Below are 255201 nucleotides of genomic sequence, written 5' to 3' on the forward strand. Positions count from 1 at the left end.
CCTCTCCCATCTCCAGCCTTGGAGGACAGGAGTGAAGAGCAGAATTCAGGCAGGAAAGGAGGGGAGCTCGCCTCACCCTTTTCCCACGCACGCTTCCAGCCCTGTGCAGGCTCGGCTGGAATAGGACATTAAAATTTAGAGTTTTGACTAATATCTTGGCCCAGACATGGAAATTCCAAATTGAGACTGTTTTCCATTTCAAGTGACCACTGAACAGACTGTTTCTTAAGATTTGCAGGAAAACATGCGCTTGCCAGGGTTTTCAGCCCCGGGGCCAGTGAACCCGAATCTGGCTGGGTGAGCCCTAAAGAAGCAATATGGGACAAAAGCTGAGGTTGCCTTCCAAGTGCATTGCAAGCAGCTGGCTGCACAAAGGCCAGAGAAAGTGCTTCATTGGAACTGAGAGCGGCAGAGTTCCTGGGAAAGGAAAAAATGCAAATTTGTTTTCGGTATCGCTCATGAGCTTCCTGAGCCGAGCCCTTGGCCTGGAGTGGCTCGCACTGACGTCAGCTGAGCGCTCTATCACAGCTCCCGCCTGGCAGAAGCCCCAGGGGCAGAAAACACGCTGGCTTTGTTTCGTGGGAGATTAAAAACATTCGCTGCCTGGGCCATAATTCACAACCCCTGTTATCACTGGGGCCAGGAATACCCAAGCAAAAAAAAAATATCGCCCACATCAAAACAGAGGGGAGCTGGGCCTGGTGGCATTGACCTGTCATCTCAGTTACTTGGGAGGTTAAGGCAGAAGGATCTCAAGTTCAAGGCCTGCCTGAGCTACAGAGTGAGTTCAAGGTCAGCCTGGGCAATTCTCAAAATGAAAAGGAAACAAAAAGCTCAGCATGTAGCTCCGTGGTAGAGTATTTACCTAGTTATCAGTTACTTGTAGCGTTACTACAACAAAACACTTGATGACAAAGCAACCTAAGGAAGGAAGGTTGGCCCTAGCTCGCAGTATGAGATACAGGAAAGCGGTGTCAGGGGCTTGAAGCAGCTGGTCACATGGCATCCACAGTCAGGAAGCAGAGAGATGGACGCTGGTGCTCAGCTCACTTTCTTCTCTTCTTCTTTCATTTATTTATTTAGGAACAGACAGAGAAAGAGGCTGGTAGAGAGAGAGAATGGGTGCTCCAGGGCGTCTGGCCACTACAAATGAACTCCAGACACATGTGCCCCCTTGTGCATCTGGCTTATGTGGGTCCTGGAGAATCACACCTGGGTCCTTAGACTTCACAGATAAGTGCCTTAACTGCTAAATCATCTCTCCAGCCTCACGTCCTTTTTATACAACCAGGACCAGTTGAAGTAGATGGTGGCAATGCCAACTGTCACATGGCCTGTCCTGAGTCAGCAGAGTCTGTGAGCCTACCTTGAAATTCTGGTTCCTTCTGTCATCCAGAACAGGCCCTAGCTATGAAACCCTACTGGGAAGTCTCCTGAGGCGCAGGGTCCCTTTGGTGACTGTTATTGAGAATCTGCATGGAAGATCCAAGGGGGACCAAAGACAGCAGCTTCGTGTCCCTTTCCTCTTGTTTGACTTTGATGACTTTCCTGACGGCGCCGGTGGAAAAGAGGTGCAAAGGTTAAACAGTCTGCAGCCAGGGCAGAGGCAAGGAAGGGTAGGCGCACTGTCATTCTTTCTGGTGGTCCTCTGTGGGGACATAAGACCCTCTAAATGGGAGCCATAAGTGTGGGGTGTGCCTCAGAAGAGCCCACCTGCTCCACTTGTCCTCTGAAGCCAGGGCTCAGGAGAGCAGAGCTGGACGCCAGTGGGCAGGAAAGTGAATAGCGCTGACTTGTCGCCCTCCTTGGGCTGCTCCAGGCGCAGGTTGGAAGCTTCGCCAACGTCCTCTCAATGTTTATTTTTAAGCCCATAGATTAGTGCTGCTCAACTCTAGTGTGAGAAACCTCCTCTGCAATGGGCGGTAATTGCTAGGGAGACGAACCCTGCCGAAGCACTGAGAACAAGTGACTGTTGAGCGCTCAACCCTACGTGGGACATCTGTATCGCCCCCTCCAAGGCTCAGGGAACACTGCAGAAGAGGGGAACAGAAAGCGTGTAAGAGCCAGAAGACGAGGAGGAGTGCCATGGAGCACTGCCTTCTGGACAGGACATAGCTATGGCATCCATGACTTTACAGCAGCTATGGCCACCTGCCCAAGACCTGGTCCAGATGGATGACGGACAGGCTCACAGGCCCCCGCCCCTCCTTGAGGAACTGTTGGCAGTTAGTGGTTGCTGGGGAAGGGGAGTCCTCTTCTTAGTGACGTAGCCACTGGTAAGTTACCCATGTTCCAGTAAATAACCCCCACCCATGATCATGCAAGCAACCCTAATGAAACTCAGTGGATTACATACACATGGAAGAAAAGGAAGGCATCAAAGTAGAAGTGGGACCAGTTGAGAAGAAGGGGTTCAGCAGGATGGGGAGGGGGACAAGACAAGGCAATACATGAATATGATCAAAGTACATTGTATGGGCTGGAGAGATGGCTTAGCGGTTAAGGTGCTTGCCTACAAAGCCCAGGGATTCCTGTTCAACTCCCCAGATCCCGTGTAAGCCAGATGCACAGTGAGGCAAGCACACAAGGGCACATATGCACATAAGGGGGGGTACATGTCAGGAGTTTGATTGCAGTGGCTGGAGGCCTTGGCATGCCAATTCTCTGTCTCAGTCTCTCTCATTCTCTCTCACTCTCGCATTAAAAAATACATTATAGTAGCCTGACGTGGTGGCACACGCCTTTAATCCCAGCACTTGGGAGGCAGAGGTAGGAGGATCTCCGTGACTTCAAGGCCACCCTGAGACTACACAGTGAATTCCAGGTCAGCCTGGGCTAGAGTGAGACCCTACCTTGAAAACAAAAACAAAAACATTATAGACGTGTATCATAATTGTCAAAAAACTAAAAAATAAAAATAAATTAAAAGGGCTATAAAATTCTAGCTATGGTTGCTCCCTCCTCATGCCACCCCCTCTGTCCAAGGACCTGTCCTGCATCCTGACCCCTCGGAGGGAGTCTGGCCTCTCCCCACCTTCTCACGCATAACATGCGCTAGACCAGGTGGTGCCATTTCCCAGCGGGCTGTAGCAACGTGAGGTTGCAGATCCCAGCCATCGTCATATAAAATACAAAATAAAGGGCTGGAGAGATGGCTTAGCGGTTAAGCACTTGCCTGTGAAGCCTAAGGACCCCGGTTCAAGGCTCGGTTCCCCAGGTCCCACGTTAGCCAGATGCACAAGGGGGCGCACTCGTCTGGAGTTCGTTTGCAGAGGCTGGAAGCCCTGGCGCGCCCATTCTCTCTCTCTCTCTCTCTCTATCTGTCTTTCTCTCTGTGTCTGTCGCTCTCAAATAAATAAATAAAAATTAAAAAAAAATACAAAATAAAGTATGCCAAGCAGGGATGAAAGTCAAGATGGTATAGCAAGGGGCTGGAAAGATGCTCAGTATGTAGAACTTGTCCACATTTTTTGTGAGTTTAGGTACCCAAAGTCAACTAAAGTCTGCAAATCTTAAATGGAAACTGACAGAAATAAGCCCTACATGTTACATTTGGTGCTGTTCTGAGGAGGAGGACGAGGAGGTGGGGGAGGGGGAGGAGGAGGAGGAAGAGGAGGAAGAGGAGATCTTACACTGTCCAGCTCCACTCAACCTGGCGCATGAATCACAGTCTGGAGCAACCATACTGCCTATTGTCCATTCAGTCACCACCTTGGTGACCAGAGCAGCTGAGAGCTCTTGTGATCGTGCCCCCAAGGCAGAAGAGTTGGAGGCTGGCAATCTGAAGGCACCAGAGAGGAGCCATCTCATGCTTGCTGTAAGCAAAAAGGTGGAAAAACCTCATTTGTTGAGGTTGTTGAGATCTCTGGTAAACTATGTTAACCTCTGTCTGCCAAATGTACAAGTTAAACTTCATCATAGATATATCTCTATAGGGAAAACATGGTGTAACTAGGGTTCAGAACTACCTGCAGCTTTAGGTCCCCACTGGGGGGCTGGGTCCCTCAGAGGATGGGGGGCTACTGTGTTCTTTCTTTTAATGCCACGCAGATGTTTTTAAAGAGTAATGCTTGCTTGTCTCACTTCTTCTTCTGGGGTCTGAGGACACCCTTTAGGTTGTGTGGACTCACACCAGACTGCTTGCTCAGAGCTGGGGACTTTCCTAGGGGAAGACAGAAAGAAAAAAAAAAGCGGGGGTTGGTTTGCTGTTGTTAGTTTCATTCAATTTTTTTTTTAAATGGGGGTTGTTTGAAGAGATGGCTTAGCTGATAAGGTGCTTGCCTGCAAAACAAAAGACTCAGGTTCAATTTCCCAGGACCCACATGAGCCAGACACACAAGGTAGCACATGCATCTAGAGTTTATTTTCAGAGGCCACTCTCTCTCTCTCTTTCTCTCTCTCCCTCTGCCTCTTTCTCCATCCCTCTATCAAATAAATAAATAGAAAATTTAATATTTTTTTGATTTTTAAATTTATTTTTATTTGAGATAGAGAGGGAGAGAGAGAGAGAATGGGCGCACCAAGGCCTCTAGCCACTGCTCATGAACTCCAGGCACATGCCACCTTGTTCATCTGGCTTACATGGGACCTGGAAAATTGAACCTGGGTCCTTAGGATTCACAGGCAAGTGCTTTAACCGCTAAGCCATCTCTCCAACCCTCATTCACTCACAGTTACAATCTTCAATTTGACAATAGGTAAATGCCAGCAACCCAAGGCTCAGCAAACACTAGGAAAGAAGAGAGGGCAGAACGTAAGTCTGAGGATGGGGCGCGCCGTGGAATGCCGTCTTCTTTGACATGATGTGGCGTTCCTCTCGTGCACTCACGGCAGCTGTGATCACCCACGCAAGAGCTGCACAAGATCAGGCCTGTCAACACCACCACGGACAAGGGAGGGGCTCTCCAAGTCCCACCCTCCCTCAGGAGTTATTGGCAGTTAATGGTTGCTGGGGGAGGAGGGAAGTCATCCTCTTTAGTGGTATAGCCACTTGTCCATGCTGCAGTAAATAAGCCCTCACCCATTGGTATGCAAGCAACCCTAATTAAACTCATTCACACACACACACAAAAAAAAAGAAAAGACATGAGGACTGGGATGTAGCTCTGCCGTTAGAGGCACTTGCTTGCAAAGCCTGATGGCCCAGGTTCAATTCCCCAGTAAAGCCAGATGCACAAAGAGGTATACATGCATTTGGAGTTCATTTGCAGTAGCAAGAGGCCCTGGCCTGCCAATATACTGTCTCTCTCTTTCTCTCACAGTGTGTGTGTGTGTGTATTTAAGGCATAAAAGTAAGAAGGGAACCAGTTATGAAGAAAGGGTTTAGCAATAGTCCTTGGTGGTGCATGCCTTTAATCCCACTTGGGAGGCAGAGGTAGTAGGATCATTGTAAGTTCAAGGCTAGCCTAGGACTACAAAGTGAGTTCCAGGTCAGCTTGGGCTACAATGAGACCCTACCTCAAAAATAAAAAAATTTTTTAAGGGGCTGGAGAGATGGCTTAGCGGTTAAGCGCTTGCCTGTGAAGCTAAGGACCCCAGTTCAAGGCTCGGTTCCCCAGGTCCCACATTAGCCAGATGCACAAGGGGGCGCACGCGTCTGGAGTTCGTTTGCAGAGGCTGGAAGCCCTGGCGCGCCCATTCTCTCTCTCTCCCTCTATCTGTCTTTCTCCCTGTGTCTGTCGCTCTCAAATAAATAAATAAAAAATGAACAAAAAAAAAATTTTTTTTAAGTTAGACATAGTGGTTCACACCTTTAATCCTGGCACTTGGGAGGCAATGGTAAGAGGATCACTGAAAGTTCGAGACCACCTTGAGACTACATTGTGAATTCCAGGTCAGCTTGGGCTAGAGTGAGACCCTACCTCGAAAAACCAAAACAGCAGGGGTTTCGCAGATGTGGAGGGGGATAAAGCAAGATAACAGTGGGTTGAATATTACAGTGAAGCATATACATGTATGAACTTGTTAAGATAAGCAAAATTTTAAGTGTGTGTGTGTGTATGTGTGTGTGTGTGTGTATGGTGTTTTTTGAATTGTTAATAAATGCATACCAAGAGACCAATGAAAACTCAGCATGCTGCGCTTAGCTGGGACTTGTCAACAACACACACTCTACCTAGAGGCAGAGTTTTGGTGGCACTGAGACAAGGAAAATGGGGGGCATCTTGACATCCACCACCAATATGCTTCTGAAGAAAAGCTTCAGAATGGCTTAGCAGTTAAGGTGTTTGCCTGTGAAGTCTAAGCACCCCGGTTCAATTCCCCAGGACCCATGTAAAGCAGATGCACAAGGGAAGCATGCATCTGGAGTTCATTTGCAGTGGCTAGAGGTCCTGACATGCCCAATTGTCTCTTTCTCTCTGCCTCTTTCTTTCTTTCTCTCTCTCAAATAAATATATAAGTTAATTATTTAGAAAAAAAAGAAAAAGAAAAGCAAAATGAGGCCCAGGAGCTGGGGAGATAGTTCAGCTGTTACAGTCACATGCTTGCAAAGCCTGCTGGACCTGGGCTTTGGTTCAATTCCCCAGTGCCCACATAAAGCCAAATGCACCAAGTACCAAACTGTGCATGCATTTGTTCACTGGGCCACATTTTTAAAAAAGCTATTATGTTTGCATTAGTGGGTATGAACAATTGCTGGGTTCTGTTATTCTTCTCAAGCACTAGAAATGGAGCCCAGGGTCTTGCACGTAGTAGGCAAGCACTCTACCACTGAACCCAGGGTCTTGCACATAGTAGGCAAGCACTCTACCACTGAACCCAGGGTCTTGCACATAGTAGGCAAGCACTCTACCACTGAATCACATGCCCAGATATTTTTCTTTTTCTTTTTCTTTTTTTTTTATTTTAAGACACAGTCTCAGTTACCCAGGAAGACCTTGAACTTGTGATCCTTCTAAGTGGCTGGGATTACAAGCCTGTGCCACCAGCCCCAGCAACAGGCCTTTGGGTTCTGAGGATGGCACTAAGTCCTGCATCCAGGTAGCGTGCGCCTGAGAGGAGCCACATTGCTGATTCAAACGCAAACACCATGTCACACTGACTGATCACGACGTGAGGTTCCCTCGCCCTAGGGAAGAGGCTGAGCACCTCTGCCTGGACCCTCCCTGTGGGCCAGCATTTACCCACAGTGCTTTGAGAGCCTCGGCACTCGGTTCTTCCACAGAGCTCAGCATTTGCCCACAGTGCTTTGAGAGCCTCGGCACTCGGTTCTTCCACAGAGCTCAGCATTTGCCCACAGTGCTTTGAGAGCCTCGGCACTCGGTTCTTCCACAGAGCTCAGCTCAGCACCGGCCTGCAGCCGCTTCTACGAGCCTGCAGTCGGTTTATGTGCCTGGTCTTAGGAGGGATCCAGTGTGTCAGGAGGTGGATACAGATATGAGCAGCAGCAGAGCAAAGCCTGCCAGGTAAAGCCAGGCTCAGGACAGAGACTACAGCCTCCAGCAGCAGCCTGTAGGGGTGGACGCTCACAAGAGAAGGAGGCCAGCCTTTGAGCCACCTGAATACACACAGCAAAGTCACATACCTGCAAAGGAATTTGGCACCAAACCCGGTATGAGCAGTTTGTAGGGATCGTCCTGGAAAATGAAAACGGCTGAAGACTCATGAGGTGTCAGCAGTGACTAACCTGGTTAGCTAATGAGAGGAGTTACCCAACCTGGCATCAGGGGGACGTCAAACCTGCACCCTCGACAAGCGCTTGAAAGGCTGCTGGCTGTAAAAGGCCCAGGGTCCCTTGCTGAGAGTTCATGCTGCTGTGGCCAGGGGACCCTAAGGAGCGGGTACACCACAAGCTGTACTGTGGCCAACAGCCAGAACTGGGCTTCCCTGATCATTCTGACGCTGACCACACACCACCCCAGACCCCCCAACTCCCATCCAGAAGCTACTGTCCAACGTAGAACCCACTCAGAAGCTCAAACTCTGAACTCATTGTCCCCCTCAAAACAATTAGCAATTAAGGCATTTGCCTGCAAAGCCAAAGGACTCAGGTTCAATTCCCCAGGACCCATGTTAGTCAGATTCACAAGGGGGCACACATGTCTGGAGCTCGTCTGCGGGGCTGGAGGCCCTGACATGCCCATTATCTCTCCCTCCCTCTTTCTCTGTCAAATAAATATATAAGTAGAAATAAAATATTTTTAAAACACAACCAGAAGAATGCAGTGTGCAGACGCCCTTGACCCCCGAGACAGGGGACTCTGGATGGTGCAGTTGGCTTTTACAGTGTGTGCACACCCAGAGCCCCCCATCCACATGTGCACAGAGGTGAGAGCTAGCATTGTGGGGGGCTTGAAGAGAGCCCTGGGGTCCTGACAGTCACCACGTGACAGCAGTGTTCTGTGGGATTCTCACATTGTTATTTTTTTTGGTTTTTCGAGGTAGGGTCTCACTCTGATCCAGGCTGACCTGGAATTAACTCTGTAGTCTCAGGGTGGCCTCGAACTCATGGCTATCCTCCTACCTCTGACTTCTGAGTGCTGGGATTAAAGGCATGTGCCACCACGCCCGGCTAGGGTTCTCACTTTTTTAAGCAAAATGAAGCTCAAAAAGGAAGGTGAAGGGCTGGAGAGCTGGCTTAGCGGTTAAGAGCTTACCTACAAAGATGGGCCAGGTTCAAGGCTGGATTCCCCAGAACCCACATTAGCCAGATGCACAAGGGGATGCACGTGTCTGGAGTTTGTTTGTAGTGGCTAGAGGCCCTGGCATGCCCATTCTCTCTCTTCTCTGTCTATTTGCCTCTTTCTCTCTCTGTATGTTGCTCTCAAATAAATACATACAAAAAAGGAAGGCATATATATATATATATATATATATATATACACATATATATATGTATATATGTATATACATACATATGTATATATATAATATATGTATATATTCATATATATTGTATATATATATAATATATATTGTATATACATATATATGTGTATATGCATATATATATTATATATATACATATATATATAATACTCACCTGATCAAAAGGCTCTCTGTCCTGCTTTATTCTTATACATTGCATCAAACTCAGAAGCCAGTACATCCCAAGAGAGAAGCAGCTCCCACTGCACAGAGCCACACGAAGGCCCTTGGGGACAGAACTTTGAGGGCATTTTGAAGACTTTGATGTGTTTAGAAATTCCAAGCTTAAGAGATCAAGAGGCAATAAGACATAAACACATCCAGCATTTTATTTTCTTTTTAATAAATAATGTATTATTATTAAATATTTTATCTGTTTATTTGAGAGATAAAGAGAATATGAGCATACCAGGCCTCTCGCGGCTGCATACTCCAGACGCACGTGCCACTTTGTGTGGGTCTGGCTTTATGTGGGTACTGGGGGACTGAACTGAACCATCAGACTTTGCAAGCAAGCACCTTTTACTGGTGAGCCATGTCTCCAGCCCACACTTAAAGACTCAGGGGATCAAACTCTCCATCAAGCCAACTGGAAGCATGGCTATGTGGGGTGAATCTAACATGGGAAGAAGTGGTGATGGGTGATGGGCTTTTAACCCATTGCACACTGGGAACAAGACGCCTGGAGAAGACATAAGGCGTGTCTGTCAATCGCCCACCCGTAGAGTCATCAGCCCTCTACACCAATGGAGTGACCACCCTGGGCTTGTGCTCCCAGTCACACTACCAGGTGACAGGGTGTGGTGAGGGAGTAGCAATGGCTGACCCAGTCTAGCAGAGAACCCCTCCCTCTGTGGAGAGAGGTTACACCTCCCCACTGGCAGCGCTTGAACAAGAGACAACTAGAAAGCAAGCTGGGAGCTGCGAGCCACCTAGCTCCAATGTGACGGGTGGACTGACGACGGCCACGCCCGGCCCTGCTGTGAGTCACTGTTGAGTCTGACTTCAAAAGTGCAAAGAACGTAGAAGCTGCAGCTGGGCGTCCCTAGAGCGCCGGCCCGCGGTGCCCGGAGCACGGAGTCGGGCTCTGCGCTCCAGCAGGTCACACTTCATATGCCTCGCGTTACTAGCAGCCCAGCCAGGGCAGTGCGGGGAGGACGGCCAGAAGCTGGAAGGTGTGCGTTAGTGTGACGGCTGCTGGGTGTCCTTCTTGTCCTGATCCTTCTCTGCTGGAAAGGTGATTTGAAAACTCAAGAGAGGGCTGCAGAGATCTCTTAACAGTTAAGGTGCTTATCTGCAAAGTCAAAGGACCTGGGTTCCGTTCCCCAGGACTCACATAAACCAGATGCACAAGGGGCCGCAGGCATCAGCATTGCAGTGGCTGGAGGCCCTGGCGCACCCGTTCTCTCTCTATCTGCCCCTCTCTCTCCCTCTCTCCCTCTCCCACAAATAAAAAGAAAATATTAAAAGAAAAAGAAAAGTCAAGAGAGGTCAGGCGTGGTGGCAAGCCCTTTTAATCCCAGCCCTTGGGAGGCTGAAGTAGGAGGATGGCTGTGAGTTTGAAGCCAGCCTGGGTCCACAGACTGAGTGTCAGGTCAGCCCAGGCAAGGGGGAAACCCTACCTCAAAAAAAAAAAAAAAAAAAAATGAAGAGAAAAGAAAAGAAAGCAAAAACAAAACAAAAGGTCAGAGAGGCGGTGGACAAAAGGGAGACCTCCGTGCAGAAAGCACACATTGTTGGAACTAACCACTCACCCAAGCATCTGACAGGAGGGAAGGGCAAGGGTTTACCACAGTCCCCAGGCAGTGGCAGGACCCAGAGAACCACAGCACCCCAGCCCGCGCTGGATCCCGGGGAGTGCACACTCTGCTCTTACCTGCTGCCCCGCCCCCTCCACACCAGCCATGCTTTCTTATTCCCACGCTCTCCAGTGGGAAGCGGGTGTGGCTCACTGGGGCAGGTTGACATCAGTGCAAAACACATTCCTGGCTCTTCCACTGCTAGTGACAGGTGCTGTTTCTGAGGCTGAGTCACACCTGACCTCTCAGCAGGGCCCTGTTCACTTGTCCACACACCCATTTATCCAATGACAACACACCTCCGGATCCACCCACAGGGTGTCAGGGGGAGCTCCCTCCCTGAAGGGGCTTCGACCGCCCCTCCTGGGTAACATCGCAGGCTCCAGCACCAGAGCCACAGGAGGGCCCTTGCACGTGTCCACTCATGTCAGCCCACTGGCCTCACTGCCACCTCAGCCTCTGCCTGCATCCTTCCACTCACCAAAGGTGAACCCCAGCAATGTGCAAGCAGCAAAAGACATAACTGTGACCTCAAATCTCTTCTCAGACTGAGAATAAGTGGCCGCTGACTGCTTAGTGCTAAGTGAGAGCTTTCTATCACACCCTCCAAGGCTCAGGGTCCATTGCAGAAGAGGTGGCAGAAAGAATGTAAGAGCCAAAGGAAGGGCAGGACTCCTTACAACGTGCTCCCCCCAGACACAAAATGGCCTGAATATCCATGACCTCACAGCGCCTGACACTACCTACACGAGACCATCATAATAGGAAGAAAAGATCATGACATCAAAATAAAAGAGAGACTGATTGAGAGGGGGAGGGGATAGGATGGAGAATGGAGTTTCAAAGGGAAAAGTGGGGGGAGGGAGGGTATTACCATGGGATATTGTTTTTTTGGGTTTTGTTTTGTTTTGTTTGGTTTGGTTTGGTTTTTCGAGGTAGGGTCTCACTCTGGTCCAGGCTGACCTGGAATAAACTCTGTAGTCTCAGGGTGGCCTTGAACTCAAGGTGATCCTCCTACCTCTGCCTCCCAAGTGCTAGTGCTGGGATTAAAGGCGTGCGCCACCACGCCCAGCTCGGGATATTGTTTATAATCATGGAAGTTGTTAATAAAAATTTGAGAAAAAAAAAAAAAGAATGTGTTAGAGGATGGAGAGGATCAAGGAAGGCAACAACAGCTCAAGGCAGGTCCCCTGAGGCTGAGAACCTACAATGCAGCAGTGACAGAAGGCCTGGGTTATGGTGGGAGGTGACACTCTCCCAGCTCATCAGACTCAGGCACACACTGCCCCAACATGGGCAATGACTGCCCCAGGGCTCCCTCCTCGGATACTCAGCTGCCCAGAGAGAAGGCAAGCGTGTTCCTTACTTTTTATCTTCCCCATGAGAAAATGCCTGACAGAAGCAACTTAAGGGATGAGGGGATTTATTTTGGCTTACGGTTCTCAGGGAACAATCCGTCGCGGTGGGGAGGGCACCCTGTGCCAAGCAGCACCTGTTCGTGGTGGCAGGAGCATAAGATGGCTTGTTCCCACCTCCTGGTGGGCCAGAAAGCAGAGAGCTAGACCAGAAGGCAAGGTGGCCTATAAACCTCAAGGCTTGCCTCTGGTGGTCTACGTTCACCAGCTAGGCCTCCCAAAGTAACACCACCGGCTAGGGACCAGTGCCAAAACACATGAGCCCGTGGGGACATTTCACATCCAGACCAGAACAGCAGCAAGCATGGCCTACCACACTAGGAAAAGTGAGGCCATGTCTAGGGATATTCAAAGGCTCAAGACTGGCCTGCTTTCCTAGGGTGACAGGATCAGGAACTCCCACTGCTGGGGTATCCACAAGCCCCCGGGCAGTAACAACCACCAGTCAGCTCCTGCCAACACCCCTATGGACTGGTACCAGCTAGTGGTCAAGGCTCCTGGAGGGCATCTGGGTGCCCTCTCTGAAGACAGCCTATAGCAAACATGGCTGCCTTGCACATCTTCCCTTCCAGAAGCTCTTCTGCTCCCGGCCACATGGGACAAGTGCCAGGCCACACAGAGGGCCGGGCTCAGAAGTAGGTGCCTCCCCTTCCCAAGTGTCACAGCTCCCCAGGCTTCCCAAGATGACGAGTGACCTGGATTCACGTTGGTGAAGTAATGGCTTTCGGTCTCACCCTCTTGCCCTTTAGTCACGTTGCAACATAGTCCTGTGAGCACAGAACTGGTTCCCAGGAGCCAGCTCGGGGAATTGCGGAACCTCGCGGGCTCAGCTTACCAAACTCACGGTCACACAGTCTGTCCTGCCGCCACCCAAGGCCTAGCAACTGAGGCCTGGGAAGAGAGTTAGGCCCGTGGCCAATTCCAAGCCCTCCCCTGGCCGTGTGACTTGGGCACATGGCTTGCCTTCTGGTCCCTTCTGCATTGAAACATTGCCAATAATGACGTGAGGTATGGGAAGGGCTGTGTGCAATTACATGTGTGTAATGTAGTGTGTATGGTGTATGTACCCGTGTGTGCCCATGCGGGGCCCTGTGTGCTGGACTGCCACAGGCTGCAGCAGCTGCGGTGGCCAGAGGGGACTGTTGGGTGCTTTGCTCCATTGCTTTCTACCCATTCTTACTTGAGCCCGATTCTCTTACTGATCCCAGCTGCTGGTTGGCTATTCTGTGAGGACTGAGCTTTTAGATGTGTGTGGCCATGCCCAGCTATTTTTATGGGCACTCGGGATCTTTCTTTCTCTCTCTTTTTAATATAGTTATTTGCTTACTTGAGACACACAGAGAGAAAGAGAGAGAGAGAGAGAGAGAGGATGGGCACGCCAAGGCCTCCTCCACCGCACACGAACTCCAGATGCATGTGCTACTTTGTGCATCTGGCTTTATGCAGGTCCTGGGGAATTGAACCCATCACAGCAGGCTTTGCAAGCAAGCGCCTTTAAGCACTGAGCCATCTCTCCAGCCCCTCTCTTTTTTGGTATGTGTGTCTGTGTGGTGTACATGCATGTGTGTATGCATGTTTATATGTGTGTGGTTGCACATGTGTGTGAGTGTGCACACATGCATGTGGAGGCTAGAAGTCAATGCTGCATGCCTTCCTCGATGGCCCTGCGCCTCATTTATTGAGCCAGACTCACCAACTCTGCTGTTTTAGCTAGCCAGCTTGCCCCAGGGAGCCCCTGTCACCGCCTCCGAGGCGTGGGGATTATACCCAGGCTGCTGTGCTGGCACACACTTACGTGGGTGTCAGGGATCCAGATGCAAATCCTCACACTTACATGGCAAGTTTTACCAACTAAGCCCTCTCCCCGGCCCCACAAGTCTCTTTTCTTTTCTTTTTTTTTTTTTAATTGGTTGTTCGAGGTAAGGTCTCTCTGATCCATGCTGACCTGGAATTAACTATGTAGTCTCAGGGTGGCCTCGAACTCATGGAGATCCACCTACCTCTGCCTCCTGAGTGCTGGGATTAAAGGCGTGTGTCACCACGCCCGGCTCACAATTCTTTTTTCTAGAGACAGTCTCACCCTGTAGCCCAGGCTCGCCTCAAATTCATGATTCTCCACCTCAGACTCCCTGTTTCTGGGATTATAGGCATTCCCTGTCATGCCCAGCTACCATGCCTTTGTGGCTTCCAAAATCTACAGAAAAACGGGAAGAATTCCTGAGCTTTTGAATCTCTGCTTCTCAGATCATGGGGCGGGGGGTGGGGGTCTTCCTACTCACATAAACCCAATGTCTTCAAAACCCTCTTTTCAGAAGAAATTTTCATTTTTCCATTTTATCCACCAAAAGAGGGCCAAGGGCTAGGGAAATTGCTTAGTGGTTAAGGTGCTTGCCTGCAAAGCCAAAAGACCCAGGTTCAATTCCCTAGGACCCATGTAAGCCAGATGTACAAGGTGACACATGTGTCTAGAATTCGTTTGCAGTGGCTGGAGGCCCTGCATGCTCATTGTCTCTCTGACTCTCTCAAATAAATAAAGTATTAAAAAAAAAAAAAAAGAGGTCCTACTCTTCCTTTGGCTCTTACATTCTTTCTGCCACCTCTTCCACAGTGGACCCTGAGCCTTGGAAGATGTGATAGAGATATTGCAGTGCTGAGCACTCCTCTGTCACTTCTCAGCACTATGGCGCCTTCTGAGTCATCCTAAGATCACTGCCAGGTCCTCCCCAACCCCAGAGCAGGGCCCTGCTTACATTGCCCAGATCATCTCTCTCCAATACCTCAGAGCAGTGTCTTCCTCCCCAACACCCCCTCAGGACCTCTGTGCGTGCCCCCCCAGAAGGCTGGCCCCTAAGTGTGGCCAGTGTCGTCCTCTCTGGGCCTCCATGTGAAGCTGAGCCTCCCTCCTACCCATTCCTCTAGCTGCTCTCTCACATCTTTTATCTGTTTCTATTACCTTCGTAACATATGTCCAAAAGGATTGTTCCTTAATTTTATGTTGACTAGCTTTCCTACACATACCATGAAGACACCACCAAAAGCTAGGGAAAGAGCTCAATGGCACACGCATGAGACCTGAGTGTGGATGTCTAGTATCCACATAAATGCCGGGAAGGTGTGGCAATCCCAGAACTCAGGAAGTGGAGACAGGGGATCCTGGTTAGCTAGACCAGCCAAATCAGCGAGCTCGGTTCAAGGGAGAGATGCTGTCTCGGTAAATAAGGTGGAGCATGAAGGAAGCCACCCAACATCCATGCACACAAGTGCAACAAACATATGGAAAGGCATATACAAATGCACACAAACCATATACATATGCAAACAAAAAAAAGGCAAGACAAGCCAGGCGTGGTGGTGCACACCTTTAATCCCAGCACTCAGAAGACAGAGAGGTAGGAGGATCGCCATGAGTTCGAGGCCACCCTGAGACTACATAGCGAATCCCAGTTCAGCCTGGGCAAGAGTGACACCCTACCTCAAAAAACAACAACAATAAAAAAAAGCAAGACTACTGTGTCAAAGGGTTATTGTTGGGCCTGAGGCGATGGCTCCATGGGTAATAGCACTTGCCATGCAAGCATGAGGGCCTCAGAGAACGCAAGTTCAATCCCCACCACCCACATCAAAAGCTGCAGGTGGCCATGCACTGTATAATCCCAGTCGTGAGGAGAACCGAGGCAGGAGAACTGTTGGGCTTGGTGGTCAGCCAGTCTGACTGTAAAAACAACAACCCGAGTTCAGCAAGAAACTCCATCTCAAGGAACAAGGAGAGTGGTGGGGGAGGGTACCCACTGTTCTCCTCTGCCCTCCACATGTGTGCTCACAGGACACATGCATGTGCACATGTACTTGTGCATAAACTATACATACACATACCACACCATATCACATACTCTACACATGCCAGAAAAGAGAGGGTTATTGTTGACATGCCCCAAACATTTTTTATTGTTTTTTTTTAATTTTTATTAACATTTTCCATGATTATAAAATATATCCCATGGTAATTCCCTCCCTCCCCAAGTTTTTTTTTTTTTTTAATTTAAGAGAGAGTGAGAAACAGAGAGAGAGAAAGCTCCCAAAACTTTGAACAAACCCAGTAGACCACCCACTATCACCAATAATCAATGTCCATGGCATGGCCAGAATGAGGCCCTCTCCACATAGCCAAGGCCTCCCGGGGCAGAGCGAGGACGAGCCCAGAAAGAAAGAAAGTGGGTGTCTTCCACCTCCAGCCTCCTTCCCCTCCCCTGCCTGCAAGAGTTGGTGACAGGCACAACTGGCCCCGGTCCTCTGCCACCCAGAGCCCACGGCAGGAGAGTGCCTTCTCCCTTTCTTGGCCTCTCCCCCAGGCCCGGCTAGCTTTCCAGTTTCCCCACCTGAAAGACAGGACAAAGACTGCTTTGTCACCCCACCTACTTCTCACGGGTGTTATGAAACAACTGTTTGCTTGGAAAACACTTTGAGCAACTTGGGGAAAGGTGCTTGTGGCTCAGATGACTACATTTGATCCAGGCTAGGAAGGGTTGGGCCAGCCAGTCATGAGGTCACCACCGCCTGCCCCAGGGGCAGGGCAGCAGCTTCTCTGATGTCACCAAATCCATTGCCCCAGCTGTGGTCCCAGAATCTACCCACAAGCTGTGTGTGTGTTCCTGCATTCACAGAAAGCAAGCTTCTGAGGGCAGGATGGTGAGCCCCAATATCTAGCCTTCCCTGCTGTCAGGGAGAAGAGCTGCAGACCGGCTGCAGTCACCTTCCAGTACTCTTGCCACACAGGAGGGACTGCCCATCTGTGCCAGTCTCACCCTGCAGAGATCTGGAAACAAAGGCAAACTGGCCCTGGCTAGGAGCCTGAGGCAGGTAAATGTAACTCACAGGCACGCAGGGGTCCCTCGCAGCTCCAGGTCTCAGCCCAAACAGCAGCAGCAGTGGCCACCTCAATGCCAAGTCAACCGTGCTCTGCCCCCAAGAGGATGGAGCTTGGGCATGAGCTGTGCACGCTCCAGGGCTGCCTGGCACACTCAGAGGAGGGCTGGGGGCTAGCAGAGTGGGGGCTAAGGGGCACATCGGCCGCTCCATCCTTGTGGTTGCTTCAACATAAAACAAAACACACCCCCCCTCAAGGTGACTAAGCAGCTTGAAAACAGAGCCCGCTGCTGAAGGTGGTGTGGGCAGAGGTCTGCAGGCAGGGAAAACCCGCACGTGGGTATTTCATCCCAACTCCCGCATGGGAAGCACTGGTGATCGGGCCAGTCTGTTACTAACTACGTCCACTTTCAAATGAAGAGGACAGGGATCTTTCTAAAGATGAGTCAAGAGGGGAAAAGTCCTCAACTGTTAGGAAAGTAGAGGGGCGTCTCCTCAGGGTGCCTGTGGCATTGCCATCGCCTGACAATGGAAAACAGAAGCACAGCCAACTTCCAGTCAACACCTCATGGCAGCTCTCCTGGCCCAGTGTTCCTCCAAGTCGGCGCCTGGACCACAGGCAAACCACAACCAGTAGGCAGCCTTGCCCCCTGGTGCAGCCTGAGCTGGCTTCTAAGCCTGGCCGAGCACCACATCCTGCACAGTGGTGGTCACCAACATCTGGTGTCACCTTCAAATGCCAGGCAGCCTCCCGGTGGAAACACAGCAACGGTTTTTTCCCTCATCAAAGGAAATGGCTCCGGACAGATGACCGCAGTCAAAGGACTTCATCCTGGTACCTCCAGCAGCAGGCTGTGTTGTTAATTAAAACACAGAGAATGCCACAACCCACACGCAAACACCCAGAAGCCCCAAATACTCACCAAGTGACACCGAAGTGCACCAGCGGAGCAGGGAGGCCACGGTGCCAGTTCCAGCTCAGACAGACTCCTGCACATGCCCGTCTTCCCTGCCTGTGTGGCTGGTGGAGGCACTATAGGTGCCCACAGTTGTGTGGGGCTCTGACCCCATGTCTTCTGGACCATCAGCTCCTCCTCCCACTTGCCTTGAGCTCACCCAAAGGGAGACATCCGGAGCCCATTATTCAGGCTATTCAGGATTTCCCATCCTTTTTAATATCTTATTTATTTATTTGAGAGAGAGAAAGAGAAGAAGAAGCACACCAGGACCTCTAGCTACTACAGATAAACTCCAAATGCATGCACCACCTGATGCATCTGGCTTATGCGGGTACTGGGGAATCGAGTCTGGGACCTTAGGCTTCGCAGGCAAGTGTTTTCACTGCTAAGACATCTCTCAAGCCCTCCCATCTTTTTTGAAAACACTTATTTTGTATTCTTTCTTCCAGGAAAGCTGACCTGTTTTGGAAAATGTAGGAAAGGAAATTTTTTTTAAATGTGAGTCAGAGGGAATACATGTCTGGTACTGAAAACCTAATCAAAAGTCTATGGCAGAGGAGGTCATGAGCCCTAGGGATATAAAGCCTGCTCTTGTCTGGATAAATGTATATATTATTCTCACCAAATTGCCCTGAAAGCACTATGCTTAATGTTCATATTCATGTTTTAATGCTAATCTCACTTCTGGTTAGAGAAGCTTCTGTTTTCAGATGGTGATGACCACTGGGATGACCCAAAAGGCCACATAGTGCTGACAAGAAGGGACAAAGGAGTGTCCAGCACTGAAACATCTCACACCCTCCAAAGCTCAGGGCCCACTGCGGAAGAAGTGGTAGAAAGAATGTAAGAGCCAAAGGAAGGGCACCCCTCCTTCCATACAACTCCCAAGACAGAATTTGGCCTCAGTATCCAAGACCTCACAGTACCTAGCAAGACCCACGCAGGACCCTCATAGTAGGAGAAAAAGATGATGACATCAAATTAAAAGAGACTAATGGAGAAAGGGAGGGGATATGATGGAGAGCAGAGTGATGAAGGGGAAAGTAGGGGAGGGGAGGGAAATACCATGGCTTGTTATCTGTAAGTGTGAAGTTGTCAATAAAAGACACACACACACACACACACACACACACACACACACACACACATATTTTAATGTGAGTTCACTTACTGAGTCTTTTCTGATCACCAGAAACAGTGTGCAGAGGGCAGGAGCAGTCTCAGGCAAGCTATGCACACAGAATGAAAGCAAGAGCTCGTCATATAATCCCTTTGTACAAGCCATCTGCAGGAAGGCTGATTTAGCAAGGGGATGGCATCAAGGGACTCAGGCAGAATCTACCCATCCTCCAAAAAAGTTTGTTTGGTTTGAGATAGGGCCTATCAATAGATATAGCCAGACTGACCTCAAACTCATTGTCAGTCCTCTTACCTCTGTCTCCCAAGCACTGGGATAATACCACACCCATCTCAAAAAAAAAAAAAAAATGTTTTTAGCCAGGCGTGGTGACACACGCCTTTAATCCCAGCACTTGGGAGGCAGAGGTAGAAGGATCGCCATGAGTTCGAGGCCACCCTGAGACTCCATAGTGAGTTCCAGGTCAGCCTGAGCTAGAGTGAGACCCTACCTCGAAAAACCAATAATAACAACAACAACAACAACAACAAAACAATCAATCATAAACAAATGCATGAATTGATCAGTTTAGCCAAGAAAGATGGCTGAAAATGAAGCTAGGAAGCTGATGAGCAGGAACAAAGAATTCTGAACACAGCCATGGTTGGGCTTTCCTCAGACATTATGTTACTCACTCTCCCTGTCCCCATGCGGCCACTACTGAGGCAAGGCTCTGAGTGGACACCTCAGCCTTCAAGAGCACTTCCAGCTCCTGTTCTCACTGCAGTCTGTGCCAGTCACTCCTGCATCACCATGGGCGTCATTGTCAGCAGAGGCCATTGGCAAGATGTGTGGTCCAAACCCATCACCTCCCACTACCAGCTGTCTCATGAGATGGAGCATATGATTGGCACATCTTTTGGTTTATTTGTTTTTGTGACAGTCTTACTATGTAGCTCAGGCTAGCCTCCAACTTGAGATTCTCCTGCCTCAGCCTCCTAAGCCCTGGAGTTACAGATGTGCACTAGCCACTTCCGGTACCAGGTGGTTCGTTTTGAAACCAATGCTGCACACACGTCCCTGTTCCGAGCCCCTGTAGCTTCCTTCAGTCGCTGGGCCCGGGCCGGGAAGCGGTCTTCATACCTCCCACAAGCACAAAGACACCGCACGAGTGCTCAAGGAGGGGTTCTGCCGCAGCCCGTGTGGACAAAGGGAACGTCGCAAAGAGACAGGGCAGCTGGGCAATTCAGGAGTAGAGTTCGCACCAGACTTTTCGGTGCTGGCCCTGGGTCCTGGGTCCAAGTAGGGGCTGAAACCACCACCCAGTTTTCAGAGCAATGGCCCAACGGCTGGTTCTGCCTTGAGATTTCCCAGGCACAGAGCTTGAAGAGCTGGCCTCTGGGGCTGGAGAAATGGCTCAGTGGTTAAGTGCTTGCCTGTGAAGCCTAAGGACCCCGGTTCAAGGCTCGATTCCTCAGGACCCGGGTTGACCAGATGCATAAGGGGGCGCACGCATCTGGAGTTCGTTTGCAGTGGCTGGAGGCCCTGGCACGCCCATTCTCTCTCTTGCTCTCTGTCTTTCTCTCTCTGTCGCTCTCAAATAAATAAAAATAAACAAACAAAAAATAGGTAGCTATTAAAAAAAAAAAGATCTGGCCTCTGAACATGCCTCCCTTTCCCCTGCCTTCCCCTGTGCTCCTCAAGCCCCCAGGAGACAAGCCAGCCAAGGAAAACCGACGACAGAGAAGAAGAGACCTGGGCCGGGGGGGGGGGGGGGCCCTTCCTGCGTGCCTCGCCTGGCCTAAGGCTGCCCCTGCCCTCCGCGCCTTGTGAGGTTTCATGCTGGTCACGGGCACATGCATTGGAAATGTCTGTTGGCTTGTTTTGCTCTTGGTCTGGATTCTGGGACCGTTAGAGAAAATCACAAGGTCCTTTCTTCCCGAGACCCCTAGTCTGCCAGGCAAACAACCAGTACAGGCTGCTAGTCTCAAAGCCTAGACCATTGACCTGGCTTCTCACTTCTTCCAAGTCAGGAGAGGAAAACAGGCCTCCAAGAAACCCAGTTTCTCTCTTTTGGTCTAATCATTTCTGGTTCTATAGGGTAGAAGTTTGCCAGAGAGCACATGCAGTCATTTCTAAGAGAAATAGAAGCGGGGGCTTGGGAGCTGGCTCCGTCATAAAGTGCTTGCTGTGCACGTGTGAAGACCTGAGTTAGGATTTCCAGAACCAGAGCAAATGTAAGGTGTGGTAGTTTGGAGAGACAGAAGCAAGCTGGCTAGTTAGTCTTGCCAAATTGGTGAGCTCTGGGTTCAGCGAGAGACCTTGTCTCAGTGAAAACAACTGGAGAGCAATCGAGGAAGACACTCAGCATTGGCATCTGCCTTCCACGTCACATACACAAAAAAAAACCAGGCACACACACATCAGAAAAGTGAGGAATGGGCTAGAGAGATGGCTTAGTGGTTAAAGACACTTGTCTGCAAAGCCTGATAGTGGGTTTGATTCCTTAGTGCCCATGTAAAACCAGATGCACAAAGTGGGAGGCGCTTGCATGTCCATTCTCATTCCCTATCCTTGCAAATATTTTTTTAAATATGGGGCTAGATAGACAGTTTAGCAGCTAAGGTGCTTGTCTGCAAAGCCAAAGGACCCAGGTTCAATTCCCCAGGACCCAAGTAAGCCAGATGCACAAGGTGCCGCATGGATGTGCAGTTCATTTGCAATGGCTGGAGGTTCTGGCATGACTTTCTCTCTCTCTCTCTCTCTCTCTCTCTCTCTGTCTCTGTCTCCTTCTGCTTGCAAATAAATAAATAAATGTGTGCACTTCAGAGAACCATATATATAGGTAGGAAAATCACTGTGAGTTTGAGGCCACCCTGAGACTACATAGTGAATTCCAGGTCAGCCCGGGATAGAGTGAGGCCCTAGCTCAAAAAAAATTTTTTTTTTTTTCATTTTAAGCCAGGCATGGTGGCACACACCTTTAATCCCAGCACTTGGGAGACAGAGGTATGAAGATCACTGTGAGTTTGAAACTAGTCTAGGACTACAGAATGAGGTCCAGGTTAGCCTGGGGTGGAGTGAGACCCCACCAAAAGAAACAAAAGCAAGATGGGCGTGGTGGTGCACATCTTTAATCCCAACACTCAGGAGGCAGAGGTAGGTGGATCACCATCGTGAGTTCAAGGCCACCCTGAGACTACATAATGAATTCCAGGTCAGCCTGAGCTAGAGTGAGCCTCTACCTCGAAAAATCAAAAAAAAAGAAGAAGAAGAAGAAGAAGAAGAAGAAGAAGAAACAAAAACAGTATGTATGAATGAACTTGGAAAGCATCATTTTTATTCATTCATTTATTTATTATTTGAGAGAGAGAGAATGGGCATGCCAGGGCCCCTAGCCACTGCAAACAAACTCCAGACACATGTGCCACCTTCTGCATCTGGCTTATGTGGGCACTGGGGAATCGAACCTGTGTCCTTAGGTTTCGTAGGCAAGTACCTTGACCAGGCATCTCTCCAGCCAAAAGCATCATTCCTTTTGGGGGGGGGACATTTTTATTTTTTATTGACAATTTCCATAATGGTAAACAATATCCCATAGTAATTCCCTCCCTCCTCCTCCCCTACTTTTCCCTTTGAAACTCCACTCTCCATCATATCATATCATCAATCAGTCTCTCTTTTATTTTGATGTCATGATCTTTTCTTCCTATTATGATGGTCTTGTATAGGCAGTGTCAGGCACTGTGAGGTCATGGATATCCAGGCCATTTTGTGTCTGGGGGGAGCACGTTGTAAGGAGCCCTACCCTTCCTTTGGCTCTTACATTCTTTCTGCCACCTCTTCCGCAATGGACCCTGAGCCTTGGGAGGTGTGATAGAGATATTGCAGTGCTGAGCACTCCGGTCACTTCTTCTCAGCACTATGGTGCCTTCTGAGTCATCTCAAGGTCACTACCATCTGAAAAGAGAAGGTTCTCTAACCAAAAGTGAGAGTGGCATTAATATATGGGTATGACCATAAATGAAAAGAGGTGCCAAAAGCATCATTCTTAATGAGACCCACTGTTTCTTGGTCACGCAGAGCAAATGATGACAGCCTGACTGTCACACCTTCCACCCCCTGATAGGAAGTCCTTCGGGGTTGCAATGAGCCAGGACACCTGAAGTTCAGGTCTGCCCCTGAGTACCTCGTCCACCCCACACCAGAAAATACCCAGACTCAGCTCCCAGCTCCCAGAGCATCGAGATGCACCCCTGGGGACAGCTCTCCAAAGGCTATTTGGCCCCAGCGTGTCATAGGACCTTTTTTTTAAAGTTACATTTTAACTGACAAAGTTAGACAACAGCTATGACTTAAAGTGTTCTAAAACTGGCAGCAGAAAAATGAACTGAGGAATTATGGGGAAAACCACTCTGTGAAGACACTGTATTTTGCACAAGTTCTGTTGGTTTGGTTCTTTTTTTCTTTCATTCCTCTCTCTCTCTCCCTTTCTGTGTGTGTGTGTGTGTGTGTGTGTGTGTGTGTGTGTGTGTGTGCGCGCGCACGCACACACACACACGCGCACATGCATGTGTTCAAATGGTAGAAAATATTTTCCAGATACACTGTGCTGGCATTCCCAAGCACATTTTTATGCCAAGGTTTTAAAAAGCAGCTGCAGACAGGGCTGACTGAAAGGCAGCTGTCTAGCTTCCACAGTTGCTCTGGTCCCTCCTTTGTCACCAAGACACAGACATCCTCCTAAGCTTCCAACCTTCTGCGTCTGAGGCCTGGCAGCTGCAAGGCTACTCGCCTCTTATTCACATCACTCAAGGCGTAATGGCTGCTAGTGCTAGTGGTCCAGGAAAATCCTTGCACCCCAAACCCTAGGTTCATTTCTAATTTTAATCAAAGAATTAAATTTTTTAAAAAAAGACTGAGGGGCTGGAGAGATGCTTAGTGGTTAAGATATTTGCCTGCAAAGCCAGAGGATCCCAGTTCAACTCTCCAGAACCCATGTAAACCAGATGCACAAGGGGGCGCATGCATCTGGAGTTTGTTTGCAGTGGCATTATTGAGGGAAGCACAGAGCCAAGGAAAGGCACCAACATGGCTAGAGATACAACATGGAGGAAAAACACTGGAAAGAAAAGAGTGAAAATAAAGTTTAAGGAGCTCCTGCTTGAAAGAGAGAGAGAGGAAGAATATGGACATGCCAGTCTCCTGCCACTGCAAATGAACTCCAGACTCCTGTGCCACTTTGTGCATCTGGCTTTACCTAGGTACTGGGAAATTGAGCCCGAGATGTCAGGCTTTACAAGCAAATGACTTTAACCACTAAGCCATCTCTCCAGCGCAACACGACACTCTTGAATGGAACCAAGACTCCCTGGTCCCCTGCACCCAAACCTCCCCAGGTCTCTCCCGTTTCCACCCAGTGAACAGCCCCCCAGCTTCACACTGGGGTGTTGCCTCATCATACCCCTTGCACGCCCTAGGGCACCCAGCACCCCATGCACACACTGATGTTCTTGCTGACCTGGAGTACGACACCACTTACCTCTGTCCCCCAACACAGGCGTGGTGAAGACAGTCATAAGGTGCTCGGTGGCCCTCCTGGGAGTGACTCATTGTTTCATCTCAGGAAGGCCCTCTGAAGAGGAAACACCAGGTGTCACTCACGGGCTGAGCCCGGGCACCTGCCCCCGGGCCAGCTGAGTCAGCGGAGAAGGATCTCCCACCTGCACACGGCCAGGACCAGCCAGCCTGGGCCTCGCTCAAGGTCAGAGCTGGCCCAGAGGACAGCATGCCTCCCCCGTCAAGGGAACCAAGAGGCCTTGGCAGCTTGTGTGGAGGAAGCAGTTCTGAGTCTGGGAACTGGGCCCCGTGGCCATTCATGTGGCTCAAGAAGCCTTCAGATAACGCTGCCAACATCATCAAGGCAATGTTTCCTGGTCATTGTTTAGGGAAAATGCTTTTCTCACAGTAAATTCCTCGCAAGCCGCAGCCCCTCTCCTTCCTGTCCCCGCAGCCCGTGGCAGGCGAGCTGGAAGGGGAGCCAGCGACCCGGGCCCGAGGTCCAGGGGAGGAGTGGGCGGTGAGACGCAGGCCGGGGCGAAGGCAGAGATGGGGTCCCTCCGTCCAGCCGGTACTGGAGCGCGCTGTGTAGCTCCGGTTGGCCTCGCTCGGTCCGGCTTCAGCCTCCTGAGTGCTGGGGTCACGGGCACGAGCCACGGGAGCAGGGAAGCGGCGGAAGGGCCTGGAACAAGGAGGGCGATCGAGGGTCCTGCACGTGGGGAAGCTTGCGATGCAGGAGGGCGGAGAAGGGAAGGGCCCCTCTGACCCCCACCACCACCACTCCTGGCCCATCCAGGGGGATTTCTGACACTGCAGCTTGGGAGCAAACACAGAATGTCTTTAAGCTGCAACCCAAGGTCAGGTTCCTCCGTGGGCGGCAGGGAGGCCGGTGCTCCTGCCCCCTGGGCGCCTTCGCGCTCGCGCTCCCTCCCCTCTGCCCTCTGCCCACTCCCCGCTGCTGGTGCCTCGCCCACAGCGCGGGCCCGAGGGTGCCCGGCGCTTCTGCTCTCTCTCTCAGTCACGAGTTCTTACAAGCAGGGTCCCCTGCTGCTGCCCGGGACCCCACAGTCACTGCAACACAGAATGACAAAACTGCAACAAGCCCGGGGAAAGGCGGGAGTCTGAGGGCGGGAAAGAGGGCAGAAGTGGGCAGTTAAAGGTTAGCTCCAGGCCAGGATCCCGGACAGCAGCAGGCCAGGGCGGTGAGGAGACATTGCTCTGTACTGCGGTGGAAGAGGGTGGGTGGAAGCCACACTGGAGAGCGTTTGCAGAAGGACCCTTTCCTCCAGGTCTCGCAGTGCCATCAAGTGGCTAGACAAGAAATTGCAGGTCGCTGACCTAGAGGCGCAGGAGGAATGATGCTCCACAGAGTGGTTGGTCTCCAGGGACCAAGGGCCAGCCCCGGGCCTCATGAGGCCCCATGGTCAAATGTCACTCCCAAAGCAGTCCCTGCAGGGACGTGTGTAAGCGCTGGCCGGCATGAGGACTGTCTGTGAGCCACTTCATGCAGCATGAAGACACCCCGGAAGCATCAGAACAAAGGCTACCAGCTTAGCTGGACATGGTGGTTCATGCCAGAACTCAGAAGGCAGAGGCATGAGGATAAAGAGCCCAGGTTCAAGGCCAACCCGGGCTACACAGTAAGCTCAAAGGCTAGCCTAAACCACATAGTAAAACCCTGTCTCAAAAACGGAGGAGCCAGGCGTGGTGGCACAAGCCTTTAATCCCAGCACTCAAGAGAGGCAGAAGTAGGAGGCTTCCTGTGAGTTCAAGGCCAGCCTGGGCTAGACCCCACCTCAGAAAAAGAAAAAAAAAAAAACGGGCATGGTGGCGCACACCTTTAATCCCAGTACTCCAAAGGCAGAAGTGGGGGGATTGCCATGAGTTCGAGGCTACCCTGAGACAACATAGTGAATTCCAGGTCAGCATTGGCTAGAGCAAAACCCTACCTCAAAAAAAAAAAAAAGGTAAATAAATAAGGGGAAGAGAGCTGAAGAGATGGCTCAGTCAGTAGAGTTTATCTTGCAAGCATGAAGAACTAAGTTCAATCCCCAGAACCCACATTTTTAAAAAACATCAGATATGGCCCACGTTTGACTACCCAGTACCCATATAAGCCAGATGCATAAAGTGGCACATGTGTCTGGAGTTCGTCTGCAGTGGCAGGAGGCCCTGATGCACCCAACCTTCTTTCTCTCTCTCTCTCTCCCTCACAAATAAATCAATAAAAATATTTATTTTTTAAAATGTCAGGTGTGGGCTGGAGGGATGGTTTAGTGGTTAAGGTGAAGCCTAAGGGCCCATGTTCAATTCTCCAGGTCCCATGTAAACCAGATGCACAAGGTGATGCAAGCAGGCAGGTTGCACATGAACACAAGGTGGTGCACACATCTGGAGTTTGATTGCTATGGCTGGAGGTCCTGGCGTGCCAATTCTCTCTCCCTCCCTCTCTCTCTCTCTCTCATAAATACAAATATATATATGTTAATGTCAGGTGTGATAGCTCACACTTGTAATCCCAGTGCTGAGGAGGCAGAGACAGGCAGAGCTCTGAGGCTAACTGGCCAGCCAATGAGAGACCTTGTCTCAAAAGAAGTAGACCGTAATGCCAGGCATGGTGGCGCAAGCCTTTAATCCCAGCACTGGGGAGGCAGAGGTAGGAGGATTGCCGAGAGTTCGAGGCCAACCTGAGACTACAGAATGAATTCCAGGTCAGCCTGAGCTACAGTGAGACCCTACCTCCAAAAACAAAACAAAACAACGCTAAAAAGAAGTAGACCATGACAAACAGAAGGAAGGTCCAGAGCCCTGTGACCACACTCAGCCATCAGTCAGCCTCATCGCTGAGAAGAACTCAGGGGTGTACAAGATGCTGCAAGAGAAACGGGAGTTGAATGAGCCCCCCCAAACGGTCCACATCGTGCTTGGTTCTGCAGGAAATCCTGGAGCAGAGGAAAACGGGGATCCCATCAAGCCCTCAGGATTTAGAAGTGTCAACGCTCCAGGCACCAAAGTGGCAGCATCACCTGGAAACACTCAGAAGTGCCATGTGTGAAAACTGGGGCGCTGGCATTGTCGGGGTGTTTGGGAAGCCGAGGGCCACCACCACCACCCTGAGCGCTATGTGTGCACTGACTGCGGCAGCGACTTGAAACAGAGCGGCCATTTCTCTGTGGAGGATCAAATCGACTGTGAAAAGCAGGCCCAGAGCGGGTCACCCCACCCGAGGGTTACGATGTGGTCACTGTGATCCCCACGTGGTCCTGGAGCTCGGCATTGACGCAGCTCTCTAGCCGCCTGCTGCGCCCACTCTGGGCCCTCTCCTGTCCTCTCCTGAGAGTCCTGCGCTTACCCTGGTGTTAGCCTTGCTCCTTAAACGTGGAGTCCACCTCTGCCCACTGACACTCACTCTGGCTATGGGATGCCTGCTTTTACAGTTACTAGAAAATGGTTTTGTTCTTTGTCTCTTGGTTCTCTGGCGCAAGTGGACATTGGCCACATTGGAACCAAACAAAATTTACTATATGTGATATTGATTTTGTTTTACTCAATAAATTTAGACTATAAAGCAAAAAAAAAGTAGACAGTACCTGAGGAAAGACACCGTCCTCCAGCCTCTGTACATGCACACGTGCATACGTGTGTGTACACATGCACACACACACACACACACACACACACACACAAGAATATCGAGGTCATTCTTGGCTATACAGGGAGTTTGAAGCCAGCCTTGGCTACTTGAAACCTTTCTCACAAAAATTGTCCCTTAAGCTGGGCATGGTGGCGCACACCTTTAATCCTAGCACTTGGGAGGCAGAGGTAGGAGGATTGGCATGAGTTCAAGGCCACCCTGAGATGACAGAGTTAATTCCACGTCAGCCTGGACCAGAGTGAGACCCTACCTTGAAAAAAAAAAAAAAGTGCAAAAATTGGCTGAAAAGATGGCTTAGCGGGTAAGGCTCTTGCCTACAAAGCCAAAGGACCCAGGTTTGACTCCCCAGGACCCATGTAAGCCTGATGCACAAGGTAGCACGTGCATCTGGAGTTCCTTCACAATGCGGGAGGCCCTGGCATGGCCATTATATGTCTCTCTCTGTCTCCAGTAAATAATATGTTTTTTTAAGTGCAAAAACACATTTATTTGTTTCCTTTCTTCCTCTCTTCTGGGGGGAGGGGGTGTTTGATAATTTATTTTTGAGATAAGAGTCTCATGCAGTACTGGCTGGTTTGTAACTTCCTATATATAAACAAAGCCTACAGCCTTGAATTCCTGACCGGCCCACCTATGCCTCCCACGTGTGACACCAAGGCATGCCAGGGTTACAGGCATGTACCGTCACGCCCAAGTCCAAAACACATTTTCTTTTTTTTGTTTTTTTTTAATATTTTATTTTTATTTATTTATTTGACAGAGAGAGGGGGAGAGGGAGAGAGAGAATGGGCACCTTAACCACTAGGCAATCCCTGCAGCCCTATTTTTGGTTTTTTGAGGTAGAGTCTCACTCTAGCTCAAGCTGACCTGGAATTCACTATGTAGTCTCAGGGTGGCCTCGAACTCACAGCGATTCTCCTACCTCTGCCTCCCAAGTGCTGGGATTAAAGGCATGTACCATCATACCCAGTGGCTGTCAAATAAATAAATAAATAAATAAAATATATATTAAAAAAAGATTAATGGTCTGGGTTTAATTCCCTAATCCCCACATAAAGCCAGATGCACAGAGTGGTACATGTATCTGGATTTCATTTGCAGTGGCTGGAGGTCCTAGTACACCCATCCTTCCCCACCCCCATCTATGCAAATAAATAAATAAATATTTTTTTAAAGGGCTGGGGAAGATGGCCTAGCAGTTAAGGCATTTTCTTGCAAAGCCAAAGGATCCTGGTTCCCAAGACCCATGTAAACCAGATACACAAGGGGTTATGTGCATCTGGAGTTCATTTACAGTGGCTGGAGCCTATATTCTCCCTCCCTCCCTCTCTCTCCCTCTTTCTCTCTCAAAAAAAATTAACTAATTAAATTAAATCTTTAAAAAATTAAGATTTTTTATTACTATTTCTTTATTTGAGAGAGAGAGGCAGATAGAGAGATAACAACAAAACCTGTTTTAAAAAGTAGCTGAAGGGTTGGAGAGAGGGCTTAGCAGTTAATGCACTTGCCTGTGAAGCCTAAGGATTCAGATTCAATTCTCCAGTTCCCACATAAGCCAGCTGCACAATGTGGCACATGCATGGAGTTTGTTTGCAGTGGCTAGAGGCCCTGGTGCACCCATTCTCTCTCTCTCTACCTATCTACCTAATAAATAAATAAATATCTTTTAAAAAAAATTAAAAATAAAAGTAGCTAAAACCAGGTGCAGTGGTGCACGCCTTTAATCCTAATACTCAGGAGGCAAAGGTAGAAGGATGGCTGTAAATTCGAGGCCACCCTGAGACTACTCAGTGAACATAGTGAATTCTAAGTCAGCCTGGGCTACAGTGAGACCCTACCTCAAAAAAATTGAATAATAACTAAAATAAACTTTTAAAAGTAACTGGGTATGGTGGTGCACACCTTTAATCCCAGTACTTGGGAGGCACAGGTAGGAGAATCATTGTGAGTTCAAGGCCACCCTGAGACTATAGAGTGAATTCCAGGTCAGCCTGGGCTAGAGTGAGACCCTACCTCAAAAAAAAAAGGGGGGGTGCTGGAGAGATGGCTTAGCGGTTAAGCGCTTACCTGTGAAACCTAAGGACCCCTGTTCAAGGCTCGGTTCTCCAGGTCCCACGTTAGCCAGATGCACAAGGGGGCGCACGCGTCTGGGGTTCGTTTGCAGAGGCTGGAAGCCCTGGTGTGCCCATTCTCTCTCTCTCCCTCTATCTGTCTTTCTCTCTGTGTCTGTCGCTCTCAAATAAATAAATAAATAATTTTTAAAAAAAAGAAAGAAAAGAAAAGAGGGTGACGATATGAGAATACAGTTCAGTAGTAGAGTGCTTCCCTAGCATGAATAAGACTTGGGTTCAACCCCCACTACCACCAAAAAAAAAGACAAAAAATATGTGCATATGTGTATGTGCTTTGATTAGGCCATAAGCATGATGATGGTTTGGTTTGGTTTAATGCCTTCACAGAGCCAAGTAAAATGTGGTGACCTCCATCTCCCCTGTTTCCCTTTATTGACGTACGAACCCAAATGCCTGGAATAGCCTAGAACACTGGTACAAACAAAGGCAGCAGTGTCTTGCTGAGTGTCATGTCATCTAACGCAGAATGGGAGTACAGTATCCCAAGTTAAGACTTCAAATGACACCATGCCTGTAATTTCAGCCCTGGGTAAGCTGAGGCAGGAAGATTGCCTCAAGTTTGAGGTTGATCTGGACTACATATTGTGTTCTAGATCAGCTTGGACTACAGAACGAGATCCTTTCAACACAGAGAGAGACAGAGAAGGAGATAAGAGAGAGAGAGAAGAAAGGAAAGGAAAAATGAAAGAGAATAAAGAAAACTAACTAGGAAGTCAGTGGCCTCTGATACCAGCTCTCCTACACAGTGTCCTGAGATTCTCAGCATTCCAAAACCCAGAACACAACAATGATGGTGTTTATGGCACTGCACAGCAAGCTTGGAAACTTTTAAATGTCAAAATGAATGACGTGGGAAGACATGCAAGAGAAGCCAAGAGGCAGAAGCAGGATTGGGGAATGGCAAGGAGACAGATGTGTCTGGCTAACGTGTGCAGGGCTTCTCCAGCCTGTAATGAATGGGCATAATCCCAGCAGAAAAACATCTCATGTTGTCACAAGAAGCAGTGATATAGCAAAAATGTACAGCAGGAAAAGCTGGGCCTACACTCTCAATACTGTCTAGGAGCTATTATTTCATTGGTAGAAGGATGTCAGCAAGCCGGGACCAGCTAGACCCAGCCAGGCATGGGGTTGAAGTCGCAGGAGCTCCCATGTTGCTGAGCAGGAGGAAGCTCCCTCACAGAAGGCCAAACTGCCACGCAGGCCTCGGGTCCACGTCAGGCCTCTAGAAGAGGAGGACACTGGTCTCTTGGCCTTCTTTTAGTGGTGATGCTACAGGGACGTTATGTCCTATGCTGGATGCACAGAGCAGGGCTTGATCCCAAACTCCCTGACCTCAGTCTCCTCACCTGGGAATGTCCTCCACGAGTCGGGGGGGAAAAAAAAAAGCTATGTCAGGGACAGAGCACTTACTTAACAGGAACCCCTGGTTCACAAACTAGACTTCGTGGCTCACGCCTATAATCCCAGCACTCAGGTGGCAGAGGTAGGAAGATCGCCATGAGTTCAAGTCTACCCTGAGACTCCATAGTGAATTCCAGGTCAGCCTGAGCTAGAGTGAGACCCTACTTCAAAAAAACCAAAAAAAAAAAAAAAAAAAAAAAAAAAAAAAACAAGAAGAAGAAGAAAGAATTTCCTTTTTCTAAAAAAAAAAAAAAAAATTCAGCATTAATTTTACTTGTTCACTTGATGAAAAAAATCAAGTAGGAAATAGAGAAGTGAAGAATAGTGAAAATCAAAATTAACACTGCACCAAGCATGTCTAAAAAAAGGATTTGAGGATGAGGGACGGAAAGAAGATGGAGAAGTATTTGTTTATTTGTGTGTGATATATTATGGATCAAATCCAAGTACTTGTGTAAGTCGATGAACTCTATCACCAAGGTACATCCCCAGTCTAAAAACAAACCAATGTCTATACAATGCAGCTTTGATAAATACAACTTTTTTCCAGATTTCTAAACTTGACAACATAAATCATGACAAAAATTCTAAAGATAAAATAAAGCTCGGGCTGGAGAGATGGCTTAGCGGTTAAGCGCTTGCCTGTGAAGCCTAAGGACCCCGGTTCAAGGCTCGATTCCTCAGGACCCACGTTAGCCAGATGCACAAGGGGGGGGGGGGCATGCATCTGGAGTTCCTTTGCGATGGTTGGAGGCCCTGGCACACCCATTCTCTCTTTCTCTCAAATAAACTCTGATCCTAGTAAGTAAGTAAGTAAGTAAGTAAATAAATAAATAAAAAGAAAAGAAACCCCTGAGGAGGTCCCTCTGGCAGCCCTCAAAGGCAGCATCCTCCTGCAAGGCGGGGCAGCCTGGGTACAGACCCAGTAGGTCATCTCATTCCCCTGAAAGGGAAATGGGAGTCAGGGAGGCATCATGCCCGAAAGTGAAGGACAGGGACAGAGGAACATGAGCCTGGTGTTACAAGTCTCTGTACTCCCAGTTACTAGGGAAACTGAGGCAGGAGGATCAAAAGTTTGCAGCCAACCTGAGCTACAGTGTGACTTTGTCTCAAAAAAATTCCTTTTCATATCGCCATCACACCCTCCAAGGGCTCCGGGAGCTCTGCAGACGCGGCGATGGAAAGAACAGAAGAGCCACAGAGGGGAGGAGTGCTTCCAGACACAAAGGGACCCTGGCATTTATGACCCCACAGTGGCTGGTGCTGCCTACATGAGAGCTGTAAAAGGAAGGAAAAAATAACATCAGAATAAAAGAAAGACTGATTAGAAAGAAGGGATTCAGTGGAGGGAGAATTCAGAAGGGGAAAAGGGAACCCGCTGGCAGAGGTAGGAGGATCGCCATGAGTTCAAGGCCAGCCTGAGGCTACATAGGGAATTCCAGGTCAGCCTGGGCTAGAGCCAGACCCTACCATGAAAAACCGAAACTAAGCCCAAACAAAACCAAAGAAAGGGAAGGCTGGAGAGATGGCTTAGCAGTTAAGGTACTTGCCTGCAAAGCCATAGGACATAGGTTTGATTCCCCACGACCAATGTAAGCCAGATGCACAAGGTGGCACATGTTTCTCTCTCAAATAAATAAAAATAATGTTTTTTTTAAAAAAGAAGGGGAAGCCAGGTATAGTTGTGCATGCCTTTAATCCCAGCACTCAGGAGGCAGAGGCAGGAGGATCACCGTAAATTCAAGGCCACCTTGAGACTACATAGTGAATTCCAGGTCAGCCTGAGCTAGAGTGAGACCCTACCTTGAAAAAAAAAAAAAAAAAGGACAGGGAAGGGAGGGTGGTGGGAAGGGATTATGATTTTTTTGTTTTCTATTTATTTATTTGAGAGTGACAGACAGACAGACAGAGAAAGAGGCAGATAGATAGATAGAGAAGGGGCTTGTCAGGGCCTCCAGCCACTGCAAACGAACTCCAGACGCATGTGCCCCCTGTGTATCTGGCTAACATGGGTCCTGGGAAATCAAGCCTCGAACTGAGGTCCTTAGGCTTGACAGGCAAGCGCTTAACCACTAAGCCATCTCTCCAGCCCAGGGATTATGATTTTTATGTATTTTGTCTACATGTACAGGTTGTCAATTTAAACATTAAAAACAAAGTCATAAAATTCCTTCTCATTTCCTCTTCTCTTCCTAAAATTTGTGCATGTTTGTGGGAGCATGTTCACATGTGCGTGGGGAGGGGGGGCTGACCTGGAAATCTTTATTTGAGAGCAAAAGACAGAGAGAAGAGGCAGATAGAACGAGAATGGGTGCACCAAGACCTCCTATCGCTGCAAATGAACTCGGCACTTGGGCCACGTTGTGCATCAGGCTTTCCATGAGTCCCCGACCACAAGCATCATCCCTCCAGCCCCACCCTATTTTTTTGAGTTTGTATTCTGAGCTTCTGAGCAGTTGTCTGCCTTCACCACGGACACTGGGCTTACGGACGCTCAGGCTTCAGCATTTGGCTTGTGTCACGAGTGCTTCTCTGCGGAGTCCTCTCCCCAGAGACTCTGACTGTTGCTGCATGCAGCGCTGAGGACCAGTCACCTCCACGTTGAGCAGCAGGTCCCGTAGGCATGTGGTCTGCAGTGCCAAGTGCCTCACTGCAGCGGTCTGTCCTCTCAGCTGCTCTGTCCTGGAGGCTGATGCAGGTTGAAGGTCGTGGAGCTCGGGAGCCGCTCAATCCACAAGGTCATATGAACAACAGAAGCACATCCGGGCGAGCAGCAAGTAGCCAGGCAAAAGGCGGGCACCAGGGAGTACCTGCGTAGCCTCAGGGCTCACAGCTGCTCACTCAGGAGGAAGGCTTCTTTGCTCAGTTAACCTTGCCTGGAAAGGCCTTCCCAGGCCCACGCACAGACTACTTGCTACCTCACTCCATTCCAAATCCGGTCAGGTTGACACAGAACTTAACCATCACGCATTGAAAACTGGGTTTGGTGCTCTTCAACTGGATAAGGTCACTAGGGTGAGCACAGCTGGAAAACAGCCTAGTGCTGAGACCTGGGAGCTGGTTGGCAGTGGGCATTGTTACCCAAGTCAAGGGGACACAAAGGGTGCAAGAGAGTGATCATTGAAATGCTGCCCAGGGTCCAGAGGGCATGGGGCTTGACAAGCCCATGCTGAGAGGATGGGAAGGTCTCCCATGGTCACACAGATGATGGGCACAGGTCGAGGAAGTCATCCTACGACTTCAGAAACCATGAGGGGGCCTCAGAAGTAGAACTTCCTTCCCAGTTGCAGATCTGCCAGCCAAGCCAAGGTGTCATGCTAAATGCCACATTTACTCCTCCACACAGCAGCTGCCTATACAAAGCTGGGAAGTTAAGGAGGTAAAGAACTCCCCTCCCCCACTTTTTTTTTTTTTTTTTTGAGGTAGGGTCTTGCTCTAGTTTCTGCTGACCTGGAATTCACTCTGTATTCTCAGGATGGCCTTGAACTCATGGTGATCCTCCTACCTCTGCCTGAGTGCCACCATGCCCATCCTTTTTTTTCTTAATATATTTTATTTATTTGAGAGAAAGAAGCGGGGGGGGGGGGGGTCATAGAGGGGCAGAGAATATGTGTGCAAGGGCCTACAGCCACTGCAAATAAATTCCAGATGCATGTGCCCCCTTGTGCATCTGGCTTACATGGGTCCTGGAGAGTCGAACCAGGATCCCTTGGCATTGCAGGCAAATGCCACAACCACTAAGCTATCTCTCCAGTCCATTTTTTTCAGGTAGGGTTTTACTGTAGTCCAGGCTGACCTGGAATTCATTAAGTAGTTTCAGGGTGGCCTTGAACTCATGGTGATCCTCCTACTTCTGCCTCCCAAGTGCTGGGATTAAAGGCATGCACCACTACACCTGGCTTGACCTTGAATTTTTTAGCCATCTTTCCAGCCCCCATCTTGAATTTTTGAACTCGACTCCACCTCCTGCGTGATGGGATGGCAGGAGTGCACCCCGAGATTATGCAGTGCTGGAGATCAAACCCAGAGCTTCATGCAGTGTCAGCAAGCACTTTACCAACCGAGCTACATCCCTTGCCCTGCTCTTTGCTATTCTAGAAAAGGTCATATTAATGTTGTTTGGAACCTGGAACTTTGTCCCTTCTTGGATAAGCCAGCAGGTCTTCTGAATGACATCCTCTGATATAGCAAGTTCCCTATAAGTCTAATTCGTGAAGACATGAAACTACTTCACAAAATGTCTTCCAGGTACATTTTCCAGGAAGAACTCCTTCCACCGGTAATGCTGGAGAGCATTGGATCGCTGCCACCAGAGGGCCCACGCGCTCCTCCATCCGAACCGTTCTTCCCAGGCCGCCAGGGCTTGGAACCCTAGAAAAGGTGGCACCGCTGTCCAAACCCACCTTGTCACCCAGCATGTCCATCCTGTTAGGGTTCTGAAGAGCAGCCAGACTTTAGCAATGAGGCAGAACTGGATGAGCGTCTTCCTGAAAGTACTACCCGTGGGGTTGGGGCACCGGGGTCTTGGGTTCAGCCATTCAGGTGCCCAGAGCCCTTTGCAGTGGAGACCAAGAGCCATCCGTCCAGCCAGTAGCTTTACCTGTCTCTCACAGACACACACTCACCTGCGGTGCTGTAAGCCTGATGCGCTGTGGGTGACAGGGCTGGGCTGGCTTTCCCACCTAGCGTAAGGTGTGCACAGGGCTGAATGCTGTGAAGGATGGCATGTGGGTGTGCTCCATGTGGCAGGACTGCGGTTTGTGTTAGGAGGTAGCAGGGCATGAAGGACAGGCAGTAACAGTCAGGCAGAGGACCGCTTTGGGGTGATGCAAGCTGGCAGTCCAGTACTCTCAATTCTGCATGCCAACTAGAAGGGCCAATGACATGGATTTGGTGGGAGAGCAGGGTGCCAGGGCCAAGGGGAACAATCACTCAGAACAGAGAAGGTGGCCGGAATAAGCCAGCGCTCTGGGCCACTCCTTGCTGAATCCTCCTCCTTCGGAGCCTGGCTCTACATGCGGTCCATTTCAGCCACCCCAGCAGCCTTTCACAGGTCCGACTTTCAAGTGAAACCTCACCATGTGACCAACCTGGTTTTGAGCCAGCACTCACGTGATGCTCCCGCACCAGCCTCACAAGGAGCTGGACTACAGGCACATCATCACTCAGGCTCCCTCTCAGGACAAATAGGAATTGCAGAAGGCTAGCTACCTACAGTGCCTTCTGGACAGCTTCAGAAGCATAGCCTCTACAAAAAGCTGTGCATATGTGCAAACACTTGTATTATGAAAGGGATAGAGCCTATTTGATTCACACCTACAAAAATATGGAATAAAGAGAAACTAAATCTGGTGTGGTGGCACGCACCTGTAATCCCAGCACTTGGGAGGCAGAGGTAGAACTGTGAGTTTGAGGCAATCTCTCCACTTCGAATCATTTATTTACAAGAGAATGGGTGCACCAAGGCCTCTACTGCGAATGAACTCCAGATGCATGCACTATTTTGTGCATCTGGCATTACGTGGGTACTGGGAACCAGGGTCTTTAGATATTGCAGGCAAGAGCCTAACTGCTGAGCCACCTCTCCAGCCCAGCCAGCTCTTTGGACTGTCCGGTGAGCTCCCTTGCTACATAACCAAGGACACAACTGTGTCCTTACATAGCTGGCTGCTGGCTCTCCAAATCCCACCACTAAGCAGTCACTTGCGCAGTGGTAGAGACCAGCATCACCATTAGATCAGTGCTCTTGCCCAACAATCTGCTCTAACAAGCTGGCCAGGTGACTGCACACTGCCCCATGTGCCTGGACACACACTACTTACTACTACTCAAACTCCTGGGCTGGGTGTCTCAGGTGAACATGCTCAACCTAACCATACAGTGTGCTAAGCAGTCACCAAGTTCACCATCATGCAGTTCTGCAAACACATACCAAGCCAAAATGTTCTCTAAGCCCTTTAATGTTCACTTAAACAGCTGAGGCACAAGCAATACTAGAACTTCATTTTTTATGGTAAAAGAGAAATTGTAATCTGCAGGAATACACCAGTAACTCTTGAGCTGTAATAAACAGTTCATTACCAGTCTGGTCCAGAGGTTGAATCACAAGGTCACACAGGCAGGTTAAGATGTTAACATTCTCTCCAAAAGAACAGGAGGAACCAAAAACCGAGCACACCATACGAGCTTCCACACTGTGCCTGAGTTAATGAGTACAGTTCTAGGTATTCACAGAACAACTCTGCTACCCCGCCTAGCTGTAGCGCTACATTTTACATGCTTTCACATTCAAGTGAAAACAGTGTAACCAAACAGATCTTTGCCCAAAGCACTCAGCCAACATGAGAGCACATGTCCAGCTCCAGAATGCAACATGCAACATCAGCACAAGGCGACATTCAAGCTGTTTTCCTCCACTTGGCCTCGAGGATCCTTCACTCTCACCTGAGCATAGCTGACTGCCTCACACAGAAGTGTCCAGCAATGTCTCTGCAAGAATAGCTGCAAATTGTCTTCAACCAAACACAGCTAGCTTTATAAGGGGCACTGAAGTTTTTGAAGTAACTTAAGTAATAGCCTTGTCTGACCAGCTGCCAAGATTCCAGCTCGGCCGTTCCCTCTGTTTAAATCTATTATCCTGGGGCCAAGGATCCCCGTGCCCATGTCCTGCATCTCCCTGACCACTCACACCACCCCGCCTGGATTCCCAGTCAACTCCCTCAAGCAACACTTACAGGCTGGAGAAGCCACACACGTGCACGCCTGGGCCTGAGCTTCTCCAGTGAGGGCCAGGTGAAGGCAAGTTCAGAGCCCAAGGCCAGACGGAAGCTCCTCCCACACCACCAGGACCCAGCCAGTGGTAAAGACAGCAAATGTACAAGGAAGCCTTTGGGATCGCTCCATGAAGGCAGGCTGTGAGAACGGTTCAGTGAGCGCAAGACTGGGACACACTAAGGACCTTTATTCACCTTTGGAAACAGCTCGTACCTGCAACGAACAGGCCACTGCTGAGGTCCCACTAGCTTCATGTAGGCTCTACCCACAAGATGACACCTCACTCTCATACAAGATAAACTAAATGCTGCAGCGGGGTTAAGGAGACACAATAAGAGAGTTATAGGTCAAGGCCAGCCTGAAACTACATAGTGAAGTCCAAGTAAGCCTGAGATAGAGCAAGACCCTACCTCAAAAATCCAAAACCAAACAAAATAATAATATGAGAGCTTTTACCTTAAAGGTTTAAGTTTCCAATTAATTTACAGAATAGAAACAGAACCATTTAATTTCAGTGGAAGTCAACAAAGCAGTTACCACATTTAGGTAAAAATCAATTCTGAAATACCAAGTCAGGCATGCATGCAAAACTTAAGATATTAAAAAAAAAAATGCAAGGCCTAGTTGAGCTGAGGCTCCTTAGCCCAAGGTGGACAGAAGGTGCTAGACTAAGCCAAGAGAACCTTAAAAAGCTACTCCAGACACCCCGGGGCTGAATCTGTCTCTCATCCTACACAGGAGGAAGACAAGCTGACTCAAGTGGCAAGGCAAAGACAAGGCTTAGACACCCACATGCTGGTGCGAAAGCAGTGCCTGGTCTTGAAGCCTTGAAGCCTGGCACCCAGGGAGGGGGGCTGCTGGCCATCACACGTCTCTCTCCAACAGTTTAATGCTCATTTTCACAGACAAGCTTCTGTCCAATTTCCTGACTGACAGCCAAATGTAGCAGCTTCAAAAAGGGTGCAATCTCCAGCTAACTTCAACATTTTGGGGCAAATTTTCTATAATCGATCCCTGTAAGTGAAAGCCCAAGTAATGTTGTATTATATTTATACTGAGTATCTTAAGAAATAAATGAAACCCATAGTTATTTTGGTAACTCACAGTGTATTTATAAAATGAAAAGCTCCATCAAAACACTTTTCACTGGGAAAAATAAATACAACAGACAAATGGCTCTACACAACGTCAGCATTCAGGTTGGCAGGTTTCAGTGTAGACAGTCCATAACACGCATTCATGCCTTTATCCCCCCACAGCTACTCAGCTTTCAAGTTAGGAAGTTTTAAAATAATTTTAATTGATATTTTATGATGTTGTTATCTGTCTCATTCCACATCATCTTCGGCCAAGCTCTGAGCACTTACGATTCTCTGAAAGGGAAATAAAGAAAAATGAATTCTGAAAAGTGTCACAAGCACTTAGTGAGATCCCTAAGTTCAAGCTGAAATGCTCATCACCTCCAAGGACGACATCTTGCTAACAGTCATCCATTCCGACAGCTTGTGTATTATCACCAAAGGATAAGATCAGCTAGGCATGGTGGCACACGCCTGTAACCCCAGCACTGGGGATGCTGAGACAAAGGGAGAGGTGGAGTGAGGTGGGAATATTAGCCTTCTTGCAATCAAGTACTAGGGCTCCAAGTAATAAAGAAGGCATTACATTATGTCAGTTGTGTAACTTAAACCCAAGACTTCAAACCTCTTTTTCCTGCCTACACAAAGAGCAATTGTCTATCATTCTGTGTTCTATTAACTTTCCCTTTTTAGCTCACAGCCATCACGGAATGTTATATTCTGAAGTTAACATCCCCCAAACATTTGCAGAAAGCCTAGGAGAAGCAAACCAAGCAAAGGTAGCCATTTTTAGAGGAGTGCAGACACCACTTGTGGACCAACTTCCTCAGAACACCATGCTGTACCGCTGTGGTGGCCAGGGCAGTTCCCCAGGCTTCAGTGTGGCAGTACTGAGCACAGGTCTAATGAGACAAGGCCTAGAGATGGTGATGAGACCATGGGGCTGACAAGTGCCTAAGCTTGCTGCTGCCTCATTAGCATATCTACCCTGACGCACAAGACCAGCAGAGTAGCTATAAAGGCCTTGGACTCCACACAGGCACTCACCAGGCCTTCTGCCCAGAAAGGACAAACCTCACTAGGGAGGATCTCTCTGGCACCGGCGTCCCTGACATTACATGCTCACTGGTCTCACAGCCCCTGTCCGCACGTTCAGCTCCTTACCTGACTAATGGTTGGAAGCTTGGTAAGAAGCATCTGGAACACCGGAGGTGGTAGAGTCTGCTGTAACACCTGCAGTAGCTGCTGTGGCTGTCCACACACAGCAATCGCATTTGTCAGGTGATCCACACCCTTCTCATATTCACCTGCAAAAATCACATTACTTGAAATCATTAAAAATTCAACTTCTATCCAGGCGTGGTGGTACACGCCTTTGATCCCAGCACTTAGTAGGCAGAGGTAGGAGGATCGCTGTGAGTCCAAAGCCACTGTGACTACACAGTGATTCCAGGTCAGCCTGAGACCCTTCAACTTTCATCTACAAGTGATCCTGGTCCAACTGGAAATTATCTAAGATCCATCCATGTAGCAGATCATAAAACTATCAACATGCCTGTTATTACAACATGTGGGAGATGGAGACAGAAAGATTAATAGCTGTTCAGGGTTATCCTCAGCTATATAGGGAATTTAAGGTCACCCTGGCCTACACGAGACCATGTTATAAAGAAGGGCAGAGAGTTAATTCCCCACAGGTTTCTCACATTCTGTACTTTTAAAGCAGAGGACTTTGCTGTCTTTGTTCCAAATTATCTTATAAAGAATGTGCATGGTGAACAGCTTGGAACTTGGAAGTGTGGCCCTCTGTAGCAGGAACCAGTTTACATACTGTATATGGCATACTGTACATGTATATGGTGGCACAGTGTCACCTGTGTTCAGAGTACAGGGGAGACACACCCCTCAACTTTATAGAGGCTCAGGTTCCCTGAATCTGGAACTTACCTCCAGCTTGCAGGCCACTCTGTATGGGTGTCAACAGACCCTCTGCATTGCCCAGGGGAACCCGTGTAAATGTCAACTTAGCTACTGTCTTTGTAAGCCATCCTTTGTCTCACATCTTCCATCGGCTTCCACAGAGCCGAGACAGACTGACATGCTAGCTACAAGTAAGACAAAGATTTTCAATGCTAACATTAAGAGCATTTCCAGGGGGCTGGAGAGATGGCTTAGTGGTTAAAATGCTTGCCTGCAAAGCCAAAGGACCAAGGTTCTATTTCCCAGGACCCACATAAGCCAGATACACAAGGTAATTCATGTCTGGAGTTCATTTGTAATGGCTGGAGGCCCTGGAGCACCCATCCTGGGCTACAGGGATGGCTAAGGCATTTGCCCGCAAAGTCAGAAGACCCACATGAGCCAGATGCACAAGGTGGTGCACGCATCTGGAGTTTGTCTGCAGTGGCTGAAGGCCCTGGCACACCCATTCTTTCTCTCTGTGTGTGTCAAATAAAAGGTAAGAAGAAAAAAAAATTACAAAGAAGCATTTTCATTAATCAAATATTAGATCACTTTTCAAGTACTGATTTTATATTAAAATTCATTCAAGCCACCTTCCTTTTCAATCTGCAATGTCCTACTGGATGGTGGGACACTTTTTACATAGGAAGAAGCAATGGCTTGGAGAAGTCACAAATCTGCTTGATGTTAACTGTGAAACACAGGAACACAAATGCTGTGCTCAGGCAATCCTCCACACTAAGTCACACCATGACATGGGAACAGCTCCTCAGGACCCACCAAATAAAAGCTTGCATTCTGAACCTTTACAAAGGTCATATGTGACTAGAGGTTTTCAGACTGTTGCCACTTTCCCTGCTAACATGTCCCTTGTTTATACTACCCAACAAGCCTGAGGGGACACATACATCTAGCACACATCCCTGCAAGCTGACAGGCATATAGTCCTTGAACATGGTATATGCTGGTGTACTTCTTGCTCAATCAGCTGGCTGCTGTGGAAAGACTGGAACTCCTTAGGTCAGGGTAAGAACTGTGAAGTACTGATGGCACCTGCTCCCATAGCTTCCTCATCTTAACCTCCTGACCATGTCAGCTGGGCGCATAGAGCCTCTATTCAGACCTGCTTGGCCAGCTCCTTTCCTGGGCATTGAGAAGATGTGGCTGATATGAAACTGTAGGTAATGGAAAGGTTGGTTGACTCAGCCAGGTCCTATTTATAACAGACACCATGGGGACCTTTAAATCTCTTCTGAGCCAACACAGCAGTCACCTGTTCTGAGGACCCAACACCAGTGATGAAGAACATGTACAGACAGACAACTCTGTCTTCAGCTCCCTCCCTGTGCAGAGTGGCTGTCACATAACACTTGCTAACTGGCCAGATAACTAGAGGCAGCAGTGAACACACATGATCCACCAGCACAGGACCCAGCACCACAGCACTCCACGAGCAACGCTATTTGGGGTTAAAGCACTGCTTTAGGGCCAGGGAGAAGAGAAAGGCTTCCTTCCCCTGGCACCTGGGCCCCCACTCAAGAATACTTGGGGAAACTCGAGTATTTGACTTAAAGAAACCTGGAAATGGTTCCTGATTGGTATCTACTCTTCTGCACTTATGATACATTGAAACTGTGTCTTCTCTTGTACACTGTTCCTTATTTGTAGTTCAATCCTGGCCCCGGCTAGTGAGATGGCAATGAAAAGATACTTCATTCATGTTACCAGCCACTTCAAAGCTACTTTTGAGAAAAGTGGATTAAATGCTTAAAAATTATACATTTAAAACTTTAAGGGAGCCAGGTATAGTGGCCATGCCTTTAATCCCAGCACATGGGAGGCAGAGGTAGGAGGAGCGCCATAAATTCAAGGCCACTCTGAGATTGCATAGTGAATTCCAGGTCAGCCTGGGCTAGAGTAAACCCTACCTGGGGGGGGGGGGTAACCTTTAAGGACTGGCCAGGTATGGTAGCACATGCCTTTAGTCCCAGCACTTAGGAGGCAGAGGAGGAAAGGATCACCATTAGTTCAAGGCTAGCCTGGGGCTAGAGAGTAAGTTCTAGGTAAGCCTGGGCTAGAGTGAGATCCTACCTTAAAAAAACCACACACACACACACATACACAAACCTTTAAGGGCTGGAGAGATGGCTTAATGGTTAAAGTGCTTGCCAACAAAGCCAAAGGACCCAGGTTCGATTCCTCAGTACCCATGTAAAGCCAGCTGCATAAGGTGGCACGTGCATCTTAAGTTCCTCTGCAGTGGCTGGAGGTCCTGGCACACCCATTCTCCCTCTCAAGTAAATAAAATTTGGTAATTTTAATCTCATAATAGGAAACTTGCAAAAAAAAAAATCTTCCTAAGAACACATTCTACCTTATGGACTGAAATGTTGCCCAATTCTAAAAGGTCAAATAAAACCAATCAAGAGGGTATTTTTCCAGGCCAGGCATGGTAGGACACACCTCTAGTCCCAACACTCAGGAGGCAGAGGTAGGAGGACTGTCATGAGTTCAAGAACACCCTGAGATTACACAGTGAATCTCAGGTCAGCTTGGGCTAGAGCAAGACCCCATCTCAAAAAAACAAAAAGAAAGTTTTTTCCTCCTTTGAGGTATTATTTGAGGTATGTGGGAGTAAAGAGTGTGCCACCAGGCCAGGCCCTATTTAAGATACTTAAAATACAACACCAAACAAAAGCAAACCACCACACAATACAAGGAACAGATGTGGCACAATGTAATGAAAAGCCTCAATTCTGAACCATAACACTGGTTGGTTGTGAAAGGAGACCTTCACTGTGAACTCGCTATGTGCCCTTGATAGGTAAACTCACTTTTTCTTGGGCCTACACTAGCCATTACTTTCAGTAAACACTAGAAAGACCGAGGATCAGATGAGAGTAGAGTCAGCTCCTGCTCGCTCAGCACTTACTATGCATACTGCACCACGGTGACACACTGAACACCCAAGTTAGCTCGTTTGCTCCTGCTCCTTGCCAGTAACAACCACAAAGAGCTCCCTTTCCACAGTCTTAAGAAGAACGAAGTGCCTCAAAACCCATCTTGAAAACTGCTATCAGAATACCTTTTCTAAAATAGCCATACTGCAGAAGAAAACCTCCCACCACCAGTTTTGATCACGGCAAACAGTCTACAGCCTCTTAGTTGTGTAAATACCACCTTGAGCAAGCAGTTCCTCGCCCAGCTGAATTTCTTCAAGGAAGAACTTCTGAACAGCCTCAGCATCTTTAAGGTCAGGTAACTATTAGAAAACACAAGTGGAAGATGTAAACAATACACAGAAAAACCACAAAACTTAAATAAAAAACTGAAAAACATGAAGAGCTCACTAAACTTACTTCTAAACACCCACAAGTGTTTAATATCTACGTTCAAGGAGTCAAGCAAGACTGGCATAGTGACTCACTCCTTTAATGCAGCATTGGGGAGGATCACTTTGAGCTAGAAGCTAGGCTAGACTAGACTAGACTAGCTTGAGACTCAGCCTCAAAGAAATCATCAAAATCAGGCACGGCGTGGTGGTACAAGCCTTTAATCCCAGTACTAGGGAGGCAGAAGTAGGAGGATCTTTGGGGGTTTGAGGCCAGCCTAGACTTAAAGCTAGACCTTACCTTGGGGGGGGGGGGGCACCAAGAGACAAAGTTAGAAGGATCACGTGAGTTCTATCTAGTTCTTTCTCTTTTAAAAAATATTTTATTTTTATTTATTTGACAGAGAAAGAGTGAGGGAGAGAGAATGGACACGCCAGGGCTTCCAGCCATTGTAAATAAACTCCAGACATGTGCGCCCCCTAGTGCATTTGGCTAAGTGGATACTGGGAAGTTGAACCTGGGTCCTTTGGGTTTGCAAGCAAACGCCTTAACTGCTAAGTCATACCTCCAGCCCTGGCTCTTTCTCTTAAAAACAAAATCAGAGCCAACAGGAAATGCATGCCTGACACTGAAAACCTGTCACGGATGAAGTCACGAGCCCTAGGGATCTAATACCTGCTGGTATCTGGCTAAGTGTATATATTATGTTCATCAAACTGCCCAGTAAGCACTTTTCATAATGTTCATACCCATATACTAATGCTCTCATTGTTGGTTAGAGAAGCATCTCTTTTCAGATGGCAGTGACCTCTGGGATGACTCAGAAGTCACCACAGTGCTGAGAAGTGACAGAGGAGTGCTCTCAGCACTGAAACATCTCTATCACACCTTCTAAAGCTCAAGGTACATTGCGGACGAGGTCATGGGAAGGATGTAAGAGCCAATGGAAGGACAGGATTCCTTACAATGTGCACTTCCAAACACAAAATGGCCTGGATATCCATGACCTCGCAGTACCTGGCACTACCTACACAAGATCATAATAGGAGGAAAAGGTATCAAAATAAGAGATTAATTGAGGGGGGAGGGGATATGATGGAGAGTGGAGCTTCAAAGAGAAAAGTATGTGGGGGAGAAATGTCATGGTTTATTGTCTATAATTATGGAAGTTGCCAATAATAAACCTGAGACTACATAGTGAATTCCAGGTCAGTCTGGGTTAGAGTGAGTCTCTACCATGAAAAACCAAAAACAGAAGAAACAAAATTAATTGGGGGCTGGAGAAATGGCTTAGCAGTTTAAAGCACTTTCCTGCAAAGCCTAACAACCCAGGTTTGACTCCTCAATACCCATGTAAAGTCAAATGCATAAATTGGTACATGCATCTGAATTTGTTTACAGCAGATAGAGGGTCTGGCATGCCCATTCTCTTTGCTTACATATAAACAAAATTTCTTTTTGTAAATTTCATTGTGCTGGGTGTGGTGCTGTACGCCTTTAATCCCAGCACTAGGGAGGCCTTAAAGGTAGGAGGATCATTCTAAGTTTGAGGTCAGCCTGGACTAGAATGAGACCCTACCTCAAAAACAAATTCATTCTAGAAGAATTCTTTTTTTTTTAATTTTTAAAATTTTTATTAGCATTTTCCATGATTATAAAAAAATCCCATAGTAATTCCCTCCCTCCCCACCCCCACACTTTCCCCTTTGAAATTCCATTCTCCATCATATTACCTCCCCATCACAATCACTGTACTTACATATATACAATATCAACCTATTAAGTACCCGCCTCCCTTCCTTTCTTTTCCCTTTATGTCTCCTTTTTAACTTACTAGCCTCTGCTACTAAGTATTTTCATTCTCACGCAGAAGCCCAGTCATCTGTAGCTAGTATCCACATATGAGAGAGAACATGTGGCGCTTGGCTTTCTGGGCCTGGGTTACCTCACTTAGTATAATCCTTTCCAGGTCCATCCATTTTTCATTCTAGAAGAATTCTTGAAAAAATTCTACAAGTGGCTGGAGGGATGGCTGCTTAGTGGTTAAGGCGTTTGCCTGCAAAGCCAAAGGATCCAGGTTCAATTCTCCAGGACCTATGTAAACCAGATGCACAAGGTGGTACATGTGTTTGGAGTTCGTTTGCAGTGGCTGAATGCCCTGGTGTGCTCATTCTCTCTCTCGGTTCCTCGCTCTGCCTGCTTCTTTGTCTCTCTCAAATAAATAAGTAAAAATATTTTTTTAAAAAACAGACTACTACCTTGGAAAGCCCAGCTCTCTCCTTGGCAAGCTTCTGTTTCTTTCTTCCTGAAAGAGAAATGTAAAATTTTCATTTGGCTATGATCAAAACAAGTACCAAAAGAAGTACAACTAACTGTGCAGGCAGTCATAATTCTGCCCAATACGGATGACTCTAAATGGCCTCCCAGGTCTCTGATCTGTCAGAGTCTCATGGCCACTTCTGGTCAGCTCTCTCCTTTCCATCACCAACTCCAGCAATTCACTGGTGGGGACAACAGCCGCACCCAGCAGAACAAAACCCCTTTCCAACCCAAATGTGTTCATTCCATGTCAACTATCTCAAGAGGCTCAAATGAAGACAATACCATTCAGATGAAAGGCACTTCAGAAACAAACTAGGTACATTTATGTAATAAACAATGAAAAATAAAAGTTAAAGACAATGTAGGAAGAATAAGCAAAAAGGGGGGGGGCAACAACCGTTTAAGAGTTAAACTTAATTTCCATGACTATTCAACTTTTGAACAGCGGGATGGAGTATGTGACTGATACAGCCACCAAACTATAAGATTCCTAATGCTTCATTTTTAGCAATATAGTTAAAATTCTGGCTTTAGTTTCATAAGACAGTACCTGTGATAAAAAGGACAGATGTTAACAGGCTGCAAAACACAAAAAGCAGCAACTTATACATTCAATCAACAAATTTAGGCCTTGATTTTATTTCATTAAGTTATGTTTAAAACTAGAGAGAGGAGCCAGGCATGGTAGCGCAGGCCTTTAATCCCAGCACTCAAGGGGCAGAGTTAGGAGGATCACCTTCAGTTCCAGGCTAACCCGAGACTATATAGTGAATCCCAAAATAGCTTGGGCTTGAAAACAACAAACAAAACAAAAAATAAATAAACAAAACTAGGGGGGAAATGGATTGAAAATGTGAGAGTCTGGAGATACAGCTCAGTGGTACAGTGCTCGCCTCATAGGCACAAGCCTCAGATTCAATCCTGAAAATAACATCCTGTTTGTCTTATAATAATTTCTCCAACTGAAGATCAGTTTTCTCAAGATTTTCAACAAGCCTTTATCTTTCAAAGAATTAGCCTAGTCTACATGAAGTCCTACAACTGCCAGCACATGTGCCCACCCACTGGCCCATTCATTTCTCAACTACAGAAGAACCTATCCAACATTCCCAATCTATGGCCAGCATTTACGAAGGGCTCATCCCCATCATCCAGACTGTGGTGGGCACCTCAAAAACCTCACCTTATCTTCCCAAACAAGCTAAAGGCAGCTTGCATTACCTGACTTTACAGCTAAGGAGAAGAGGATCCAGAAAGCCTGAACCCAGACAGCCTTCTTTCGGTCCAACTATCGACAAAAGCAAATTCTATTTCCCTGTTCTATTAAAACTTAAGGGAAGGGCTGTGAGAGATGGCTCAGCAGTTAAAGGCACTTGCATTGCAAAGCCTGAAGACCCGGGGTCGACTCCCTGGGATGCACGTAAAGGCAGATGCACAAAATGGCCCATGCATCCATAGTTTCTGCAGTGGCTGGAGGCCCTGGTGTTTCCATGCTGTCTACCTCTCCCTCTGCTTGTGAATGAACAAATAAATTAGTTAATTTAAAAAAAAAAAAAACTAAGGGAAATGCCAGGTGTGGTAGCACACGCCTTTAATCCTGGCACTTGGGAGGCAGAGGTAGGAGGATCACTGTGAGGCCACCCTGAGACTACATAGTGAATTCCAGGTCAGCCTAGGCTAGAGTGAAACCCTACCTTTAACAAACAAAAACAAAACAAAAAAATCTAAGCTTAAAATGATTTTGTGTCACTTAATTAAAATAAGTGTCAAAAAGATGATAGTGACTCTGCTTCTTGGGCTTTAATAATTTAAGTTGCTGACCAACCTAGTTGACTCAAAAAGCGTTTTCTATTGCAACATAGCTGTTTTTCAACAGCCATCAATGAAGATTCTTTCCCCAACATTCAAGGGTGAATCATGCTGCCTTCTGGTAAACCTCTTAAAATATGTCGCAGGTATGAAATAAGACTGAGCCACAGAAGAAGCACAGCCCTTTGGACTCCCCCACAATTTCTGTAGCATTCACTCATATCTTGGAAGCACGTTGGAGGAAGCCGCCAAGAGGGTTTAAGAATGCAAAGATGGGGGCTGGAGATGGCTTAGCGGTTAAGGTACTTGCTTACAAAGCCAAAGGACCTGGTTCCAACCCTCAGGACCCACACAAGTCAGATGCACAAGGTGGCGCACACACTGGGAGTGCGTTTGTAGCAGCTGGATGTCCGCTACAGTAATTCTCTATGTGCCTCTTGCTCTCAAATAAAAATGTCAAAAAATAAATAAAAAAGAATGCAAAGATGACACCACACCGGTTTTGCGGACGGAGCATGTGTTGAAACAGGCAAACAGGAGAATATAGAGACTTGGGGCTGGAGGGATGGCTTAGCGGTTAAGGCGTTTGCTTGCAAAGCCAAAGGACCCAGGTTAAATTCCCCAGGACCCACGTTAGCCAGATGGACAAGAGGGCGCACGTGTCTGGAATTCGTCTGCAAAGGCTGTAGGCCCTGGCGCGCCCGTTCTCTCTCTCCCCCTCTTTCTCTGTCAAATAAAGAAAAGTAAAATATATATGTATATATTTTAAGTACGGAGATTTGGAGCCAGGGGTGGTGACGCACACCTTTAATGCTAGGACTCAGGAAACTAAGGTATTAGGATCGATATGAGTTCGAACCCAGATTAGGCTACAGAGACACTGCTTCCAGAAAAAAAAAAAGGGGGGGAGGGGGTCAGCAGTGTGCAGTGGGGCACGTCTATAATCCCAGTCTTGGGAAGGCAAACACGGAATGATCGCAGGTTCAAGGCGAGCCTGGGGCTACACGGCAAGACGTTCAACAGTAATCACAGCAAGCTGAAGCAGGACTGTCCCAGGTTCAAAGCCAGCCTGAGCTACATATAGGAAGTCTATCTGCAAACGCAAGCGCAGGTGCGTGGTAAGAAGCGTCGCTACCTCCCCCCCCCCCATCCACCACGCCGCAGGTCGCGACAAGAGCACGGCAACCATGATGGGCCGCCTCCTCCATCTTGGGGGCAGGCCCACGCGGCGACGCCACGGCTCGCGCCCAGGGCCCGCGAGGCCGCCCGCCCGGGGAGGCGCAGGGCGAGGCCCACTCAACTCACGTTCTCGAAGCCTGTTCTTGAAGTTGGGGTCACTCCGCCTCTTGCGGTCGAAGTAGATGCAGTAGCCGATGAAGAGGGCGCCGCACACGCCCGCCGCGATGGCGCTGTTCCGGCCCACCATCTTCCCTCCGCTGCGGCGTGCGCCGGCCGCGGCGGCCCGCCAGCGAGCGCTCAGCCCCGGCGACTAGCACGCCAGCCGCTCGCAGCCGACACCCGCCAGGACGTGCCGAGGCCGAGCGCGGGCACTTCCGGCGCCTGAGGACCCCGGGGCTTCCGCGGCGGCGCCTGCGCGCGCACCGACCGCCCCTGCTGCGCCTGCGCAGAAGAGACCGTGACCTGTTGCGCCTGCGCGCAGGGCTGGCGTCGCTGCCCGGGGGTCCCACATTGGAGACGTAGGAGCTCCCGCCGCTCTGGCTGCATAGGAGTGGTCACGTACTTCTGACCCCGCAGGTGCGAGGATGGCAGCCTATGGCCGCGGCGAGCTGACTGTGAAGAGGAATGGCTGCCAGCCAGCTTTGTGCATGAATGACAAAGAAGGAAGACCGCTGAGGGCAGCGCTTGGATACAGGGGCTGGGGGTGCCTGTGCCAACACCAACCTAATAGGAAAAAATTGAGGTGTCCCCAGATTATTGTGAATTCCACCATGAACCCCACAGACCAGAGACTAAGGCTCAGAAAGACTATTTCAGCTTAGAGCTTAGGGAAGGGAGAGCTTTAAGAGAGGGAGCTTAAGAGAAGGAAGGAAGGGGCGCTTACCCGCAAAGCCAAAGGACCACGGTTCAATTCCCCAGGAACCAAGTAAGCCAAATGCACAAGGTGTCTGGAGGCCCTAGTGTGCCCATCCTCCCCGCCCCCAATACCCCTCCGAAATAAAAATAATTTTTTAAAAGAGAAGGAAGGAAGGAAGACGTACATAGCTATTACCCAAAGAGGCAAGAAGGGATTTGGGAAATTTGAGGTTTTCTACGAACCCCATGGATGGGGGTTTGCTTTAGCCAGTCTGCTCAGGACAGGAGGGGTTTGGGGTCAAGATTTCTGGAAAACGGCAGTCTTCCCAGAAATCATAATCCTCCAGGATCCTTTCAAAAGGGGTAGAAGGACTCCTTAAGGGGACAGAGATAAGGAAAAGCCAGATTTTCCTGACTTTTTTGGCCTCTAGTAAGTGAAATAGCCAAAATTGTCCCATACACGCCTAAGGACAATTCCCGTGGTTAGCCAAGAAAAAGCTATTCATTTTGGGACCCTGTCACCTCTAAACTGCCTCGGCTCCACCTTCTTGTGTGGTTCAATTGACCTGTAATATGAAGCAACTACATTTGCTTTTTATTATTAGCATGTGTCTCTCGCCAGTGTCCCACGTGGCTGCAAAAGACTATGAGATGTTTGCGGCACTTTTTGCCGCCAGCCTGTGCATTTGCTTGTTTTCCACTTTGTCTCCCGATCCCCTCCCCCTCTTGTTTTTGGACAAGATCTCCAGTCATAGTTCAGGTAAGGCCTTGACCTTGGCTGTGTGCACCAAACTGGCCTCAAAATAGACATCCTCATGAGTGCTAGAATTACAAATCTATGCTACCATACCCAAGCAAGTTGTTCTGTTTTTCGAGGTAAGGTCTTACTCTAGCTCAGGCTGACCTGGAATTCACTGTGTAGTCTCAGGGTGGCCTTAACTCATGGTGATCCGCCTACCTCTGCCTCCCGAGTTCTGCGATTAAAAAAGGGGTGCACCACCACGCCTAGTTCTTCGTGATGGAATGTGGACATAGTAATTTCAAAATGTTATTACCAGGCCTGGCATGGTGGCACACACCTGTAATCCCAGCATGGGAGTCAGAGGTAGGAGGATCTTTGAGTTCAAGGGCATCCTGAAACTACATAATGAATTCCAGGTCAGCCTGAACTAGAGTGAGCCTTACATCGAAAAACCCATTAAAAAATCCTCAGTGTAGCACATTGAGTCTTGACTTGTTCAAATCATTGAACCTAATTATGGACCCAACCATGTGGCCAGTCAGAACAGGCAGGGTAAAGCAGAGGCGCATGTCTTCCTGGGGAAGGGGGAGAGGGGGTAGACTTGAGGTGCACTGAACATTTAAATTACTGAGTACTGTGAGACACTGTTATAGAACTGCTGTTGTGTGTGGCGCTTTCTTTGGACTTTTGTTGTATCGAGCCTTGCTTTTTTTAGAGAGAAGGGAGAATGGGTGTGCCAGGCCTCCAGCAGCTGAAAAGAACTCCAGACGCGTGCACCCCCTTGTGCATCTGGAGGACATGGGTCCTGGGGAGTGGAACCTGGGTTCTTTGGCTTTGCAGGGAAATGCCTTAACCATTAAGCCATCCCTTCAGCCCTGTTTTCCTTTTTTTTTTAAAAAAAAATCGTATTATTTTCATTTATTTATTTGAGAGAGAGAATGGGGACTGGGAGTGGTGACCATTAAAAGCTAAACTGCAGGTCCTGGTTGCTGACCACTTGAAAGCGCTACTTTTACAGGGCAAGGGTCTCAATCTGCTAGGTCTGAGAACAGGCACTAGTCACTACAGAAGTGGGTCCCAAGGCCTGAACCCCTCTCATGGATTGTGACACTAGCAGACGCCACAAGCTGCTCCTTAGAGTCCAGAGAATCCCCCTGACCTCTCTCTACCCACCAGGTAGGAGCTCTCTGCTCCCTAAATCACTCCGTGTTTCTTCCAGCTCCATCACATAGGATCTCACACCACGTAGATGTACCTATTTCCCTTCCCTTGGCTTTATACTTCCCTAAATAAGTAATTTGGTAATTATCCTGTTTGGTTTGCCCAATTCTTTGGTTGAACACAAACATGAACTTAGGGGTTTGGAGGTAAAGGTCTTTCCTGAATTCACCCCCCCCCCCCAACACACACCTTTCCTAATCCTGACATTGTGGCTGGTCAAATTCGCCCATCCCCTAGGACCGGGTGTCATGGGTAACCTCTTCCTGAGCAGGCCCTAGCCCAGTCGAGTCACCCCTCACTCTGGCTCACTGAGCAGGAAGGTAGGACCCACCAGCGTAAGGTCATAAATACGCTGCAAGAGGCAGGTAAGCTCTCGTCTGGCTGCAGAAACCTCCAGCTGCAAACGAGTTTCTCCAGGGAGAGCCCCTAGCCGCTTCTTTATGGGCTCTCTTCACATGGCAGGAGCTCTTTGTATTTTTCTTAAAAAAAAAAAAAATTATTTGAGAGAAGAGATAGACACAGAACAGAATGGGTGGGTGTGCCAGGGCTTCCAGCCACTGCGGATGACCTCCAGATGCATGCACCACCTGTGCATCTGGCTTACGTGGGTCCTGGGGAAACGAACCAAGGTCCTTTGGCTTTGTAGGCAAGCACCTTAACCACTAAGCCATCTCTCCAGCCCAGCTCTTTGTACTTTCAAGCCACGCAAGTCTTTTCTTGTTCTGTACTTCCCTAATAATTATCCTCACTCTTCAAATGTTTAAAATTAGACATGAATTTTGGGTTTGGGGTTCAAGGACTTTCCTAAATCCCTAGCACTTCCTTACAAGTCTGTTCCTTCTCAACATGGCTGCAACCAACAGGACTGAGAAGGGGAGATTACTTAGCTTGACTTGGGTATTTTTCTTCTTCTATTCTGTGTCATGTTTTGGTGGTACCTTCTCACTTTGATTATATATTCATCATTTATTTTGGGGAGGGGGCTTCAAGGTAGGGTCTCACTCTAGCCCAGGGGAACCTGGAATTCACTATGTACTCACAGGGTGGCCTCACACTCACAGCTATCCTCCTACCTTTGCCTCCCAAGTGCTGGGAGTAAGGCATGTGCCACCACATCCAGTTAACATTTTTTTGTGTTTTTTTACTTTATATTTATTTGAGGGGGGGGCATGCCAGGATCTACAGCTACTGCAAAGGAACTTCAGATGCATCTGGCTTATATGGGTCCTAGGGAGTTGAAACTGGCTCCCTTGGCTTTGCAGGCAAATGCCTTAACCACTAAGCCATCTCTCCAGCCCAATATTTATTTATTTATTTATTAAATTTATTTATTTAATTGAGAGCGACAGACACAGAGAGAAAGACAGATAGAGGGAGAGAGAGAATGGGTGCGCCAGGGCTTCCAGCCTCTGCAAACGAACTCCAGGCACGTGTGCCCCCTTGTGCATCTGGCTAACATGGGACCTGGGAAACCGAGCCTCGAACCGGGGTCCTTAGGCTTCACAGGCAAGCGCTTAACCGCTAAGCCATCTCTCCAGCCCCCAATATTTATTTTTGATCTTAGTCGTTCACTACTACTAAGCCCTCTCTGGTTTGTTATTTGAAGGGACTTCTATGTTGTGTGTATGTGTAAGTGCCCCGGCCTCTTCCTAAATACTAATTTCTCCTAAATAATTCTCATGAATTATGATTTCTCTCTAAATAAATGCAGTAATTCATAATTTATCCTTCTTGAGTCTGTTTTTATCGATTCTTTGTTAAAAACGGAACAATGGGGGCTGGAGAGATGGCTTAGCAATTAAGTACTTGCCTGTGAAGCCTAAGGATCCCGGTGGCTGGAGGCTCTGGCACACCCATTTACTCTCTCTCTCTCTCTCTCTCTCTCTCTTTCTTAAATAATAAAATATTTTCAAGTCTGCACAAACATGAAACATGTAGATACATTCTACATATTCTACACATGTTGTATCTTTATCTTAGGGAGAAAAAACATGATGGGGGCATGGGCTCTTCTGACATACACTAAAGTCAAAGATAAATCTGCAAGCATTCACTCCGGGCCTGAAATCATTTCACATCATTAGCAACACATAGCCCATGAGATATGTGTCTACACACAAACAATGTTTCAATATACGAGGCATTCCCATCCCCTTCAATCCATGCAGGAGCTTGCACTAGCCAGTAGCACTCCATGGGAAGCAAGCTGGCAGCTTCTGACCATTACTTCTGTTTTCTGGATTTCTTAGTTTGTACACTTTTCTTCTGTCTCTTCTTTTTAGTATGAACTGCTTTTTCTCCAATAAATACACCTTGAGAATGTCCTGCAGCCTTAGAAGCAAAATTCACTCCCTTCTTTGGTTTATTGACATTTTTCAAAGCTTGATTTGAATTCTGTTGCTTTAATTTTTCTTTGTTAACAGAACGCATGACTCTCAGTTTTCTTCCCATTAGCTCAGAATTATTTAATTTCAAAGCAAGGTGAACAGCATCTGTGTTCTGTAATTAAAAAGAAACACACATTAATATTAACTAGAAACTCATATGCAACGAGACTAGTAAAATTTAGATGCTAGTAGGTTAACCTTCAAGCCTGAACATTGAAGCCCCCACCATCTGCTATACACTAGAAGACCAATCCCAAGTGTCCTGGCAGCAAGCCCTGTTTAAGTCTCGTTTATGCTCCCCAAGTTTCCCTGGAAGCGCTCTAGCTGCCTGCCTCATCACATGTGCACACTAAGCTACAATCTCAATGCTGTCACAAACTAGTCACGTGCAATTCTTGGAACCAATAACCCTACTTGAGTCACTTTCTGTAATATTCCTGTTATAAGTTAAGGGAGGGAACTCTCCTATAGTCTATGAGGTAGAACTAGTGAAACTTGAGGGTTGTTCTCTTTGGGTCTAAAAGCCCTGTTATTCTAATACAGAAATATTGATGCTGGCTTTTCTGATGTCCACAATATGATGACTGTGAAAGGACTTCACAGTCTCTAAGTAAAGGACATGCAACTCAGAAAGGAGGAAGCTCATGTGGTCTACTTAGTGAGTTACAGGCCAGCAGAGGATACATAGTAAAACGTGTCTCCAAAGTTGGAAAAAACACTCTACAAAATGGTCATATACTGCTGGGCATGGTAGTGCACACCTTTAATCCCAGTACTTGGGAGGAGAGGTAGGAGGATCGCCTGAGTTTGAGGCCATCCTGAGATTACATAGTGAATTCCAGGTCAGCCTGGGCCAGAGTGAGACCCTACCTTGAAAAACCCAAAGCAAAAGAGGTCATAGACCATCATGGATATGCTACTCCAAAGAAGGAATCTAAAATGCAGGTAAATACTCAAGGCCTTGGGTTTAAACCTCTCCCCTGACCCCCAGCACTATAGCAAAACAAAACACAAAATGCAATTATATAGGAAAACAGGCAGAATATAAGTAACATTTCATTATTGTGTGCACAATCAAAAAGCACTGCCACCTTCTGGCATTAGGGGATGACAGTATAAGTGAGCATCAGGGCTGGGGGGATGGTTTAGTGGTTAAGGTGCTTGCCTGCAAAGCTAAAGGACTCAGATTCAATTCCCCAGGACCCAGGTGGAGCATGATCAGGAGTTCAACTGCAGTGGCTGGAGGTCCTGGCATGCCAATTCTGTTTTCTCACTCATAAAATTAAAAAAAAAAAAAAAAAGGCTGGAGAGATGACTTAGCAGTTAAAGCGCTTGCCTACAAAGCCTAAGGAATCATGTCTGACGCTCCAGATCCCACATAAGCCAGATGCACAATGTGAAACAAGGTGGTGCATGTATCTGGAGTTTGACTGCACTGGCTGGAGACCCTGATGTGCCAATTCTCTCCCCCTCCTGTTTGTTCACACTCTCTCATTTACAAAAAAATACAAAAACAAAAAACACTTAAGCTGTCAGAATCAGGACGAGAATGGCTGTCCTATCTCAACGAAGACAGCAGTGACAACCTTCCCAGAACATGTCAAAGACAGCAACAGCACTAGATTTCCATACCTCAAAGAGCACGTAGCCAAACCCTTTACCCACTCCAGTGACTGGGTCTCGCACGATCCGCACAGCCATGACATTTCCACAGTCCACGAAGTGTTTCTCCACAGCAGATTCTTCAACTTCTACAGACAGATCAAACCACAACACAGGCCAACACCTGGTGCCCTTAGAAAGCTTGGGGGGGGAGGGGGCAGTAGGTAAAGAAAGCACTTGCCACACAAGCCTCAACACCTGAGTGCAGACCCTTGGAGCTCACATAAACAGGGATGCTGTAGGGCTAACCCTGTATTGTGAGGTGGGAAGCTATAGCCAGCTAATTTAGCAAAAAAAGCAGTGAACTAAGAGACACTCTGCCTCCAACATGAAGTTGTCCTACAACCTCCACACGTGAACTGAGGCATGTGTATGCCTATACTCACACACATGAACACATGTAAAAGCTGCTGATCAACGTGTGACAAAGTGACAAGTCAAACACAGTCCCATGAAAACACATAGCATGCTTTCTAGAGGAAGAAGCAAGCAAAACATTGTACAACCACTCCCATTTAGAGTTTGTTTCTGGTGGTAATGGGGACTGAACCTAGAGCTTTACAAATGGCATGAAAAGTGCTCTGCTAAGAAGGTATAGCCTGATTTATATAAAAACAAAAAACAAAAAAACTTTTGAGACAGCTAAGTTGCCCAAGGCAGTCTTCAAGTTTGATTGTGCCTGCTTCAGACCCCTGGGTAGCCGGGCTTATAGGCACGAACTAGTTACAGTGCCCAAAAGTACTCATTTTCCTTTTGTTGTTTGTAACTGTTCTAGGCACTGAACTCAGAAACTCATGCATGCCAGGAAAGCCCTGTATTACTATTATACTGTGTTGCCAACTCCTTCCCCATCACTTAATAAGTTTTTGAATTTTCATAAATTAACTTACTGTAAGGAAGATTCCCCACAAATACAGATCTTTTATCCCTCTGAAACAGAAAAAAAGGTTAGCAGAAATAAATCAGTGGACCAGGAAATGGAAACGCCAAAGTCCCTAACATTCCATATCCCTTTATAGCTGCCAGGTCAGCCACCTTCTGACCCAACCACACATTTAAACAGCTGTTTCTCAGTCTCCCCTGGACAGTGAGCACCAGAGAAGCGTCCTCCTTTACAGGACACAAAAGCCTGTGATCAGGAACAGCCCGCTATTAGAAGGCAGACACAGTTTGCCTGCAAAGGGCCCTTGAGCAAATGTGTTGGGCTCTGTGGGCCATGTTGTCAGTTGCAACTACTCAGCTCTACATTAGAGTTGAGAGTAACCACAAATGATGTGGAAACAGATGTGTGTTTGGGTCAGCAACTTTATTTATTTATTTTATTTTATTTATTTTTTTTTGATTTTTCAAGGTAGGGTCTCACTCTAGCCCAGGCTGACCTGGAACTCACTATGTAGCCTCAGGGTGGCCTTGAACTCACAGCAATCCTCCTACACACAGCTCGGCCAGCAACTTTATTTTATTTTTTAAGTAAACATTTTGTTTGTTTATTTACAAACAGAGATATAGTCAGAGAAGGACTCAAACCTGGGTAAGAGCCTTAACCACTAGGCCATCTCTCCAGCCCATCCCCACCTTTTAAAAACAGGATCCTACTTATGTAGCCTAGGCTGGTGTGGAACTTGAGGTGATCCTCCTGCCTCAGCCTCTGGAGTGCTGAGATTTCAGGCTACACTAGCAGGTCAGCTTGATGTGACTGACAGTCTCCCCCAGGAAAGCCCATCCCTGGAGGCCCCCAGCACTCCCATTTGTGTAAGGAGGCCTCGCTGAGCAGCAGTACTGGGCCTGGATTGTAAGAAATGGGGTCATCCCTTGCTTTACAGTGACCTTTTGGTTTTAAGTATAATTCACAGAAAAAGACAAAAAGAAAAAAGAAAACCCTGGAAGGAATTTCCACAAAGTTTGTGGCAGGACGGGGTGTACTCCACATCTCACAAGTGTGAACTGGCTCACCAGTCATGGCCTATGGGTCCCTAGGGATGTCCCTAAAAAGTGTGTGTGGGAGGAGGCCTGCAGATGTCCTCACATCTAATTTGCTTCTACAAAGGAACAAATTTCCACTCTGCTGGCTGCAGACAGGATGTGAAGAGGCCACAGATATGTCAATGACCACTTGTATATCCTCTTAAGTATAGTACTTGTCAAAAGAAAAGATTAAGCTGACGTGGTGGTACATCCCTTTAATCCAGCAATCAGGAAGGAGAGGTTAGAGAACTGCTGTGAGTTCAAGGCCATCCTGAGATTATACAGTGAATTATTACAGGTCCAGCCTGGGCTGGATCAAGACCCTACCTCAAAAAACCAGAGAGAGAGAAAGAAAAGAAAAAAGATTATAATCATCTAATCAATTGGCATGTATTTGTGATTCATGAATTGGTTGCGTCTAAAAATTTTGAAAAGGGGTTGAGGAGATGGCTTGGCAGTTAAAGCACTTGCTGGTCAGCACCTTTATTAATAAAAACAGGTAGCATATGAATTTGGCCCTCAGACCATGGTCTCTTGACCCAGTCAGTCCCTGTTCCCATCAGCTAGTGCAAAGCGTAGCTGGGTAGGATGGCCGCTCACACCATATCTACATAAAGACCCTACACCAAGCTTTTGTCATTCCCCAAGTAAGTTAAGGTAGTGTGGTGGTTTGATTCTGGTGTCCCCCATAAACTTAGGTGTTCTGAATGCTAGATTCCCAGCTGATGGAGATTTGGGAATTAATGACTCCTTGGGGGAGTGTATTGTTGGGGGTGGGCTTATAGGTGTTGTAGCCAGTTTCCCCATGCCAGTATTTGGCACACTCTCCTGGTGCTTATGTTGGCCAAGGGGTGATTTCCAACCTCTGCTCATGCTATCATTTTCCCCCGCCATCGTAGAGCTTCCCCTCAAGCCTGTAAACCAAAATAAACCTTTTTTTTCCCACAAGCTGCTCTTGGTTGAGTGATTTCTACAGCAACGTGAACCTAACTGCACTAGGTAGGTTTCTTTCCCAGTACTTATGTCCCTTGACTGCCTGGAAATTTCCACTGTCCTTTGGGAACATTCTGCAGAGGTAATGCTGCATGTCTCAGAACACTGGTGAGAAGTCTGTTCTTCTGGAAGCCCTCCTTGTGCCCTCCTGCTGGCTTGTCCAAGTACCCCAATGCAGAACACAAAGCATCCTGTGCTTATGACAGCATGCCTCACTAAACAGAACCAGTCCCTCCTGCTGCACATCCCCAGTGCATACTGAGAAAGCCTGATAGGGTAGTTTCTCAAAAACTATTGAATGACTAACACCATTTCTTGTTTAGTTACAGGGTCTGTCACCATGGCTGGCCTGGAACTTACTATACAAAAGCACAGTGGCTTCAAATGTGTGGTGATCCTCCTGCATCTGCTTCCCCAGTTGCTGGGATTGTGGGTGTGAGTCACACAGCCTAAGAGTAACTTTATAGACTTCAGCCTAAAAACATTTGCTTGAAGAGGACAGCTTCAAAGGGAAACGACCTATTCCCATAGTGAATGTTCCCATAAGCCCTTGTAACCCTCTCAGCACCTACTGGAGAACAAGGCTTTCTGGCTTCCTGTTTCCCTCATGAACACACTCTTGGCTCAAGCCCTTCCTTTCAAATGGCTCCGCTTTTGTTGTTCTTTTCATTGTTGACAATGGCATTTTGAGTGGTTCTTACCTTATTTTTAATTTTTGGTTTTCTGAGGTAGGGTCTCACTCTAGTCTAGGCTGACGGGAATTCACTATGTAATCTCAGGGTGGCCTCAAACAGCGATCTTCCTACCTCAGCCTCCAATGTGGTGGGATTAAAGGCGTGTGCCACCATGCCCAGCTAGTTTTTTTCTGAGACTTGGACTAGTACTGTCATTCAGGCTGACCTATAAATATATATTTATCTCTCAAACTGGCCTCAAACTCCTGGTGATCCATGTGCATCACTCTCTGGTGCTGGAATTATAAGCACGAACCACCATGCCTGGTTCTCTTAAAATCACTACTTACAGAGGAGGTCTCAGATGCAAGATCAACTCGAACATGAAATCCATCTGTAATTTGGGCTCCATTTCTAAATAAACACAAAGAGAAAACAGATGAATGTTCAACATTAAGTACTTAATTATGAAAATATCTGTTCGAAAATAAAAGCAAGCAACTGAAACAAAAGCCCCTACAGAAATACAGGAAAGGGGCTGTAGAGATGGCTTAGCAATTAAGACGTTTGCCTGCAAAGCCAAAGGACACAGGTTCAATTCCCTAGGACCCAGGTTAGCCAGATGCACAAGGAGTCTGGAGTTCTTCTGCAGTGGCTAGAGGCCCTGGTGCACCCATATTCTCTCTCTCTCTCTGTCAAACAAATAAATAATTAAAAAAAAAAATAGAGGAAAGGTGTCTATCCACACCACAGACAGCATCACCTTTTCAACGCTTCAACAGCAGCATGCTCCTCTTTGAACACAACATAAGCATTGATGCTTTTCTGATCTGGATGAAACTTACGCCTATGGATTAAAAAACAAAAAAAGCAATGTAAAATTTGTTAACTTGCTCAATTCACTATAACAAATCTAGCCAGTTTTCTACATCCAACAGTGTGAAAAGACTTCCTAAATGGAAGTTTCATCTTTTCAAACATTGGCATTTTGAGTTGTTCTTTTTTTTATTTTTTGGTTTTCTGGGGTAGGGTCTCTAGTCTAGGCTGACGTAGAATTTACTATGTAGTCTCAGGATGGCCTCAAACTCACAGCAATCCTCCTACCTCTGCCCGCCAAGCGCTGGGATTAAAGGTATGCACCACCGTGCCCGGCATAGCTACAACTCTGTATCTAACAGTTAAAAATTCACTGTTCTTGTCCCTGCCAAATGAAACCTTCACATAGAAAGTCACCAGGCTACAAATAGCTCAGCATATCACAAACTAAAGCCCTGACAGCCATCACCACCCAGTGGCCCCTCCTTCCCTCTTTTCCACTTTTGAGTGTGTTTGCTCATGTGTGTCTGGGCACATACAGATGTCAAATGACAACCTCAGGTGTCATTCCTAAGTTTTGGCCAGTGAGCCTCAAGAATGCACCTGTCTCCCCTCCACCAGTGCTGGCATTACAAATGCTTGCCTCCACACTGGACTTTTTCTTACATGGATCCTGGGGATAAAGTCAGGTCTTCATGCTTGCAAGATGAGCTCTCTTTCAATTCACAGTACTCCTACTTTTAGATGAACTGGTGGCTGCCCACAATGCAGTCTTAAACCCATGTTTATTTCTACACATTACACTTTTTTTTTGGAGGGGGGGGTTTCAAGGTAGGGTCTCACTCTGGTCCAGGGTGACTGACCTGGAATTCACTGCGTAGTCTCAGGGAGGCCTCAAACTCATGGTGATCCTCCTACCTCTGCCTCCTGAGTGCTGGGATTAAAGGCATGCGCCACCACGCACAGCTCCATCACGCTTTTATTGTGTCCATTCTTTGACTAGTTAGGTCTTCTGAGTAATGTCCACATGATTCTCTCTCAATTTCCCCACCCATTTTTGAAAAATTTTTAACTGCCAACTCTTATCTTAATCCCTTTCACACACTCTGACCTGTAAAACTTCCTACAACCCAGGCTCTGCTAAGCACAAGGCAGTACTGTGGTTTGCAATGCACCTCTATCTTCTTTACTTTTTTATTTGAGAGCAAGAGCAGAAAATGGGCACACCAGGGCCTCCAACTGCTGCAAATGAACCCAGATGTGTGCACCACCCTGTGCAGCTGGCTTATGTGGGTACTAGGGAATTGAACCTGGGTCCTTTGGTTTTCAGGCATCTCTCCAGCCCCCTATATTTCTTATAAATTCACAGATTGACTAAGAGGATATAAATAAATCATATGGAAAAGTACTTTTTGGACGGTGGAACACTCAGGAGCCATAGACTGTTTTGGAGGCCAATGACTCACTGGAAGCATCCCATCCCAGGCACCGAGAATTTTCTAGTAACAAGCTATGGCTTCTGGATTTTTTTTTTTAATTTTTTTTGTTTATTTTTATTTATTTGAGAGTGACACAGAAAGAAAGAGGCAGATAGGTAAAGAGAGAGAGAGAATGGGCGCGCCAGGGCCTCCAGCCTCTGCAAACAAACTCCAGACGCGTGCGCCCCCTTGTGCATCTGGCTAACGTGGGTCCTGGAGAATTGAGCCTCGAACCGGGATCCTTCGGCTTCACAGGCAATCGCTTAACCGCTAAGCCATCTCTCCAGCCCGCTTCTGGATTTTTAATACAATATAGATTTTAAAAAAAAGAGAAAACAGGGGACTGGGGAAATGGCTTAGTGGTTACAGCATTTGCCTGTGAAGCCTAAGGACCTGGGTCGATTTCCTAGAACCCACATAAGCCAGATGCACAAGGGGGCACATGGATCTGGAGTTCTTATGGAGTGGCTAGAGGCCCTTTTGTGCCCATTCTCTCTCTTCTATCTCTCCTTGCTTGCAAATAAATTAAAAAAAAAAAAAAAAAAAGCCAGGAGGAAGGCATAAGGACTGATAGTGGAAAGTTGTCCTCTGAGCACAACACCCATGCTGTGGTATGTGTCTGTCCTCACACAGTGCCAAGCATGGCTTGTGGTAACCTATAGTAATATACTATACCACCTGACTGTTTTACGTTAATAAAAACAACAGTTCATGTATCTCATTTCATACCAGCCATGGTGTGGTTTTTCTGACTTAATGCATGAGGAAGCAGGCACAGAGAAAGCATGTGACGGTGATCATATAATAATGAGTCTGGCACAGCACAGAAGCTAATCTTAGCAGAGCGCAAAACCTTACTCCTCCACACAACACTGCTAACAATGCCCAAAGCCAACACATCCAGGGACTTCCCAGGAACACAAGAATGGGACATGTCTTTGATACTTAGGGGAAATACTTCCTTGTTACACAGATCCCAAGAGAAAGAAACTTAACTCCACTAGACTTGATAAAAGCTGGCCTTATGTCAGGTTCAATGGGTAATCAAGAACCACTAATGGAAACTAGAATTGTGGGTCAGCACCCCCCCCCCCCACCAGCCCCAGAACAGAGAAGCCAAAAAGAGCATGACTCCTGCCTTTAATAGGTAGCCCACAGGGCAACTTTGGCAGAAAGCAACATTATTGGGGGTGGGGGGTGACTCCAAGCAGTCTGGCCATTAAGGACAGGTCCCTCCCTCCGAGGAGAGAGAGAACAGTGTCTGAGTCTCAACTCCAGAGGCCACAGATGCAGCCAGGTGCACCACTTGCAGGGGTCCCCTGCTGACCTCCACAGGTTTCCACAGGAGAGACTGCGTGGGCAGGAGCCCCAGCATGCATCGGTGGGAACAAGAGGCTATAGGACAGAAGCTGCTCACAGTGCAGAGGCTCAGGTGCTGGGGGAGGGACAGCAACCCTGCACTCAAGGTGGACAGCCCAGGGCCGGAGGAATGGAGGTCTCCTGACACTGTGGATGGTAGCGTTCTACTGCTCGAGACTGATCAAGCACACAGCTTGGCTGATAAAGGAAGTAGGAGCTGACCAGGGTCACCTGAGAGAGAGATCGCTGGGCTGACCTAGGTCTGAGTCTGGGCCAGGTCATGAGAGACTTTTCCCCCACTCTTACCAAACACAAGCCCGCTTACAAACCGCAGCACTTGATCTTGAATAACATGTGAAAACCTTGATCCTAACTCAAAAACTAAAACCAAAAATATATAAACAAGTAAATAAGCAAACAAATAAATAAAAATATTTAGCTACATAAAAAAGGAAAATGCATCCCAGCACTTGGGAGGCAGAGATGGGAGGATCGCCATGAGTTCAAGGCCACCCTCAGACTACATAGTGCATTCCAAGTCAGCCTGAGCTAGAGTGGGACCCTACCTCAAAAAGCTAAAAACTAAAAATAAACAAAATAAAAAGGAAAATACAATTACATGACAAAAGTTCCTATCCAACCACCCAAAGAACAGGGAACATTGCAGAAAAGGGCGACCGAAAAAAATGTTAGAGCCATAGGGTGGGACTGTGTACTGAGGCACTTTACCCGTGCCTGGAGACTGACTGGTGCATTCATGACCCCTCAGTGAGCACCAAGAACCCACAGAGGCCTCAGTGGAATGGGGACAAAAAGGGAACAGAAGGTTATAGCACAGGCTGAAGAGATGGCTTAGTGGTTAAGGTGATTGCTTAGGTAAGCCTAAGGACCCAGGTTCAATTCCCTAGGACCCATGTAAACCAGATGCACAAGGAGGCACATGCATCTGGAGTTTCTTTGCAGGGGCTAGAAGCCCTGATGCCCCCATTCTCTCGGTTTCTTCCTCTCAAATAAATATTAAAAAAAAAAAAAAAGGGCCAGGTGTGGTGGCGCACACCATGAGGCAGAGGTAGGAGGACCACCCCAAGTTCAAGGCCACCCTGAGACTACATAGTGAATTCTAGGTCAGCCTGGGCTAGAGCAAGACCCTACCTTAAAAAAAAAAAAAAAAAAAAAAAGGCTGTTTAAAAATGGAAAATGCGGGCTGGAGAGAGCGCTTGCCTGTGAAGCCTAAGGACCCCGGTTCGAGGCTCAGTTCCCCAGGTCCCACGTTAGCCAGATGCACAAGGGGGCGCACGCGTCTGGAATTCGTTTGCAGAGGCTGGAAGCCCTGGCGCGCCCATTCTCTCTCTCCCTCTATCTGTCTGTCTTTCTGTGTCTGTCACTCTCAAATAAATAAATAAATTAATTAATTAAAAAAAAAGAATATATAACAAGTCAGAATTCCTGCTTTGTGGAAGTCTGGTTCTTGTGTTTATTCTGAAAAAAAAAAAAAAAAAAAAAAAAGGAAAATGCAGCTGGGCGTGGTGGCGCATGCCTTTAATCCCAGCACTCAGGAGGCAGAGGTACAAGGATTGTCATGAGTTCAAGACCACAATGAGACTACATAGTGAATTCCAGGTCAGCCTGGACTACAGTGAAACCCTACCTCAAAAAACCAAAAAAAAAAACCAAAAAAAAAAAACATGGAATATGCGGGCTGGAGAGATGGCTTAGTGGTTAAGCTCTTGCCTGTGAAGCCTAAGGACCCCGGTTCGAGGCTCGATTCCCCAGGACCCAGGTTAGCCAAATGTGCAAGGGGGCACATGCATCTGGAGTTCATTTGCAGTGGCTGGAAGCCCTGGCGCACCCATTCTCTCCCTGTCTTTCTATATCTACCTCTTTCTGTCTGTCGCTCTCAAATAAATAAATAAATAATAAACAAACATTTTTTAAAAAATGGAAAATACATCAGCCTGAGCTAGAGTGAAACCCTACCTTGGGGGGGGGGGTGCAAAATGCATTTAAAAGCCTGTGGGCGTGGTGGCACACAATTTTAGTCCCAGTACTGGGGAGGCAGACATAGATAGGAAGGTAGGAGGATCAACACTGAGTTTGAGGCCAACACTGAGACTACATAGCCTGGGCTAGAGTGACACCCTACCTCAAAAACCAAAAGAAAAAAGCATTTAAAAAATTCTCCACCACAAAAATCAATATGCAAGTATTAGAGAAAAACCTTTTAATTCATAACACAAAAGGATGACTTCAATGATATCCCACCAAATCAGTAAGACCAACAATTTGACATGCAAAACAAAAGCAAGCAGCAGTAACCATGCAGATAAGAAGGAGAATATGACAAGACACTCACTCAAAGGAAACCAGAAATGTCACTTTCACCTGCCACATGGCTGGTGCTGTTTTGTGAAGTACAAAGGCTACTGTTTGTAAGCCTGTGAGAACACAGCTTGGTAACCAGCTCTTCCAGACAGCAGCCGAGGTGACAAGTGCAAAGTGGCTCGGGGCTACGGGATCCCTCGCAGGAAAACAAGCTCATGCGCACCAGGCCGTCCGTTCCTCCCACTCTGTGTGACAGCAACTCCTTTCTTCAACCCAAGGGTCCCTCAGAACACACTAAGATGCTGTAGAACTATCATTATAAACTTACTTTATTGCAGCCAACTTTTTGGTAAGAGTTCCTTCTGCTGGAATCTTTGAAGAAGAAAAAAATATTTAAGAAAATCCAGTATTTCAACTACTTCTTCATATAATGTAACATTCTCATCCTCTTATATTTTTTGTTCCTGGGGACTGAACCCAGGGCATCAGGCATACCAAACAGGTGCTCCACTATACCCCTAGCTACCGAATTACAGGTCAGGTGAAGCCTAAATATCTAAGTATAATGTGATTAGATGGCTCAGCAGTAAGGGCACCTACGGCACTAGCATGACGGCCTGACTTTAATTCCCGGCACCCATGTACACAGAAGCGTGACCCCAGTCCCCAAGGGAACAGAGACTGAAGAATCACTGGGGCTCATGAAAATGGCAAACTCCAGAATCAATGAGAGACTCTGCCTCAAGGCGACACACCAATGTGCCATGCAATAGGACACCTAACATTATCCTCTGGCCTCCACATGTGTGCATGGGGAATGTACACCTGTACGTATGGATGCACACAGAATATGCATGCATACTACACACAAGTGCAAAAAGGTATTATTCTAGGGAAATGATCAGATGTAACTACCTTAATGTGTGAAAGAACCTGGAGAGCCGGGCATGGTGGTATTATGAGGTGGACAGTGGAGTGTCAGGAGTTTGAGATCAACCTCAGCTGACTTTAATGCCAGCCTGGAATGAGTAAGCGTGCACAAGAGACACACCTTGAGGTTTGAGATAAAAAATTACCGAGACCTAGCCGGGCGTGGTGGCGCACGCCTTTAATCCCAGCACTCGGGAGGCAGAGGTAGGAGGATCACCGAGAGTTCAAGGCCATCCTGAGACTACATAGTGAATTCCAGGTCAGCCTGAGCCAGAGTGAGACCCTACCTCAAAAGACCAAAAAAAAAAAAAGAAAAAAAAAATTACCGAGACCAACATCACACTCAAGACTGGACGCTGGGATCTCAAACTGTGAGGATGGCTTCAAGGGAAGAACTAGGGCAGGTAAGACCACACCAAGGGGTGTGCATGATGTGCATGCGGGAGGAAGTGCTTTGGGAAGATTAGATGGACAGCGATGGGGTGACAGAAGGAGCCAGAGAGGCCTTTGCAACTACTCTATCAAGAGGTAATGACAGAGGTCAAGGGAAAAAAAATGAATGACTCAACTTAGAACCCTGAGCTGAAAACATTTCCTATATACCTAATTACATGGAAAACAGTTTTCTAGAACTTATGTCATGCTGTTAACCATGTACCAAGAAAAGGAGAATGGAATGGTACTGATTTCATCCTCAAAGAAATATGATCATAATGTGTCTAGAAGTACCAACCACTTCTACAGTTTACCATTAGCCTGACTCTCAACACTCAACCTGTCCATGCCCAGAGTCTAAGCATTCAGTACTAATTTGTACAGAATGCAACGGGTGGGCTGCTTATGGCTCCAGAAATACTACTCAGTAAGTACCAACTTTTCTGCTAGTCTACTTCTAAACAGAAGACACCCACTCTCTCCAAACTACAGCACTGGCCTTAGTGATGAGGACATCGCTTGAAATTAGGCAGAAAATGCAGAGATGGCAAGAGACACGAGGAGCCACTCTTCTCCCTGGGACTATTAATACCTGCTCGCTCGTAAGGCATTCAGGCGCTCTTCTAGCTTATCTGCACCAAGTATTAAGGTAACGTATTAAGGGTACACAATTTTAAGGGGGAGAGAATACGTACCACAGAACGAAATCGTACAGATTCTATTGGCCCATACTCTTTAAAAAATGACTTCAGTTTCTAAAACAAAACAAGAGATATACATTAGCTACATTTATTACATAGAATTTTAAGAAGTTTTATTCACTTATTTGCATGTATCTGTGTGTGTACCTGGGCCTCTTGCTGCTTCAAACCCCAGACATGTGGGCCACCTTTTGCATCCAGCTTATATGGGTTTCCAGGAAACAGAACCTAGGCCATAGGCTTTGCAAGCAAGTGCCTTCAATCACTGAGCCATCTATCTTCCCAGTCCCAACATACACTGTTAACATTCGGAAACATTAAATAAGTGCCACAAAAAGGAATAATACCAAAATAATCTGATAATTGATAATTTTTCATTGCTGGTTTTCATTTTAGGAAATTCTCAGGGCTGGAGAAATGGTTTAGCAGTTAAGGTACTTGCTTGCAAAGCCAAAGGACCTCAGGCTCAATTACCCAGTACTCACATAAGCTAGATACACATGGTGGCACATATGTCTGGAGTTTGTTTGCAGTAGCTACAGGCCCTGGCATTCCCATTTTTTCTCTCAGAAAAATAAATAAAAATATTTTACAAAAAGCCAGGTGAAGTGGTGCATGCCTTTAATTCCAGCACTCGAGAGGCCGAGGTAGGAGGATCACTGTGAGTTTGAGGCCACTCTGAGACTCCATGGTGAATTCCAGGTCAGCCTGGGCTAGAGTGAAACCCTATCTTTTTGTTTTGTTTTCAAGGTGGGGTCTCACTCTAGGCCAGGCTGACCTGGAATTCACTATATAGTCTCAGGCGAAATTCTACCTTGAAAAACAACAACAACAACAAAAAACCTGGACATGGTAGCACACAAGGTAGAGACAGGAGAATCAGTAGTTCAAGTCCAGCCCTGGCTACATAGTGAGTTCAAGGCCATTTGGCTATATGAAGCTCTGTCTCAAAGAAGCCAAAGAAGGGCTAAAGAGATGGCTTAGTGATTAAGGTGCATGCCAGCAAAGCCAAAGGAAACAGGTTCAATTCCCCAGTGCCCACATAAAGCAAGATGCACAAGATGGAGTTTATTTGCAGTGACTAGAAGCCCTGGTGTGCCCATCTGTTTCTTTTTCTCTCAAATAAATAATTAAAAAAAAAATCCAAAGAACATTTCAGGAGAAAATGGGCAACTATGCACTTGGATGGACAAAAAAAGTTTTACAGACATTTACTGAAGGAAGAAAACACACTTTAACTTCATATAGCATCCATGGACTGCACAGTATTTTTCCTCTGAAGGTTTTGAAAACTACACTGTATGTAAACACATGTTAGATGTGTATCTTGCAAATATTCTCTCATCTTTTTACCATAGTTTAAACCAGAAGTGAATGATACCTTATTTTTATTTTTATTTTTAGAGGCAGGGTCTCACTCTGGCCCAGGCTGACCAAGAATTCACTATGCAGTCTCAGGGTGGCCTCGAATCATGGCGATTCTTCTACCTCTGCCGCCCGAGTGCTGGAATTAAAGGTGTGCACCACCAAGCCCAGCCTCTTATTTTTATTTATTTGCAAGCAGAGAAAATGGGTGCACCAGGGCTTCTTGCCACTGCAAACCAGCTCCATATACATGCACCACTTTGTGCATCTGGTCTTACATGAGTTCTGGGGAATCAAAACCTGAGCTGTCAGGCTATGCAAGCAAATACCTTTAACGACTATGCCCTATCTACAGCACCAAAAGTGAATTTCAAGGATGCTGTTCCCAAGAGAAATTCTTTAGCTGCCTGTGATTTAGACCACCACTAGCTCAGGGAAAATCCTAGTAAGTCTCACACATTATTCTTATGCCTGCCTCAAGATGTTAGAGAATATATGTTTTTATGGGTAGGACAATAATCAATGATTTCTACAGCTTTGGTGCATGCATCTGGAGTTCGTGGGTAGAGGCCCTGGTGCACCATTCTCTCTCAAATAAATTATTATTATTACTATTATTTTATTTATTTATTTATTTTGGGTTTTTGAGCTAGAGTTTCACTCTAGCCCAGGCTGACCTGAAATTCACTACATAGTCTCAGGTTGGCCTTGAATTCATGGCAATCCTATTTTTGCCTCCTGAATGCTGGGATTAAAGGCATGTGCCACCCATCCAGCGTAAGAAAAATTTTTTTAAATATTAAAAAATAAAGAAAAAAAAGCATGTGTTAACCCTTCAAATAAAATGCCCAGGGGCAAAAGGAGAAGAGGAAGAGGGGCACATATTCAGCACTGGTTTGGTTTTAAGGAGGTAGAATGCAACCCATGCCCCTAAAGACTGATGGGATCCAGCGCTTCCAACAGTCTAAAGGTACAACTAAAGGGCAGGTTGTGTTGTGCTTCAGTGACACCAGCAGCATGGGAGAAAGGCAGGGGATGCTCATTCTCCCCATGGCAAATACATGCGAGTACCTACTAGTCGGGCGGTACCCACACGTGTGTGAGGAAGAGAGCAGTATGAAGGATAAAGGCCAGTCTGTATTCCTGCCCCCTGGACAAGTGGGGCAACTGAGAAAGAAAACAAGCCAGAGAGGCCACTGCAATATTCTGGCGACCAATAAAGTCTGAGTACGGTAGGGTGCGCAGCTCAGATGTGGACGCCCTGTCGGTCTGCGGACGCAGGCTGAGGGCGGGAGGTGGCAGCGCGGCAGTCGCCTGCGGGGCTCACTTCATGAGCTCTCCAGGTGAGCTGCTGCGATGCACTCGGACCACGTGCGCAGCATACACTCACCTTCTTACTAACAGAGACGGGCAAATTGCCAACAAACACAGTCCTCTCGTTTTTCAACCTCTCTTCTTCAGGGTTGGCACGGATTTTCTTCGTCTGACTGTCGTCCAGGCTGAGGGCTGAGTTCTCTGGCTCCTTTACACCTGCTGCTTTAACACTGTGCCGAGACACTTTCCTTCTCTGCCCTTGTTCCTGGTGAGTCTCTTCTAAGTCAGCACTCGCTAGAGCACTTTCCCTGGTTTGTAAGGAAAGACAAAGACAATAAGAAGAGCCATAGGAAGTCAGCATTTGCCTCATCAAAGAATTGTTCTTCTGAGCAGACATATTCTATGACTTCTAGCTTCCCTAAAGGAAACCTTACTACTAATGAGTTTATCAAAAGCCTCAAAATAGCATTCCCTAACAGAGTAACTAGAGGTAAGAGTTAAAAACACTTTTCCGGGCATGGTGGCACATGCCTTTAATCCCAGCACTGGGAGACAGAGGTAGGGGGATCCCAGTATGAGGCTAGTCAGAGACTAGAGTGAATTTCACGTTAGCCTGAGCTAGAGTGATTGATACCTTACCTTGGGAAAATAAAACAACGCCCACCATACAACAAAAATACCCCAAGTTCTACCTTTGAAGGAATGCTAAAAATATCAGGCAACAGCATTAGTAACAAGTATCTTTAAAAAAGCTAGTTTAAGTGGGCATGGTGGCACATGCCTTTAATCCCAGCACTTGGGAGGCAGAGGTAGGAGGATTGCCATGAGTTCACGGCCACCTTGAGACTACAGAGTGAATTCCAGGTCACCGTGGGCTAGAGTGAGACGTGAGACCCTACCTCAAACAACCCCCCGCCCCCCCAAAAAAGCTAGTTTACAGGTAAAGAAAAAGAGACAGAAGTCCAAGAAAAGCATCTCTGGGTGGATAAGCTCCACTAATGAGAGAGCCCATCAGTGCTTTGTGTGCTAGTGGGTGTGTTCATTTCAGTGGGTAATTTACCTAGGAGATGTGACAGTATGGAATGCTAGATCTCAGGTGAGAAAAAGTTTCTATGTTACCCAAAGGGGTTAGAATCTGTATTTGTGCTATTTTTTTTTTTTTTTTTGAGGCAAGGTCTTGCTCTAGCCCAGGCTGACCTAGAATCCACTATGTAGTCTCAGGGTGGCCACGAACTCATGTCAATCTTCTTACCTCTGTCATCCAAGTGATGTGACTAAAGGTGTACACCAGCATGCCTGGCTAGAATCTATCTTACAGAAGATGAGAAGCTGCACAAGATGAGCAGAGCTGCACACACCTATAATCTCAGGACTTGGGAGTTGGAGACCAGTCAGGCTACATAGTAAAATACTCTCTCAAGAAATAATTTAGGTTATCAGCCCTACAAGCTTTATTTCTGGCCGCACAGGCCAAATGTGCCATGTGATGTAACGGTGGCATGTCTGTTAATAGAGAAATCAACTACTCTGTGATTAGATCTGAGGTTCTCTCTAGGGGAGGGAATCCCTCCCTATTACTGAAAATCTAGTTAAAAGCCTATGGCTGGGGAGGTCATAAGCTCTAAGGGATAAACTATTATTGTTGTCTGGCCAAATAAATATATATCATACCCACCAAAATGCCCTCTAAATATATGTCCATATGTTAATGCTACTCTCAGTTTTGATTAGAGAAGCTTCTCTTTTATTGAGTTTCCATTTAGTGAGCGGAAGTAGACAAATATATAAAATAGTACCAAAAACAGGCAGGAAGACTGGTCATGGTGTGTGCACACCTATAATTCTACCACTTGGGAGGTCAAGGTAGAAGGATCACAATGAGTTCCAGAGTACAGAATGAATTCCAGGTCAACTTAGGATAGAGGGAGAACCTACCTCAAAAAAAATCGTTTTGGAAAACGCCACAATGACTCATACTAAAGTAACTTTCTCAAAATTGCAGGCCCAGCCAGGACCTGAATCAGAACCACAACTGCCCACTGTCACCCTGTGTACTGAATCCTCTGCCTTGGGTTCATTCATGTTTTTCTTGTTGGGCTCTTCACAGAGCCCATCTTCCAGGATCCACTTCTACCTGAATCTGGCCACCCTATCACATCATTCACAAGGATGCACTGTTCACAGAGAGCACAGTGAGTCCCACCTCCTTCCTCATTCAAAATACCTTTTGTTTACGTTCCAAAATATTTAAAAAAAAATTTTTATTGACAACATCCATAATTGTAAACAATATCCCCTGGTAATTTCCCCCCTCCCCCCACTTTTCCCTTTGAAACTCCACTCTCATTCATATCCCCTCCTCCTCTCAAATAGTCTCTCTTTTATTTTGATGTCGTGATATTTTGAGATGCTTCTCTTTTTAGATGACAATGACCACCGGGGAGATTCAAAATGCATCCAATTGCTGAAAAGAGAAGAGTGGAGTGTTCAGCACTGTGACATCTCTATCACACCCTCCAAGGTTCAGAAACCACTGTGGAAGAGGCAGTGAAAAGACTGTAAGAACCTAAGTGTACTGGAGACCAACTCCATGGGAGGGAACACATGCCTGGTACTGAAAACCTACACAAAGGCTATGGTAGGGGAGGTCAGGAGCTTTATGGGAGCAACGCCTGCAGGTATCTGGCTAAATGCATATATTATGCTCATCAAACTGCCCTGTAAGTTCTTCTTAGTGTTCATACCCACATGTTCATGCTGCTTTTACTATTGGTTAGAGAAGCTTCTGTTTTCAGATGGTGGTGGCCACAGGTATGACTCAAAAGGCACCATAGTGCTAAGAAGTGACAGTGGAATATTCAGAACTGAAACATTTCTACCACACCTTCCAAGGCTCAGGGTCCACTGTCGAAGAGGTGGCAGAAAGAATGTAAGAGCCAAAGGTAGGGTAGGACTGCTTACAATGCACTCTTCCAGACACGAAATGGCCTGGACATCCATGACCTTGCACTTCCTGACACTACCTACACACGACCTTCACAATAGGAGGAAAAATGGTGACATCAAAATTAAAGAGAGACTGAGGGGAGAGGTGATATGTTAGAGGGTGAATTGGTGAGGGGAAAAGTGTGTGGAGGGAATTACCATGGTTTATTGTCTATAATTAGGGAAGCTGTCAATAAAAAAAGTTAAAAAGCCAAAGGAAGGAGAAGAGTGCTGTGCAAAACTATCTTCCAGATACAAAATGGCCTAGATATTCATGACCTCACAGTGGCTAATGCTACACTACAAGACCTGAATAGGAGGGAGAAAAACAATGACATCAAAATAGAAGAGACTAGTTGGAAAGCAGGGATTCAGTGGAGGGGGAGCATGAGAGGGGAGAAAAGGAGGGTGGAAGGAGGGGATTATGATCATGCTACATTGTAAATGTGTATAGAAGTTTGTCAATAAAGAGTTAAAAACAAAACCCGCTGGGCATGATGGCACACACTTTCAAACCCAGCACTCTGGAGACAAAGGTAGGAGGATCACCGTGAGTTCAAGGCCACCCTGAGACTACATAGTGAATTCCAGGTCAGCCTGGGCTATTGCAAGACTACTCCAAAAACAAGTAAACAAAAAATAACCAAAAGATTGGGCTGAGAGATGGCTTAGCAGTTAAGGTGCTTACTTGCAAAGCCAAAGGACCCAGGTACTATTCTCCAGTAGCCACGTAAATAAAAGCCAGGTGCATAGGTGGCGCATGTGTCTGGAGTTCATCTGTGGCAGCTAGAGGCCTGGTGTGCACATTCTCTATCTGCTTCTTTCTCTCTCACATAAACAAATAAATGTTTATTATTTTTAAAAATTTTTATTTATTTGACAGAGAAAGGGGGGAGGAGGAGCATGCCAGATGCCAGGCAGGGCCTCCAACCACTGCAAACAAACTCCAGACGCCTGGGTCCCCTTGTGCATCTGGCTAATGTGCATCCTGGGGAATTGAACCTGGGTCCTTTGGCTTCACAGGCAAACATCTTAACCACTAAGCCATCCCTCCAGCCCTCAATATTTATTTTAAAAATACACCAACAGCAGGCTGAAGGGATGGCTTAGCAGTTAAGCACTTTCCTGTGAAGCCTAAGGACCCCAGTTCAAGGCTCGATTCCCCAGGACCAACATTAGCCAGATGCACAAGGGGGCGCACGCATCTGGAGTCGTTTGCAGTGGCTGGAAGCCCTGGCGCGCCCATTCTCTGTTGCTCTCAAATAAAAACAAATTAAAAAAAAAAAAAACACCAACAGGCAAGAAAATTAAAAAAATAAATACTTTAGGGGGTTGAAGAGCTGGTAAAATTCTTGCCTCGTAAGAATGAAGGCCTAGGTTCAATCACCTGTAATATCAGCACTTAGAAGGTAGGACAAGGGATCAGGTCATCCTGATTGCTACATAAGCAAGGTTGAGGTCACCCTGGGACATGAGACCTTGCCTCAAAAACAAAACAAAAAAGGTAACTGGAAGTATGTTGATGGTGCTATTTGGATCCTAACTCAAATGAACTGGAAAAATAATAACAATGAGCCAGGCGTGGTGGTGTATACCTTTAATCCCAGCATTCAAGTAGCAGAGGTAGGTGAATCACCATGCATTTGAGGCTGCCTTGAGACTACATAGCAAATTCCACGTCAGCCTGGGCTCGTGAGACCCTAACTTGAAAAATCAACTTCCCTCAACAGGAGTAAAAATTAGGAAAAATTGGGTATTTTCTTTATTGTTCCTTTTTTTGTTTTTTCAAGGGAGGGTCTAGCTTTAGCCTAAACTGACCTGGAGTTCACTCTGTAGTCTGAGGCTAGCCTCAAACTCAGAAATCCTACCTCTGCCTCCAGAGAGCCAGAATTAAAGATGTGGTGCCAACACACCCTGGGGGGTAGGGAGAAAGAGAGAATGTAAATACGGGTGCACCAGGGTCTATAGCTGCTGCAAACAACTCCAGACATGTACTACTTTGTGCATCTGGCTTTATGTAGGTGCTGGGGAATAGAACTTGCATCAGTGGGTTCATGGGCAAGTACTTTTACCACTGACTTATCTATCTAACCCTTCCCCCCCCCCACCTTTTGCCATCCAATTTCTTAAAAACTATTTGTTTGCAGGCAGCAGAGATAACTTGGTGATTAAGGCATTTGCCTGTGAAGCCTACAGACCCAGGTTTATTTCCCCAGAACCCATGTATACCAGATACACAAGGTGGCACATGCAACTGGTGTTCATTTGCAGTGACTGGAGGCCCTGGTGTGCCCATTCTCTCCTCTGTCTCATACTGCCTTTCTCTCAAATAAACAAAATGAAAATTTTAAAACATATATTTATTTGCAAGCAGAAAGGGAGGATAGGTACACCAAGGCCTCCTGCTATTACAAAGAAACTCCAGATGTGTGTGCCACCTTGTGTATTTGCCTCCATGTGGGCACTGAGAAATCAAACCAGGGCCATCAGGTTCTGCAAGCAAGCACCTCTAACTGCTGAGCCCTCTCCAGTCCCTCCCCCACCTAATTTCATTATTACAACTAAAAGGAGCATTACCAACCTGCTTGCCAACATTCTGTCTGCTTCAGAAGGACGACTCTTCACTTTCACTTTAATTGTACATTGCTGCAAAGCTGGCCTTTTACTCTGAGGCATATTTTCCTCCTCCTCAGCTTTCCTTTTCTTAGGTGTTTCCTTTTAAAACATTAAAGTCACACTGGATGTCTCATCCTATGCAAAATTCTGACCCTAAGCAAGAACTTATTATCTTCCTAAATTCTCTCTCCCTTCCTTCACTGGTATTACAGAAAAGCAGAGCGTACATGAAATCAAGCCATGAAGCTGGGTTTGGTGGCACAAACCTGCAATACAATTTAAGCGAGGCGTGGTGGCAAACGCCTTGAATCCCAACACTCCAGAGGCAGAGGTAGGTAGATTGCTATGAGTTCGAGGCTACCCTGAGAGTACTTAGTGAATTCCAGGTCAGCCTGGACTAGAGTGCGACTCTACCTAGAAAAAAAAAGAAAGAAAATTTAAGCCATGCCTGGGTTACAGAGTGAGCCAAAGCCAGCTTCGGCAAGTTAGTACGACCCTGTCTCAGAAACAGTAAAGCTAGGTATGGCAGAACAACACTGCAGACCCAGCACTGGGAGAGGCAGAGGCAGGAGCGTTAGAATTTAAAGGTCATCTTCAGTACTTAAAAAGCCAGCACACGGCTTCATGAGACCCTGTCTCAAAAAAATAGAGCCAAGTACTCTCAGTACTAACCCTAAGCCTCTGTAAGTTTGAGGCCAGGCTGGGCATACACAATGAGTTCGAGATCAGCCTAGGCTAGAATTAGATCCTACCTCAAAAAAACAAAAAAAAAAGAGCAAAAAACCCAAAACAAACAAAATTAGCGCACTCACCGGCGGCGCAGGTACGAAGAGAGGACCCGGCCCCGGAGTCCCGGCACGGAAGAGGCCTGCAAGGCGCCATGGGGCGCGTCCCCCCGGCCCGGGTCCCTGCCGCAGGCTGTCGGCCACCTGCCCCAGCACGTAGTCGGCGAGTCCGCGGCCCTGGTCCGGGCTCCTAACGCAGACGCCCGCGCGGCTTCCCCGCACCCGCCCCATCGCCCAGCCGTACACACTTCCCGCTACAGCGGAACCCGCCCCTTCCGAACTCGAGGCCCGGCGTAGAGCACAGACGATGGACTTCCGCCAGGAGCCCCGCCCCTTCCGCCCCCAGACATAGCAGAGCCGACGGACTTCCGCCAGGAGCCCCGCCCCTTCCGCCCCAGACATAGTAAAGCCGACGGACTTCCGCCAGAAACCCCGCCCCTTCCGCCCTCGAGGCCAGCGCAAGGCACAGCCGTAGCCTTTTCCTCTTCCGATCCCCCGCGCTGGGAGAGCATGCTGGTGCGCTTGGGTCGCGTGGCTGTTGAACCAAGGCCCCGAGCCCGTGGCCGGCCGCGGGACGTGGTGCGCTCGGAACACTGACCTCGGCGTGCAGGTCCTCGAAGCAGTGCAGGTCTCCGTGAGAATGCAAATCAACCTGGGAAGCCGAGGCAGGAGGGTAACCGCAAGTTAGAGGCCAGCCTAGACTAGCTACATAGTGAGCTTCTCAAAAGGAAAAGATGGGCCCGACAGATTGCTCAGCGGTTAAGGCACTTGCCTGCAAAGCCTTACCACCTTGGTTCGATTCCCCAGGACCCAAGTAAGCCAGATGCACAAAGTGGCACATGTATCTGGAGTTCGCTTGCAGTGGCTAGTAGCCCTGCCGTGCCCATTCTCCGTCTCCCCTTCTCTGTTTGCAAATAAATAACATTTTCTTTAAAAAGAGAGAGAGAGCTGTAGAGGTGGTTCAGCGGTTAAGGCATTTTCCTGCAAAGCCAAAGGACTGAGGCTCGATTTCCTGGGACCCATGTAAAAGCACAAGCACAAGGTGGCACACACACCTGGAATTCGTTTGCTGGGGCTGAAGGTCCTGGCACACCCATTCTATCTGCCTCTTTCTCCTCTTAAACTATGTATATATAGAAACGATCACCAGGGTTTGGTGCATGTCAGTTGTAGCACAGGGATTTTGCAGGACATCTGGCAGGAAATGAGGCTCCTGGTGGAGGCGGGAGGTGAGAAGAGTTAGTGGTCTGGGAGTTGTTGTGGAGACTCCACAGAACTCTATTCTTATGTCTTTTCTCAAGTTTGACTTCATTTGAAAATAACTTTAAAGTTCTAACCCACTAGCCATGTACTGCCAAGGTTTCAACGCTGTCCCGCCATTTTGCCAGGAGTTACTTGGCACTGAAAATCTTTTGCTCACAGGGACTGGTGGCTCACTTGAATATCCTTGGGGCCAGGCAGGCAGGATTGCCCAGTGTCTGGGCTAAAGTGAGAAAGGGGGGAGGGGGACTATGTCCCCCCAAGCCCTAGCATCCTTTCAGCTCCCTTTTTTTTTTTTGTCATTCTTGGCTAAACTTTCCTCTGTACAATACTGTTCTCATCCTTCAGGGCCCACCCCAGATGCTATCTGCTTATGACAATTACTTTCTGCAATGGAAACATAAACCTCCCAAATCCAACCATTTTTACCATATTCGTGTTCTGCACTGGTGTTATTGGTACAGTCTTTTTAGATGTGAAAGTATGATTCTCATGGAAAAGACAGACACAAGACTCCATTCTGGTCCAGGCTGAATTCCCTACCCTTGGCATTTCCTCCTTGTAGTAAGCTATAAGAGAACTCTTAAGTTGACAAACGCCATGTACCCATTTGCGCTGTGCCCTAGGGTAGGTGTGCTCCTCCTAGGATGTTCTGATCCATTCTCTAGCTCCTGGATGGATGTGAACCAGCTTGCCAAGCATCAGCGTGGGAGGTCAGTCGAGACATGACAGCACATGTCATAGTCTGCATTTCCAGGAAACCTTAGGGCACAATCACAGGCTTGACACCAGTAGGGGATGAGAAAGGACTGAGCAGAGATGAGGAGCTCCGATGCTGTTCTCAGCAAGGCCTCAGCTGGCTGCAGGGAAGATCAGAAAAGGTGCTCTGGACATGCTGTGTCCTCAAGGAAGGGTGGACAAATCGGGCCATTCCTGGAGGGGCTCTGCTTTGCACTGTCAGCGGTCAGCATGCTCTGAAGCTGAGTAAATGAGTCTCAGTGCTAAAATGCCAGGCCTTACAGCACCTGGAGCATTCAGCTTAGCAGGACCTTTGTGATCCTGGTTTTCTCGCCAGTGAGAGGAGCTCTGCAGTTCCTGACACTTCACACTCCTTGGCTCTGATTTGAGCAGCCAAACCCATTGTTTGTATTCCATCCTCAACTACACTCGATTTGAGCTCCAACCTCCTCAGTTTGTAGTGAACAATATACACTGCAAAGTCATTAAGGGCTTTGGAAGCCTTCTGCAACCTATTATGAACCTCTACCTTTGGCCTTCTTCCTCCATACTTACTTTTCATGGTGAATATTTTGGGGCAAAGAAATGGCTCAATCACAAATGTATATTGAAATCACCAACAACACGTCAAATTGAACACTGACTGTTCTACCAATGTGCAGCTATGCCTAACAGGAGCAAGCAGCACTCAAAAGTGTGACAAAGCTGTCATCAAAACAGAAGAAACACTGCTGTTAACAGTATGAAGAATTAAAGAAAAAAAGTAATGGGTGTGGTGGCACAGATGTGTAATCTCAGCACTTGGGAGGCTGAGACAGGAAAATTCAGTTTGAGCCCAGCTGGGTAACAGAGCAAGAAATCTCACAATGTAGCCCAGGCTAGCCTTACACCCACAGCAGTGCTCCTGCTTCAGTGTGCTGGGTCTGCAGGTAAGAACCACACCTGGAGAACAGAAATAGTCTCAAAGGTTCTCCTGACATTCCAAGCTCAATTCTCCAGCACCGACGAAAACCCAGACGCCAAATGGCACATGCATCAGTGATCCCAACATACCTAGAGCAATAGGGTAGAGGTCAGGTGAACCTGGAGGTGAGGCTGATGCATGCGTAGTAGTATAGAAAAGGAAGAGCCTGCTGCAGGCAAGTTGGAGAGTACAGACACCCTGAGGGGTAGACCATGTGCTATGACATGCAATCACCCACAAACGTAAAAACTCACTTTCACACCTGCCTAAGAAGCCTAGGGACCCAGGTTCGATTCCTCAGAACTCACGTAAGCCAGAGGCACAGAGTGGTGCATTTATCTATTGTTGGTTTGCAGTGGCTAGGGCCCTGGCACACCCATTTTTGTTTCTTTCTCTAATGAATAAATTTTAAAAATATTTTTAAGTATTCAGGCATTTAAAAATAAATAAATAAATAGCTGGAGAGATGGCTTAATAAATAAATTAAAACATTCTTTTCTAAGAAGATATAAATAAATCATAGAAACCTACTTTGTTGGTCAATGGAACACTCAGGAGCCATAGATTGTTGCTAGAAAATTTTCAGTGCTAGGAATGGGATACCTTCCAGGGAGATCCCTGGAAGTTGGCAAGGGAGGTTCCTGATTCCTCCAAACATTATAGGCCATTGCCAAGTCCCTTGGTTTCCCACCAGTAATAGATGGTAAGACCCTATTGCTGCAGACTCCACATACTTGGGCTGCAAGGCTACTGAGAATCCTGATGGAAATGAGCTGATAACCTCCTCCATGTAGACCAGCTGACAGAAAGCTGGAAGAAGTCATTCTGCATGCAGTTCAATGGGAGGAAGAGATACCACCAGTGAAGATACTCAACAGTGGAGCTGCAAGCCTTATAATTGGCCAGTCAAGCCAAATGAGCCAATGGGTGCAATAGTGGCACGTCTGTCATGGTGGAAACCAACTGCCCTCCAATTGGACTGGAGGCCCACTCCATGGGAGGGAATACATCCTTGATACTGAAAATCTACAACAGGGCTAGTCATGAGCCCTAGGGGTGTAACATCTGCTGATGTCTGGCTAAATGTATATACTATGCTCATTCAAACTACCCAGTAGGCACTTCTCTTAATGTCCATACCCATATATTAATGCTATTCTCACTTTTGGTAGAGAATCTTCTTTTTTCAGATGGCAGTGATCTTGGGATGACTCAAGGCATCATGGTGCTGTTGACAGGAGTGCTCAGCACTGAAATATCTCTATCACACCTTACAAAGCTCAGGGTCTATTGTGAAAGAGGTGGCAGAAAGAATGTAAGAGCCAAAGGAAGGGCAGGATTCTTTACAACAAGCTCCTCCAGAAACAAAATGGCCTGGATATCCATGACCTCACAGTGCCTGACACTACCTACAAAAGACCATCATAATGGGAGGAAAAGATCATGACATCAAAATAAAGAGAGACTGATTGAGAGGGGGAGGGGATATGATGGAGAATGGAGTTTCACAGGAGAAAGTGGGGGGAGGGATGGCATTACCATGGGATATTATTCACAATCATGGTAGTTGTTAATAATAATAAAAAATTAAAAAAATTTAAACTTAAAAAAAATAGGCAAAACAATTAGCATATTATATGAATTAAAATTCAGAAAGTAGCCAGGTATGGTGATGCATGCCTTTAATTCCAGCACTCAAGAGGCAAAGGTAGGGGGATTGCTGTGAATTTGAGGCCACCCTGAGACTATATAGTGAATTCCAGGTCAACCTGAGCTAGAGTGAGACCCTACCTCAAAAAAAATTTTTTTTCAGAAAGTGAGTTGAACAAAAACTTAGAAAAATAAACTTGTTTCTATATCCATAGTGTTTTGTTGCTTTTTCCCCCCCACAAATACATACTTATCTTTCAATAAACCAGCATTTTTTTTTTCTTTTTAGACTCGGCCATTGGTAATCCATAAACTCTGAAGTTTATTTTCCTTGTCACTCTCCTGATACACTAACATTTTCTGCTGCTAACAGAGAAGTAAAATAAATACTTGTACTTTAAAGAGAGCAAAAACAGAAGAAAACCTTTCCTTCCCCAACTGCTCCCAGCTCAACTTAAGAAAAAAAAGTGCACCATAGATTGGAGAGATGGAATTGCAGCTAAGACACTTGCCTGCAAAGCCTAAGAGCTCAGGTTCAACTCCCCAGAACCCACATAAGCCAGATGCATGCACAAGATCACATATGTGCACAAGGTGAAGCATGCATCTGGAGTTCAATAGAGGCCTTGGCATGCCATTATCTACCCTCCCTCTCTCATTCATAAAAATAAAATAAAGGGCTGGGGGGATTGCTTAGTGGTTAAAGCGTTTGCCTGCAAAACCAAAGAACCCAGGTTCGATTCTCCAGGACCCACGTTAGCCAGATGCACAAGGGAGCACGTGTCTGGAGCTCCTTTGCAGTGGCGAGAGGCCATAGAATGCCCATTTTTCTCTCTCTCCCTCTCCATCTTTCTCTGTCAAATAAATAAATAAAAATAAAATATTTTAAAAAATAAAATAAAAAAAATAAAGTGTGCCAAGTCCTACTGTCAAGCTAGCAAAAAAAAAAAAAAAAAAAAAAAAACTCACTTTCACATTCAAGCAAAATATATACAAAGATATATAAAAGGGTATAAAACGGTATGTATCTGATTAACAGACCTTTTCTTGTGTCACTTGGAAATAAAAGCAGAACTTATGCATACTGGGCCTGTGCTGCATCTTAGAGCTCTATTCCAGCCGTAGGTAATGTGCCTTCAATTTAATTAATTAATTTTCAAGCAGAGAGCAAGATAGATAGAAAGAAAAACAGACAAAGAATGGGCACACCAGGGCCTGTAGCCACTGTAAACGAACTCCAAACGCATGTGTCCCTTGTGCATCTGGCTTACATGGGTCCCGGGGAATTGAACCTGGGTCCTTTGGCTTTGCAGGCAAATGCCTTAACCACTAAGCCATCTCTCCAACCCAGGCTTTTAATTTTTTAAAGGCAGAATGCATCCTTTTTAGGGTATCACTTTAATTACTTGTGAACTAAAATTACTTATTCTTTTAGAAACAGAATCAAAGATTCACAAACTATGGCATTTTATTTCAGAGCCTTTGCTTACATTTGTACAATATATTACATAATTCTTCATGTTTGCAGATCCTAATATATACTGTATAGTTTTATTCTATAAGCTTTTTCTTCAACATTTTGCTGTGAACAAATCTTTACAGTCCTGTACAAATCTGAATAACTTGAAACCATTTTCAACAAAATTACCGAAAGCACACACTACAAGACTGGAGATGCTTTTCGTAGGGAAGTTGAACGTGAAGGACTGAGGTGAGGGTTCTGACATGTTGGCATCTACAAGGACATGCTCCAGAGTCTCATGTCGTACTGCCAGGAAACAAAATATGCCAGCCCCATTCAACCAAAAAAAAAAAAAAAAAAAAAACACACAGAACTACAATTCAAACAGTCTGTACAATAAAGTACTGTGTATTAACAGTGCCAGGTATTAAATAGCTTCAGTGAACACATCCGCAATATACACATGTCTTACAAAGGTGAAGAATTAAATACAAGTGCCGAACAGAACAGACCAGAATCATACAACTGAAAGTCAATAAAAGTGGAAAGCAACTTCGTGTTCGTTTTGGGTTCTATACAAGGCATTTAATTTTATAGGCCTACTACCCCAATTACCTATTTATATTTAAAATAATATTCATCTTTGTGAGACAGTTCATATAAACAACCTTGAACAATTCTAACAGCTTGTTCCTGAAGTCTTTTTGTTGTAAGCTCATAATAAAATAAGCAATACAAATGAATTATCTGTATTTAAGGGAAAAGAAACATTTACAAGAAAACACAAAAATATAACTGTTATAATTCATTATGAATAAATATACATTTTGAACTGGCTAAAGTACAATTTTTATACATTGTTTAAGATTTAATACAGTTTATTAGCCATTTTCTTTTCACACAATGCATTATATCAAAATTAAAAAAAAATACTGATTTATAGAAAAATGGCAAAGTACAGTAGTTCCTTTCCAATTGAAGGGGCATGAAAAGCCACTGAAGACCTTTTAGCCTAATTCAAACCTGTAAACATGTGCAGTCTTTTTTAAAGAGAATCTTTAATATTTGGTTACCAGGATTGAGGTCTAATATCCTGTTAACTGCAGGTTTTGAATTTATTACATGTGCTTGACTTATACAATTAAAGCCACCCTAAGGTGACTTGCTTTAAAAAACAATTAGCTTGTACAAATGAAAATAGGTTCATATTTTTTCATAAATAAATGGAAAAATATCAAATGTTCCAGCTTTAACAAAATACGAGGGAATACATATACAGTAAGTTATCTTAACATGTTCTGCCCCCTCACTCTGCTTACTGTATTGTCTCTACAGGCAGTGAAAAGCCTCCATTTGCCACAGTGGAAGGCCTTCAAGTTACCAGACACGCAAGTCCCAGACAAGTTGGAAACAATTATTGCTTGAGGAAAAGCAGTTCATTGTACTTTTTCTTCATAAAAAAGTGCACTTAAGTGCCAAGTCAGCTTGTCAAGAAACAATTTTTAAATATAAAATAGTGCTTGTCTGATTTTTTTGTGCCACTGTGCAGTATACAAAAGACGTGGCCCTCAACAGCCATCAAGTGCAAAGTGCTCTAGCCAGTCCTGCTGTCACCTGCACTCAACTGACATTCCGTTCTGTGAGGCGCTGGACATGGACGGTTCCGCTAATGTGAGCATCACAGCAGCTGTTATGGAGCTGGACGAAGGTGAAGAGGAAGAGGAGGATGTAGCAGCACCTGAGGATGAGGGAAACAAGCAGGAAGTTAACACACAAGTAGTAAAATACTGGTCCTCAGATCTCACTTGCCTTCAAAGAGCAGCAAAGAAAGGAAAAGCTACACTGCAAGCCTTATATTTGGCCAACCAGGACAAATGGGTCAAAGGTGCAACAGTGGCACATCTGTTAGGGGAACCAACCACCCACTACATTAAGCTCCCCAAACTGCCCAGTAGGTACTTTTCTTAACACTCATTCCATACGTTAATGCTACTCTCACTTTTGGTTGGAGAAGCTTCTCTTTTCAGATGTCAGTGATCTTGGGATGACTCAGAAGGCACCATGGTGCTGAGAAGAAGTGACAGAGGGGTGCTCAGCACTGAAATATCTCTATCACACCTTCCAAGGCTCAGGGTCTATTGCAGAAGAGGTGGTGGAAAGAATGTAAGAGCCAGAGGAAGGGTAGGACTCCTTCCAACATGCTCCCCCCAGACAATAAGTGGCCTGGATATCCATGACCTTGCAGTGCCTGGCACTACCTATACAAGACTATCATATTAGGAGGAAAAAATGACATCAAAATAAGAGAGAGACTGATTGGTGGGGGCGAGGAGGGATGTGATGGGGAGTAGAATTTCAAAGGGGAAAGTGGTGCTGGAGGGGGTGGTAGAAATTACCATGGCTTATTGTCTACAATTATGGAAGTTTTCAATTAAAAAAAAAAAAGCTGGGTGTGGTGGTGCACACCTTTAATCCCACCCATGAGTTCGAGGCCACCCTAAGACTACATAGTTAATTCCAGGTCAGCCTGGACCAGAAAGAGACCCTACTTTGAAAAACCAAAATAAAACGGAAAAGCTAGTGTATTGCAAGCAGATAGACAGCACACCTGGCTATAAGGACTCCTTCACGAAACAAATTGAGAACTAGGCAGTGGCACAGCAACTGCCCAGCATGTGCAAAGCCGTAGGTTCCAAGCACAGTTCTGGCCAAAGAAAAAGGAAAGGGGGAGGGGGTATAGCGTATGACCACACCGTTAAGTCATACAAATAAAGGCTTTGAATCAAATAGTAAAGTCTTCATCTTTCTCCCATTAGTTTTCTTATACATTCCACTATTTGACAAGAATGAGAAGCTGGGGCTGGAGAGATGGTTTAGTGTTAAGGCATGTGCAAAGCCAAAGGATCCAGGTTTGATTCCTCAGGACCCACGCAAGCCAGATGTACAAGGCAGCAAGTGCATCTGGAGTTCGTTTGTAGCGGCTGGAGGCCCTGGAATGCCCATTCTCTCAAATGAATGAATGACTAAATATGTAGAGCTATTTTTTCTAGCTGTACCATCTCCATGCCCAGCTGGTTCTAGTCTACCTTCTGCGTCTATAGCTTCATGGTGATGCTCTGGAGAAGGTAATGACCCGCCATTGTCAGGTCACTGGCATCTCCAGCCTTCATCAGCAGATCACAATAGCTGACCACTGGCCTCCTTTCATAGCCATCTTCCCTAGCTCTCCTTTTCCTCCTTCATTCAGGTGAACCCCTTCTCAAGTCTTGCTGATTCTATTTCTCCTCAACCCTGTTTCATTCTAAGATGACCTGCCCATGCTTTCCTTTTTTGCTAACAACACCCCCCTACACACACACACCCCAAACATGGCTATAAAAGCCTCTTCAGTGATATTGCTGAGCTGCCAATGATCTGGAAAGCGTCTCTACAGCCTGGTTCTTCCTTTGGTTACAAATCCACACACCCCAGTATCTACTTGGTTGTCCAATGTAGGCCTGGTCAGCATCTCAGAACTTAATAGTCTGAAACCACACAATGGAATCTGTTATGCTTCCCAAGCCATGCCTCATTTTTCAGAACATTTCAGAAGGTTCATGTGAAGAGCCTGGTGTGGTGGTGCACACCTTTAATCCCAGCACTTGAGAGGCAGAGGCAGGAGGATACCATGTGTTCAAGCCAACCTGAAACTACATAGTGAATTCCAGGTCAGCCTGGGGTACAGTGAAACCCTACCCCAAAACCCCTCAAAAATAAATAAATAAAAAGATTCATGTGTCCAGTTGTTTGACCCCAAAAATCTGGACATCAACAACCCAAGTCCCCTCTTGCTTTGACCACATCCAACCCATCAGCAGTGTTGCTACTTCAACAGCATCTCTTTAAAAAAAAAAAAAAAAAAAAAAAAAGTTTGTTTTATTTATTTATTTTGGGTTTTCGAGGTACAGTCTCACATCCTGAGTTAATTATTACACACGGTATGAATGTAGTAGTCACTGTTCCCATTAAAGATGTACAATTACCTGCCAAAAATATGTTTTGTTTGTGTTTTCTCTTTTCCTTTCTTTTTTTTTTAAAGTATTTTTAAATCTTTATTTATTTATTTGAGAGTCAGAGCGAGAGAGGAAGAGAGAGAGAATGGGCACGTCAGGGCCTCCAGCCACTGCAAACGAACTCCAGACGCGTGCACCCCCTTGTGCATCTGGCTAATGTGGGTCCCGGGGAATCGAGCCTCAAAACGGGGTCCTTAGGCTTCACAGGCGAGCGATTAACCGCTAAGCCATCTCTCCAGCTCCTCTTTTCCTTTCTTGAGGCAGGGTCATACTCTAGCCCAAGATAGACTCGCACTCACAGAAATTCTCCTATCTCAACATTTCAAATGCTGAGATTAAAGGCTGTGCAACCACACCTGGTACAAAACTAAGTTTTTAAAATAGAATAATCCACCCACTCAATGCCTTAACATCCCTCAACATTGTTCAACTTGGGGGAAATGAAGAAATCCATGGCAGCAATAATCAATCCATGGCAAAGACAATTTGAGATCTTTCTTTAGAAATGAGGATGAGGAGGCAGGTAAGAGACATGAGCTGCTAGAGGAAACGGCCAACAACCTTGCATGTTAGCAGGGGACACTGCTACATGAAAGCATCCAGCCCAACAAGGTGTACACATCTGTATAATGGTGGCACCCCACGAGCCTTTGGCCAAAATTGAGGCTATATTCATCAAAATCTTTCGATACTAACAATGCTTATCTACTTTAACCTATCCTGATCTCATTCTCCATTGGAGAGGTCTGCTTTTCTTTTTCAGAAACCAGTGAGAACAGAGGACAAATCTGTGGACAACACAAGAATAGCCAGCCGGGTGTGGTGGCGCACGCCTTTAATCCCAGCACTTGGGAGGCAGAGGTAGGAGGATCACAGTGAGTTCAAGGCCACCCTGAGACTACAGAGTTAATTCCAGGTCAGCCTGGACCAGAGTGAGACCCTACCTGGAAAAAAAAAAGACAAGAATAGATGGCCAACTCCCTGGCAGGAGATGACCCAACCCTGCACACAGCCAGGGCCCACATGCAGCACAGAGGAACTGGCAAGATGAGCAAGAGTGCTGCTTCCACAACAAGCCTGACCACCGGTGCCAGGGAGACAGACACCGAGGACTCTCAAATGTACCAAAGCAGCACTAAAGCAGACTCACAGCACACAGCAGGCTGGAGCGCTTGCTTGTGAAACTTAAGGACCCATGTTCACTCTCCAGAACCCATGTCAGCAAGATGCACAAAGGTAAAACAAGTGCAAGGTCGCACATGCCTGCTAGATGGCGCAAGCATATGGAATTGGGTTGTAGTGGCTGAGGCTCTGATGTGCTAACACACACACACACACACACACACACACACACTCACTCACTCACTCTCTCTCTCTCTTAAAAAACCAGTACATAAACCAAGGCACAGGGAATTTTGTGAAGAGGGGGCAGAAAGAATGTAAGAACCACAGGGTGGGAGGGAATAACCAGAGGCATTGCGCCCCCTCCCCCTCCCCCCAACAGTGGCTGACTGCTGCTCTCACAACTCATCACCGCAACTCCCTATTTAATACCAGCAATTCCACCAAGGAGGGCTCTCAGTGAGTAGGGGCATAAAGCAGGGAAAGAATGGTACCAACACATGAGGTATCCATATAAAGTTTCTATTAAATTAAAATTTTTTGAATTTGAAAATACAGACCAATGCCAACATGACTACAGAGCATGTCAGCGGGAAGAAATACTTACTTTCTCTCTCTTTCTTCTTCAAACGCTTTCTCCTCCGGTCAATTGAAGCTACTTCTGATTTTAATGACAGATAATGCTTTCTGATTTCTTGTAGTTTTTCTTGAAGAATTGTAATACGTTCGGCACTTGTCATATTTTCCAGGTCCGCTGTCAATTTAAAACCTGCATTAATATGTGATTTTTTTTTAAAAAGTTAATACAAAAAAAGAGAACATATACACTATGGCTGTAGATTATGATCAAGAAAGGTAAGGTATACTAAAAACATTCATTTCAGACAGGATTTTGATAGTAAATCATACCAGCCTCAGGACCCTGTCTGTCTCCTCATTCCAGGGATAACAGGCATTTGCAAATACACCCAGTTATGCTCAAATTTCTAATTTCTAGTCACACAGATTGTTACCACAGTGTATCATTTAAAAATCATCCTGGCTTGATGGCACTTGCCTATAATCCCATCACTAAGACGGCTGTAAGGCAGGAGGCTTGCCACAAGTTCAAGGCCAATCTAAGCTACATGGTAAGTACCAGTCCAGCCAACCTGTACTCAGTGAGGACTCTTCTTCAGAGCCTTCCATTGGCATGACTTGGATTAGTGTTACTGCCTAACCCAACTGGCTGTATCACTTACACATCTGAAAGCTCCACTTGTACACTTTGGGCAGCCGGCTGTTGGGCTCCTTGAGGTCCAGGTCTTTATCCCCATTCTTCCCACACTTTGCTGGAGACTGCGTCCTCGCAGGAGATTTGGTGCTATGAGGCTTCATTGCAGTGGACACTGACTTGACAGGCTGAGTCTTAGTCACACTCTCACCAGCTGAAAGGTCTTCACTGTCACTACTGTTTGCTGGAAGAAAAAGGAAGTGTTAATGCACAAAACAGGTCACCACAAATCTGTCACTGGTTTGGCTTTAGCTCAAATTCTCTCTTTGAATTTTTGACTATCACACAAAACTGACCTATAAAATATTGAAAATTGGACTTGGGATTTAGCAAGCGCAAGGCCCTGGATAAAGATAAACATAAAAAATCACATGCAAATGCAAAAGTATCTTAGCCAAGGACAAAATAAAAACTTTTCTCACTTCAACTTGATTTTTAAGATCATATTCTACTATCTATTCTATGAGATAAGATTATCAAATATCCAGTGATAATACAAATGGCTCCTTGTTCTGTTAGGATATAGTAGCTCTCAGGCTGGAGAGACAGTTTAGTGGTGGTTAAGGTGCTTGCTTGCCTGCAGAGCCTAAGGACCCAGGTTTCATTTCCCAGTACCCACGTAAGCCAGACACACAAGATGGAGCATGCATCTGGAGTTCGTTTGCAATGGCTCTCAATCTCTCTTTCCCTCTTTCTGCCTCTCTCTCTCTCTCTCGCTCCCTCTCTCTCAAATAAATGAAATAGAATATAGCACAGCTCTCAACATGACTCATTGTGGAAACTTGTTCATTTTAATCCTACAGGTTGTGTGCACAAACAACACTGTACTGTCATCAATAAAGGATCTTTCTTGCAAAGCCTGCCAGCCTGAGTTCAATTCCCAAGTACCCCAGTAACACCAGATGCAAAATGACACATGTATCTGGTATAACAATGGGAGATGAAACCAGGAGATTCTGAAAAATCACAGCTCAGCTAGTCTGACATTCATCTGAAGTCCAGCAGTTCTTTGATAACCTGACTAAAAGGAGGTAGAAAACAGACACCCTGAAGTTGTCCTCTGACCTCCACATGATCACACTGGCACACATCCATGTTCCCACATCCACATACCCATCCACATACCTATACACACAAACTAATTAAAAAATAATTCCAAAGGCTGAGAGTTGGCTTAGCAGTTAAAGCACCTGCCTGCAAAGTCAAAGGACCCAGATTCAATTCCCAGGACCCACGTAAGCAAGATGTAGAAGGTGACATACACATGTGGAGTTCGCTTGCAGTACATGGAGATCCTAGCATGTCCATTCTCTCACTCTCTGCCTCTTTCTCTCACTCAAATGAAAAATTAAATATTTAAAAATAAGAATTCCTTCATGGAAAATGTTAATAAAAATTGTGAAAAAAGAAAAAAAAAAGAATTCCTGACAAAAACTCAATTGAAATGTACAATAAAAGTTAACTGCTGCATTTAGCTACTAACTAAAACAAACCATCAATCTCTCTGTGGTAAATATATTCAGTTTATGAAGAATTCAGAAGTCTGAGGCGCTAGATGCTCAGTGAATAGAGTAGTTCCCATGCAAGAATGGAATTCAGATCCCCAGCGTTATGTCAACACCAGCAATGGTGGCATCCTGGAATCCCACAGCTCAGGAGGCAGAGATGGGATGGGGATTAGGGGCAAACTGGCCCGCTGGGCTAACCAACTCATATGGGCCCTGGTTTCAAGTGAGGGATCCTGCCTCAGTAAATAGAGAGAAAGAAAGGAAGCTGTTCCTTTACAGGCACCTGCACACCAACATAAAACCACATATAAGCACACCCCCACACAAGCACCATATGCATGCAAACATATACAAACATGTGCACCCATACACATGAAAAAGTAAATAAAGCTTGAGAAACTGAATTCAGAAGCCTCTGTAATAATTTTGTAGCATTACTAACTAAGCTTCAGTATATCCTCATTCTTGACTGCTTACCCCATGAAGAGAGGATCTGTACCACTAGAATTATCTCTTTCTGGACAGAAAGTATCATGTTAGATTCAGTCAGTTCTTTCACTTTACTAAGTAATTCTCATAGAATGGCTAATACATTAACTGACAATGGCAGAAATCCAATTATTAAGAAGGGAAATACAATCAACTACTAAATATTTAGAATTTCCTGATATATTACTCAGTTCTTTAAGGATGAGCCCTTGTAGGAAATACCATTTAAATGGTATTTTGTTTTAAAAACAAAAGCATTATAGTGTTAAAAGGAAAACAATTTAAATATTCTATAAGTTGCACCAAGTAACTGATGGCCCACCTGGCATATATATTCACTTCTTCTACAACAGACAACAGAAACAACATGACACCCATTGTGCGTTCAGAGAATAAGATCCAGCACTCTTATCTTACAAAAGCTGTCTGTCAGTCCCCCTGACTCTCTGGAACCCCAGCAACTCCTAGCTAAGCCACCCAAGGTATGGCCCCATTCAGTGCTGTGGCCTGTACAGCCTGCCTATTATGGCCTGGCTGAGCACAGCCACCCAGAGCCCCAAGGACGCCATATTCACCGCCTGGAAGTCAGGAGCGTCCGAGTGACCCTTTTCTGCACTGCTGTGCAGCCAAACCAGCTGCTGGCACAGGTCAGGCAGTGGAGGAGGCAGCAATCTCCTGGAAGAACAGCGGGGCTCAGTGTGGGGCACCTGAAAAAAAATTCTTGACATATTTTCTACTTCTTACTTTCCCTACAAAAGGTCAAATGCACAGCCCTCGGGAGAAGCAGCATCATATTCCCTGTGGGCTGACGAACATAACCCACGCAGCTCGGGTGTGACGACCAAGCACACTTAGCTCGACTGCTGGTCACTCTCAAGCCACAGAGCTGGGGAACACAGAGACATGTCACAGACTGGCACTGTATCTCTTAAGCTGCCTTGATTGTTTAATTCTATGCTCATTTTGTCCTGAATATTTACTAACAAGCAATTTCACTGCCTAGCATGCTTCAAGATGTGTAAAAAGAAATGTAAACCAAGCAGAGGAAGTGAGGGTCTTGATGTGCCACCAGCTACGACTGACTGTTAAAGGGCTACCTGATCCTTCACCAGTGATCGTACTAAGGGATCAAAAACAGCTGGTGTGGTTTGTTGTTTGCTTTTTGTTTTTTAAGACAAGGTCTCATGTAGCCCATGCTGATCTTTAACTCCTGATCCCCGTGTCTACCTCTCATGTGTTGGGATTACAGACATCTTGCCACTACATCCAGCCTGTGAGATTTGGAGGTAGACAAAATCAAAATGTTGAATCCCATATACAAATATCCTTCATTTAATGGTTTAGCGTTAGGCGCTTGACTGTAAAGCCAAAGGACCCAGGTTCGATTCCCCAGAACCCACGTAAGCTGGATGCATAAAGTGGTACAGGCTTCTGGGCTTCATTTGCAGTGGCTAAAAACCTTGGCACACCCATTCTCTATCTCTCGTACCTCTTTCTCTCTCTCAAATAAATAAAATAAACACAGGTTTATACTTACTGCCTTTCACCTTCTTTTTGTTGTTCACCACTGTGGCTTTATGGCTTCTTTTCTGCTTTTTTGATGAACTTCCTCCTCCCTGAGCATCTTTCATTCTTTTCTGACCTGTGCAGGCTATGATGGGAAAGAAATTAAGTAACACAAAAGAGAATCTCTCTGTTTGGGGTAGGGTGGCAGTATGGGGATTGCATATGATAGGCAAGCACTCCACCACTGAGTTGTATCACCAGCGCAGGAACACAAAATACAATCAGACATCCCCTATGCAGGAATCCTAGCTCAAAAACTATGCATTCTTTATGAGATTTAAATGTATGCATGTATGTATGTATTTATTTTGGGGGGGGTTGTTTGTTTTTTGAGGTAGGGTCACACTCTGGTCCAGGTTGACCTGGAATTAACTCTGTAGTCTCAGGGTGCCCTTGAACTCATGGTGATCCTCCTACCTCTGCCTCCTGAGTGCTGGGATTACAGGCGTGCGACACCTCACCCAGCTAATTTTTGGTTTCTCGAGGTAGGGATTCACTTTAGCTCAGGCTGACCTGGAATTCACTATGTAGTCCCAGGGTAGCCTTGAACTCATGGCGATTCTCCTGCTTCGCCTCCCAAGTGCTGGGATTAAAGGCATGTGCTACCACACCCAGCTCTTAAGTACTCTTTTTTTTTTTTTTTTGGGCGGGGGTAGGAGCGTTGTTTGTATTTATTTGAGAACAAAAGACAGAAAGAGGCAGGGAGAGAGAGAGACATCAAGAGACAGGACCTTCAGGCACTGCAAACAAACTCCAGATGGATGCGCCACCTTGTGCATCTGGCTTACATGGGTACTGGGGAATCAAGCCTCAAACCAGGATCCTTAAGCTTCACAGGCAAGTGCTTAACCGCTAAGCCATCTCTCCAGCCCAATTTATATATGTATTTTTAATAAACTGTCAGGAATGAAACTGAAATAACATTTAAACTTTAGGGGTTTCCTTCTAAAAAAAATTATTTGGGGAGAGAGGGACAAAATGAAAAAAAGAGTGAAGAATGAGAATGGGTGGGCCAGGGCCTCTTGCCACTGTACATAAACTCCAGATGCACCACTTTGTAGCCTGGATTTACACGGGTACTGGGGAATCGAACCTGGGTCCTTTGGCTTTGAAATCAAGGGCCTTAACTGCTAAAGCCATCTCTCCAGCCCAGGAGTTTCTTTTTGAAGGCGAGTAATTACAAACATTCTTCTTAGAAAAATCAGAAAATATGGGCTGGAGAAAGGACTTAGTGGTTAAAGGTACTTGCTTGCAAAGACTGATGGGCTGTGTTCAATTCCCCAGTACCACATAAAGCCTGGTGAACAAAGTGGCACATACATGTGGCGTTCATTTGCAGTGGCTACAGGCCCTGACAAGCCCATTCCTCTGTTGCTGTCCCTCCCCCACCCCCCTGCATCTCTCACTGCAAATAAATAAATCAGAAAATAGTTCTTACATAGTACTGAGGGTTTCTGAGTCTAGTAACTCAGGAATATGCTAAAAATGAAACTGAAATTTGTCAAATTTACTAAAACCAAAATATTAAGATTCAGATACAAATTTAATGTTAATAATGAACTCATATTGTTTAAAAATATTTAATTTATGAGAGAGGGAGGGAGGAAGGGAGGGAGGGAGACACAGAGAGAGAGACAGAGAGACAGAGGCAGAAAGAGAACGGGTACACCAGGGCCTCCAGCCACTGCAAACAAACTCCAGACTCATATGTCACCTTGTGCACCTGGCTTACATAGGTGCTGGGGAACTGAACCAGGGTCCTAAGGCTTTGCAGGCAAGTGCTTTGAAGCACTAAGTCACTTCTCCAGCCTGAAGCCATATTACTTTTTTAATATTTTATTTTATTTATTTGAAGGGGGAGAGAATGAACATGCCAGGGCCTTCAACGACTGCAAAGGAACTCTAGATGCAAGCACTACTTTGTGCATCTGGCTTATGTGGGTACCAGAAAACTGAACCTGAGTCTTAGGCTTTGTAGGCAAGTGCCTTAACCACTAAGTCACCTCACCATCCTGAAGTTATATGCACAAACACATACACATATAAATTGTTTGTTTTTGTTTTTAGAGGTAAGGTCTCACTGTAGCCCAAGGTGACCTGGCCTGGAATGCACTCTGTATTCTCAGGGTGGCCTCGAACTTATGGTAATCCTCCTACCTCTGCCTCCCAAATGCTGGGATTAAAAAAGGCTTAAACCACCACATACAGCTTCATATAATTTTGTTGTTATTGTTTTGTTTTTAGAGGTAAGGTCTCACTCTAGTTCAGGCTGACCTGGAATTCACTATGCAATCTTCCTACCTCTGCCTCCTAAGTGCTGGGATTAAAGGTGTGCGCCACCACAACCAGCTCATATTTAGCAGTTTAGGCACTTGCCTGAAGACCCAGTTTCATTTCCCCAGTACCCACATAAGCCATATGCACGAGGGGGCCCATACATCTGGAACTGGTGTGCAGTGGCCATTCCATCCTATCTCTCTCTGCCTCTTTCAATAAACAAATAAATAAATAAATAATAAAATTTAAAAGACCTTAAGTGAAACATAAATGTGCCACAGTGCCATATATCAAATGTACTAAACAGTAAAACATTAAAAATAACGGTCAGGTTTCTTTTCAGCAATGTTTAATTCTCAAGTTTTCATACAGGGCTGGAGAGATGGCTCAGCAGTTAAGGTCTTGCCTGTGAAATCTAAGGACACAGGTTCAATTCCCCAGGACCCACATAAGCCAGATGCACAAGGTGGCGTGTGTATCTGGAGTTCATCTGCAGTGGCAGAAGGCCTGGTCCATTCTTCCTATCTGCTTCTTCCTCCCTCTCTCTCCCCCTCTCTCTAATGAATAATTAATAAATAAACTTAAAAAAAGAAAAATGAAGCTTTCAGATACTACGTAATAAAAATGTTCTATAAGAAGTTTTCTTCTATGCTGGACGTGGTGACACAGGCCTTTAATCCCAACACTTAGGAGGCAGAGGTAGGAGGATCTCTGTGAGTTCAAGGTCATCCTGAGACTACATAATGAATTCCAGGTCAGCCTGGGCTAGAGTGAGATTCTACCTCGAAAAAAATTTTAAAAATAAATAAATAAATAAATAAAGTTGTCTTCTAAATAGAACTGCCATTTCTACTTTTACTACAGTTAATATAATGTGGATTCTCTGACAGTTTTGGCTTATTGTTATTTGGTTTACTGAAACAGGGTCTTAAACCATGGAACTCTGGCTGGTGTAGTTCTATGTACTCCTAAGGGGCCTCAAATGTGTGGCAATCCTCCTGTTTCAGCCTCCTGAGTGCACACTACCACACCTCATTTAATGTTAAGCTGTGTCTTTACTGTTGTTTTTTGTTATTTTGTTTCTTGGGAAAGAGTCTTGCTGAGTTAATACCCAGGCTGGTATTAACTCAATTATATAGCTCGAGAAGGCCTCAAATTCTTGCTCCCTCTCCCAAAAGAATTTATAGGAATGTATCCTCATACCAAGTTGCTAATATTCCTACTAGACAAAGTTGTTAAATCATGTGATACAGGTGCCTAAGAATTTATTTCTAAGCTGGGTGTGACAGCGCATGTATTTATTCTCAGCACGCAGGGAGTCAGAAGTAGGACGATCACCATGAGGCCACCCTGAGACTACATCAGCCTTAGCTAGAGTGAAACCCTATCTCAAAAAACCAAAAAGAATTTATTTCTAGTGATACAGAACCTTAAAAATAAATAATGGGCTGGAGAGATGGCTTAGTGGTAAAAGCGTTTGCCTGCAAAGCTAAAGGATCCAGGCTCGATTCTCCAGGACCCATGTAAGCCTGAAACACAAGAAGGGAGGGGGTGAATGCATCTGGTGTTCGTTTACAGTGGCTGGAGGCCCTGGCATGTCCATTCTCTCTCTCTCAAATAAATTAATTAAAAATAAATAAATAAATAAAACTACAGAACAGTGACTCTCAAGTTCCACAATTAGGCATGTGCCACCTTGTTCATCTGGCTTATGGGGGTCCTGAGGAATTGAACCTAGGTCCTTTTTGGCTTTGCAGGCAAGTGCCTTAACCAACTAAACCATTTCTCCAGTTCAAGTTCCACAGTTTTTTTTTTTTTCCGAGGTAGGGTCTCACTCTGGCTCAGGCTGACCTGGAATTCACTATGCAGTCTCAGGGTGGCCTCGAACTCTCGGAGATCCTCCTACCTCTGCCTCCCGAGTGCTGGGATTAAAGGCGTGCGCCACCATGCCCGGCTCAGTTCCACAATTTTTAACTTAATAAAGATAAAGATTCTCAAGGGTAGCAATGTCAGTCTCAGAAGACAGGATATCACAACTTCTTGGTTAATTTTAATCTCTTATGAGATATCTTATGAGTATCTGAAGAACTGTGATTATAGTATTACTGTTGAAGGCCCACTAACCTTCTCTGGGAAAGGGTTCTTTCATTTTGAAGATGACTTTCTTCTCTGATTCAGCATGACATACTTATATAAACATAGTAGCTGTACAAATACCAAGTAACTGCCAACTATAGTTTTTCCTTAATTACTTAATATCTATATTTTTTTCTTCTACGAGAAAGGCTCTCCCTATATTTCACTTCTCATTGGGAACTGAGGATGTAACTCGGGCTGGCCTTGAGCTCTGTTTTTCCTGCCTGAGCACCTCAAGTGCTAGGATTACAGGCTGTACCAACAAAACTAATACATACCATCTCCCTTTATGGCCAATAAAATCATCAGGCTAGCATACTAAACTCTGATATGCTGTATGAAGCATAGCCCTCTAGTGTTCTGTGTTTACAGTATAAAGGTGTGCTTTGAAGCCAAGTGTCAGCCTTGAGTAGACTGATTTTAAGACACCGGAATAAAGTAGTTTATAAAAAGAATGGCAGAATACAGCTATTGACCATCAGAAAACACTAACAATTTTGGAAAGTACTAATTTGAATTTCCAGTTTTAACAACTTCACAAAAAAATGAAAAAAAAAAAAGGTTTTACTGTAGGTTATTAACAAACACACTGGTCCTTTAATTTGGAAGCGATGCATCTAAGAAAGCATCATATTCCTTTACAAACTCACACAAGTTGGTCAGGCTTGCAATTCAATTTGACATGGTTGTCTGAGGAAAGTAGTGCCTGGATAGTTGGTTGTTCCAACCCCCTACATACAGTACTTAGTTAAGGGTGGGGGTTCTGTCAATAATCAAAATGTTTGAGAGAGACTGCAAATCACAACTGCAAAAACAATGTTACAGAATATAGTTAAGCTGCTCACACCATATGGCCAACTACATGAATTTTCATTAGATTGGGCTTTGAGCCTAACTAAGTGCAATTTCTACTATGTGGTCTGGTCCACTGGAAATGTCTAAATGGTTCAGGCAAAGGACATTATAAACTTGAGTTAAAGGCATCTCATTACCATTATTCCAATTACCTACTGTGCTCACACAAGCACGACTTAGTATCTCACACTACCCAAGACAGTGAAACAATTAGGAATAAGAGGGCAAACCCCGAAAGAAGCCACCATGTCTGTTTGCCGCCTCACCTTTCTCCACATGTTCTGGTTCTGGCTGATTGCTACTGCTGGAGCTCACACTGGCGTCGAAGCCGGCTGGTGAGCTGTTCCCTTCCGATGGGAGGTCCTGGAGCTCCCCCACAACACTGTCCACTTCAACCGTGCTGTCAGTCTCACTCTTGATGCTTCGAATCTCTTCCTGGTTTGGAGCCACAGGCTCTGACACTGTGACAGACTGTTGCTGGCTAGCTTCCGTCACAGTGACTGACGAAGGCGATTCAGGTGTAGTGGGAGGGGTGTTGAGCACTGAGTTACTACCGCTACTCGGAAAGTCTGCTTTCCTGTCGCTCACCTCTACAGTTTTTTCTTCAGTGGGCTTACTATCAATGCCAGTTGGTAATGGAGTTTCAAGCTCGACCCCGGGCGAAGAATTCTCCTCTTCAACCACAGGCTGCAGAGACTCCTCTGCGGGGCCCTCCTCTGGGGCAGGATGGGGTGGAGAAGCTGCAGCCTCAGTGTCAGAGTCGGAGAAAAGCTCCTTCAGCGTTTTCTTAGGCCACTGTCCCTGAATACTTGACCACACGTCTTTGCGATCTTTAGCCCTGCTATTCTGAAGTCTTTCGTCAGAGTTATTTAAAAGTTTTATCCTTTTTTCTGCTACTTCTGAGAATCCTGAATAGAAACTGGTTGTCCGTAGAGACTTTCTCTTCTCCTCCAGGCCATTGTACTTCTTGGTGGGAGTCGTCTTTGCTTTCGATGGCTCCTCCTCGTCCTCATCCGAGGAGCTGTTGCTGCTGTTGTCTCCACACAGTGGTTCTTTGCTCTTGGATCTCTCCTCCTTCTTGCCTGGAGACCCAGTTTGTGAACATTCCTCCATATTACAATGCCTTCTCTTACCACGCTTTATTTGTGGCTTTAAAGATTTATCGGTGGTGTCTTTTTTAACATCCTTTCTTTTTTTTGTGATTTCATCATCTTCTTCAAAATCACTATCTTCTGATATTCCTTCCGTATCTTTCCTCAATCTTTCTGGAGATTTTGACACTGGTTTTGGTATTGCCAAATCTACAAGGACTTTGTTTTCCTCTAGCAAACAGGGACTGTGAAGTTCTTCCTTTGAAGTAAGTTCATTTCGGGTGTGTGTCAAATGGTCCACCTTTGTCTCCTCTCGGCCACAGCTGTGTGCATCCTGAGCACCTCTCTCCTCCTCCTGCTCACTCTCCTCAGCAGAACTTTCAGAAGCTGAAAAGTGAAAGGGAAGAGAACAATGAAGCAGGGAAGAACAAAAACAACACCTAAGTGTGCTCTGTGCCAGGTACTCTTGTACACAGCTACCCCAGGTTGCTAGCTTTGATCCCTGACTTATAGGTAAAGAACCAAGGTTAATACACACACCAGGATCCCAATGATGATAATCACATCATTGTGTCCTTTTGCCAAAACTCGTCAAGTTACAAGTACAACAAGGATGAAACTGGTTTTATGTAAATTATGCACAATAAAGCTGGTTATAAAAAAGAAAAACCCCAGCACTCGGGAGGCAGAGGTAGGAGGATCACCATGAGTTCAAGGCCACCCTGAGACTACATAGTGAATTCCAGGTCAGCCTGAGCCAGAGTGAGACCCTACCTCGAAAAACCAAAAAAAAAAAAGAAAAACAAAAGAAAAACATCCAAATTTATGAAAAAAGTAGATTATAGTGTAAAAGCATGCAGGAAATAAGACCTCTAAAAAATTAAACCAGTTTAATCTTAAACATCCAAAACATTATCATTGCAACAGCCAAGCATTATAACCACTAAGCAGTCAATACAAAAATCAGAAGATAAAATATAGGGATTTGAAAGAAATTAAAGGCAAAAGCCAAAAATAATTTTTTGAAATAAGAGTAAGCTGAAGAAAATAAAATTTCAAAATAATATTTATAGTAATAAAATATGAAACAATATAGCAATAATTACTCAGGTTTTAGTTTTGTTTTGTTTTGATATAAGGTTTGAAACTTACAGCGATCCTCCTACCTCTGCCTCCAAATGCTGGGATTAAAGGTGTGAACCACCACAACTGGCTCTAACTAAAGTACAATGATTCTCATTGGTCTATTAAATAACAGTGTTCCAGGCCTCAATCAATAGCCAATCTTACTTCAAGTAATAACAAAGGTAATAATTTTGGTTAAAAAAAAAAAGAACAATGTGATACCACTCAATTATCTTTATATAATTTCTCTGTTTTGGTTGCTTGAGAAAAAGTCTCACTACATTGCTCAGGCTGGCCTCAAATTCACCTAAAACTGAGGAAGGCTATATTCAATTTTCTTTTTTTTTTTTTTTTTTTTTGTTTTGTTTTGTTTTTCGAGGTAGGGTCTCACTCTAGCCCAGGCTGACCTGGAATTAACTATGTAGTCTCAGGGTGGCCTTGAACTCATGGCGATCCTCCTATCTCTGCCTCCCGAGTGCTGGGATTAAAGGCGTGCGCCACCACGCCCAGCTTCAAATTTTTTTTTTTTTTTTTTTTTGAGGTAGGGTCTCACTCTAGCCCAGGCTGACCTGGAACTCGCTACACAGTCTCAGAGTGGCCTCAAAAATCACAACTATCCTCCTACCCCAGGCTTCCACATGCTGGGATTAAAGGCAAGTGTTACCATGCCTGGCACAATGAACTCTTCTTGATCCACCTACTTTACTCTCACAGTATACACCACCACATTTGGCTACTTATAGGAAGAAATTTTCACTATTTATGGGAAGTGAAATCAAATACATGGGGCTAGGGAAGGCAGCTCATCAGTAAAGCACATGCTATACAAAAACGATGAACCCCCAGCACCCACATGAAAGTCCCTTACTGCACACACAGAAAAATAATAAAATCAAGTGTTAGCATGCAACTGGATGTTGGCTGTAACTTACCTTGAAGTCCGTTAAGGATTGAAGTAATCTCTATGGACTTAACATGAGCCATATCAGAGTTTTTGGCATCAGCAAGATCTAGTTTGGAAACCATCTCAGGAGATGGATTCGTTGGAAATGGAGGTTTTGACAAGCGTCTAAGTTTACAGTTCTTAGGAGAGTATTTTTCATCTTTTTCTTTGTCTAGTTTATTCTAGGTTAAAGAAAAAAAGCACTGCATGTTAGCCATGATTTAGAGAAAATTCCCTAGTTAATACTCAAATATTGCTTCCCAAACTGCTACTCTGTTCTCTATGTAAAAATATTACTGTAGGGGTGGAGAGATGGCTTAGCGGTTAAGCACTTGCCTGTGAAGCCTAATGACCCCTCTTTGAGGCTTGATTCCCCAGGACCCACATTAGCCAGATGCACAAAGGGCACACGCATCTGGAGTTTGTTTGCAGTGGCTGGAGGCCCTGGCATACCCATTCTCTCTCTCTCTCCTCTTTCTCTCTGTCGCTCTCAAATAAATAAATAAAAATAAGCAAAAAAAAAAAAAGAAAAAGAAAAAGAAAAACCGGCTGTTAAGGCACTTGACTGCTAACGCAGGTTCAATTTTCCAGTGCCCATGTAGTCCTGATGCACAGAGGTGGCACATGCCTCTAAAGCCCACCTGCAATGACTTAGAGGCCCTGGTGCACCAATCCTCTCTATCCGCCTCTGTCTTTGTAATAATACTTTTTTTTTAAATACTACTTTATCTGGTTTTGTAGCCATGCTAGAAGGAAATTACAAATAATACTCTACCATTTGCTTTATACAGGCACTGTTTTTTTTAAACAAATTTTCCTCCAGTAACTTTTTAAAAACAATGGAAAATATGGTATAATTCACACAGTCTCCAGTACATATCAAGAATGAGGATGTAAAAGTACCTAAGAAGTCCTGAGTAGCTACAGAGCTGCCATTCAAAAACTTAGAACCTAGTCTCCATTCTGTAATGAGGGAAGAGTAACAACTTGAGCACAAGGCTTTCCGCCCTTGGGGCCAGTATGGTGTCACCTACAGGAACATAAATAGCTCCTTACTGTAGTATGAAGACTGAATTTCAGTACTACTAGTACACAAATCAACTACATGTCCCATTCAAAGTAAAAAACAAAAGCTATTGTGATTTTTAGGGTTGGAGAAACGGTCTAGCAGTTAAGGCACTTTGGCACTAAAAAGCCAAAGGACCTAGGTTCAATACCCCAGGAACTTAGAGCTGCACAAGATGGAGCATGCATGTGGAGTTCATTTGTAGCGGCTAGAGGCCCCAGTGTGCCCATTCTCTTTCTCTATCTGTCTCACTCTTTCAAATAAACAACTGATCTCCACAGTAGGAGTGGAGAGTAGTAAAGAGGACCTTGTGAACTATGCATAAACCACAACCCCATGGAGAATACCAGAAACCTCACTGAGGAGGACCCCCAGCAGAATGGGGAAGGGAGGAAGAAAAAGATACCAACCCATGATGTGTCCATACACAGCATGCTCTTAAAGAAAAGAAGAAGAAGATCTTATGAACAAGTATTCCAGGTCATTATCCAGTCAGATTAAAATCAGTGAGGAGAGATGGGCACCTGTCTACCTTCCCACACCTCCTCTCTTATCACAGGATGGATGGCTTACATCTATCTACCTGTGTCACTGCTTTATGGTTCGTAGTGCGAACTAGAGGGAAAACATGGAGAAGTAAAACCTGGCTGGATAGCTTGATACAAAATACAGAGACTGAAAAAGCCTCAAAGACTATTTAGCACACTACCTCTAAAATGCTTCCCACAAGTTAACAAAACTAATTACAACAAAATCTAGCATTTGGAAAATGTTATTTTAAGAGAATATAGTAAAACGTTAAGAGTTAACATTAATACACTTAAACTTCATTCCAGTATTTTGGAGGAAAAGCTAAAGGTATGTAGGAAGGACTTACCTTTATTTTCTTCCGATGTTTTATCTTTGGCACATTTTTATCAGCAGGTCTTACTATTTTATCTGCTTTAATCCATTCATCATATCTAAAATTAAAGGAAATTACCATAAATATGCAAAACATATGGCACAGAAGAAATGACGGTGCAACGACTAGAAGGGAATATAAAACTGGAAGGGTTCTTGGAAATCTCTCAGCTCTCTTTGCCTTGGTGGCTTAGCTGTCAAACCAGGAGGTAGAGCTGAGATGACTTGCCCAAGGTGATAATATTAGGTAATGACTTGTCAAGCCTCTTAAACCCTCCAAGTTTACTCTCAGTCTGTCACATGAAATAAAATCCAAATCTGCACAATATATATTAAAATAAATATAATATTTTCCACTGTTGTATTTTGTTCATGAGCAGAAAGTAGGCTTTTGGGAAAAAAAAAATCTACAACTGTCAAAATCCAAGATAACAAACATGCTGTTTTCAGCAGCACTGCATATTGGCTTCCTGTTTAACATACATGACAGAAAAACCCTCCAACCCCCACCAACGTTTGCTCTTAACATACTAGAAAAACTTCACTCTGACGGCATCCTATGTCTTAGATGCTGCCTTTGTACATTTACAGGCAGTAGAGTCCAAGGTCTGTGATGGCTTCAGTCCAATGCTTAGTCTTCAGAACTGTGGAGGGAGCGAGGTGTAACTGACTATACTATAACTATTAGTCCAAACAAAAAAATGATGGTGTGAGGTTCACTTCCCCAGGACCCATGTAAAGCCAGATGCACAAGGTGGCACATGCGTCTGGAGTTCATTTGCAGTGGCTGAAGGCCTGACGTACATATTCTATCTGGCCTCTCTCTCACATAACTAAAAATAAAATAAATGGTTTATTTTGTGTTAAAAAAAAAACCTTAAACATTAAAAGTTTTTGTTTTAGTTTTTCAAGATAGGGTCTCACCCTAGCCTAGGCTAAATTGGAATTCACTATGTAGTCTCAGGCTGGCCCTAAAGTCACAGTGATCCTCCTACTTCTCTGCCTCCCAAGTACTGGATTTAAAGGCGTGCACCACCACACTCAGCTGAAACTTACGCTGGTGTAATAACATCTGCCTAGCCTCTTCCACTCCCAGCAATAATAAAAGCTCTATTATGATTAATAAAGACATTCAGAAAAGAAAGCTCAATGGCAGGATGCTTGCCCCCAAATCCAGTGTGGTGGTTTGATTCAGGTGTCCCCAATAAACTTAGGTGTTCTGAATGCTAAATTCCCACCTGATGGAGATTTAGGAATTGACACCTCCTGGAGGGAGTGTATTGTTGGGGCAGGCTTATGGGTGTTATAGCCAGTTTCCCCAGGCCAGTGTTTGGCACACTCTCCTGATGTTGGCCAGGGGATGATGTCCACCCTCTGCTCATGCCATCATTTTCCCTGCCATCGTGGAGCTTCCCCCTAGAGCCTGTAAGCCAAAATAGGCCTCTTTGTTCCCACAAGCTGCTCTTGGTTAAGTGATTTCTACCAGCAATGAGAACCTTACGGCAACAGTAAAGCGGCACAGAGGCGTGCGATTGATGCTAGACACCTGTCTGTGTGGCTTTGGCCTTTTGGAGCTGATTTTCAAGAGGAATGTGGGAGGATTTGAAACCTTGGCCTAAGAGATGCCTTACAGTGCTGTAAGTACAGTTTGATGGACTACTGTGGTCAGAGTTGAAAGACCCGAGTGCAATAAGAACTATGGACGGTGAGATTTGGCTTGAAGGTGAAAAAGAGCTTTGCTTGACTGGGCTAGCAGTTTGCACGAGAGGCTTGCTGTTATGCCCATGTCCTGAGAAGTTGTGCAGGGTTGCTTCACGTAGAAATGAACTGGTGTGAGCAGAGGGCTATGGCACAGAAAGAAAAATCTTTGGGTGACCTGCTGCCCATTCAGCTGTAATTGAGAGATTACAACCTTTGAGATTGGGCCAGCTGATCTGCAATGGGGCAAGAGAAGAATGTAGACTCTTTTGAAGGGGCCTGAGTGTCAAAGGAGCGTCCTGTTCTTCAAAGTCTGCTTTATCCACGCCCCCCCCCCCCCAATTAACAAATTAGCACCCTACCTGGTATTGTGGAGAATAAGAAATGCAGGAAAGAGAAGGTCATTGAGTTTGCAACACAGTCTTGTGTTTTGGAAAATGCCATGGCAGTATGAAGCAGGTATGCTGGATGCCTACATGGAGACGGGATGGAGCCTTAAGAAGGAACCATGGATTGCAGTGGAGACCCAGTGGAGATGCCAGAAACACGAGATGGCTGCCAAAGAAAGCTGCCCGCCCCAGAGGACATTTTCCAGAACTGTGAGTAGCCCAGCTGGGGGGGGGGGGGGGGGGTGCGGGGAGGGCAGAATTGGAATGCCAGAGACTTGCTGCTGGTTAGAATTAAATTGAACTGGGAGATTTGTCTCTGGCTAGAGCTGTTGCACTTAAAACTTACAAAGTTTGTTGTTTGCCCTGATTGTTTTAAATCTTGTATTGGCTGAATATTTCTTTGCTATGGCCAATGCCATCTTTTGCTGTGTGAAATGTTTATTCTGTGCCATTATGGATTTTTTTTTTTGAGGTTATTTTTTGGTATTATGGCTCAGTTAAAAGACCTTGGATTATGGGGATATATGAACAACACTGGGATTGATTAAAAAAAAAACATGAGGACTTTGATTAAAAGAACATGAGGACTTTTAAAAGTTGGACTAAATGCATTGCATTTTACATCATAGATAGTTATCACTTTATGGGGTTCAGAGGTAGAATGTGGTGGTTTGATTCAGGTGTCCTCCATAAACTTAGGTGTTCTGAATGCTAGATTCCCAACTAATAGAGATTTGGGAATTAATGCCTCCTGGAGGCAGTGTGTTTTGGGGGCAGGCTTATGGGTGTTATAGCCAGTTTCCCCAAGCCAGTGTTTGGCACACTCTCCTGTTGCTATTGTGTACCTGATGTTGGCCAGGGGTGTTGTCTACCCTCTGCTCATACCATAGTTGCCCCTGCCATCATGGAGCTTCCCCCTTGAGTCTATAAGATAAGATAAACCTCGTTTCCCACAAGCTACTCTTGGTTGGGTAATTTCTACCAGCAATGCGAACCTGACTGCAACACCCAGTATTTCCAAAAGGTATTAAAATTCTTCAAAAGGGGCCTGGGAAGAGTAGTTAATGGTTAAAAGATGCTTACCTGTCAAGTTTTCTGGCCCAGGGTTCAATTCCCAAGCCACTTAAATAAACTGGATGGATGCAAAAAGTGGCACCAACACCTGGTGCTATCAGTGGCAAGAGACATCCATACATCAAACCATACCATTCACACATGACACATGTACAAATAAATTTTAAAAATAAAATTTTTAGCCAGGCGTGGTGACACACACCTTTAATTCCAACACTCCAGAGGCAGAAGTAAGAGGATCACTGTGAGTTCAAGACCACCCTGAGACTACATAGTGAATTCCAGGACTGCCTGGGCTAGAGCAAGATCTTACCTTGAAAATCAAAAAACAAAATAAAAGTACATTTTTTTTAAAATACTAGAACCTTGGAGCTGGATATGGTGAGAGGCCAAGGGGGAGAACTGAGTTTGAGGCTAGCCTGGGACATGCTGTGAGACTCAAACAAATCCAAGAATTCTAATAGCTATGTCAATATAATTTAAATATTTTAAATGTTTCTAGTCCTCCTCTCAGCTACTCTGGCCATTCTGATAGAGAGGGCTCTTTCATATTCCTAATGGCTCTAAGCACACAAGGAGGACTTCAGGACCTTCCATGGAGATGTTGGCACATCCACTTTTGTAACTGTACTATTCACAGTAGCAAGGAAATGGAACCAGCCTCAATGCACACCCACAGATGAACTGATGAAGGAAATATAGCACTATACACAATGGAATTTGCTTCAGCCACAAAGAAAAAGAAAATTATGACATTTATAGGAAAATGCATGTAATTGAAAATCATTATGATAAGTGAAATAAAACAGAAAAATACGGTTTCTGTCACATGTAGATTCTGGATTCAGTTTTTCTTTATGTGAATATAAAAGAAGTATAGGGAGGTAGATAATGAAACTACAAAGGGATCAGAAGAGAAGGAGAGATACTAAAAGAGGAAAACAGGCAACGGAATACATGTGATACAAAAGGAGGGCAACTTGAGGGGCTCAGCAAGAAGGGGAAAAGGGAAGTGGGAAATGAGAGGATGAATAAGGACAAGAGTATGAAAATACCATCATGAAACCCACTAGTTTGAATGCTAATTTTAGACACAGACAATCATACAGGGAATCAAGAGTACACACATTCTACCGAAATCTTCACAACACAACAACAGGCCTTCAGAGAAGTAACGTCAATGCAAAGTGACTACCTTTCTCTCCAAGCACAGCAGGCCTATTTCCAGTGGTGAAGATGTTTAATGATAATACAGCTGGAGAACAAGGATAGATGGTTAACCTAATTTGTGGCCTATAAACAAACTAAATTGTTTTACCATTTTAGATTTGAGGAACAAAATTTTCTGAGAATAGTGATGAAAAACATGGTAGATTACTAATTACTCTCCACCTTTAATTGGACTTATCTTTAGAAATGAGCTAGAGAAAACTGGACAGATGGCTTTGCACTTAAGGTGCTTGCCTGTGAAGCCTAAGGTCCCATGTTCAAATCTCTAGATCCCATGTAAGCCAGACACACAATAGTGAGGCACACATGACCACTAGGGGGTACAAGCGTCTGGAGTTACAGTGCAATGGCTGAGGCCCTGATGCACAACATCTCCCTCTCTCTCTGATGTATAAAGAGTATTGGTATCTTCATGATAATAAGTATACTTTGGCAGGACTAAAGCAGAGAGTATTATTACATTTTTTTCCATGTAAAACAAATATTGAGCTACAGCATAGTAGCACATGCCTTTAATACTAGTACTTGGAAGGCAGAGGTAGGAAAATCTCTGAGTTTGAAGCTAGCCAGCCATGGACAAATGTGTAAGATCCAGGTCAGCCTGGGATAGGGGCAGACTCTACCTGAAAAACATTAAAAAAAAAAAAAAAAAAGTATAGCTGGGAGTGGCTGCACGCGCCTTTAATCTCAGCACTCAAGAGGCCTTGTAGGATAACCTGAGACTACAAAGTGAATTCCAGGTCACTCCTGCTAAGGGAAGAAAGAAGAAAGAAATACTGAGAAGGTTGTGACTGCACTTAGGAATGACAGGGTGAGCACTCACTTAGCATATGCAAGGCCCAAGGTGTGACCTGCACTGCCAGGGGCAAGGACTGATGAGCTTCTACTTCTCACTGCCATTGTAATTATTCCTCCATATAGAACCTAAGATAAATTAATTTAAAACTTGAGTTATTAGAAAAATAGTCTCAGCACCATAGTGAATTTCAGGTCAGCCTGAGCTAGAGTGAGACCCTACCTCAAAAATTAAAAAAATAATAATAATAATTAAAAATAAGAATCAAATCTTGAGTTTTTAACAAATACACTTGATTAGGCTAGGAGCATGGCTTAGAGGTAAATTGCTTGCCTAACATGCACGAGGCCCTGAGTTTAATCCCCAATACTGTAAAAACAAAACAATAAAAAATATACTTAAGACATCAAAATAAAAGAGAGACTGATTGAGAGGGGCAGGGGATATGATGGAGAATGGAGTTTCAAAGGGGAAAGTGGGGGGTGGGAGGGCATTACCATGGGATATTGTTTACAATCATGGAAGTTGTTAATAAAAAATAAATTAATTAAAAAAGAAAAAAAAGAAAAATAGTCTCAGGCATAATGACTGATGTGAGGATATGATTACAGAGATCATCTAACACTCCACTAGCCATGAAAGAATGCATAGGTATCAGTTCACAGAGCTTCTGCAGTAGTTCAGATAACCCATGGCCTATATATAAAATCAAGTAACGGGATCAAATAAGTAAAAATCATATGAGACTCCAAGACCAAGTGCCACAGAGACTTACTCAAAGAGTATAGCCTTATTACCTAGTAAGGTCTGTTCTAGTCCCTGGATGGTCAGCACAATGTACTTGGCAGAGATAATGTAGACATGAACAAGAGGGCCTCCAGAAAGAAGCACTTGCATGGGTGAATGTGATACAACACTGGTATCACAGGAGGAAACCCTTCAGATTCATTGCTTACTTTCTCTCACCAGAGGAAAGTAGAGTTTATGGCTTTGGTTGGGATACCAAAGAAATATGTTACGAACAAAAGAAATAGCAGAAAGTTTGGCAACTATTATACTAACCAAAATGGTTACTCAAAGGTTTCAGGTCTTCTGAAATTTAACTTTCAAATAAATATTGTAAGCCTGGAATAATAATATACCCAAAGTCATACATGAATTTTTTTTTTCAAGGTAGGGTCTCACTGTAGCCCAGGCTGACCTGGAACTCACTCTATTCACAGCATGGCCTTGAACTTATCACAGTGATCCTCCTACCTCTGCCTCCCGAGTGCTGGTATTAAAGGTGTGCACCACCACACCTGGCTTTCATACATTCATTTTTTAAAATTATATTTATTTTCCAGCAGAGGGGGATAGACAGAAGATAGAAGCGCACAAGGTCACATATGCACACAAGGTGGCACATGTGTTTAGAGTTACAGTGGGTGGAGCCCTGGTGCACCAATTCATTCTCTCCCATTAGAAAAAAAACCAAAAAGTTATTTTATTTAATTCAGGGAGAGGGGAGGAGATACAGAGAATGAGCACACCAGGACCTCTAGTCACTGCAAACCAACTCCAGAAACATGTGCTACCATGTTCATCTGGATTACATGGAATCTGGGGAATTGAACCTGGATCCTTAGGGATCTTAAGCAAGCACCTAAACCCCTAAACCATCTCTTGAGCCCAAATTTTTAAAAACTTAAATGACAGGTAGAAATATGTATTTTAGGGATGGAGAAATGGCTTAACAGTTAAGGCACTTTCTTGTGAAGCCTAACAACTCATGTTCAACTCTCCAGGGCCCACGTAAGACAGACACACAAAGTGATACACACACACTATCTATGCCACACATGTGCACAAGGGGCACAAGCATCTGGAGACCAACTGCAGTAGCTGGAGTCCCTGAAGAGCCAATTCTCTCTCTCTCTCTGAAAAACTAAATAAATAAAGACCAGTCTGTTTGGCTTGCCTAAAAAAAAAAAAAAAAAAAAATGTATTTTAAAAATACTTTCAGAGCCGGGCGTGGTGGCACACGCCTTTAATCCCAGCACTCGGGAGGCAGAGGTAGGAGGATCGCCATGAGTTCGAGGCCACCCTGAGACTACATAGTGAATTCCAGGTCAGCCTGAGCCAGAGTGAGACCCTACCTTGAAAAACAAAAAAACAAAAAAAAAAAAAAATACTTTCAGAAGCTGGGCGTGGTGACTCACACCTTTAATCTCAGCACTCAAGAGGCCACCTTGAGACTACATAGTGAATTCCGGGTCACCCTGAGATAGAGTGAGTCCTTACCTCAAAAAAAAACAAAAATAAAAAGCAACAAAAATACTTTCAGAAGCCAGGCGTGGTGGTGCACACCTTTAATCCCAGCATTCAGGAGGCAGAGGTAGGAGGACCCCCATGAGTTCAAGGTCACCTTGAGACTACATAGTGAATTCCAGGTCAGCCTGGACTAGAGTGAAACCCTAACTCAAAACAACCCCCCCAAAAAATATATATGTGTAATATGCAAATACGTAATTAAAATATATATAATAAAAAGTATAATATACAAAACTAAGCTGACATAATTCTTAAAACTCAGTACTTAAAATATGTGTATCTGTACAGGGCTTAATGGTTAAGGCTTGGTTAAGGTGCTTGCTTGCAAAGGAGAGTTCAATTCCCCAGTACCCATGTAAAGCAAGGTGCACAAAGGTGCATGTATCTGGATTTCATTTGCAGCAGCTGGAGGCCCTGGAGCACCCATTCTTGCTATCTCTCCTTCCTCCCTCCATCTCCTTCTCTCTCTCTGCTTGCAAATACATAAAATTTAAAAAGTATATGGGCTGGAGAGATGGCTTATTAGTTAAGGTGCTTGCCTACAAAGCCAAAGGACCCAGGTTTGACTCCCCAGAACCCATATAAGCCAGATGCACCAGGCAGCGCATGCATCTGGAGCTCGTTTGCAGTGGCTGGAGGCCCTGGCGTGCCTATTCTCTCTTTGTCTCCCCCCCCCCACCTGCCTATTTCTGTATCTCTCTCCCTCTCAAATAAATAAAAAATAAAATAAATCTTTAAATAAATAAGCAAAATGTGTATCTATTATTAAAAAAACAAAATTAGGGCTGGAGAGATGGCTTAGCGGTTAAGCGCTTGCCTGTGAAGCCTAAGGACCCCTGTTCGAGGCTCGGTTCTCCAGGTCCCACGTTAGCCAGATGCACAAGGGGGCGCACGTGTCTGGAGTTCGTTTGCAGAGGCTGGAAGCCCTGGCGCGCCCATTCTCTCTCTCTCCCTCTACCTGTCTTTCTCTCTGTGTGTCGCTCTCAAAAAAAAAAAAAAATCATTAACTCAGTTATTTAATTGAAAAAAGATATCAATATCGTTTATTTTGTTATCTAAAATGGGTAGTATTTAATAATCATTTAAAAATTGTTGAGGAATGTACAGTCTATAAGGACTTCCCTTGTAACGTTATCTGTATAATGTTAACAGGAAAAGAAGCCTCCTTGCTTCCCCTTAACTGAACCTGGAGACAGGGCAGGAGAAGCATGGCCACTCAGTGAGGGTCAGGGAGGCGACCAGGAACGTGGCTTCTGAACATCTATCAAGCAATTTTATCACTGTGTACCTGATCTCAATCTACATTTATTTTAATGTTAGGATAGTTAAGCCAAGATTTTGCTACCTTCTACTGTATTGTTCATTGTTTTCTGGGACGATGGTGAGAAAGCAAGCCAGGCAGGTCTGTGCCTCCCAGCCCCGCTCCAGTGCTGGCTGACTGACAGGCCACAACGCCCAGCCCCTGAAGTCAGACACGAAGACAACCCAGCACAACTTCATGCTTTCAGACACCCACCCCAAATATCTGAAGAGTAAAAATACAACATTAGGCAAGGAATAAAATCCCAATCATGTGTTAAAGGCTTCACATCTGTTCCTACCCTAACACTGTTAAATACGTATCAGAGGGGAAAAATAGGCATTTTTGTTACAATTCAAAAAATAGCACAGCCACAACTTTTCATTTTTTAGGTTAGATCAAGTATAGAAAATCACCATGTGTGGCTGTTCATGTCTATAATCCCAGCACTGAGGCAGGAGGCTTGCTGAGAGTTCAAAGCTAGTGTGGACTAGATAGTGAGTGCCAAAACTGCTTAGGCTACAGGGTAAAACCCAATTTTAAACAATAAAATAGGAAATAAAGCACAGTAGGAACAGTGGTATGTGCCATCATCACGGCAGTCAGGAGGCAGTTACCCTCAGCTTGTTAGCAAGTTCAAGGTCAGCCCGAGTTACATGAAACCCTATCATAATCACCCTCCCCAAAATAGTACTAACAGCAGAATGAAAGATTAGAACACAGATGTTTTTGAAAAGAACAGCTCAAAGGCTGAGCGTGGTGGCGCACACCTTTAATCCCAGCACTCAGGACACGGTGATAGGAGGATCGCCATGAGTTCGAGGCCACCCTGAGACTACAAAGCGAATTTCAGGTCAGCCTGAGCTAGAGTGAGATGCTTCCACCTCAAAAGACCACCCTCCACCCAAAAAAATGAAGCTCAAGAAATTGGTATGGTTTTATCAACAAGCTTTCCTAAGAAAATAAATCCAAAGTACAGTTCTCTGGGCAGAAGCAGGAAGAGCATACACAGCAAGCATGGTAGAACAGAGCACTACACACGAGCGAGGCGACACTCCTCCGTGTTAAGGCGTACACGGCCAGGTATCATTAGCGCTTGACAGGTGAAGGGCACTAGTGCTGGCGCATGTTTCGTCACAACAAGACGCACCTGTCAGTCAACATCATCAGAATGACTGTTTCACACATGCCAGCCAACTGACAAATGCCACTGAAAGAACAGATCCAAGGGTAATGCACAGTCTGAAATGACTACATGAGGAAAAATTAAAGCTCTTAAGTGCCACAAATGACTCAATTATTCACCTGTTCTCATGAAGTTAGTATTTATTTTCATGTGTACTCCCAAACTGTGGTCAACTCAAAAAGACAATTTTTGGCTGGAAAGATGGCTCATCAGTTGAGACACTTGCCCAAAAGCCTAAGGATCCAGGTTCGATTTGCCAGTACCCATGTAAGGTATACATCTGGAATTCATGGTGCCTAGAGGCCCTTAGTGTGCTCATTTTATCTGCTTCTCAAAAAAACAGAAAGAGAAAGGAAAGGAAGGATGGAAAAAAAAGTCAAACTTGTCTAAGACAGGTTTACAGGTATTTACTTGGAAACTACTAGCAAATGGACTTTATTTTATGGGTCTTTAAAGTTTACACTACAAAGCTGAAACAAGCCGGGCATGGTAATGCCTGCCTTTGATCCCAGCACTCAGGCAGAGATAGAAAGACTACTTTAAGTTCAAGGCCACCCTGGACTAAAGAAAGACCCTACCTCAAAAAACAAAAGAACAACTTTACAGAAGAAGTTCTTTTCTTGTTATCATGGCCATAATAATTTTTTAAAATATTTTATTTATTTATTTGAGAAAGAGGCAGAGAGAGAGAAAGAGAAAGAGAATGAATACACCACGGCATCCAGCCACTGCAAACTCTGGACTCATATACCACCTTGTGCATCTGGCTTATGTGGGTACTGGAGAACTGAACCTGGGTCCTTAGACTTTACAGGCAATTGCCTTAACTGCTAAGCCATCTCTCCAGCACTATTATTATTATTTTTTTGTAGTGTGTGTGTGTGACAGAGAGAGAGGGAGAGAGAGAGAGAAAGAAAGAAAAAGAGAATGAGAATTGGCTCTCCAGGGTCTCCAGTCAGTACAATCATACTTCATGTGAGTGTGCCAACTTTGTACACTCACATTACCTTTGTGCATCTGGCTTACATGGAATCTGGAGAGTCAGATGTGGGTCCTTAGGCTTCACAGGTGAGCACCGTAACTGCTAACCCATCTCTCCAGCCCGGCCATAGTAATTTTAAAGCCCAAGTTGCTGGTGTCATCAACACTCTAAATCCAGGCAGTGGTTGGTACACACAATGAAAGCACAGCAAGATCTGATTATACTTAAGTAAAGAGGTGAGGAAGGACATGGAATTAATTCTAGAAAAGTAATAAACTGAGTTGAAAGTAACAGTAAAATAATCCTAGGTGACAAACTAAACAAGGAATGAAGAAGGGAAGACAGGATTCATTTCAACCTCTCAAACTTCTATTTTGGTTGCTAACTAGGAGAGCGAGGCTCACAGAATTAGGTAGAAAGTATATTGTAGACAATAACTAATAAAATTTCATTATCAGAATCAAGTCAGAATTACGAAAATAGGAAGAGGAAGTAACAATAAAAAGCAATGGTTATGAGAACGCAAAAAATAATCAAAACCAAGAAAATATACACAATACACTAAACAAGACAAGCCAACTGAGGGGAAGCGGCTGAATTCTGATCAGACAGAAAAAGAAAACACAAGAGAAACAGGAGCAGCTGCTCCCTTGGAACCAAGCAAAGGTGCTGGGAAAGGAGGACTGCCAAAGATAAGGCAGGCAGGCAGGCAGCGGGAAGTAACAACTCAGGCTGAGGAGATAACTCACTGGTTAAAGGCACTGGCTCAAAGCTGCTGGCCTACAATTAACTCCAACCACCCACATAACACCTGACACAAAAAGGTCACAAGGGCCTGGCACTATGCAGGGGCAAGACAACCTTACATATGTACTATGCAAACACATGTGCAAATAAGTAATTTTAAAAAAGAATGCAGGAGATTGGATGGGAAACAGAAAAGACTCACTTGTGCCTCACAACTACTAAGATAACATAAGAGTTGTGTGGATCATGAGCTGTACACATGGTTAGCTGCTCAGGCATGGAGCTGAGCCCGCAGAGGCAAGAATGTCTGGCTCTTGTGCCTTTGTCATGAAGCCCTGTCACCACCAATAAGGTAGCAACAAAAGGAAGTGGCAGCTGAGGGTACGAAGTGAGGAAGGGGTGGTAGAGACAACACATTTTAAGTCTTCCTGAAATAATTTCCTTAACTAGACTAAACAAAAAATCTTTGAAAAAAATTGATCCATTTATTTGAGGGGTGGGGGAGAGAGAAAGGAGAGAGAATGGGTGCACCAGAACCTCTAGTCACTGTAAATGAACTTCAGATACATGTGCCAGCTTGTGCATCTGGCTTTATGTGGGTACTGAGGAATGGAACCTGGCTTCTTTGGCTTTGCAGGCAAGCACATTAACCATTAAGTCATCTCTCCAGCACTAAAAATTTTTTAAATGTATTTTTATTTACATTTATGAGAAAGACAGAGACAGACAGACAGACAGAAAAGAGAGAATGGGCATGCCAAGGCCTCCAGCCACTGGAACTTCAGACATGTGCGCCCCATTGTGCCTCTGGCTTATGTGAGTCCTGGGGGAAGCGAACCATGGACCTTAGGCTTCACAGGCAAACACCTTAACCACTAAGCCATTTCCCCAGCACTAAAAATGTCTTAATAGGGACTATATCTTAAATAACTTAAATACCAATCATTTTGGCACACAGATATCCAACTTTTGCTTGCCAAATGAATTGGAGAGCTGGGTGTGGTGGCGCAAAACTCTAATCCCAGCACTCAGGAGACAGAGATTGGTAGATCACGGTCCGTTTGAGGCCACCCTTAGACTACATAGTCAATTCCAGCTAGAGTTATACCCCACCACAAAAAAAAAAAAAAAAAAAAGAGGAGGGGGTAGATGGAAAGTCTGATGGCTGGGGTTCAGTTCCCTCGTCCATACATAAGGCCACATGCACAAATTGATTCATGCATTTGGAGTTTGCTTTGGAGGCCCTGATGCATCATTCCCCATCTATCTCTCTCAGTCTCTCCTGCCTGCTAAATAAATAAATAAAACCACTTTTAAAAATATGATAAGTAGAGCTGGAGAGATGGCTTAGCAGTTTAACGCTTGCCTGTGAAGCCCAAGGACCCCGGTTGGAGTCTCAATTCCCCAGGACCCACGTTAGCCAGATGCACAAGAGGGCACACACATCTGGAGTTCCTTTGCAGTGGCTAGAGGGCCTGGCGCGCCCATTCTCTTTATTTATTTATTTATACATACATACATATATATATATATACACATATATATATATATATACATATATATATATATATCTGCCTCTTTCTCTCTCTGTCGCTCTCAAATGAATACATAAAGAGTAACAAAAATTAAAAGAAAATATGAAAAGTAACAGGACATGGTGGTCCACACCTTAAATTCCAGCTCTTGGGAGGCAGAGGTAAGAGGAATGCCATGAGTTCAAGGCTGCCCGAGACTACACAACAAATTCCAGGTCAGCTTGGGCTAGACCAAAACTCTACCTCAAAAACAAAACAAATAAAATATGAAAAGTAACTACATATTACCAAAAGGTGGAATTTTAATCCACTTGTTTATAGAAGTTTTTGTTTAAGAACTGTTTTAGTCTAGCCAGGTTTGGTACTGCATGCCTTTAATCCCAGGATTTGGGAGGCAGAGTAGGAGGATTGCTGTGATTTCCAGGACAATTTGCGATTACATAGTGAATTACAGGTCAGCCTGGCCTTGAGTGAGACCCTACCTCAAAAAAATGACCAAAAGAGTTGTTTTTGTTACTACACAAAGTAAGGGTTCCAGTCCATGTACATATGTACATCATATTTCATTCTCACTTGCTCCCACAGCTGCCCTTTCACAGAAGGATTTATTAACTTTTTCTAATTCCCAATTTCTCTTCCACCAAAGGGGGCGGGGGACAATATGCTTGCAGAAATAAAGGATTTTAATTTTTGGTTGTCCCTCCCTCTCCCAGAGATAGAGTCTCACTCTACCCAAATTGACCTGGAACTCACTCAATAGTGTCAGGCTGGCCTTGAACTCACAGCGATCCTCCTACTTCTGCCTCTCGAGTGCTGGGATTAAAGGTGTGCTCCATGTCTGGTGAAAGAGGTTAATTTTTTAAAGTAGTACATTTTGGACTGGAGAAATAGCTTAGTGGTTAAGGCGCTTGCCTACAAAGGCAAAGGCCCCAGGTTCAATTCCCCAGTACCCATGTAAGCCAGATGCACAAAGTGGCGCATGCATCTGGAATTCAATTGCAGCAGTTCAATATCCTGGCACGGCCATTCGCTCTCAAATAATTTTTTTTTTTAATTGACAACTTCCATTATTGTAAACAATATCCTATGGTAATTCCCTTCCTCTCCCCACTTTCCCGGTTGAAACTCCACTCTCTGCCATATCCACCGGCCCCTCAATCAGTCTCTTTTTTATTTTGATGTCATCATTTTTTAAAATAAAAAAAGTAATTTTGACTAAAATTTTTACTAATATTTACATATAATCTCTTGTTATTTCTACTACAGAACAGAATTGTTACCTATTTAAAAGTTTCCCAGATAGCTAGGTGTGGTGATGCCCACTGGTATAGTACTCAAGATGCAGAGGATCAGAGCAAGTTTGAGGTCAGCCAGGACTACACAGTATTTCAAAAACACAGAAAAGGGAAAAAGGGAGTTTTACATTTAGAAATCTTTGCATCTCTTTTGTATTCCTCCAATAAACAGAAAGTTTAATCTGTATCAATATGCCATAGTAAGGCACTAATCACTCCAAATCACAGGTATGGTAATAGAGATAATTCCTTAGTCAGTCAGATGTTGCTGAACAAGCCTGGAATTTTTTTTTAAATGTAACAAAGATATAAAAGTGAAAGAAGAATGGAGAGGTAATATGATGGAGAATGGAATTTCAAAGGGGAAAGTGTGGGGGTGGGGAGGGAGGGAATTACCATGGGATATTTTTTTATAATCATGGAAAATGTTAATAAAAATTTAAAAATTAAAAAAAAAACTTGGAAAAAAAACAAATAAATATCTACCCTCTGAAAAAAGAAAAAAAAGTGAAAGAAGGTCATTTTGTTTTTGTTTTTTAAGGTAGGGTTTCACTCTAGTCTAGGCTGACCTGGAAGTCACTCTGTATTCTCAGGGTGGCCTCGAACTCATGGCAATTCCTCCTACCTCTGCCTCCCGAGTGCTGGGATTAAAGGCATGTGCCGCCATGAATGGTTTTTTTGTGGTTGTTGTTTGTTTGTTTGTTGATGTTGGGCCTCACTCTAGTTCAAGCTGACCAGGAATTCATAATGTAGTATCAGGGTAGTCTTAACCTCACAGTGATCCTCCTACTTTTGCCTCCCAAGTGCTGGGATTAAAGGTGTGCACCACCATCCCTGGCAAAAGTGAATGAAGTGTATTTTATGCAGTGTTTTAAATTTAAGAAGCTATCACTTTCTTCTTAAAAATTGTATCTTGGGACTGGAGATGGCTAAGTGTAAAGGCTAACGAGGAGCAAGAGATTTCCCAGGACTCAATATAAAGCCAGATGCACAAAGCAGTACATGCACCTGGAGTTCATTTGCAGTGGCTAGAGGTCCTGTAGTGCCCATTCTCTCCCAATCTGATGGGGATATTGGTGCACACCTTTAAGCCCAGAACTGGGAAGGCTGAGGTAGGAGGATCGCTAAGAGTTTGAGGACAGTCTAAGACTACATAGTAAATTCCTGGTCAGCCTGTGCTACAGCATCATCATATCTCCACCCTCGCCCACAAAAAAAAAAAGGTTTCTTGGACTGGAGAGATAGCTAAGCAGTTAAGGTACTTGCCTGTTAAATCAAATGACACAAGTTCAATACCCCAGTACCCACATAAAGGCAGATACACAAGGTGGCACAAGCATCTGGAGTTCATTTGCAGTGGCTAGAGGACCTGGTGCACATGCACACTCCGACTTTCTCTTTCTCTTCACATGAATAAAATATTTAAAAAAGAAAGGGGAGGCTGGAAAGATAACTTAGCAGTTAAGGGGCTAGCCTGCGAAGCTTAAGGATCCAGATTTGATTCCCCAGTACCCACATAAGCCAAGTGCACAAAGTGATTCATGTGTCTGAACTCCCGTTGCAGTGGCTAGAAGCCCTGTTGTGCCCATTCTCTTTTTCTCAAATAAAAATACTTTTTAGGGTTGGAGAGATGGTTTAGTGGTTAAGACACCTGTCTGTAAATTCTAGCTACTTGAGTTCAAGACTCTAGTATATAAAGCCAGATGCACAAAGTGGCAGGTGCATCTGGAGTTCTTTTGCAGTGGCTGGAATCCCTGCCACACCCATTTCCTCTGTGTCTCTTCTCCCTCTGCTTACAAAATAAATAAAACAAACATACTTCAAAAAGAAATATTAAAAAAAGAAAAACAGGCTGGAGAGAGGCCTTAGCGGTTAAGGTGCTTGCCTGTGAAGCCTAAGGACCCAGGTTCGATTCTCCAGGTCCCACGTAAGCCCAATGCACACAGTAGTGCACGGGCCAGAGGTCACTTGCAGTGGTAGAGGCCCTGTCACACCCATTCTCTCTCTTTTGAATAAATAAATAAATAAATTTTACATTTGTTTGTTTAAAAACAAAACCAAAAAAGAAAAAATTATTTTTTTAAATGGGGGGGGAGACAGAGAGGGAGAGAGAATGGGTGTTCCTGGGCCTCTAGCCACTGTAACCACACTCCAGACGTGTGTGGCCCTTTCTGTGCATACGTGACCTTGTGCGCCTGGCTTATGTGAGTTCTGGGGAGTTGAATCTGGGTCCTTGGGCTTTACAGGCAAGTGCCTTAACTGCTAAGCCATCTCTCCAGTGTATAAAAATGATTTCTTTACTCACAACCACCACATGCAGGCACCATTCTCTGCATTCACTATTACATGGGTGCTTGGGAACCAAAGCCAGACTGATAGGCTAAGCAAGCAGCTATTATTTTCAAAGACTTTATCCTTTAATTTTTGTCTTTTTTAAATATATATTTTATTTTTATTTATTTGAGAGATAGAGACAGAGAAAGAGAATTGGTGTACCAGGGTCTCTAGCCATTGCAAATGAACTCCAGACACATACGCCACCTTGTGCATCTGGCTTACGTAGGTCCTGGGGAATCAAACCAAGATCCTTTGGCTTTGCAGCCAAGTGCCTTAGCCACTAAGCTATCTCTCCAGCCCTTGTCTTTGTTTTTACAGACTTTTGTTTCTTTATTTATTTGAGAGTGAGACAAAGAGAGAGAAAGAATGAGAATGAGTGTGCCAAGGCTTCTAGCCACTGCAAACGAACTCTAGACACATGTGCCCCCTTGTGCATCTGGCTATGTGGGTCCTGGGGAATCAAGCCTCAAACCAGGGTCCTTAGGCTTCACAGGCAAGTGCTTAACTGCTAAGCCATCTCTACAGCCCCCTTGTCTTTGTTTTTCAAGGTAGGGTCTCACTCTAGCCCAGGCTGACTTGAAATTCACTATGAAGTCTCAGTCTGGCTTTAATCTCACAGTGAGCCTCCCACCTTTGCCTTCTCAGTGCTGGGATTAAAGGTGTGCACCATCATACTCAGTTTACTTTTATCTTCCCAGAATGAATGCTTCCCGTAGGAGTTAGATTATTCACTCGACAATGACTGAATACTCCAAGCACTGCACTGCCAGGCAGCCTGCTAACCGTGCAGTGTTGGGCAATAAGGTCACTGCGCACCATCTGTGGTGTGGGGTCAAGAGTTCCAAATATGTCAACATGCAAAATACATGTCTTTATTCTTCACTGTTGTAGGCAAAACCTGTCTCAAATATTAATGGTTGCATAAACTAAAAATCTATGTAGCATTCAGAAGGAAGGCAGAGTACAAAGACCAACAAAGTTTTGGGACTAAGCTAATCTGATTTCCTTTAAAAAAAAAAAAAGAAAGAAAGAAAGAAAGAAAGAAAAGAAAAAGAAACTTGCAAGAAGAGTTTCAAATAAAAATACATGCAAACAGCTGCATACAAAAGACCTAAAAAGTTCTTGTCATGAATGCCTGCTACTGAAGACAAAACTCCATGTAACACTCCACGTAAATTTCATTTCTGTTACAGCAATGACAAAGCCATAAGGAAAACAGCTGAAGAGCTGAGGAAGATTTGTTGTAGTTCTTACTGGATTAGTTTGACATGAAGGAGCAGCAAAAATCACAGCTTATACTGATTTATAACACAAACTCTTTGTAAACACTGCCGAGAGAAATAGGGATACTGTCATGGCAATACTAAGGAGACAAGCTGTTCACTGTGCTCACATGCAGCCTTGTTCTATGATGCTGGAGTGTGTAGAGGTCACCCCAGTCTTCATCCAGGCGCTTCTTCTGGTCAAGTTCTCAGCACATGTGGGGTGTTGTCCACAACAGACAGCCTCCGCAACACAAGCACGACTTGTTTGACTTTTCTCCTGGCACTGTTAACCTGATGCCTGCAGTCAAACCTCTCCTTACCTCTCCTGTCAATCTCAAAGCTCTGAAATCCACATGCAGAGAGACTTACTCTTTCCTGTAAGTCATTATTTTCTTCAGAAAACAGAGAGTTGTGGGACTTTACGATTTTTATTTTCAGAAACTAATCAAGCTCTGGTTATCACAAACGTTGGGGAATACCTAAACCCTATGTATTGGTCATGAAACTGCAAACGCTGTCTAAAAGTGAAGAGAAAATTGTGTGCACGTTGCAGGGTTTGGTAGAGGGAAGGCAGTGCACAGTGCTCTGCTGTTCCCTCATGGGCACTGCTTCATTATTACTCAATTTTGTTGGTTCAAATTTATTCCTAATTTTTATTTGTTTATTTATTATTACTTTTCAAGGTAGGGCCTCAAGGTTGCTCAGGCTGACTCAGAATTCACTACGTGGTCTCAGAGTAGCCTTGAATTCTCAGGAATCCTTGGGATTGAATGTGTGTGCCACCATGCCTGGCTTTATTCCTAATTTTAAATCAAGGAATTCTACACTTACAGTTAAACTCTATGCAGGAGTGGAACTTTCTGAGCATTTATAATTAATAAAATGACTTAATAGATGAAAATAACTTTTAAAAATCTTTAAAAACTGGGAAAAAACTTCCCCATACAAGCTTCTTTTGAGATGATATGCATCTTCTGGTGAATGCAGTCATGAAGAGCCATTCCTTCATATACAGAGATTCCCATGCAGCGGAGACAGTAAAACTCCAGCCCTGGAAAGACACGACTTCCCAGCAGGGAGGAGCTTCTGGAGAGTCTTTCCAGGCAGCTCTCCTCACCTCAGCACTGCCAACAGATCCTCTTCATGTTTCTCTTGGTGGTTAAAGTCCCTGAACACTTCTTCAAGATTTAAACTGTTTTCTAACTGGCATCAGAATAGATCAAAAAATATACCTCTCTCGAAATCAGAATAGCAATTAAGAATAGGCCATGTTTCCAGAACTTCCTACTGTTACAACTGTGTAACAGAAGGTATAATCCAAGAAACAACTTAAAATACTGTCTTCGTTAAACTCTCCAAACCACAGGATACTGTGTGTACATACACGTGTATGGTACTCAGGACTAAACAGAGGAACTTTCATGTGGTTCATGTGGGCTCAGTCACAAAATCTCACCTCTGTCCCCAAGAGGATCTTGGAAATACAAGGCCCTTCATGAAACCACCACTAAACATATATAGCTATGTTTTCAAGGCTCTAACCCTCTACAGGCTACATTTACTGCTTATAATCAAGCACTACAAGACAAAGGAAGTAATTGTTAAAAGAAAACCAAGTGCCCAGATCTTAAAACTGGCTTGCCAATTTTAGTAAAACTGAAAAGAATTTCTCCCAAGTTTAAAACCACTGCCTACGGAAGAAAAGGTAATGCCTTAGGAAGCGCATACGAGCAGCTGTGGCGGCGATGCGTCTACATGGAGAGAGCAGGCAGCCTAGGAATGGGGCTTGTGACATCAAGAAGCTCAGATCCCTGGTGCCTGTTTGTGACTTTTCTATCATCTCCTCTTATCCCAGTGTACAGTCTATGAATCTGCACATGTCAAGCTGTGTGTGGAGACCTCAGTTTTCCAGACATGAAGGATATCTTCTAAGTGCTGAAGACATGAAGTAGGATGTCAGTAGAGGTATTTACCTGATAAAAGCTTCAAGCTTTTACTGTTACTGTGACCTCAATTACAATACTAACAAGTCTGTATTTTATTATGGAAGTTTTAAAATAGAAAAGTATTTCAGAAGTGTTTTAGGTAATAATCGCTAGCTGAAACTCAAGTTACCTCACGTTCCATCCGCAGTAATGCACCAAGTAAAGGACCTCTCCTCCTTCGACATCAGAGTCTTTTATGCTAGCGTCATACACTTTCTGACTTTTCCCTCGTCCGTACCGCACTTGGACTTTCATGCCTGCTGGGTAGCAGTCAAACTCCTCTGCCTCATTGGTGTCCTCCTCATCTTCCTCATCGTCCTCTTCCTCCTCCTCCTCCTCTTCTATGTCTTCATCATCTTCATCATCCTCTTTATTCGTTTCATCTCTTGAAAGGTTTAAGAAATTGCAGAGTTAATAAGAGATACTTCATAAGCCTTTCAGTTCCAAACCACAACTACCGATAAAAAGCGTGGCTGTGATTGCTCCGGGAACAGCAGGTTCCGTGTGTATAAAATGCTCTGAGTCTCCATTAACATTAAGAACTAAAACGGTGAGATAACAAGTCATAGAAAGACATGTCTAGAGGAACAGCAGGTAAAAATGAATGCACTGGAAGAAAGTGTCCAGTCCTGAAATGCCAGCACCTGGGGGCAGAGGGAGGAGGACTGACTTGAGTCCTGAAGCCAGTTTGAGCTACAGAGCAGGACCCTGCTGCAGAGAAGGAGGGAGGGAAGGAGGAGAAGGAGGGAGGGAAGGGGAGGAAGGGGGAAGGAGAGGGGTTCCAACAATCAGAACAGATGTTGTAATGAATAGCAGGAAGCTGGTAATGGTAACAATTTTATAGTGTCTTATACTATGGAACTGTTTTCCAGCTCATCTGACAAAAAGAATCACTATATTTCATTGCTGTTTTAGGAGGCAATATTATTTTCAACAAATATATCCAGCCTAAGGGTATTTAAAGCAAAAACAAGTACAATCAGATCAATAGTGTCTTAATAATACTACAAGAGGGATGGGGAGATGACTCAGTGGATAAAAGTGCATGCTTGCTTGCTAGCATAGGGTGCATTTCCCTAATACCCATATAAAACCAGATGCATGAAGTGGCTCATGTGCCTGGAGTTCATTTACAGTGGCAAGAGACCCATTCTCTCCCTCCTAAGTAAACAAAAATATTTTTTATAATAATAATGATATTACAAATGTGCTCCCACAAATATTTAAATGCCACCCTATTATTTAAACTTCCAAAGGAATATTCTATAATTGTAACATGAATACAGATCAGATCTGTTTATCTGTCTTTCTAAATATTACACTTTCTGCTCTATTAATTGAAAGTTCCTGCTATAGATTCTCTTGGAAATTTCTAAGAAATGACATATGAAAAGCCAATTCCCAATAGAGCAAATGAAAACCCACACTAGTCTAGAAGCAGCACTGCAAAGGTAGCATCACCATCTCAATACCATTTATCTCCTAGACTGAGCACTCACGTTCCTTTTAAAAATAACTTCAGGGCTGGAGAGATGGCTTAGCGGTTAAGCGCTTGCCTGTGAAGCCTAAGGACCCCGGTTCGAGGCTCGGTTCCCCAGGTCCCACATTAGCCAGATGCACAAGGGGGCGCACGCGTCTGGAGATCGTTTGCAGTGGCTGGAAACCCTGGCGCGCCCATTCTCTCTCTCCCTCAATCTGTCTTTCTCTCTGTGTCTGTCACTCTCAAATAAATTTTAAAAAAATAAAATAAAATAAATAAAAATAAAAATAACTTCAGCTCTCTGGACTGCCTGACCACTCCTGAACCTCCAGGAGCTGGTGAGTTTCCCCTCATCTCTTGCCAGCTGGGCTAGACAAGGGGAAAGTCCCCTGGCCCCTACTTCTCACATGGGCTCTTTATCCCCTCCTGTCCTCCACATGACAGGGGCTCTTTGGACTTTCTTTTCCTTCCTCTCTAACTCTCTTTTCATGGTTCTTCCAGGTCCACCATGTGGGCTCTCAGACCACAGAGATGTGTTCATTCTCCTTACCTTGATCCTGTACTTCCCTCAATAAATAAAATAATCTAATAAAAAAAACTTTATTATTTATTTGAGAAAGAGAGAGCAACATAGAAAAAGCCAGATAGAGATAGAGAATAGGTGTGCCAAGGCTTCTAGACGCTATAAACAAATTCCAGATGCATAAGCCACCTTGTGCATCTGGCTTTATGTGCGTCCTGGGAAACTGAATCTAGGTCCTTTGGCTTTGCTGACAAGTGCCTTGAATGCTAAGCCATCTCTCCAGGCCCCCACCCCCTTTGTTTGAGATAGGGTGTCAATCTAGCCCAGGCTGACCTGGAATTCAACTCAACTGTCCCAGGCTGGCCTCCAACTCAGTGATCCTCTTACCTCTGCCTCCCAAGTGCTGGGGTTGGTGTATGTGACTACCTCCGGCTTCATATTCCTTGTATTTAAATTGGAAAATTGAGACAGTCTCATTATACAGACCAGATTGGTCTTGAACTCATGATCCTCCTACCTTGGCACTGGGGTTCACCACCACGCCTGCTTCATATTCCTCTTACAGTATCCATAGGTATATATTAAACAAGTGGAGACATCTTCAATTGTAACTCTTCAATCACTAGATTTATACAAGATAAGCTTTAATATAAAATTCAACACTAGCTGGGAGTGGTAGTGCACACCTTTAATCCCAGTACTCGGGAAACAGAGATATTAGGATTGTAGTGATTTCAAAGCAACCCTGACATAGTGAATTCCAGGTCACCCTGGACTAGAGTGAGACCCTACCTTGCAAAACAAAATTCAACACTATGTTCAGGTAGTTATAATCTGCTCTACAGTGAGTGACCTGGGACAACAGTTCTCTCTCAAAAAGTGTCCATCACACTACAATTGAAAATGAATCAATATCAGAACTGAAAGACAGGTAAATTAGGGTATAAGTCAATGGACCTAAGCTGAGGATGTGGCTCACTGGTAGAATACCAGGCTTGAAAAGGCCAAATTCAAAAAAAGAAAAAAAAAAAAAGAAAAGGCCAAATTCAACTATCATCATAGAGTCCCAAAAAGTAAGGACTATAATATTTTTGTTTTGTGTGTGTGTGTGTGTGTGTGTGTGTGTGTGCGCAAGTTGTGTGTGATGTATGCACAAGTGTGTGCAGTTGCATACACCTCGTCCATACACATAGGGAGACCTCCATTACTGGTTCAAATTGTTTCTCAACCTGGAGATGCCCTGTTCAGTCATACTGACTGACCAGCTAGCCCCAGGGTTTCTTCAGTCTCCACTCCTGATAGGGCCGGTCACAAGCCCATACAGCCTTGTTCATCTTTTTATGGACACACTGGAAATTGAAGTCAGGAGGTCTCAGAAACTCATGCTAGTGTAGCAAACAGCCCCTGAGCCATTTCTTCTGCCCCCCCTTTTAATTCATTTTGTTTATTTTTATTTATTTGAGAGCAACAGATAAAAGAAAGGGGGGGGGAGCGAGGGAGAGAATGAGAGACAGAGGTAGAGAGAGAGAATGGGCATACCAGAGCCTCCAGCCATGGCAAACGAACTTGACATGCATGGCGTACATGGGGGTCCTAGGGGAATCAAGTCTCAAATTGGGGTCCTTAGGCTTCACAGGCAAGTGCTTAAACATTAAGATATCTCCAGCCCCACTTCTGCCCTTTATTTGTTTTATTTTTGCCTGAGGAAAAATCACACTCTATAGCCCAGGCTGTCTTTGAACTCACAGTGATCCCTTACCTCTGTATCTCAAGTGCTGAGATTAGATTCATACACCATCATGCCCAATTCCTTCTATCTCTTGCTTTTTATTTGTTTATTGTTTATTTATTGTTAGTGGGGGGGGGAGAGAGACAGAGAGAGAAAAAATGGGTGTAGGGCCTTCAGCCACTGCAGATAAACTCCAGATGCATATACCATGATGTACATCTGGCTTATGTGGATTCTAGGAAGTTGAACCTCGGTCTTAGGCTTCGCAGGCAAGTTCCTTCACTGCTAAACCATTTCTCCAGCCCTTTTTAAAAATAGTCTCATAAAGCCCAAGCTAGCCTTGAGCTCCTGATGCACCTATCTCTACCATCTAAGTGCTAGTATTATAAACTTACACCACCATGTCCAACACAGATATGGTATTACTATAAAAGCTTTCCTCCAGCTGATAGTTCTATACTTTTTTTGTTCCCTGAGGTAGGGGGACTCTAGTCCAGGCTGACCTGAAATTCTCTATATAGTCTCAGGGTAGCCTTGAACTCACGGTGATCCTCCTACCTCTGCCTCCCAAGTGCTGAGATTAAAGGTGTCTGCTACCACACCAAGCTTGTTTTACATTTATTTTTTACAAAAAGTCTTGCTAGGCATGGTAGCCACATGCCTTTAATTCCCAGAACTTGGGAAGCAGAGGCAGGGGGATCAATGTGAGTTCAAGGCACCCTGAAACTACATAGTGAATTCCAAGACCCTACCTCAAAAAAAATTTTTTTTTTCAATATTTGAGGAAAAAAGTGTGTGTGTGTTTGGGGGAGGGGCGAGGGGGACAAAAGGACCTCCTGTTACTACAAATGAACTCCAGATACATGAGCCACACTTCATGCATCTGGCTTTAAGTGGGTGCCAGTGAAGCGAACCCAGGAAGTCAGGCTTTACAAGCAAGCGCCTTTAACTGCTGAACCATCGCTCCGGTCCCAGTTTTACATTCTTAATGTGAAACCTTCTGGTGGTAACACATCTTTATCTATCACTCATTAAGTAATAATACCAGTAACAAAAGCTACAGTGAAACAGCAGTATGGTGGTGGCTAGGAGGAAACAAAGTGGACGTGCGGAAGTACAAGTATACAGTATCATACAAACGTTCTCAAGAATTACTCCTACTTTAAATACTAAGTCACAAATTAAAAACGGTGGATCAGCAATGACACGAGAGAGCCTGCCTTTGGGTTAAGTTTCCAAGTCAGAATCACATCTCACCAGTTAATTTAAAAACTTGAAAAAAAAAAAAAGAGACTTTTCTTTAAAAAAAAAAAAAAAAAAAAGAATGGTGGATCAAGCCTGAATCCCCGAACTTAAGAGGCAGAAACAGAAAGACCAGTCTGGCACACCCTATCTCAAAACCTCAAAACAAACAATAAGTCAATAAGCTTTTTAAAATAAAACCAGCTTTAGCCTGAAATAGAAAATATACAATTGAGTATACATGAATTCTAAATGATGAAGGTTTTAGGAAGTCAAGATATCTAAGAAATCCTCAGAAATGGTATTGTAAATAACAACAGGTGTGATGGTGCACACCTTTAGGATCAATAAATTTGAGGCCATCCAGAACTACATAGGGAATTCCAGGTGAGCCTTGGCTAGAGTGAAACAAAAAAACAAAACCAAAACAGTGCCTGTGGTGGGGGAGGGGAGAGTAAGCAGCTAAGGGATTTCTTAGAAAGAGTAACACTGAGTCTAAGATGACATCTGTGCACAGCAAGAATAGGTGATTCTCAAACCACAGTAAAAGAAGAGATTTATATTGTGTACCTAAGAATTACTGTATGAAAAAATACAGAGTAAAGCATCTAAAATCTGAAGAGCAGAAACACTGAGCTAGGAGATGTCCAGTGGATAAACAGCAAGCGCCCCCCATAGAAGCTTGGAAGACTTGGTGGACTTTTTTTTTTAAATTAATTTATTTACTGATTGATTTGAGACCAACAGAGAAAGAGGCAGACAGAGAGAGAGAGAATGGGCACCGCCAGGGCCTCCAGCCACTGCAAACGAACTCCAGACACGTGCGCCCCCTAGTGCATCTGGCTGACACGGGTCCTGGGGAATCGAGCCTCAAACTGGGGTCCATAGGCTTCACAGGCAAGCAGCTAACTGCTAAGCCATTTCTCAAGCCCCATGGTAGACTTGTGTGTCTCAGTATGCTGGCACTGAGGCAGGAGGCAGAGCACAGACAGGAGAGCACAACGGAAGCTTGCAGATGAGCGGGCCAAGTGAAGACAGCAACAAACAACAAGAGACCCTGCCTCATGAGTAAGAATGCAAGAACCATGGCCCAAAGCTGTCCTCTGACATCCAAACAAACGCCACTTGCATTCACACACACATGAACACACATCATACACACATACTGAAAATTTTAAATAAACATTCTTTCAAAAAGTGAAACCACCAGGCGTGGTGGCACATACATTCCTTTAATCCTAGCACTTGGGAGGCAGAGGTAGGAGGATTGCTGTGAGTTCAAGACCAGCCTGGAACTACAGAGTTAAGTTCCAGGTCACCCTGGTCCAGAGTGAGACCCCACTTCAAGAAACCAAACCCCCCCAAAGGAAGTGAACCGACTAAGATTATCTTCCTTCAAATAATAAACTGAATACAGTTGATTCAATGGCATTAATATCAGATATAATAACAATGCTATAACTAGTTTAGGGCAAATATATTTAATTCAGAATAAACACCAAATGCTCTAACGAAATAAGCAAATATTAAAATTTGCTAAATTAAACACTAAATGTGTCAATCTTAGACATAAACTAGTATCATTTACTTAAACAATATGCTGAGGTATAAAGTAAGCACGGGCTGGGGAGATGACAAAACAGTTAAAGGTGTTCCCATGAAGACCTGGAGAAATGTCTTAATGGTTAAGGTGCTTGCCTGCAAAACCTAAAGACCTAGGTTTGACTTCTCAGAACCATCACAAACCAGATGTACAGGTGGCACATGCATCTGGAGATTGTTTGCAGTGGCTAGAGGCCCTGGTAGACCCATTCTTCCTCCCTCCCTCTCTCTTTCCCCCTTTCTCTTTAATAAATAAATAATAAATAAGAAAAAAAAATTTAAGGTGCGCCAGGCTGGAGACATGGCTTAGCAGTTAAGGCACTTGCCTGACAAGCCCAAGGACCCATGTTGTACTATCCAGATCCCACATAAGCCAGACACACAAAGGTGAGGCAAGCACAAGGTTGCACATGCCCAACAGGTGGCACAAGTATCTAGAGTTTGAATGCAGTAGCTGAAGCCTTGGGAAATAAATTCCTTTCAGTGTCTCTTAAAGAAAAAAAAATTATAAAGGTGTTCTCATGAAAAGCCTGACAGCTGGGTTCTATTCCCCAGCATCCATATGTGTACCCTGATGCAATCACGCACGCATGCACATGTGCAAATAAACTTTTAAAACAGATGCAAGCAACATAAAAACATTGGCAATCAGCCCCAACCTATGCTGCTCCTCTTCTGAAGGAGTTACTGGCCAAGTCAGAGGCAATGTGCTCAATCTACCGGAACTCCAAATGTCCAGACATTCTATGAAGATAGCAAATAAACCAACACGAGATTTTTTCACACATGCCAAGTGCATGTGTGCACAGACACACTCTTAAGCTAGTCACCTTTTATTTTCTATTTGTTTATTTGCAAAAGAAAAGAGAAAGAGAAAATGGCACACACCAGGGCCTTTAACTGCAAACTCCAGACGCATGAACCACTTTGTGCATCTGGCTTCCCATGGGTGCTGACAAAGCAAACCGGGGTCATCAGGCTTTGCAAGCAAGTGTCTTTAACTGTTGAGTCATCTCTCCAGCTTGCTAGTTATCTTTTAAAGAAAAATTTACAAAACTAACTATGTTGAAATAATTTGTCTCCTGAATTAACAAGAAACTGTCAAATTTTCAGTTTGATATTCTACTTCTTGTAATACAGAAAAAAAGTGACAGTTTCACAAGTACTACTAAAAATCAAGCACTAAAGCAGACATGTAAAATCCGTGGTGGTTCTCTCTTTCTCTCTGCCTCTTCCTATGTCTCTCTCTCAAATAAATAAATAAAATAAAAATATTAAAAAAAAAAAACCAAGAGGGCTGGGGAAATGGCTTAGCAGTTAAAGCATTTGCCTGTGAAGCCTAAGGACATTGGCTCAATTCCCCAGAACCCAGGTAAGCCAGATGCACAAGGGGGCACATGTGTCTGCAGTTTGTCTGTAGTGACTGGAGACCATGGCATGCCCATTCTCTCTTTCTGTCTCTTCCTCTGTCTCTCTGTATCAAATAAATAAATTTAAAAAAAAATAAGTAAAGTATTTAAAATCCTTGGCGGTAGACAATTAGGTACAGTTTAACTAGAAAAAAATGTCCACGCCGGGCTGGAGAGATGGCTTAGCAGTTAAGCGCTTGCCTGTGAAGCCTAAGGAACCCAGTTCGAGGCTCAGTTCCCCAGGTCCCACGTTAGCCAGATGCACAAGGGGGCGCACACGTCTGGAGTTCGTTTGCAGAGGCTGGAAGCCCTGGAGCGCCCATTCCCTCTCTCTCCCTCTATCTGTCTTTCTCTCTGTGTCTGTTGCTCTCAAATAAATAAATAAAAAAATTTTTTAAAAAGTCCATGCTTTTAAAAAATTTTTATTTATGTGAAGCTGGGCATGGTGGTTCATGCCTTTAATCCCAGCACTTAGGAGGCAGAGGTAGGAGGGTCACAGTGAGTTTGAGGCCACCCTGAGACTACAGAGTGAATTCCAGGTCAGTCTGGGCTAGAGTGAGACCCTACCTCAAAAAAAATAATAAAATAAATAAATCAGTATTTATTTATATGAGTGTGACAGACAGAGACAGAAAGAGGCAGAGAGAGAATGAGCACGCCAGGGCCTCCAGCCACTGCAAACGAACTCCAGCTCCGTGTGTCACCTTGTGCATCTGGCTAACATGGGTCGGGAAGAATTGAGCCTCTAGGTCCTTAGGTTACACAGGCAAGTGCTTAACCACTAAGCAATCTCTCCAGCCCTATGCTTTTTTAAAAAAAAAATTTTAATATTCCATGTGCATGTAGACAACAAATCTAAGAACTCACTTCAGAAGTCTCCCTGAACGTATATATTTGCTTCGCTACTTCAACAATAAAACTAAAAGCTCAATTTCTGTAGTCTCTGCCTGAATCTGTCCAAGAATATTAAATAGAAATTTTCAGAAATAATTCATCAATGCTAGATTGTATATTATTGAGTCATGTGATAACACCTTGAAATGCCCTGGCTCTGTCTTGCCAGAGATATGAGAGCCTAGTGTGCCCACACTACTGTAAAACACCCGTCCTTAGTCCCTTGGCAGCCATCTTAGTCCTCACACTGCCTGTCACAGTGGCAGACCTCGTGTCTGTCTGTAATATTAAAGCTGCACTAAGAGAACAGTGAGGAAATAGCCAGCAGAGCACACTGAAGACACAACAAAGTATGCTGACATGGTTCACACTACAGCATCAGTGTTCTCACAAGACTGTTCTGCCTAGTGACATCAAGAGGATTTTGGTTTGTGTAAGCAGACTCTTTTATTTATTTATGGGGGGGAGCGGAGAATGGGTACACCAGGACTTCTAGTCAACACAAACACTAGACACATGCAACATCAGTGCATGTGGCTGTACTGGGGAATTGAACCTGGGTCCTTAGGCTTTGCAGGCAAGTACCTTAACAGTTAAACCATGTCTCCAGTCCCAATACACCCTTTTATGTTTGTTTGTTTGCTTTGTGTTGTTTTTTTTGTTTGTTTTGTTTTCAGATAGGAGCTCACTCTAACCCAGAATGACTTGGAACTCACAGCCTCCTGAGTGCTGGGATTAAAGGCATGCACCAGCATGCCTGGCTAATATACTCTTTTCTGTTCCATATAACAATGAAATCAGGGCTGGAGGGATGGCTTAGCAGTTAAGGCATTTGCCTGCAAGGCCAAAGGACCCAGGTTTGATTCCCCAGGACCCATGTTAGCCAGAAGCACAAGGGGGTACATGCATCTGGAGTTTGTTTGCAGTGGCTGGAGGCCCTACCACAACCGTATTTCACCCCCCAAAATAAATAAATAAATAAATAAATAAATAAATAAATAAATAAAACATTTTTTAAAACAACAACAACAATGAAATCACCTAACAATGCATTTCTCCTTATATATCCTGGGGTTAAGCAATGTATGGATATACTTCTAAAGTATAGTCATTTGTTTATTCATTTGAATAAAATTAAATTTTAACAGTCACAATAGAAAAGTTTTAGTTTATGACATGAATCTAGTTATACACATCACTTAACAAAAGGGACACACTCTCGGAAAAGTATCAGTAAGGAATTTTGTCACTGTACAAATATCCTTAGAGTATATTTACACAGAGCTAGGTAGGACAGCTTTCCAGATGCCTCAGCTAGTATAATCTATAGGAGGCAAATATTAGCCTTAACATTATTATGTAGCCCGTGACTACCATAAATACTCCTGGTACATAAAAAAGTCATACTAAGGGCTAGAGAGATGGCTTAGTGGTTAAGGCACTTGCCTAAAAAGCCTAAGGACCTAGGTTTGATTCCCCAGTGCCCAGTTGCACATGGTGACGCATGTATCTGGAGTTTGTTTGCAGTGGCTAGAGGTACTGGCACACCCATTCTTTCTTCCACCCATTCCCTTTCTCTATCTCTCCCCCTACCTCAAATAAATAAAACAAATAAATCATATTAAACGGGGCGTGGTGACACACAACTTTAATCCCAGCACTTGGGAGGCAGAGGTATGAGGGTTGCTATGAGTTTGAGGCCAGTCTGAAAGTATAGAGTGAATTTCAGGTCAGCCTGGGCTAGAGAGAGAAACCCTACTTTGAAAAAAATTAAATTAAAAATTACAAAGTCATATCAGGGCAGGAGAGATGGCTTAGCAGTTAAGGCTCATGCCTGCCTAGCCTAAAGACCCAGGTTCAATTCTCCAGGTCCCAAGTAAGCCAGATGCACATGATAATGCATGAGTCTGGAGTTCACTTGCAGTGGTTAGAGACCATGGCACACCCATTCTCTCTCTCTCTCTCTCCCTCTCTCTCTCTCTCTCTGTCTCAAATAAAAATAAATCTTAAAAAAATAAAATAAAAGTCATATTAACATAAACATTAAAAGACTAATACCAAAAATATAATTTATTGTATAAGTACTAGTCTAAAAACAAAAGAAAAAAAGACTTAACAAAGTGTCTTGTACACAATAGATGTTCCAGAAACATTTGAAGAACTAAGATTTTTAGTCAAAAGGTGTAATCTCCAGAGTATGTCAAATGTATACCTGAATTCATAGAAATATAACAGCATCTAAAACCAACAAAATTCAGAAATCTAAATCATCAACAGATGTCAGGTGAAAAGCCAAATTTTTACTTAGTTTCTCAGTAATTACGTCAGTCTACAACAGCATCAGGTATACTTCAAGGATGTACTTACATGCACAGAAATATAATCCTCTCTTAGTATATTCATCCAGGCTCAGTTGTTTTTCGTCCCTCTCTATTTCAATGCTTTTATTTAAATACTACAATAATTAAAAAATTGGTTGCACTTACTTAAAATAAACCACTGACAATGCATATATATTACTTCTAAGAAATAAAACTGAGAGCCAAGATTATGCCTACATAACCTAGGTCCCAGGGGCATGCAAAAATCCCACTGTGACTCACCAGTCCCAACAGAATCAGTCAAGTACATGCTACTTATCACACATAGCACAGCTGAGCCAGTCTGGGATTTTACAACCTGTTGTTAGCATTTCTCCAGTCTTATTTCTGCTACACACATACACACGTGTGTGCACTCTCTTTCTCTCTCTGTACATACTCATACACTCACTCTCTCCCCCAAAAGGTTCAGCCAACATACCACCTACACAACACTAGGGGCCATCTTCCCAAAATTCATATTGCCTGCTCATTCACCAGCATTTGGTATAGCAAAAATACTTTTCCCTAGAAAAATTTATTTTTCCACAGTAAGAGCAGGAAGATCAAAAATATTACTTTTTCCCAAAACTTTCCATTTGTAGGGTCTCTGAAGGAGGCAGTACCATTTTTTAACAATTCAAATAGCAACGCACTATATTTTATCAGTAAAATTTACATTCAAACATAGAAAGAAAAATTTGTAGGAGTTCATCTACCAAGATGCACCGTAACCAGAACAAACATCTTACCCAGATTTCGCTTTTTCTTCCTCAGCTTCTACCTTGATGCCCAGGCAGTCCTCCACCCTAGCTGTGTGGTCATCTTTATCTTCCAGGTTTTCCTTTTCTTCTAGTTTTGTTGTGCATGCTTCTTGTTCTCGATCAAATAGGGCAGGTGTGGACTCTAATATACTTTTTTTACCTCCCTAGAAAGACATCATAACAATTCAAACCAACCATAAAATGTTTCAACCTCATCCATAAATCCTAACTGTAAGCCAACAGAATTAATGGACCATAATATGGATGGAGTATTGGGTTTTAATTCAAGAGGTTCCCACACATCTTAAAAGCATTTTACAAAAGTTCTTTGGACAGTTGTTGCAATACAACCATTGGAAAGGAGGGCATGAGGGTTTAAGATGCAGCTATGGGAAGAGTCAAGCCTCAGCACCTCAACACAAGCAATGCAGTGCTGACTAAACAACATGCAAGCAACGACCTACCATGCCACACAGTAAGTTCACAGGCTCTGGGAACTGCACACAAGATACAGCCCAAAGCAACACAGGACAATGAGTGTTAGATTTACCAAAGAAGGTTTGACAGTCTCCTTTCCTTCCATTCCGTCCTCTGGCTTCTGTTCATTCAGTACCCCGTCTTTGTCCTCGTCAGTGCTGCTTTCTTTGATCTCTGTTTCACTTTCTTCCTTAACTTTTATTTCTTTTACATTCTCACAATCTTTACATGGCTTGTTAAGAACTTTCTCTGGCAATGCCATCTGAAATTCAATGTGTGCTGACCTACAATACTCCTCAAAACCATATAAATATCTGGAAACATGAAGACAAATTTAGAAATGGTTAAAAAAAAATGCACTGTATTAGTACAGAGTGTAGGCTTTGGTAGGGTTGCTCCACCCCCATTTCTAAACTTTATGAACTTTTAGAACTTTATGAAGTGCCCATGCTCCGTATTCTCTGAGATGGTACTTCTTGCTGCTACAAGTTAACTGCCAGAATAGAAAGGAACACCACAGAGCTTCAAATAATCCTGACTCCACCACCCAATGCCTTAACCATGCTGGGATCACAGATGCGTGAAGAGGAGGAACTGAGTCTGGGCTGTAAGAAAAGTGCCACCTCCCAGCCCCCACCACCATTTTTTAAAACATATTTTTTAAACTTACTCATTTGCATGCAGAGTGAAAGATATAGAGAAGAAAGTTGACAGAGTGAGAGACAGAGAGAAGATATGAGAGAGACAGAGAGAGAATAGGCATACCAGAGCCTCTTGCCACTGCAAACCAACTCGAGATTCATGTGCCACTTTGTGCACCTGGCTTTATGTGGGTGCTGGGGAATCAAACCCAGGTCATTAGGCTTTGAAGGCAAATGCCTTAACTGCTGGAACATCTCTCCAGCCCATCACCACCATTTTTTAAGATAAGGTCTTACTACATAAGCCACACTAGCCTCCAGATTATAGATATGTACCACCACATCTGCCTTATATTTTCATTTGTGTTGCCACACACACAATTCATTATATTCTAGTTAGTTTCCCAGGCCCCATGTCCTTTCTTTAAAACAAGGTCTCATTATATAGCCCTAAATCAATATTCTACTCCCTCAAACTTCCAAATTTTGGAATTACATATGTGCAACAACATACACAGCTTCCTCCCAATCTTTTAAAGCCTAATAAAACATCAGGAAAAAAAAAATCGATTGAAAAAGAGGCCAAGGGCTAGAGAAGAGTGAGTGAGTGTCTGCATAGCCAAAAGACCCAGGTTTGATTCTCTAGTGCTCACGTAAGCCAGGTACAAGGTGATACCATGTGTCTGCAGTTTGTTTGCAGTTCCTAGAGGCCCTGGAATGCACATGCTCTAACTGCCTCTTCCCATCTCCTAAGTAAATAAATAACACATTTAAGACCAAGAAAAAGAAAAAGAAAAAGAAAAAGAAAAAGAGATCATGAAGAGTGAAACAACAAGCACACATCTAAATATAAAACAACAAATAACAGAAGCTGCTAGAAATCTTAGCTATTATAATTATTAGTCATAGCATCTGTTTGTTGTCTTTCTCACATGCAAGGCACTGGGCACTATAGTAACCCTTAAACTACACAGCACTCCAAGAGGCCACTAGCTTCTAGAAAAGCCCACTGCAGAACAAGGCTGAAGACCACTGTGAATGGTCAAAGAGCACAAACAAGTAACAGACAGCAGAACTCAGACTTCATCTGCATGTCTCAGACCATACACCATGAGCTTTGAACTTCTATGCAGGAGAGCACAAATGGTCTTAGTTCAAAGGCCTTCTCTCTTTTCTATTTAAGCTGGGTGTTCTGACATACACATTTAATCCAAGCACTTGGGAGGCAGAGGTAAGAGGATTATCCTGAGTTCAAGGCCACCCTGAAACTAAGTACACAGTGAATTCCAGGTCAGCCTGGACTAGAGCGAGAGACCCTACCTTGATAAACCAAACACAGACACACACAGACACACACACACACACACACGAGTGACAAGGGTCTCTGTTGCAAATGAAACACCAAATTCTTATACCACTATTTAGATCAGGCTTTATGTGAGTGCTAGGGAAATGAACCCTAATGAGAGGCTTTGCAAGCAAGCACCTTTAACTACTGAACCATTATTGCAGTCCCTGACTTACTTTTTATAAGCACATTTCACATTATATCCTGCAGCTGAATTTAAGACAGGGATCCCAAGATCTTGATAGACTTGCTTCCAAACAGCTCCACTTTCAATCTAATGACAAAACAAAATTAAAGGGTGGAATTAGAGGGTGGATCAGTAGACACATTTTGATAGACAAAGCTGATAAAATGATATACATATGTTTAATGATTCTAGGCTCAAAGGAATCAAAGATATGTGGTAAGCTTTAAATTTAGTATATAAATAACAAATTTTAGTATCTAGCAAATCTCAGAAAGCTACAAGGCATGAAACACTGGGCCACTTGACTTTTAGTCCAGTTACAGGAAATATGACAGTATATGGGTTTCTAAATCAACTTCTAACAAAAACAGTAAAAGTGTTCAAGAACTTGTTCTCCCCAAACACTTATAAGCAAATAAATAAAGCAACTCTACTAAACTAAGTACAGCACTTCATTCTTCAGCAAGTTCTCAGGTAGATACAACATAGCAGTTTCATTTCCACTCAGTAGGGGTCAACCAATATGAACTGGAACTGTCCAAGAGATTAGGGCTATAAGGAACACTAAGACAGCTCTACTCTTGAGGAGAATATAGCTTAATGGAAAGGGGAAGGAGTGGAGAACTATTGTGACCACTATATATATGTCTTGACTCAGAGGACCTTCATGAAAGTTGACAAACTCAACATGAAATCAACACCTCATGTTAAAAAAAAATCTTTAATTCAAATTTAAATTCTATGATTCTAAATTATATTTTCATTATTCTTTTTCTTATATTCTCACTTACATTATCAAATCCCCCAAGTTTGTGTACAAGTCTGAATAACTTGAAAAGATTCAAATTTCTATACCCAAGTACAGGTCGTTTGTTAATAGGTGTACCTATTAAAGAAAACACAAAATATATTAGCATCATGTTACCTTTTTATCTAAAATCTCAAAGGATTCACAAAATAACAAAACTGCCATGTAAATGACAAAAAATCCTTTCCTATCTCAATTTATATCTTCATTTTCACATTTTATTAATTTGAAGACTTATCCATTTCATCTACAACCTTCCCTCTGATTAATTACAGAATGAATAGCAACTAAAATAGAATAAAATGTCAACAAAGCAAAGCTCTTAAAAATTGGAAAACTTAAGGGATGGAGAGATGGCTTAGCAATTAAGGCACTTGCCTGCAAAGCCAATGACCTCAGTTCAATTCCCCAGTAACCACATTAAGCCAGATGCACAAGGTGGCACATGCATCTGGAGTTTGTTTGCAGTGACTGAAGCCCTGGCGTAACCATTGTCTCTCTCACTCTGCCTCTTTCCCTCTCTCAAGTAAATAAACAAATAAAATATTTTTAAGATTTAAAAAAAATAACAACAACATGGGCTTGAGAGATGGCTTAGCAGTTAAGGCACTTACCAGCAAAGCCAAAGACCCAGGTTTCATTCCCCAGTACCACCATAAAACCAGATGCCAAATACGCAAGGTGGAACATGTGTGCCCATTCTCTCCCTCCCCCTTGCAAATAAATATTTAAAAAGCTGAAAACATGAGGCTGAAGAGATGGTTCAGTAGTTAAGGCATTTGCTTGCTAAGCTTGATGGCCCAGGTTCAATCCCCCAGCACCCATGTAAGGCCAGATGCATAAGCGGTACATATATTTGGAATTCATTTGCAGCAGCAAGAGGTACTGGTACACCCAGATTTTCTCTCTTTCTGCAATTTTATTAAAAATGAGAAAAACAGGGCTACAGAGATGCTTAGTGGTTAAGGCACTTGCCTGCAAAGCCAAAGGACCCAGGTTTGATTCTCCAGGACCCATGTAAGCCAGGGGCACATAGGGGTGCTAGAGTTTGTTTGAGGTAGCTAGAGGCTCTGGCACTCATTCTCATTCAATCTGCCTTCCTCCCCCCCCCCCCCACTCTCTCTCAAATAAATAAAAAAAATTTTAATTAAAAAATTAGAAAAGCAAAGTTTAGTTGACTTAAAGAAAGTAAAAAGATATCTAATGTGCAAATGTTTCACAGTGAGTTCCTTCCTGTGACACTTTGTTTCTGACTCACTCACTACCTCTCTAAACAACTGTAGTACAGCTCTAGCTTTCATTCTGGTGCAGGAAAATGCAAGGCAAGTACACGATGTGTAACTACCATGGGGCAGAGGAAACAGCAGGGCAGAACAGGCTATACTCCATGCCTTTCCAAAATATATAATGGACTAACATAATTTATCATTCTTCTCCAATTAGACTGCACTCATTTTTTTACACATTTTCATGGATCTTACAGATACTATAATAAAGAGCAAACCTCTTATGGGAAGTCTCCATTCACAAAGGAAATCAAAAATATTTTATAAGATATCCATTCTGAAATCACCATTACCACCTATGGGTGCGGAAGGTGAAACCTACAACCAGGTCCTACACAGCACCTGCATTACAGACTGGCCCCCAGAGCGTTGTGCACTGTCAAGATGAACCATGTTCTCTGTGCTTCCCTTCCAGTAACTCTCCCCACACATTCTCCTAACATACACAAAGTCAGCTCTGACAAGCTGCTGAGCAGGAATGATGGGACCAGGTGATCTCTCTAAGTTTAAAAGGCCAGCATTCATTTTTCTTCCCTTGTCCTTATGCTTCTTTGTTTTTATTTTTTTTTCCTTGAACTTGTGGAGAGTAAACCCAGGTCTTGACATGCTAGACAAGTCCTCCACCACTGAATTATGCCCCTAGCCCTCTTCTATTTTTACACCGAGACAGGGTCTCAGAAAGCTGCCCCAGTTGCCTTCACCTTGATATACCCCTGAGTAGCTAGGTCACATGTCTTACCCACCAGACCCAGCTCAGTCCTGACATTTCTTTTTTAACACTAAGCAGATTCAGTAAAGATGGGCCCAGCTTGCAGTCAGTATCTTTTCAAAAGGGGAGGTTGAAACAGACTCACTCTCTACTGCAGACTAGTGAAATTCATAATCCTCCTGCCCTGCCTTCCTAATACTGATATTACAGACATGCAGCCCAATGCCCAGTTCACATGTCTGTTTCTGATAGCTGCTGGGTTTAATTCTCTTCTCTATGTGGCTGGATCATAGTGCCCACAAAAGGTCGTGATCTTTCTGGCTCTGTCATTCGCACAACCTGAACATATGAAGCTGACTTTGGAGAGACATTTAGTAAAGACCTATGTATAAGTGCTAATAAAACAGTATTGTGACTGTCATTCTGGTATTGTTTCCTAAGTGATAATTATTTAATGTGTCACACACATGTGGTAGGGGGACTGGCAGAACAGGATACAAGTAATATCTATGGGAATTTCCAAATATTTTACTGCACTTACTCCATGACAGGAGTGTAGGCGATATTCCACAAATGGCAGTTAAAAAGATCATGGGCTAGAGAGATGGCTTAATGGTTAAGGCGTTTGCCTGCAAAGCCAAAGGACCAGGTTCAATTCCCAAGGACCCACATTAGCCAGATACACAAGTTACAGTACACATGTCTGAAGTTCTTTTGCAGTGGCTGGAGGCCCTGGCGTGCCTATTCTCTCTCCCCCCACTCTTTCTCTATTAAATAAATAAATAAATAAGTTTAAAAAAGCAAGACCTTAAGTGTCAGTAACCAAACTTAAAGGGTGACATGATCTCACTTGGTAGCCCAGGCTGTCCTAAACTCATATAGACCAGGCTGGCCTTGATCTGTCTGCCTCAGCCTCCCAAGTGCTGAGATTATAGTTATGCAAGCCACCACAACCAGCTCTGAATCTTTTGAGGTAGGGTCTCACTCTAGCCCAGGCTGCCCTGGAATTTACTATGTAGTCTCCGGCTGGCCTCAAACTCATAGCAATCCACCTATCTCTGCCTCTCCTGTGCTGGGATGAAAGGCATTATGCCACCTTGCTTGAATGAATCTTAATGTTTTGAAAAAAAATTTTTTTAATTTGCACACATGCATGTGTTTGGGCACACCAAGGATTCTTGCTACTGCAAACACACACTAGCCACATTTTGCTTCAAGCCTACATAGGTACCTTGGGAATTGAACTGCAGGTCATCAGGCTTGGCAAACACATACCTTGAACCACTGAGCCATCTTCCTAGCCCCTAAAACTTAGTTTTAAAGTATTATCTCATTAATATAGGTATATATTAGTACTGACTAAGGATGAATAAAGTACAAGTACTCACCTCTATCTTCCATAAATTTATACAACTGCTGAAGAAAATTCTCCCTTTCTTCTGGAAATGGTTCTATTTCTTCCTAATTGTAATCAAGAAGAAAAGATATTATTTTCCTGAGCTCGTGATTTTAGTAATAAAAGCAGGATTTCCTGACAACAGCAAAAACATCATTAAAATACTTCAAAGATGGTATACAAAATAGGTAAGCTGTCAAAACCAGGTAAATCTAAATGTTTATGCTACATAGAAAAATATACCTTAACAGGTATACCAACAGAATTCCAGGTATAGATCCTCATTTTAACAAAGGACATTAGTGAAACTGTTCATGAATTTTGTAATGGTAGGAGAGACACACTGTTCTTATGAGGGTCATGGGCTCACAACACCTACTCTCATTTATACTAAAACTGGGCTAGGGTCCGTCTAACATCAAACCTGATTTAATTACTGATCCTCAAGGAGATCAGTACGGATCCCATTAGCTGTCAGTAACCTTTATTACATACAGCCCCACTGTACAGTACGTCAAACTTACATTATCAGTCAAGTGGGGAACAAACTTGATCTACAATACCTGAAGATTCAGATTTAGGGAAATCTTCAAGTAATAAAATAGTTCCCCGATAAATTACAAGGGAGGGACTAGCTTCTTGCTGTGGCCAAGGGCTGAGGCAGTAGGAAGCTGGTCCTGAAGCAACCTGCAAGGAGCAGGGTAGGAGGTAAGACTGAGGAACTCACCAACTCAATGACTTTCATCCACTCACAAACACTGTCTAAGTACCTGTGTGCAGCACTGTGCTAGGTGCTGGAGCAAATAAAGAAGAGTAAGCTATGTGGGTAGCCATGGGAGAATGTGAGCAGGAATGATTCAAACACACAGTGAGCCTTTGCAGTTATTCTGGCTGAATTACATGGCTCTAATAGTAGTCAGGAAATCCACCTGACAATCTCAATTAATTCAAATGTGCTGTCAATTTGGAAAATTACATCCCTAATGCCAATGGGCTAATGAAACTTGCCCTTTATTTTAAGTACTCTTATAATTTCTCTTAAGTAGATAAATTATTTGGTTGGCAAGGAATAAATGACAACCATTAACCTGCTTGTAGTAAATTTTATTTCTAAGTTTAAACAGTTCACATGAAAGGAAACAATACACAAATCTAGGGAAATAATTTTTGACATTATTTTAAATGTCCATTGCAAAATATTCGACGTGAACCAATTTTATTTCTATTCCAAAAACATTAAGGTTTGTATTTAGAAAATATTTAAACTGGTTATCAGAGCTGCTTTTATAAAAACACAAATAAAACTAAAATCTAAGCAACGAAAGGTCTGGCAATTAATATTTACTAAAAATCCATTACAGCTTATGCACTATGATAGATGACCATGATAGATGGTGAGTAGGAGACAGAGAGGATCCCTGTCCTTGAACTTACAGAATGGTGGGAGAAAAAATGGGCAATAACTCTGGAGAATAATGCATGTAAACATAAATATGCATACATGACCAAAATGTACACAAAGAGAAGATGTACTTTAGATGAGCAGATGGAGCAATGAAGTCTCCTGACTCCCAAGTGGGTGCTAGTTTAGGAGACTGAGCAGAAGAGGACCAGGGTGAGCGGGGGAATAAGTGGAGAAGGGATGGGCAGAGGCACTGCTACATGTACACAGGAGAAGCACTGAGGTTTGAACTGGGACCTTCCACAGCACACAGCTCATAAAAATGGAGAGACAAGAGGCAGGGAGGCACAGACAGGCCCACCATCCTGGAACTTAACTTCCTCCCTCAGGCTTTAAGCAAAGTGTCCCTCCTTCATTTTAGTTTATCTGGTTTATTGTTGTTGGCCATGCTGCAATGGATGAAACCCAGGAGCTATGGGGTGCTAAGCAAGCCTTCTCCCATTAAGCTAATTCCTACCACTCATTTCAAGATTTAAAACAAAAAGAAGTCCTTGAGAATATTGAAGCAGGCCACTCTATACACTATCCACGGTCACACAACACGGCTCTAAAGCACAAGTTCCAAGGCAACTCCATTTCATTAGCACTATAGTATACACAACAGAATTTAATAACTGATGAAAAATCACTTTGATTTTCTCAACATATGAAACACAATTCACTTCATGGTTAAAAACAGTTGTTGTCACTATCTACAACAACCTTACGCAATAATTAATTTAACTACTTAGGTGTTTTTTGTTTTGTTTTGTCATCGTTTTGAGATAGGTTCTTACACTACCCCAGGCTGATGTAAAACTCATTCTGTAGCCCCAGGCTGGCCTCAAATTCACAGTAATCCTCCTACCTGAGATTAAAGGTGCTGCCACCACATCCAGCTACCCAAAAAATTTGGTGAAGTTGTTCAGTAAACTATTAAGAGTAGCTGTCACTGCCAGACCTAAAAAACGAGTCTAAAAAAGCCCTAGCTCCTTCATACAGATAGATTCACAGATACGTCCATTTGTAGTAGATGGAATTCTTCTAGACTCTATGAATCTGTTGATTTCCCTTTTATACTATCTGGCTAGGTATTTCAGTAAATATGCAGATATAACTTTCTCATGAGGTGACAGCTATCAAGTACACATAGTAAAGTGTGTAAAGTAAAGTGTGTTCAAGTATTCAGTGGACACTTCCTTCATAATCACTGATGACTAGGATGACAATACTAAATACTTTTTAATTTTACAAAATTACATCACTGTTTTTTTGTTGTTGTTTTGTTTTGTTTTTCAAGGTAGAGATGCTACAAACCTGGCAACCCTGCAATTCACTATGGAGTCTCAGGCTGGCCTGGAACTCATGGCAATCCTCTTACATCTATATTTTTAGGTAAGCAGGCCAACAGCTTAGTAGGATGAATATGACAAATTTTTATCATGAAATATTTCTAATACTACAATATTTGTGATTGATGACATTATGTCAAGTCGTAATGACTGTCATGTGTTATAAATGGTATCAACTGTTTTTGCTCACCTCTTCTTCACTGCTATTATCTTCCTTCTCTTTTTCATCATCTTCCTCCTCTTCCTCCTCTTCTGCCTCACTGCTAGAGCTATCCTCTTTCAGCTCTGTCTTCCAGTTTGCAGGGACAGTTCTACTTGTGTGGAATTCAAGCGCCTGGTCAAAGGCTAGAAGCAGACCGTAAGATATGTGAAGAGATTAAGACAAATGAGTTATCTACAAATAATAACATAGAGAGATAACTGTGTTGCTAATGTCATCTGTTGTTTGCTGAGTTCCCAACTCTGGGCTAAGGCATTTCACACAAGCAATGCATTTGGTCTTATCAATCCCATGCACCAAGGACCCATCATGAACAAACAGCCACCACTGAAAGTTACTTGGGTACAAAAAGCTCCAAGAGTAATTTTCTTGGTCCAAACAGAAATCAGGGTCAGATGACAACAACTAGAACCATATCAATCATAAATATGACTCAATAGTAGGAGGTAATGACTTGTATCTTCTCCAGAAATAATTAAGCAGAAGCAAGCAGAACATAGCATCTAGAAACTGACCAGAAAAATGTTCTCTACATTTCTAGCTTAGCCTGAATTGAAACTACACTTATAAATTATCTCAAACTGAAATTAGCAACATAAACTCCCCATCTATATTATACGGAAATAAATTATTAACCATTAATTCTTAATGATTTTGAGATGAGATACAGTTATTTGATCACAAAGGGAAAGAAAAAAATCAATGATTTACAATGCTAAAAACAAACTAACAAATGCAACTGTAGCATTATTTCTGTCAAATATACCTACTGCAGCCTTTTGGTTAGAAATGTGTATTTCATTTGAAAGAATAAAACTTATTTTTTAATTAAATTATTATATTTATTGGGGGAAGTACAGAGCCAAGGAAAGGCAACTACATGGCAAGAGATCCAACCTGGAGGCCCTGGGGGAAAAAATGTGAAAAGAAAAGTTCAAGGACCTCCTGCCATGTGGGGATAAAGGACCCATGGGGAGAGTAAGGGCTAGGGGGCCCTTCTTGCTGGGTCTGGGCTAGAGCCTAGGCTGAGGTCCTCCATTCTGGGCCCAGCTGAGGGAAAACCTCACACACAGCTGGAAGTCTAAGTGATCAGAGTACCTGCCTTCCCCTTTTAAGTATTTATAACTTTGTGGGGATGGGCTGTCTTCCCGCTCATGTGAACCAGAGGGCCAGCAGGTTGGTTAGGGATAGGGGCTGTCTCAGAAATAGGTTAGCTCTGGCACCAAGTTCTGGGGGCTGAACGTCACCAACCACAATGTTTAAATACTATGAAAGACCTCCTTTGCAGGAGAGGTCCTGGTTGTTGGTGGAAAAACAGGTCTAGGAAAGATAAGAAGTCAGATCATCTTTGATTTCTAGCTAGTTCAAACTTTCCTGGGCCTTTCACCTTCAGGTGTCCAGTCACCCTAACTCTACCCCCTCTCAAGGGAAGACACACTGCTGTTAAGAGGACAAGGAACTTTGACATCATGAACTATTTTCTGCTGAATGGGGCAAAAAGTTGTCTGTGGCAGTTAGACTCTCCCAGAGAGGGGAATTACTCTAAAGGACCCAGAAAGTGTATTGATGGAGTGCAGGAAAACAGTGTTGAAAGAGAATGTTGGGGTGAAAGAATAAAAGTAAAGAGTTAATGAAAAGTGAGCACACAGCAAACTAAGCACCTTCAAGGTTATCCTTCTTATGGACTTGTAGGCTTTGGGAAGCATTGGAGGAAACCCAGGTAGATGAAATTGGATTGTCTAGGGACCATCTAAGCATGTGGTGGCTGAGATTTTCTTCTAAAACTGTTCAACTGAATGGCACAGTAGTGTCTGACAGGGCCTGAACCTGTTTCTGTATGGTAGGGGGCCAGTACAAAAGTGTCTCATCAAAGCTGGGCACTCAGGAGGCAGAGGTAGGTGGATCGCTGAGTTTAAGACCACCCTGAGACTACATAGTGAATTCCAGGTCAGCTTTGACTAGAGCGAGACCCAACCTCAAAAAAAAAAAAAAAAAGTGTCTCATCAGGGCTGGAGAGATGGCTTAGCAGTTAAGCGTTTGGCTGTGAAGCCTAAGGACTCCAGTTTGAGGCTCAATTCTCCAGGACCCACGTTAGCCAGATGCACAAGGGGGCGCACACATTTGGAGTTCATTTGCAGTGGCTGGAGGCCCTGGCACACCCATTCTCTCTCTCTCTGCCTCTTCCTCTCTCTGTCTATTGCTCTCAAATAAATAAAAATATAAAACAAGAACAAAAAAAAAAGTGTCTCATCAGCCAGGCGTGGTAGTTCACGCCTTTAATCCCAGCACTTGGGAGGCAGAGGTAGAAGGATCTGAGCTAGAGTGAGACCCCACCACGAAAAAAACAAAACAAACAAACAAAAAAAGCGTCTCATTATCTACAGTGGTCTCATGACCTGGGAGCAAGACCAAAATACTGCTCTTTCTGCTCCAATGATTCCAATTGGCTTTGGCTTCTACATACATGATTAATACACTTAAAAGGAAGTAACACCAACCCACAGCTAGAAGTTCCTAAGAGATCAGAGAGCCAGAGACAATAAAAATTATTAGTTTTGCTTTTTTGAGGAAAAGTCTTGCTCTAGCCCAGACTGACCTGGAATTGACTATGTAGTCTCAGGGTGGCCTTGAACTCACGGTGGTCCTCCTACCTCTGCCTCCCAAGTGCTAGGATTAAAGGCGGGTACCACCATGCTTGACCCATGAAAGTTATTTTATTTTATTTATTTATTTTTATTTATTTTTTAATTTTTATTAACATTTTCCATGATTATAAAATATATCCCATGGTAAGTCCCTCCCTTCCCACTCCCATACTTTCCCATTTGAAATTCCATTCTCCATCATATTACCTCCCCATTACAATCATTGTAATTATATATATACAATATCAACCTATTAAGTATCCTCCTCCCTTCCTTTCTCTACCCTTTGAAAATTATTTTTGATCCCTTGAAACTAGTATTTACTAGGCATTAAGTCACAGTATTTTAAGAGATGGTAATAGGCTTTTCTCCTATTTTCCATGTATTTTTTCCTTTTTAAAATTTTTTTTTTTTTTAAATTTTCGAGGTAGGGTCTCACTCTAGCTCAGGCTGACCTGGAACTCACTATGTAGTTTCAGGGTGGCCTCAAACTCATGGCAATCCTCCTACCTCTGCCTCCTGAGTGCTGGGATTAAAGGCATAGGCCACCACACCTGGCTTCTCCATGTATTTTTTCACTCCAGATTATTACCCATAATTGTAAGCTTTAGGGGACAAACAGTATGCAAGATATGCATCTTCTAAGTATAAATCAGTTAGAACAAAACTTTAATAATGTAAAAAAATCTAAATTTAGAGTAAAATAAAAATAATCTTCAAAACCAAATGAGCAAGATTTGCACTTACCTTGTTTTAACAAGGCATCAGGCTTTGGTGCAGAATCACTGGTGATCTCATGGACATCTTTTCTAGGGACTGAAGTGCTGCATCATGTCATCATGAAGGTGAGAAAATGAAAAACTAAGAAACCAGCCAATTACATGACACAGAAAACCCCTACACGTACGGAAACACTGACATACACAGTGAGAATAGTTGCACACAGGGCTGCACATCCCCAATCATATGCCACCAGTGGGGGATCGCCCCTTGGTTATGTCTTACACCTGCTAGATATTTACTAAGCAGCAATTTGCTTCTCAATATCAGTCTCTTGACATACAAAAAGAACACTGGAAGCTATATGCTATGATATGGTAATGTCTGAATGACAGAAAAAACAGATCAACAGAGAAAAAAAGCTAATAGGAAAATCATTCATTGTTTCAGAATCATGAGAAATCATTTGTTTATATAACGCAAACGTTCCCCTACTGTTAGGATTAGTTTTGTAAATATTGTCAATAATGTTTTAAAATTTGGTCTTCATGGGTGGGACAAATGCTTAGTGGTCAAGACGCTTGCCTGGGAAGCCTAAAGACTCATGTTAAACTCTACAGATCCCACAGAGGTGAGGCACGTGTAAGGTCACACATGCTCAAACGGTGGCACAAGCATCTGGAATTCAATTGCAGTAGCTGACGCCCTTGTGTGCCAACTCTCTCTCTTTCTTCTCTTTCTCTCTCTCTCATGCATGCTAAAACAAAATTAAAAAAAAAAATTGGTCTCTAGGCTTATGAACAAACTTCTAAATGACACTAGGCCTTTTATGGAATTCTTCAACCACAAGGAGCAGTTGGATGTCACCAACCAGAACAGGTTTCTACCATAAATATCATTTAAGACTCCCTATTTTAAATTAGTAAAATTCAGCTTTTGTAAGTCTGGGTTTGTATTAATCAATGCCACAAAACCTGAAAATTATTAAAAATGCAATTTCCAGCCTCCTGCTTTTAAAAGAGTTTATTTTAAAACCATCCATATAAATACAAGCAGGTAGGAATTGTGCATCCATTACTGCAAGAGACATAAACTCACTCACTGAGGAGTCACCCTCAATGCACTTCCTCCCATCTCAAATAGATTATTCTGAAACATATTCCAGACAATATCAACTTCATTATGAATCTTTAAAATTCTTTTGTTTTGTTTTGTTTCTCAAGGTAGGGTCTCAAGCTAGGCTCAGGCTGACCTGGAATTTACAATGTAGTCTCAGGGTGTCCTCAAACTCATGGCAATCCTCCTACCTCTGCCTCCCAAGTACTGGGATTAAAGGTGTGGACTACCATAGCCGACTTAAAATTCTTTTTTTTAAAATTATTATCTTTTTTTAAATTCACTATGTAGTCTCAGGAAAATTCTTTTTTTTAATGGAAGCATATTATTACCAAATCTAAACATATCTAATGTGATCAATTTTCAGCTCTAAGAGATACAATTACAAATGAAATTATATATGCTTAACATGTAACAATTTGGTACAGATATGCACTATGAGGAATGAGTAGTACAGTCAAGTTAATTAACTCATCTATCACCTCACACAAGTATCTTTAGGCGAGGGTGGGGTAACAGCACATAAAATATTTTCTTCCCACCTCGAACAATGATTTAATAACAAACCACTGTTCAAACTCAGTGTTCAAGTTATTCTGTTCCCTTCTCAAGTTTCTCTGTTCAAGAGAGTAACTGCTCAAATTACTCTCTCAGCAAAGGTGAAGTATATAATACAGTATCAGAAACTAAAGCTGCCATGCTATAGATCAGATCCTGAAACACACACCAGGCACTCTGTATCTTTTGACTAACATCTTTCCATTCCTCCACCCTAAACAATAATTTTTTAATATGAAACCAGTATTCAAACTCAATGTTCAAATTTCTCTGATTATCTCAATTTTGTTGAAGTTTTATTCATAAACTGTTTTCAAATTTTACTTTGCAAAACCTAAACACCAATGTTTTAAGCCACAACCAAGAAGTCTCATGGAAAATATCTCACTCAATTCAGTAGAACAAAGTAGCATACATCTGTAGCCATAAAAGACTTATTGAGTTCATGAATATGAGAATCGCCTGGTCAAGAGGAGGAGGGAGAAAACTATCAGGCTATATAATTCTTGAAGTAGGGCTAGAGAGATGGCTCAGCAGTTAAGGCACTTGCCTGCAAAGCCTAAAGACCTAGGTTCAATTCCCTGGTACCCATGTAAAGCCAGATGAACAAAGTGATGCATGCATATGGACTTCATTTGCAATGAGTACAAGACCTGGTGTGCCCATTCTCTCCCTCCCTCCTCCCCTTACACATAAATAAACAAACAAAATAAAATTCTTGAAAGTAAAAGCCAAAATCCAGAAGTCAGTTACAGGAAAGTTCTACGTGAAGAACTAGCTAGGTATGGTAGCACCACTGAGGCTGAGGTGGGTGGACTACTGTGAGTTTGACATCAGCCTGGGTTACAGAGTAAGTTCTAGGTCAGCCAAGGCTACAGTGAGAGCCTGCCTTTAAAAAATTAAAAGTTCTAGGGGTGAGAGATATGGCTTAGTGGTTATGGCACTTGGTTGCAAAGCCTAAGGACCCAGGTTCAACTCTCCAGAATGCACATAAGCCAGATGCACATGATGGTGCCTGTGTCTACAGTTCATTTGCAGTGGCTAGAGGTCCTGAAGTGCCCATTCTCTCTCTCTCTCTCTCTCTCTCTCTCTCTCTCTCTCTCATAAATAAGTAAATAAACAAAAATGTTTTACATTAAAAAAAATCACTTTTTGGTTTTTGTTTGTTTCTTGAGGTATGGTCTTGCTCTAGCTCAGGCTAATCTGGAATTCACTATGCAGTCTTAGGCTGGCCTCAAATTCATAGCAATCATCCTACCTCTGCCTCCTAAGTGCTGGGATTAAAAGCATGCACTACCATGCCCAGAAAAAAATTCACTTTGTAATATGTACCATACATCAATGCAACCCATTTTAATCCCCAAATGACTGTAAAAGATAAATATTAGCCACAAAAGTTTAGTGTAACCATAAACTACTATGATAATCAAGAATGAACCTGTGGGCTGGAGATGGTTCAGTGGTTAAGGCGCTTGCCTGCAAAGCGGAGCATGCATACAGAGTTGGTTGGCAGTGACTAGAGGCCCTAGTATACTCATTCCCTTTCTCTCTCCCTCTCTTTCTCCTTGCAAATAAATAAATAAAATTTTTGAAAAGAACGAACACTAAAGAAACATAGTAAGTGTGTTAATAAAACATACGATCCACTAAGCCTGTAAAATCTGCCTCAACAAATCTCCAGTAAAGAGTCTACTTTAAAGACAAAACCAAAACCAGTAAGGAAGAATGTTTGGCCCCTACATGGAGAGAATGTGAAAAATGGTTCTCTGTGCAACAGTTTATCTCAAAACATAAAAGCCTGGTCAGGAAGGTCTCAGTGGATGAAAGCATAGGCAGGACAAGCTAACCCTAAAGTAGAGCAGTGCACATGTTGACCATTTCAACACGTCTATGGCAACAGGAGACACAGTATAAATCCTGAAGCCTGAGGGCCAGCTAAGTGGCATTTGCCCTCGCAAACAAGACAACGTGAAAGGTGAGGACAAAAACTCCACATGTGTGCAATACACACACAAACTAGAGTCAATGGAAAAACTAACTTGTCACCAAACATTTAGAAAACTCAATAGCAATGGAGAGATGGCTTAGCAGTTAAGGCACTTGCCTGCAAAGCCAAAGGACCCAGGGTCAATTCCCTAGGGCCCATGTAAGCCAGATGCACAAAGGTGGCACATGTTTCTGCGGTTGTTTGCAGCAGCTGGAACCCTGGTGTGTCAACTTTCCCTCTCTCTCAAATAAATAAATAACAATATAGAAAACACAATATATTACACACAGATTTTTCAAATCAGGTGAAATAATACTTACAATTTGCCATCTTTGAAAGATCGAACAAGAATATTATCTTTTTTCACAGCAATCTCATCACTACAATCAGGACAAACAACCTTAAAGAACAAGGGTGAAACTATTACAATTATAACACACTACCGACAGTTATTTAAGTGAATACTACTTAAGTACATGTACAGATAAGAACGATATCACATCTTCTTTATTTTTACTAAACAAATGACTTGCCTTCATTATTTCTCATTATATTTTATAAGCTGATGTATATATATATAATTATGTTTTTGTTTTTGTTTTGTTTTTCGAGGTAGGGTCCCACTCTGGCCCAGGCTGACCCGGAATTCACTATGTAGTCTCAGGGTAGCCTTGAACTCATGGCAATCCTCCTACATATGCCTCCCTAGTGCTGGAATTAAAGGCATGTGCCACCATGCCCGGCTCTGAGCTGATATTTATTGGGATGTTTACAGACACTGAATGGAGCATTGGAATTAAAGCATACAAACAGGGTGAGAAGGATGGTCAGAGCCAAGTGTGGTGGCGCACGCTTTTAATCTAAGCACTTGGGAGGCAGAGGTAGGAAGACCGCTGTGAGTTTGAGGCCACCCTGAGACTACATAGTGAATTCCAGGTCAGCCTGAGCTAGAGTGAGACCCTACCTCGGGGGGAAGAAAACAGGATGGTTAGCTGACATCACTTGTAGACATGAGTGTACACACACACTCGGATAAGCAACAGGCCACTCCATCTGTAACATTTTGGTAGGTTTTTTTTTTTTGTTTTTGTTTTTTGTTTTTTTTTTTTTGTTAAAGAATGGGCGTGCCAGGGCCTCCAGCCACAGCCTGCCTGGCTTACATGGGTCCTAGGGAATGGAAGCAAGGTCCTTTGGCTTTGTAGGCAAAGGCCTTAACCACTAAGTCACCTCTCTTGCCCTTGTATAAAATTTTGAAGAATGTGTGGTAAAGGAAAACTGTCATACTTAACAAAGTTAAAAAAAAAAAACACAAAACATTTATTAAATGCCAATAAGAATAAAAAATGCATCCTGAGTAAACGTGGATCTTAAAGAAGAATACATGAAACAGAGACCAAGGAAGCCACTTTTGCCTCACCCAGTCTCTCGCTATCTGCACCAAAAAGAGGAAAGAGGAATCTCTTCACCGTGTCTTTCAAGCTGGTCACTGAGTCTGCAAGTTAAGGTCTACAACTAGGAATTGTGTCATGGATATACCTGTAAAATATATGTTTCTCAGTGTTTGAAACCAATGACCTAAAAGTCTTCATTTAAAATCAAAGGCTTTCACAGGCAAAAAAAAAAAAAAAAAAAAAAATTTTTTTTTTTTTTTTGAGGTAGAGTCTCACTCAGGCTGACCTGGAATTCCCTATGTAGTCTCAGCGTGGCCTCAAACTCACAGCAATCCCCTACTTCTGCCTCCCAAGGGCTGGGATTGAAAACGTGCACCACCACACCCAGCTTTTCACAGACCAAATTTTACAAGAGCTCAAGTACTAAGAAAGTCCTGAAGAAGTACTGAATATTTATTGGTATCTCATTTTAAGCTTAAAGAGTTTCAATCATTTATCCAATTATACCTATCTAGAAAGAATTCATTCTAACACAAGAGTTGCATCTTCATTAAAAAGATATTTGAATAGGGGCTGAGGATATGGCTCAGCAGGTTAAAGGTGCTGGCTTTCCCCCCCTCCCAAGGTAGGGGTACCATTCTAGCACAGGCTGAATGGAATTCACTATGTAGTCTCAGGGTGGCCTTGAACTCATGAGGATCCTTCTACCTCTGCCTCCCAAGAGCTGGGATTAAAGGTGTGTGTCACCACGCCCAGCAGTGCTGGCTTTTTAAAATCAGCTGGCCTACACTGGACCAGTACCCACATAAACCAGACACACCAAGTGGCACATGTATCTGGAGTTTCTCTGCAGCACCCAGAAGTCATGGCACACCCATTCTCTCTCTTTCTCTCTCTCTTTGCAAATAAATAAAAATATCTTTTAAAATATATGATTAATTATTAGATATCTCTGCTAATGCTTTATAAACTACAAATTAGTTTGTAGTCTACCAGAAGATAAGTGAGTTAAAGGCTGCCTACATACATTTGTGAAAGACACTAGTACATACTCTGTTTGTAGAAGTCTAAGAAAATAGTCCTCTACACAAGGCCCTTCCAAGCTGCTCAAGAAGGACTAGTTGTCATTTGCTTGTGCACTCTACACCTACTGGTGGGCTCAGGAGCTGCACCATCTGCACTATGAACTTTCCCTCCAAACACCTTGCTGCAAAGATTAACTAGATTTTGTTTTCTGGAGGGGTGAGAGTTGTTTGTATTCAAAGACAATTTGGGAATTCTTTGGATTTAATGGTGTTAAAAACTCTCCCATAATGTGTACCTACCAAAAAAAAAAAAAAATTAGTTGCATCTGGCAGCTGGGGAGACTGCTCAGTGGTTAAGGTTGCTTGCTTGCAGTTGGCCTGGGTTCAATTCCCCAGATCCATGTAAAGCCAAATGCAAAAAGTAGTCCAAGTGTCTGGAGCAGGCTTGCTGAAGAAGGAAGCCCTGCTGTGCTCCTACTCAATCTCTCTCTCCTCTTGCAAATCAATAAATAATTTTTAAAAATTGCACTAGTGAGGCTGGACATAGTGATACATGGCTTTAGTCCTAGCCCTTAGGAGGCTGAGGCAGGATTAATGTGAGTTCAGGGCCAGGTAGTGTACACCTGTAACCCCAGCACCTTGGGAGTGAAGATGGGAAAATCAGGTGTTCAAGGTAGTCTCAGATACATAACAAAGAGGCCAGCCTGAGTTAAATGGGGCCTTATCTTAAAATAAAACATGGGGCTCTGGCTCAGCAGGTAAGTGTGCTTGCTGTGCAAAACAAGGACATGAGTTCAGTATCTGCATCCATATCAAAAGTAGGACATTGTCCTGCATGCCTTTAACCCCAGTGCTGAGGGGGCATAGGCAGAATTACCGGGGTTTGCTAGTCAGGCAGACTACCAAACAGCAGCTCCAGGTTTAGTGAGGGGCTATGTTTCAAGTAAATAAACTGGAAGAGCTATAGAGGAGAACGCCCTGCATCCTCCTTTGCTGCCCACAAGCATGCACACGGGGCATGGACATCTGGGCAAGCGCATGTGCACAGACCATACACACCTGATTCACTCCCTCACACACAGACACGTCTCCTACTCCCACCACTGGAACAGATTCCAGCCTTTTCTCCTGAAGCTGCTCACCAGTGCTGGGAACCACAGTGACTTCTTCTTGTCCAGACTGATGCAGTCCACACAGACAACCTTGCCAAGTAGCTCGTCAGTCTGTTTCCTGTCATCTTCATCTTCATCACTGGAGGATGATGAAGACTCTTCCTCTGGGCTAGAGAAAGGAAAAAAAAAACAAGGCATTTCTGTGTGTCCTAATAAGGAATATGCCAATTATTTTAGAACTTTTCTCACAATCCATAAAAGCTGCAAAACTTCTCATTTAACTTTTAAATAGAGGGCTGAAGAGATGGCTCAGTAGTCAAGGCCCTTGCCTACAAAGCCTAAGGAACAGGGTTTGATTCCCCAGTGCCCACGTGAGCAGGATGTACAATATGGCACATGTACCTCGAGTTCATTTGCAATGGCTGGACATCCCAGCACGAACATTCTATCTGCCTCTTTCTTTCACACAGATGATTGATAAATAGATTCGATAAGATAGATGATAGATAGACTGATTGATTTTAAGTAGGTCTCTAAAATTTCAAACAGTAACAAGTTTATCTTTAAGATGAAAGCGCACTGTATTCCTAAAAATCATTGGGGCTCCATTATTTTGAAGGAATAAGGAAACAAGGACTAATCACCTGTAATCTCAGCACTAAGGAGGCTGGGACAGAGAAAAACAAACAAAAAAACAAACAAACATAAAAATGATTGGTGGGAAATCAGAACAGAGTAGCCAGTCCCAAATCTTCAAAAACTCTCAAGGCCCCATACTCCACACCTCAGCGATACACTACGAGATGCTAGGAGCTCAGGAGACACTCCTCCTACAATCCTCATACAGACCTAACTTCAGAAGGAGAAGGCAAACATTACAGTGAGAACAGGTAATCTAGTAATGGATGACCACTGTTAAGAGCAAATAGACAAAACCAGTTTTTTCTAAAACACACACATTACTCTTCAGTAATAATGTTTAAAAGTACTTTACAGGGCTGGAGAGATGGCTTAGCGGTTTAGCGCTTGCCTGTGAAGCCTAAGGACCCCGGTTCAAGGCTCAATTCCCCAGGACCCACGTTAGCCAGATGCACAAGGGGGCGCACGCATCTGGAGTTTGTTTGCAGTGGCTGGAAGCCCTGGCGCGCCCATTCTTTCTCTCTCTGCCTCTTTCTCTCTCTGTCTGTTGCTCTCAAATAAATTTTTAAAAAAGTACCTTACAGTCATATATATAACTAGACTACTAAACTCGAAGGATGTTAACTTTCAGAAGAAAAACAAGGTATATGGAACCAGTTTATTATTTCCTTGACCTTAGATAAAATTAAAAAGTAAATCTAAAATGGGGGGGCACACAGAAAACAACAAACAAGGAAGAAAGAAAGGAGGGAGGGAGGGGAAGGGAGAAGGGGGAAGGGGGGGAGGGAAGAAAGGAGAGAGGGAGGGAGGAAGGTAGGGAAGGGTGGGTCTGGGCTGCACCTAATTCCCAGAAAATCCACAATTAGTACTAAAGAAAGACTGTTAACAGCAGTTCAAAATGAGCAAAGAAATGAAGGAATGGTAACTAGACAGGCTGTAGCATTCGCACTTCATGAAAACCAAAACTGAGGCAGGCAGCGATGACCCAACAAAGATGAAAATGCTTGACAGCAGCAAACGCCGTGCTCATTAACCAAAACAACTCAAGCAAGCAGATTAACTTTTGAAACTTAAAGTATGATTGGGGACAGGGCACAGTGTGGCTCAGTGCTAGAGTACCTGTTGAAAATGTGTGAGGCTCTGGGTTGCAAAAATAAGCAACAACAAATTTTAAACATGACTTATCTGTTTGTCTGATTACTAATTATTACTAATAAACCCAGTATACTTTGAATTTGGTGCCTTTTCAAAGAGATAACAATACCCCTTTATATTTACCTATCCCAATGAAAATACAAATTAGCACAACTATTATAGTCATATTAAACTTTTTTGTTGTTTTCAAGGTACAGTCTCACTCTAGCCAGGGCTGACCTGGAACTCACTCTGCACCGGAGGGGCTGACCTTGAACTCCTGGTGATCCTACCTCAGTTTCCTTAGTGCCAGGATTAAAGGTGAGAACAACCAAGACATTAGACATTTTATCTGTTAAATAATTTAAAAATTATTCCTTGGTAGGAAAAAGAAAGCGGAGCATACTGTGATGGCACAGATCTTTTATCCCAGCACTCGGGAGAAGCAGAAGTAGGAGGATCACCTTGAGCTTGAGGCCACCCTGAGACACATCATGAATTCCAGGCCAGCCTGGGCTAGAGTGAGACCCTACACTGAAAGGGGTGTGTGTGTGTGCTATTAAGTAATATTGAGGCGTTTCAAAGATGATTTACAAAGGATTAATCCCTCAGTGAGAATGCGGGGAGTATGAAAAACTAACAGGTGTGGTCTTTCTTTTTTTTTTTTTTTTTTTTTTTTTTTTTGTTTTGGTTGTTCAAGGTAGGGTCTTGCTCTGGCCCAGGCTGACCTGAAATTCCCTAGGTAGTCTCAGGGTGGCCTCTAACTCACAGCAATCCTCCTACCCCTGCATCCCAAGTGCTGGAATTAAAGACGTAACATTTTTTTTTTTTAACCAGCAGCACGTGGCCCACATGTAGCTACATAGCTCAAAGAGTCACCACAGGCTCATGTGTATGACTTCAGGTTGATTCTCTCTCTATAGGATGACTGATCTCCATTTACAGATGACTACAGAGCACAAGCAAACTTCTAAGCACACTGCTGCCATTTCTAACAGTCCCAGATGTCAGCACCAGCCAGTCAGTCACAGCTTCAACAGGAATAGAACAACAGGCTGGGCATGCTAGCTTACAATACCATTCTAACATTAGGCTGAGGCTGGAGGACTGCAGTTAGTTCAGTGACAGACTGGGCTACAGAGTAAATTCTTGCCTTAAAAGAAAAAACAAGGATGGAGAGATGGTTTAATGGTTCAAGTACACGCCTGTGAAGCCTAAGGACACAAGGTTCAATTCTCCAGGTCCCATGTAAGCCAGGTGCACATGGTGGCACATACATCTGGAGTTCATCTGCAGTGACTAGAGGACCTGGCATGCCCATTCTTTCTTTCTCTAACTCCCTCTCTCCCTCTCTCTGTCTCTAAGAAATAAATAAAAATATATCTTTAATAAAAAAAAAAAAGGAACACCTAGGTTGGGTGTGGTGATGCACATTTTTGATCCCAGTACTCAGGAGGCAGAGGTAGGAGGACTGCTTTGAGCTCAAGGCCACCCTGAGATTACACAATGAATTCTAGGCCAGCTTGGGCTAGAATGAGACCCTACCTAAAAAAAAGAAAAAAGAAAAAAAAAAAGAAAAGAAAACCTTACAACTGGAGAGATGGCTGAGTGGGTAAGGCACTTGCCTGCAAAGCCAAAGGACCAGGGTTCAATTCCCCAGTACCCATGTAAAACCAGATAGATGCACATGGTGGTGCATGTGTCTGGAGTTCATTTGTAGTGGATAGAGGCCCTGGCATGCCCATTCTCTCTCAAATAAATAAATAAAACTTTTAAAAGTTCACTCAAAGCTGGGCGTGGTTACACACACCTTTAATCCCAGCACTCAGGAGGCAGAGGTAGGATTGCTGAGTTTGAAGCCACCCGGAAACTACACACTCAATTCCAGGATAGAGCAAGACCCTAACTTGAAAAACTTAAAACTATAAAAATAAAATTCTAAAGTTCAGCCAGTATTTAATCCCTTTTTAAAAAAACTTTAGTTTATTTGAGAGAAAGGGGGCATGCCAGGGCCTTCAGCTATTGCTAGAATTTATTTTAACTACTAAGTTTCACCAGCATGCTATTATATCCATGAAGTCCATGCATTTTCCCTTCTTTTTGGGGAGGTGGAGACATTAACTCTCTTTATCCACCAGTTCCTACTACTTTAATTCTCTCTCCCCTCGGCACTGGAAACATACATCTTTTAAATCCTTTTATACTTCATAAATAGACGAATTAAAATAAATGAGTATAAAAAAATACATATGGGGGCTGGGGAAATGGCTTAGTGGTTAAGACACTTACTGGCAAAACCAAAGGACCAGAAAGGATTCAAGTTTGATTCCCCAGTACCCACATGAGCCAAATGCACAAGGTGGTACATGTGTCTGGAGTTTGCTTGCAGTGGCTAGAGGACCTGGCACACCCATTCTTTCTCTTTCATGAATAAAAATAAATAAAATACATAATGGGCTGAGACATCACTCATATAATAGAAAAGAAATACAATACAATACAAATATTTACCATCCTGTGTGTGTTAAGGGAGTAAAGGCAGCATAACCAGAACTACAATCAAATTCTTATTTATTAAAAAGGAGCAAAAAATTAAGCCAGGCACACGCCTTCAATCCCAGCACTTGGGAGGCAAAGGTAGGAGGATTGCTGTGAGTTCAAGGCCACCATGAGAATACAGAGTGAATTCCAGGTCAGCCTGGGCTACAGTGAGACCCTACCTCAAAAAAAAAAAAAAAAAAAAAAGAAGAAGAAGAAGAAGAAGCAAAAATTAAAAACATCTTTTGAAATTAGACAGTAACCATAGTTGTGCAATTTTTCAAGCATACTAAAAACCAACCAGTATACTTTGAAATGGTGTACTTATGATGTATGAATGAAATATTCCTATACAGCATTTTCAGATGGAAAGATGGCTTAGCAGTTAAGGTGCTTGCTTGTGAAGCCTAAGGACCTAGGCTCAACTCCCCAGGACCCATGGCACATGTGTCTGGAGTTCATCTGCAGTAGCTGGAGGCCCTGACATGCTCATTCTCTCTCTCTGTCTCGCCCACCCCCGAAATAAATAAAAAACATTTTCAGATTTAGACCTGTAAATATCAAGTTAAAGCACTAGCTTCCAAGCAAATGTTAGCACCGGATAAAAGCTCTGCACTCCAATAATCCCTTCTTAATATAATAAGTTCATTGTGTGGATCTGGAGTTGCTAAAAGATAAAGGTATATTGTTTGGGCCAGTGAGTCCTGGAACTCTAGGAAAGATAACTGTATTTACATTTGTACAGAAAGAATTTTGGGGGGGTTCCAAAGTAGGGTCTCATTCTAGCTCAGGCTGATCTGGAATTCACTATATAGTCTCAGGGTGTCCTCGAACTCAAGGTGATCCTCCTACCTCTGCCTCCTGAGTGCTGGAATTAGAAGTGTGTACCACCACGTCATGCTAGAAAGACTTTTATTACTTTAAAATAGTGCTAGGTAGGATCTTGCTAGGTACTTCATGCTGGCTACACTTTATAATCCTCATAAGAGCTGAGTCATAGGCATGTAACTTAAAAAAGAAAAAAGAGGGCTGGAGAGATGGCTTAGCGGTTAAGCGCTTGCCTGTGAAGCCTAAGGACGCCGGTTCAAGGCTCGGTTCCCCAGGTCCCACGTTAGCCAGATGCACAAGGGGGCGCACGCGTCTGGAGTTCGTTTGCAGTGGCTGGTAGCCCTGGCGTGCCCATTCTCTCTCTCTCTCTCTCTCTCCCTCTCTCCCTCCCTCCCTCCCTCCCTCCCTCTCTCTCTCTCTCTCTGCCTCGTTCTCTGTCTGTTGCTCTCAAATAAATAAATAAAAATAAACCAAAAAAAAATTTAAAAAAAAAAAAGATAATCAGAGACCACAGTAAAGACTTTTTCAACAGTGACAGGAAAAATGAAGGTCAAAGGATCCTCTTAAGAACAGTTTCAAGACTCCATTGTAGATAGTCACTTGAAGAAACTGGAGAAAGAATTTTGAAGAACTAACTAGAGAGACAGTACTTCAAATTGTGATCCTTGTGTGAAAAGCTTATAAACCAAAGTCAAACACCAAGCAAGACTGAACATGATGACACATGCTTTTAATCTCAGAACTCAGAAGGCAGAGGTAGGAAGGATGATCACCATGATTTCAAGGCCACCCTGAGACTACATAGTAAATTCCAGGTCAGAGCCTGGCCTAGAGTGAGACCCTACCTCGAAACCACCTCCCCCCCCTCAAAAAAAAACAACCACCAAGCAAAAACATTCTTAGGCCACTCCACAGTAAAGCCCACCAATAGTAGCAGCAAGGGTCAAGAACAGAAAACTTAACTAGATGGCAGACATAACTAGGCTTCATTCCCTACACAAGCAATCCTCAGGCTTCAAATGACTCACGTGTACAATACAGTGCCAAAGCAAATCTCTCAATGAACACAGAGATGCCCAACAGAAAGTCTGCTGATTTAGAATGCTTGCTGGAGTCCACAAAATGCCACAGTTAATTGACTCAGCAACACCTCCTTATTTTACTCTCACCCTCAGGAACAGGAAACAACAGCTAAGAAATACAGAAGACTTTTTTAACGGATCAATCTATGTGACATTCCATAATAAACTTACTTAATTTTGTATTTCCATTTTTGGATGACATCTAAAACAGGTAAAAATTTGTCTAAATGTTAGATGCAATGTTTTTATTGACAACTTCCACTGTTAGACAATGAGGCATGATAATTTCCGACACCCCGGCTTTTCCCCTTCAAAAAAATCCACTCTCCATCATATCCCTCCCTCAATTAGTTTCTCTTTTATTTTGACATCATCATCTTTTCCTATTATAAGGATCCTGTGTAGGTAGTACCAGGCATTGCGAGGTCATGGATATCAAGGCCATTCTGTGTCTGGAAGACTGCATTATAAGTACTCCTACCCTTCCTTTGGCTAGGTGCAATTTTTTAAACTTCAAAACATTCTTTAAGGGATGAAGGGACGGCTTAGCAGTTAAGGCATTTGCCTGCAAAACCAAAGGACCCAAGTACAATTTCCCAGGACCCATGTAAGCCTGATACACAAGGTGATGCATGCATTGAGAGTTTGTTTGCAGTGGCTGGAGGCCCTGGCCCACACATTCACTCTCATGCTCTTTCTCTCTCTCACTCTTCCTCTGTCTCTCAAATAAATAAAAAACATATATATTTTAAAAATTATTTAAACTGGGCATGGTGGCTCACACCTTCAATCCCAGCACTAAGGAGGTACAAGTAGGAGGACTGCTGTGAGTTCAAGTACAGCCTGAGACTATATAGTGAATTCCAGGTCAACCTGGGCTAACGTAAAACCTCCACCACGAAAAACCAATACATATAATATTTTTCTTGTGATAGGGGAATGTTTTTCAAATTTCAAGTAATGCAGCAAAAACAAGTCCTACCCAACATATGCAAATATCAGCAAACAGGACTTTATATACACGTCTACACATACTACCATGAGATCACATGACAGACTGACAGCTCATCAATCTTTTCATGTAAATACATGATTATATTTAGTTACTTACATGGCATAGGTCAGGTACCTAACTTATAAATCCAAACTAAAAACTGTTCCTGCTTCAGAGCATTTTGGACTTTGATTAGGGATGTTTACCCCATGATATCAACATAGATACTACAGAACCAGAAAGTTGTGATGTGAGACACTTCTGCACACAGGAGGAACACTGAGCTACATCACTACACACACACTCTTGTGATAGGAGTTCCCATGATTCTCACAGCTCCAGAACATCCCAATTCTACAGTTCAACACTGCAGCATGAGCAATAACATCATACCCTAACAGCAAACCTAGATCCAAACTTCAGCTATAAGGCTCCACAACTCCCTGAAGTTGGGAACTAAATATCACTAATGAAATCAATTTTTAAAAATTTATGTATTTGTATGCGTGCACAAGTATGGGGGGAGATAGAATGAGAATGAATGGGCATGCCAGGGCCTCTTTCTACTGCAAACAAACTTCACGTGCATAAACAAATATGACACTTATTGCATCTGACTTTACATGGGTACTGGGGAATTGAGCCCAAGGAGTCAGGCTTTGGAAGCCAAACGCCTTTAAACACTGAGTCATCTCTCTAGCCCCTACAATGAAATCATTGTATGTTTCATACACTCACTCACTGCTCTGATATCAAAGAATAGAGTTCTCTTCACAACTATGAGGAGATAGCATTGATCAATGATGAAAATCTTAATTCATTAATTTTCAAAGTGATATCAAAGACTCCACAATCTCAAGTATGTCAGTGAATTTGTTATGCAACATAACAACCCTTTGGAAAAACTGAAAACATCAGCAGATGAGTGGTCCAGCTAATAATCACAATAGCAGTCATTGGTAATACCACCATACATTTTCTACTTATTTTTCCTTCTGGTTAAAACATTCAATTTTAAAGTGCCATATATAAAATAAATAATAGTTACAAACTGAGTATCCTAAAAATCATTGCATCATCAGCTAAATCACAAGTCTAAGTAATCACCCAGTAATAAGGGAAGTATGTTCTAGAATATTCAGAGAACAGAGAAAGGAAAATATATTACTCAAATCATAGAACAGGAATATAGGTGTACTGATTATCCTAACTTCCTACCTGAAATGAGTATTTATTAACTGTTAAAACTAATTTCAAAGTGGCTAAATTTCTAAGCAGAAGAGGATCAATCTGCAGCAAGGAAACCTACGGCACCAGGGTCTACTTCTGGACTTCTTTCAGCTGTTAACTCCAGATATGGTGGGTTGATTCCCTAACTGTCACAAGGATGATCATGAATCTAACCCCATGGGTTGTTGCTGTGATGCTAAAACTAACTATGAATGTGTGCTCATCCAACTTCCATCTCCAAAGCTCAAACACAACCAGATTAAGTATCTGATTCCATACACTGAAAGAAAGCAAATCATGTAGAGTTCTAAAACATTCTATATGCATTTTTAGTAATTACTCTAAAATGTTTATATGTACATAAACATATGATTTATTATATACTTAAGAAGGAGAAAGAGGCAGAGAGAGGGAGAGAGAGAGAGAAAGAGAAGAGAATGGGTACACCAGGGCCTCTGGCCACTCCAAGTGAATTCCAGACACATGAAACACCTTGTGCATCTGGCTTACATGGGTACTGGGGAATCAAACCAGAGACCCTATCCTTCACAGGCAAGTGCCTTAACCGCTATGCCATCTCTCCAGCCCTCTAATGTTTTAATACAGGCAAAATATTAAATATTGTTTTGAAAACAGCTTCCAAGAGAATAAGTTATAACACTGTATTCCCCTGTTCCCATCGCTCCAATTTGTTTTCTTTCTTTTGTTTTGTTTGCTTGGGTTTTTTTCAATGTAGTATCTCACTCTAGCCCAGGCTGACCTGGAATTCACTCTGTAGACTCAGCAGGTAGCCTGAACTCACAGTGATTCTCCTACCCCTGACTCCCTAGTGCTGGGATTAAAGGCATGCACTACCACTCCTGACTCCAATTTCTTACTCTTGCTTCATGGAGGTTGGTTGTGACTTTTCAGATTTTTTTTGAACTACTAAGAAGGGAAAATTAACAATATAATGGTAGTAAGATGATGATATTTTGGCTCTGACATTTGATAAACGCAAAGAATGTGGGCAGTTCAGAGAGAAAAGCATGTCTGGTTGTATGGGAAGAATGGGGAGATAGCGACATGATCCACATAAAGGTAGTTCCAGGACTTCTGATGAACACTGAAGGGTAAGGAAGACAGTGACCCAGGAAGGCAGGCACTATAAAGAACACATCAGAAGCCGAGCTAAAAGAAACTACCCACTAGTTCCAGTCTGAACACATCATCACATCAAGATATGCGGAGGAGCTGGGTGTGGTGGCACAAGCTTTTAATTCCAGCAATCAGGAGACAGAGGTAGAAGGATCACTGTGAGCTGAATGTCACCCAGAGAGGACATAGTGAATTCCTGGTTAGCCTGGGCTAGGCTAGAGTGAGACCCTACCTGGAAAAGCAAAAAACAAAAAACAAAACAAACAAACAAAACAGATATGTGGAGGAGAACCTGGAGTTAGTCACTGCTTATGGAAGCCAATTAGCATGGAGAAGACCAAGCACCCATGCTGAGAAGTCTTAAACCACTAGTAGATCTGAAATTACTATGAAATCCCATTAGCATTTTTGCAATTTACAATTTTAAAATAGTAACTACGAAAACAGTATCAGCAGCAACGAATCAGGTTCAACTAACAGTTATAAAAATGGACTTACACATGATTAGATCTTCTTCCTCTATTTGTTTTCTTTCCTATGACAGGAGTGCCAAAATGCTCAGGGTTGGTGAGTGGGAGCTGGTCTAAGGTCTGTGGCAAGAACATAAACCCATCAAAAGTTATTCACTTGCAAGTGTTTTCTTCATTTTAAACTAAATCAATTTAAGAAAATATAAGATTTTTTAAGATTTAAACTTCCTCCCATGAAGGCTAAAACACAACCTTCTAAAAGACAGAAAATTCTAGTTTCAAAGACATGATGATAAAAATGAATAAACCCATCACTGAGAAAACAAAAGAAAGTTCAGCTGCCCATCTAGACGACTCATTACTTAGTAGAAGGTCACAGACATCCAAGGATGACTGAATAACAAAACACAGCTAAAGCAGAGAGGGACCCATGAGATAAAAGGCAATTTATAAGAATCTAATTCCTAGATGGAGGCCAAATAAGTACAGGTACTTATTTTTTCCTTGCCCACAGGGAATTGTGATCCATTAAAAAAAAGTCTTTGCTGTTTTGTAAGGGTCTCAAGTAACCCAGGCCTTGAACTCACTAAGTAACTAAGGATGGCCTTGAACTGATCCTCTCTCTTGCCTCCACCTCCCAAGAGTTGGATTACAAGTGTGTGCCACCATCCTCAACCTTTAAAATTCTTAGTAAGTAACTGAAACAAAGTTATCAGGATAAGCACCAATTGCTTGAAAAGAGACTCCAGAAAGATATATTATTATTTGGCAAAATTTTTCTATAATAAATCCTTTCTAAAGAAAAACTATTTTTATGTATTTAATTTACTTCTCTCTTTATTTTAATTATTATTTGAGAGAGAGAGAGACTGTCAAACAGAGAGAGAGAGAGAATGGACACACCAAGGCCTCCAGCCAATGCAAACAAATTCTAGATGCATGTGCCACCTTGTGCATCTGGCTTGCGTGGGTCCAGGAGAATTGAACCTAGGTCCTCTGGCTTTGCAGGCAAATGCCTTAAATACTAAGCCATCTCCCCAGACCTACTTCCTTCTTTCTAATCTGCAGCATCCAACATAATCTTGGTATGAAAAATAAGCAATAAATAAATATTTTTCTTTGTCATCAACTGAACATAAAGCCCATGTCTGTTTTCTCATCTGCATTCATTAACCTTGACTATTTAAAGATCATATATATGTATGTATGTATGTATGTATGTATGTATATATATGTATTATACATATACATACACATTTTTTTTTTTTTTGTTTTTTCGAGGTAGGGTCTCACTGTAGTCCAGGCTGACCTGGAACTCACTATGTAGTCTCAGGGCGGCCTCAAACTCACAGCAATCCACCTACCTCTACCACACAAGTGCTGAGATTAAAGGTGTGCACCACCACGCCCAGGTGAAGATCAAATTTTTAAAAATATTTTTTTCTCCAGTTTCTTTCCTTACATATCCTCCAACAGAACCTTTGCTGCTGGAGATAACTTCTTGAGTATTAGGGGAACCTTTAAGGATTCATGGGAAAAACATCAATATGAAATTTGAAGAATTTCTTAAAATTATAAATCACAGTGATGTTAAAGCGAGAGCGCGCGTGCGCTGGGGAAATGGTTCAGCTGTTAAAAATGCTTGCTTGCACAGACTGACAGGTAGGAGTTCGAGTCCCCACATAAAGCCAGACACACAGAGGGACACATGGGACTGGGAGTTTATTTGCAGCAGCAAGAAGCCCTGCTGCACTCATTCTCACTCTGAAGGAATGAATGAACTCGTTAAAAAAATTTTTTTTCATGTCTATTGCTAAAGATCAGGGATCTAAACATACTAATGCTGATACATAAAAAGGAATGCTAAGTGGCACACTTGAGAAGCTAAAAAAGGAAAATCTTGAGTTTGAGAACAGCTTGGGCTATATAGCAAAACCATCATACATACATGCATGCAAACAGAAATAAATTTTCCAGATGTGATGGCGCATGCCTTTAATCCCAAGACTCCAGAGGTAGGAGGATTGCCATGAGTTCAAGGCTAGCCTGAGATTATAGAGTAGTCCAAGTCAGCTTGGGCTACACAAAGACCCTACCCCCAAAAAAACACAAACTAAAGCCTGGGGAGGTAGCACACGCCTTTAATCTCAGCACTTAGGAGGCAGAGATAAGGAGAACTGCCATAAATTCAAGGCCACCTGAGACTAATGCCAGGTAACCTGGGCTAGACTGAGACTCTACCCTCAAAAAAAAAAAAATAAATAAATAAATAAAAACACCCACAAAATAAAAGATAAAATGAAATCAATTTTTAAAAAGCTAGGCCTTAGCCAGGCGTGGTGGCGCACGCCTTTAACCCCAGCACTCCGGAGGCAGAGGTAGGAGGATCGCCATGAGTTCAAGGCCATCCTGAGATGACAGAGTTAATTCCAGGTCAGACTGAACCAGAGTGAGACCCTACCTTGAAAAACCAAAAAAAAAAAAAAAAAAAAAAAAAGCTAGGCCTTTAAGCCAAAGATTCCCACTCCAGACACTCAGGTAGGAGGTCTACCTGGGTTAGAGTGAGTCCCCAACCTTAAAATAATAAAGTAATTTAGTTTATATAGAACCTAACCCAAATCAAATGAAATTAAGCATTTAATTTCTTAGAGGACAGAAGAAGGTAGAGAGAATTATGATTAAATTGCATTATATTTACTTAAAACATGGAGTAGTAGTTTTAATCGACTACAACATCGCCACATGGGTGTTGACCTGTTCCAGGCCATGAACCCAGATGCACAAGGTGGAGCATGCATCTGGAGTTCATTTGCAGTGGCTGGAGACTGTGGCCCACACATTTTCTCTATCTGCCTCTTCTCCCCACTCAAATAAATCAATAAATATTAAAAAAAAAAAAGTGTGTCCAAAACAGGTTATACCTCAAAGGCAAGAAATGCATGAATGAGTGGTTTCTAGGACAACCTAGAATGGGCAACTGGAAGTGACTGACAGCTAACAGAGATTGGATGATGAATGACTTCTAAAACTGACTCTAGTGGTTAGAGGCTAATTCTATGAATATACTAAAAACTCATCAAATGTCATCAAAATGGACAAATTGCATGGTATGCCCATTATAAATTAATAAAGCTGGGCTGGACAGATGGCTTAGAGGATAAGGTGCTTTGCTGCAAAGCTAAAGGACCCAGGTTTATTTCCCCAGGACCCACGTAAGCCAGATACACAATGGGGCACATGCATCTGGAGTTCATTTGCAGTAGCTAGAGGCTCTGGTGCAACCGTTCTCTTTCTCTCTCTCTGCTTCTCCCTTCCTCCCTCCCTCTTCCCCCTCCAAATTAATAAATAAAATATTTTAAAAATAAATCCATAAAGATAGTACTTAAATTTTTATTTATTTATTTTAAATTTATTTGACAGAGAAAATGGGCATGTCAGGGCCTCCAGCCATTGCAAACAAACTCCAGATACACGGGACCCCCTTGAGCATCTGGCTAACATGGGTCCTGGGAAATCGAACCTGGGTCCTTTGGCCTAGCAGGCAAATGCTTTTAATCACTAAGCCATCCCTCCAGCCCCTTAAAAATTTTAGTACAGGGGGATGGTAGCTAAAGAGCCAGCTCCCAGCTTTCCATGCCAGTATAGTCATTAGAAATAGGAACACTGCCCGGGCGTGCTGGCACGTGCCTTTAACCCTGGCACTAGGGAGGAAGAGGGAGGAGGGTCACTATGAACTCGAGACTAGCCTGAAACTACACAGTGAATTCCAGGTCGGCCTGGGATAGAGGGAGACTCTCGATCAAGAAAACCAAAAGGGAAAAGAAACAAAAGAGAAAGGGAAAGGAAATGAAAAGGGAGTGGGGGGGGGGGTTTACCATGTGATTTTTTTTTTATAATCATGGAAAATGCTAATAAAAATTTTTTTTTAAAAAAGGAACATTTGAAACTCTAAAAGAATAGCCAAGTATATGGTGGGTCAAGGAATACCTGTGACCACACTGGGGACAATGAGATGGTTATGTGAAAGAATGCTTGAGAAGGTAGAAAAAAAAAGGGAAAGATCTAGAGTTTCAGAACAGCCTGGGCTACATAGCAAAACCATACGCATGTATGCTTATCTTTTAGAATTTGAAATAATTTTGCCAGGTGTGCTGTAACACACCTTTAACCCCAGCATTCTTCTATTTTAGGACAGTAATCAATAAATTACTTTAGATATTCCAAAAACTGGGAGGCAAAATAAGCCCAAAATACAGTATATGCCAAATAAATTTTTAGAAGGAAATAAATTAAATCCTAATTATAGCCAGGCATGGTGGCACATGCCTTTAATCCCAGCACTTAGGGAGGCAGAAGAAGGAGGACTGCCATGAATTCAGGGCCACCCTGAAACTACATAGTGAATTCCAGGTCAACCTCAACTAGAGGACTAGAGTGAGACCCTACCTCAAAAAATCCTAATTATGCTTACCAAGGGTAAAATCCTCAAAACACAACATTAGATAAATAAAAAAATACATTAATTCATCTGGATTCACTATCTAAACTCACAGATGGAGTCAATGTTCTGCCCCCATAAAAACTAAAGCTAGTTTCTTGAAAAGGAGATTTTTTTTTTTTTTTTGGCTTATAATGATTTCTATTTAGAGACTCTAGTAGTCATTTCACTCATTGCAAAGTAAGAGCATAGGGCTGGAAAGATGGCTTAAGATGGATTAAAAGATGGATTAAGGTGCTTGCCCACAAAGGTAAGGTTCAATTCCCCAGGACCCACGGAAGCCAGATGTACAAGGTAGCACATGCATCTGAAGTTCGTTTGCAGTGCCTAGAGTCCCTGTTGCGCCCATTCTCTCTCTCACCCACTCAAGTAAATAAGTAAGTAAATAGATAAAATATTCTTTAAAGAAGATGCAAGTAATTATGAAGGGTTGTTTTGGAATCACTAAAAGTAATTTTCTTACGCAAAATCAAGGTGTTCCCCAAGTAAGTCACAGAGTCAGAAGAGTCTGTCTCAAACAATGTTCAAGAAAGCAGGAGGGCTGGAGAGATGGCTTAGTGGTTATACACTTGCCTGTGAAGCCTAAGGTCTCCAGTTCGAGGCTCGATTCCCCAGAACCCACTTAAGCCAGATGCACAAGGGGGCTCATGCATCTGAAGTTTGTTCACAGTGGCTATAGGTCCTGGCATACCCATTCTCTATCTGCCTGCCTCTTTCCCAAATCAAATGAAAGCCAGGCATGGTGGTGCAATGCCTTTAATCTTATCACTTGGGAGGCTGACACAGGAGGATCAGATTGCTATGTGTTCAAGGGCAGCCTGCACTAGAGTGATACCCTACCTCAAAAAAATAACAAAAATCAAATGAGGCAGATTGGCGGCTGTAGCTCAGGGTTCCCTTGTGCACAAGGCCCTAGGGTCTGATTCCTAGCACTGCAAGAATATCCAATAAAGGGAAAGGTTTTCAAGGTAGTCTCACTCTATCTCAAGCTGACCTGGAATTCACTCAGTAGTCTCAGGGTGGCCTCAAACTCATGGCGATCCTCCTACTTCTGCCTCCTGAGTGCTGGGATTAAAGGCGTGCACCATGTCCGTGGTTAAATTCCTTTTTGTGTACACTCCTACCCAAACCATGGCTTTACAGGACTTGATGTAGTCAAACTTTTAATTTTAATTCATTTTCTCCTTTAGTAGGAGGCAAGTTACCCAAGCATGAACTCTATGTCTACAGGGTTCACTTTAACACAGCATTTGGCATAGGAGAAGGGACTCATATGCAGTAATCCTAACTTCCTGGCTACCTGGCATGCCCCTTCACTGACACAGTGAAAAATGCTTTCCTTCCATAAAGGCACCTCATCCTAACCTGGTCCTACTACTGCAGCATATATCTGTCTTACCAACCTTCCAATTTAAACATTCTCCTGATGTGACAAAAGTATTATCTTAGATACTTGTTCCAAAGCTGCCCGATTTCCTATGCTTAAAAATTCCCCATTCTCTCTCTGCCCCCAATAAATAAATAAACACATAAATAAATAAATAAATAAATTATTTGAAAATAGGCTGGACAGATGAGTTAACAGGAAAGGCACTTGCCTAAGGACCCAGGTTCAATTCCCCAAAACCCACGTAAGCCAGATGCACAAGGTGGCACATGCATCTGGAGTTTGTTTGCAGTGGCTAGAGGCCCTAGCATGCCCTCTCAGTCTCCCTCTGCCTCTTTCTGGCTCAAATAAAACAGAAGCTTCCGAGCCGGGCATGGTGGCGCACACCTTTAATCCCAGAACTCAGGAGGCAGAGGTAGGAGGATCGCTGTGAGTTCGGGGCCACCCTGAGACTCCATAGTGAATTCCAGGTCAGCCTGAGCTAGAGTGAGAACCTACCTCAGGGGGAAAAAAAAAAACAAAAACAAAAACAGAAGCTTCCAGTGCCTGATATGGTGCCTATAATCCTAACACTGAGGCAGGAGGATTAAGTTCAAGACCACCTTCAGCTATGTAAAGTGTTCAAAGCTATAGAGATCCTATCCCCAACCCCCCGCAAAAAGGAAAAAAAGGGTCTAGAGTGATGGTGCATGTCTTTAGTCCCTACACTTTGGAGGCTGAGAAGGAGTAGCCCTGAGTTCAAGGCTAGCCTGGGTCTATAGTGTGAGTTCCAGTTCAGCCTGGGCTACAGTGAAACCCTGCCTCCAAAAAAGGGGGAGGGGGGGAAATTTGTATAGAAAACACTGATAGAAAAAAGGAGACCAATTCTTATCTTGAAAACCAGAAGAAGGCAGCCTGGGTGTGGTGGTGCACGCCTTTAATCCCAGCACTCGGGAGGCAGAGGTAGGAGGATTGCTGTGAGTTCAGGGCCACTCTGAGAATAGAGTGAATTCCAGATCAGCCTGGGCTAGAGTGAAACCCAAAACAAACTTCGAAAAGAAAAAACAAACAAGAAAAGAAAGAAAGGAAGGGAGGGAGGGAGGAGCCATCAAATTTAAAGAAAATCTGGGTGTGGGTGCGCATGCCTTTAATCCCAGCACTCAGGAGGCGAGATAAGAGTATGTCTGTGAGTTCAAGGCCACTCTGAGACTACATAGTGAATTCCAAGTAGGCCTGGGCTAGAGCAAGACCCTACCTTGAAGGGGAAAAAAAAAATTGAAGCCAGGCTTGGTGGCGCATGCCTTTAATCCCAGCACTAGGGAAGCAGAGGTAGGATGATCGCTGTGAGCTCAAGGCCACCCTGAGACTACAGAGCTAATTCCAGGTCAGCCTGGACCAGAGTGAGATGCTACCTGGAAAAAAAAAATGAGGAGGTAGTTCAGAGAAGGACAGCCTCTAGTAGCCTTGAAAAGATTCCAACAAATGGAGAGGATCAGCAGAAACCAGGGACAGGACAAATCAGTCTGCAAATACCAAGTAGACTGGAAGACAGACACGCAGGGAAGTGGTAGAATCACAATGTGCGGTTCTGTCCTAAACTTTAAATTTCAATTCAATCACTGAGGGAGGCAAAGGTAAACAAGCCAACAGTCTAAAGTGTTCACAGATAATACTGGTACCTCCCATGGACTCTGCTAAATAGGAATGACAGTTCAGACACACTGTCCATAGACAGGACAACAAAGACCCTGCATAACAATGTGGCCTTTTTAAAATGCTGAAGCTGCATTCTACCTATGGTGTTATCAAGTCTAGTGTGCCTAGCTCTGGCCATCAGTTTTCTTACCAGTAAACTGAGAGTGACAATCACAGTAAACATACTGTAGTGAATGTACTAATGGACATAATCACTTGGCAAAGCCCCTGGCAGATACAAGCCCTTCACTCATGCATCTAGCATTTATTCTGGTCCTACTCTGTGCAGGACCCTGTTCCAGAACAATGAGCAATGTGGCCAGGAAGACAAACAGCCAGCTCTTCCCCCCCTCCCCCTAAGCAATGCATTCCAGTGAGGAGGGCAGACAACAGAAACAAAAAGTGAACTCCAGAGACAAGGACTAGATGACCTAGAATAAAGATAAATGAAGGGGCTACTTTGAAAAAGGTTGCCAAAGCACAAGGCAATGACCATATCCACATGCAGTGCCACGTCTCAGCTCTCACACATTTAGGACTAATAAATCAGACACTTTTTAATAACAACTTGCAAATATGAGAGAGGACTGAAAAGGCAGGCACAGAGGTATACACCTGTAGTACCAACATTAAGGAGATGGAAGCAGGGGAATCAGGAATTCAGGCCAGTCTGAGGTACATACATACTCTATACCACAGAAACGTAAGGAAAAAAAAATAGTGACCCAAAGATCTAAACAAGCCTACTACTTTCTTTGTGCAAAAATACTGAAATACTTTCAACAATATATACTACAAAACCCAGTGCTCAAATACAGGGCTTGTAAACAGTTAAAAGGTCACATTATAATGAAATTATTAAAGGAATTTTCCTGATTAACAAGTTGCCAGAGCTGAGAAAGGAAACATTTTCTCCGTCCACAGAACATTAAGACACATGCACTTACTGCCTGCTTACTTACTTCACTCTCGGCAAAATGCCTCTCTCCTTTCAGGCACAGCGAAGATCTCCTCAGGGTCTTCTCATCTCCATCATCAAAAACTGTGTGAAGTAAAAATGGAAGCTGCTGAGGAACTTTCCAGATTCACACAGGATATAAACTATCATTACATTTTCTAGGTACAAATAGGCCTATTGTTTAAAAGTACACCCGAAATAAAGTTCACTTTTTTTTTCTATGAGTAACTTCAATTACAGCTATGAAAATAGCTTCTCCAATTTTGGTGAAATGTATTAGAAATAATAATAAAAAAAAATTGTTGATGAGCCCTGCTTGGTGGGGCACGCCTTTAGTCCCAGCACTAGGGAGGCAGAGGTAGGAGGATCACCTTGAGTTCAAGGCCCAGCAGAGATTATATAGTGAATTCCAGGTAGTCTGTGCTAGATGGAGACCCTACCTCAGGGGGAAAAAAAATTATTGAGCCTGGTGTGGTGGCACATGCCTTTAAACCTAGCACTTGGGAGGCAGAGGTAGGAGAATCTGCATGAGTTTAAGGCAACCCTGGGACTACTTAGTTAATTCCAGGTCCACCAGGCTAGAGTGAAACCCCACCTCAAAAAATAAATAAATAAAATAAAATAAATTCCTAGAACTAAGTAAGACATACAAAATAAGGGGCTAGGGAGATGGTTCAGTGGTTAAAGCTGCTTGCCTGCAAAGCTTAATGGCCCAGAACCCATGTAAATAAAGCCAGAGAGATGCACAAGGGTGTTCATGCGTCTGTCTGGAGTTTGTTTGCAGTGGCAGGAGGTTTCGGGGCACTCATACTCTCTCAAATAAGTAAATAAATAAATAAACAAACAATGTTACTAGAAGAATGAAAACAAAAGGAAACCATTTAGCCCTTCAAAAAATACTAAATAAAAAAAGCCAATTTTCCTATTGAAAAATATGGATATACTTACATAAAACACAGAAAGCTTACAAATTTTACATTCAGTCTACCCCTTTAAAAATGCATGGGCTTCCACTAGAATTCATCAACCTCAGCACTGCATGTATGCTACAGCAACCACCTGCAGTGAGAAAAGCATGCTCACCCACCCAGTGCACAGCATGTTACTGAGCAGCAGGCCAGCTGCACTTCCTTACCAGGGGTTACAACATGAGCATGTCTCCAGGCATTGCCAATGATCCCTGGGGTGGCAGATTCACTCTCTGTTGAAAAACCACTGATGCAATGTACTACACTGTTTACTAAAAGTAACAGAAGCATTAACTAAACTGATTATATCACTTGTAACAATTTGCACAGTATGTGAAATCGTCATGCTGAGACCTTATACTTCATAGTTTTTCAACAGTACTTCAACAGTGCTGAAGGGGTGCGGTATAGCTCAGTGGTAGAGAATTTGAAAATGCGTTGAGTTCAACTCCCAGCATGACCAAAAAGTAAAACAGATAAAGTTGGGGAAAAATTAAATGTAACAAAAAACTTAGCAAGCAAACAAAAGCCAGTAAGTTTGTAGATTAAAAACAAAAGTGTATTTTTAGGTCTTATGCATTGTACCTTTTATTGATAGTTAAATCACATCAAATGCTTGGCACTGCCACCATAATTATGAAATACTTGTAAAGGATCAAATATCACTGAATACTTAAAATTGTTTTACTTGGGCTGGAAAGATGGCTTAGGGTTAAGGTGCCTGCCTGCAAAGCCAAAGAACCCAGGTTCAATTTCCCAGGATGCACGTAAGCCAGATGCATAAGGTGGCGCATTGGAGTTTGTTTGCAGGGCTGGAGGCCCGGGCGCACCCATTCTCTCTCTCTCTGTACCTCTATCTCCCAAAATAAATAAATTAAAACTTAAAAATTTGGGCTGGAGGGATGGCTTAATGGTTTATGGCATTTGCCTGCAAAGCCAAAAAGGACCCAGGTTCGATTCCCCAGGACCCATATTAGCCAGATGAACAAGGGGTCGCATGCATCTGGAGTTTATTTGCAGTGGCTGGAGGCCCTGGTGTGCCCATTTATACCCCCCCCATCCCTCCTTCCCTCCCTCTGTCAAATAAATAAATAAAAATAAATTTTTTTCAAGAAGTTAAAAAATTGTTTTACTTAAAAGTCTAATCTAGGGCTGGAGAGATGGCTTAGCGGTTAAGGCACATGCCTGCGAAGCCTAAGGACCCAGGTTCAATTCTCCAGATCCCACTTTAGCCAGATGCATAATGTGGTACATGCGTCTGGAGTCCATTTGCAGTGCCTGGAGGCCCTGGTGTGCCCATTCTTCATCTCAAATTCAAAAAAAAAGGGTCTAATCTAGGAAGTTTGCAAATCATACTATTAGTATGTAATCTAAACTGTTTAAGGTATAACCACAAATAAGCTTTGAATATTACCACTTGTATTCCTTTCACACAAGTTTTGTAATCTTTAAAAGAAAAGGTTAAATAAGCCAAAAAAAAAAAAAGTTTCAAATAAGCCCAAGAAGAGTATATGTATATTTTTGTGACGTGTAGAATTTGGAGATATACTAAATTCCTTAGAAACCATGAGTGAAATTCAAATGAAGTTAGAAGATCGCAATTTTAGCTATTTCACACGTTTTGCCTAACAACTACTATTAGGTTCTTACACATTATAAAACTTTACATGACATGACCCTGAGTACTTTTGTTCAATGCTATAAACTGAGACATGCAATGATAAAAGTGCAATATGTATGTGATTATATGACTATTTCTAATTTCCATAAAACTTACTATGTGGAATTGTCGACAGACTTATAGCACATGCTGTCAATATTTCCTTGTCTCAAAGTCAAACAATTTCTTCTCTTCACAATATTTTTCCCTAATATCATTTCAATGCAAAAAAAAAGCTCATCCATACTATTTACTTAAGGATCTATCCAATCCTGCCAATCCTGCCATTATCAAGGACACTACACTAGGCTTTCACTCTCATCTTTGAGGTCCTTGAGGATATTAAAATTAAGAATTATCCTCGGGCTGGAGACATGGCTTAGCGGTTAAGCGCTTGCCTGTGAAGCCTAAGGACCCCGGTTCGAGGCTCGGTTCTCCAGGTCCCACGTTAGCTAGATGCACAAGGGGGCGCACGCGTCTGGAGTTCGTTTGCAGAGGCTGGAAGCCCTGGCGCGCCCATTCTCTCTCTCTCCCTCTATCTGTCTTTCTCCCTGTGTCTGTCGCTCTCAAATAAATAAATAAATAAATAAAATTTTTTAAAAAAGAATTATCCTCACGTAACAAATAATACCAGAGTGACTGGCTCCACCTCAGGAAAAAAATGTTAAAAACCTGAAAGCAAACTAAAAAAACGTATCAAACAAGGGCTGGTGAGATGGCTTAGCATGTAAAGTGTATGCCTGTGAAGCCTAAGATTCAAGGTTTGATTCTCCAGGTCCCATGTAAGCCAGATTCACATGATGGGACATGGGTATGGAGTTCGTTTGCAGTGGCTAGAGGCCCTGGCATGTCCATTTATCTATCTATCTAATTATCTCTCTCTAATAAATAAAAATAACTTTCAATAAATGTGTCAAAAACCTGAGCGTGATGGCGCATGCCTTTAATCCCAGTACTCGGGAGGCAGAGGTAGGAGGATCGCAGTGAGTTCAAGGACACCCTGAGACTCCTTAGTGAATTCCAGGTCAGTATGGGCTACAGTGAGACCCTACCTCAAAAAACAAAACAAACAAACAAAAAAAATGTGTCAAACAAACCAGGGGTGGTCGCGCCCGCCTTTAATCCCAGCACTCAGGAGGCAGAGGTAGGTGGATTGCCGTGAGTTCGAGGCCACCCTGAGACTACATAGTGAGTTCCAAGTCAGCCTGGGCTAGAGTGAGACCCTACCTCGAAAAGTAAAACAAAAAAAAAAGTGTCAAAACAACGCAGGCATGGTGGTGGCATGCCTTTTTAATCCCAGCATGTAGGAGGATCGCCATGAATTTGAGGCCACCATGAGACTTCATAGTGAATTCCAGGTCAGCCTGGGCTAGAATGAGACCCTACCTTGAAAAACAAAGTAAATAAAATAGTAACAGGAAATTTAAGGCCAACCTTGGCTACATAAATCAAGGGTAGCCTGGGCTACATGGGATCCTGTGGCTCACAATACCAACAGAGGAAAAGAAATGGTTTCAGTGGTTAAGACAGTTGCCCACAAAGCTCAACAGGTCAATTACCCAGTACCCAGGTAAAGACAGATGCACAAAGTGGCACATGTACCTGGAGTTGGCCTGCTGTAGCTAGAAGCCCTGGTGCACGCAATCTCTTCCCCACCACCACCCCGCTTGCAAATATATAAAATATTTTTAAAAAAATAACAGAACACAAAAAAGTCTCAAAACTAGAACTACAAAAGAAATGATGACCATACAAAAATGATTATAGTAAAATTAACATTAAAAAACTGGGTTGCACATTCCTCCAGCCCTAGAATTTAAAAAAAAAAAAAATTAATTATTTAGGTTTTGGGAGGTAGGGTCTAGCTCTAGCCCAGGCTGACCTGAAATTCACTATAGTGTCAGGGTGGCCTCGAGCTCACGGTGACCCTCCTACCTCTGTCTCCCAAGTGTTGGGATTAAAGGTATGTACCACTATGCCCAGCAAATATATTTTTATTTATTTATAAGCAGAGAGAGAGAGAGAGAGAATATGAATGAGCGCCCCACGGTGTCCAGGTACTACAAATGAACTCCAGAAGCATGTAGCATTCTGTGCATCTGGCTTTATGTGGGTACTGAGGAGTCAAATCTGAGTCATTAGGCTTTCAATGATCCATTAACACTGGTTGATATTAGTCTGTAGTCTTCTGTATTGTTTTCCTTCTTTCCTCCTCATGTGTTAGGGATCACACCCAGGGCCTTGAACACATTATGTGCGCATTCTACCACTGAGCTCCCCCCGAGCCTTGTTTCTTAGCGGTCTGGCTCTGATGGTAGAGTAGTGCTGGCCTCAGAATGAGGATAATATATTCTTCAACTGTTTGGATTAATTTAAGAACATCAAGAGGTTTTGTGGGACTGGAGATAGGGCTCAGCAGTTAAGCCACTTGCCTGCAAAGCCTAACGACCCAAGTTCGAGGCCCCAGTATCCATGTAAACCCAGATGCACGAAGTGGCTCATTTTGCAGTGATTGAAGGCCCTGGCTTGTCCAGTCTCTCCCTCTCCCTCTCTCCTCTCTCTGCTTGCAAATAAATAAAAATTTAAATTAAAAAAAAAACTGGGTTGCAAAATAAAATATTGGCATGTCTATTATGGAGCAAGCCAACCTCTCACTAATTTGACTGGAGGCCCTCTCCATGGGACGGAATACATCCCTGATACTGAAAACTTACAAAAGGGATAGTCATGAGCCCTAGGGGGGTGTAACATCTGCTGGTGTCTGGCTAAATGTATATACTATGCTCACCGAACTGCCTGGGAAGCACTTTTAATGTTCATACCCATATATTAATGCTACTCTCACTTTTGGTTAGAAAACCTTCTCTTTTCAGAAGGCAGTGACCTTGGATGACTCAGAAGGCACCATGGTGCTGGAAAGAAGTGACAGAAGTGCTCAGCACTTCAATTTCTCTATCACCCCTTCCAAGGCTCAGGGTCCATTGTGGAAGACCTGGGGGAAAGAATGTAAGAGCCAAAGGAAGGGTAGGACCCCTTATAATGTGCTCCTCTAGACACAATGTTGCCTGGATGTCCATGACCTCACAGTGCCTGACACTACCTACATAAGACCATCATAATAGGAGGAAAAGATCCTGACATCAAAATAAAAGAGAGACTGATTGAGAGGGGGAGGGGATAGGATGGAGAATGGAGTTTCAAAGGGAAAAGTGGGGGGAGGGAGGGAATTACCATGGGTTATTGAGTACAATTATGGAAGTTGTCAATAAAAAAAATCATAAATATATTTAAGGGGCTAGAGGGATGGTTTAGTGGTTAAGGCATATTCCTGCAAAGCCGAAGGACCTAGGTTTGATTCCTCATGACCCATGTAAGCCAGATGCACAAGGTGGTGCATGTGTCTGGAGTTCGTTTGCAGTGGCTAGAGGCCCTGGCGTGCCCATTCTCTCTCTCTCTCAAATAAATAAAAATAAAATAAATTTTAAAAAATTAAACTGGGATGCTAGGCATGGTGGCACATGCCTTAAAATCCAAGCACTAAGGAGGCAGAGGTAGAAGGAACCCTATGAGTTCAAGGCCAGCCTGGGACTACAGAGTTAGTTTCAGTACAACACAGCCCAGGCTAGAATGGGACCCTAGCTTAATAAAAAGCTAGGCAGGTCTGGAGAGATAGATGGCTTAGCAGTTAAAGCACATGCCTACAAAGCCTAAGGACCCAGGTTCAATTCCCCAGTACCCACATAAGCCAGATGCAGCATGTGTCTGGAGTTTGTTTGCACTGGCTAGAAGCCCTGGTACACCATTCTCGCCCTTTCTCTGTCTGCACCTCTCCCTCTTTCTCAAATAAATTAAAATTTTTTAAAAAATTTTAAGCCCGGTGTGGTGGCACAAGCCTTTAATCTCAGCACTCAGGAAGCAGAGGGAGGAGGATCACCTCAAGGCCACCCTGAGACTACAAAATAAATTCCAGGTCAGCCTGGGCTACAGTGAGACCCTACCTCAAAAAAAAAACAAAGAAAATAAAATTTTAAATAAAAAGTTAGGTATGTTCGTTCACACCTACGAATCTAGCATTATGGAGGACTGCCATGAGCTCAAGAGCAATTTGGAAGATGGAGCAAATTCCAGGGGAGCCTGGGCTGGAGTAGGATCTTGTCTCAGAAAACAAACAAAAAACCCACTAAAATTAAAAGTAGAGACAGGCATGGAGGGTGCATGCCTTTAATCCCAAGACTCAGGGGGCTGAGGTTAAGAGGATTGCTGTGAGTTTGAGGCCAGCATGAGACCACACAGTGAATTCCAGGTCGGCCTGGGCTAGAGTGAAAACCTACCTTGAAACCCTACCTCAAAAATGGTGGGGGATTTGAAAGGGAGGCTTGGAGAGATGGTTTAGTGGTTAAGACATTTGCACGTGAAGTCTAAAGATTCAGGTTCAACTCGCCAGTACCTGCCTAAGCCAGATGCAAAATGTGGTGCCTGCATCTGAAGTTCATTTGCAGTGCTTGGAGGACCTGGCATGCTCATTCTATTTGTCTTTTCTTCTGTCTCTATATCTCCCTATCTCTCAAATAAATTAATAAATAAAATAAAGTAATAATTTATTTTATAAAACAAAAACTATTTTGCATCTAACTTAATAAATTTAAAAAAACATCAAGTAAAAACAAATGGGAGATCAGGTATAATCACCAACTGTCTAGGAGGCACTTTCTACCACTAACATTTCAAAAGTACATGTTCCTTCAACCCTGTACACTTCTCTGTGCATATGCTTGCCATACCAGGATATAATAGCCACACAAAAAACATTTACTCCATTATCCTAACAGCAAGACTAACAAGTCCTATGTAACAAAAAAAAAAAAAAAAAAAAAAAAAAGAACTAGGGCTGGAGAGATAGCTTAGCAGCTAAGGTGCTTGCCTGAGAAGCCTAAGGAGCCAGGTCCGATTTGTCAGTACCTACATAAGCCATATGGACAGCGTAGTGCACACACCTAGAGTTCATTTGCAGTGGCTTAATGCCCTGGCATGGCCATTCTCTCTACCGTCCTCTCTCTCAAATAAATACTTTTATTTTTTACATTGAACTATAGTACAGCTACTTTAAGTACTTGCTTGCAAAGCCTAAGGGCCAGGCTTCAAATGTCCAGCAGCCATATAAAGCTGGATGCAAAGTGGCACATGCATCTGTGATCCTAATGTGCCTATGACTTATGGGAGGTAGAGCCTGAAGGGCCAGCTAACCTGATATTTCATGTGTAGTCCAGCAGCAGCAGCAAGAAACCTTATCTCAGGGCTGGAGAGATGGCTTAGCGGTTAAGCACTTGCCTATGAAGGCTAAGGACCCCGGTTCGAGGCTCGGTTTCCCAGGTCCCACGTTAGCCAGATGCACAAGGGGGCGCACACGTCTGCAGTTCATTTGCAGAGGCTGGAAGCCCTGGCGTGCCCATTCTCTCTCTCTCCCTCTATCTGTCTTTCTCTCTGTGTCTGTCACTCTTGAATAAATAAATAAATAAATTTAAAAAAAAAAAAAGAAACCTTATCTCAGAGAAGGTGCAACATAGCTACCTCCAAGTTGTCCTCTGACATCTACTCATGCATAATGGCATACAAGTGTACAAACACACACAAACACAATAACTTGACAGATGGTTAAGGTACATCTTAAGATGTACACTGAAGTGAAAATTGCTAGATATTCACTTATATACTCCATATACTAAATAATTTCAAGTAATGTTATAAAAGTACATATGTCAAGTAGCTTGTTTTTTTTGAGGTAGGGTCTCATTTTAGCCCAGGCTGACCTGGAATTCACTATGTAGTCTCAGGGTGGCCTCACACTCACAGCAATCCTCCTACCTCTGCCTCCTAAGTGCTGGGATTAAAGGCATGCACCACCACGCCCAGCTTCAAGTAATGTTAATTATGGAAAGACGACCAGTAACAGTAACAGCAACTGTGACATTACAGAAGAAATGAATTACGGGAATTTGGCTTTATCTTTAATACTTTAAGTTTTGGGTAACCAAAGGTACATTTTTGTGGGCAGGAGGGTATTGTGGCAGGGTCTCACTGTAGCCCAGCCTAACCTCAAACTCATGGTAATCTTCTTACCTCAGCCTTCCAAATATTGTGATTATAGGAGTGAGCTACCAGCTCAGCTTGAAAATACATTTTTAAGAGAAAAATGGATTGTCTTACCTACAGTATACCAACTCGCATCTGTCAGTTTGTTGATAACAGCTTCCTGATATGTGCCATCAAGATTCTTCACTTCCACAACGGCTCCCACCTAAAATATGTTTAAATGTTAGAAACCCCATTTTAAGCATAAATCAACCAAAGGGCATAAAAGATACCTACAAACCAAACCCTGACTTTTTTTTCTTTCTTTGTTTTTGCGGGACATGATGGCACATGCCTTTAGAGGGGAGGGGGTAAGAACTGGCACGCTAGGGCCTCCAGCCACTATAATCTAACTCCAGACACATATGCCACTTTGTGTGCATGTGTGCCCTTGTTCACCTGTGCCACCTTGTGCATCTAGCTTACACAGGATCTGGAGAGTGTGATCTGGGTCCTTAGGCTTCGCAGGCCTTAACCTCTAAACCTTCTCAACAGCCCCAAACCCTGACTTAACGTCAACACACTAATGAAGGCAAAAAACCTATTACTGTAAAAACAAGTTCATCTCTGTAAATCTGTAAAAGGGTCTGAAAACTCTCAGTGACCCATGAGCTCACTCTTCTTTTAAGAACCCACCTATAAGGATGACCCCTCTGCCTTCGATTTCCACACTTCTTTCTAGGTGGTTAGGCAAGGATAGGGAAATGAGGTTTGTAATGCTGTACCAATGACAGACATTTGCATTTACACTGATATGGTCTTTACAATAATGACAAACTTGTTCACAGAAGAGACTTAGCCCCATGAAATGATGAAAAGGGGAAAGGAATTCAGGAGAATTAAAAGAACCATTAAAAGAATCAATAAACACTATTAATTTCTTTACTGATAAGTCAAATGGTCCACCTGTTCTTTTACTGTAAACTCAGTATTGAAAATGAATGGAGATTAGAACACAATTACATCAGTAATTTGTATAACATAAAATATGTATGCAATATAATAAGATAAACATGTATGCAAATACCACCTACCAACTGATATGGTTTATAGGGGAAGAGTACGAAGTCAAGAAAGGAATAATACAATAAAAATCTACAGACAAAATTCTTCAGAAACCCTGAGTCAAAAGAACATTTCATTTGTATATGCCAAAAATCATGACAGAAAAACAAATAATGATGATGATGATGATGATGATGATGATGATGAAAGCTCAGCATGGTAAGAGACAGAGAGGTAGGAGGATCACCGTGAGTTCAAGTTCCGGGTCAGCCTGGGCAAGAGCGAGACTAATCACATACAGAGATAAAACTTTTTGTTGTTTTATTAATTTTATTTATTTGAGAGACAGTGGGAAGGAATGAATGAATGGCATGAACGAATCAACACGGGTGTGCGACAGCCTCTACCAATGCAAACAAATTCCAGATGCGTGTATCATCTCGCACACCTGGTTTTACATGGGTACTGGAAAATCAAACTTGGATCATTATGTGCCTTATTTAAGAGCCTTAACCACTTAGCCATCTCAAGGGCCCCCTCTTTTTTTGTTTTTTTGTTTGAGGTAGGGTCTCACTATAGCTCAGGCTGCCCTGGAATTCACTATGTAGTCTCAAGGTGGCCTCAAACTCACAGCGATCCTCCTGCCTCTGCCTTCCAAGTGCTGGGATTAAAAGCATGTGCCACCATGCCAGTCTTTTGTTTTGTTTTTTGTTTTTGTTTTTTTGAGGCAGGGTCTCACTCCCCACAGGCTGACCTAGAACTCTTACTCTGGGCTCCTAAATCAGCCTCCTGGGTGCTGTGATTAAAGGTGTGCACCACCACGCCTGGCTTACAAAGAAAACTTTAATAAGAAAACCCAAATAAGCAAATAAGCCATCTATGCCACTATAAAGGAGGCTGAGACTGTCAAAGGGGCAAGAAGACATAAATGTATGAAGCAGTTGCCCTTCCCATCCTATACCATAGAGAAGGTCATGGAAGGGTAGACAGTGAACAGCAACACACAAGGCAGGGCCATATGCAGTCAGTCTCTAGAGGGCGCAATGCTTCAAGGACAGGTCATGAACCTGTCAGAATTTCATTACTGACATTGATGACTGTGAGAGTGGGGTCAAACAACTTCTTTCTCTCAGTTTCCTCTTCTGTAAAGTCTAAATGAAGCAGTACATGCAATGAGACTAGGTCCAGGGGTAGCTTATACTAAGTACTAAAAAAATGCTGACCTTTTTTTTTGTCCTTTTGTCCTTACCAGTCACAAACACATAAACAAGATTAAAGATGACATCTATACAAAAATAAGGGGAAATAATCTTCCCAAGTCAAGAGATAAAAATAAGGCACCAGGGCTGGAGAGATGGCTTAGCGGTTAAGCGCTTGCCTGTGAAGCCTAAGGACCCCGGTTCGAGGCTTGGTTCCCCAGGTCCCACGTTAGCCAGATGCACAGAGGGTGCACGCGTCTGGAGTTCGTTTGCAGAGGCTGGAAGCCCTGGCGCGCCCACTCTCTCTCTCTCCGTCTATCTGTCTTTCTCTCCGTGTCTGTCGCTCTCAAATAAATTAATTAATTAATTAATAAAAAAAAAAGATAAGGCACCAAACTTTAGCCTGTACCAACCATGTATACAAGTCCTAATGCCCTGGGAGTTCAATGAAGAACCTTAAAATTCTACTGCAGAAACTGCTAGATATACACCAAAGCTAACTCAGTACAAAATTTTTCTTACATCTATACTCATGTTTGTTCCATGCTTAGTATTTCTTACCATTCTTTAAGGCCAGACAACAATCATTTTCAGACATTTAAAAGGGCCAAAGAGGACAAATGACTTCCCACATGTTCTCAGCAGCCTGTGCCCCAGCAGAAAAGGAACAGGATTGTGTATTTCACTAATAAATGAGGAAACTAGAAATCACCTACCTAATGATCATTCTTCAAAGACCATTTGCCAATATAGCTGGCTCTGAAGAATTAAGAGTGTATGTTTTAAATTTTACTATCCTGTTCAGATTGTTTCAGTCCTTACACCATTCACTCCTAGTTGACCTCATCTTACGTTTTTATGTGTGTGTTTATTTATTTATAAATTTCATTCATTTGCAAGTAGGAAAGAGATAGAGAATGAGAATGAATGTGTCATGGACTCTTGACCTTGCAAAAGAACTCTAGGTGCATGTACCACTTTGTGCATCTGGGTTTACATGGGTACTGGAAAATGAAACCCACACCATCAGGCTTTCAAGCAAGCACCTTTACCAACTGAGCTACCTCTCCGATGCCCGACCCCTTTTCAAGTTTGGTTTTAAGAGGTAGGGTCTTACCATAGTACAGGCTGACTCACCACCTCTTAATCCTGGAAAACCTAGCCTTTCAGTAACAAATGGGTCTAGATGCCTAAGTGAAAGTAATTAATGCTTCTTTCAAGGGCATTTTATTTCTAAACACAAGCTTTATTATGCTATCATAAATCATCTAATCCATTTTTCCTATTAGTCTTAGGAAAAGTTATCTATTATGTGTCTATTAACAATAATAGCTAGTGACTTAGAAGGAAATATAAAATGAGAAAAATGAATAAATTACCTTTAGTGGGCCCTTTATATGATCATCCTGAACTTCCACTGTTGAAGAATCATGTCTAAAAGTCACCTGGAAATTATAAATTTAATTAGTCACCAAAAATTTTAAAAATAAACAAAGCAACATAAGCTCACTCATACATTACTCATTTTTAAGTACCAAACAGCTGCCTAGTATAAACCAGAAACCCAAAGCCTAAGATTAATTTAATACTTTATTTGTTTATTTGAGAGACCAGAGTGAAAGAAACAGAGTGAGTAAATGAGTACAGGCACGCCAGGGTTTCAGGCCATCGCAAACGAACTCCTAACACACGCACCACATTGTGCATCTGGCTTTACGTGGGTACTGGGGAACTGAACCTAGTGTCTGTCAGGCTTTACCAAATAAGTTCCTGGGGTGGTTAAGGTGCTTTCCTGCAAAGCCTAAGGAACCATGTTCAACTCTCTAGGTCCCACATAAGCCAGATGCACAAGGTGATACAAGCACACAAGGTCGCACATGAGCACAAGTTGGCACATGCATCTGTAGTTCAATTTTAGTGGCTAGAGGCTCTAGCACACCAATTCTCTCTCACATAAAAAAGAAAGCAGGGCTGGAGAGATGGCTTAGCGGTTAAAGCATTTGCCTGCAAAGCCAAAGGACCCAGGTTCAATTCCCCAGGACCCAAGTAAGCCAGATGCACAATGGGCATATATGTCTGGAGTTCATTTGCAGTGGCTACAGGCCATGGTATGACCATTCTCTCTCTGTCTCTCTGCTCTTCTCCCCTTCCTCCTGCCTCCCTCCCTCCCTGCTTACAAATAAATAAATTTTAAAAATAAATTAAAAAGAGCAGCTGGAGAGAGGACTTGGTGGTTAAGGCAACTGCCTACAAAGCCAAAGGACCCAAGTTCAATTTCTAAGGACCCATGTTATGGAAGTTACAAGTTACTCTGTGCTACCAATAGAGGGGGAAGAGTGTGGCACTAAGAGCTCTGTCCAAGTCACTCTTAGTTCATTCACTGTTGGCTAAGAGTAGGAGTGTATGCTCTGGCCAAACTCCAACCTATGCCTTTCAGGCCAAGGCCCATGTCCTGCAGTGGTAGCCCTCTTGTTCACAGCACTCTTGCTAGCTGGCAGTGGAGGGTCTCTAGTGACAGGGAGGGCTTTGCTCAATTCACAGGATGGTATCACAGGTCCTAGCAGTAGTCCTAATAAAGTAACAACATTGATTAATGGCTTCTGTTTCATCTCTAGAAAAGAGGTGGTAAAAACCTGGGTGCTCAATGAACAGAAGTGACATCAGAAGCCGGGCGTGGTGGCACACGCCTTTAATCCCAGCACTCGGGAGGCAGAGGTAGGAGGATCGCCAAGAGTTCGAGGCCACCCTGAGATTACATAGTAAATTCCAGGTCAGCCTGAGCCAGAGTGAGACCCTACCTCGAAAAACAAAAACAAAAACAAAAAAAAAAAAAAAAAAAAAGAAGTGACATCAGAACAGGAATGTCAATGTAAGAGCACTGCAGGAACAATATTCACCAGAAGACAGAAAAGTGTGAGCACCCAGCCTGTGGAATTGTATGTGAGGGCAGGCCAAAATTAACATCTTCCAAGCTTATACTTGATATGAAGGCTTTACCACAATGCTTCCTTGCCAGGAGTAGAAATTAGAATTGCTGGGCTGGAGAAATGGCTTAGTGGTTAAGCGCTTGCCTGTGAAGCCTAAGGACCCCGGTTCGAGGCTCGGTTCCCCTGGTCCCACGTTAGCCAGATGCACAAGGGGGCGCACGCGTCTGGAGTTTGTTTGCAGAGGCTGGAAGCCCTGGTGTGCCCATTCTCTCTCTCCCTCTATCTGTCTTTCTCTCTGTGTCTGTCGCTCTCAAATAAATAAATTAAAAAAAAGAAAAAGAAATTAGAATTGCCCAGGAACCTTTGTTTAACACATCCATGCTTAAAAACCCAGGTGAATAAGCACAGAATGCTCTTGAAATATGCAAGCAAAGAGAGAGAGAGAGAGACAGACAGAGAAGGGGGGGGGGGGACGGAGGCAGAGAGAATGAGAATGGGTGTGTCATGAAATAGTGCCACTGCAAGCAAATGCCAAACATGTGCGCGCCACTTTGTGCATGCATCCAGAGTTCATTTACAGTGGCAGTAGGCCATGGTATGCCCATTCATTCTCTCTTTACATTTTGGGGAGGCTGCAGGGATGGCACATGAGCACAAGTTGGCACATGCATCTGTAGTTCAATTATAGTGGCTAGGGGCTCTAGCACACCAATTCTCTCTCACATAAAAAAGAAAGCAGGGCTGGAGAGATGGCTTAGCGGTTAAAGCATTTGTCTGCAAAGCCAAAGGACCCAGGTTCAATTCCCCAGAACCCAGGTTAGCCAGATGCACAGGTGGGCGCATGCATCTGGAGTTTGTTCGCAGTGGCTGGAGGCCCTGGCGCGCCCATTCTCTCTCCCCCCCCCCCCAATCCCTCTTAATCTGTCAAATAAACAAACAAAAAAATAAATAAGATTCTACCTTCCCTTGTCCTTCCTCCTCCCTTCCTTTCTTTCTTCCTTCACCCATTCACATATTCATACTATGTGGTACCGTGCTCAGACCCAGGGCCTTGCTCGTGAGAGGTTAAGTACACCCACCACTGCGCTGCAACTCCAGCCCCTTACTGTTGGTTTGTGACATGCAGTCTTGCTGAGCTGCCGAAGCTAATCTCAAAATCCTGATCTGAAATGATCACTTGCCTCAGCCTCTTGAATAATTGGGAATGACAGTGCACCTTACCAGGCTCAGGAAAGTATTTATTTTTTTATTTATGAGAGAGTGAGAAAGAACTGGCATGCCAGGGCCTTAGCCACTACACCAAACTCCAGATGCATGCACCACCTTCTACACATGTGTCACCTTGTGCATCTGGCTTACATTGGTTCTGGGAAGTTGAGCCTGGGTTCTTAGGTTCTCAGGCAAGCACCTTAACTGTTAAGCCATCTCGCCAACCCCAGGAAAGTATCTTTAAATGAAAGCAATCATATTTCTTTTTATCTATTAACTGAGACTAAACTGAAGTACTTCAGATAGATATTCACATGAATAAAAAAAATATTTTAAAAAAATGTTAAAAGGAGCCAGGTGTGGTGGCACATATGTGCCTTTAATTCTAACACTTATGAGGCAGAAGTAGAAGAGTTGCTGTGAGTTCAAGACCACCCTCAGCTAGAGTAAAACGCTACCATGAAAAACCAAAAAGGGCTGGAGAGATGGCCTAAATGTTAAAAGGCTCTTGCCTGCGAAGTGTAAAGACCCATGTTCAATCTGTTTCCAGATTCCACGTAAGCCAGGCGCACAAAGGTCGCACGTGCCCACTAGATAGCACAAGCATCTGGAGTTCAAGTGCAGTAGCTGATGCTCTAGTGCAAAGAGGACTACCATAAATTCAACATCAGTCTGGACTACATAGACTGTGTATCAAAAAATGGAGTGGAGGCTGGAGAGATGGCTCAGCAGTTAAGGCATTATGCCTGCAAAGCCAATGGATCCCGGTTATATTTTCCAGATCTATGTAAGCCAGATGCACAAAGGGGCCCATGTATCTGGAGTTTATTTGCGGAAGCTAGAGGTCCTGGTGCGCCCATTCTTACTCTTTCTCTCTCCCTCTCTCCCTCCCTCCCTCTCTCTCTCTCTCTCTCTCTCTCTTTCTCCCTCTCAAATAAATAAATAAAATATTTTTAAAAAAGGGAATGGGTAAAGAAAAAAAAAAGGGAATGGGTGCCAGGCATGGTGGTGCGTGCCTTTAATCCCAGCACTTGGCAGGCAGATCACAGTGAGTTCAAGGCCACCCTGAGACTACATAGTCAGCCTGAGCTAGAGTGAGACCCTACCTCAAAAAAAGGGGGGGGGGGACATGGTGGTGCACGCATTTAATCCCAGCACTTGTTCGCCATGAGTTTGAGGCCAGCCTGGGGCTAGACAGTGAGTCCCAGGCCAGCCTCAGGTTAAAGCAAGGCCCCACCTCAAACAACAAAATGGAGTGGGATTCATTTCTTATTCCTTCCCTCCCTCCCTCCCTGCTCGCAAATAAAAATATCTTAAAAATATTTTTTAAAAACAAGAGGGAGGGGCTGGATAGATGGCTTAGTAGTGACGCGCTTGCCTGTGAAGAAGCCTAAAGACCTCAGTTCAAGGCTCAGTTTCCCAGGACCCACGTTAGCCAGATGCACAAGGAGGCTTACGCAACTGGAGTTCGTTTACAGTGGCTAGAAGCCCTGGCACGCCCATTCACTCTCTCTCTCTCTCTCTCTCTTTCTCAAATAAATACAGAAAGAAAAGGGAAACGGGAAGTGGCTCAGTGGTTAAGGTGTTTGCCTGCAAAATTGAATGGCTAGAGTTCAATTCCCCACTGACTATGCATGTAAAGCCAGGTGCACAAAGTGGCGCATGCATCTGGAGTCCATCTGTAGTGGCTAAAGGCCCTGGCGTGCCCATTCTGTCTGTTTCTCTCTGTGTCTATCTCTGCATGCAAATAAATAAAAATAGTTTATAAATATTTTCTTAAAAAAAGGAATGGGGGGAGAAGGAAGAAAAGAGAGGATAGGGTGAGGATGTGGCTCAGTAATACTATTGGATGAGTATTCACAAGGCCCTCGGTTCCATCACTCACAAAACAAGTGTACGCCCCTGAAAATTTATGGGCTGTCTCGCTACAACAGCCTTAAGGAGGAGTCCTCGGGCTGGAGAGATGGCTTAGCGGTTAAGCGCTTGCCTGTGAAGCCTAAGGACCCCGGTTTGAGGCTCAGTTCCCCAGGTCCCATGTTAGCCAGATGCACAAGGGGGCGCACGCGTCTGGAGTTCGTTTGCAGAGGCTGGAAGCCCTGGCGCGCCCATTCTCTCTCTCTCCCTCTATCTGTCTTTCTCTCTGTCTGTCGCTCTCAAATAAATAAATAAATAAAATTAAAAAAAAAAAAAGAAAAAGAAGGAGTCCTCTATGAGCCTCATTTTATATAAAATTAAGAAATCAGGCATGTAATACATGGTGATGGCTCTGCCTACAGCCCTTTTGTAGAGTATTCAACAACTGTTAAAAAAAAAAAAAAAAAAGAGCTGGAGGGATGGCTTAGCGGTTAAGGCGTTACCTGCAAAGCCAAAGAAGCCAGGTTCTATTCACCAGAACCCATGTTAGCCAGATGCACAAGTGGACACATGCATCTGGAGTTCATTTGCAGTGGCTGGATGCCCTGGCACACCCACATTCATTCTCTCCCCCCCCCCCCCCCCCGCGCCAAATAAATAAATAAAAATAAAATACTTTTTTTTAAAAAATCATGGGCTAGAGAGATGGCCTAGCAATTAAGGCACTTGCCTGTGCAGCCTAAGAACACATGTCTGAATCTCCAGGTCCCTGACCTGTAGCCTGACGCAGTGATGCAAAGTACGCAATGTCGCACATGTCCCAGAAGGGGACGCATGCGTCTGGAGTTGGTTTGGTAAGCCCATTCTATTTCAAAACTAAATAATAATATAAAATATTTTTTAAAAATCAAACTAAATAATTTCTAAACATTTCCAACCACTAAAATACAAACAACCCAACAGAACCAAGCCTACAATTAAGTGGTATTCAAAATTCCAACTGTGATAATCAAATTTCATCTAACTAGAACACCTTAAAATCACAAATAATACTTTGTTTGGGAGCATTTGTTTTGTTTTTTTTTTCGAAACAGGGTCTCACTCTAGCTCAGGCTGACCTGGAACTCACTATGTCATCTCAAAGTGGCTTCAAACTCATGGTGATCCTCCTACCTCTGACTCCCAAGTACTGAGATTAAAGGCATGCGCCACCACGCCTGGCTGTTGGGAGTATTTTTACAATGTCACTCTTAAAAACCCATTTATCACAAAAACAAATTTCACATAAATTCAACAAACCAGTTTTAAATATGAAATATTTGGTAGTTTATAAAAACCAAACTGTACAGTACCTTGACTTTGACAAGTCTTTTTGCTGTCTTGATCTTGGCTTCACAAAAGGCTCCTCTGTATTTGGCGCTGACATCAGTGCCCACTGTCAAATAGGGAGGCTCATCAAGGGCCTAAAAATGCAAAAAATACAACTGAATTTAAAGTGCTTAATTCTTTCCCATGTTTAGGCCTCAGAGTAGATGTGATCCTGTTACAGCTATAAAAAGGTGTAATAGAGCCAGGCATGGTGGCACATGCCTTTCATCCCAGCGCTTGGGGGGCAGAGGTAGGAAGACTGCCATGAGTTCGAGGCCACCCTGAGACTACATAGTGAATTCTAGTTCAACCTGGGCTAGAGTGAGACCCTACTTCAAAAAGCCAAAAAAAAAAAAAAAAGAAAAGTTCTAATAGAGGAATGATTTTAAAATAGTAAATGTTTATCAGAAAGAACATTTAAATGTAAATGTGTATCATGTAAAACGCAGTCTTCTGACTGAACACATGTAGTGGTTTGTGTGTTTGGCAGAGCATCTGATAATCTACTAGGTTCTATACAGGAAAAGTAGTAAGCATCTTCTTGTTCTGCTGCTCTTCTTACTCCTTTTTTTGTCTCTAAGGAAGAATCTTTTCACAGAGCCCTGGCTGGCCGGGAGCTTGCACTCCTCCTGAGCATGCACAAACGAGTCTCTGTCCCCCGCTTGCCTCTATTCTTTCGCATCATCTTAGGCAAGTTACTTTTCTGTTCCTAAATTTTCCTTTTATATAGAGGTTTGAATCTGGTGTGTTTTTTTTTTAAATTTTATTTTATGTTAGACAGAGAAAAAGAATTGGTGCACCAGGGCCTCAGCCACTGAAACTGAATTCCAGACACTTGTACCACCTATTGGGCATGGGTGACCTTGCACTTGCCTCACCTTTGTGTGTCTGGCTTATGTGGGATCTGGAGACTCAAACATGGGTCCTTAGGTTTGGCAGACAAGCACCTTAACCTCTAAGCCATCTCTCCAAACCAACTGTTTGAATCTTTGTTGTTTATTTTTATTTATTTATTTGAAAGTGACAGGGAGAGATACGGAGGGAGGGGGAGACACACAGAGAGAGAGAGAGAGAGAGAGAGAGAGAGAATGGGCACGCCAGGGCTTCCAGCCGCTGCAAATGAACTCCTTGTGCATCTGACTAATGTGGGTTTTGGAGAATTGAGCCTCGAACCAGGGACCTTACGCTTCTCAGGTAAGCACTTAACCACTAAGCCACCTCTCCAGCCTGAGATTTGAATCTTAAACACATTAACAATCCTATATAGACATGATTACATATATGATCAAAATTTTTGCAATACTTTGAGACATATATAATCCTCTAAAAGTCAAAGTGTGCCAAAAAACAGGTAGGACTCCTTACAACATGCTCCTCCAGACACAAAATGGCCTGGATGTCCATGACCTCGCAACACCTGACACTACCAACACAAGATCATCATAATAGGAGGAAAGATGATAACAACCAAACAAAAGAGAGACTGAGAAGGCTAAGAAGCATGATGGAGAGTGGAGTTTCAAAGGGGAAAGTTGGGGGGAGGGAGGGAATTACCATACGTTCTTGGCTACAAATATGGAAACTATCAATAAAAAAATTAACTTAAAAAATAAAAATGAAACTGTGTAAGTACTATTAAGTGCTAATCAAAATACAAATGTGATTTTCTACAGAAACCCAAATCAAATCTCTAATGGACATGGTCAAATTTGCCTATGTAATGTTAGCAAGACATAAGACCATCAATCATTGCATGATTAGTCTAATACAAGGTTAGAGAGCAAACAGTAATTACACAAGCTTTCAAAGCAGAAAGACTAATTCCAGCTACTAAGTGAATGAGTTGCAGGCTATGTTACTCAGCCTAAGCTTCAATGCTCAGGAAAATAAAGGCAAAACCGGTCAGACAGGCACTGAGGTCTAAAGTGTCCAAGTATCAAAAATTATGGGGGCTAGGGAGATGGCTCAGTAAGTAAAGAGCTAATTATTTAAACCCAGGAATGGAGGCATGTTTCTAGAAAGCCAGCAATGGGCCAACAGAGACAGGAGGATTCCCTAGGGCTTGCTACTTAGCTCGTCTAGCCTAGTCAGTGAGCTCTAATATCAGTGTGTTACGCAGTCTGAAAAAATAAGGTAAAGACAGCCGGGCATGGTGGTGTACACCTTTAATCCTAACACTCAGGAGACAGAGGTAGGAGAATCACCATGAGTTCAAGGCCATCCTGAGACTACATAGTGAATTCCAGGACAGCCTGGGCTAGAGTGAGATCTTACCTTGAAAAACAAAACAAACAAACAAAAAAAGGTAAAGAGCAATTGAGAACACAAATGTTTTTAAACTGTTTGTTTGTTTGTTTGTTTATTGGGGGCAGGCAGAAAGAGAGCATGGGCACACTAAGGCCTTCTGGCATTGCAAACAAATGCTAGGTGAATGTGCTTTTTTGTGTATCTGGCTTTATATATGGGTACTGGGGGATAAAATCTAGGCCATTAGGTTTTCACAAGCTTTGTGAGCAAGCACTTCTAACCACTGAACCATCTCTCCAGCCCATTTAAAAATATGTTTACTATTATGAAGCCTTCCATGTGGACAAAGAGAGAATTTACATCAGTGCTCATTCATGTTTGGCCTCCTTCTTTTTAGTTTTTTGGTACTCAAGAGGCAAACTTCTCCTAATTTTTTTTATTTTTATTTATTTGAGAGCGACAGACACAGAGAGAAAGACAGATAGAGGGAGAGAGAAAGAATGGGCGCGCCAGGGCTTCCAGCCTCTGCAAACAAACTCCAGACGCATGCACCCCCTTGTGCATCTGGCTAACGTGGGACCTGGGGAACCGAGCCTCGAACCGGGGTCCTTAGGCTTCACAGGCAAGTGCTTAACTGCTAAGCCATCTCTCCAGCCCTTCTCCTAATTTTTTATTTACCTCAGAGAGAAGGGGGTAAGGTAAGGGAGGGGAGGGCAGGGTAAGGAAGATGAGCATGTCATGCGATGGCCTCCTCCTGCTGCTACAAATGAACTTCAGACACACTCACCATTTTGTGCAACTCATTTTATGTCAGTACTGGTAAGATGAACCTGGGGTCAGCAGTCTTTGCAAGCAAGTGCCTCTAACTGCTAAGCCATCTTCTAAGCCCTGCCTCACTTTAAAAACCACAAAACCAAAGTTGACTCTCTTTCCTTACTTGGCCAACTATAATCAATAAAGTAGGGAATTCAGTATTTTTCAACACTAAACCTAATGAGAAATTATCCCAAAATAATTGGTGATGTGTATAATATGACTGTAGTTTGTTTCCACTTCTAGAAATGTGCAAATTACCAGTCACTATATTATACATATAGAAAAATATATAATAAGGATAAACTGTTAACCTATGGGAAAGGGATACAATATAGGTAAGATACATGAATGAGGGCTGGAGAGATGGCTTAGCGGTTAAGCGCTTGCCTGTGAAGCCTAAGGACCCCGGTTCGAGGCTCAGTTCCCCAGGACCCACGTTAGCCAGATGCACAAGGGGGCGCACGCATCTGGAGTTCGTTTGCAGAGGCTGGAAGCCCTGGCGCGCCCATTCTCTCTCTCTCCCTCTACCTGTCTTTCTCTCTGTATCTGTCGATCTCAAATAAAAAAAAAAAAATACATGAATGAAACTATTTTACTCAAAAATCTGCTTCAAAAAAAAAGCTATTTTGTTTTACAACTGGCATGTAGTCTTTTTATTTTTGAAAATGTATATTAAAGGGTAATATTCCAAATACATATGAAAGAAGACAGAATAATAAAATGGATCCTACATATAACCATAATCTGCCTTCCATAATTATCACCTCATAAAGAACTGTATCATCTACTCCCTTTCCCATTTTCCTCATTCCTGATTATTTTAATTTTTTATGCATGTATGTTCAAGTGTGCATGTGTGTGGGGCGAGGGGGGGGCTGGAGGGACAGAAACAACCTCAAGTGTTATCCTCAGGAAAAACATCCACCCCTTTATGAGAAAAAAAAATCTCTCACTGGACTGGAGCATGCCAGTCAATCTGAACTGGTGCATACCATACATCAGGATACAATTTCTATCTCACAGGAATAAAAGTAAGGTGCTACAGCTACAATGTTCAGAACCGGCCCAGGTTATAAAACCAAATGAAGGTTAAACCATGTAAGTTTTATATGAAAGGGTTAAGTCATTGAAAAATCCAGCTCTATGTGGTAGTGTACTCGTTTAATCCCAGCCTTTGGGAGGGTGAGGTAGGAGGATCACCTGTGCTACAGAGTGAGTTCCAGGTCAACCTGGGCTTAGAGATCCTCCCTCAAAAAAAGAGAAAAATCTCCTATCAAATAGAGCAGATGCCATCATATGTAACTTTGTGTGTGGGTACATGTGCATGCCAATGTGAGAAGAGTTAGGGGAAAAGAAATCCCTTTAAACTACTGTCTCCCTTTTTCAATTCCAACACAAGTAGTCATGCCCTTCGTGGGGGTGTTCCCTAATGAAGTACATCATGGTCCTTTAGTATAATGAGGACAGCCAGGCATGTACACCTAGTCTGAGGCTAGTGTGCTTTATTTAGGTGCAAACCAGATACATCCAAGGAGCTCTGCCACCAGGTTAACTAAGATTCCTCTGACCAAGAATACTGATGGATGGATACACATGTCTATCTATACAGCTAAGAAAAAATACCCCTGGCCTTCTTTTTTGATTTTTTGTCAATAACAAAGACCATCTCAAAGACTAAAATAAGTTGTTTTTAAGTACCACCTACACAACATCAAAGAAATTAAACTAGTAATATGATGGAGAATGGAATTTCAAATGGGAAAGTGTGGGGGTGGGGAGGGAGGGAATTACCATGGGATATATTTTGTAATCATGGAAAATGTTAATAAAAATTAAAAAAAAAGAAATTAAACTAGTAAGTTACTGTCCCTTTGTTTAGCAAATACAACAGCTTTCCAGTTGCTAAGGCAACAGCTACTTCCCAGCTACCCAGCATTGCCTAAGCAATTATTTTTCTAGTCAATCTACCAAATGTCCTAACTGGCACATAAAAATCATCCAATTCCATTTTCAAACTGGTGGCTAGAAATCCTTCAAGACCTCAAAATACCAGGAAAGCCATGTAAGTGCACAAATGAATCAACAGTAATCTCTAATGTGCCTCTGGTCTGCAGTGCACCAAATACATAAATGTTTCAGAAAGACAATAGTTAAATCAATTCTTCAAATGGTTGAGTAACATTGACTCTGCCTAGAAAATACTAACCTAAGCAAGATCAAATTTTCAAAACACAAAACGTGCTACACATCGTTTTACTGAAGCAGTTTCTTCAAAAAAAAAAAAAGGCATTTAAGTGGATTACAGTGCCAATACAACCAAGATAATCAGGAAAGTATTGAATTTGGTGCTAAAACCAAAGTAGTAAATACAGTCAAATATAGAGTGACAATCAATCTATGACAACCTATTATTTATATGAATCCCAAAGTGGCAGCAAAACAATAATGGAGATAATTCCAGTTAGTGAATGAATCAAAAAACCACCTACATGGTTGGAGAAATGGCTTAGTAGTAAGGCACTTGCCTGCATAGCCTAAAAATTCATGTTGGAATTTCCAGGTCCCATATAAGCCAGATGCACAGTGATGCAAACATGCAATGTAGCAAATACGCACAAGGTGGCACACACATCTGGAGTTCATTTGCAGGAGCTGAAGGCCCTGGGGTGCCTATTCTCTCTCCCTCTCTCTCTCTCTCTCTCTCTCCCTCCATCTCAAATAAAAAAGAAAATCCACCTATGTATCATTAAAAAACTAAGCTGGGCATGGTGTTGCACACATTTAATCCCAGCACTTGAGAGGCTGAGGTAAAAGAATTCACTTTGAGAGATGTTCTAACACATCTTCCTTAAAAGGAACCAGGAGATAAGGCTGATTTCAAGGTTGGTCAGGGAAAAAAACAAGAATCTCACATCTTGTCCTTGAAATTAAGGACATGCTCAGTGAATGAAGACATCTAAAAGTGATACAAGAAGTACCTTTAAGGGGTTCCTACTAGCCAAACAGCAACCTTTAAGCTCAAAATAAGAACTAGATGGTTCATGACTGTAATCTTACCATCTGGAATCAGGTGTTCTAGGTCAGCCTTTACTCCATGGCGAGTTTAAAACCTGCCTGAGCTACATGAGATCCTGAATCAAATAAATTTATCAAACCTACTATATGTAAGATGTTATTTGAAGATGGAGGTGTAGCTAACTTGAATTAAATCACAGGAGGCAGAGGTAGGAGGATCGCGGCAAGTTCGAGGCCACCCTGAGACTACATAGTGAATTCCAGGTTCAGCCTGGGCTAGAGTTGAAACCCTACCTCAAAAAGCCAAAATCAAAAACAAAACGCCACCACCAAAAAAAAAAAAAAAAAAAAGAGCCAGGCATGGTGGTTAATCCTAGCACTTGGGAGGCAGAGGTAGCAGGATCACCATGAGTTCAAGGCCACCCTGAGACTGCATAGTAGGTGAATTCCAGGTCAGCCTGGCCTAGCATGAAACCTTACCTTGAAAAACCAAAAACACAAAGTGGAGTTCTAGGTTCAAACACAGATTTGTAATATAAATTATGTTAAATAAAACCTATCATAGGTCTAGACAGATGGCTCAGCAATTTAAGGCACTTGCTTGCAATGCCTGGTGGCATGGGCAACTCCCCAGTACCCACATAAAGCCAGATACACCCAGGGATGTATGCATGTGACTGGAGTTCCAGGTGCAGGAGGACCTGGGGCAACTATACTTAATCTATACTTAAACTACACTTAAAAATTAATTAGTTAATTAAGAATAAAGTTGTAATCTATTACCCATAAAATTACGTGCCTAACATTTAGGTGCCTAACGTGATAAACATTAAATGAATGTCTGCTTTAATTTGCTATTACTACCACTTTGTAAAATCTATTTTGTACTTAATAATCAGATGACATAGAAATTAATGCCGTAAGCCACTCAAGAGTAAGTCTGGACAGCTAAGCTATCAATAAAAATAAGATGGAGAAGTGATGACAGGGACAACATAAACAAGCAGCAATTCTGTTTACTGGTGATTTTCCCAAAGAAAATCATGTTCTTGGAAAATTCATTTACCAGCCAGTCCTGGAGTCAGAGCTGAAGAAGGTGGTGGCAAAGAGGAGGAGTAACATTGATTTTTCTTTGCTTTTGTTTTTAAATCTGTTTTTGAGAGGGTCTAGGCCAAGTAGCCCAGGGCAGGCACAAACATGAAATTTCCCTGACTCAACCTCCCAAAGAACTAGTTGGTTTGTTTTGTTTTGTTTTTTTTTGCTTTTTTGAGGTAGGGCCTCACTCTAGCCCAGGCTGACCAGGAAGGAATACACTATGAAGTCTCAGGGTGGCCTCGAACTCACAGAATTATTCTACCTCTGCCTCTCAAGTGCTGGGATTAAAGACATGTACCACCACACCTCACAAAAGAACTGTTTTTAAACTTTAGAAAAATGTTGAGATGGAGAGATGACTTAGTGGTTAAGGCGCTTGTCAGCAAAGCCAAAGGATCCAGGTTCAATTCCCCAGTATCCATGTAAGGCCAGATACACAAGGTGGCACATGCGTCTAGAGTTTGTTTGTGTTGGCTGGAGGCCCTGTGGCACCTATATTCTCTCTGACTGTTTCTATCTCCCTCTCTCTGTCAAGTAGTCTTGCCCTAAAATGTTGACAATATTTTAATATTTTGTTTATTTGAGAGAGAGAGAGAGAGAGAGAGAGAGAGAGAGAGAGAGAGACTGGGTATACCAGGGCCTCCAACCACTGCAAATTAACTCTAGACATGTGCCACCTTGTGCATCTGGCCTTACATTGAGTACTGGGCAATTGAACCTGGGTTCTTTGGCTTTGCAGACAAGAGCCTTAACCACTAAGTCACCTCTCCAGTCCTGAAAAATTATTTTTATGTAAATTAAACTCATGAGCATAAAGTTTCTATATTTCACCTAACTTAAGTCACAGTATGTTATAACCCACACCTACACTAAGAAAAAAAAAAGGACCATGACATACTACTGATTGCTTACTGTCTCCTGATCTGAGAAATGTTAAAGCAGGGAACATGTGTACCTTGGGCCTGATGGTTCTTTAAGCTTACAGGACTATACAAAATTCCACATCAATAAAAATCTATAGAACTAGCTTTCACAAGCCAACAATTTTATGAAATTCAAGTAACAATATAATATGATTAGTATTTTGTTAATTCAAGTAACAATATAATATGATTAGTATTTTGTTAAACCTGCACACACAATATAAACATGACTACTTGGCCTAAGCTGCTTTTGATACTGAGCACAATGTAATGAGTTAACTCTCCTACCACTTCCCTCCACACTTAAGCTACTGAGAAACCGTTGCTGAGCACAGCAATGTTGCATCATGATGCAGGAACATGACATTTACTCTATTTAATTCATCTCTGTTCCTTCATTAAACCTACAACAACCTATCAACTCTGATTGTAAAACATCAAATACAATTGCAGAAACTGAAAAGAGTTCTATTACCAAGATGAAGAGATTCCAGTACTCAGGAGGCAGAGGTAGGAGGATCACTGTGAGTTCAAGGCCAGCCTGAGACTGCATAGCAAATTCCAGGTCAGCCTGGGCTATAGAGCGAGACCCTGCCTCAAAAATTAAAAATAAATAAATAAAAGATGAAGCTATAAAACCCAAAAAGATGTTTACGTTCAATCTTTTAAGCTCTTCCAACTGAACCAGCAGAACAAGATAAAACAAGCTAAGAAAATGTCTACCTTTTTGTCTATTCTGACACAGTCTGAGGCCTTGAACTATTTCTGTGGCCTCCACCTCCCAAGAGCTGGGATTACAAGCATGTACCCACATGCCTGGCAAAAGAAAATGTATAAACCTCCAGTACATTTTTAAGTCAATGGTATTCACACTGCCCAATAATATTAGTAACTTTTTAAGATTTTAAGAGAACCTGCAGAGTAGATCTAAGAGAATCTCTGAGAAATCCAATCTGACACATGTAGTTGATGAGAACACAAAAATCGTGTGAAGAATTTCTGAACTTATAACCCCAATCTTATTAGTTAACTCCCTGATTCTCACTGCCTCCATTTCTACAGAGGGAAATTAATACCATGTATAATAAAAGCACTTACTAAAACTTCTACTAAATCAGAACAGATGAGACAGGACTAATGCAAGAGCCGCGATTATTCCATTAATACCAACTAAGTGAATGAGCGAGCAGATTTATCAACCAATCAAAGCAAAACTGACTATTCCAGTACTAGACAGGTGCCAAGAAAATGCTTTTTAGAACGCAACATTTCCATTAGGGGAAAAATTATTTAAATGGGGAGAGTGACCACCTCCCCCAAATTAATGTTGAAAGAAAAAGGATAGGTATTTAAGTGTGACACTGTGAAGGCTACCACACTATATTGCAGACAGCATGACTTGATGAGAAACATGAGGGTTCAAAAAGGGGCTGAAAATAAGATTTCAACTTTATCCAAAAAGTACAAATGAAGCTTTTCTTAGTCTATTTAAACTGTAATCATCAAAATTCAGCGTTACACAGTCAGCTAGAGGTCTAGAGACCCCATGCACATGACAACGCTGCCGGAACACTCTTGCTGACTCTGCAGGTCAAGCTAGCCAGCTTCATCACTGAACCCAGACAAAACCTTCTTGCAGTTCATCCCACCTAAGGAGTTCTGTCATTTTATCTTACTTTACAGCCTATTGTCTGTAACAAGACAAACAATGGCATGAAAAACAATAGTGTGAGACAGTTTACAATGCCTTATTTTCTTACCTGCATCTTGTGCTTTCCATTTTTATCCTGATCACTATCCTGTAGACTATAAGGTTTTAAAGCTTTAGAGGTGGCAAAGTGGCTTTTACTTTGCCCACTCCGACCATACTCAATGTATACTTAGACTTGGGACTGAAAGGAGTAATTTCAGAATGGATGCAGAGAAACCTCATCAAGTCAGAACTTATCTCCTAACTTCACATACACCTACCTTGTCTTGCCACCAGATCACCAGAACTTAGGTTTATGTCAAAGTTTTGAGAACTGAGCTCTCCCAATTTACAACGCACACTTCTTTTAAGTAAGCAGGTGCAAGGTACATTAGCACTGGTGGGTAAGAAGGGTCACACTCTACACTAGGATTTTTAGCATGCATTCCAGAATAGTTGATCTTGCCACCTTTCATTGTGCTGTGAGGAAGAGACTCAACCCTGAGGTATTCTAATATAATATTTATTGCATTATTGTTGTTGTTGGTTTTTTTTTTTTTGGTTTTTCGAGGTAGGGTCTCACTCTAGCCCAGGCTGACCTGGAATTCACTATGGAGTCTCAGGTTGGCCTCAAACTCATGGCAATCCTCCTACCTCAGCCTCCTGAGTGCTGGGATTAAAGGCACGCGCCACCACCATGCCTGGCATAGTTGGAAGTTTTAAAAGTCTAATGAAAGCTGGGTGGGTCACCACTATAATCTCATCACTAATTAGGCTGAGAGCAGAAATGTCAATTCAAGGCCAGCCTGGACTACACACAGTAAGATCCTGGTCTCAAAACAAAATCAAGGTGGTGCTTGGGAGATGGCTTAGCAGTTAAACAGCACTTGCTTACAATGCCTGATGAACCAGGTTCAAGTCTCCAGCACCTATGTAAAGCTGAATTCAAAGTAGCACATACAGCTGTGATCCCAACATGCCAACAAGCAGCAGCAGCAGAGCCTGGAGAATCTAAAGCCAGGCCATGACATTCATTTTCAGCAGCAATAAGGTGTAGCAGACACCTCAAAGTTGTCCTCTACCTTCATAAACACAGCACAAATTTTTATGTAACTTCAAATAAAGTGGCATGCTAGTGCACGCCCTTAATCCCAGCTCTCGGGAGGCAGAGGTAGGAGGATCGCTGTGAGTTCAAGACTACTCTGAGACTACAGAGTGAATTCCAGGTCAGCCTGGGCTACAGTGAGACCCTACCGCAAATAAATAATAAATAAGAAGCAAGCTTCAGTAATAAAAATAAAAATTCTTTCCTAGTCAAGAACCATTCAATATCTTACTTCCTATCTTAGCCCTGAGCCTGCTAGAAACTGCTGAGGGATCATGTTATGAGCATGTAAGGACCAGCATATGGTCCAGGGACAGTTTATATAAATAAGTTTGTTTTTCTTTGTGTGTGAGAGTAAAATTGCAAAGTCAACCTTTGTAAGCAAAAATCTAAGAGTAAGCTGAGTACAATGACATAGTAAGAGATTACCAGAAGGTGTGTGTGCAACCCTAGATAAGTAGTGGAAAATACAAAAAACCCAGCTGCTCAGCAGCCGTTGTCCCAGTCCTCCCGACACTATGACTAACTGAACGGCTGCTCAGCAGTCCGGACTGAGACCTCCGCGAGACGCATCACCGATCCGAATTCATCTGCCCGACACGCTGTCCGAACGACCGAGACGACCGAGACTCGCCTTGAAACACCGCGAACCGAGGAAAAAGTCGGAGCACGGACCCCACGCCACCAGGTGGTAAAACGTCAGAAATCTCGCAGACCGAGTCTCACGTTGAGACCGAGTCTCGCGATATTGCGTCCCAAGTCTCGCGATATCAAGTTGTATACATGTTAGATTCGTTAGAAATATTCTTGTGTTAGTAGTGATGAATACAATTTGGTTATATATTATATTAGCTATAATATTAGTTGTGATAGTTTGGACTTGCTTGTGTGTGACTTTCATCCCAGTAAACTCCTTTGCGAGTACACCAGCGTCTGAGTATTATTGACCTTCGTGGGCGGAATCCTCTCAACCAATCATCTTTGAGAGTGCTCGTGACAGATCATCACAGACCCCACTCAACTACTAAGGGAAGACAAGGAGCACATCTGTGAGGTCAAGTCATGGAGGACATCAAGAGAGGAGTTTGCAAACGCTTTCTTACAAAAACTAGCAGTTCAAAGAAGCACAAGTCATTTTCATTTTCCCAAAAAGCTGCTCTAAAATAGACAAGCAAGCAAGCATTTCTTAGACTGATCTACATGAGTATCTTGTCAACCAACTTCTTGAGAAAAAGAGGCTACATAGTGAATTCCAGGTCAGCCTGCACTAGAGCAAGACCCTACCCCAAAACAAACAAAAAAAATCATTTGAATACAGTGCAAAAGAGTTGCTGTGGTCAGAAGATTATCGATAGGCACCTTTAATCCCAGCACTAGGGAGGCAGGTGTAAGAGGATCACAAGAGTGCACAGTGGACCTGAACTAGTAGAGTGAGACCCTAGTTGGGAGAAGAAAAAAAAGATGCCCTGAGAATATTCCAGCACAGAAAACTGAAATAAATTAATAAGCACAAGTAAAAACAAAAAGGAAATGAAAGGCTACTACTTCTCTGTAAGAAGAGCCCTTAGAAAAGCCTGCTTGTCCATCCACCCTTGGCTGGCACATAGTTAACTCAAGGAAATCAGATTTTGGAAGGATTCCCTCCCACCACTAATGGATGGTGACAAGCTTGCTGTACCTGAAAACTGCATACCAAAGAAGTGGTTATGCTGAACACCTGCGTTCATTCTCACACCTGGAATTAGGACACATGTCAGGTGTTGAGTGCCTATGTGACTGATAAAACCCTGGGTAGAGAGTCTCTAACAAGCATCTCCAGTTAGCAACACTTCACTGGCACTGCCATAATTTTTGCTAGAATTTACTGTGTGTGGTGTGTATGAATCTACTGGGGGAAATGTGTACCCAATTTCCCCAAGACTTCACCCCATGTGCCTTTTCCTCTTCTGATGGTGCTTTTTATCTTTCTACTGTAATAAGGTGTGGTATTTTTGTTTTTGTACTTTTTTCCTTTAGTTGGGTTTTTTTTTTTGTTTTGTTTTTCAAGATAGGGTCTTGCTCTAGCCCCGGCTATGTATTCTCAGGCTGGCCTCAAACTCACAGTGATCCTCCTACCTCAGCCTCCCGAGTTCTAAGATTAAAGGTGTGTGCTACCACAACCTGCCCACTTTAAAATATTTATTGATTTATTGATTTGCAAGCAGAGAGACAGACAGAATATGAATATGAATATGGATACACCAGGGCCTCTAGCTGCTGTCTCTGCTTGCAAATAAGTTTTTCTTTGTTTTACAAGGTAGGGTCTTGCTCTACCAGGCTGACCTGGAATTAGGTTCAGGGTGGCCTACAACTCAGATTCTCCTACCTATGCATTCCAAGGGCTGCAATTAAAGGCGTGCACCACCACGTTTGGCTTCAGTACTTACTAAAACCAAGTTTGAGGGCTGAGGAGATGGTTCAACAGTTAAAGACACTTGCTTGTAAAGCATGCCAGCCCAGGTTCAACTTCCCCAGCACTTACGTAAAGCCAGGCACATGAGCTACTTTGTGCGCAGTAGTGCACACCTAAAAGCCAAGAACTCAGATTGCTGTAAATTTGAAGCCAGCCTAGAACTATAGAGTTCCAGATCAGACTGGGCTCAAGTTATACCCTACCTCAAAAAAGGGGGTGGGGAGCTGGGCACAGTAGCCCACAACTTCAATTCTAGCCCTCAGGTCAAGAGGAGTGCTGTGAGTTCAAGGCTAGTCTAAGACTACATAGTGAACTCCAGGTCAGCCTGCGTAAGGAATGAAACCTTACCTAGAAAATCCAAAAAAGATGTGTGTGGGGCGGGGTACTCAATGGTTAAAGCACCTGCTTGCAAAGCCTAACGAACTGGATTCAATAGCCCAGTACCCACATAAAGGCAGATGTACAAAGTGGCATATGCACCTGGAGTTCGTTTGCAAGGGATAGACAGTCTGGAGAGCCTATTCTCCCCCTGCCCTTCTCTCCCCACCCCTCTCTCTGCTTACAAATAATTTTTTTTTTTAATGAGCTGGAGAGATGACTTAGTGGTTAAGATGTCTGCCTATGAAGTCAAAGTACCCAGGATGGATTCCCCAGGACCCACATAAACCATATGCACAAGGGGCACATGCTTCTGGAGTTCATTTGCAGTGGCTAGAAGCCCTGGTGTACCCAATTCAATCTCTGTCTCTCTCCTCTTCTCTCTCTCTGCTTGCAAATAAATAATCTCCCCCCCCCCAAGGTAGGGTCGCACTAGCCCAGGCTGATCTGGAATTCACTATGGAGTCTCAGGGTGGCCTCGATCTCACAATGATCCTCCTACCACTGCCTCCCAAGTGCTGGGATTAAAGGCATGCAGCACCATACTCGACTAATAAATAATTTCTTAAAAAAAATTTAAGTAAAAAAATTTTTAGAGCCAGGGGTAGTGTAGTGGTGCACTCTTTTATTCCCAGCACTCAGGAGGCAGAGGTAGGACTGCCATAAGTTTGAGGACATGATGAGACTAGGTAGTGAATTTCAAGTCAGCCTGAGCTACACTGAGACCTTACCTTGTAAAACCAAACAAGTTTTTTTTTTTTTTAAACATTTTATTTATTTATCTGAGAGAAATAGGCAGATAGAGTGACTGGAAGCACCAGGGCCTCTAGCTACTGACACATGCACAACCTTGTGTATCTGGCTTGCATACATACTGGGAAGTCAAACCTGGGTCCACAGGTAAGCACCTTTACCAGAAAGCCATTATTCCAGACCAATAAAAATATTATTTAAAGCTAGGCTGCAAGGTCACTGAGAGAGAAATCCTGCTGGAACTGAGCTGAAAACCTCCTCCATGTAGATATGCTGACAGAAAGCTGGAAAAAGCATGCAGTTCAATGGGAAAAAGAGAAATCACCAGTGAAGATACTCAAAAGTGAACACTGCAAGCCTTATATTTGGCCAGCCAAGCCAAATGAGCCAACAGGTACAATAGCGGCACACCTGCTCTAGATACTCTGAGAATCTTGAGAGCCACACCTAGCACCTTAAGCTCCTACCCTGAAGATATATAACATCAGATTGATTGATACATCTAATAATACTACAGCTAACTAGAAAATCCAAACATTAATTAATCCAAGATGCAAAAATATATAATTATAACACAAGAAACACCAAAAATCAAGACAATGTAACTCCACCAAAAAGTATTAATGCAACAGAAATGACCACGAGTGAGAATTAATTAGAAGAAATGCCTAAGAAAGATTTAAAAAGAATGATTATAAAGCCGGGCGTGGTGGCGCACGCCTTTAATCCCAGCACTCGGGAGGCAGAGGTAGGAGGATCACAATGAGTTCGAGGCCACCCTGAGATGACAGAGTTAATTCCAGGTCAGCCTGGACCAGAGTGAGACCCTACCTCGTAAAACCAAAAAAAAAAAAAAAAAAAAAAAAAAGAATTATTATAAATATGCTTGAAGAAATCAAAGGAATGAAAGAGGAAATCAAAGGAATAAAAGAAGACACAGGACACCAATGTAATGAAATAAAGAGGTCAAAACAAGACATAAATAAGAAAACAGAAATAATAAAGGAAAACCAGTCAGAATTACTAGCAATGAAGAACACAGTTAATGAAATAAAAAACTCTGTAGAAAATCTCACCAGTAGAATGGATGAAGGAGAGGACAGAATATCTAAGCTAGAAGACGAAGTGGCAGATCTAAAACAGTGCAACAAAGAAAAAGACAAATTAATAGGAAAGTATGAATGGGAATTTCAAGATATTCAGGACGCTATGAAAAGATCAAACATAAGAACTCAGGGTATAGTAGAACAACAATTTCACTCCAAAGGCATAGTAGGTGTCTTCAACAAAATCATAGAAGAAAACTTCCCCACATTGGGAAAGAGGTGCCAATGGAGAAGTAGGAATCCTTTAAAACACCAACTAGGCAAAACCTGGAAAGAACCTCTCCTCACCATATTATAATGAAACTACCAACTTTCCCACATTGGGAAAGAGGTGCCAATGGAGATGCAGGAATCCTTTAAAACACCAACTAGGCAAAACCTGGAAAGAACCTCTCCTCACCATATTATAATGAAACTACCAAACATACAAACCAAAGAATATTGAAAGCAGTTAGAGGGAAAAATCAAGTTACCTACCAAGGCAAGCCCATCAGGATCACAGCAGATAACTCAACACAAACTTTAAAAGCCAGAAGGGCTTGGAGTGATGTATTCCAAGTTCTGAAAGATAACAACTGTCAACCAAGGTTACTTTTTCCTTCAAAGTTATTCATTCAAGTAGACAGAGAAATAAGGACATTCCACAACAAAAGCAGGCTAAAGGAGTATTTGAAGACAAAACAAGCTCTACAGAAAACACTTGAAAGAATCCTCCATGCTGAAGAAAAAGAAAAGCACACATATAAGGAACCTGGAAAAAATAAACAATATTCAAATACTAGTTAACAAAAGAGAGCAAAAGTAAAACCGGAAGAACTACAAAAAAAAATGGCAAAAATGAATACACACAGATACCAAACACACTGGTGGTGGGTGACTTCAACACCCCACTCTCATCAATTGACAGGTCATCCCAGGAAAAAATAAACAGAGAAGAATCTGGATTAAATAAGGTCATAGAAGAAATGGACCTAACAAATATATACAGGACATTTCATCCAAACGTTGCAGAATATAGATTCTTTTCAGCAGCACATGGAGCACTCTCTAAAATAGACCATATTTTAGGATACAAAGCAAATCTTAACAAATACAGGAAAATTGAAAATAATTCCTTGCATTCTATCTGACCACAATGGAATCAAACTACAAATCAATAGCAAGACTTTACAGCATACACAAAATCATGGAAACTAAACAATACACTACTAAATGATGAATGGGTCAATGAAGAAATCAAGAAGGAAATCAAAAAATTTATAGAGTCAAATGATAATGAGAACACAACATATCAAAACCTTAGGAACACAATGAAGGCAGTCCTAAGAGGGAAATTTATAGCTTTAAGTGCTTTTATTAAGAAATTAGAAAAGTCACAAGTAAACGAGTTAATGCTTCAACTTAAATCCTTGGAAAAAGAATAACAGGGTAAACCAAAAATCAGGAGACAGGAAGAAATAACAAAGATTAGGGCAGAAATTAATGAAATAGAAACAAAAAAATCCAAAGAACCAATGAAACAAAATTAGAGATGAAAAATGCAACATTACAACAGATACCAGAGAAATTCAAAAAATCATAGAGACATACTATAAAAACATATACTCCACTAAGTTTGAAAATCTGAAAGAAATGAATGATTTCCTTGATTTATATGACCTACCTAAATTAAATCAAGATGAGATTAATTACTTAATTAAATAGACCTATAACAAGTATGGAGATACAAGCAGTTATCAAAAATTTCCGAACTGCCAGGCGTGGTGGCGCACGCCTTTAATCCCAGCACTCAGGAGGCAGAGGTAGGAGGACCGCCATGAGTTCAAGGCCACCCTGAGACTACAGAGTTAATTCCAGGTCAGCCTGGACCAGAGTGACACCATACCTCAAAAAACCAAAAGAAAAAGAAAAAAAAATCTCTGAACTAAAAAAAGTCAAGGCTCAGATGGATTCACTGGTGAATTTTACCATACCTTCAGGGAAGAACTAACACCAATGCTTCTTAAGCTTTTCCATAAAATAGATAAAGAAGGAATCCTACCAAACTCCTTATATGAAGCCATCATCACCCTGATACCAATACCAGGCAAAGATAGAACAAAAAAAAAGAAAATTATAGACCCATCTCCCTCATGAACATAGACACAAAAATTCTCAACAAAATACTGGCAAACAAAATATAAGAATATATCAGAAAGATCATTCACCCTGACCATTGTTACTTGACCCAGTCTCTTATTGGTATCAGAGCTTCCTATTTTTCAAAAGCTTGTATGATTCCCTGGTCTCTGTTCTTTTTTGTGGGACTTGCTTACAGGTATGCCTGGCTATACCAAATATTGATTATAAGCATTAGGTTCTGGAGATTCCAACTTGGACAGTCTCAGACCCACACTTGTGCAGGAAACACATTTAACCACTGAGCAATGTATCCAACTCATTATGCCTTATTTGCTAATGTTTCTGTGTATGACATATAAATCCTATAATGTTTATATTTTCAGAATCTGGCCAGCCAGGCCAAATGAGCCAACGGGTACCATACTGGCATGTCTATCATGGGGGAAACCAACTGCCCTCTAATTGGACTGGAGGCCCGCTCCATGGGAGAGAATACATCCCTGATACTGAGAACTTAAAACGGGTAGTCTTGAGCCCTAGGGGTGCAACATCTGCTGCTATCTGGCTAAATGTATATTCTATGCTTATCAAACTGCCCAGTAAGCACTTCTCTTAATATTCATACCCTTATATTAATGCTACTCTCACTTCTGGTAGAGAATCTTCTCTTTTCAGATGGCAGTGACCTTGGGACTACTCAGAAGGTATCATAGTGCTGGAAAGAAGTGACCAGAGTGCTCAGTACTGTAATATTTCTATCACACTTTCCAAGGCACGGGGTATAATGCAGAAGAGGAGGAGGAAAGAATATAAGAGCCAAAGGAAGGGTAGGACTTCTTACAACGTGCTCCCCCAGGCACAAAATGGCCTGGATATCCATCACCTCACAGTGCCTGACACTACCTACGTAAGACCAACATAATAGGAGGAAAAGATCATGACATCAAAATAAAAGAGAGACTAATTGAGAGGGGGAAGGGATATGATGGAGAGTGGAGTTTCAAAGGGGAAAGTTGGGGGAGGGAGGGTATTACCATGGGGTATTTTCTAAAATCATGGAAGTTGTTAATAAAAATCTGAAGGAAAAAAACGAATGTAAGAGCCAAAGGAAGGGTAGGACTCCTTACAACCTGTTCCTCCAGACACAAAGTGACCTGGATATCCATGACCTCACAGTGCCTGACACTACTTACAGAAGACCATCATAATGGTAGGAAAAGTTCATGACACCAAAATTAAAGAGAGACTGATTGAGAGGGGAAAGGGCTATGATGGAGAGTGGAGTTTCAAAGGATAATGTGGAGGGAGGGAGGGCATTACCATGGGATATTTGTTACAGTCATGGAAGCTGTCAATTTAAAAAAAATGTAAAAAAAAAAAAAAAAAAGTCACCAAAAAGCTCCACATCCAGGTGTGGTGGTGCACACCTTTTTTTTTAATGTAAGAGACATACAGAGAGAATTGGTGTGCCAGGGCCTTAGCCACAGCAATGGAACTCCAGATGGTTGTATCACCTAGTGGGGTATGTGCAAACTTTTGCTTGCCTCACTTTTGTGCATCTAGCTTACATGGAATCTGGAGAGTTGAACATGGGTCCTAAGGCTTCATAGGCAAGCACCTTAACTGCTAAGCCATCTCTTCAGCCTGGTGCACACTTTTATTACCAGCATATGGGAGGTCAAGGCAGGAGTTTTGCTCTGAGTTCGAGGCCAGTCTGAGACTACATAGTGAATTCCAATTCAACCTGGGGCTAGAGCAAGACCCTACCTCGAAATAAAAAATAAACTCATGATCTACTTTTGAACTGAATGTGCTCTGTACTAAGCAATAATAATACATGCATCTTCTAATGCCTCTTTTTCTTTCACTGTCTGATTCCAGCTCTCACTTATGACCATTTTAAAACTTCCCCTCTGTGTGCACAAAAAAAAAAAACAAGACAGATGTGGCGTGGTAATGTATATTAATACTGTTTGAATGTAAGACAAACTGGTTAAAGAAAAAGAGAATGTTAGTGTAGCAATGAAAGACGAATTTATGCCTCTATTACTAGTATTCAGGTGGTGAAGGCAGGGGCATCAGAAGTTCAAGATCATCCTCAGCTACCCTGCAAATCTGAAGCCAGCTTGGACTACATGAGACCTTGTCTCAAAAAAAAAAAAAAAAAAAAAAAAAGAATAAAACAGGGCTGGAGAAATGGTTTAGCAGTTAAGGTGTTTGCCTACAAAACCTAAGGACCCATGTTCAACTCTCCAGGTTCAACAAAAGCCAGACACAAGCACACAACACAAGATGACACAAGTGTGCAAGGTCTCACATGCACACAAGGTAGCCCAGGTGTCTGGAGTTTGATTGCAGTGGCTAGAGTCCCTGAGGCACCAATTCTCTATCATAAAAAATAAAATAAAACAGGGGCTGGAAAGATGGCTTAGCAGTTACGTTGCTTGCCTACAAAGCCTAAGGACCCAGGTTTGAATCCCCAGTACCTACGTAAATTGTTAAAATAAATAAAGTAACAAGAGGGCTGAAGAGATGGCTTTGTGGTTAAAGGCACTTGCCTGCAAAGCCTAAAGACCCAGGTTTGATTTTTCAGGTCCCACGTAAGCTATGGGCACAAGGTGGCACATGTGTCTAGAGTCCATTTGCAGTGACTAGAGGCCTTAGTGCGCCCATGCTCTCTCTCTCCCTCCTAATCTCAAATAACAATAAAAATTTAAGGCTGGGGAGATGGCTTAGCAGTTAAAAAATAATTTTTTAAAGAAACTCATAAATCATATACTCTGAGCCTAAGCATCTATCTGCTGTGGTCTACACTGATCTGTTCCAAAATTAATCTTTCATTAAGTATTATTTCTGATCCCAAGAACATTCAGAAGGTGTACTAGGTACAAAACCTAGGGCCCTGTACAGGCAAGAGAGGCTCCCACCACTGAGCGACATACAGCTATGGGGCCCCCCCGTTTTTTAAAGACAATATCTAGCTACAACAGGCTCCTCCTGCCTCAGTCTCCAAAGTGTTGGGATTACGGGCATATGCAACCACACCTGGCTCAACTATATATAGCATCTGAGAGGGGACCAGCTAGCACAGGGATCCCTCTTGACTAACCCACGCAGCTTAACTTTTACAGAGCAACTGCAGCAACTAGATGTCATTGAGAATAGCTGGAAAAACAATTTATAGGGCTATGAGAGGTTTTGTACATGTTACAGCTACTGGGAGACTATTCATCTCCAAGTAGTACCAAACATTCTACCACATGCTACAGCACAGCCTTTCCACAAAATCTTTATCAATAGTAACATATAGAACAACTACAGTTGAGTAACTTGGTAAAGGTCTTCCCACTGAAATCATAATGCCTGGAAGCATTTGTTTCCCCTTAAATTTATATCTATTAACACATTAACAAGCTAAACACTTTTTACTTATTTGTGCATGTGTGTGTAAGGGGGTTTTAGAGTCTCTTACCACAACAACATATATTCATCAGGCTACATGTGGTGGCTGGGGAATTAAAACCGGGTAAGGGGATGGAGAGATGGCTTAGCGGTTAAGCACTTGCTTGTGAAGCCTAAGAAACTCAGTTCGAGGCTTGATTCCCCAGGTCCCACGTTAGCCAGATGCACAAGGGGGCGCATGCATCTGGAGTTCCTTTGCAGTGGCTGGAGGCCCTGGCGCGCCCATTCTCTCTCTCTCTCTCTGCCTGTCACTCTCCAAATAAATAAATAAAAATAAAAAAACAAAAAAATTTAAACCCGGGTATGCAGGCTTTTGCAAGCAAGCACCTTTAACTGCTGAGCCATTTCCCCAGCCCCAAACTATCAGATGAAGTAAAAACAGGGCAAACTGCATAACAAAACTAATCTCCTATTGATTTGTTCACTTACTGGTAACACTGTTAACAAGAAACATGCCTCCCTAGTGCTAGGATACTGGGTGTGCACTACCCCACTCAGTTTAAAGACTCTGTCTTTAAAAAATAAATCTAGCTGGGCGTGGTGGCGCACACCTTTAATCCCAGCACTCGGGAGGCAGAGGTAGGAGGATCGCCGTGAGTTCGAGGCCACCCTGAGACTACATAGTGAATTCCAGGTCAGCCTGAGCCAGAGTGAGACCTTACCTCAGGAAAAAAAAAAAAAAAATCTATAGTGGGCTCATGCCTTTAATCTCAGCACTTGAGAGAAAGAGATAGGAGGATCACCAAGAGTTCAAGGCCACCCTGAGACTCCATAGTGAATTCCTGATCAGCCTGGGCTAGAGTGAGATCCTACCTCAGTGGAGAGGGAGATCTACATATCCACTCTCTGTCTGTCTCTCCTTCAAATACATAAATAAAAATTTAAAAAAAAAAAAAAAGGCTAGAAGCCAGGCATGGTCTCAGCATTCAGATAGAAGATCACTGTGAGTTCCAGGTCAGCCTGGGCTAGAGTGAAACACCACCTCAAAATAAATAAATAAATAAATAAGACTGGAGAGATGGTTCAGTTAAAAGCACTTGCTTGCAAAGCCTAATGGCACAGGTTCAATTCCTTAGTACCCACAGAAACCAGACACACCAAGTGGTGTATGCATCAAGTTCATTTGCAGTGGTGGGAGGTCCTGGCTTGCCCATACTTGCTCTTTCTGTCTGCCCCTCACATAAGTAAATAAAAACATTCTTTAAAAAAAAAAATCTAGGGCTGGAGAGATGGCTTAGCAGTTAAGTGCTTGCCTGTGAAGCCTAAGAACCCTGGTTCAAGCCTTGATTCCCCAGGGCCCACATTATCCAGATGCACAAGGAAGTGCACGATTCTGGAGTTTGTTTGCAATGGCTGGAGGCCCCAGCACACCCAATCTCTCTTTCTCTCTGTCTCTTTCTCTCTGTCACTCTCAAATAAATAAATGAAAATAAACATGGGCTGGAGAGATAGCTTAGCGGTTAAGTGCTTGCCTTGAAGCCTAAGGACCTCGGTTCGATGCCTGATTCCTCAGGACCCATGTAAACCAGATGCACAGGGTGGCATCTACAGTTCATCTGCAGTGGCTGAAGGCCCTGTTGCGCCCATTCTCTATCTGCCTCTTTCTCTCTCTCTCTGTCGCTCTCAAATAAATAACTATGAGCAAAATAAATAAATTTTAAAAATAAACAAAAAATTTTTTTAATCTACTCAGAAGGCTGGAGCAGTAAGATCAGTAAATCCAGGCCAGCCTTTAATCCCAACACTCCAGAGCTAGAGGTAGGACCACCACCTTGTGTTCCAGGCTGTCACTGGAATACAGAGTGCCTGCCAGATCAGCATGGGCTAGAGTGAGACTCTACTTCATGGGGGATAGAGGAGGAGAAAAGAAGAAGAAGGGAGAGAGTAAGAGAGGGAGGCCAGTTATGGTGCTGAAGAGGTGGAGGCAAGATGATTAAGAGTTCGAGGTCAGCCTAGAGTACACATTTAAGCCAGGCATAGTGATGGATGCCTTTAATACCAACACTTAGGAGGCAGTAAGGAGGATCATCATGAGTTTAAGGCCACCCTGAGAATTCGAGTCAGCCAGGACTAGAGCAAGACCCTACCTCGAAAAACTTTAAACTAAAAGAAAATAGTAGTAATAGTAATGAGGTGAGCTTAGAAGATGGCTCAGTAGTTAAAGGTGTTTATTTGCAAAGCTGCTGGCCTGAGTACAATTCCCCAGTACCCACGTAACATAAGATGCTAAAAAGTAGCACATGTATTTGGAGTTTGAAGCAGCAGAGGACGTGGCACACCCATTTTCTTTCTTTCTCTCTCTCTCTCTCTCTCTCTCTCTCTTTCTTTCTTTCTTTCTCTCCCTCCCTCCCTCCCTCTCTCCTTCCCTCTCTCTCTCTCTCTCTCTCTCTCAGATAGATAGATTGCTTTTAAAACTCACAATGTCTGGGCTGGAGAGATGGCTTAGCACTTAAGTGCTTGCCCATGAAGCCTAAGGGCCCCAGTTTGAGGCTGGATTCCCCAGGACCCACGTTAGCCAGATGCACAAGGTGATGCATGCATCTGGAGTTCGCTTGCAGTGGCTGGAGACCCTGGTGCGCCCATTCTCTCTCCTTCTTCTTCTTCTTCTTCTTCTTCTTCTCTCTCTCTCTTTCTCTCTCTGCCTCTTTCTCTGTCTGCCGCTCTCAAATAAATAAATAAAAATGAACAAAAAACACACACATACATATTTCACAAAGTCATGTGGCTAGATGTGTAGCTCAATACATGCACTGACCACTGGAAAAAGGAAAAGCAGCAGTGGGTCATTTGGTGAAAGGCTCAATTTTTTTTTAAATATTTTTATTTATTTATTTATTTGAGAGCGACAGACAGAGAGAGAAAGACAGGTAGAGAGAGAGAGAATGGGCGCGCCAGGGCTTCCAGCCACTGCAACCGAACTCCAGACGCGTGCGCCCCCTTGTGCATCTGGCTAACGTGGGACCTGGGGAACCGAGCCTCGAACTGGGGTCCTTAGGCTTCACAGGCAAGCGCTTAACCGCTAAGCCATCTCTCCAGCCCAAGGCTCAATTTTTTTAAAACACTGCCTCACCTTTAGGATTTGGCATGACTCCTCACATTTTCAGCTGCTCAGTTTAACTTGCTATATCCACCTGGCAGACTCTGGGCTTTGGCAGGACGACAGCCCTCTCTTGGTCTACCCCCAGAGGCTCCCCATGCTGATCAGCCTCATACAGGTGTGAATGCCCTATGACAACACTGATCAATAATCAAAGACAGAGATGGGCACTAACTCCAAAAATAAACACTGTCAGTTCACCTCATCTAGTAACCCTGCAGGACTGAAAACATTTACTTTTCCCTTAAGAGAATCTAATCTGGCTGAAAAAGGTGGCATATGCCTTTCATCCCAAAACTCAGGAGGAAGAGGTAAAAGGAACACTATGAGACTAATTTCAGATCAGCCTAGGCTACAGCAAAACCCTACATCGAAAAACCAATAAAAAGAAAGAAAAAAAGAAAGACAGGGCTGGAGAGATGGCTTAGCGGTTAAGCGCTTGCCTGTGAAGCCTAAGGACCCCGGTTCGAGGCTCGGTTCCCCAGGTCCCACGTTAGCCAGATGCACAAGGGGGCGCATGCGTCTGGAGTTCGTTTGCAGAGGCTGGAAGCCCTGGCACGCCCATTCTCTCTCTCTCCCTCTATCTGTCTTTCTCTCTGTGTCTGTCGCTTTCAAATAAATAAATTAAAAATTAAAAAAAAAGAAAGACAGATAGACAAAGTCAATAAACCCTTTATAAAGGAGAGACAGAAGCTAGGCGTGGTGGCGCACTTGGGAGGCAGAGGCAGGAGAATCGCCAAGAGTGCGAGGCCACCCTGAGACTACATGGTGAATTGCAAGACAGCCTGAGCTAGAGTGAGATCCTACCTCAAAACCCACCCCCCAAAAAAGGAGAGAGAGAGAATCTAGTCTGGCTAAGAGGGGGCAAGTAGGAAAGACAACTGTTTAGTCAGAAACACGCAGCTGTGGCTATGATTTGCAGGCCTTGCCTACTGCACCTCTGCAGTGCGCTCAGAAAACTACATAGGTGGCTTAAATGAAGCCTGTCTAAGGTATCCATCAAGCACCCTAGAACACAGTTACTGACTTGTTTAAAAGACTATGTACAGAATTCTTTATCTTTTAACTGGCAGCTAAATTTGTGAGTTACAAGTCATTTCTATCAGATGTTTCTCCTCACCAATCCAAGACTGAAGTCCCAGAGGAAAGTAAGCCTCTTCATCTCACTAACACCAACACTAATGTCTAGTAAACTGGAAAGACAGTGATGCCACTGCAGGTTATTTCCCATTTTGTACTTCTCTCTAAGCCTTAGGCATGGTCTTGCCTCCAGTAAATTCATGATGTGGACTAATGAATGTGCAAAAGGTTAAAAAAAAAAACAAACAAAGAGATGCTTTTATCAGGCTTTTCCTACTGTGTGTAAAACTGTACTTCAAATTTCTAGACTAACTGAAATTATTGTGTAAGTGCTTCCATGAACAGAGGCAAAGCTCCTCCTTAGGGACTCAAGCAAGTAGGCGTCAAAGACTCTATAGCTTCCCAGCAGTAGTAAGAAATACAGGGCTGTACAGAACACTCAGAAATTAAAGGCAATTGCCTGCAAAGCCTGACGGCCCAGGTTCATAGTACCCACATATAGCCAGATAAACAAATAAGCACATGCATCTGGAGTTCATTTGCCACAAGAGGCCCTGGTATGCCCACTCATTCATATTCATTTTCTTTTCCTAGTAAAAAAATAATATATTTTTGGGCTGGAGAGATGGCGTAGCGGTTAAGCGCTTGCCTGTGAAGCCTAAGGACCCCGGTTCGAGGCTTGGTTCCCCAGGTCCCACGTTAGCCAGATGCACAAGAGGGCGCACGCGTCTGGAGTTCGTTTGCAGAGGCTGGAAGCCCTGGCGCGCCCATTCTCTCTCTCTCCCTCTACCTGTCTTTCTCTCTGTGTCTGTCGCTCTCAAATAATAATAAAAAAATTAAAAAAAAAAAAAACAATAATATATTTTTAAAGCCCAATGTGCCAGGCATGGTGGTGCATGCCTTTAATCCCAGCACTTGGGAGGCAGAGGAAGGAGGATCGCCATGAGTTTGAGGCCACCCTGAGGCTACATAGTGAATTCCAGGTCAGCCTGAGCTAGAGTGAGACCCTACCTCGAAAAACCAAAAAAAAAAAAAAAAAAAGCCCAATGCATTAAGTAGCACACATATCTGGAATTGGTCTGCAGCAACAGGAAGCCCTAGCAGGCGCGCGCTCCCCCCCCCCCCTCTCTCTCTCTCTCTCTCTCTCTCTCTCCAACCCCCACCCCAATAAATAAAAGTAAAAATGTTTGGGCTGGAGAGATGGCTTAGTTGTTAAGGTGATTGCTTGTAAAGCCAAAGGATCCCAATCCAACTCTACAAGACCCACAAAGCCAGATGGGGCGCATGCATCTGGAGTTCCTTTGCAGTGGCTGGAGGCCCTGGTGTGCCCATTCCTTCCTTCCTTCTTCCCTCCCTCCCTCTCCCTCTCTGTCTCTTTCTCTCAAATAAAGAAATACAATATATGTAAGTATACATAAAAAAAATAAATAAACACACACCAAAAAAAGAGCCGGGCATGATGGCTCACGCCTTTAACCCCAACACTCAGGAGGCAAAGGCAGGAGGATCGCTGTGAGTTCTAGGCCACCCTGGGAATACACAGTGAATTCCACGTCAGCCTGAACTAGAGTGAGACCCTACCTTGAAAAAACAAAAAATAATAATAACAAATAAATAAATAAAAATGTTTTTAAATTACACATATAAAACCAATGTGGTGGTGCATGCCATTAACCCCAACACTTGGGGTAGGAGAGCCACTGTGTCCACACTCAGAAACCATAGATTGTTACCAGAAAATTTTCAGAGCCAGGGCTGGGATACCTTCCAGTGAGTTGTTAGCCAGGGAAGTCCCCGATATCCCCAAAACATTACAGGCCACTGCTGAGGCTCTTAATTTCCCACCAGGAATAGATGGCAAGACCCTATTGCTGAAGACTCGACATGCTTGTGCTGCAAGGTCACTGAGAAATCCTGCTGGAGCTGAACTGAAAAACCTCCTCCATGTTGACCAGCTGACAAAACTGCATGCAGTTCAATGGGCAAGAGAGAAATCACCAGTGAAGATACTTATCAGTGGACACTGCAAGCCTTGAATTTGGCTGGCCGGGACAAATGAGCCAACACGTGCAATGGTGACATGTCTGATATGGGGGAAACCAACTGCCCTCTAACTGGACTGCAAGTCTGCTCCATGGGAGGAAATACATCCCTGATACTGAGTTTGTTTGCAGTGGCTACAGGTACTGGTGCACTCATTCTCTATCTGCCCTTTTTGCCCTTCTCTCTCTCTCTCTCAAATAAATAAAATTTTAAAAACACCAGCAGTGGTCTGGAGAGATTGCTTAGCTATTAAGTAAGTGCCTGCCTGTGAAGCTTAAGGACCCCGGTTTGAGGCTCAATTCTCCAGGACCCACACTACACATTAGCCAGATGCACAAGGGGGCACATGCGTCTGGAGTTCATCTACAGTTGCTGGAGACCCTGGTGCACCCATTTTCTCTATCTCTATCTCTCTATCTTCCTCTTTCTGTCTGTAGCTCTCAAATGAATAAATAAATAAAAATAAAAATGCCAGCAGAGGAGGTGTCCAGAGAGACAGCTCAGCAGCTAAAAACACCTGCTTGCAAAGTCTATCGGTGCAGGTTAGAGTCCCCAGTAACCCACATAAGCAAGTTGCACAAAGTGGCACATACATGTGGAATTCATTTGCAGTAGCAAGAGGTCCTGGAATGTCCATTCTCACTCATATTCTCTCTCTCCCTCTCTTCCTGCTTACAAATAAGTAAAAATATTGTTAAAAAATTGAAATAGAAGATACAATTTTAAAAGTGAGCAGTATGCCGGGCGTGGTAGCACAGGCCTTTAATCCCAGCACTTGGGAGGCAAACGAAGGAGGATTGCTGTGCGTTCAAGGACAGCCTGAAACTCCATAGGGAATTCCAGGTCAGTCTGGGCTAGAGGGAGACCCCTACCTTGACCCTACCTACCAAAAGCAAGTAGTGAAAGCCAAAGTCCTCACAATGCCTTCAAAGTGCTAGGTGGTCTGCTCTACCACCACGTCCTGAGTCCTGCACCTGTCCCCCAACTACTGTCGCCTTCCCTTAGTTCACTCCAGCAAATATTTGACTCTGAGGAGTTCTCAAGCCTGACCTACCAGATGGCCACCTAAGTAACAGGCTCAAGTACCTGCCCAAATGTCTTTTCACTTTTCCCAACTCTTACCACCCTATTTAAGACTGCAGCTTACCTCTGCCCACAGTCATCTCCCCACCCAACACTACTTCATATGACCTACTACTTAAACAAGTAGGTAATTTATTATACTAATTGCCACTAGTCTGCTACAATCCATACAGGGAGTTCTATCAATTTTACTCAATGATATATCCCAGAATGGCTAGAACAAACAAATGCATAGAGTAAACATTCAGTATATGTTCTATGAATTTTTTCCCCAAGGTAGGGTCTCACTTAAGCCTTGAATTTGTGGGGATCCTCCTACCTGTCTCCCAGGTGCTGGGATTAAAGGCATGCACCTGTATTTCACTTTTTAACGTTTGAAAACAAAACCCAAAACTGAACCAGGCATCGTTGCCCACACCTTTAATCCCAGAACTCGGGAAGCAGAGGTAGGAGGATTGCCATGAGTTCAAGGCCACTCTGAGACTACCCAGTACAAGGGAATACTAAAAGCTGGGAATATCTTCTTGGTTGTGGTCTGTTCCAGGAATCCCATCTACCAACTAGAGCAAAAAGGACTCAAGTAAAGGGCAAGGTGGTATCTCAGGGGCTATTCATCTGTAAACAGCAACAAGTAATACTTTTACCTCCAATCCATTCCAATCCAATTACCTACAGATTTAAATAGGTCCCAGTACCACAGCTTCCCCCTGGCTCATCACCAACTCTCCCAAACTAACCACAGCTTTGTCAAGAGCCTTCTTACTTCCACTCTCGACCCCTCACCGTCTATTCACACAAACACTATTTACACAGACACTGTGGTTCTGTGTGAAAACATACATCAGATCACTACACTCTAACGCGACCCTTTCAAGACTTCCTGTTTTAGACCATTTTCCCTTATTGTAATAGTTTCTATGACCAAATTATACCAGACTAATTTAGTTCACTTTTGGAGAGTGAAAGATCCAAGACTAGGCAGTCCCATGTGCACAGCTTTTAATGAGGACCTACCTAGTAACTACACAATGGTGACAGAGCATGGACAAGCACTAGAGGAGCAGGTAGGGCCAGTCCTGTTCTCTTTGTAAAGCCCTAGGTGAGAACTAACAGGGAAAGCTTTCTCATCACTTCCAAGGTGAGCACCCTGGAGACTCCTCCTAGGACCCACCGCTCAAAGGTCCCATTACCACACTGGAGGCTAGGTTCCAACAAATGAACCCTTAGGAAACACACCAACTATATGCAAACCACAGCACAAATGTTTTCATATGGTGATGTTCGTGTCATGGCCCACAGGTGCCTATTTTGTACTGGTTCCTGTGACCCTCTTTCTGATTCCCTACCACCTTAATCATAAACATCTTCTTCCTGTCCCTCAAATATGTGAAGCTCAAACATGCTAAGTTCATCTCACCTCTGAGCCTGTGCACTGACTGGTTCCCTACCAGGAATGCCCTTGCTCCAAAACTCTGAATGGATCATTTTATCAATAGGCCCTCCTTCCCACCTGGTCTAAGCCAACACCCTGTCACTCTCACCCTCTGATTTGGGTTTCTTTCTTCTCATGACACTACCACAACCCAAACTGATGAAAACCCCGTGAAGGGAAGAAAAGGGACTTCCAGAGCTCTATCCAGCATGGAGAAGGCACACAACCTATAGTCTATAGTGTGTTCATGGAGTGGATGGACTAAGATGGCAAAAAAAAAAAAAAACACCACCACCTCAGTGAACAATGTGCTCATCTACTGTTCTACTGTATTTTGCTTTCAACTTCAATAAGGAATAGCAAATTGGACAGACAACCAATCAGTGTAGCCCGGCATGGTGGCACACGCCTTTAATCCCAGCACTCGGGAGGCAGAGACAGGAGGATCACCATGAGTTCAAGGCCACCCTGAGACTCCATAGTGAATTCCAGGTCAGCCTGGGCTATATTGAGACCCTACCTTGAAAAACCACCAAAAAAAAAAAAAAAAAAAAAAGAAAGAAAGAAAGAAAGAAAGAAAAGAAAACCAATCAGTGTCTTAAATTACCTATTTATCAAAAGGCCACAAATTTATACCATAAAATATAGTTATCATGCTATGGTTCTTAAATCTTTTCAACCGTAACTTTTAGTGAGAGCTATGAGGCTACCATTCATACCAGCTCTTCCAAGCACTTAACTTCAGGCTACCACCTGCTCTCTTAATCTTACACCAAAATCAGCAGGTATACTTGATCTCAGTCTAAGTCCTGGTCATCTTTACTACAGTAACAGCACGTCTCAAATGACAGTAACAAATGTCTGACTTTCCAAGAGAAGCTTCCATTTTTCTCCTGTCCCAGGGCAAGTTACCAGGTCTTGACCTGTATTTCATAAGTGCTCACCCATCTCCTCTCCTCATGTCCTCTACATTACTTCCTTCCCTTACCCACCTCTCCCTTGGGACTTCTCAGCTGCAGTCTCTCTTTTTGTGTATTAATCCCAGCACTCAGGAGGCAGAGGTAAGAGGATCATCATGAGTTCGAGGTCACCATGAGACTACATTAGTGAATTCCAGGTCAATCTGGGCTAGAGCGAGACCCTACTTCGAAAAAGCAAAAACATAAATAAATAGTCTGCCTTAATCATTCAGGCTGGCCTGAAGCTCACTCTGCAGCCTAGGCAGCCTTAAGTTGCCATCATCCTGCCTCAGACTCCCAAGTACCTAGGATGACAGGCCTGGACCACTAGGCCTCATAAACACATCTTATTTTAACTCAACCACAGCAGAGTTCCCAAGAGCCTCCAGGTAATCCATCACACCGTGCTTTCTTTTTCTGGCCAGTGTGCTGTTCCCTTGTATCCAAAACACATCTCTCCCGTCTTCACCCAGCAAACACTTTACAACACTCAGTGTATCTGGCAAAACCACCAGAAAACCTGTCAGAGCTCTTTCATTAACAAATCTTCCTATAGCACTTACTATGATACTCACACGTAGGAACAACATTTTCTCACAAAAGATGATATTTTCATTTGTTTTCAAGGTAGGGTCTTGCTCTGACCCAGGCTGATCTGCAATTTACTATGTAATCTCAGGGTGGCCTTGAACTCATGGCAAACCTACCTCTGCCTCCCAAGTGCTGCGATTAAAGGTGTGCACTAGCATGCACGACACAAGGTGCCGTTTGTCTTTTACACTGTCAGATAGGTCATGTAAGTTCTTGAAGTGTGTACCAAAGGAAAATGACTGCTAAAACATTTAACACTTAAAATGGCATGGAGATTTTTCTGCATTTGATATATTTACAGAAACAATTGAAGAATGCTATGAAATAATCTGAATTATCTCAACACATTGCCATTCTACAAAACTTTTTTTTTTTAATTAACTTACTTTTGTTTTTGTTTTTCAAGATAGGGTCTTGTCTAGCCAAGGCTGACCTGAAATTCACTATGTAGTCTCAGGGTGGCCTCAAACTTACTGAGATTCACCTACCTGTGCCTCCTGAGTGTTGGGATTAAACGTGTGCACCACCATGTCTGGCCACTCAATAAAACCAAGTGTTTCTTGGGCTGGAGATGGCTTAGCAGTTAAAAGTCACTTCTTTGCAAAGCCTAATGGCCTGGCTAGATTCCCCAATATCCACATAAAGCCAGATACACAAAGGGGCACATGCATATAAAGTTCATTTGCCATGGCAAGACGATCTGAACATCCATTCTCCACATACCCCTTCTCTGCTTGCAGATAAAAATAAATAAAGCTGGGACTGAAGCAATGGCTCAGTGGTTAAAGGCACTGGTAGCAAAGCCTGACAGCCTGGGTTCAAATCCCCAGGACCCATGTAAAGTTGGGTGCACAAAGTGATGCATGTGTCTAGAGTTCCTTTGCAGTGGCAAGAAGCCACGGTGCACACATTCTTTCCTTTTTTGTTGTTTTCTTTTATGAGAGAGAGGGAATTGGCACCCCAGGGCCTCCAGCTGCTACAATCAAACTCCAGAGCCATGAGCCACGTTATGCACTTGCGTGTGTCTGGCTTATGTTCTGGAGAGCCGAACATGGGTCCTTAGGCTTCATAGGCAAGCGCCTTAACCACTAAGCAACCCCCATTCTTTCTTTCTCGCCATCACTCCTTGCAAATAAATCAATATGTTCTCTTTTTTTTTTAAGTGTTTCTGTCACTAGTAGGACAGATAATTCAAACTGAAAAGTTCACTTCAAAGAATTGTTTAGTACAAGACAATAAATGATGTAAGTCTTTCTATAGTTCAATTGTCATTATATATAGAAACTGAGAACACACACACCCCACAAATTTAATTCCAATGTAACACACATTGAATGCGGGGTTATTTCTTGTGTTTTATTTGTATCTATTTATTTGAAAAAGAGAGAAACAGAGAATGAGCATGCCAAGACCTCCAGCCAAACTCCTGACACATGTGCCACCAGCTTATGTGGATCCTGGGAAATCGAACCTGGATCCTTTGGCTTTGCAGACAAGCACCTTGACCACTAAGCCATCTCTCCAGCCGTTTTATTTATTTATTTATTTTTGAAGCAGGCTGACCTGGAACTTAGTCTAGCCTGGTCTCAAACTCATGGCAATCCTCCTGCCTCAGTCTCTCAAGTAGTAGGATTAAAAGCATAGGACACAGTGCCTGACTCGTTTTTGGTGTTGTGATTGCTAATTTATTTGCATGCATATGCACCACGGTCTCCTACCCCCACAAACAAAGGCCAGATACATGCACCACTTTCTGCATCTGATTTTAGCAGATGCTGGGGAAGTAAACCCATGCCAGCATGTTTTTTAAGTGTCTTTTAACCACTGAGCTATCTTTGCAGGCTCTTTCTTTTTTTCTTTCTTTTTATTTTTTTTTTTGAGTGCACTATATAGCCTCAAAAACATAATCCTTCTGCTTCAAACTCCTGAATGGTAGGGTAACAAGCATAGAACATAATGCTGCCCAGTCAACACCAGACATATTTTGAATTGTAATTCTTGATGAAACAAAATAAAAGCCAGACATGGTGGCACACACCTTTAACCCCAGCACTGGGGAGACAGAAGTAGGAGGATCTCTATGATATCCAGACCACCCTGAGACTACATAGTAAATTCCAGGTCAGCAAGACCCAACCTCAAAAATAATAAAAAAAAATAAAATAAAAATCACAAGCAACTTCTTAGTTTTTACCAAGTAAGAAATTATGTCATAAAAAATAAGCTAGATTTTTAGTACTATTGATTAGGAAAGTAATAAATTTAAAGATTGCTTATACAGAGCTGGAGAGATGGCTCAGCGATTAAAGTGCTTGCCTGCAAAGCCTAAAGATCCTGGTTTGACTCCCTAATATCCAGGTAAACCCAGACACACAAAGTGGTGCATGCATCTGGAATTCATTTGCAGCAGCTAGAAGCCCTGGTGTACCTATTTTCACTGTCTTCTCCCTCTCTGTCTTTTTCTTAGCTTGCAAATAAATAAATTTACAAAAAAATTTGGGGGGCTGAAGAGATGACTTAGCTGTTAAGGTGCTTGACTGTGAAGCCAAAGGACCTAGGTTCAATTCCCCAGTACCCACAAGGCACATGTATCTGGAGTTTGTTAGCAGTGGCTGGAGGCCCTGATGAACCTATTCTGTATATCTGCCTCTTCCTCTTGCTCTCAAATAATAAAATAACTTTTTGAAAAATCACTTTCGCCCGGCATGATGGTACACGTCTTTAATCCTACCACTCAGGACTCAGAGGTAGGAGGATCGCTGTGAGTTGGAGGCCACTGTGAAACTACAATGAATTCAGGTCAGCGTGGGCTAGCGTGAGACCCTACCTCAGGAAAAAAAAATAATATATATATATATTATACATGTACACACATACACCTTATACTTGTAAAGAAGTTCTCTGTTGCCGGGCGTGGTGGCGCACGCCTTTAATCCCAGCACTTGGGAGGCAGAGGTAGGAGGATCGCCATGAGTTCAAGGCCACCCTGAGACTACAGAGTTAATTCCAGGTCAGCCTGGACCAGAGTGAAACCCTACCTCTAAAAACCAAAAAAAAAAAAAAAAAGTAGTTCTCTGTGAAATTGGAAATCTAATTACTTTTAACATTACTAATAACAAAAATGCTTAAAGACAATAATAATACCAAAAAACTTGTATTTACCTAATACCATGAATTTGCAAGACTAAAGTATCCTGCATATTTTCTTTCGTTATTTTTTCTGTGTAGTTTCTGTTGTCATTGTTTTGTTTGCTTGAGACAGGGCCTAGGATGGCCTCTAATTTACTGTATAGCCCATGATGGCCTTGAATTACTGATCATCCTCCAAGTGCCAGAATTACATGTGTGCATTCCATTGTTTAAACAGACAAGTTTTAAAACAGAAATGAAAGGAAAAGTAAAAAGAATAAATTTACACCTTCAACTTACTACATGTCTTTTACCCAGTGCTTATAAAGAACTTCAGACATGACAAGCATGAACATGGAACTCAGGCAGATGACAGTTTATATTCCAAATGTGTATTCAGCTACTGGATGCACATTACACATGAACCATTCAACCCAAAACTTAAGATATTTCATCCAACATCAGGGTAGACAGATACACATCTTTTCACTGCGTTACACAAGTTGTACCTAGCACTCACTCAAGAAGGGCTCACTGCTGATACATCACTGCTTGTTTTCATTTACATGAAAATTAAGATAATAAATTAATATATAACAAACTGTCCCCACCAGAATACAGCACCAAACTCAAAATGAAAAGTTAATAAAAAAAAAATTGGGCCAAGTTACTGATGTAGAAGGTAGGAAAATAAGTAGCTATGAATTTTACTCTGTTCTATAAACACAAGCATTGCAAATCTTACCCTGGATGTAGTACTGTAAAAGCACTGGTCAATAAAGAGAAGTGAAATGTAGTTTTTAAAACCTAGTCCACAGAACTATGGAAAGTAGTCTGCTAGCATGCGACCTGATGCACCCTTGCCAATACACTCGACCTTTTCAAGCACATCTAATCTGTAATGGGTGAAAAAAAAAAAACAAAAAAACAGAACACTGCTAGTGTCTGATCTCCACCAGTTACATCTAGATACTTCAGATGCTAAGATTTTACATCCCTCACGTGTTTTAACAAGACATTCAGTTTACATAGTCCCTAAAATTAAAACACAAACACCTGTATTTCTATTGCTGTATTTTCTTCCACCAATAAAACTACTTCTTAAACACCTGTACTTCTCCAGCTCTAGTCCTCACTGAGCATGTTTACTTAAAGAGGAACCTCACCATCAGTTTTCCACACTCCGCAGTCAATACAACAAATGACAACTTACAGACCCACAACATCAATGGAAGAAAACAAATCATGAATTCCTAATAACCGGAAAACAAAAAGCAGAATTCCCATATCTCATCTCTATGAGGTGTTTGGATCACCAAATTTCTCCTTTAAAACCTACAGATGATGATGATGATTGGCGGCTACCACAAGTTTCTTTGTAAAAATTCACAGTACTGTTCACACAATAAAAAGGACACTTTCTTTCATCAGCTTAATCAATAGAAACACAGCATAGTTCAGGTTCCAGAGTCAGGTTACTTGACCTGCTTTCTATTTTACGATTTTCAGACAGTTGAATCCAAGCAAACTGGAGGGAGTCATCTTGTGCGAGATGCTTTCCCAACTGAGCCTAACTCCGCAGCACAGCCCCGTGGATACTCACAGCAGCTGACCCCCATCCCCGTCTCCAGGGAAGGCTCGGCGCCGAGCCACGCACACACGCACACATGCACACACGCACACATGCTCACAAACACACACACCTCCCTCTGCAAAACTCGCAGGCCCGCACGGCGACCTCAGCCCGGCCTTACTTCCTGAATTTGCAAGGCTCACTCTTTCCTTCCTTACCTTCATGGTGCCTCTGGGACGACGATCCCCTCGCGAACCCCCGAGTCACCTGCACCTGGAAGGCGAACAAAGACCCCATCACCACCGCCGTCGGGCCGGGGGGCGACGAGAGAGCGCCGGGCGTCCGCCGCGGGGCTCTTTGGCCCAGCCGGCCCCGCGTCCCCCCACCACCCACACAGCCCGCAGCTTCCCGCCCCATTGTCGCGACCCGACGGACTTTCTCGGCCTTGACGATGACGCCATTTCTGTCACAAGAAACTCACAACAAGCCGGGGTCCCGCGCGGCCTGGAGCCCCCGGGGCCGGCAGCCTGTCCACCACCACCGCGGGCCTCGCGGAACCCGCAGGCCCCGGGGCCGCGGCCCGCCGCGAGGAGGCCGACAAGTGGGAGCGGTGGAGGGGGAACCGAGAGTACGGGGAACCCGGGGCGGCCAGGCTCCGACCCGTCCCGGACCTCGCCACTCCGAGACGGCCGGCGCCCGGTGTGCGACCCGGCAGGGCGGCACCAGCTCGGCGCCGCGAGAGAGCGGACGAACGGGGGTCCCCGAGAGGCCGAGGCCCCGACGACCGGAGCCCGAGGCCATCGGCCCGGCCACGGGAGCTACCCCAGACTCCCAGAGCGAGAAAACAAAATCCCTTACCTCTGCGGAGCCGAGGTCCCAGCGCCGCGCGGACACACTCCCGCGCCTCTTCCACCCAAAAGCGGCAAGGCCTGGGGAGAGATAGAGAAGGCGGCCGGTCCAGCGGCGGCCGCGGCTCAGGCGCCGGCTCCTCCTCCTCCCGCGGCGGCGACTGGTACCTTTGTTTGGCGGCCGCTCCGGCTCCCTCGCGGGGGGAGGGGGCGGCGAAAAATCCCTCCCGGACCGAGGTCGGGGCCTCGGGTGCGCCGCACTCCCGACGTCGGCGGACGCCGGCGCTGCGCGGCTCGCTCGGAACAGAGGTCCAGACGGCGGCCGTGGCGGCGGCGAGCTCGGGCTCGAGACTCTTCCTCCGCTCGGGCGCCCCAGCTCCTCACTCCGGACTCGACTGACGGGCAAACATCGCTTCCCCCCACCGCCCGAAGTACCCCCCCTTCCTCCTTCACCCCTCCCCTATCTTCTCGTCCCCTCCCCTACTTCTTTCCCGGATGGCCGGCCAAACGACCCGCGATTGGTTATAATTCTCTAGAGCCCGCCTACGGCCTATTCCTATTGGTTTGAAAGATACAAACAACGACGCCATTTTCCCACCACTTCTATGGAAACAGAAAGTTACGCCCCAAGGCTTTCTGGGAACTGTAGTCCGTTCCTCTATGCTAATAGGAAAACCCTCGCAGATGAGGACTGCACGAACCGCGATGCCCCTCGCCTGCCTGAGCTGGAACGGCAAGGGGATGGGAGGGCGACGGGGCGTGGCCACAGGGCGCCGGGGAGGTGGCAAACGACGCTTGCGCAGTGTGGCCGGGATGGCGCATTTTCTTGCACCTAGTGATGCGGCGGCGGCGGCGGCGGCCGCTGAGAAGGGCGGAGAGTTCCGTGGTGAAGTTGGGGGAGGGCGTCGTTTCGGCGTCGGGAGGAGCCATGGTCTGAACTACGAGTGGGAAGTTGGTGTGCTGCGTACCGCTAGTCCCCGGAGCCGCGGCGTGAAGTCGTGAGATCACCTCGGAACGGTGAGCGGCGAGGAACCCGGATCGGGGGCGGGGCGGGGGGAGGCGGTGAGTGCCCGGATGCTGACCCTGCTCCGGGGCACGGCCGACCCCAGTGTGGACGCGGGGGCGGAAGAGGGGCCGCGCCGGTGAAGAGCGGGCCTGTGTGCGGCGGTTCGAATCCCCTGTGGAGCTCTCTGAGCCCCCGCCCGGGCGAGGTTTCCCGCGGAGTCGTCTTCGCCCGGAGTTGAGAGCGGAAATGTTCGCTGTGCGCGTCCCTGCGTTCGGTCTCCGCTGGGCAATTCTGAAACCAGACTGACTGTCCTCGGGAAAGGAAAGCGGCGCCGCGCGTGGCATCCTCGCGTGCACGCTGTTCACGCGCCAGCTTCCTGCGCTAAGGCGCTAGCAGGCACCTTCGTTCTTCCGGCGTGGGCGTGAGCGTGACCGCTAGCCACGGGCGAGGCTGGGGACCGCGCCGTGATCGCACAGCGTAGCGAGACGAGGTGGTGGAGTGAGTTCAGATCTAGCGCTGAGACGAGGTGGTGGAGTGAGTTCAGATCTAGCGCTGAGACGAGGTGGTGGAGTGAGTTCAGATCTAGCGCTGAGAGGAGGTGGGGAGTGAGTTCAGGTCTAGCGCTGAGAGGAGGTGGTGGAGTGAGTTTACATCTAGCGCTGAGACAGGTGGTGGAGTGAGTTCAGATCTAGCGCTGAGACGAGGTGGTGGAGTGAGTTTACATCTAGCGCTGAGAGGAGGTGGTGGAGTGAGTTCAGGTCTAGCGCTGAGACAGGTGGTGGAGTGAGCTCAGGTCTAGCGCTGAGACGAGGTGGTGGAGTGAGTTCAGATCTAGCGCTGAGACAGGTGGTGGAGTGAGCTCAGATCTAGCGCTGAGAGGAGGTGGTGGAGTGAGTTCAGATCTAGCGCTGAGACGAGGTGGTGGAGTGAGTTTACATCTAGCGCTGAGACCGGTGGTGGAGTGAGTTCAGATCTAGCGCTGAGACGAGGTGGTGGAGTGAGTTTACATCTAGCGCTGAGACAGGTGGTGGAGTGAGCTCAAGTCTAGCGCTGGGCTGGGTGGAGCGCTCAGCACAAGGACAGAGCTGAAGGGTCAGCGTCTGTAAGCTGTTCAGCGCAAGGAAATGACGGCCCCAGAGAACATGTTGTAAACCCTTGGGCCACGATGAAGCTTTTCCCGAGTCTGGTAGACACACCGCTGGCAGCCACCCTGCCTGGGCAGTGGTTCCTGAGTGTCCCAGGTCCACGTGGAGGGCACTCTATCCGCTTAGTGAACTTGCAGAGATGAAGCAGGATGCTCCGGCATATGGCAAGAGGCCGACATCTCACTTTGTTTTGCCTCCGGTGGCCAGGAGGATTTGTTCTTTTTCTCTGTATGTTCATTGTGCTTGTCAGTTGTGTCGTGTTTGTGACTGTGTCTAAAGAGATGGGGCAGACGCAGGTGAGACCCCTTTCTCTGCTAGGGGACCATTTAAAGGAAGTTAAGGACCGTGCTCATAACCTGAGCTTAGAAGTTAAGGGAAAGTTAAATGTCTTTTGCAGGAGTAAATGACTGACCTTCAACATTGGGTGGCCAACTGAAGGCACTTTTGACCTACCGACCATTCATCAGGCCCAGGGAATCATCTTTGGCAGACCTGGTCACCCAGACCAAGTTCCTTACATTGTTGTGTGGCAAGGCCTTCTTGAGATTCCCCCCTCCTTGGTTAAAACCTTTTGTTCCTCAGGCCAGCACTGCTACTGTTTGGGCCCTACAAGAAAAGAAACCCATCCCTACTCCCTCTGCCCCTTTCTACCCTGTTTTGCAGGGACCCTCTAGGGAAGATCTTATTTTCCTTCCAGACTAGCCCCAGCCTGAATTCCCAGAACCTCCCCAGGAACCAGACAAGGGGGACAAACTCAACTCCTACCATCAGCAGGGCAGTCCCCCTCATACCCGAAGTAGGGTCCAGCGGAGCCAACAGGCTGACTGTACCCAGGCCTTCCCTTTAAAGAGTGTTGGGGCCTCTGACCAACAAGGCAATCAACCTCATCACTATCGGCCTTTTGCCACCATGATCTTCATAACTGAAAGATGCAAACCCCAAAATTCTCTTGAGAAACCTGGGGTTTTAATAGATTAATTAGATTCTATAATTTTCACCCACTTACCAACTTGGGATGACTGTCAACAGTTTTTGGAGATCCTCTTTGCTACAGAAGAAAGGGAAAGAATCCAAACTAAAGCTCATGAACTGGTCCCAGGGGTAGATGGGACCCCCCCCCCCAAGCCAAAAACCAGGTATAATAGACACATGCTTCCAGCTGACCAGACCTGACTGGGATTTCCACACCACAGAAGGTAAGGGTAGACTCCAGGTCTGCGGCAGCAACCACCAGGCGGCACACTAATCTGACCAAACTTAGCAATGTGCAGCAAGGAAAAGATGAATCGCCTGCTGCCTTTTTAGAAAGGCTCATGAAAGCTTATGGTATATATAGGCACATGGACCCAGAGAGACCTGAAAATACAACTGCCGTCATACTTAGTTTTGTCAACCATGCGGCACCAGATATAAGAAGAAAAATACAGAAATTAGATAGGTTAGCAGACGAGTATACAGGAGCTAGTCGCCCTGGCGAGCAAGTCTATAACAATAGGGAAAGTCCAGAGGAGCATCAAGTTCACACCATAGACTCAGCCAATGAAAAGAACACCCGCAAAGTGAGTCTCCAGGAGAAAGGATCCGCAATTCAAGAAACTTGACACCGGGCTAGAGATATGGTTTAGCAGTTAAGCATTTGCCTGTGAAGCCTAAAGACCCTGGTACTAGGCTCGATTCCCCAGGACCCACGTTAGCCAGATGCATAAGGGGGCACATGCATCTGGAGTGTGCTTCCAGTGGCTGGAGGCTCTGGTGCACCCATTCTCCCTCCCTCTCTCCCTCCCTCCCTCCCTCCTTCCCCCTCTCTCTCTCTCTCTCTCTCTCTCTCTCTGTCTCTGTCTCTGTCTCTGTCTCTGTTGCTCTCAAATAAATTAATTTTTAAAATTTTTAAAAAAAGAAAAGAAACTTAACACCAACCAAGGTAAGAGGGGACCTCAAAATGAGAGACCTAGGCTCCAACGTAATCATTGTGCCTACTGTAAGAAAATGTGACATTGTGTCAGAGATTGTCCTGAAAATTCTCCACAGATTGACAGGATTGACAGGAACATGGACCATGTACAAGTTCTAGACCTGGAGGAACTCAATGATTACAGACAGGATAAGCCCAGGGTAACCCTAAAAGTGGAGGGAACACCAATAAATTTCCTAATACATACTGGTGCACAGCATTCAGTGCTGAAGGAACCTCAAGGTAAATTGTCTGCCAAGAAGTCTTGGGTTCAAAGGGTCACTGGTATGAACCAATACTCACGGACTACCCAAAGAACACTGGACCTCAGCTTGGGCCAGGTACCCCACTCCTTCATGATTATACCAGAGTCCTCCTATGCTGGAGAAAGATGTGCTCACTAAAATAGGAACCCATATTTCTTTTGATCTGGACATCCCACCTTGCTGACAAATGGGGACAACCCCAAAATATTATAGGCCATTGCCGAGGTCCTTGGTTTCCCACCACGAATAGATGGCAAGAACCTGTTGCTGAAGATTCCACATACTTGGGCTGCAAAGTCACTGGGAAATCTTGCTGGAACTGAGCTGATAACCTCCTCCATGTAGGCCTGCTAGACTGGAACAGAGGACCCATTTACCACCCTGGAGGACTTAGGCTACTTGCCTCTGCTAAAAAAGCCCAAATATGCCTACAAGAAGTGACCTACTTGGGATATATCCTCAAAGATGGGCAAAGATGGTTATTAGAGCCTAGAAAAGAGATTGTGTTGAGTATACCCACTACCACCACAAGCAGGGCAGTACGTGAGTTTCTGGGGTCAGCAGGCTTTTGCTGCCTCTGGATCCCCATCTTTGCTGAACTAGCCAAGCCCCTATGTGAACTGACCAAAGAGGGTGACGCCTTTCAATGGTCCCAGGCCCAAGATCAAGCATTCAAAGACATTAAGCAAGCCTCCTGATGGCTCCTGCTTTAGGGTTGCCAGACATCAACAAGCCCTTCCGCCTCTATGTAGATGAAAGAAAAGGCATTGCAAAGGTGGTCCTAACCCAAAACCTTGGACCTTGGAACCGACCAGTAGTTATCTGTCAATAAAACCAGATCTAGGAGTGGCTGGCTGGTCGCCTTGCCTAAGGATTGTGGCAGCTACCACTCAATTAGTTAAAGATGCAGGTAAGCTGATTTTAGGGCAAGACCTTCATGTCATTACCCCACATGCTATAGAAGGGGTCCTCAGACAACCACCTGTTGGGTGAATGAGCAATGCCGGTATAACTCACTACCAAAGTTTGCTTTGGAATCCCCTGCGGATCCAATTCCTCCCAAGTGTGGCCCTGAACCGGGCCACCCTGCTGCCTGGGATAGACCTAGAGGCGCCTCTGCACGACTATGTTGTGATCCTGAGTCAGGCCCATAACATCAAAGAGGACCTGACCAACCATTACCAAGTGGCGAGGCTACCTGGTACACAGATGGCAGCAGCTTCATGAAGCATGGACAGAGGTATGCAGGAGCAGCAGTAACGACTGAGACTGAAATATTATGGGTGGCTGCCTTACCCAAGGGTACTTCGGCCCAAAGGGCAGAGCTCATTGCCCTGACTGAGGCCTTGAAATTAGGTGAGGAAAATAAGGCTAAATATTTATACAGATAGTCGCTATGCATTTGCCACTGCCCACATACATGGGGCCATTTACCAAGAGAGAGGCCTCCTCACAGCAGAAGGAAAGACTATTAAAAATAAACAAGAAAGTTTGCATTTACTGACAGCCTTGTGGCTACCTGCCGGATTAGCCGTAATCCACTGCTTGGGCGACCAGAGAGCACACACCCCCACAGCCGGAGGAACCAGAGAGCAGATGAGACTGCCAAAAAGGCTGCTTTGGGCTCTGATTCAGATTCCAAATTGAGAATGGCCCTGTTGCCGGACCTAGGGCCCCAACACTTCCAGAGACCCCCATCTTATTCAAAAGAGGACTGAAAACTAATATACAAGGTTCCCATGACTCAAAAATTGGAAGGTTGGTGGAAGACTGGAGACTGTAAATTAATCTTGCTGGAACAATGGGCTAAAGCCCTCCTCAACCATATCCATCGGACTACCCACCTGGGAGTAAGGAAGACAGGACCTCATCAGGAATGCTCATCTTAAGATACTAAATCTAAGGCCACTGCTTGAAGATATCTCAAAGTGCTTGAGCTGCAAACTCACCAATGCTGATAACAAACCTAAGGGACAAGGAACTCGGCTGAGAGGCTCCAAACCAGGAGCCCCCTGGGAATTGGACTTTACTGAGGGAAAACCAGGAAAGTATGGCTATAGATAGCTTCTAGTTTTTGTAGACACTTTTTCAGGGTGGACTGAAGCCTTCCCTATCAAACATGAGTAACTAAGAAGATACTTGACATTCTCCCTAGGTATGGCATGCCAGCTCTCTTGGGTTCAGATAATGGACCAGTCTTCATTTCACAGGTAACACAAGAAGTAATTAAGATTCTGAGGACAAATTGGAAATTACATTGTGCATGTATACCCCAAAGTTCAGGACAAATAGAAAGAATGAATAGGACTCTAAAAGAGACCCTTAATAAATTAACCATGGAGAGATGGCTTAGTGCTTGAGGTGCTTACCTGCAAAGCCAAAGGACCCAGGTTCAACTCCCCAGAACCCACATAAGCCAGATGCACAAGGGGCCACACACATGTGGAGTTCGTTTGCAGTGGCTAGAGGCCCTGGTGCACCTGTTGTCTCTGCCTGTCTCTCTGTGTCTCTCAAGTAAGTAAAAACAAAATATTTTAAATTAACCATGGAGACTGGCAGGGACTGGATGGCTCTATTCCCCTTCACCCTCTACAGGGTGCGAAATACGCCCGATATGATGTGACTAACCCCTTGTGAAGTAATGTTTGGCAGACCACCCCTTATCTTGCCCAGTTTAAAAGCAGAACTAATTGCTGAATTTGACAATATTTGCTTGAATCCCTTGAAACACTAGCCCGTGCACACAAAGAAGCGTGGCCACGCTTGTAGACCATCTATTAGACTGGACATCGCCGTCATGCCACAAATATCGACAGAAGGATTGGGTCTGCGTTAGTTGCCATTGCCACGAGAGACTCGAACCTCATTGTAAGGGACTTTACAGTGTCATCGTAACCACACACACATCCACTTAGCGGATCCCCTAGCTCACCCAAGGACTACAAGGCTCAATTGAAAGTCTACCAGGAATGCAGCACCCCACTCAAGCTCAGACTCAAACGCTCCTAATCCTGACCATGCCCCTAACTATATGTACTCCTAACCCACATGCTCCCTATAACCAAACATGGGTCATTAATCCTCAGACGGGGACCAAAATCTCTTTGGCCCCCTCACAAGGACCCATGTCCCCTTGGTTCCCTGATGTCACATTTGACCTTTGCCAGCTGGCAGAAGGATCCTGGACCCATCCCCAAAGGTCCTCCCAGGACTCCTGTCCCACGTGCAGATGGTGCCACTTTTATGTTTGCCCAGGGGCCAAACAGACCCCAAAATGTGGAGACCAGAGGCCTACTTTTGCGCTGTGTGGGGCTGTGAAACCATTGCCTCTAAATGGTCCACTGTTAAGACAGATTTGATTATGCTATCCAGGCAAGGAAAAACTGACACCCTACAGTTAAAATTCATGGAAAAAGGCAAAAGTCAGAAGGGCTGGGAACTTGGTAAAACATGGGACTGCATTTGTATGTCACTGCAGGACTTCATGAGGGGATATTGTTTACCTTACAGTTAGAAAAGATGGCTCTAACACCTTCAATAGGCATAGGCCCAAACCCCTTCCTGGTGCCTTCACCCCTAAATGCCACTAGGCTCCCTAATTTACCAGCACCCATAATGCCCATAACCGGACACCCTCCATCCCAATCTCCACTACCCCAAATGTTTGTAACCAGACCCTATAGATAAAAAATGAAACCTATTATGCAGGCTCCCCAGGATGGTGGGCTTGTACCATGGGACTAACCCCTTGCATTCACAGAACCGTTATTTACACCCATCATAGTTACTTTATCCTGGTACAGTTGTTCCCTCATATGACTTATCATACAGAATCACAAATGGAACTCACTCACTCTCCCTACTCATAAGGCAAAGAGGGCAATATGGGCAACTGCTATTCTCATTTCATCCCTGATAGGATTAGGAATGGCGGGTGCTACAGGGGTAGGGACTTCAGCTCTTATTCTACAGGATAAAAACTACAAAGTATTGAGAGCCTCTATTAATTAATACACATCTCAAAGACATTGAGCAGTCCATCAGCAGACTAGAGAAGTTTCTCAATTCCCTTGCATAAGTAACCCTCCAAAACAGGCGAGGGTAAGACCTCCTTTTCATGCAGCAGGTGGGGTCTATGCTCAGCCCTCGGAGAAGAATGTTGTTTTTATATCAACCATTCAGGGCTCATTTGAGATTCAATGGCTATACTAAGAAAAAGAATCAAAGAAAGAACAGGAATAAAAGCCTGAGTATGAAAATTTGTTTAATTGGTCCCTTGGTTAACAACCCTACTTTCGCTCCAGCCGGAAACCTGTCTTATTCTTGTTATTATTGACCTGTGGGCCATGCATAATCAGTAAATTGATCTCCTTTGTTAAGGAAAGGATTAACACAGTACAGCTTTTGATACTCAGGATACAATACTACCCCTTAGAGCTCATCCCCTAGTAAGGACCCAAGATTGGACCCTCTTAACTTACAAGAAGAGGGGGAAATGATACCAGAGTAATACCATGACAGGCTTCAGAGTCATTAGTAGGCCAAAATTTCTGTTTCCTGATAAGAGTTTAGCAGGTGCTGGAAAAACTAGACTGCCCAGCACCCGCATCCTCTAATGGGCCAATCAAAAAGGACCAAGTAGGTGTTACACATTCTTGTGGTCATAGATAAGTTTGAACATTAAGCAGTCAGCTTGTAACTTGTATGCTCTTTCTAAATGTCAACCAATCATGTAAATGCCATTCTGGAAATTACCTTTTTCCCTGTTTGAACCCCAAGATAAGCCTCTCCCAACTGCCATTCCGGGCTCTTGGACGGACCCACTGCGTTGGTGAAGTCTGGAGCCTGAGCTTAAGCCAGAAATAAAGCTCTTTGCTGTTGCCTAAGTGTCCAACTCTTTTGGTGGTCTTTGGGGACTCAGTGATCTGGGAACTGTAGTCCATTCCTCTATGCTAAAAGGAAAACCCCCGCAGATGAGACTGCAATGCCCCTCGCCTGCCTGAGCTGGAACGGCAAGGGGATGGGAGGGCGACGGGGCGTGGCCACAGGGCGCCGGGGAGGTGGCAAACGACGCTTGCGCAGTGTGGCCGGGATGGCGCATTTTCTTGCACCTAGTGATGCGGCGGCGGCGGCGGCGGCCGCTGAGAAGGGCGGAGAGTTCCGTGGTGAAGTTGGGGGAGGGCGTCGTTTCGGCGTCGGGAGGAGCCATGGTCTGAACTACGAGTGGGAAGTTGGTGTGCTGCGTACCGCTAGTCCCCGGAGCCGCGGCGTGAAGTCGTGAGATCACCTCGGAACGGTGAGCGGCGAGGAACCCGGATCGGGGGCGGGGCGGGGGGAGGCGGTGAGTGCCCGGATGCTGACCCTGCTCCGGGGCACGGCCGACCCCAGTGTGGACGCGGGGGCGGAAGAGGGGCCGCGCCGGTGAAGAGCGGGCCTGTGTGCGGCGGTTCGAATCCCCTGTGGAGCTCTCTGAGCCCCCGCCCGGGCGAGGTTTCCCGCGGAGTCGTCTTCGCCCGGAGTTGAGAGCGGAAATGTTCGCTGTGCGCGTCCCTGCGTTCGGTCTCCGCTGGGCAATTCTGAAACCAGACTGACTGTCCTCGGGAAAGGAAAGCGGCGCCGCGCGTGGCATCCTCGCGTGCACGCTGTTCACGCGCCAGCTTCCTGCGCTAAGGCGCTAGCAGGCACCTTCGTTCTTCCGGCGTGGGCGTGAGCGTGACCGCTAGCCACGGGCGAGGCTGGGGACCGCGCCGTGATCGCACAGCGTAGCGAGACGAGGTGGTGGAGTGAGTTCAGATCTAGCGCTGAGACGAGGTGGTGGAGTGAGTTTACATCTAGCGCTGAGACAGGTGGTGGAGTGAGTTCAGATCTAGCGCTGAGACAGGTGGTGGAGTGAGCTCAGATCTAGCGCTGAGACGAGGTGGTGGAGTGAGTTCAGATCTAGCGCTGAGACAGGTGGTGGAGTGAGCTCAGATCTAGCGCTGAGACGAGGTGGTGGAGTGAGTTCAGATCTAGCGCTGAGACGAGGTGGTGGAGTGAGTTCAGATCTAGCGCTGAGACGAGGTGGTGGAGTGAGTTCAGATCTAGCGCTGAGAGGAGGTGGGGAGTGAGTTCAGGTCTAGCGCTGAGAGGAGGTGGTGGAGTGAGTTCAGATCTAGCGCTGAGACAGGTGGTGGAGTGAGTTCAGATCTAGCGCTGAGACGAGGTGGTGGAGTGAGTTTACATCTAGCGCTGAGAGGAGGTGGTGGAGTGAGTTCAGATCTAGCGCTGAGACAGGTGGTGGAGTGAGCTCAGGTCTAGCGCTGAGACGAGGTGGTGGAGTGAGTTCAGATCTAGCGCTGAGAGGAGGTGGTGGAGTGAGTTCAGATCTAGCGCTGAGACGAGGTGGGGAGTGAGCTCAGGTCTAGCGCTGAGACAGGTGGTGGAGTGAGCTCAGATCTAGCGCTGAGACAGGTGGTGGAGTGAGCTCAGGTCTAGCGCTGGGCTGGGTGGAGCGCTCAGCACGAGGACAGAGCGGAAGGGTCAGCGTCTGTAAGCTGTTCAGCGCAAGGAAAGGACAGCCCCAGAGAACAAGTTGGAAACCCTTGGGCCAGGGTGGAGCTTTCCCAGTATGAACGCACACCTGAGGCTGCGGAAGGTGAGTAGGGCTGACCAGCCTTTTAGGCTTTGTTAGCCCTTTGGAAACTAAGGAACGAGTATTACTGAGAGAACCAGGACAGTCTGAACCACAGAGGCCCTGTCTCCAAAATTGGTATCCCGTCATTAGTCCAATTAGCAGTGGGATATCTTGCAAGATTCTTAGCGGAAAGAAGGATCATTCTTTTTTATTATTGCTATTGGCAAGGTCCATAATTACAGACAATAAACCATAATTTCTTCTTCCCCTCACTTTCCCCTCCACAACTCCACTGTCCATTATATCCCCTCTTCCTCGCAGTCAGTCTCTCTCATTTTGATGTCTTCATTTTTTAATTACTAAAAGATCACCTTCCAAGCCAGGCATGGTGGTGCAGGCCTTTAATCCCAGCACTGTGGAGGCAGAGGTAGGAGGATCACCGTGAGTTTGAGGCCACCCTGGGATTACATAGTGAATTCCAAGTCAGCCTGGGCTAGAGTCATGCCAGGGCCTCTAGCTTCTTGGAAACAAACTCCTGATTCATGTACCACTTTGTGTATCTAGCTTTATATGGGTACTGGGGAATCAAACCTGGGTCCCTTAACCGCTAAACTCTCTCTCCAGCCCTATGCTACTTTTATTAAGGTGTGTGCCACCACGCTTAGCTATCTCTGTGTCTTTTTCTGTTTCAAGTAAATAAATACTTTTAAAAAGCATATGTTGACTTACATGCATATTATTACATTGTGAGTGAACAAAGAACAGTTTTCAAATTCATTAATAGTCTCCTAAGTATAGGAAGAACATCAGACCAAAAATTCTTAAGAATGTAAACAGGGGCTGTAGTGGTTGAGACGCTTGCCTGGGACGCCTAAGGACCCAGGTTCAATATTCTAGTACCCCACGTAAGCCAGATGCGCAGAGGAGGTTCCACATGCATCTGCAGTTCGTTTGCAGTGCCTGAAGGCCCTGATGTGCCCATTCTCATTCTGTTACTCTTCTGTCTCTCTCTGCTTGCAAATATAAATTTTTTGAAAAAAAATAATGTAAACAAAGATTCACTTTGATGTCTCTTTTCAGCTAAATGTAATCGCTTATACCTGTAGCCTCACACTTGGGAGGCTGAAGTAGGAGGATCTCTATGAGTTCAAGGCCAAGCTGGGCTACAGAATGAGTTACAGGTCAGCCAGGGCAAGAAGAAGATCCTGCCTCAAAACAAAAAGCTGAAAGGTGGTCTCCTCCATTATTAAGTCAGATGTGAGATGTGTTTTGCAGGCTATGAAAACATATTTATGTAGTTCTTGCTTCCTTACATAATCTAAAAAGGCAGTTCCTGATGTAGAAGAACTTTTCAGGGCCTGGGGATTTAGCTCAGAAGTGTAAGGCTCTGGATTGGTTTCCCAACACAAATAAGACAATAGGACTAGGAGATGGCTCACCTTGAAGAGCACTTGTTGCTTAAGCATGAGGGCCACTCAGAGCAAAGACCAAGTTCAGCTCCCCAGAACCTACTTTTTAAAGCTTGATGTGGAGCTCTAGAGATGGCTTAATGGTGAAGGCGCTTTTCTGCAAAGCCAAAGGACCCAGGTTCAATTCTCCAAGACCCATGTAAGCCAGATGTACAAGGTGGCACATGCATCTGGAGTTTGTTTACTGCAGCTGGACGCCCTGGTGTGCCCATTCTGTTCCTCCCTCTCCCTCTCAAATAAATAAATAAAAATGAAATATTTTTAAAAATAAAGCTTAGTGTGACCATACACTTCTGTAATCCCACTCTGCTGGGGTGGTGGTTGAAGACAGAATTACAGGACCTTGCTGAGGAACAGTAGCTCAGGGTTGAGAAAGAAACCCCCATCTCAGCCTCAAGGAAATATGCCATAGCCCACTAGCAGAGTCGAACCTGAGGGGGGAATGAGGATGAAGGAAAAAAGACGAGAAACCAAACATGAACTCCGGAGGAAAGTCAGTGAATACTGAAGCCCCAACTTTATTTAGTTCAGCTATTTTATACTTCTCAGAGCACAAGAATGCAAGCAGAAAAATGCCAGTATTTACACAGGATCTCTTGAGAAAGCCACATCCTCCTACATTGAGCAAAGAACAGTCAAATCTTTAGCCTCTAGCTCAAAATGTTACTTCTTTCTCATTTCCCAGAACCTCAGGTCATATCTAATCTCATGCTTGGCAAAACATTCTGCTCTCTGGCCCACGGTGTAAGTGTACACATAAACAAATGTCCAGGCAAATGGCTATTGGTAGAAATGCACTTGAGCCATAGCGTGGGACACTGGCCTCCACTTGTGCACTCAGGGCACATGCATCTACAGACAAGTGCATGTCCCAACATTATACTATATAGATACAAGAAGAAAGATGTTTTTTTATTCTAAATTTGATCTTGTTCCATAATTACCTTCACTGTTGTCATTTCTCCCCCCCCCCGCCTTTGTCTATTGCTCTCAAATAAATAAATAAATTTTTTAAGATGAATTTCAAAACTTAATAGGACTGGAGAGATGGCATAGTGGTTGAAGCATTTGCCTACAAAGCCTAGGGACCCAAGTTCAATTCCCCAGAATCCATGTAAGCCAGATGCACAAGGGGGCACATGCATCTGGAGTTCCTTAGCAATGGCTGGAGACCCCAGCATACACATTCTCCCCCCTCCACCGTGTGTGTGTGTGTGTGTGTGTGTGTTTGTGTGTGTTTCTTTCCTTCCCTCCTTCCCACCCTCTCAAATATAATTTTAAAAAAATGAACCAAATAGGGCAGAACCTGGAACACATTCTTGCCTGCACAGTGAGTACAGAGCACCCTGGACTGTGCTGGTTGATGGGCTGGTTCCAGTCTCTCTGACCCTCAAGCAGCTGGGTCACAGTTGTCACTGGTGCTTAAAAAACCCACATTCTCACTGTCCTGCCCAGAATCAGTGAATCAAAGACCTGTGACTGATCCAAGTGACACAAAGAATGTTTAGCTTCATTTCCTTTATTCAGAATCATAGGCCAAGCATAGTGGCGCACGCCTTTGATCCTAGCACTCGGGAGGCAGAGGTAGAAGGATCACCTAGAGTTCAAGGCCACCCTGAGACTACATAGTGAATTCCAGGTCAGCCTGAGCTAAAGTAACACCCTACCTTGAGAAACCAAAAACAACAACAACAACAAAAAAAGATGAGCTGGGCATGGTGGGTTTGTGATCCTAGACACCAAATGATACCCATCCCAAGAAGAAAACACAAAACTAATAAATTTCTTCAGCACACCAAATATATCATAGCTATTAGGAAACCAAAACCTCCACCGGAAGGATTAAAGTAGAAACAGATATGGCAGAGAAATGGAGATCAAGAATAAAGGAGCCTCAGCAATTCCATGACTCAAGCTGGTCATGTTGGCACATTTCTGTAATCCCAGTACAGAGAAGCCCAGACTTAGCTATGTGTGACCTGTCTCAAAAATCGATAGATGAGCTGGGCGTGGTGGCCCATGTCTTTAATCCCAGCACTTGGGAGGCACAGGTAGGATTGGCATGAGTTTGAGGCCACCTTGAGACTACATAGTGAATTCCAGGTCAGCCTGAGCTAAAACAAAACCCTACCTCATAAAAAAGATGAATGTGGCTTGGGAGATGGCTTAATGCTCCAAGTCACTTGCTTGTAAAGCCTAATGGCCCATGTTCAATTCCCTAGTACCCACATAAAGCCATATGCTTTATGAATATGGAGTAATTTGTAGTGGCAAGAGGCCCTGGTACACTCCTCCCTTTCTCTGTATTGCAGTCAGTTTCACATTGCTGACAGAAATCACCCAACCAAGAGCAGCTTTTGGGAAAAAAAGAGTATTTTGGCTTACAGGGTCAAGGGAAAACTCCATGATGGCAGGAGGAAATGTTGGCATGAGCAGAAGGTGGACATCACCCCATTGCAACGTAAGGTGAACCATAGCAACAGGAAAGTGTGCCAAACACTGGCATGGGGAAACTGGCTATAACACCCATAAGCCCTCCCCCAACAATTTACCTCCAGGAGCCTTTAATTTCCAATTGTCATCAGCTGGGTGGGGGGTTAGCATTCAGAATACCTAACTTTTTGGGGGATGCCTGAATCAAACCACCACACTCTGCTTGCATATAAACAAGTACTTGCACCAGTTTGTACATGAATGCTGAGGAATGGAGCCTGGGCCAGCAGCAGACTTTGCAAGCAAGCACCTTGCTTTATTTTATTTTATTTTATTTTGGTTTTTCAAGATCGGGTTTCACTCTAGCCCAGGCTGACCTGGAATTGACTATGGAGCCACAGGGTGGCCTCGAACTCACCAGATTTTTGTTGTTGTTGTTGTTGTTGTTGTTGTTGTTGTTGTTGTTTTGGGCAATGACTTACCCATTCTTTCTACCTCTTTCTTCTCTCTCTGTCTCTCTGCTTCAAATGAATAAATACTTTTTTAAGAAAATAAAGCAATGGCCCAACCAGGTGTGGTAGCACACGCCTTTAATCTCAGCACTTAGGAGGCAGAGGTAGGAAGATCGTCATGAGTTCAAGGCCACCCTCAGACTCCATAGTGAATTCCAGGTCAACCTGGGCTAGAGTGAGACCCTACCTCAAAAAAAAAAAAAAAAAAAAACCTCAAATTCGCTTCAGTCTTCCTTCCTCTGCCTCCCAGGCTCCATTCCCCAGCATTCATGTACAAACTGGTGCAAGTATCTGGCACTTAGATGCAGCAGCAAGAGACCCTGGCACACCCATACATAACAGGTACATGCAAATCAGTTAAAATATTTTATAAAGCGCTAGAGAGGTCGCTCAGCAATGAAGGCACTTGCCTGCAAAGCCAAGGACCCACGGAAACCAGATGCACAAGGTGCCGTAAGCATCTGGAGTTCATTTGCATTGACTGGATGCCCTGGCACACCCATTCTCTCTCTCTACCTGTCTGTTGCCCTCACCTCTCTAATAAATAAAAAATAAAATAGTTTATAAATGAAATAAAATCTGCCTTTCAACAGCACCTTGAAGCCAGGCATGCCACATGCCTTTCATCCTAGCACTAAGGAGACAGAAGTTAAAGGATTGCTGTGAGTTTGAGGCCAGCCAGGAACTACAGAGTGAGTGCCAGCTCAACCTGGGCTAGAGTGAGACCCTGAGTCAGGAAAAAGGAAAAAGCCCTTGCAGTACAAATCCCTTTACAGTTTGTTACTTAACGACAACCTGGTTCGTAGAATCACTTTGTTTCTCTTTGACAGACTGGCTTTGAAATTTACAAACCATGGAGACGACTCAAGAAACTGTACAAAGAATTCTTCTAGAGCCCTACAAGTACTTGCTTCAATTACCAGGTAATGGCTCAGTTATTGCCCAACAGCACAGTTTTTACACAGTAGCAGTCATTCAAATGTTAGCAAACAAAAAAGGATAGATTTACTAGTTCTTGTGTTTCTATTTAAAGTGATACATATGAAATTATAATTAAGAAATTATGGGGGTTGGACAGATGGCTTAGCAGCTAAGGGACTTGCCTGTGAAGCCTAAGGATCCAGGTTGGATTCCCCAGTAGCCACTACGCCAGATGCACATGGTGGCACATGGATCTGGAGTTTGTTTACAGTAGCTTCAGGCCCATTCTCTCTGCTTCTGTCTCTCTCCCTCTCTCTCTGTCTGTCTCTCTCTCTCTCTGTGTGTCAAATAAAATACTTTTTTAAAAGAAATTATGAATAGAACTTTGCAATATAGAGGTTTTGTTTCTTTGACATTTTTGGTCGCTTTTTGTTTTTGTTTGTATTTTTTGGTTTTCTGAGGTAGGGTCTCACTCTCGCCCAGGCTGACCTGGAATTCATTATGTAGTCTCAGGGTGACCTTGAACTCACAGCGGTCCTCCTGCCTCTGCCTCCCAAGTGCTGGGATTAAAGGTGTGCGCCACTATGCCCAGCTGTTTTTGTTTTTTTTGTTTTTTTTTTTTTGAGGCAGGTTATTAACTCTAGCCCAGTTTTGAGTTGTCTTCAGTATTATGAATGAGTAAACTGGCATTATGCAACATTTTTTGGCACTTCAATGATAATCTCAAAACAAGAAAAATTTCACTTTATTTGAATGATTTGCAACAGCACATGGATCTCTCTCCTCTCTCTCTCTCTCTCTCTCTCTCTCTCTCTCTCTCTCTCTCTGTGTGTGTGTGTGTGTGTGTGTAGTGTTGGAATTTTTTTTATTTTTTTTTTGAAGTAGGCTCTCACTCTAGCTCAGGCTAACTTGTAACTCAATATGTAGTCACAGGCCGACTTCAAATTTATGGCAACCCTACCTCTGCCTCCCAAATTCTGGGATTAAAGGCATGTGCCACCACACCCTGTTTTTTTTTTTTCTTATGTTTAAAACAGTGTCATTTTGTAACCCTATCTGTCCTGGAACTCATTATGTAACCAGACTTACTTGAACATGTGGAGAGCCTCCTGCCTCCATATCCCAAGAGCTGGGATTATAGGCCTACACCACCACACTCAGCCCTAAGATGTTACGGGATTTTTGTTTTTTTTCTACGTAGGGTCTCTTTAGCCCAAGCTGACCTGGATCTTACTCTGTAGTTCCAGGCTTGCCTCAAAAAAACACAGTAATCCTAAAGGCTTGCCCCACCACACCGGCAGTTAATTTTAAGAAAAACACACTTAAGATTGGGACCCTAGGGCTACAGAGATGGCATTTGCTTATGAAGCCAAAGGACCTGGACCCAGGTTCTATTCCCCAGTACCCACATAAGCCAGATGCATAGGGCGGTGCATGCATCTGGAGTTCATTTACAGTGGGTCGAGGCCCTAGTGGCCCCATTCTCATTCTCTCTACTCTGCCCCTCCCTCTCCCCCTCCCTCTGTCAAATTTTTAAAAAAATTAAGCCAGGCATGGTGGCCCACGCCTTTAATCCCAGTACTGAGGAGGCATTACCATGAGTTTGAGGCCACCCTGAGATTACATAACGAATTCCAAATCAGCCTGGGCTAGAGCAAGATCCTACCTTAAAAAACCACAGGGGGGGGGGGGAAATGCTATTAAAGCTGGGCATGACCCTGAGACTACATAGCAAATTGCAGGTCTGCCTAGGCTAGAGTGAAACCCTACCTAAAAAAAAGATTGTGACCCTCACTAGCTTCAGTGGAAGGAAATCTCTACAGTAGGGAATGGGTTGGTGAGGCTGTGTCTTTTGAGTGTGATCAGTTTTGAAGGGAGTTCTGCATATTTCATGTTTTATGCTCATGTGTTGTTTCCTGATGCAGGTAAACAAGTAAGAACCAAACTCTCACAGGCATTTAATCACTGGCTCAAAGTTCCTGAAGACAAACTGCAGGTATTTAGGCAATTCTTTACTCATTCTTCTTTTTCTGTTTTTGGGGGGGTTTTTTGTTTTGTTTTTTTTTTGAGGCAGGGTCTTCCTTTAACAAACCAGGCTGACCTGTGTGTTTCCTTTGCTGGCCTCAGACTAACAGTGACCGATCCTCCTACCCCAGCCTCCCAAGTGCTGGAATTACAGAGGTAAGCCACCATGTCTGGCTCTAATCTCACTCTTTTTAGTTTTTCAAGGTAGGGTTTCTCTCAATTACAAGCTGACCTGAAAAATCACTATATAGTCTCATGGTGGCCTTGAACTCACGATGATCCTCCTACCTCTGCCTCCCAAGTGCTGGGATTAAAGGCATGCCCCACCACGCCCAGCTAATCTCACTCTTAGTCCCCAAGAAACTGGTGGAGTTCACATAAAACACTCCTACCTCCTTACTATGTGTAATGCTTATGAAGTGTTTTATGGTGAAGCTGGAAAATAATTATTAGTTGTAAAATCTCAAGATACCTGAGACCTTAGTAGTTTGTTAATATCACTAAGTACAAATTGTTTGGCCAAGCATGGTGGCATACACCTGAACATTTAGGAAGCTAAATGAGTAGCATCATGAGTCAGAAGCCAAGGTTGTCAACGTTGAGAGACACTGGCTCAAAAAGAAGATGCTGGAGAGATGGCTATGGCTCAACAATTAAGGTGCTTGTCTGCAAAGCCTAGTGACCCAGGTTGGATTCCCTAGTACCCATGTAAAGCCAAATGCACAAGGTGGAACATGAATCTGGAGTTCGTTTGCAGCGCTAGAAGCCCTGTTGCCCCCATTCTTTCTTATCTTGCTGTATCTCCCTATCTCTCTAGTAGCAAATAAATAAATAAAAATATTTTTTTAACAAAAAGCTTGGTTGGGCTGGAGACATGCCTTAGCTGTTAAGTGCTTGCCTGTGAAACCTAAGGACCCTGGTTCAAGGCTCAAATCCCCAGTACCCACGTAAGCCAAATGCACAAGGTGCCACATGCATTTGGTGTTTGTTTGCAGTGGCTGGATGCCCTGGCATGCCCATTCTCTCTCTCTGTCTCTCTCTCTCTCTCATAAATAATTTTAAAAATAAAAATAAATTAATACAAAAAAAAAAAGCCAGGTGTGGTGGTGCACACCTTAATTCTATCACTGGAGAGGCAGAGGTAGGAGGATCACCATGAGTTCAAGGCCAACCTGAGACTACATAGTAAATTCCAGGTCAGCCTGGGCTAGAGTGAGACCAAAACTACACATACACACAGATATATATGTGCTGTTGCAAATTATTCAAATAAACCAAATTTTTTCTTGTTTTGTTTTCATTTGTAGATTATCATTGAAGTGACAGAAATGTTGCATAATGCCAGCTTACTCATTGATGATATTGAAGACAACTCAAAACTCCGCCGTGGCTTTCCAGTGGCACACAGCATCTATGGAATTCCATCTGTCATCAATTCTGCCAATTATGTGTACTTCCTTGGCCTAGAGAAAGTCTTAACCCTTGATCACCCAGATGCAGTGAAGATTTTCACCTGCCAGCTGTTGGAGCTGCATCAAGGACAAGGCCTGGACATTTACTGGAGGGACCATTACATTTGTCCCACGGAAGAGGACTATAAGGCTATGGTCCTGAAGAAAACGGGTGGACTGTTTGGATTAGCAGTAGGGCTCATGCAGCTCTTCTCTGACTACAAAGAAGACTTAAAGCCACTGCTTAACACACTCGGGCTCTTCTTCCAAATCAGAGATGACTACGCTAACCTGCACTCCAAAGAATACAGCGAGAACAAAAGCTTCTGTGAAGACCTCACAGAGGGAAAGTTCTCGTTCCCGACTATCCATGCCATCTGGTCAAGGCCAGAAAGCAGCCAGGTGCAGAACATCCTGCGACAGAGAACAGAAAACATAGATATTAAGAAATACTGTGTACATTACCTTGAGGATGTAGGTTCTTTTGAATACACTCGGAACACTCTTAAAGAACTTGAATCTAAAGCCTATGAGCAAATTGAGGCCTGTGGTGGGAACCCCGACCTAGTGGCTCTAGTAAAGCATTTAAGTCAGATGTTCAGAGAAGAAAATCAGTGAATTATAGTAGCTATTTTTTATTGGGCCTAATAGCTTTGTTCATCATTTGGATTAGTTGTCTTTTAGCCTGTTAACCTTTTCAAGCTATTAGTTTCCAAAAACTGAGTAGATAGATGATGTGAGTGATGTTGTATCAATGCTGAAATGCCCCCATGCATAAAACACAAATTGAGAGAAAGGGAGCCACATTTATATAGGCCATGTGTGACCAGCACAAGCTGCTGTGGCAGGACACTGCCTGGCTCTGCCTAAGTGCACCAGTGTCCTGACTTTGTCAATAAAAATGACTATGTTCCAGCACCGTGAACGGGTGCTGCACCGCGTGGCCGTTCCTGAGTCATTTGCTAACATACCAAACACTGGCTATGGGACAAGTCCAGCTGGTTCCAAGCCACAGAGCTCCTCTTTCCTAAATGACACTGCTAAGGATACGTTAGTATAGGCTGGGGGATAACTCAGTGTTTGAAAGTGCTGGCTGCCTGAGCTCACTACTGGAGTTTGATCCCTAGCACTCACAGCAGGTGGACCACATGGCACATGGGTCTGTGATCCCAGCGGTCCTGCAGCAGGGGGTCCCAGAACTGGAACAGTTTGGCCTTCTCAGTAGAGAAAAACAAGATGGAAGTAGAGGACCAACACCCTGAGGTGGTCCTCTGACCTCCACCTTTCATGCTGTGGTGCACACAACCACACACACACTTTTTTTTTTTTTTTTTCTCGAGGTAGGGTCTCTCACTAGCCCTGGTTAACATGGGATTTACTATGTAGTCTCAGGCTGGCCTTGAACTCACAGCAATCCTCTTACCTCTGCCTCTGCTGGGATTAAAGATGTACACCACAATACCTGACCCACCTTAAAAAAAAAAAAAGAAAAAAAAGAATAACTCTGTCTGAAAGAACTGAATGAAGCAGGGAACAACCCAGGCCTTTCTCTTATCGTTTTCTTTTTCCTTCCTCTCTACCCTGCAAATTTTGCTGCTTTTTAATTTTTATTTATTTATTTATTTTTGTCATTAGAAAGGTATTTAATAAGTTCACATCACAAAATGGTTAGAGTATTTGTCCATACAGCAATATGACATGGTAATAGAAATACTGCACAATTATATTTAACTAATGTACAGCTTCAAGAACTAACCATGGTGAAAATTAAATGAGGGTAGGAGGACAGAGAGGAGGTTCTCAGCCTCATTCCCTAAATACCAAATGTGAGTAAGACTGGAGGAAGCGAGCTGAGTGATGGTGACTGTTCCCCAGATGGCTAATTATTCTGAACCTGGATTTTATAAAACTGGCTAAACACTTCCAGCTACAGAGATTGCCTGAGGCTACAATGTGAGGATCTTACCCCTTAGACACCCAGGACTGTGGACAGCCATGGACATGAGTGCAGGATGACAACCTGGGCAGAGGAGAAAATGGGCAACACGTATGAACATGATGCACAAAAATAGAACTTCTTAGACACCAGGCTATCCACTTGAACAAAATTCTCAACTAATGAAATATTTTAGATCTTTGTTGGGAAAGAAAATGAGGCACCAGACTGAAACTGGTTCAAAAGCTCAAAACAATTTCCTCTAGGCCGACCCAGTATACTAACCTTGAGATACCACAGACAGAACTCTGCTTTTTAAACCAGGAGTCTTCTACAAACAAAATTAACATGCTAATCTGACTTTCTGTTTTTATATTTTTGCTTGTAACACTTGGTACCCCATACTGATTAGTTCTGGGCACAGCATTGTCTTTGGATAAAAACTGACAGAGTAAGTGTTCGTAGAGCAGGAGAATAAGTTCAAGGTCATCTTAGGCTACATATGAAATTTGAGGCTAGCCTGGTCTACATGGGACCCTGTCTCAAAAACATGGTTTTAGAAGGAAGCCTCTGAACTTTGTTCTATTTCCCATCATTGGTAAGTACAGCTTGCTAGAGGGCTATGTGCCTACAGCATAAAGGCAGGGCACACCTCCCACACCCACCCTCATGTCACTGTATCTGCTCAAATGAGAAGCAGCTAGACTTCTTAATTTCTGCTAAAAGAAATGATAACCTGGGAGACAGAAAAGCAGTCACAGGCTATGACCTCAAGCACTGATGAGCTGCACTAGTGATTTAACCCTCACGCAGTGCTTCTGTTCCTGTAGTTTCCATAGCCAAGCCACTCAGGCTGGTGTTTACCCTAGAAGGGAGAGAACAGACCCTAGTTTCTGTATTAGAAGTACTAATTAATAGTATTCCCCCCCCCCTTAGAAATACTGCATTTTGTGTGATTGGTTCTGTAATATATAGGATCTAATCACCAGATACTTACATAAGACAATTCTTATCCAAGCATTTGAACTAAATTTGGAAAGTTGGAAGTAATCTTTCCTGATTTTCATTTTGTTTTTTCAAGGTAGGGGTTCTCTCTAGCCCAGGCTGACCTGGAATCCACTATGTAGTCTCAGGGTAACCTCGAACTCATAGCAGTGCTCCTACCTTTGCCTCCTGAGTGCTGGGATTAAAGGTATAGGCCACCATCCCTGGCTTTATACATATTCTTTATAAAGCACAGTAATTTGGGAGAATGACTGATTTTTTTTTCTTTGAGGCAAGGTGCCAGTCTAGCACACACCAAGCCAACTGGCCTCAAACTCATGGTGATCCTCCTGCCTCAGCCTCCTGAGTCATTGGATTAAAAGCGTGTGTCAAAAATAAATAAATAAAAGCATGTGTCAGTGGGCCTATAATAAATAGCATTCTCCTAGCCCTAATTAAAATATTTTTTTAATTAGCTTAAAAAACTAAAGACGGGGGCTGGAGAAATGGCTTAGCGATTAAGGCGTTTGCCTGCAAAGCCAAAGGATCACAGATCAATTCTCCAGGACCCATGTAAACCAGATGCACAAGGGGAGTTCATTTGCAGTGGCTAAAGGCCCTGGCACGCCCACTTTCTCTCTCTGCCTCTTTCTCAAATAAGTAAATAAAATATTTTTTAAAGATAAAGATGCTTTAAAAAAAAAAAAGATAAAGATGGGAGGGCTGGAGAGATGGCTTAGTGGTTAAGCACTTGCCTATGAAGCCTAAGGACCTCGGTTCGAGGCTCGATTCCCCAGGACCCATGTTAGCCAGATGCACAAGGGTGTGCACACGTCTGGAGTTCGTTTGCAGTGGCTGGAGACCCTGGCACACCCATTCTTTCCCCCTCTGTGTGTGTGTGTGTGTGTCTCTTGTCTCTGTCTCCCTCCCTCTCTCCCTCCTTCCCTCCCTCTCTCTCTCAGCCTCATTTCTCTGTCCCTCTCAAATAAATAAGACAGGAAAAAATTTAAATATAATAAAAATAAAGATGGGAGGCAGAGGTAGGAGGATTGCGATTAGTTCCAGGTCAGCCAGGAGTAGAGCAAAACCCTCCCTCGAAAAACCAAAATAATAAATAAGGAAATTAGAGATTGAGTCAGAACTAAAGATGTACGTTGACAGGTGTGGTGACACAAGCCTTTGGTCCCAGGACTTGGGAGGCAGAGGTGGGAGAATCACTGTGAATTTGAAGCTACCCTGAGACTACATAGTGAATTTCAGGTCAGCAGGGCCTAAAGATAGTGAGACCCTACCTCACAAAAAAACAAAAAAAGATGGGATGGAGAGATGGTTTACTGGTTAAGATGCTTGTCTGCAAAGCGTAAGGACCCAAGTTCGATTCTTCAGGTCCCATATAAGCCAGATGTATCTGGTGCAGCATGCATCTGGAGTTTGTTTGCAGTGGCAGGAGGCCTTGATGTGCCCATTGTGTCTCTTCCTATACACCTCTTTCTCTTCCTCTCAAATAAACCGGGTGTGGTGGCGCACACCTTTAATCCCAGCACTTGGGAGGCAGAGTTAGGGAGGAATGCCGTGAGTTCGAGACCACCCTGAGACTACATAGTTAGTTCCAGGTCAGCCTGGGCCAGAGTGAAACCCTACCTCAAAAAATCAAAAATAAATTAAATAAATAAAAATATTTTCTTTAAAAAAAAAAAGATGAGCCCAAGCATGGTGGCACACACCTTTAATCCCAG

At 44.0% G+C, this 255201-nt stretch overlaps 4 protein-coding genes, 1 long non-coding RNA gene and 1 other non-coding gene across 17 annotated transcripts; 1 reads left to right on the forward strand and 5 right to left on the reverse strand.

Moving 5' to 3' along the window:
• Window positions 1-9179: 9179 nt before the first annotated feature.
• LOC123460903 lies at window positions 9180-25112 on the reverse strand. The gene is made up of 3 exons (XR_006637275.1): window positions 24745-25112; window positions 24564-24656; window positions 9180-10097 (listed from the first exon to the last, which is right to left on the reverse strand). It is a non-coding gene; the product is annotated as an uncharacterized LOC123460903 (long non-coding RNA).
• Window positions 25113-39632: 14520 nt separating this feature from the next.
• Tomm20 (translocase of outer mitochondrial membrane 20) lies at window positions 39633-50510 on the reverse strand. Its single transcript, XM_004659704.3, has 5 exons — window positions 50355-50510; window positions 47177-47223; window positions 44767-44848; window positions 40789-40931; window positions 39633-39918 (listed from the first exon to the last, which is right to left on the reverse strand). Exons 1-5 carry the CDS (start codon window positions 50473-50475, stop codon window positions 39874-39876), a joined length of 438 nt encoding a protein of 145 aa, XP_004659761.1. The 5' UTR covers window positions 50476-50510; the 3' UTR covers window positions 39633-39873.
• On the reverse strand, window positions 49185-49319 carry LOC123461304. The gene has a single exon (XR_006637593.1). It is a non-coding gene; the product is annotated as a small nucleolar RNA SNORA14 (small nucleolar RNA).
• A 4475-nt stretch (window positions 50511-54985) lies between the features above and the next one.
• On the reverse strand, window positions 54986-78235 carry Rbm34 (RNA binding motif protein 34). The gene is made up of 10 exons (XM_004659639.2): window positions 77861-78235; window positions 77014-77147; window positions 71524-71755; window positions 68763-68822; window positions 67031-67074; window positions 61491-61574; window positions 61078-61141; window positions 57986-58025; window positions 57066-57184; window positions 54986-55545 (listed from the first exon to the last, which is right to left on the reverse strand). Exons 1-10 carry the CDS (start codon window positions 78233-78235, stop codon window positions 55270-55272), a joined length of 1428 nt encoding a protein of 475 aa, XP_004659696.2. The 3' UTR covers window positions 54986-55269.
• Window positions 78236-83895: 5660 nt separating this feature from the next.
• On the reverse strand, window positions 83896-230937 carry Arid4b (AT-rich interaction domain 4B). Of its 7 annotated transcripts, none has more exons than XM_045149560.1 (25): window positions 230764-230937; window positions 230124-230178; window positions 193740-193850; window positions 187777-187842; window positions 184269-184359; window positions 175441-175520; window positions 166948-167039; window positions 156898-157036; window positions 153660-153739; window positions 149706-149782; window positions 146284-146438; window positions 143293-143365; window positions 139893-139987; window positions 139091-139188; window positions 136999-137239; window positions 136437-136612; window positions 124576-124830; window positions 104288-104372; window positions 103821-103847; window positions 102334-102526; window positions 99452-100663; window positions 93889-94002; window positions 90323-90538; window positions 89689-89835; window positions 83896-85645 (listed from the first exon to the last, which is right to left on the reverse strand). In XM_045149560.1, the coding sequence occupies exons 2-25, from the start codon at window positions 230127-230129 to the stop codon at window positions 85518-85520; spliced, it is 3957 nt and encodes a 1318-aa protein (XP_045005495.1). In that variant the 5' UTR covers window positions 230130-230178; window positions 230764-230937; the 3' UTR covers window positions 83896-85517. The 7 variants fall into 7 exon arrangements, with proteins under 7 accessions (XP_045005495.1, XP_045005494.1, XP_045005498.1 ...); XM_045149559.1 differs by having other exon boundaries at window positions 89689-89850; XM_045149563.1 differs by lacking the exon at window positions 124576-124830 and having other exon boundaries at window positions 89689-89850.
• A 1481-nt stretch (window positions 230938-232418) lies between these two features.
• On the forward strand, window positions 232419-251486 carry Ggps1 (geranylgeranyl diphosphate synthase 1). Of its 6 annotated transcripts, none has more exons than XM_045149705.1 (6): window positions 232419-232641; window positions 240897-241755; window positions 246979-247071; window positions 248995-249065; window positions 249197-249250; window positions 250402-251486. In XM_045149705.1, the coding sequence occupies exons 3-6, from the start codon at window positions 247002-247004 to the stop codon at window positions 251161-251163; spliced, it is 957 nt and encodes a 318-aa protein (XP_045005640.1). In that variant the 5' UTR covers window positions 232419-232641; window positions 240897-241755; window positions 246979-247001; the 3' UTR covers window positions 251164-251486. The 6 variants fall into 6 exon arrangements, with proteins under 6 accessions (XP_045005640.1, XP_045005641.1, XP_045005639.1 ...); XM_045149706.1 differs by having other exon boundaries at window positions 232532-232605; XM_045149704.1 differs by lacking the exons at window positions 232419-232641; window positions 240897-241755 and adding an exon at window positions 240190-240417.
• The last annotated feature ends 3715 nt before the right edge of the window (window positions 251487-255201 follow it).

This window comes from Jaculus jaculus, chromosome 5 (assembly GCF_020740685.1).
Source record: "Jaculus jaculus isolate mJacJac1 chromosome 5, mJacJac1.mat.Y.cur, whole genome shotgun sequence".
Lineage (NCBI taxonomy): Eukaryota > Metazoa > Chordata > Mammalia > Rodentia > Dipodidae > Jaculus > Jaculus jaculus.

Excerpts from the sequence above, each read along its gene's own strand:
- Rbm34 (XM_004659639.2), bottom strand. The coding sequence starts at position 78,235 with ATGTCTGGGGCGGAAGGGGCGGGGCTCCTGGCGGAAGTCCGTCGGCTC. Across the intron at positions 77,148-77,860 it reads TCTTCGTACCTGCGCCGCCG|GAAACACCTAAGAAAAGGAA; the intron begins GTGAGTGCGCTA and ends ATGTTTTAAAAG. Across the intron at positions 58,026-61,077 it reads TTGCATCTGAGACCTCCTCT|AGGGATAAAAGATCTGTATT; the intron begins GTAAGTAGTGAT and ends TTTCTGTTTCAG.
- Arid4b (XM_045149559.1), bottom strand. Across the intron at positions 167,040-175,440 it reads GGCATTTTGCCGAGAGTGAA|ACCTTAGACCAGCTCCCACT; the intron begins GTAAGTAAGCAG and ends TTCTTGCCACAG. Across the intron at positions 100,664-102,333 it reads AATCCTTAACGGACTTCAAG|CTTCTGAAAGTTCTGCTGAG; the intron begins GTAAGTTACAGC and ends TTCACTTTTCAG.
- Ggps1 (XM_045149705.1), top strand. The coding sequence starts at position 247,002 with ATGGAGACGACTCAAGAAACTGTACAAAGAATTCTTCTAGAGCCCTAC. Across the intron at positions 249,066-249,196 it reads TTCCTGAAGACAAACTGCAG|ACTAACAGTGACCGATCCTC; the intron begins GTATTTAGGCAA and ends TGCTGGCCTCAG. Across the intron at positions 249,251-250,401 it reads CAAGTGCTGGAATTACAGAG|ATTATCATTGAAGTGACAGA; the intron begins GTAAGCCACCAT and ends TTTCATTTGTAG.
- Tomm20 (XM_004659704.3), bottom strand. The coding sequence starts at position 50,475 with ATGGTGGGCCGGAACAGCGCCATCGCGGCGGGCGTGTGCGGCGCCCTC. Across the intron at positions 47,224-50,354 it reads CAAGAACAGGCTTCGAGAAC|GAAGAAAGAAACAGAAGCTT; the intron begins GTGAGTTGAGTG and ends TTTCTCTTTCAG. Across the intron at positions 39,919-40,788 it reads AGCTTCCAACCATTAGTCAG|AGAATCGTAAGTGCTCAGAG; the intron begins GTAAGGAGCTGA and ends TTTCCCTTTCAG.